At 44.2% G+C, this 224,757-nt stretch overlaps 2 protein-coding genes, 5 long non-coding RNA genes, 43 other non-coding genes and 6 pseudogenes across 55 annotated transcripts; 54 read left to right on the forward strand and 2 right to left on the reverse strand.

Moving 5' to 3' along the window:
* The first annotated feature begins 7,952 nt into the window (after nucleotides 1-7,952).
* LOC129012317 (uncharacterized) lies at nucleotides 7,953-42,853 on the forward strand. Of its 2 annotated transcripts, XR_008493602.2 has the most exons (7): nucleotides 7,953-8,054; nucleotides 10,536-10,644; nucleotides 10,862-17,698; nucleotides 17,986-18,119; nucleotides 27,280-27,355; nucleotides 27,699-27,924; nucleotides 42,518-42,853. XR_008493602.2 is itself a non-coding variant. In XM_054447973.2 (6 exons), exons 3-6 carry the CDS (start codon nucleotides 17,169-17,171, stop codon nucleotides 42,603-42,605), a joined length of 828 nt encoding a protein of 275 aa, XP_054303948.1. In that variant the 5' UTR covers nucleotides 7,953-8,054; nucleotides 10,536-10,644; nucleotides 10,862-17,168; the 3' UTR covers nucleotides 42,606-42,853. The 2 variants fall into 2 exon arrangements, 1 of the variants encoding a protein (XP_054303948.1); XM_054447973.2 differs by lacking the exon at nucleotides 27,699-27,924.
* Nucleotides 42,854-63,470: 20,617 nt separating this feature from the next.
* RTL1 (retrotransposon Gag like 1) lies at nucleotides 63,471-68,519 on the reverse strand. The gene has a single exon (XM_063652068.1). The coding sequence runs from the start codon at nucleotides 68,490-68,492 to the stop codon at nucleotides 64,413-64,415; it is 4,080 nt and encodes a 1,359-aa protein (XP_063508138.1). The 5' UTR covers nucleotides 68,493-68,519; the 3' UTR covers nucleotides 63,471-64,412.
* A 4,277-nt stretch (nucleotides 68,520-72,796) lies between these two features.
* LOC129012704 (uncharacterized) lies at nucleotides 72,797-145,945 on the forward strand. Of its 5 annotated transcripts, XR_010123790.1 has the most exons (22): nucleotides 72,797-73,454; nucleotides 78,379-78,718; nucleotides 82,594-82,722; nucleotides 89,678-89,743; nucleotides 90,517-93,364; nucleotides 93,547-93,622; nucleotides 93,792-97,045; nucleotides 98,194-98,464; nucleotides 122,281-122,390; nucleotides 123,907-123,992; nucleotides 125,386-125,462; nucleotides 126,879-126,964; nucleotides 129,271-129,335; nucleotides 133,547-133,629; nucleotides 135,486-135,572; nucleotides 136,025-136,106; nucleotides 136,937-137,023; nucleotides 138,026-138,088; nucleotides 140,468-140,550; nucleotides 141,385-141,469; nucleotides 142,356-142,420; nucleotides 144,177-145,945. It is a non-coding gene; the product is annotated as an uncharacterized LOC129012704 (long non-coding RNA). The 5 variants fall into 5 exon arrangements; XR_008493687.2 differs by lacking the exon at nucleotides 98,194-98,464 and having other exon boundaries at nucleotides 90,517-93,863; nucleotides 96,956-97,045; XR_008493686.2 differs by lacking the exon at nucleotides 98,194-98,464 and having other exon boundaries at nucleotides 90,517-97,045.
* LOC129012703 (uncharacterized) lies at nucleotides 77,123-87,507 on the reverse strand. Its single transcript, XR_010123791.1, has 3 exons — nucleotides 87,187-87,507; nucleotides 86,890-86,968; nucleotides 77,123-77,184 (listed from the first exon to the last, which is right to left on the reverse strand). It is a non-coding gene; the product is annotated as an uncharacterized LOC129012703 (transcript).
* On the forward strand, nucleotides 81,556-81,632 carry LOC129013457 (small nucleolar RNA SNORD112). Its single transcript, XR_008493930.1, has one exon. It is a non-coding gene; the product is annotated as a small nucleolar RNA SNORD112 (small nucleolar RNA).
* LOC129013416 (small nucleolar RNA SNORD113/SNORD114 family) lies at nucleotides 116,460-116,531 on the forward strand. Its single transcript, XR_008493896.1, has one exon. It is a non-coding gene; the product is annotated as a small nucleolar RNA SNORD113/SNORD114 family (small nucleolar RNA).
* Nucleotides 123,002-123,076, forward strand: LOC129013420 (small nucleolar RNA SNORD113/SNORD114 family). The gene has a single exon (XR_008493900.1). It is a non-coding gene; the product is annotated as a small nucleolar RNA SNORD113/SNORD114 family (small nucleolar RNA).
* LOC129013417 (small nucleolar RNA SNORD113/SNORD114 family) lies at nucleotides 124,689-124,766 on the forward strand. Its single transcript, XR_008493897.1, has one exon. It is a non-coding gene; the product is annotated as a small nucleolar RNA SNORD113/SNORD114 family (small nucleolar RNA).
* LOC129013418 (small nucleolar RNA SNORD113/SNORD114 family) lies at nucleotides 126,063-126,137 on the forward strand. The gene has a single exon (XR_008493898.1). It is a non-coding gene; the product is annotated as a small nucleolar RNA SNORD113/SNORD114 family (small nucleolar RNA).
* Nucleotides 127,636-127,712, forward strand: LOC129013408 (small nucleolar RNA SNORD113/SNORD114 family). The gene has a single exon (XR_008493891.1). It is a non-coding gene; the product is annotated as a small nucleolar RNA SNORD113/SNORD114 family (small nucleolar RNA).
* Nucleotides 129,962-130,035, forward strand: LOC129013407 (small nucleolar RNA SNORD113/SNORD114 family). Its single transcript, XR_008493890.1, has one exon. It is a non-coding gene; the product is annotated as a small nucleolar RNA SNORD113/SNORD114 family (small nucleolar RNA).
* Nucleotides 132,155-132,226, forward strand: LOC129013415 (small nucleolar RNA SNORD113/SNORD114 family). The gene has a single exon (XR_008493895.1). It is a non-coding gene; the product is annotated as a small nucleolar RNA SNORD113/SNORD114 family (small nucleolar RNA).
* LOC129013381 (small nucleolar RNA SNORD113/SNORD114 family) lies at nucleotides 136,378-136,449 on the forward strand. Its single transcript, XR_008493867.1, has one exon. It is a non-coding gene; the product is annotated as a small nucleolar RNA SNORD113/SNORD114 family (small nucleolar RNA).
* On the forward strand, nucleotides 138,450-138,527 carry LOC129013414 (small nucleolar RNA SNORD113/SNORD114 family). The gene has a single exon (XR_008493894.1). It is a non-coding gene; the product is annotated as a small nucleolar RNA SNORD113/SNORD114 family (small nucleolar RNA).
* LOC129013379 (small nucleolar RNA SNORD113/SNORD114 family) lies at nucleotides 139,951-140,025 on the forward strand. Its single transcript, XR_008493865.1, has one exon. It is a non-coding gene; the product is annotated as a small nucleolar RNA SNORD113/SNORD114 family (small nucleolar RNA).
* On the forward strand, nucleotides 140,877-140,951 carry LOC129013402 (small nucleolar RNA SNORD113/SNORD114 family). The gene has a single exon (XR_008493887.1). It is a non-coding gene; the product is annotated as a small nucleolar RNA SNORD113/SNORD114 family (small nucleolar RNA).
* Nucleotides 141,831-141,897, forward strand: LOC129013410 (small nucleolar RNA SNORD113/SNORD114 family; annotated as a pseudogene).
* LOC129013424 (small nucleolar RNA SNORD113/SNORD114 family) lies at nucleotides 142,711-142,783 on the forward strand. The gene has a single exon (XR_008493904.1). It is a non-coding gene; the product is annotated as a small nucleolar RNA SNORD113/SNORD114 family (small nucleolar RNA).
* On the forward strand, nucleotides 143,642-143,713 carry LOC129013385 (small nucleolar RNA SNORD113/SNORD114 family). The gene has a single exon (XR_008493870.1). It is a non-coding gene; the product is annotated as a small nucleolar RNA SNORD113/SNORD114 family (small nucleolar RNA).
* LOC129013427 (small nucleolar RNA SNORD113/SNORD114 family) lies at nucleotides 144,630-144,698 on the forward strand (annotated as a pseudogene).
* On the forward strand, nucleotides 145,805-145,878 carry LOC129013421 (small nucleolar RNA SNORD113/SNORD114 family). Its single transcript, XR_008493901.1, has one exon. It is a non-coding gene; the product is annotated as a small nucleolar RNA SNORD113/SNORD114 family (small nucleolar RNA).
* Nucleotides 145,946-146,085: 140 nt separating the features above from the next.
* On the forward strand, nucleotides 146,086-157,817 carry LOC129012706 (uncharacterized). The gene is made up of 7 exons (XR_008493693.2): nucleotides 146,086-146,825; nucleotides 148,648-149,040; nucleotides 151,943-152,065; nucleotides 152,909-152,944; nucleotides 153,300-153,386; nucleotides 155,595-156,734; nucleotides 157,594-157,817. It is a non-coding gene; the product is annotated as an uncharacterized LOC129012706 (long non-coding RNA).
* LOC129013419 (small nucleolar RNA SNORD113/SNORD114 family) lies at nucleotides 151,995-152,071 on the forward strand. Its single transcript, XR_008493899.1, has one exon. It is a non-coding gene; the product is annotated as a small nucleolar RNA SNORD113/SNORD114 family (small nucleolar RNA).
* On the forward strand, nucleotides 153,725-153,801 carry LOC129013404 (small nucleolar RNA SNORD113/SNORD114 family). The gene has a single exon (XR_008493889.1). It is a non-coding gene; the product is annotated as a small nucleolar RNA SNORD113/SNORD114 family (small nucleolar RNA).
* LOC129013384 (small nucleolar RNA SNORD113/SNORD114 family) lies at nucleotides 154,976-155,047 on the forward strand. The gene has a single exon (XR_008493869.1). It is a non-coding gene; the product is annotated as a small nucleolar RNA SNORD113/SNORD114 family (small nucleolar RNA).
* On the forward strand, nucleotides 156,009-156,080 carry LOC129013400 (small nucleolar RNA SNORD113/SNORD114 family). The gene has a single exon (XR_008493885.1). It is a non-coding gene; the product is annotated as a small nucleolar RNA SNORD113/SNORD114 family (small nucleolar RNA).
* On the forward strand, nucleotides 157,059-157,133 carry LOC129013398 (small nucleolar RNA SNORD113/SNORD114 family). Its single transcript, XR_008493883.1, has one exon. It is a non-coding gene; the product is annotated as a small nucleolar RNA SNORD113/SNORD114 family (small nucleolar RNA).
* Nucleotides 157,818-157,897: 80 nt separating the features above from the next.
* Nucleotides 157,898-157,972, forward strand: LOC129013388 (small nucleolar RNA SNORD113/SNORD114 family). The gene has a single exon (XR_008493873.1). It is a non-coding gene; the product is annotated as a small nucleolar RNA SNORD113/SNORD114 family (small nucleolar RNA).
* A 433-nt stretch (nucleotides 157,973-158,405) lies between these two features.
* LOC129013162 (uncharacterized) lies at nucleotides 158,406-165,638 on the forward strand. The gene is made up of 6 exons (XR_008493783.1): nucleotides 158,406-158,495; nucleotides 159,695-159,773; nucleotides 161,227-161,311; nucleotides 163,091-163,170; nucleotides 164,358-164,443; nucleotides 165,004-165,638. It is a non-coding gene; the product is annotated as an uncharacterized LOC129013162 (long non-coding RNA).
* Nucleotides 158,826-158,899, forward strand: LOC129013393 (small nucleolar RNA SNORD113/SNORD114 family). Its single transcript, XR_008493878.1, has one exon. It is a non-coding gene; the product is annotated as a small nucleolar RNA SNORD113/SNORD114 family (small nucleolar RNA).
* Nucleotides 160,090-160,160, forward strand: LOC129013429 (small nucleolar RNA SNORD113/SNORD114 family; annotated as a pseudogene).
* Nucleotides 161,066-161,140, forward strand: LOC129013396 (small nucleolar RNA SNORD113/SNORD114 family). Its single transcript, XR_008493881.1, has one exon. It is a non-coding gene; the product is annotated as a small nucleolar RNA SNORD113/SNORD114 family (small nucleolar RNA).
* On the forward strand, nucleotides 161,635-161,706 carry LOC129013382 (small nucleolar RNA SNORD113/SNORD114 family). The gene has a single exon (XR_008493868.1). It is a non-coding gene; the product is annotated as a small nucleolar RNA SNORD113/SNORD114 family (small nucleolar RNA).
* Nucleotides 162,556-162,625, forward strand: LOC129013405 (small nucleolar RNA SNORD113/SNORD114 family; annotated as a pseudogene).
* On the forward strand, nucleotides 163,763-163,837 carry LOC129013389 (small nucleolar RNA SNORD113/SNORD114 family). Its single transcript, XR_008493874.1, has one exon. It is a non-coding gene; the product is annotated as a small nucleolar RNA SNORD113/SNORD114 family (small nucleolar RNA).
* On the forward strand, nucleotides 164,774-164,845 carry LOC129013397 (small nucleolar RNA SNORD113/SNORD114 family). Its single transcript, XR_008493882.1, has one exon. It is a non-coding gene; the product is annotated as a small nucleolar RNA SNORD113/SNORD114 family (small nucleolar RNA).
* LOC129013403 (small nucleolar RNA SNORD113/SNORD114 family) lies at nucleotides 165,420-165,494 on the forward strand. The gene has a single exon (XR_008493888.1). It is a non-coding gene; the product is annotated as a small nucleolar RNA SNORD113/SNORD114 family (small nucleolar RNA).
* Nucleotides 165,639-166,349: 711 nt separating the features above from the next.
* Nucleotides 166,350-166,426, forward strand: LOC129013423 (small nucleolar RNA SNORD113/SNORD114 family). The gene has a single exon (XR_008493903.1). It is a non-coding gene; the product is annotated as a small nucleolar RNA SNORD113/SNORD114 family (small nucleolar RNA).
* A 1,533-nt stretch (nucleotides 166,427-167,959) lies between these two features.
* Nucleotides 167,960-168,048, forward strand: LOC129013413 (small nucleolar RNA SNORD113/SNORD114 family; annotated as a pseudogene).
* An 888-nt stretch (nucleotides 168,049-168,936) lies between these two features.
* LOC129013426 (small nucleolar RNA SNORD113/SNORD114 family) lies at nucleotides 168,937-169,011 on the forward strand. Its single transcript, XR_008493905.1, has one exon. It is a non-coding gene; the product is annotated as a small nucleolar RNA SNORD113/SNORD114 family (small nucleolar RNA).
* Nucleotides 169,012-169,396: 385 nt separating this feature from the next.
* Nucleotides 169,397-174,894, forward strand: LOC129013161 (uncharacterized). Its single transcript, XR_008493782.1, has 6 exons — nucleotides 169,397-169,608; nucleotides 170,519-170,605; nucleotides 171,477-171,558; nucleotides 172,434-172,515; nucleotides 173,314-173,400; nucleotides 174,650-174,894. It is a non-coding gene; the product is annotated as an uncharacterized LOC129013161 (long non-coding RNA).
* Nucleotides 169,949-170,020, forward strand: LOC129013394 (small nucleolar RNA SNORD113/SNORD114 family). Its single transcript, XR_008493879.1, has one exon. It is a non-coding gene; the product is annotated as a small nucleolar RNA SNORD113/SNORD114 family (small nucleolar RNA).
* LOC129013387 (small nucleolar RNA SNORD113/SNORD114 family) lies at nucleotides 170,947-171,018 on the forward strand. The gene has a single exon (XR_008493872.1). It is a non-coding gene; the product is annotated as a small nucleolar RNA SNORD113/SNORD114 family (small nucleolar RNA).
* On the forward strand, nucleotides 171,899-171,970 carry LOC129013386 (small nucleolar RNA SNORD113/SNORD114 family). The gene has a single exon (XR_008493871.1). It is a non-coding gene; the product is annotated as a small nucleolar RNA SNORD113/SNORD114 family (small nucleolar RNA).
* On the forward strand, nucleotides 172,849-172,920 carry LOC129013380 (small nucleolar RNA SNORD113/SNORD114 family). The gene has a single exon (XR_008493866.1). It is a non-coding gene; the product is annotated as a small nucleolar RNA SNORD113/SNORD114 family (small nucleolar RNA).
* Nucleotides 173,743-173,814, forward strand: LOC129013399 (small nucleolar RNA SNORD113/SNORD114 family). Its single transcript, XR_008493884.1, has one exon. It is a non-coding gene; the product is annotated as a small nucleolar RNA SNORD113/SNORD114 family (small nucleolar RNA).
* A 157-nt stretch (nucleotides 174,895-175,051) lies between the features above and the next one.
* Nucleotides 175,052-175,123, forward strand: LOC129013395 (small nucleolar RNA SNORD113/SNORD114 family). Its single transcript, XR_008493880.1, has one exon. It is a non-coding gene; the product is annotated as a small nucleolar RNA SNORD113/SNORD114 family (small nucleolar RNA).
* A 508-nt stretch (nucleotides 175,124-175,631) lies between these two features.
* Nucleotides 175,632-177,810, forward strand: LOC129013163 (uncharacterized). The gene is made up of 3 exons (XR_008493784.1): nucleotides 175,632-175,704; nucleotides 176,547-176,633; nucleotides 177,729-177,810. It is a non-coding gene; the product is annotated as an uncharacterized LOC129013163 (long non-coding RNA).
* LOC129013390 (small nucleolar RNA SNORD113/SNORD114 family) lies at nucleotides 176,044-176,115 on the forward strand. The gene has a single exon (XR_008493875.1). It is a non-coding gene; the product is annotated as a small nucleolar RNA SNORD113/SNORD114 family (small nucleolar RNA).
* LOC129013406 (small nucleolar RNA SNORD113/SNORD114 family) lies at nucleotides 177,165-177,234 on the forward strand (annotated as a pseudogene).
* A 339-nt stretch (nucleotides 177,811-178,149) lies between the features above and the next one.
* Nucleotides 178,150-178,221, forward strand: LOC129013391 (small nucleolar RNA SNORD113/SNORD114 family). Its single transcript, XR_008493876.1, has one exon. It is a non-coding gene; the product is annotated as a small nucleolar RNA SNORD113/SNORD114 family (small nucleolar RNA).
* An 891-nt stretch (nucleotides 178,222-179,112) lies between these two features.
* Nucleotides 179,113-179,184, forward strand: LOC129013392 (small nucleolar RNA SNORD113/SNORD114 family). Its single transcript, XR_008493877.1, has one exon. It is a non-coding gene; the product is annotated as a small nucleolar RNA SNORD113/SNORD114 family (small nucleolar RNA).
* Nucleotides 179,185-180,770: 1,586 nt separating this feature from the next.
* Nucleotides 180,771-180,842, forward strand: LOC129013412 (small nucleolar RNA SNORD113/SNORD114 family). Its single transcript, XR_008493893.1, has one exon. It is a non-coding gene; the product is annotated as a small nucleolar RNA SNORD113/SNORD114 family (small nucleolar RNA).
* Nucleotides 180,843-182,083: 1,241 nt separating this feature from the next.
* LOC129013401 (small nucleolar RNA SNORD113/SNORD114 family) lies at nucleotides 182,084-182,158 on the forward strand. Its single transcript, XR_008493886.1, has one exon. It is a non-coding gene; the product is annotated as a small nucleolar RNA SNORD113/SNORD114 family (small nucleolar RNA).
* A 945-nt stretch (nucleotides 182,159-183,103) lies between these two features.
* Nucleotides 183,104-183,177, forward strand: LOC129013430 (small nucleolar RNA SNORD113/SNORD114 family). Its single transcript, XR_008493907.1, has one exon. It is a non-coding gene; the product is annotated as a small nucleolar RNA SNORD113/SNORD114 family (small nucleolar RNA).
* A 4,170-nt stretch (nucleotides 183,178-187,347) lies between these two features.
* On the forward strand, nucleotides 187,348-187,421 carry LOC129013428 (small nucleolar RNA SNORD113/SNORD114 family). The gene has a single exon (XR_008493906.1). It is a non-coding gene; the product is annotated as a small nucleolar RNA SNORD113/SNORD114 family (small nucleolar RNA).
* Nucleotides 187,422-224,757: the final 37,336 nt, after the last annotated feature.

A 224,757-nucleotide genomic window follows, 5' to 3' on the forward strand; every position in this document is an offset into this window, starting at 1 on the left:
CTCAGCCAAAAGGCTGGGAGTGGGGACGCTTGTTTCTCTTTTCCCTCTGACCGATTATGGGGACTGGCAGAGCCCATCCCCAAAACCTCAGAGGGGCACAGCTGTTTTGTAAGGCATTTCAGAGGAAGCATTCAAGGCTGTCCCAGACTGTTCCACATCTGTGGGAAGGGAAGGGCAGCAGGGCACCCATGGCACAGGCCTTTGCTCATGGACCTAGCTGAAAAATTGGATTAACTATTTTAATTTTAAATTTTTTTTTTTTTTTTGAGATGGAGTTTCGCTCTTGTTGCCCAGGCTGGAGTGCAATGGCATGATCTTGGCTTACTGCAACCTCTGCCTCCCAGGTTCAAGCAATTCTCTTGCCTCAGCCTCCAGAGTAGCTGGGATTACAGGCATGTGCCACCATGCCCGGCTAATTTTGTATTTTTATTAGAGACGGGGTTTCTCCATGTTGGTCAGGCTGGTTTGGAACTCCTGACCTCAGGTGATCTGCCTGCTTTGGCCTCCTAAAGTGCTGGGATTACAGACGTGAGCCACCGTGCCTGGCCAAACTTTATTTATTTATTTGTTTATTTATTTATTTATTTTTGAGATGGAGTCTCGCTCTGCCACCCAGGCTGGAGTGCAGTGGCACCATCTCTGCTCACTGCAACCTCTGCCTCCTGGATTCAAGTGATTCTCCTGCCTCAGCCTCCCGATTAGCTGGGACTACAGTCACCTGCCACCACGCCTGACTAATTTTCGTATTTTTAGTAGAGACGGGGTTTCACTACACTGACCAAGCTGGTCTCGAACTCCTGATCTCAAGTGATCCGCCCGCGTCAGCCTCCCAAAGTGCTGGGATTACAGGCATGAGCCACTGTGCCCAGCCAGATTAACTTTTACAAAAAGTTTTAAAAATAAAATTTTTCTTCTTACAAAATCAATGCAAACTACATGGAAGACAAGAAGGTCTCTTCATCCTCGCTCCATGTCATATGGCTAGGGCCTGCCATGAGTACAGCACACATTTTTCTCCCATTTAATCTTCTCAATTGAAGAAGGTATTTTGTCCCCATTGTACAGATAAGGACAATGAGGTTCAGAGAGGTTAAGCAACCAACCCAAGACCACACAGGTAGCAAGTGGACTAGCACCTGCAGTCTGATCTTGGGGCCCAAACCTTCAATCACCAGGCAAGACTGCTGGTCACCCTGCGAGCTGCACTCAGTGGTTTGAAAGAAAGGCTGCAATCAGCATTTGCGACATTGTGCTTATGGGGTGGTCAGCCCTCCCGCCAGGTGCGTGATGTGTGGCTCGGTAGACTCTAGGCAGCACAGGCCACTGCATGGAGTGGCACGCGCCCTACGCTGCCATGTGCTGCCCTCTGTTTGATTCTTATTTCCTTTCAGCGTCAGACAGCGGTGGCAGGCAGCGGTGGCAGGCAGCAGTGGCAGGCAGTGGTGGCAGACAGCGGTGGCAGGCAGCGGTGGTAAGCAGCAGTAGTAGGCAGGGGTGGTAGAGTGCCATGGTAGGCAGCGGTGGTAGGCAGGGGTGGTAGACTGCTGTGGTAGGCAGTGGTGATAGCGGTGGCAGGCAGCGGTGATAGGGGTGGCAGGCAATGGTGGCAGGCAGCGGTGGCAGGCAGCGGTGGCAGTGGTGGCAGCAGTGGTGGCAGGCAATGGTGGCAGGCAGCGGTGGCAGGCAGCGGTGTCGGTGGCAGGCAGCGGTGGCAGCAGTGGTGGCAGGCAGTGGTGGCAGGCAGCAGTGATAGCGGTGGCAGGCAGCGGTGGCAGCAGTGGTGGTAGGTGGCGGTGGCAGTGGTGGCAGGCAGTGGTGGCAGGCAGCGGTGGCAGCGGTGGCAGGCAGCGGTGGCAGTGGTGGCAGGCAGCGGTGGCAGTGGTGGCAGCAGTGGTGGTAGGCAGCGGTGGTAGGCAGCGGTAGCAGGCAGCGGTGGCAGTGGTGGCAGCAGTGGTGGCAGGCAATGGTGGCAGGCAGCGGTGGCAGGCAGCGGTGTCGGTGGCAGGCAGCGGTGGCAGCAGTGGTGGCAGGCAGTGGTGGCAGGCAGCGGTGGTAGGCAGCGGTGGCAGGCAGTGGTGGCAGTGGTGGCAGGCAGCGGTGGCAGTAGTGGCAGGCAGCAGTGATAGCGGTGGCAGGCAGCGGTGGCAGCAGTGGTGGTAGGTGGCAGTGGCAGTGGTGGTAGGCAGTGGTGGCAGGCAGCAGTGGTAGGCAGCGGTGGCAGTGGTGGTAGACTGCCGTGGTAGGTGGAACTCATCATCCTGTCTCCCAGGGATTGCCACTTTCCCCCGAGCCCTCATGAGCTTCTGAGCGGCTCTACGAAGCAAGAGTCACATGGATTTGGGCTTTTTGAAGAAAGTTCAAGGAGATTCCTACCTTTGCTGGTACCCTCCTCTGGGCGTGGGCTGCAACATGGACATCAGCAAACTTAAGCTCAACTACGGAGGATTGTGTGCCCTCTGGAACCCCTGACCGCTGCCTCTATGTGCACAGGCCCCTAATCACAGTGCGTCTCCTACGCACCCTTGGCTCCCCCAGGAGCTGGTGGCTTCTGGGTTAGCTCTGAGACAGAGGTATCACCAGGCTTGGCTCAGGGAGGCCAACTGTGTGCTCTGGAACCATCCAGACCCTCAATGTTTAAATTGAAAGTGCGCCCAGCCTCGGCCCCCTTCCCTTTGACATTAAGACTTAAGAAGTTTCTAGTCCTTGTTGAAACCTAGTACAAATGCCTCCTCTAGGAGCCTCTTGGGTGGGGTGGGAGTTTTTCAACTGTCAGCAATCTTTTAGTTAAAAAAAAAAAAAGAAAAAAAGAGCAAACTTTCCAGTCCTGTTCTACCTGGAACACAGTTTCTCCTCTGGGGCCCCTCCCCAGGCCTCTGCAGTTCTCTGTCAACACAGCGAAAGCCACCCCCTCCCTAGCCGCAGGCAGTTGAATGGAGCAGTTCTTTGCTCCACCGAAGGAAATATTTCCATGGAGTGGGGCCAAGAAAACCCCTTGTTTGAATCTGGGGCTGGCCCACACCCAAAGCCAGGGGGCCCTGGGTGGGGGTGGGGTGGGCAATGTGGCTATCTTTTCCTAGTGTCAAGATGTGACTTCTAAAATCCAACCTATGGCAGTGGTCTGCTTCACCAAGACCCCGTTCTTGGCCTGCTTTGTCTTCTCGTAAATGGATTTCTCTAGGTCCCTCCAGTAGGAATGAAATCATTGAAGTGCACTTTTTTTGCTTTTACGAGCTTGGAATTTGTTCACCTCTGTGGCAGGTTCGGGAGAGTCCTTCCAAAGATTGGGCGCAGCTAGGTGACTGCCACTGGCACCCACCTCTGTGCCCACCCCACAGCTACCACCCATGCATGAATGCCTCTGTCCAGGAACTGGGCCTTATGCTATGCAGGACATGAATCCTGGGTCTCTTGATTTTTATTTACTTAACAGAAAAAGATTTTTTAATTGAGGTCAATAAAGAGGAGGCTAAAATGGTTGCTTTTCTTGTACTGTTACATTAAAACGATTTTTTTTTTAACAGTTGGGGTCTTATTATGTTGCCCAGGCTGGCCTTGAACTCCTAGGCTCAAGTGATCCTCCCCGCTTCAGCCTTCTGAGTAGCTAGGATTATAGGCACATGCCACTGTGCCTGGCTTTGGACTGCAGCATTAAAACACACACACACACACACACACACACACACACACACACACACACACACCATAAGAGGAATACATGCCAGTAAAGGAATTCATAAAAGGAGAAAGGAAGAAGAAAAATCACTCAGAATCTATCCATCCAGCACAACTAATGGTACCATTTGGGGGCATTACTCTCCAGCTCTTTTTCTTTGGCACTAGTTATAAAAAGTAGTCCCAAAGAGCAATGTCCCCTGCCTGTCCACATACCACACTCCTCCAGAGGCTGATGAGGAAAAAGGGCAACTCTGTTGTTGAACATTTGCTCTTGGGTTACTGTTGGTCAATGGGGAATGGCTGGAAGTCTAGCTAACTCAGATACACAGATGCGCTGCCTTGAAACCCAGCAGTCTACCTGGAATTAAACTTCATCCTTGGCCTTCTGTGAAAGGCGTTGAACTTTATTTGTCTTTTAGTATCTACAATTTGGCAAACTCTTCCATGCAAGGTTGGGGCTGTGCCCAGAACTCTAGTTTTAAGGGGAGCAGAGTGTTCCCGGCACTGGGAGCTGGGGTTGGTGTGTTTTCTAGAAGAGCTGCTGTCAATTTCAAGATCCCAGAAGATAGGCCAGATGTGTTTGATCATTTCCTCCAAATCCTTGACTACTTGAGGTCAAGCCTCACCTCTTATGGGAGGCAGAAGTTGTACTTGACAATGACAAGCTTCCCCTTGTCCCACAAGAAGGAAAAACTCAGCCCCATGGAAGACCGCCCACATGCTCAACTGCTTCTCTGACTTGAGCTGAGGTCTATGGCAGAATGGGAGGGGGTTCAGTGATGTTCAGGGGTTTGAATGGCCAGAGGCTGGCACTAGAACTAGGGATTGGGACTGCAGTGGCAGCTTATACAGGAAGAAGCCGAAGCAGCCTCCCTATCCCTGCAGCCCCCCGGGGGGAGTGCAGAAGAGGAACTCAAGAGATCTCTGGTGCATGCTAAATTTCAGGGGTATGTGGAAAACTGGGACGTCGGCTTAGAGGGGGAGGCACTTGGGGTTTGCTGTTTGTAAAAGTTCAGAGTATGCTTTTTGAGAAGAGAGTACATTTACCCATGCCTGGGAGATGGGTATAGGAGGACCTTGTCTTCATTTCCTGGCCAGCTCTTAGGAGGTTTGTCCCCTTGCCCATAAGTATGTACATGTGGATAGGAGGCTGCTCACATGGCTTTTGAGGGTTCTCAAGTATGAATTAAAAAAAGAAGAAAAATGTGTGCTTTGAGTTAGATCTATGTGAAAAAAAAAAAAAAGGCAGCAAGCTAAGCCATGCGTCTGGGACACTGGCTCGCCTCCAGGATTTCAGGAGAGTTGGGTTTCAGCATGCACAGAGAGAAAGTGCTCCATTTCTCAAACCTGGATTTCCTTGTCTGTTTTCCCCTATAGATACAAATCTGAGCCCTTGAATGGCCTTTTTGAGTGAGGAAAGCATGTATAGCATTGCTCAGATTGAGGAATAGTTCAGATCCAAATGTTACCATAGGTTTGGCTCCTTCAAGAATTTCTTCCATTGCTTTGGACCAATAAATATTTAAAAAGTTAGGTTCTGAGCTCCAGAAAAGCCAACAAAAACATTTAAACATATGGATTTTTTTTTTTTTTTAAATTGTGGTTAAACCATGTTCAGTGGAGATTAGTTTGCAGCAGTCTTTTCTTTCTCTCTTTGCCTCACATTCCCGCTCCCCGCCCCATCATTTTCTTTCTTTCTTTTAGGAAGCCAGAAGGGTAAACATGTTGCCATGGAGTTCTGTTTAAAATAAAATACAATGGAAAGAAAAGCAGCATGATGAAGTAACCACATGGACTGCAGGATACACCTGATACTAATTACTGTCATGCAGAATGTTCTGGAAGACATTTGACTCGCCTGATGTATACATTCAAATCAAGCAAAGTAGGACTGGAAGGCTCCTTAGGGACCATCTTGTCCAAGTCTTTCCTTTTTCCAGATGAGGAAGTAGGGGCCCACAGAGAGGGAGGGCCTGGACCTCAGCCTCCCAGCGCGGAGGGAGCAAAGCCGGGATTCAAACCCGTGGTGCTTTGTAGGAAACCCATAATTTCCACGGTTTTTTTCCTTGGGCTGTCAGTAAGGCCCTGAAATAAGAGAGTGGGGTTTACTGTGAACCTCGAAGGAGCAGGCTCAAGAGCCAGGGGGCCCAGAATAGGGTAGAGGCTGGCTTCTCACTGGGAGGCTCAACTTCCCGCAGGGGCGCCAGGCCCCGACAGGAGAGACTAGACATTAGGTGTCTGGAAGTTTCTCCTTCTAGGGGTTCCAGGAGCATTCCAACCGAGGCCTGGGGCTCCCACCAGAACGTCAACTCATGTCCTTTTGGGGCTGCAGGGCTGACGCAGGCTGGCACTGTGTCTACGACAGCCTCCTGGGCCCCCAGGTGCGTGGCTGCGGATGCTCTCTGGCGGCCACCACAGTTCCCACGCGCGGCGGGTGAATGCGAGCCCCTTGTCAATGCGTGCCCCTCGCCTCTGCCCCCGAGAGGCTAGCAACCGGGCCTGCCGGCGTCTGATTGGCCGTGGGGGCCTGACGACAGGGGCTCCTGGTTGCTGATTGGCCCCGGCCAGCTCTGGCTGTTTCCTAGCTATTAATACTGTGGCTAATAAACGTTCTCCTGTTGACGCGGGTGCTCGGAGCCATGATTTTTTGAAGCGTTCTTGACGTCTGTGGCTGGTGCGGGCGTTTCTGCTGTGCAAGGCCTGCTTCCGGGGCTCTAGTCCCTGGGGCTCCTGGCAAGCTCCACAGGCTGTAAAGGGGGTGTTTTCTTTCTCCTTCGTGTTACCTGACATATTAAAGCAGCGCCCCATGAGGACCCCAACGTCCCACGTCTCTATCTCCCCAACAGTGCGCCTGTTTATGCAAAAACGAGCCCCCTGCACGCCGTCCCAAGGCTCGGCGCCTCTAGTGACCTGACTGACGGTCAATGTTCACCTCCCTAGTCATTAGCTGTGGACGTAGAAATAGCCTTTCTCCCTTCTTTTCAGCCCCGGAATCTCCCGTCTGACTTACAATCACCTCGTGGGATCGTTGGGCATGGGGGCTCCCTCTGACGCCGCTTAAACCCCCCCAAAGAAGTGCGAGGGAGCGATTCTGACTTGATGCCCTCGGTGGGGCCTCTCTGCTGTCCTCTTTGGGGCCCCTTGCTCATCCTCACCTGCTTTCTGTCACCGAGCACTCCATCCTTGTCCTCCCGGCTGCCACCCACCTGTCACCCTAAGATAGATCCTCGGTCCCTTTCAACAGCGTTTTGACCTTTGCGAGAGGACATTTGATTGACGGCCCTACACGCTCTGCCACTCAGAGCCAGGCAGAGCTGCCGAGGGCTCCCACCTGTTAGGGATTAACTCCCATGTGCCAGCTCCGGAGCCGAGGCCGCGGCAGGGCTCGGCGCAACATGTGTCGCTGCCTGTTTTTCGGGGCGGTGGTGGCGGTGGGGCTCTTTCAAAGGGCATGTGTGTGGGGATCACCCCAACTTTGAGGGGTAGCCCAGGCATCTCCACATGGGACACAGTCCGCCCTCTAAAAGTACTTTCCTTAGAGGGCACGGCTCCTGTCTGGATTCTTATTACAACCCTGGTGTGTGTGTGGGGGTACCCCTCGTTAAGGTGGAGGAAACGGACCCAGTGGAAGAGGAAGGGGCATAGCGGGTTCCGCGAACACGAGTTGTAAGCGGCAGAGCCCGGGACTCACAGCCAGGGTTTTCTGACTCGGAGACGCGGAGCTCTGTCTCCCATGTCAAAGAGAGCCCGTCAGAAACGCACTGGTGGACTGGGAGGGGGTGACAGCCTCTGGCTTACATCTGGGAACCAGTTATGTCGCTCAGGCATTTTATTTTCCTGAACAATAAGAGAAACCATACTTTTCTTTCGCTAAGCCCGCATCCTCCGATGGATGTTCCGAAACCGCCAGGTGTGGGATCTGCGCCCCGACAGCCCCACCTTGGCCATCGGCCGCCTGAGGACGGCCAGCCATCGGGGCGATTCCCCCCACACATTGTGCCTGAATTCACCCTGCCTGGCGAGCCGGGCTCACGCAGGGAAAAAGCACCCGCGACCACAGGGTGTTGGTCATGGCGGCCAGGGGCACTGCGGCAGATTTTTTTCCTCCCTTCTTTGCTGCAATCTGGGTGCGGCTAGAGCAATTTGTCATAGAATCTGGGGGGCTCATTTTTCCGGCCAATCACTTTTAGAGAAATGAGCGCATTGCAGCAGAATGCGCTGACGTCAGAGACCACCCCTTCTGCGCCTCCATATAAACCCCACCCAGCCAGCCCCTAGCGCAGACGGCGGAGAGCAGAGAGGGAGCGCGCCTTGGCTCGCTGGCCTTGGCTGCGGCTCCTCGGGAGAGCTGGGGCGCCCACGAGAGGATCCCTCACCTGGTGAGTTGTTGGCATCCTTGCCGCAAAGGATGTGCAAAAGGAAGACGGCATCCGCTTCTGGGATGGGTTCTGTCCTCCTGGACATGCCGAGAGCCTGATCCCGGGTCCTGCTGCTGGAGGCGACCACTTCGCCTGGTCCCCGAGCGTCCGCAACAAAATTTATCAGAAGGAAAATCTTGAGGCACATTTCCCTGGGGGGAAGTCAGGGTTCCTCTCTGGAGGGTCCAGTCCTTGAGGGTAGGCTGGGTGGTGGGGACTTCAGAGGAGCGGGAGGAATCAGATGGAACTCCTTGGATTCGGGTATACGGCACTCACTGGGGGGCGAACCCCGGATTTCCTGTATTGGAAGCCGCCTCCAGAATCGCGTTAATAGTGGGAGATATGGCGGCGATGCCTTCTGCATGCCCCATGAATTAGGGGAGGAAGCACCCGAATAGAAGGGTCTCCCGGGCATATTTGCCTCGCCAGCTGTTGGCCAGGTTTTTGGTGGATCGTGGGCGGGAGGAGTGGAGGTTCCTCTTCGCGAGGTTTTCCGAACCCAAATACACAGGTTTAGTGCAGTGTGGACCCCAGGCAAAATGTAGAGTAAAATTTCTACCCGATAACATCTGGTTCTGCCCTGATCAGCCACTTTCACAGTGGAGAGAGATGGCGCCCAAGTGCAAACCTGCCAGTAGCCCCCTAGGATTAGTCCTTGCCGAAGGGGGGTCGTGGGATTGGGGGCACTGGGAGAATAGATGCAGGGGGTGGGTTGGGGAGGAGAGAAGGCCGTGTCCTTGGGTCTGCGAAGAGGGAGGAGAGAAATGCAGAAAAGGGGGTGTGTTGCTGGGGTCTGGACGCTGGGAGCTGGGGATGGGGTGCTGCGGGGGTCTTCAGAGCGTTGCGTGGTGGTCGCTCGAAAATCCTGACATGTCGCAGTCTTGGACTTTTGGTCAAATCGCCTTTTGCCATTTCCTTTGTCCGAGTCAAGCCCCCCCAGGCCGCCCCCTCCCACCCTGGGCCGGCGGGCCTGGTGGGGGCGCAGGCGGGTGGCTACGTGGCAGGTTTCTGGAAGGTTTCCTGGCTGGCCGCGAGAGGGCGCTGGCGGCACTGCGCAATTTTGGGGGGCGGGGTGGGGAGGGGAGGTGGCCTTTGTTCTCCTGATGGAGGGGGTCGGGCGCGGGATCTGCTGGAGGATCCTGAATTCATTTACCCAAGAGGGAACAGTTTTGAGACTCCCGGATTCACTGCGGAGCGGCCGCAGAGGCCGGGGTCGGCCTTTGCGCGGTGGCTTCGGGTGTTGTGGAGGCGCACAGAGGCACGTTAGTTGATTTCCAGTGGTTTTTGGTTTCGGGGGTCTTAGGAAGGTGTGGCTCATGTGAACAGGATGGAGAGAGAGGCTGTGACAAGGTCAGCGAGGGGCCATTGCGCGGGGGCTAGAAATTGTTGCTGTGGCGAAGGTGGGAGGCAAGACTTTGGAGGCGTGATGTCGATGCCTGGGGGCGAAGCGGAGAGCGGCGTGGTGGCCCCCTTTGCGTTACTTTCCAGCGATGTCACAGGTTCTGTCTCTCGTTCCAAGACCACCCACATGCGTGACAGCGGTGTCTGGAGGACTGGGTCTTTCTGACTTTAGTGAACGTGTATTTAATTGGATTGACGAAGGTGGGAGTCGGGATTTCTGCTTTTCCCTGTAGCAGGCGGAGCGGCGCTCCTGAGGGGCCTGGCGCGGGTCCGCTGGGTGGCCCACCTTCCTCAGGGGCTGGGGCCCGGTGGCTGGGGGCGCAGGAGGCCCCTGGTGCGGGCAGGAGGCGCTGCGCCGCGGCCACAGGTGGGTTCTGGCTGGTGGTGGCTGGAGAGGCGTCGAGGGGGCGTAGCGACCTGGCGCGGTGGCCTGGGGTGGGCTGTGGAGCCCTTCCTAGCCTGAGACCTGTTGAGCACCCCCTGTCCATCCAGGCCCGCCTGGCGCGGGCCGGGGCGCCGCAGGTGGCTGCGCTCCTGGGTTACGGGTGCGGGCCGCGCGCCCCCTAGCGGTGTGTGCCTGCCCGGCTACCTTGGGTTTTGAGTTGCGCACACGCACACAGCTAACACTTGTGACCTGTCAGTCAAATCATCCTTACCCCCTCCCACTCCTCTCCTCCCCCTCCCATTTCTCCTCTCCCTCCACCCTTTCTCATTTCCTCGTCCCTCCTCCCCTTCCTATTTTTCTTGTCCCTCCTCCCTCTTTCATCTTTCCTCTTCCCTCCTCCCCCTTCCCCCCTCATTTTCCTCATCTCTCTTTTCCCCTCCCCTTCCCTCCTCCCCTCTCCCTGCCCCCCCTCCTTCCTCCCTCCATACCCCTCCCTCTTCCCTCCCAGCCCCTCCCTACTGCCTTCCTCAGTCCTCCCCTTTGCCACTCCTCCCTGCCTTTCCCTCTGCCTGCCCCCTTTCGCTTTCTGCTGTTCCGGTGCTGGCCGTTAGAGGTCACGAAGATGGTTTCTAACCTGCCCCCCTCCCATGCCATAGGGTCTCTCCTCAGGGATGACATCATCCGTCCACCTCCTTGTCTTCAAGGACCACCTCCTCTCCATGCCGAGCTGCTGCCAAGGGGCCTGCTGCCCATCTACACCTCACGGTACTTCAACCCTCCTGCTATCATTTCATAACCAACGTGGCGGGCAGAATCTCCCAACCCCACCACCATCCTTTCACCACCCCCAGACCCACTAGCAATTAAAAGACAATTTTAAATTTTAACTAATCAGCTTTAATTGTAATTAATTAACTTAAACTGTAATTATGATCTAGGCTTGGGCTTTTAAGTAGGTTCTCTAACCTTTGATCAATTGCAGAGGGCACTAGGAGCACGGATTCCTGGATCCCACCAACATACAAAGCAGCCACTCACAGACCCCCAGGACCAGGATGGCAAAGGATGAAGAGGACCGGAACTGACCTGCCAGCTGTCCCTCTTACCTAAAGACTTAAACCAATGCCCTAGTGAGGGGGCATTGGACATTAAGCCCTGACTTTTGCTATGCTCATGCTTTGACTCTATGAGTACTTTCCTATAAGTCTTCGCTTGTGTTCACCTGCTAGCAAACTGGAGTGTTTCCCTCCCCAAGGGGGTGTCAGTCTTTGTCGACTGACTCTGTCATCACCCTTACGATGTCCTGAATGGAAGGATCCCTTTGGGAAATTCTCAGGAGGGGGACCTGGGCCAAGGGCTTGACCAGCATCCTGCTGGCAACTCCAAGGCCCTGGGTGGGCTTCTGGAATGAGCATGCTACTGAATCACCAAAGGCATGCCCCACCTCTCTGGAGATCTTCCTATCCTTTTCTGGGGAATGGGGTCAATGGGAGCAACCTCCTAGGGTTGTTGTGAGAATTAAATGAGATAAAAGAGGCCTCAGGCAGGATCTGGCATAGAGGAGGTGATCAGCAAATGTTTGTTGAAAAGGTTTGACAGGTCAGTCCCTTCCCACCCCTCTTGCTTGTCTTACTCGTCTTATTTATTCTCCAACAGCACTCCAGGCAGCCCTTGTCCACGGGCTCTCCTTGCATCAGGTAGGGGCTTTGCAGAGACCATCGACGGGCTGACTTGAGTAAGAACACGAATTATGCATGTGGTCATTTCCAGAGCACTTTCTATGTGATACGAACATGGGATTTTTATGTAATATGTGTATGTAAACAAGGCAGCCTCATTTCCAGGTGAGGATGCATTTGGTAGTATTGATTTTTGTAATTTAAAAAAGCTGAAAGGGAGAGAGGACACGTGAGGACTGAACTCTCTGTCCCATGGGGTAGGACTTAGATTTACATTAAAGAGACAGAAACTTGCTGGGAGGTGTAAGTATTTGGTCACATTGCTGGCAAGAGAAGGGGTTGGAGTTGGACCCAGGGTGCCACGCTAGCTACCCTCACCCCTTCTTCCCCTCTGGCTCAGAGTTATACTAAAGAGTCCTTTTATTTCAAACCAAATGTTTGACAATGGGACAGTCTGTTTGAAATCCCAGCTGCCTGGGGTGGTCTTGGGGGTCTGGGTGGCCCCAGTGCTGGTACCATGTGCTGGCTTCACCTTTTAATAACGGTGTGACCTTAAACAAGTCGCTTAACTTCTGTAAGTTTCAGTTTCTTTCATGGTCTAAATGGAGATTAAAACACTCACACACACACACACACACACACACACTCTCTCTCACACACACACCCTCGTGTATCTACCCCACAGGGCGCTTTTGAAGACCAAATGCTGTAACTACTATGAAAGTGCTTTGTAAATTGCTGTGGAAAGTGCGAGCTACTTAACCACCCGAGGCTGTCCCTCCTTGCTCACATGTCCAGCCCAATTCTCCCTTAGTGAGAACAGCACTCAGTAGGTGCTGTGTGTGTTTGTGTTCAATTAAGAAATTCCAGAATAAATAAAAATGAATTAATTCAACAAACATTTTCTGGAGCACCGACAATCTGCCCAGTTCACCAGGCTAGGTATCTGATACAAAGATAATGAAAACAGTCTCTTGGAACCTAATTGGGGTCCTCATTTGACCAGGACTTTCTTTCGTCCCCTTTTAAGCTAACCAGTTTTGTCCGGACAAGACAAAAACAACTTGGGCTGCTTTAGAGAAGCCCAGCTCAGTGTAGACAATAGCTGCCCAGCCTCTGAAAGGGGCTGATTGGATTATGTGGCAAATGGAGGTGCAAGGATGACTTGGACGGTGACAAATGAAGTGGGCGGAGACCTGCTTTGAGTTAATCCAGGCTATTAGGAGGGGACCTTTTGTCTTCCAGAGACTGGCAGGAGCTTTTACCAGTGGTTTTTACATCCTTAATGTTCAGGACGAATAATTTATGGTCAGTGAAAATCCAGGCCCCAGTGAGATTCGAGTGGGCTGTAAAATCGAGAGTCCCGCTCCCAGTGAGTAATAGTAGTGAATGTTTCTGTCACTTTTTGCAACTGTCCATTCATTTGATCCTCACAACTCCCTGTCCTGAGCCAGGGCCGGCCCCTGTCACTCCTAGGGAAACAGAGGCTGTCAAGAGGCTCTACAGGTTAGGCCCCACTGGATCATTGAATCCCTGTTCCCTGAGTTCTAGAGGAAGAATTGTACCTGTCTCAGTCCCGGCCATCTCCAGAAAGCCTCCTTCTGCATTTCTGACTTTGCTCTGCCCGCAGCCTGGAGCCTCCCAGGTCCTTGCTGTCAGCTTTTCTAGCCACTACAGTCTCTGTCTTTCCTTTCACAGCCAAGCTTCTTGAAAGGCCTGTCTACACTTGCTGTCTTCCTTCCTCACCTCCAATTTCCTCTTCAACCCACTGCTTCCTGACTCGCTCTACTCCGTGGAAGGGCACTCACAAAGGTAAAGACTTTTCTGTAGCTTAATCCTTGTCATGTTTTCGGCTCATGGACACAAGGACACATTTTCATGCCTTCTCTCACAGGGCTCTGGGGCTCCGGTTCACTTCTGTGTGTTTACACTCCCCTTCACAGAGACACCTGCTCCCCCCTCCTCTCATTCTTAGCATCCCCTAGGAACTCTTACCATGCCATCTTAAGCAGTCAGGAGTCGCTGCCTGGGTTCGAGTCCTAGTTAAATTACTTAGTGCTGAGACCTTGGGGTAGGTCAACTTTTCCAAGCCAGGTTTATCTCAGTTTCAAAATAGGGTTAATCATGTTTATCTGGCAGGTCAGGTGGGATGTCTCACAGGTAAGCACCAGATGCTATTTGAAGGGCTTGAAGCAAAGTCAATAAAGCATTCATGGGAAAATACAACTGGAGGCACCACTAGATTTTCGTATACATTAGGTTCCCACGGGGAGGACCAAAGAGAGGAGAAAGAAGTGGAAAGGGAGGGGCGTGCAGGAGAGACGGGAGAAGAGAATAACTAAACAAAGGCATTAAAGACAAAAAAAAAAAGTAGGAAAGGGAGACTTAGAAAATATTAAAAGCCACCTAAAACACATCCAAAGACGGTTTCCCCTTATGTTAGTTGGGCTAAAAGAAAGCAAATGGGAAGAAGGTTTTAAATTGATTATCCCAATGACAAATCCCAGGAAGCTTTCACATCAAATCACCCTATTTTGGGTTTTTAACTCCTTCCATCGGGTTTAACCTCTTTACCTCCCACATCCTGGTAAACCCTGCCCCCTCCCTACCGCCCCCTTTGCTGGTGATTAAATCCTGAAGGTATACGAAGTATTTCAGTGAATGAACGGCTAACAGAAAAGGGCTTCCCCTCCCCCTTACCCTGGCGGTGTTTTTCAGTTTTATTCCACTTTCCGCCCTTTTCTCTTAATGAACACAGGGCTAATCTAGGGCCTTGTCGAAGGAAGAGGCTGCAGACGTTAATGAGGTTAGCTGCTGGATTCCAATATTCGTCGCATAAGGAGCCTTCTTTGTCTGCGAAGGAAAAACACACTGATTATCATAATGAGGTGAACTGGCCACCACTGGGCTGGGGCAATGTGGCTTCTTAAGCCACACTTCTAATTTTGGTGATGGAGCCGACATTTCTTTTGCTCCTCATTTAAGTCTTTGCCTCTGTCCCAGTGCGAAGTCCATTCAGCGGGGTTGAAAGTTGCAGGCAGCTTTGGGAAGGGGGGCTTTGGACAGGGTTGCATTGTAGAAAGTGGCTTTGTTCGATCCTTCGCACAGATGCAAATGGCCAGAGCATTCATTCCCTTTCTCCAAGAGCTGAGGACTGCGGGGGCCACTGGTGATCAGTTCCCAACTCTAGCTCTCCTCTGACTCGTCTCAGGACCCACTGAGGACATCCAAAACTCACTCAAGATTACCAAGTGGTAGGAAAGTACTAACTCCTAGGCATAGCCCTAGGGGAGCGACTACAATGTGAATACTCATGGAATGCCTAGCCAGGTGAAGAAGTGAATGCATGTTGGCATCCCAGAGGGCCCCCCATAAGAGGGCATAGTTTGGGGTTCAGATTTGACTCCAGCATACTGTTGAAATTGGGGCACAGGGGGCTAGTGATTAGTCAGGATCAATCAGTGGAGAGGAGATTAAAACTCACATCTGGGAATCAGGAATCAGAACTTGTAGTTCTTTTTTTTGTTTTTTTGAAATGGAGTCTCGCTCTGTCGCCCAGGCTGGAGTGCAGTGGCGTGATCTCGGCTCACTGCAACCTCTGCCTCTTGGGTTCACCAATTCTCCCACCTCAGCCTCCTGAGTAGCTGGGATTACAGGCGCCCGCCACCACAGCCGGCTAATTTTTGTATTTTTAGGAGAGACGGGGTTTCACCATGTTGGTCAGGCTGGTCTTGAACTCCTGACCTTGTGATCCACCTGCCTTAGCCTCCCAAAGTGCTGGCATTACGGGCGTGAGCCACCATCCCCGGCCCTATAATAATTCTTCTTTTGCCCCTTAATATCCTCACCCACATGTCCTGTACCCTGCCTGAACCCTCCTCCTCTTTTTGTTCTGATCTTTGAGCTCCCTAGAGCCCATAATTCTTTAGAGCAGGTGTGTCCCAAGTCTGAAACATGCCCTTATTTGTCCCAAGCTCTGGACACTTCTCACCCCAAGGCGGATCAATCATGATTAAATCACTCCAATTAAACTTTAGGCTCCAGTCGGACCTTCAGCCAAATGGAAAAAAAACTAGGGGATAAGGGAGGTAGTTGGAGCAAGAAAATGTTGTTAGTTGAAACCTTATGGGACCTTCCTCCCTTAGTGAGTCTGTTGGCTAAAGGTTCTCTGGCTTCGTGAATTAGAATTGGATACTGTTTCCAAGTTAGCAAAACCAACTCTACCCCAGCACCCCACGAGAAAGAATGTGGAAGAGATCTCCCATTGGCCGGTTGGGGCAAAAGCCTGAGGCAATCTTTCATCCCCTTTTGCCCAGGCGAGACTTTCCCAGTGATGGTGATGTAGTTGGCCACTCTGTCTAGGGGAGCGTTGAGACTACGGGTGGACTCGGGTATAGACCTGAGGCTGAGATCACACGAAAACCTGGCCTCCCCACCATGTAGCTGTTGGAGAGTAGAAAAATAGAGCAGGCCTGATGTTTCTAAATGAGAAGATGTTCTTCAATATTAATGAAGAATCCATGGCACTCTCCTCACCCTCAAACACATGGCAGCCATTAACATACAGGTCCCAAAGCCACTGTTAGTACTGTAGGAGCTCCTGTGGACATTGGAAAGCCTGGAGAGGGCGTGGAGGAAATCAGTTGGCCCCCGGCAGGTTCTCTGGAGTTTTGTGCCCAAGGCTCCTGGAGCCCTCACAAACTTTTAAAAGTTAACTCCCCACGTCCCCATCCTGCTTGGGTTTCTGGACTTTCCTGAGGCGCCGGCAGAGGGGTCTCATTGCTCCCTTGAGTGTAGGGGCAGCCCTTTAACCTGACTCCTTGAGTCCCTGCTTTTTCTGCTTCTGTTGCCTTCTTCCTCGTCTTCCTCTCTCCAATACCTCCCTCTCTTTGTCCCTCCCCAATTCCTGAGCTCGCCCTCCTGGGGTGCCCTTGGCCAGCCCCATGTCTCCTCAGGGTGTCCCAGCACCAGCCTGGCACAGAGTGGGGCTCAGTTAGAGTATGTGGGATGTTGGTTTCGCCAGGTGAGTGAATGAAAGGACTCGACCACCACAGCTGAGCCACCAGGTGGGCCATGCGAAGAGTTCTAGGTGCAAAGGCTGGAGGGTGGAGTTCATTTTTGAGAGGTGTGTGAGCAGCTTCTGACTCCTGCCCCATTTGAACGGGGGCCTTGCTGGTCGCGTCCCTGCATTCACCCGCGCGGCCATCCCGTCATCCAACAGTTGATCCTAACTGAGCACGCCCACGGCCCTGGCTCTGGCCTGGGCACCGGCCACCATAGCCCGTCCCTTGATGGCCTCTGTGTCCCCAGGAGGGCGGGCCGGGGGGTTGCCCCAGGGGCTGGAGCAGTGGACTCCGGCTCTATAGAGGTCAGGCCGGAGGGTGTGAGGGCAGATTCAAGCCATCCCCAGGGCTCTGCTCTGGTCGGAGCCAGCCCCTTCTTCCTCTCTGCCTTCCCTGCCCCACTCCTGACGCTGAGCTGTTCTGGACCCCTGGCCCTGCGTCTGTCAGGACCGAAGTGGGCACGGGAACAGCTGTAGTGTGTGCCCCCGGGCTTTGGCCACAGGTCTCCCTCTCGAGGTGTGGTTGTGACTGCGACCCTTCCCTTGCCATGATGCCTTCCTCCCCCGGGGCTTGGTCCAGCTCCTTCACTCTCCAGCAGCTGCTGGGGCCCACGTCCCATGCCGAGGACCAGCAGGGGAAACCTCCAGGGAGCATCTGCAGGCTCTGCTTCTTCCCGGCTGCTGGCTGGCTCTCCCTGGTGGCCAGCTTCCTCACCCACCCGGCACTCCGCTTGCTCTGTCTCCTGAGGTGGGCCTCACCCACCTGCCCTTCTCTGCCTCAATCCCTGGGCTCCAGGGCTCAGCTCCACAGCCCTCTGCCTAGCAGGCTGGTTCTCCCTGCCAAGCCCATACCTGTGGTCACCTGGCCCTCCTGCGGTCTGAGTACCACTCTCCTGCCCCAGGAGCCACTCCCACTCCAGCTGCCTGTTTCCAGCAGGTTCCCAGTGCCCCCGACAAGCCCCTGCTGGTGTCTCCATCTCCTGCCAAGCATCCTGCAATGCCGCCTCCTGTGGGCCTGGCCTCAGGGCTATGGACAGACCCCTGTCCCATCCCAGAGACCCCTCGTGATCGTGCCCTGGTGGGTGTTGCCCCCGCCTGCCTTTGCCTCCGCCGTGGCCCTGAGAGTCCTGGGCTCTGCCCCGCCCGGTCCCTTGCTCCCCACTCAGTTCTGGGTTTGGGGCTGCCCCTAACCCAGCCCGTTGCTGCTTTGCACCTTTTCCTGTCATTGGGCATCCCCCACTAGTCACCCCACTCCACCAAAAAGCAAACTGCAGGTGAGGCCGTGCCCCGTGTGTTTCTTGGGTGTATTTGGCTTTTCCGGAGCGCTTGCCTTGCCATGATTCTAACTCTCTGTGCTTCCCCAAGGCACGTGGGCCGCGGCCCAGCTGGGTCGGCTGAAGAACTGCGGATGGAAGCTGTGGAAGAGGCCCTGATGGGGCCCACCATCCCGGACCCGAGTCTTCTTCCTGGAGGGCCTCTCGTCTCCTTCCTGTTTTGGGGTGAGTTTCTTGCTTTCTTGAGACACCAGGATTTTATTAGCGTCAGCTGATGTCTCTCCTCTCTGATCAACAAGAGTGTCAACATTTAATCTGGGGAGGAGGCAACCTGCCAAGGTGAATCCTCTTCACATCAGCCCCAGGGGTCTGGGGGCCGGAGAGCTGCCTGGAGTGGAGACCCTTGCTATACCCAGCAAGCATGTGTGGGGGTCCACCCTGGCTGACGGCATGCCGTGGGCCGGCGACGGTAAGTGGGGAGTGTCCACCTCCACTCTAGACCCCCGAGAGCGGCTCGGGCCAGGCACACAGGAGCCCTCAGTACGGCTTTGCTGAACACATTGCCAAAAGGGATCCGGGGGCACTTGCCCTGCCCACACCCAGCCCAAGGACCCATTCGGAGAGGAGGAAATGGGAATGCTTGCCTGCTCCTCGGCTAGGAAGACGTTTCTTTCCACCAGCCATGGTAGCGTCACTCCCTGTGAGAACCGTGGTTTCTCACACATGAGGCTTTGATAACGTCCTTTAATCAAATAGTGGTTTTTGAGCAACTTCTTCTCTTTCCTCCTTTCCTCACCCCTGAAATTGCAATGAGATGGGAATGCTTTTGTTTGTTTAAATAAAATCAGCAATGCTAGAGAAGAAGAAAGCAGGGGATTGGAGCCACGCAATTCACTCGAGGACTCATCATTTGTTTATTTGTGTTTTACTAAGTCAAGATGCAGCCGGGAGCCGTCCAGGGCTCGGGCTTGGGGTTGTTCTGGGGTGCCTAAGGCTGGGCTTTGCACTAAGGACCAGAGGGTCTACTTGGGTGCCCTGGAGCACCCATGCAGCAAGGCGGCTTGCGCGGCAGCCAAGCAAGGTGTCGTCGAGGGCGGGGGCTCAGGGTTGCATGTTGGACGGCCACGCCAGGGTGAAGGCTGGGCTGGCAGGAAGAGAGGAGGCTCAGCTGAGGCCACTTTCCTTTCTGGGGTCCCAGGGACTGAGCCTGTGGCTCACTCAGGGCGATGGGGTGTTTTTAGAGCCAGCCGCCCTGGGAGGCAGTGTCAGGATCCTGGCATCCCTCATATATGACGCCCCTGGAGTGGCCATTGTGGTGAATGAGTGCAGTTAGACTTCCCAGAGAATCTGGGTGGGCGCTGAGAAAGGTCTGAACCGTGGGGTGAGGCTGGCTTCATTCCCCCAGACATTTATGGAGCCTTGAGGGGGCCCTAGCACTGTCCTTGGCCCAGATGCCGATACTCCCCTCTGGACACCCACGAATGGGGTCTCTGAGAAGGAAGTGGATGAACAGAGCTGCACGCTGGGTGGGGCCCAGCCTCTAGTCCTCAGCCATGTGCACGCATCAGCCCTTGTGCAGGCCTCCGCCCCCCGCCACCCCCCACCCCCGGAGTGTCTCTGGTTTCCAACGCAGCCTCCGTAATGCTCTTTAATCAAACAGAGGATTTGGAGACAGCTCTTCTGCAGCCCTGCCCTTCTGCCCTGAAATTGAAATGGGATGGGGATATTATTTTTAAACAAAATCTGGCAGCGTAGGCAGAGGGGGCAGAGGCGCTGTAACCTGGGGCTGTTGCCTTTGTCTGCTTGTTTCTGCTCTCTGGAGAGCCCCAGAGCCTGGAGAGACGGGGAGGGGAGTGTGTGCCCAGGGCTAAACCCAGGGAGGGGGCCCAGGAAGGCTCTGCCCTGTGACATTTACTCCAAGGCTAGCATTTGCTGAGCCACCTGCAAACACAGTGATGTGGAGAAGAGGCCTGGGAGGGGAGGTTTGCACAGGGGCAGGCTGCTGGGGTCCTGGGGGGATCCTGTCCCAAGCTTACTAGAATACATTCGAGTAGCTGGTCTGAGCCACATGCCCTCAGCTCCTGGACTGGTTTCTCGCGGACATCTCAGGACTTTCCCAAGGTGGACTAAGCCCAGGGACAAAGTCAAAGTGAAGGCCAGGGGCACACAGGTGAGGCCCAGATAGGACCAAGCTTTGGCAGCCCCTGGCTCTCAGGGGTTGAAATGGAACCCTCTTTGCACTGAGTTATATTTCAGGTACTCATGAGTGTTTCGGTCTCAGGCAAACATGTATTTGGGGTTTTGTATGTCATTAGGTAGAAAATAGGTAAAATATACCACGTTCTCAATGAAAGAAGTTGAAACGTGACTTACTACGTTGGCCTTGCTGGTGATCTTCTCGGGAACTGCCGAAAGGCCATTAGTAAGTGCTGAAAGACATGATCATTTTCAGGAAAATTCTATTTTGATGGATTGGCCAATGCCTGAGCCATAGCGGGTGGAGATGAGACCCTGACTGACTAGGCAGTGAGCCACAGAGGACCCTGTCACGTCGGCGGAGGGCTGTGAGGGGTCTCTGGCCATTTGTCATCGTGCTAAGTGATTCCTAGGGGGCTGCCTCTAGTGGGACTCTTCTGGGTGGGTGCAAGTGTCAGGGTAAAGATGGTGGTCTGGTCTGGAAACTGGCTCTCCTCTCGCACATAGCCGCTCTGGGTGGCTGGGAAAGGAAATCAAGAGGGTAGCTCAGGCCTGAGCTTGTGCAAAGGAAGAAAATGACCCCTCATTCGTTCACTCGCCCCCACATTCTCTCACCTGCGAGTTGCTCACTGCTGCTTTCAGGGCCCCTGACCTCATGCCTCCTGAGTTGTGATTCAAACCCCAAATGAATTTCCGAGTACATTTCTCCAAATAATGTCAAAACCTGGCAAGACTTAAGGGCAACAGGATGCATGTGTTTCTTATTCATTCATTTACATAAAATAACTTAAGTGTGTTTTTTATGAGCAATCTGACTTCCAGAAAGAATGAAATGGAAAATCTACCCATCTTTAATGAGCTTGCTAATGAATTTTTCCTTGCAAAGAGGCAGGGAGCTTTCTACAGAAGGGGGTGTGGAGGGAGACAGATTCAGGTCCCAAAGGGTTAAAGGGCAGTGGATGATGTGTAAGCCAGCACTGTGAGCTGCAGTAGAAAAGCCCTGGGTCGCTGGAAGTGGCTTCTTTTTAGGAGACTGGAATTAATGATTTGTGAATTGTCCCAAGGACTGGTTTCCCCTCCCCGCTGTTTCTCTGAGCCCTGTCCCCTCTTCCAAAGGAGGAATAAGGAAGTCTAGCTTCATCTCCCATCCCCGATTTGAGCAGACGGAAAAGTCTAGAAAAGAGGTGTACCTTTCGAAACGAGGCCTCTCAAGTGTGGAGTTCCTGGTCTGGAAAGGGGAAGGATGAATCTGGGGTAGGAGAGGGTCTCGTATGGAGCCCCATTCAGACAGGGCAGTCCCACACCTGGGCTGCCCACAGGTTCTTGGGGGAGTCTAAGGAAAGGGGAGCCGCAGAACAGGCTTGCCTCCTTGGTATGGATTGGGTCAGTGTTTCAGAGCCAGGAAAGGTGGGAGTGTGGGGGGCCCTCTGGGCTGATGAGGGCGTGCGGCCCCTCCCCTCCCACCTCCCCTCCCAGGAGCCCTGCAGGCACTGCAGCAGGAGGGCACTCTGCCAGAAGAGGGGTCCCAACTCCAGCCGGATCCAGCAGACATGGAGAGACCCCTTATCTGTGCCAAGACGAGCTCTGCGGTGCCTCAGAGGCCCACAGGTCTGGAATTCTAGGGCCTTCTGGGTTTGAGTCAGGTCCTGAGGCCAGGGCCTGGGCCCCGATCTTCACCATAGAAAACTGTGGTCACTTTACTCAGGATAAACTGTGATGAGGACTTGGGACATATCTCTGTCTGTCCTCTCAGCTCCCGTCACCCCTGAGCCCTTGGCGATTGTGGGCGGCCCATGTACAGAGCAGGTGCTGGGTCACTGGGGCCGCCGTGGGCCTCCCAACATGAGGGACTGTGTGTGAGAGAGGAGTTCATTAAGGGAGAGGATGGTGGTGAAGGGTGTAGCCATGACTTTCTTAATTGCTCTCCAATTTCTTTGAGCTTAAAAATAAATCCAGATGGAGAGTTCTTAAGTCCCCTACCCTGGGAGAAAGGAAGGCTGCCCACCACCTTCGGCTTGCCTCGACTCTGAGCAGTGAATAGGGTCTTTGGCAGGGGCTTAAGGAGGAGACTCTTAGCCTGGGAGCTCCCAGGGCCGTTTCAGATGGAAACAAAGGCTCAGGCCGAGAGGAATGTGGGGGAGCCCCCCGTGGGGAACAGCCACCTGGGGATAATTGGGAGGGCTGAGCGCAGATGAGTTTTCCCAGGTTCTGTGAATGCGCCCTTTCAATGGAAGGTGCCTTTTCTTCAGATGAAAAGAAGAAAACGTCAATTACCTTCCTCTGAAACGGAGTGTGTGTGTGTTCCCTCCCAGGGGTTGCGTGGGGCCCCTTGCCCTTGTGTGTGTGTCAGGAGCTCCAAGGCTGCACAATGACGCACTTAACCAGCCACCGGGTTCGCGCGACCCTGGGATGTTCACGCTTTGAGATCCTAGGGCTTGATTTTGAAAATTTCTTAGCAAAGGGGAATCAGAGTGGTTGTGCCTGTAAACAAAAATTTGATCAACCTGGGCTTGATGCCCGAAATACAGCCAAAGAGACAGAACGGGGCTGCGGGGAGAGAGGTCCAGGATGGAAAGTTGGGGAAGGAGGACAGTTGGGGGCCAAAGTCTGACCGCATGTCTGCGCTGGCCTTCGCGCTCACAGCTGGGCTGCTCCTTCTGCCACTCCAGCCCTTTCTCCGGGCCCTCCTGGCAGTGGACATAGAGTGATTCCCTACTCAGGAAGTTGGCCGTAGGGGGCTCAGAAATCCACAGGGCTGTTGTTTCACGGTTATCCAGGAGAGGAGGGGGTCATGATGGCCCGCAGGGAAGGTGGGCAGCTGCGAGAGAGGGGACCCTTTGGATTAGAGCGAAGCTGTTTGCACCACCACTGCCCCAGACTGCCGTAAGGGTAGGGCCACTCCGGAGGCACCAGGGACAAAGACCCGCCATGACAGGAGGGGGGCCCAGGTCTCAGTGTTGGCTGGTCACTGACTTTGCTGCTGCTGGCTTCCGAGCCTCAGAGAGGTCAGCAGTCTTCCAGAGACCTGGTTACAGCCTGTGCTCAGCCCTGACTATGGGTGTGACCTTGGCTCCTGTCTCCAGCCCCCTAGGCCTCAGTTTTCCCATCTTCGAAATGGGCGAGTGCAGGCCCATGGTTGTCCGAGTGGCTCGGGGTTTCTTCAGGCCTCCCTGGAGGTCATCTGTCGTTTGTTTGCTGGGTCTTTGGAGTTGTTGGGACTTTGGGGGTCACTGGTCCACTGCCCCCTCTGCTTTAGAGGTGGTGAAACCAGCGATCCCAGAGGCCCGCAGCCTTGCCCAAGGTTGCACGGTGAGCTGGCAGCAGGCCCTGGAGGTGAAGCCCCTGCCAGTTGCCAGCTCCTGTGTGACCTGTGTGGTCAGGGGGTCACAGTCACTGGTCATTAGTGTGGGTCAGAGCTCTTGCCCGAAGAAGGTTCCAAGGGGCTGCCCCATGAGCTGGGATGCAGGGATCGTGTTTTATGGGGCATTATTCCAAACAGGCAGGCTGCTGGGCTGGTCTGGAACACCTTTTTGGTCTGTAGAGTGGCTCTTGTTTAATGAGACTGGACTCGTGGCTTCAGAACCAGGAGATGTTCGTTTCCCCCACCCCCGTGGTTCACCTTGTGACTTTTGGGTCCTGAGACCCTCGCCAGCGCCTCTGTTGGCACCGTGGCCCAGTCAGCTGAGGACTTCCTGAAAAAGCCAACAGGATGACAACTTCTGGAAAAGTGATCATCACCCGCCTGCACTGGCTGCCCGTCTTAGACTCAGCTTTGCAAACATTTCCAGCTATCTCTTTGTGCTGCAGTGTGTAGTAATGAACAGCTCACAAAACCTCCGGTCGGGCCTGCACCTGGTTATTACCATGGTGGGCTGCAGCTTTTGTTTTGTGACCTTGGTTGCTACAATATCTGCGAGCTGAAATGAGGAATCGAAAAATTGCCAGCTTCAATTAGACGGGCAGACTGCTTTCCCAAGGCTGCCTCCGCCACTCCATCCATTAACGGTAAACAGGCACCAAATAGGCCCTAATTCTCTCTAATTGCCCACTCCTGAAGCAAAGAGGTGAAATTCCAGGAAGAGGCGTATGTAAACATCCTCTGTAACCTGACCAAGTAAAATTAGAGGGCTGATGGGGGCCTGCGAGAGAGAGGGGACATGATTTCAAAAGATGTCCCAATTACCTCTCCTATTTTCATAAATGGGTCTGTAATGTCCAGGGCCCCGGCCTCACAAAGGTACAGGAAATTAGCTCTGCAAAGAGCTTGCATTTGTCAGGGGAAGTTGTAAGGGGGTGGTATTTACTCAACAGGTAGGAAGTACGAGATCTGAGGCAAGACTGATTATTTGTGTAACGACAGGCTCTATTTCTTGAGATCAACATTTTAATAAAAATCATCCTTTTAGGTCCTTTTGTGTTTGAAACAGCCATAAGTTGTTTATACCAAACACATGCCAGATCAATTAGGTGCTGTTTGCCTCCAGAAAAGAGTAACTTTTAAAATCCTAAGATGCAGAGCTAGAGTTTTCTGATCCCATTAAGCTGTGGAAGATGTTTTTGGAGTGTTCACCAACGCTTTCTGCGTGGGTCATGAGCTCACTGCACGCACTTATGAGGTCTTCCATCAAATGCTTGTGACAATTACTCCTCTGGACTCTATAAGGAGGCCTCGTGTTTTTCTTTGGTTCCAGACAGTGACTCATCTCTGCAGCTTTTCTGACATTTGTTAAGATTCTAGCCCAGTACTGCGTTATTAACACATCACAGCAAGCCCAGAGCTGGCACACGCAGCTTTTAAACCAAGGCACGAATTTGCTGGGGCTTCTCTGTAGCAGAGCAGCCTGGGGTCTGCACACAGAGTTAATTAAGGACGGTCAGGGACTCTGAGGGTTCATGGGGTCTCTGGAGCAGAAGCAGGAAAAAACCCAGATGCTCCTTCCTGCTTCTGATTTCTCCGCTCCTATTAAAAACACAAAAAGGAACAAAACAAAAACAGCAAAACAAAGCACCCGCCTCTGATTCCTGCGGGAAATGGCAGTGCCTTTGGTCGCGCTGTGTGTTCTTGGCCTGAGTTCTTGCCACCTTAGGACGTGGCGATGGTGAGAGGCCACCCCAGCCATGCGCAGTCTTGGAGGGAGGGTGGGAAACGGTCTCGAATGGTGGTCGGTAGATAATGGGTGGTCTGGCAGCCTTTAGGTAACCGAAATCAGCCCCTCAGTCACCCATGCACTGATCATTGCTTCACTAACACTTATTTTAAGACTTGTTGTTTCTTGGTTATCAAATTAACCAGTTATGGCAGGACAGGGTTTATGAAGGGCAAAGCCAGGGAAGGAGATTTTAGGAGGATTTGGAGGCAAGAAGTGTCCCCAGTGCCCTGGCCGGGTCTTGGACATCCTGGCTGGAGACATGACTAGGAATAGAGAGGCAGAGGCAGCAGGGGTGGCCCAGATGGCAGGGGTGGGTTGGAGAGATCCCTGAGAGGCCTGAGGACAGGCAGTCTTGGGAGTCCCTGAAGACCTGCAGTGGGGCAGGCAGCTGGAGTCAGGTGTCTCCCGGGACCTTTTTTTTTTTTTTTTTGAGACAGAGTCTTGTTCTGTTGTCCAGGCTGGGAGGGTAGTGGCGCAATCTTGGCTCACTGTAACCTCTGCCTCCCATGTTCAAGCGATTCCCCTGTCTCAGACTTCCGAGTAGCTGAGACGATAGGCATGTACCACCATGCCCAGCTAGTTTTTAGTAGAGACGGGGTTTCACCATGTTGGTCAGGCTGGTCTCGAACTCCTGACCTCAGGTGATCCACGCGCCTCGGCCTCCCAAAGCGCTGGGATGACAGGCATGAGCCACCCCCCCTGGGGCCGGGACCTGTGGTCTGTGGCTTCTGCCTGTCCCGGTGCCCCTGCATCTCTCTCATGGCCTTTCTGTTTCCTGGGTGTCTTCCTGGGGGTGTCCCATGGTCTCCCCCGGCTTCCTATCTCCACTTGTGCCTAACTCAGGAAACGGTCCCTAGAGAGGGTGTTTTCAAACAGACCTTGGCCCTGTCCTCCTCCTGGCCCAACCCCTGGCTGCCCCATCACCCAGCTTGCTGCGTTGGTGGGACCTCAGCCGTCACAGGCTACCTTTCTATGACGCCTCCTCACCTTAAGTAGACTCTGTGAACAGAGTTGAAAAGCCATTCATTCAACACATTTTGTAAATGAATAAACTGGTTTTCTCTTCCTGTGTAGTTTTCAGTTTACCGAAACATTGGTGGGAAAGTACAGAGAGTTCCCAGACCCCGTCCCCACCATCTCCCCTGTCATTCACACATTGCCTCCGTGTGGTGTGGTCTGTTTGTTCCGATCGATGGAATGACTCTGATACATGATTAACTAAAGGCCTTGGTTCCCGTCATTAGGGCTCACTCTCTGTGGCGCGCATCCTGTGGGTCTTGACAAATGTGTCATGATACGCGTCTGACATTGCTGAAGTCACCTTTTCTTAAAGCTTAAAATTTTGGGAGTATTCTGAACCACGTTTGGTCCAGCCTGCTGCCCGATTAAAAAAGAAAAAAACAAAACAAAACAAAAAAACAAGTTAAAACGTAAGGCAAATCTTGACACTGAAGACTTGATGTGCCTGGCCATGGTGCTTCCCAGTGCCTACTGCACTGTGAACAAAATTGCCACAGTGGAGTTGTCTGTCCAGGCACACAACGTGTGTGCCATGGTTTTGGGAAACGCTGCCCGTTAATAGCCCTGCAGCCCTCTGTGGGTTGCCCTCCCGGCCACACCCCGCTTCTCTGGTCTCCTTCAGGGCCAGCCGTCCTGCTCGCCAACCTGGGCACCTTGCTTCCGCCAGAGCACAGGTTCATGCCCTGTCTTCAGGGCCTGGGCCACCCCCGTTTCTCATCTATGCAGTGTGCTAAGCCTTTGGGTCCCACAGAGCACGACTTAGCTCCGTGAACAGCACCAACCAAGTCTGTTCCATGTCTCCACACCTGCCCCTTCTGCTCCATAGGCAGCTGGTGGGTGAGCGGAGTCAGGAGAGAAATGCATGGCTTCTCCAATTCCACACTTGCTGGAGGTTGGGGAGTCCCTGCTCCAGGCCACCCCTGCCCCCCTCCAGAGCTGTTGTCCTCATCTGCCCTCCTCCTCCTCCTCGCCGGCCTGAGTGAGGTTCTACTCTGTGACCTAGTGCCTTCTTCTTACAGCGGAAGCCATCACCTGGATTCCTACGTGGGAAGGGACCTCGAATGTGCGACCCCAGCCCCTCTCCAGCTCGAAATCGTAAGTGGCTGGAATGTAAAGAACACACACGTGGCCTTGCTGCTGAGGGTGGGGCCAGCTGCCCGGAGCACACCGCCAGGCGGACCTCGTGGAGGGGCTGACGAGCACTGGCCGGGGGGTCTGTGCACTGGGAGGTGGGTGCCCATAGAGTCAAGCCAAGTGCAGACCTGGGGGCTCCTGTTTTCTAAGACAGGAGCCCCCAGCCTCCTTGGGTTGTCTCTGTGGTAAAAGAATTCTATAGGCGGGCTTCAAATGTCGGACCCCAAAAGAATTTCTTCTTTTTCACTCTTCTAAATGAATGGCTCTTTCATCACTGAGTCTCCCTTTGGCTCTTGTGCCGCAGGGCAGACTAGGATGGAAGTGCCCTGCGAGCTGGGGGGCCCTTCAAAGGGCCAAGGAGAAAACGCAGGCCGAGGGACCAGCCTTCCAAATGGGCTTCAAGCTCCAATGACCTCCGCTCACCCCCTCGAAATGTCTGGAAAACATAATGGGCAGATTTTCTGTCTTCAAAGTTTCCGGCTAAACCTCTTCAAGTTCTTTATTGTTTGGGACTGAGACACTCAGCCATGGTAATGGGTAGTTTCTTTTGTATTTGCCTTGAAAGGCCAAAATATTTTTATATTGCCACAGACAAAGCCACCTATTTAAAAATGAACTCCATGTCCGTCGTTTCCCACCAGGAGACTATGTACCATGTGTGTGTCTCTATGTATTCTGGGGTCTTGAAACAGGTTTCTCATGGGGATGGTCATTCACCACGGTCCAGAGGGGCAGAACGGGCGGCGCTTGCCTTGCCCAGGGGGCCTGGGGAACGTGGGCCCTCATCTCAGATCTGCTCCCAGTATGTCTAGGACGCGAGCCCCAGAAGGATCTGGGAGTAAACTTAACATTCACTGTGTCTCTGCTCTGCATCCGCCATTTGTGTGTGTTTCTGGACTGTGGACTGTGTGTACCTTGGTGGATGACTCAGTGAGAAGAAGCAGGAATGCCAAAGATACTGTGAATGTTCTGGGTTTTGTTGTTGTTGTTGAGAGGTTGTTTCACTGGTGTCTATTGCATTATATAATAAATGACCAGATGAATGAATGAGTGAAGCAAGAAAGAATGAATAAACAAATAAATAGGTAAAGAAGTAAGCAAGCCAGGATGAGAGTGTGTGTACACAAGACCATGGTTCATCCACTTTGATGCCTAGACAATCAATATATAAATAGAAAAAACCCGGTGAATCACTAAGTAATAGGGCAACACACAAAGCGATATCAGTTGATTATGGAATAAGGGATATGTGTAATTCAAATATATGCCTCTGACATTTGACGATGACAAAGAACCTAAATGAAAAAAAGAATGGCTGTGTGAGTAGCGAAGTGCAGAATGAGACATAGATTTTGAGTCAAAATGAAAAGATGCAAGTTAAGGAACAAGTGATCAAAAGGGAGAAGGGAAAGGTTTTTTTAAAAAACCGAAACAACAAATAAAAGAAAGGTTAAAAAGAAAAAAAAAAACTAGAGGATGAGTAACAAGTAACTCTATAAGGAGGACCATGTCAGGCTACTGTAAGCCAAGCATTAGGACTGATACAAATAATAATATGCTCCTGGCATAGAAAAATAAACCACAGAGAACGAGTTCAAAGAATAGCAAAGAAAGAAAGAAGACCCGGTGGGCGAAAGATGAGAGTGCACTTTTACCAAAAGTTATCTAAGCCTGAGCACTTGAAGTCTGCATATAAATAAATAAATGACAAAAGAAAGAAAAAAGGCCAAAAAGTCTACCCTGCGTGTGTGGATGGATGAATGAGCAGTGGGAGTGCAGTGCCAGGTGACAAGATACTGTGAGGGGTTTTGAGTCATCCAGTCCTGGGCACTGAGGTCTGTTAGATGAAAGGATATGAGAAAGTTAATATTGGTAAATAAAGAAATAGGAAAAAATGTAACAAATGTTAAGTACGGAAATACATTAATGGGTAGTAAATAAAGATGTAAAAGAAGGCAATGCGATCGATGGTGGCAAAAGATCATCACAAATTAAGGGCTATGGCTGGTCCACTTCTAGAAAACCACAGGCTGTCCATTAAATAATGAACATCTAAGTGAACAAGCCAGTGAATATCTAAATAGACAAGGATGAGGTGAATGAGAAGACGTGGCCCCATGGGTCCTCCTGATGAGGGTGTTGGGGCCCCCCTGGGCACCCCAGCTGCATGAGAATGAAGGACAGGAGGTATGGAAAGCTATGACAGAAGAGAGAAAGGAACGGTAAAAAGAAATAACAATCAAACGGATAAATGGGTAGATCCACGAGAAGAGTTAGGCTAGGACTTCTCATAAGGACACCGGACTCCACTAATAGAGGAATAAATGCCTAATAAAAAGAGAGCAAGCAGGAAGGAAGGATGCTATGAATGCAGGAATGAAGGAATGAGTGAGACATGGAACCGCACGACCAAGGATGGGCGTTTGCGGGTGGCTTTATGATGCGTACAGCCAAGCTACTCCGTGGCACTGAGCTCCGAAAACAAAGAGTGCAAGAGAGAACGAGTGAGAGAGTGAGAGAGAGAAATAATAAAAAATAGGAAGAAATGTAAAATGGAAGAAAGGAAGAGAGGTAATATATTAAGGACTAAATACATGCATGCAGATTTAAGACAGAGCCGTGCTAGAACAGGAATGAAAGGCTGTGTGAACCAAGCAGACCGCTTAATTGGCATCGGTGCTGCTGGTATGGTCAATCACCTACTCAACTAAGGAACGGCTCAAAGTATACACATGGAAGGGAGGAGTGGGGCCACAGAGAGAGGGCCCATTAGTTGCAGATTATGATGTATCCAGTTAGGTGCACCTGCCATCGAGAAGTGTAAAAATAAGTATTTACATAGAAAGAAAGACTGAATGGATGCATGGTGAATGCATGAATGAATGAACGACAGAAAAGATTTGCATTGACCGATGAGGAGGGCATTGTAGAGAGGGATGAAGGTCATTCATCCTGGGTGCAGATCTCCAAAAGAATGACAGAAAGAAAGAGGGAGTGGAGGAAAGAAACAATAGGATGGGAAAAAATGAAAATAGGAAAAAAGGAAGTGAAAAAGATAATACATAAGTAGATCAAATAAGCTGATGGAAAGGCACTGGCTTAGCACAAGCCATCCACATTAATTCAAATCTGTGGCTCTGAAGTTTGTTTTAAAAATGACCACAAGTGTAAGACTGAAAGAAAGAAAAAATGCACACATTCCATAGGATGCAAGAAAAGGAGTGAGGAATGGAAAAATTGGAAGAACAAGAGAGGGAGAGGTGTAAGAAAGGAGAAGAAAAGTGAAGTAGGCGTATGAAAGAAAAAGCACTTCTTGGACAAGCACTGAAATATAATGAGACAATTTTATCCATTAAATATAATAAACAGTAAACATTGAGGTTCATCAATAAAAGCACAGATACCTGAATAGAGGAGTGACTGGCTGAATGAATGAGAATGGATGATTTTCACTATCCTCTGCACTCAAGGCCCAAAAGAATGAAAAGAGAAAGCAAGAGAGGAGAGAATATGGAAACGTATGACAGGATGTATATAAGCAGTACAAACATACTGAATGAATAAATAAAGACGTAAATATGTGGGAGAGTGGACCATGCAAGGACAAAAAGAGGAGAGAAGGCAGCAAGAATTAGGACTAATTCAAAACTGGGTTCCTGAGATAGTTAAATAAATCCTGCACCAAATCCCCAGGGGGAGGAATTAACGAACAAAAGACAGCCCCACATGGACCAGTGTGCAGAAGGCTCTGGGAACTGCAGATTATGGTTAATCCAATTCTGGGCACCTGAGGTCCATAAATAAAAGAATAAGTATTGAAATGAAAGGATGACAGAAAGAATGAATGGACACATGAACGACTGAATTAGAAATGGAAATGCCTGGCACAGCCAGGAAGGAACTGCCCATGGGATTGTCATTCATCTCACTCTGGGCACCTGAGGTCCATAAGCGTGAAAAGAGGCAAGAAGAGAAGTGTCAGGGAGTCAAAGATAGAGCTAAGGAAAGGCAAAAATGAAACTAAATGAAAGCAAAAGGGAAAATAAAGAAAAACCAATAAAAAAGAACGAATACGTGGGTGTATCTGTAAGAGTAGGATCTGTTAGGATTAGTCATAAGACTGTGAGTAATCCTGAAGATGGATGAGATAATCCAGGCCCAGGTTCCCAGGGGGAGGGAAAATGGAGAAAATATAAAAAGAAGTGAAAAAGGAAAAAGGAAAGGTAATAAACAAACAACCAAAGTGATAAATGGATAGTTAAGGGAGGTTGTCTGAACAGGGATTATAATTAGTTTACATACGTACTCCTTAAATAGATAAATACATTACACCTTTCAAAGAATAAATGAAAAATAGAGAGACATACCTGGCTCCAAAACAAGGCTGTATCTTCTGCCACTGTAATAAAATAGATGCAATTGAGGTTCATAAATAAAAGAATAAATACTTAAACGTAAAAGGTGACTAAATGCGGGGAAGAAAGATTGCAAATAAGTACATGGGCCAAAGATGTTTGTTTTGCCCATGGAGTTTTAATTAAAACAATTAATAAGGAAAACAAATACCCAAAATAAGGAAGACTGACAAATGAGTGAGTGGATGAGACAGTAAATGGTGCTTGACGTAGGAGCAGTAGTGCTTTAGGGACCAGCATGAAGGTGATGACCGGGAGCCCTGATTCATGGGATTCTGTCCACCTGACTTTATAAGAACCAGAGAATGGCTGGGAATGGTGGCTCACGCCTGTAATCCCAGCACTTTGGGAGGCCAAGGCGGGCGGATCATGAGGCCAGGAGTTTGAGACCAGCCAGTTTGAGATCAGCCTGGCCAACATGCTGAAATTCCGTCTCTACTAAAAAAATACAAAAATTATGGGTGTGGTGGCACCTGTCTGTAATCCCAGCTACTCGAGACGCTGAGGGAGGAGAATTGCTTGAACCCGGGAGGCGGAGGTTGTAGTGAGCCGAGATTGCACCACTGCGCTCCAGCCTGGGCTACAGAGCAAGACACTATCTTAGATTAAAAAAAAAAAAAAAAAAAAAAGAAGAAGAAAGAACCAGAGAAATGTAAGGAAGAGTGAGAGAAAGAAAGAAAGATGCAATTTGGGAAGAAATGACAAAGAAATGAATAAAGAATAAAATAATGTAACGGTCAATAAATAGGACTTGTGAATGGAGGCCTTTAGGACAAACGTTATGATTAATTTCAAGCTATGTTACTGAAGTCCATAAACAAAGGACTCAGATCTAAATGGATGAATGAATGACTGGAAGAAAGGGTGGTAGGAGGGTAGGAAGAAAGGAAGGAGGGAAAAAGAGAAGAGAAGAAGGAATCTTCTTTCCAGTCCTGTGTTCTAGACAGTGGAATGAAGTGGTCCCCAGGGAGGGTGGCTGTTGGCATGTCATGTGCTTGTCACATGCACTTGCCCTGGCAGGGAGGAGCTGGCTCAGGAAGACCCTGGTCTTGGGGTGCTGTTGCCCTATCTTGGCTGTGTGGGCCATTTCACTGCATCCGTCTCTTCTCAGTTTCCCCATCTGTAAACCTGGAGTGGCACCAGCTGCCTACTTGGGTTGATCTTACGTGTCTCTGTTGATGGTACCCCATCTATGGCCTGGATAGGCAGGAAGGGCTTGGACCCTGGGCCCCGCAGAAGGTTGCATGAACAAGTGGTGTGAAGCCTATTGGGTAGCTTGGCCACTCCCGTGACATGGGTCACCTGCGCAGGAGGTTTTGCCCACCAGGGGGCAGCAGAGGGTCAGGGAGCAATAGGCCCTGGGTGGAGCATGGGCCCCGCCTGCTGTGTGCCACCATGGGTGTGGCGCCTACTCACATCCAGGGGTTGGTGCAGGGAAAGGCCAGAAAGTGGCCAGGCGCACCTGAGAAGGGGGACCCAGAAGCCCCGGGACCCAGGAGCCCTGGGCAAGCCACCAGAAACCTTGTTCTTGCAACTCTCTGCAATGTGCCCAGGCCACCCTCTGTCCTGGTCTTCCATGCGGCAGGGCACCCACCCTTCTCAACTCAGGTTTCCCTGGGCAGCAGGTGCACCTCAGCACCCCTGGGGTTGCAGAAGTGGTCCGGGGACCCTGGCTTCCTTGACATGCCATCCCCAGAGCCTGGTTCAAGGCCTCTCTGTCTTCTCGGCTGTTTCATGATGTGTTTTGTAACTTGGCGGGATTGCGTTTCACTGTGTTGAGGTTGTCTCTTCTCTGACTTGCCCTCCGGGGGACTGCCAGGGCAAATCTGGAGAGCTGCTCATGCTGACAGTCCTCCCCCAGGGCCTCCCCGGTTCTGTTGAGTCTCCTTTCTCTGTAGTGGAGGAAATGTGTGTAGTTTTGTGTTGTGTGCCTGTTTGTCTGTAAAAGCAAGGACCAAAGTCTCCCTTGTTGACCTCTCAATTCCTATTTGGGACATTTAAAAACACTGGATTCTTAACAAGTGCCCCGAGCAGTAGGAGCACATCTTGGATGGACTCAGGAGCACGTGGCAGGGAGCACGTGGCAGGGAGCACGTGGGAGGCGGGGGAGTGGGGTGGGGCCAGGCCGTCTGGAGTGGGAGGTGTCATGCTCAGAGTGACTCTGTAGACACTGGGTGGGATGGGGGTGTGGGCGCAGGCATGGATGGGGCTGTTACTCTAGTGTGATGCTTGAGGTCTGAGCTGATGGCGGCAAAGTGGGGTGCTCAAGAATCAAAGCTATGGGGTTATAGACAGGATATGAAGGAGGGAGGGAGGCAAGAAGAAGGGGGTGGTTCCCACGCTTCTAGCTCCGGCTGAGTGGATGGCAACAGCGTTTGGAAGGCGGAGGACATGGAATTCATGTGTCAGGAGCCACCTTCCGAGCCTCCAGTACCACGTGTCAGGGCCACATGAGCTGGGCCTCGTGGGCCTGATGTGGTGCTGGGGCCTCAGGGGTCTGCTCTTCTTCTCTTTCAGAATCTGGGGCTCCAGGCTATGCCTTGGCTGGACTGAGGTCTGGGGGTGCACTTATTATCCCTGGGGACACCTGCTGAAGCTTCTCCCTGACAAGCTGTGTCACTGTTGGATGAGGATGGGGCGGGAGGGGCTCAGGGCAGAAGAAGACCGGGAGGGTCTTTCAAAAGAACTCATGTACGGCGGTTACAAAAAGTCAGCAGAGGCTCAGGAAGACTTAAAGTGTGCAGAAGGCGGGGAAGGGAGGGCCCATCGCATGCACCAAGAGGAAATGGGAAGGAACAGGCGACTTTGGCTGCTAGGAGAGCCTTCTCCCAGCATCTAGGGGCTGTCCTGACGGGTCACAGTGGGTTGAACTGAGCCAATGAGAGCAGCTATGGGGAGACCCACTGGTGCCCTGGAGGCTGGGTGGGTTTGGGTTGGATGAATTCTCTGTGTCCTTTTGGAAATGTGGAGGCCATGAGAGGGGATCAGGGCTCTTAGGGTTTTGACCCTTAAGAGTTTTGTATCTGGAATTCAAAGGGTCTTTAGTTCTGGGATGCTGAGATTTGGGATAGGGTTCCTAACGGCACAAAAGCCAGAGATAAAACGTCCTTCACGTGCTCCCTACCTGGTTCTTTCTGTACCAGACCCACAAGGTCTGAGTTGGGATCCTAGTGCTCCTGTCTGGTCAGGGCCTATCTTTATGTGTTCGTTAAACTTTAAACAATGAGAATAAATTCTGTCTCTTGACATTGTCATTTGCATGCACCCCACACACAAATCCTTTCCTGGTGACACCAGGAGCTACAGCTCTCCTCAGCCTCCTCTTGTGACTCCCAGCTCCCTCCTTGGGAAGCTTGGCCTCAGGACCCTGGACAGACAGGCCACAAATCCCGCTGTGTCCCGTTATGTTCCTAATGTAAATGGTGTGGATGGCACTTGACCTAGAGCAGTGGGAAACGCATCTACCACTCAACATTCTGACATGTCACCCATTTTACTTTCTTACAGGCATACTTTTTTTTTAAAAAAAGTGTCTATTTTTTAATGAGCATCCCTTCTTTAAAAAAACCTAATTGCCATTATTCATCACATACACTTTTTTTTTTTTGCATCCTGCCTCTTCTATTTAATATTCTGTCATCAACATTTTCGCTTGTTCCATTCATCTTCATAACCTCACTGGTTGCGTTGTGCCTTGTTGAGTGGCTATGGTGTCATTCACAGAACCATTCTGTTATTCTTATGTATAACCACCTTTTAAAAATATTATGAATAATGCCACAACTAACTGCTTAAAACACCCTTTTTTTCATTCTTAAGAATTATGTTCTTCCACCCAGAAGTTATCATTGCTTCATTACAGATCAGTTTCCCCTGCTAGACTGTGAGCCCCATAAGGGCAAGGAGCTTATTGAATTGGCCTTTGTATCTCTGATGCCCAACATGTTGTAGACTATAAATAAATGATGAATGAGTGGATGGAAGAATGGAGGAAGGAGCGAGTGAGTGAGTGTTTGGCTGATGGATAAGAGGGCGGAGGGATGGGTAAATACATGGATTGGTGAATGAATGAATGAATTTCCTTTGGTTAAGTCTCTTGAAAGAAAGGCTATGGATCTTTGTATGGATGTTGATTAATTTCAGAAGGCTTACAGCATTTTACAATGTTCAGCAATGTATGACCACTTAATTAAGAGATGGCTAGTTTGTCTCTGTTATAAAGTACTTTTGCATTACTTTAACTTGCATTGCTTTAATTACTAATGATGGGCGAACACTTTGACCTATGTTTGTTAACAAATTGTATTTTATCTTCTGTGAACTGTTTGTCCAAGTCCCTTGGGTCATGGCTTTCTGAAGAGACTGGTCCCAGGTGTCCTTGGGATGTGGGGAGCCGTTAGCTCACTGGAGGCATTCAAGGAAGCAGCCAGGCAGCCCTCGGAGAAGGTAGTGTTTAGGAGATTCTCATGGTGTGGGGTTGGCCTAGGTAGCCTTTCAGGTCTGTTTGATGTGAGGATTTGCTTCTCCCTGGGAAGTGGGTGATGGGGACAAGGACACCTTCCATTGGCAGGTGTAGACACTGCAGGCTGGACCTCCTGGGTGTGCTCGTGGACTCCGATCTTGCCCTCGATAAAACCCCTGTGGGACAGGAATAGCTCTTTGAACCTCCAAGGTCCAGACAGCCACATCCTAGCACCCTGTACAATCAGTTAGTGGCCTTCCCACCAGCGCAGTCACTCATTCCTATTAGATCCCCATGAAGCCAGGCCCTGGGGGTTCCATTTTCCCACCTCTTAGGGGAATTGGGTTCCCAGCGTCCTGTGATGTGTCAACAAATGTCCTCAGCCCTGGCCTGCACATGTGGCCTCAGTGGTGGTCTTTGGGGTTTAACTGACGAATGGAACATTTTGGATCAGGACTGATGGGAGAATCTCCTTTCATTTTTCTTCACCTGGGGCCATTACATTCCAAGGAGCAGAATAAAGGGCATATTCTGCCCAAAGCATCAGGGCTCACAGGTCAGTCACAGCCATTTAGGGAGGGCACGTCACCCAAGGAGGGCTCGCCCTTCTTTCCAGAGCATCCTCCGCTCTCAGCAGAGCTGCTTCTGCCCACCCATCCCTCTACTATAGCACTGAGCACTGTTTGCCTGTGTCAGAATCCCTCACCCACATGTTCAGCTTGGTATCCAAGCTTGGGAGGCCGGCAATGACTTTCAACATGAATTGCTCCATCTACCCATCCATGCATTCGGCCTACTTATCTTGAACCCGTGCTTTTGGCCTTTTCTTCTCCTGAAAGCAAACCCTTTCATTTTGGGTGGGCTGTGTAGCGCCATGGGCTGTGGTTATGAAGCAAACACCTTTTCTTGTAGCTGCCTCCTCCGGGGTTACTGCTCTGAGCACGTCCCAGCTGGATCTCATCTGCCACTGTCACCCACAGCTTCTTCCCCATGGTGCTTTCTATGTGTCACACACCACGACTATGACCGGGGTCGCAGAGCAGCCTGGGGCCAAGCCCTCCCACCCATAAGCAGAGAGGTTCTCCCCAGGCCTCACCTTGCCTGGCGCATGGTCCCTGCCATGAGCTTTGCGTTCAGCCTTTCAGCTTCCTCCACTGGATGGCAGTGGTTGTAACTCATCCATTCATCCCTTCATTCCTTCATTCATTCACTCACAGCCAACAAACATTTAAAAAAAAATTTGCCAGTGCTATACTAGAGCTGGCTCCCAAGGACCCGCTGCCGCGTTGCCTTTTGAAAGAAAACAATGAACGTGTTGGTAAAGGGTCGTACTTTTGTGTCGGTGACAAGGCGAGATCCCTGAGTCAGCTCAGGCTTGTAGATTCGAGTTCTGTTGCGAGTTTGATTGCCCCTCTGACTTTGTCCCCTGTACAACTAGGTTGATTAGGAATCAGCCAACTGTGTTCCCCGGGTGCTCAGAAATCACAGCCCATATCCTCGAGAGGCCAAAATGAGAGCTGGGGGGTTCCAAGATGAGTGGCTGCTTCTGGCCGTGGGCAGGCTTTCAAGTCATTAGAACACTCTGGCCTTTCCTGGAGGTGTTCTTGGAGCCATTCCTGCCCCTTTCAAGAGGAGTTAATGCCCAGCTCTGTTTAGTGAAAATTAGGGGAAGATGATTGCTCATGTGGGTGATAAGAATCACCTCCCGTGAGGGGGTCTGCATAGAACACTCCATTGGCAAACCTGGGTGTCCAAGGCACGTGGCATTTTGCAAACTCTGGGCGCAGCTCCGAGCTGTCCTGCAGGTCCCAGACCAGGTGAGAACTCCCTGAGTTCCTGCTGCCTGGGTCGGGGGTGAGGCATAGGTCTTGGGGGTTTGACCTGGAATTCTGAATGTTATTCATTGCATTGGAGAGGAAGGACAGTAGGCAAAGCCAAGACCCTGGAACTGGACAAACTCATGTGGTATAAAGTCACTGTGAGAGCTGGAGTTGAGTCTGCCTACTGGGGAGGACTGCGGCACCTACCTCGCAGGGCTGTTGTGAGGAGCAATGTAACCGTGATTTTGAACTGTGATTCTGGAAGGGCGGTGTGCGTGTCCCCGGGGGTGTGCCAGGCGAGTGAGGATAAAAGGCCAGGGAGACAGCCTCACTCAGGCAGCTGAGTGGGAGAGCGTTTATCTCTAAACCTGGAGGGGTATATGGTGGGACAGGAGGAATTTTGGCAGGAACTATCATGCTAGGGGCTTGGGGGACTCTTTGGACAATGCCCCTGGACCCCCCGGGGGGACGCGTTCACGCTCACCTCTGAGAGGCTGGAAATGCCTGGCTATGCTTTCTGAATGCTGTGTGCTTCCTGCCTCTGTGCCTGGCCTGTGGGCAGCACCTACTTGTGTCCGCCTTCAAAAGGCCCTTCTGGGTGGTGTCCTTTTCCCCAAAATATTAGGCACCAGCCATCAAAGATACTGCATTGTTCCCGCCCCCACCCCTCCCTCAACTGACAACATTTGGGCTCAAATGCCAGCAGGCTGGGTGCCCAACACAGTGCCTGGTGAGTGGTAGCGCTTGCCTTTCTTTTCTGTTGAATGGATGGATAGCTAATGAAATTGTAACCAATGACAAGCCTTGATGTTTATAACCTTTACTAAGAGATTACTGTTTTTCTCTTCATGGACCTGTTAACAACTGCCATATTGTATCTTATGGACATTTGTATGCCATGTTTGAAGAGCAGGAGCCTTGTTTTGGTGTCATGTTGATGGAACTTGAGCTGTCTGATGCCAATCTGTGTTTTATGTTAGAAAGAGCCTAGCATTAGGATCTGGCAGACCCGGGGGCCACTTAATTAACCCTTTGCCTGTTTGACCCTCAATCTCCTTTTCTCTAAGCCATAGGTCACCAGAAAGCCTACCTCACAGGGCTGTTGTGAGGGCCGAGGGTGGGTGCGCTGCGACAGTGCAGTGCAGATGCTGGCTTTCCCTGGGAATGGGCATATGTTGGGATTTGTCTTGAAAGCATGAGTGATGGCTTTACTAGTCCTAAGTGAATAAAAAGTCAGCCCTGACCTTACGCTGGGATTGCATTTCCCACAGTCAGTGGCATGTGCAAACCACTGGCGGAGCAGCCTGCAGGTGCTTAGCGATGTGGGCCCAGAGTAAATATTTGTTTGATTGATGAGTGATGGCTTTTTCCTTCCTCAGAGGTTGCCCTGCCCCCCATTCCAATGTGGGCTGCTGCTTCTTCCCAGCAGGTTGTAGCTGGCAGGGCCGTTGTGCTTTGGGGTTTGCTGTACCTGTCGGTGCCATGAGGGGACGGTCTGTCTGCTTGGATGGGTTTCTGCAAACATTCATGTATGCCCCTGGTTTCGTTTGTTAGGGAGAAGGAGTGGGGTGACCTAGAGAGAGGATGAGGAAGGGGTTCTGGGTGGTATCCTTGGGGTACCAACCCTCCTTCCACCCTGTGCTCTGAATTTCCTCACGGTCCTTTTCTGTCCCTGGTAGAAGGTGCAGAAGGTAGGCTTTGCCACCTTCCCTGGGCCTGGCACCAAGCTCGGGGGTCTTGTACACTTTCCCTTCTCTAACTGGGGTGTGGGCCCATTTCCTAGATGAGCTTGTTTAGAATCAGGACAGCTGGTATCAGAGCCAGGACTTCCCAGTCTTGCACAAACAACCTGTGCATTTCTGAGTCCACCAAATAAGGCCTCCTACCTGGTCCGGCTCACCCCTGCCAGCCCCCAGCAAATGCAGCCTGGTGCGTCCCCACCCCTGCCAAGAGCCCAGGAGTGCTCTGGCAGAGGAGTGCAGGGATGAGGAAGGAGGCTGTGCCCTCCAGGGAACTCAGCTGCGTTAGAGGAGGTGCCGCTGCGCTGGCAGGGGTCTCCAGACATCCCAGGCAGGGGTCCTTTCAGATCAGGCGTCTCTTCACCAGACCACCGTATTCCTTTTCCAGCCTTCGTCTCTTGCATGTGAGGGTGCGGTGTTTGGCTCTCATATCCCCACATTCCTGCTGGTGGGGGTTTGAGCTGGGTGTTCCTTCTGCTCCCCACTCCCCACTCACAGCCCCCACCCCATGCAAGCCTCCCTTGCTCCCACTCTTTGTCTCCAGCTTTCACAGCCTTGGTGGGCAGGCTGCTGGGCCTGTTGCCGCTCCAGCTCTCTTCCACCCGCCTCTTCTTTCTCAGCCTGAGCTTTACTGTGAGGTCTGGGCGCCACACCTTGGCCCCTGCCATGCCTGCCCCCAGAAGCACCCACGCGGGTCCCCTGATTCTCCCCTCCCCTGGGCTTTGCTGAGGAGCCCTTGCATTGTGGCCTTTGGTGTCTGCCGCATGCCCATCCCCTGTTCTTGAGAACTTGGAAGCAGAGGGGGCCCCTCCTATTGCTCCCAAGGGGCTCCACAGTAGGGAGCCCCTCCCAGGAGATTCTGAGTCTGTGTTTAGGTGTCGATTCCTGGGTGGGCCTTAGGGTCCCTTCAGGCCAGGCCTGTGTGTGACCTAAGGCTGGGGGGCTCTATCAGGCACCTAGTGTCCCTTGGAGGTGGGTGGGGCTGGGTTCTGGTCTCCTGAGGGCGGGTGGGGAGACAGGCTCAGGGAGATTTCCATGAAGCTGCCCTTGAACCCCTCCTCTGAGGCCGGCACTGCCCTGGCCCTTTACACCCTGCCTTCTGCACTAGTAGGCACGTAATAGATGCTCGCCACCTGTGGAGGGCAGGGTTTAAATGGCTGGAAAGAGCTGAGTGGGCTGTTTGGCTAGTGTACGCACCATTTGTTTAAAAGGAAAGGGTGTGTTTCTTGGCAAAGACTCTTCGGAGAAAACGCTGAACTGGGGAAGGATCTCTACCTGTTCTGGGGCCTCACTGCCCTTCCTGCCAGTCGGAGGACAGGCAGTCACTGGTGGGTTTCCCCCCAGTGGAAACACAATAGTTTGGAAATATTTATATCTAGGATAAAACTTCATCTGGACCAACATGTCTTTGTTGGTGTTGTGGCCCAGGTGATTTTGGGAATGTAGAATACATTTGGCAATTTCCAAATGGAGTGATGACCTGCTCCTCCGCCCCCCATGCCCTCCCTGAGGCTGGAGGCTTCAGAAGCACCTGCCTTGGGAGGAGGCTGTTCTACCTGAGAAGTCTTTGTCCCTACCATTGGTGACAATCAGCATTGACCTGTGAGGCACCTGCCAGGTTTGGGATGCAGCCTTAGACATCCAGAAAACCGGGGGTGGAGGGATGGGGTGGGGGCTTCAGACCCCAGAGCTTGATTCCTTTTATCTGTCTCACCCCCAAAGAACGGTACATGGGTACCAGGTAGGTTACTTGAATCACCCTGAGCCTTGATTTTCCCACCTGTTAGAAACGGGGTAATTCATGACAGTGTCTGCTCGGGAGATGGCTGTGACCCCTGAGAATTCTCGCTGCATGCCGTAGGCTGGCTCGTGAGACTCAAGGTCTGGGTTCAAGGCCCCCCCAACCCCTTCTGATTGTGTGTCCTGGGCGAGTTTGCTGTTTGTAACCTGGAAAGCGTCACACCTGCCTGGCACGGTTATTGTGGGATTCAATGAGATTGTTTGTGTGAAATAAATGCTTTGTGACTGGCACACAGGCGCTCTCATCCTGGCTCTCCTGGTGGGCCCGGACCGCTGGGTGCTGGCTGCGGAGGCCCTGTGCTCCCTGGAACTGTCTGCGCTGGTCCCAGGGACTCTTGGGCAGAGTGGAGGACAAAGGGTGAAGCACCAGCCCGCTCTGGGGAGACAGTGGCAGAGGGAAGGGTTTGCTTTTAAATCCACTCAGCAGGTTCAGACAGGAGAGGATCAGAGGGGAAATGTTTAGAGCCCTCAGGAGGAGGAAGAGACCAAGTTTTAGGAAAAACACCAAAGCTGGATAGGTTGGGCAGAAGAACTGGGGATAGCATTTAGAAAGGCTGAGAGTCCTGGGTTCTGGGTTATCAAGGTGAGAGAAACCAGAGGTTGCCAGTTGTAGGTGGGCGTCAGGAATAGAGTGATGCTTCCAGAAGTTTCTGCAAGTGGGCAGACTCCAAGGTAGGGTAGAATACACCAGAAGTTAAGGGGAACTAGGTAGACAGGCCGAGCTGGTGGCTGGGTGCTCCCCTCACCCTCCATGCTGCTAGGAGCCCCTGAGCACGGACTCGCTCTCCTCTCCCTCCCTCCTGGGGCCTGCCTGTCTGTCTGTGAACTCTTGTCGGCCAGCGAGGCCGGGAGCAGGTGGCCTTCATCTGCAACTGTGTCTCTCTCAGCCTCCACAGCCACGGGGACGCCCTGCACCTATTCCCACGGGACAGGCTGGACCCAGAGACTCTGGACCCGGGGCCTCCCCTTGAGTAGAGACCCGCCCTCTGACTGATGGACGCCGCTGACCTGGGGTCAGACCCGAGGGCTGGACCCCTGCCCACCCCGCAGGAACCCTGAGGCCTAGGGGAGCTGTTGAGCCTTCAGTGTCTGCATGTGGGAAGTGGGCTCGTTCACCTACCTCACAGGGCTGTTGTGAGGGGCGCTGTGATGCGGTTCCAAAGCACAGGGCTTGGCGCACCCCACTGTGCTCTCAATAAATGTGTTTCCTGTCTTAACAAAAACAGTGATGGATGTGCTACTAATATAAGGAGGGGTGAGTGTTGGGTATCCTGTCTCACTGGGCAGTGTGATGGGTGGGAGGGCGGGAAGCCGGCTTGAACCCCACACAGCCGCCAGCACCCTACCCTCTGCCCACTGGGCTCTCAAAGGGGAGGGTGGCTCTTGGAGGTCCGGAGGTTGACACGTGCTTGGATGAACTAACATCTGTCCGGTCCCCTCCTTCTACTGATCGTGGGATGCCAGGCTTCTTTCCAGAAGGGACTGTACAGGAGGAGGTGGTGGTGGAGATGGGTTCTGAGTTGAGCTCACTGCGTGAGTTCCTGGAGCCCCAGAGAGGAAGCTCCCCTGGGGCTCTGAGTCTTCCTCCTCCTCTTCTCACATTCCCCAGGGCTGGGCTGAGTGGTCATCATGCTTGAACTGATGTTGAGTGATGGCCAAGATGGCCCAGCCAGGCTGTGGCTAAATTCATTCCTCAAAATGGCTCCTGAGCAAGGCTCTGTGTGTAGGCTCCTGAGCAGGGCTGCAAAGGTGGAGCCTCAGACCCATCCCTGCCCACGGCAGCAATGCTGGCTGAGCTGGGGAGGTGAGCCTTGCACCCCTCAGAGTGGCTTTCTGTGAGCAGCTTGTGGCTGGGCTGAGCGGGGGCACTGAGGGGCAAGGGGCCGAAGGGCACTAGACCCAAGTCAAGATGGATCCTGAGTCTGCACACCTGGCTTTGCTGCAGCAGATGATAAGGACATGCTCCCTATGGGGAAGGAGAGACCGACTGCTTTTGCTGCCACAGCCACCACGGCCATCACAGCTACCACGGCTGCCACGGCCACTGCCACTACCACCACCATCACAGCCATGGCCGCCACTGCCACTGTCACCTCCTCCCTCTTCTCCTTCCTCTCCTCCTCCTTCTCTTCTTCTTCCTCCTCTTCCTCCCTCTTTTCCTTCCATCTCCTCCTCCCTCCTTTTCCTCCTCCTCTTCCTCCCACCTTCTCTTCTTCCTCCTCCTCCTCCTTCTTCCTCCTCCTCTTCCTTCCTCTTCTTCTTCCTCCTTCCTCCTTCTCCCTCCTCCTTCTCCCTCTTCCCCTTCCTTTCCTGCCTTCTTTTCCTCTTCCTTTTCCTCCTTCCTTTTTCCTTTCCTTCTCCCTCCTCCTCCTCTTTCTCCCTCTTCTTCCTTTTTGTCCTCCTCCTTCCTTCCCTTCATTTGTTTCTCCCTCCTCCCCCTCCCCCTCTCTCTTTTTTTTCTCCTTCTTTCTCCTCCTCCTCCTGCTTCTCCTCCTCCTCTCCCTCACAGGGAGGTACCTCAAGAGAACTGCAGGCAAGTCCAGCCATAAGTGAACAGGACTGAGCATGGCCCCTTTGCTGAGAGAAACAACCGCCTTGGGGATCATGGCCATGACTTGGCGAAGGAGACCTGACCCAGCCCGATGGAGATGGTGACATGGATGGCTCTGAGTCAGCAGTGAGAAGAGGAGGAGATGGCCTTCAGAGTGCACCCCACCTAGATGAGTCAGTCTGTGCTCAGCCAAGACCAGGCTGAAAGTCCAGGACAGTCCTGTGTGGTGAGCAGAGTGTCAGCCTTTGATGAAGCTCAGGTGTCCAGAGCAAGCCACCCACTGATGTTCCAGAGCCAAGACTCCAGCTCCAGTCTCTGTTGAACTTTGGGCATTCAGAATGAGCCACTGACTTTTGATGTCCCAGAGCTAAGACTCAGTTCCAGCCTCTGATGAAGCTCAGATATCTAGAAAGAGGGACCTCCTTGATGTTCTAGAGCCAGGACTCCAGATCCAGCATCAGGTGATGCTCAGATGTCTATAAAGAGGAACCTGCTTGATGTTCTAGAGCCAAGACTCCAGATCCAGCATCTGATGCTCAGATATTCAGAAAGAGGGACCTCCTTGATGTTCTAGAGCCAGGACTCCAGATCCAGTGTCTGATGCTCAGATATCCAGAAAGAGGGACCTCCTTGATTGATGTTCTAGAGCCAGGACTCCAGATCCAGCATCCAATGATGCTGAGATGTCCAAAAAGAGAGACCTCTTGATGTTCTAGAGCCAGGATTCCAGATCCAGCGTCTGAAGAAGCTCAGAGGTCCAGAAAGAGGGACCTCCTTGATGTTCTAGAGCCAGGACTCCAGATCCAGCATCCGATGATGCTGAGATGTCCAGAAAGAGGGACCTCTTGATGTTCTAGAGCCAGGATTCCAGATCCAGTGTCTGAAGAAGCTCAGAGGTCCAGAAAGAGGGACCTCCTTGATGTTCTAGAGCCAGGACTCCAGTTCCAGCCTCCAGTGAAGCTCAGATGTCCAGAAGGAGGGACTGCCTTAATGTTGTAGAGCCAGGACTCTAGCTCCAGCCTCCAATAAAGCTTGGATGTTCAGAATGAGGGACGTCCTTGATGTTCTAGAGCCAAGACCCAGCTGTAGCACTTAACGAAGCTCAAGTGTCCAGAAAGAAGTACCTCTTTGATGTTCCAAAGCCAAGATTCCAACTCTATCATTTGATAAAGATCAAGTGTACAGGAAGAGGGACCTCCTTGATGTTCTAAAGCCAGGACTTCAGCTCTAGCTTTCGAAGAAGCACAGATGTCCAGAAAGAGGGACTTCTTTGATGTTCTAGGGCTGCGACCCAGCTCCAACATCTGACAAAGCCCAGATTTCCAGAAAGAGGGGGCTCCTTGATGTTCCAGAGCTGAGGGACCTCCTTGATGTTCCAAAGCTATGACTTTAGCTCTAGTTTTCGATGAAGCTCAGATGTGCAGAAAGAGGGACTTCCTTGATGTTCTAGGTCTGGGACTCAGCTCCAACCTCTGACAAAGCTCAGATGTCCAAAAAGAAGAGTTTCCTTGATGTTCTAGAACCCAGACTCTAGCCCTAGCCTCTAATGAAGCTCAAATGTACAGAAAGAAGGACTTTCTTGAAATTCTAGAGCCAGAACTCCAGCTCCAGCCTCTGATGAAGCTCAGATGTTCAGAAAGGGGGACTTCCTTTATGTTCCAGAGCCAAGACCCAGCTCCAACCTCTGACAAAGCCCAGATGTCCAGAAAGAGGGACCCCCTTGATGTTCTAGAGCTGGAACCCAGATCTAGCCTCTGAGGAAACACAGGTGTCCAGAACTGGTGAGAAAACCTCAAGCCTGTGGGCTTCCCTGGGCAGGGATAGGTGTGGCCAAGTTTGACTTGAGACTGGAGAGGGCAGACAACACTCTTCTGTGCAAGGGTGGCCTGCAACATTTCTCAGTAGTGACACTGGCATAAAGATGGGTCCCAGTTGCAGAAGGAGAGATGTGGAGAGGGGACTCCTTGTGGGAGGAACCATATTAGGAAGAACATGGCAGCAGAAATCATGGATTGCAGATGGGGTGCCTTCGATGAATCCTGCCTGAGGGCATGTAACACTGCAGCAAAGCGCTGTTTTATGCCTTTTAGTTGTGCTGGACTCATGGCTGGCCACACACACCAGCCTTGACCCACAGGGCTGCCAAATTGGCTGGACCCCGGAATGTAACCCAAGCTAGTTTCTGCGGCTTAGCTCCTCTCCCAGTGGAAGGTGCTAAACCCCCACTTGCCAGCCCAGTGTAAAGCTGCAACCTTGGGGCGAGTCAGATCTGGTTGCCTCCTTCTAGCAACAGAAGTTCATCTAGGTTAGGACTGGGACAGGGCCAGGCTATCGCAATGGGTGTGAAGACAGCAGGAACGACAAAGGAGGCCACCAAATACGTGGGGTTATGGATGCTAATGTCTCAGGTGAAGCTGCATTTGGGACTGCAGCCCTGCCCTGAGCACCTTGACTCTACCACTTGCCCTCCAGGAGCTCCACTGACACCAGACTGTCCATTAAGCTGGAGAGAGATGGCAAATAAAGAAATAGGCCAGAAATACTGACTTGCTCAGAAGCCATAAGAGCATTACAGGTAGATAGAATCCAAGTGACGAAAAATGTAGACTTGGGGAGGAGAGAGTGCTGAATGCTATTTGGGATGTTTGAGCTCTGCAATATCCAGAATGGGAGAGAATCTGTTCTCACCAGTTTTGCCATTCAGACACAGCTATGAGAATGGATCCTAGAAGATGACTTACTTCATTCAGCTGGAGTCTGGAGGAGAAGGGAGCAGCTAACAAGAATTCTTGAAAAACACGCCCTAATGATGCCACATCATTCTGGTGATATTTCCTAGAAACTCATTAGAACTTGGAACTATGCAAACAAGAACTTCTTTGATGAGTAACTGGAACTTGAGACTTGGGATTGAATGAAGGAGAAATGTCATCTTAGAGGACTGCCTCCCCGCTCCCCACCGTCATATGGCCAAGTTATTTTAGGAAATTTCCAAGAACAAACAATTAGAATCACTCATTGCTGATTTCCTAGAAGTCTCCACAACAGATTCTGAAGCCAAATGCAAAATGGGTGAGCCCAGCTTGTGAGGCTTGTGAAGAAAATGTGAATCCTACTCTATAAAGTCGTTGGCCTCAGGGAGCAAGACTCAGAAGTAGAGCTGCGTTAGGGAAAATGAGGACAGAACAGAAGGTCTAGATGGCCAGGCAGAGCCCTGTGGCAAAGACAAGCCTTGAGATGACTGTGGGCCCTCCCCTGCTGGCAGCCACAGCTTGTCTCAGACTCACCCCTCAGAGCCTGTTTCTCCATCACTCCCTTTGTCCTTCTGCCCATCAGAGGGATGTTCTCCAGGCTTCTGTGTTGCTACCTGGCTTCCGTGGGCCATGGCCTGAGCCAGGCTGTGGGCTCCGGGTGACTGTCCCTGAGGTATGGTGAGCTTCCTGAGTGGTGGCCACTTGGCAAAGTGGATCCATTGCAGGGAAGTGGGCAATTACCGGGGGAGAGGAAAATCATGGCTTTCTTCCTTCCCAAGAGGGGCTGAACTGGGCTCCCAATTTCCCTGACACTCCCAGCTCAGCTTGTAGAGGAATCAGGGAGTGGAGATGCCTTGGGCTGCAATTTTCTTTCAGATGACTGTAATTTTCCCCTCTTATCCTCACCGGTAGCTGCTGTGGGACAGGGGCAGGCGGGGGCTCTGAAAGCTTTTCCTCAAGCTCCCCTTCAATGCAGAGCTGTTTTCATGTGCCCACCAGCCAGCAGGAGGTTGTGCTTCTAATTGTGACCCCCTACTTCTCAGAAGACACTTCGGACTCCACCCCCGCCTCCATACCCAACAATGCCACGCGGCATTTCGTGTGACTGAAATGGAAATCCAACCTGGCCCTCGAGGGCAGTGAAGCCAGTCCGAATCACAGCAGATGATGCCCTCTGCAGAGGCTGGGCTCATGAACGGCCTGGGTGGGTGGAGGTGGGTTGAGAGGATGGGGTGGGCAGGGCAGGGGAGTGCAGGACAGTGACCAGCTGGTCCAGAGAGTCCTGCCAAATTCAATCCAGATGTTACTGGATTAATCAGCAAAGGAGGGGGAGCCCCGCCCCCACCCCTGGAGACATTGATGAGCCCCATGGGATAGCTGTGGCTTCCCAGGCAGCCCACAGACCTACAGCTGCCTATCAGCAGCCAGGGCCTTCTGGGCAGAGCGCCTCGGACCCCAAATTTCCCTGGGAGGGTGGGTTTTTGGTGTCAGCTTAGTTCAGCTCAGCTGGCTTTTATAGAGCATGCACTGGCTGGCTCACTGGGGTGATGCTGTTGTGGGGTAGATGAGCAGCAAGGCAGATGCACAGGGTTGGGTGCAGGCAGCACTCCATGGGGCATGCACGGGGCCCCTGCTTTTCAAGCAGAGGTGGACTGAAGGCTGGGCTTGCAAGGGGGTGGGCTGGGGTGGGCGCTGGTAGGGTGTTCTGAAACATTACCTATATACCTGCACTTTACAAAGCACTTTATATGTTTGCCTGGTGTTGGCTGATGGTGGAAGGAGTGATTGGAGTTGCCTGTCTGTGGCCTGGGTGCTGGTTAGTACCCCCATGTCAGAGGTACAGACCCTGGGCTCAGAGCAGGTAGAGGCTGTCCCAGGGATTCTCGAGTGTCTACAGGGGGACTGGGATTCCCTTCCTGGGACCAGGAGGCCCTCTTCCTGAGATGCTATGGCTGGTGGCCCTCCTCCCCCAGAATCACAGGGCCATATGCTAGGAGGAAAGACCCTGTAAACTCCAGACCTGACCTCCTGGGATCTGGGGTTAGTCACCCAGGTGGGGATTTGCCTCTCTTGCCTTTCATTTAGAATTGACTGTGAGCCCCTAAGGGCCAGGCCTTAGCCAAAAGCCTCCACGCAGCCTGGTGCTCCTGCAGAAGTGCTGCCTCTGGAGGGTTTCTGCAACTTGGGACTCCTGGCAGTGGGGCTAGTGTCCTCCATTCACCCCTGCTCCTGCACAGTCCCCAGCCCTAGGTGTGCACCCTCTAGTGTGGGGTGAATGGGCTCCTATGCCCATTAGCTCTGGATTAGGCTCAGATGTATGTGCTGGGCTCCTGTTATGGGAGGGCTCAGAGCACAGGGACCCCTGGCCTGGGAGGGGGTAGCTGTGTGCATGTGTGTGGGTGTGTGTGCCTCCATGAGCCTGTGTGTGCCTTCGTGAGCCTGTGAGTGTGTGAGCATGCCTGGTGTGCACGTGTGTGGGCGCGTGTGCCTGTGAGTGTGTGAGCATGCCTGGTGTGCACGTGTGTGGGCGCGTGTGCCTGTGAGTGTGTGAGCATGCCTGGTGTGCACGTGTGTGGGTGTGTGAGCCTGTGAGTGTGTGAGCATGCCTGGTGTGCACGTGTGTGGGCGCGTGTGCAGCTCTGTGCTTGTGTGTATGTGCATACGCGGGAGACAGATGGTGGAGAGCGACTGGGAGTGGCCGACAGAGTGGATCTGTCCCTAAGCCTAGAGCACCCTGGGTGCCGATGCCACATCCACATCCTGCCCCCAGACCTGCTTCCCGGAGTCACCCATGCCTATACCCCCTGTGGCTTTGCCCACCAGTCCAGGTCTGCCTCAGTGGACAGAAGAGCGAGAGTCTCGGCCCTCGAACCCCTACTCTCCTCCATCCTTCTCCACTCCCCCACTGCCTCTTCTTGGCAAAGCAGCTGGAGTGAGACCTGGGCTGAGGCCAAGGGTGGGGCTACCGTGCCCCCATGAGCTGCAGACACCGTCCTCTCACCAGCTCTCCCTCCTGTGTCCTGGAGTGGAACCCATCCCCATAGCCCACCCCTTAATCCCTACCCCTTGTCTGGGGTTCTGGCCATCCCCCCCACCCCCATCCCCTAGTCTCCAGCTTCCAAGGCAGCTCCCCAGACAATGGGTTCAGCAAGGGGCAGGCTAGGTCCTGTGCCTAGCCCCTCAGCTCCCCCAGCCGCTGCATGGGGCTTCTGCTGCTCTGTGGCGCTGGCTGGGGAACCTCAGGACCAGATGGGGCCTCCCAGGCCTCGGCTGCTGCATCACGCTCTGGGCAGGGCCTTGGGCCCGGACGACGCCTGTGCCCGCCATGCCCTCTGGCTAGATGCTGCACCCTCCACCCAGCCTCCAGGTGAGTTCTCGTCGTGCCCACGGTGCCCCACCCTCCTCAGCATCCAGGTGATGCATGTACCTGAGGTTCCGAATCCAGAGGGGAAATGTTTGCCTTTGCACTGCATATTTACGCACTGATCTGAATTGAAGGGTGCCCAAAATGACATCAGGCTTTTTCTGAAAAAGTCTTGTTTTGCCCGATTGGTTTGCCAGTGAGGTTCAGAGTGGACAAATCAAAATGAGCTGATTCCACACCTCTGAGGTTTTGACAAGTGCTCCATACCTAGCATTTGTCACATCTATATGCTATAGTATAAGCCAGAGGCCACCTCATTGCAACTTTGTAAACTTCCTATTAACTTTTACGGCCCATTTAAAAATGGGCTATGGGAGGGGGAGATCCATGGCTTTCCAAAATCCCTTCGTGGGGTCTGTAAGCAGAAACGTCTGCTGCCCCCTGTTCCAGGGCACGTCCCACTCCTCACTGGAAGGGCTCTCGGGCTCACTGATTGTTCTCTGAGCATCACACAGGGTCGATTTTCTGTTAATGCAAGTGCGTGGGGTGGGTGGCAGGGGCGTCGAGCTGAACGCTGGTCTGGACAGGAAAGGCTCCTGCTTCATGTCCCACCTTGACCCTCAGAGGTTTCCAGGCCCAGCTCTTGGGCCCTGGCTTCCTCCTCTCCCTCTCGTCTTTGGGGGGTGCATCTCATGCATGTCTGTTACCATGGACTCCATCATCACGGCTCCCATCACCTCCATCTGGCCTCTGTCATCCTGGGCACAGCATCTCATCTCTGGCCATCCCAGCCTCCATCACCCGCCTCACCTCCATCATCCTCGCTTCAGGGCTCATTCTGGCCTCCAGGGCTTTGTACATGGTAGGCTTTCATTCATTCGTTTGCACATTCGGTGAAGGTCTACTGTGTGCCAGGCCCTGTGCCAGGCATCGTGTAGATGGACGTTGCCCTTGTGAGTGCACGCCTCGGGGAGACGCACGCCAGCCGGTGGATGGCAGGAGAGCCTGGGCCAGGGCTACGGGTGGGGGCGTGGGTGTGGGCATGGGTGCAGAGGAGGGTGAGCTGGTTTCCAGAGGGGTGGGATCAGCTGGGGTGGTGGGCAGGGGGTGGAGGTGCGGGCTCAGCTGAGGTCCTGCTGTGTGGAGCCTGGAGGGAGAGATTGCATGTCCCCTCTCTATTCCCCATGGGTCATCTCAGTAATGGCTGCCGGAGTTCAGGGGTCCCTAGATTGCTCCCAAGGTCCTCACTCCCAAGTCCTTGGCAAGATTCCTGCGCCCCAGGAGCCTTTTGGCACCTGAACTCTGCCACCTAGTCTGCTGGTCAGCCTCTGTGCTGCCTGCGTTGGTGGGTGTCATTGGATTGTTAACGATGTACGTTTTGCTCTAAAGTGATGGTGATTGAAGATGGGAATTATTTTGTCTGTTGATTTTAATGTTTTCTTTTTTGTGTGTGAAGTGTTTGTTGTGAAATATCTATTTTGGAAGTTTTTAGGTGTTGGAAAGCCAGAATCTGGGGCCCTCTGGTGTCTAGGAAGGCCCTGTGATGCCCTGGGGTGAAGGGATGTGGACTCCCAGGGACAAAACAATGGACTCTGAGGTCCTCAGGGTCCACCTCCCTTTAAGGACTAGAGCACACTCAGTATTCGGGGGCCTCTGTGGTCTTTAAAGATGTCCCATGTTTGCTAAGGAAATGTTACTTTTGCTGGATGAACTTCTGAAAAACGTTTAGGATTGTTTACCTGCATGTTTTATCTCGTTCAGAATTAGAATTGGTGGCGTGTAGACATGCTTCTGGGTCTACCCAGATGAGGCAGGCCTACTGGATCTCCACCTTCAGATCAGGACACCCATCATTCACCTGGGAGGGGCTTGCTTCATTAGATGTTCACAAGGCTGAAAAGTGTCCCAGCCTCAAGTGTCACGTGGAGCCTCTTACACATGCATCGCCAGGATCGTCTCCTCCCCCATCACTCTGACCCCGCCCCTCACAGACGTGTCTCACTAGGCTCCTCCTCGAGTCATATGTCACATGAGACCCCCCTGTGTGTCACTTCCAGCCCTGACTACTCAGTGTCACTTGGAGCCTTTTGTCCCTCGCCAATGTACCACTTGAACCATCCCCAATCCATGTGACACAAAATCTGTGTCCCACTGAGTTCCATCTCTACTCGTGTCACACAGTTCCACCCTCATGTGTCACACTGAGTCACTCCTACATCATGTGTCACAGAGAGGTCCTATCGCCTCCCTTGAGTCATCTTGAGAACCTTCTTTCTCTGCTTTGTCCCATGGAACCCTCTTTCACCCAGGGTTCCTCTTCAGCACCTCATCCACCCATGTGTCCCACGGAGCTCCCTTCCTCCACCTGGGGTTCATCCTGAGCTCCTCCTACTCCTATGTGTCATCCTCAGAGCTCCTCCTCCCTTGTGAGCGTCCCATGGGGCTCCTCCTCCCCCCATGTGTCATCCTCAGACACTCCTTCACCTGTGTGCCCCATGGAACCCCCTTCTTGTGTCATGTGTCATATTGAGCGCCTTCTCCATCCTTGTGTCCCATGGAGCTCCTCCTCCTGCCATGTGTCATCCTCAGCTCCTCCTCCTTCCTGTGTGTCCCATGGAGCCCCCACCTCTTCCCATGTGTCATCCTCAGCTTCTTCTCCCTTCCGTGTGTCCCATGGAGCCCCTCCTCTTCCCATGTGTCATTTTTAGCACCTCCTTCCTCCAGAGTGTCCCATGGAGCCCGTCCTCTTCCTATGTGTCATACTCAGCACCTCCTTCCACCTCGTGTTCCATGGAGCCATTTCTCCTTCCATGTGTCATCCTCAGCTCCTCCTCCCTCCCAGGTGTCCCATGGAGCCCCTCATCCTCCATCCTTGTGTCATCTTCAACACCTCCTCCACTCATATGTCACATGGAGCCTCCACCCATGTGACACAAATAATTTCTCATCTACTTGTATCACACTGAACGTTCTATCTTAAGGGTGTCACAGCAAGCCCCACTAATGTGTCACAGGACGCCCCTCTCCCACTCTTGTAGCACACTGAGCTCCTTCCACCACTTAGGTGTCACTCTGAGCCTGTCCTCTGCATGTGTGTCACTAGGAGCCCCACCCATTCAGCTGCACTCTAAGTTGTTCCTCCTCTAATCATGTGTCACACATGGAGTCTCCCCACACTCATAAGTGATACAGAGTGCCTCTCCCCATCCATGTATCACACTGAGTCTCTCTTCAACATGTGTTACTCAGAGCCCTTCCCTGACTCATGTGTCACCTGGAGCCCCTGTCCTTATCCATGTGTTACACTGAGTTCTTTCCTGCTCCTATGTCACATGAAGCTCTCCTCTACTCACAAGGCACACAGAACCCCCTGCCCATTTGTCGAATGGAGCCCCTCACCCAATGCGTGTATAACACTGAGCCACTCTCCCACCCCCGTGTCGTACTGAGCTCCTCCTCCACTGATGTGTCTCATGGACTCCTTCTGACTGTTGTCACACGGAGCCACTCCCTTCACCCTTGTGTCTCACTGGGCATCTCTTCCCAACCATGTGTCCCTTGAGATCCTCCCCCACCCATGTGTCACACCAAGTCCCCTTTCTTGTGTTACTCCAAGTCCCTTCCCCCCATATATCACACAGAGACTCTCTTCCCACACACGTGTCACACCGAGCCCCTTTTCTGTTTCACATTCCACCTCTCCTTCACTCATGTGTCACGAGGAGCCTTTTCCCTACTAATGTGTCACCTGAGCTTCTCTCACATGTCACTCGAAGTCCCCCCCTTCCCATGCATCATCCAGAGATCTTCCCCCCACCCATGCATTGCCCTGAGCTCCTCCCTTACTTATGTGACATGGAGCCCCTCTCCACACCCATGTGTCATACCAACCCCCTCCTCCATGCATGTATCACACCAACACTGATGTGTCACACCAATCCCCTCTCCACCCATGTGTCACATGGAGCTCTTCCCCCACCCATGTGTCACACCAGCCCCCTCCTCCACCCATGGGTCCCACAAACCCCCTCCTCCACCCATGTGTCACACCAAACCCCTCCTCCACCCATGTGTCACACCAACCCCCTCCTCCACCCATGTGTCCCACAAACCCCCTCCTCCACCCATGTGTCACACCAACCCCCTCCTCCACCCATGTGTCCCACAAACCCCCTCCTCCACCCATGGGTCCCACTAACTCCCTCCTCCACCCATGGGTCCCACTAACTCCCTCCTCCAACCATGTGTCACACCAACCCCCTCCTCCACCCATGTGTCACACCAACCCCCTCCTCCACCCATGTGTCACACTAATCCCCTCCTCCACCCATGGGTCCCACTAACCCTCTCCTCCACCCATGGTCCCCACTAACTCCCTCCCCCACCCATGTGTCACACCAACCCCCTCGTCCACCCATGGGTCCCACTAACCCCATCCTCCACCGATGTGTCACACCAACCCCCTCCTCCACCCATGTGTCACACTAATCCCCTCCTCCACCCATGGGTCCCATTAACCCTCTCCTCCACCCATGTGTCACACCAACCCCCTCCTCCACCCATGTGTCCCACAAACCCCCTCCTCCAGCCATGGGTCCCACTAACCCCCTCCTCCACCCATGTGTCACACCAATCCCCTCCTCCACCCATGTGTGACACTAACCCCCTCCTCCACCCATGGGTCCCATTAACCCCCTCCTCCACCCATGTGTCACACCAACCCCCTCCACCCATGTGTCACACCAACCCCCTCCTCCACCCATGTGTCACACTAATCCCCTCCTCCACCCATGGGTCCCACTAATTCCCACCTCCACCCATGTGTCACACCAACCCCCTCCCCCACCCATGTGTCCCACTAACCCCCTCCTCCACCCATGTGTGACACTAACCCCCCTCCTGCACGCATGTGTCACACCAACCCCCTCCACCCATGTGTCACACTAACCCCCTCCTCCACCCATGTGTCACACCAACCCCCTCCTCCACCCATGTGTCCCACTAACCCCCTCCACCCATGTGTCACACCAACCCCTCCTCCACCCATGTGTGACACTAACCCCCTCCTACACCCATGTGTCACACCAACCCCCTCCACCCATGTGTCACACTAACCCCCTCCTCCACCCATGTGTCCCACTAACCCCCTCCTCTACCCCATGTGTCACACCAACCCCCTCCTCCACCCTTGTGTCACACTAACCCCCTCCTCCACCCATGGTTCCCACTAACCCGCTCCTCCACCCATGTGTCACACCAACCCCCTCCCCCACCCATGTGTCACACCAACTCCCTACCCCACCCATGTGTCACACCAACCCCCTCCTCCACCCATGTGTCACACTAACCCTCGCCTCCACCCATGTGTCACACCAACCCCCTCCTCCACCCATGTGTCCCACAAACCCCCTCCTCCACCCATGTGTCCCACTAACCCGCTCCTCCACCCATGTGTCACACCAACCCCCTCCCCCACCCATGTGTCACACCAACTCCCTACCCCACCCATGTGTCACACTAATCCCCTCCTCCACCCATGGGTCCCATTAACCCTCTCCTCCACCCATGTGTCACACCAACCCCCTCCTCCACCCATGTGTCCCACAAACCCCCTCCTCCACCCATGGGTCCCATTAACCCCCTCCTCCACCCATGTGTCACACCAACCCCCTCCTCCACCCATGTGTCACACCAACCCCCTCCTCCACCCATGTGTCACACTAATCCCCTCCTCCACCCATGGGTCCCACTAATTCCCACCTCCACCCATGTGTCACACCAACCCCCTCCCCCACCCATGTGTCCCACTAACCCCCTCCTCCACCCATGTGTGACACTAACCCCCTCCTCCACCCATGTGTCACACCAACCACCTCCACCCCTGTGTCACACTAACCCCCTCCTCCACCCATGTGTCACACTAACCCCCTCCTCCACCCATGGTTCCCACTAACCCGCTCCTCCACCCATGTGTCACACCAACCCCCTCCTCCACCCATGTGTCACACCAACCCCCTCCTCCACCCATGTGTCACACCAACCCCCTCCTCCACCCATGTGTCACACCAACCCCCTCCTCCACCCATGTGTCACACCAACCCCCTCCTCCACCCATGTGTCACACTAACCCCCTCCTCCACCCATGTGTCACACTAACCCCCTCCTCCACCCATGTGTCCCACTAACCCCCTTCTTCACCCATGTGTCACACCAACCCCCTCCTCCACCCATGGGTCCCACTAACGCCCACCTCCACCCATGTGTCACACTAACCCCCTCCTCCACCCATGTGTCACACCAACCCCCCCACCCATGTGTCACACTAACCCTCTCCACCCATGGGTCACACTAACCCCCTCCTTCACCCATGTGTCCCACAAACCCCCTCCTCCACCCATGTGTCCCACTAACCCCCTCCTCCACCCATGTGTCACACCAACCCCCCTCCTCCACCCATGTGTCCCACTAACCCCCTTCTTCACCCATGTGTCACACCAACCCCCTCCTCCACCCATGGGTCCCACTAACGCCACCTCCACCCATGTGTCACACCAATGCCTTCCTCCACCCATGTGTCACACTAACCCCCTCCTCCACCCATGTGTCACACCAACCCCCCCACCCATGTGTCACACTAACCCTCTCCACCCATGGGTCACACTAACCCCCTCCTTCACCCATGTGTCCCACTAACCCCCTCCTCCACCCATGTGTCACACCAAACCCCCTTCTCCACCCATGTGTCACACCAACCCTCTCCCCCACCCATGTGTCACACCAACCTCCTCCTCCACCCACGTATCACGTCAACTCCCTCCTCCACCCATGTGTTACAGGGAGCCCCTCTTCCCTCCATGTGTCTGTCAATCAGAGCCCCTTTTGCACTCATGTGTCACTCTGAGCCTCTTTCCGACCTCCATACCCACTCCCCACCCCTACTTCTTAATCTTTAACCCCATTCCCTAAAGGTTTCCCTCCATGGGTTCTTTCAGAGAATTTTATATTATCAGGTCATTTGTTCACAGATATTTTCTGACCACCTACCACGTGCCTGGCTGTGTGTCCCTGCGCATGTGTGTTGGCGGTGTGGATGGCTGGGGAGTGTAGGATGAGGCAGGCAGTATGGTAGTTGAGAAAGATGTCAAAGAACAAAGGAAGGTGTTTTGGGGTACAAGTTTATTGAGATGTAATCCACATACACACAATCCACCCATTAAAGCTCACAGCGAAGTGTGTTTTAGTTATTCACAGGTATCTGCAACTATCACCATAATCATTTTAAGATCATTTTCATCACCCCCAAAAGAACTCCAGAGCCTTCAGCTGTCACCTTCACGCTACATGCACATCCCTCAGCCCTCAGCAACCAAAAATCTACTTTCTGTCTCTGGGAAATTCTTGAAGTGCCTCTGGACTTCATGAGTCCTCACTGGGTCCCCAGAGATGCCTGTTGCAACCCATTTCACAGACGTAGAAGGCAAGGCTGGAGAAGTACCAGGGAGTCAAAGCAGTGGATGGGTGAGGTCAAGCCCCTGATGTCCACTCACAGACCTGGGCCAGAATCAGGCCTCCCTGTCCCTTCACCTCCCCAACCTCCATCCCTTGGCCTGGCTCCACAGTCACCTGGGGGCTCTATGGGGCCAAGGGAGGCCCAGGCCCTGGCCATAGGAGGCAGGTAGGGCAAGGCTGGGCAGGGTGGACAGGTACCCCAGTGCTGCAGGTGCCCAGCAGTGGGTGGCACTGCCTGGGCTGGCTGTCCCTTGCTGTCACTGCTCTAACCACTAGCAGCAGGCGTCCCCTCTGCCATCTGAGCGCTTGCACTGCGCTTCCGGGAGGAGGGTTGCGGCCCGTAGTCAGTAGTTGGGGGGTGGGAACGGCTTCATACAGGAGTTGATGCACAGTTATCCAGCTCCTATATGATGCCTTTCTTCATCCCCTTCAACCACGCGCAGCCCCCGGACCCTCCTCTGCACCCTTGGCTGCACGGGGATGCGTCCTCAAGTCTGCTGCTGTCCTGCCAGCCTCTTCCCGGCATGCTCCTTGGGCTCTTCTCTCTCTCTCTTCTGCAGCTCTCTGAGTTCCTGGAGGGGAGGGCCTGGGGCTGGGCTATTTCTGAGGCCCCTCCTTGGCACGGAGCTATGCTCCTGGTGGGACACCCCCTGGGCTGACTCCACAGCCAAGGGCAGATAGGCTGGAGGGGGAGTTGGGTAGTCCTGGGGCTTCTCCCACTGAGGGACTGGGGCTGTGCTCCCACACAGAGCCCTCCTAAGGGACACGGCCCAACAGGATGGATGGACAGACGTTGGAGAGATGGTGCCCCTTTGTGCCCAGGGCGGAGGGGGTGGGGCTTTGGCAGAGCAGGGCTGGCCCTTTCTGTGCCCCAAGAGGAGGGTCTCCTCGAGGGGTCTCCGCCTCTACCCAGGACTCTTTCATGACCAGGAGGCTGAGGCCCCTCACAGGCGGCTTCTTACTCTCTCCTTAAACCTGTTCTGGAGACATTTCCCCTCTTCCCAAGGATTCCCAACTCTGGGTCCCCAGAAGCTGTCAGCTGGGTCCCCTTCTTCCCGTGTGCCCACCCTGCCCAGGCTGGGTACCTGAGGGTGCCCAACGGCAACATGAGCAGGGGGAACGGCGGTGGCCCCTGGTTCTTGGACCTCCGTATTCTGCCTCTCCAACTAACTCAGGTCCTGTGCATGGCAGAGGTGACCCGCACCAAGCCCTGTGATACTGGCATCATTAACCCCATTAACAAGCCACGACAGCCAGCCCAGGCATGAGCATTGGGGCAGCAGGGCAGCGAGTGCGGTAGCTGAGGCCATTAGAGAGGACAGGAGGGTGCAGGAGGGAGCACCCTCTCCCCTGCCCTTCCCACTCACCTCTCATCTCCCCTTCCTCACCCCTCCTTCTCCATGCACCCCTTCTTCCTGTAGGAGGGAGCACCCTCAACTCTGCCTTTCCCACTCACCTCCCATCTTCCCTTCCTCACCCTCCTCCCCAATGCACCCCCTCCCTTCCTGCAGGAGGGAGCACCCTCTCCCCTGCCGTTCCCTCTCACCTCCCGTCTCCCCTTCCTCACCCGCCTTCCCCCATGCACCCCCTCACTTCCTGGTCTGCCCCTCAGCTTCTGTGGTGTCAGGATGGGTATGCTTGTCTTTGTTGATCTCAGACAGATGGACAGGGGTCTGGACGAGGCTTAGTGTTTGGGTCTGAGGTCAGTGCTCATGGGCTTGGGGCGTGACGAGGGTCTTGTCGGCCCCGCAGCAGGGCTCTGGGCGGGTGGGTGGAGCTTGGGAGTGGGGGTGATGGCTTCTATTTGTCGTCTTTCTCTTTTTCACTTTGGGAGCAACTGGGGTCGCCAGGAGGGCAGGAGGGGACCTCACGTCTCTGCCCTGGGCAGATTGTTAAGAGCTGGTCAAGCTCCTGGCACAGGGGCCTGAGTCCAAAGCCCTAACTGGACCTGGGGCCGCCCGCAGGAGGGATGAGCGAGTCCGGACCTGAGCGGTGAGTAGCCCTCAGCTGTCTGGGTGATGTGCTGTTGAGTGTTCCAGAAACTGGCCCTGTGTGCACCAGGGCTGGAGGCTGGCACATTGGGCACCTCACGGGGGTGGGCTGGGCCGGGAAGGGAGGTTGACGGACAAGCCTCAGCAGGTGTGGAGCTCAGGGCTCCCCCCATCCCCTGACATCAGTGACCTGGGGGTGGACAGAGAAGGTGGAAAATGGGTGCATTTGGTTGTGGCCCGCCAGGTCCCGTGGGCCTGTGTGCCAGTGTATGCGCCAGGCTGGGCAGTCTGCTGTTCAGAGGAGTTTTCACCTTTTTTTGTGGTGGCCATGAAGTCATAACCCAGCATGACATTTAACATTAACCTTCCTTTTTCTTTCCCCAGGAGAAAAAAAGGTTTGTATTATTTTTCTTTTAAATTTTTTATTTCCATAGGTTTTAGGGAACAGGTGGTGTTTGGTTACATGAATAAGTTCCTTAGCGGTGATTTGTGAGATTTTCGTGCACCCATCACCTGAGCAGTACTCACTGAACCCAATTTGTACTTTTATCCCTCACCCCCTCCCACCCTTTCCCTGGAGTCCCCAGAGTCCATTGTATCATTTTATCAGTTCTCCTCTGGGCCTGGGGGCTGCTGCTCTTCTCTGTAAACTAAACTTGCTCTGGCCGGATGGGGTGGGAGAGCCAATGAGGCGAGGTCATCGCTGTCTGCTGGTGTGGGGGGCGGTGGCCACTCTAGCACTGGGAGCCCCCTAGTCAATCTGTGTGTGTGTGTGTGTGCATGTGTGTGTGTGAACTGTGGATAAATACGCTCACCTTAGTGTGTGTCTGGATTCCACCACTGTAGGTCACGGGTGATTATTGCTGGTAAATTCTGTTTGGCCTTAGCCTGCAAGGTAGTCCTGTTCATCACTCCACCTTTTTTTTTTTTTTTTTGAGACGGAGTTTCACTCTTGTTGCACAGGCTGGAGTGCAGGGGCGTGATCTCAGCTCATCGCAACCTCCGCCTCCCAGGTTCAAACTATTCTCCTGCCTCAGCCTCCCGAGTAGCTGGGATTATAGGCATGCGCCACCACACCCAGCTAATTTTTTGTTGTTTAGTAGAGACGGGGTTTCTCCATGTTGGTCAGGCTGGTCTCGAGCTCCTGATCTCAGGTGATCCATCTGCCTCAGCCTCCCAAAGTGTTGGGATTACAGGAGTGAGCCACTGCACCCGGCCTTGCCCCTCCACCTTTGATGGCCAGGAGGAAAGGATGGCGGTCCTCGATGGTCCTGGCTGCAGGGACATGGGGACTGCCAATCCACCCCACATTTACCCAGGGAGCCCTTACCAAGCAGGGACAGAGGTTTGCCATTAAAATCCAGCCTCTGGGACCCCTCGGGGTGGCCTCCAGGAGACCTGATCTAGGGACCCTCCATTATGACCGCAGACTGTATCCCAAGGTAGTTTACTTCAAGGGACTTGGGAGCCCCAAGAAGAATGTCATGTGGGAACAGAGCGGGTTTTAGGAACCAGCGGCCCTTGGAGACTGGGTCTGGTTATTCTGGAAACGACCCTCCCTCTCACTACATCCCCCATTTGATGATGGGAAAACAGGCTGGAAGATGGACAGCCACTACCTGAGGTCACCCAGCAAGTCAAAGTTGGGGCCTTCTGGGGCCAGGTCACTAAAGGGGATCTGCACCTCTTGCAGCTGAACCCCTGGCCTTAACCCATGGCAGCCTGTCTTGGGCTGCCATCAGAGGCAGAGTGCTGAGTGAATGGACAGACAGACATGGTGCCCTTGAGCTCCTGGAGCTGCTGTGGTGTTGGCTATTGTGGGGGTCATTGCTGGGCCTTGTGACTGGAGGCGGAGTGGGTGAAGTGGCCCAGGTGAGAGGACAAAGATCAGCCACCAGGAAGGGGCCTCCATCCTGGCTCTGTCCTCAGCTCCTCTGCAGCCAGTTCTGGGCCTTGATTTCCCCAAGTTTACCTTGGGAAATTGACATAAGAAGTCTGTGGATGGGGCTGGGAGCTCTGACTGCCAGGTGCGCCCAGCAGTTTATTCCTAACTCTGAATCCTCACAGCAGCCTTGGTGGGTTGGAGTGACAGATGAGGAAACTGAGGCTGGGAGAGGCCTTCCTGCAGCCAGCCAGTGGAGGGAGAGAGAAGCCCAGAGGTGTAGCCCCTGCCTTTGAACCTGGGGATCCTGACCATGATCTCCTGGTGCTGCTATCAGGGGTAGATTCTTCAGACAGGTGGATGGTGGGTGAAGGCCAGGCGCCCCTGGGGACTTGTGAGGGCATCGTTAGCCCTGTGTGGGGCTGGGCAGTATAGGGAAGGAAGGAGGCTGAGCTTGCAGTGCCAGCCTTGGGCTCCCGTGGGGTGTGTCCTTGGGCAGGGGCTCCCCACTGTGTGCCCAGTGGTCCTGGTCCATGATGGGTAGGAGCAGGAGGCCGAGCCACACTGTCTGGAGGCTGTCATGCTCCCGTGCCTGCCCTCGAGGACAGAGTAGGGTCTCTTCCACGTGGGAGCTGAGAACTCTGGGGCCAGGTGGAAATGGCTTTCCTAAGGGATGGGGCTGCTCCAACTCAGGCTAGTCAGGCCCCTGCGGGGCCCCTGAGCTTTGAGCCTGAGATCTGTTGGGTGGTCTCACAGTGTGTCTTCAGGAGCAGGTTCCTCAGCAGGGCAGAGAGGGCAGAGCTGGTGTGTCCTGGCACGGGGGGCCCGTGTGCACGGACCTGGTGTGTCCTGGCACGGGGGGCCATGTGCACGGACCTGGTGTGTCCTGGCACGGGGGCCATGTGCACGGGGCTCCAGTGTTTCTGCCCTCCTAGATGAAGTTCAAGGTCTGTGTCCTCGCAGAGCTCTCACCTGTGGAGGGGTGCAGTGGGGCGGGGGTGCTCTGGGAGGTTGGAGGCCCCTCCTGGATAGGTGTGACCCATGGCCAGGAAGAGGGGTCAGTGTGTCCTGGACTGTGGAGGGGGAACTCAGAGTGGGTGAGTGCCACCTGCCCTACCTCCCCAACTCCCTGTGGGACCCCTGGCAGCCCCCCTACCCAGGGCAGTGCACCCTCACCCTCACAACAGCCATTTTGCCACTTTGGGGACAGCATGACCCTCTGAAATGGGACCCAGGCCTTTTCCTCTTGGGGTGGGGGTTAGGACTGCTTGAGACCAGGGCTTGTGGATCCTGCAGTGTGGGGCTCAGACCGCACCTCGTTTCTCACATGGCGAGGAGGCCAAGGTCAGAGGTGGGATTTGGGTTTCGGGGCTCCCTTTTCTGGAACCCTTAGGAGAGGCAGCCCCCACTCCCCCGCCTCCCACTGCCCTGAGGCACCTCTTCTGTCCTCTCCTCTCTTTGACATGAGCCTGTGGGGGTTGCACGTCCCTGGTGGCCTCAATGGGGGTGGGTGCCTTCTCATGGCAGAAAGAAGTGCCCAGAGTCTTGGGGAAGCCTTCAGGAAGGTTGGGGGAGGCCTGCTGTGCATGTGCCAGGCCCCCAGGGGCTGTTTCAGGGCAGAGCGTTTCCTGCCCCCACCCTTCCTGCCCAGTCCACTTGCCTCCTCCTCCACCCCACCTACTCCCTCCCTCCTCCCATGCGTGTCCCTCCCCCACCTATCCTCCCACCACCTCCACTTTTAGAACAAACCCCAAAGTCAGACATTCTTTTATTTTGCTTTATTTGAGGACTGCAAAAAGATTGGGGGGTGAGAAAGTTCAGGGGGTGGGGAAGGGTCTACTCCCCGTGCAAAGCGGTGGTGTGGCCAGAGCCTCACTGTGACTCGGCATGGTCCCCTGGGTGTCTGTGTGCCTTCTGGGACTCCATCCCTGTATGAGGGGCCCCTGCACCCCTGCACTGTCCAGTGTTCGGTGTTGGGAGGGAAAGGTGCCCCAAGGCATGAAGGGGCCCTCTTTGCTGTGCAAGTCTGGTAAGTGGCACTGGTACGTCCGGATGCCCCAAAGAGCGGCTTTGTCCAGGTGAGTCCAGAGCTCAGGGCCAGAGGAAGGCGGGGTCAGAAAAGCTGAAGCAGATGTGGTGGAGGTGGGGGTGGGTTTGCTTGCAGGGCGGGATGGGGGTGAGGGAGGCACCACATCATCAGACGTTGGGAGGTTGGGGGGTGGGGGTTGGGGGGCGGGGGCGGGAGCTCAGGGGAGCAGGAGCACCGGCAGTGGAGGTAGAAGAAGTCAGTGGAGCACCCAAGGTCAGTGTCCCAGGGCGGCACAGGGTGGCCGTCGCCAGGCCGGGTGGGGGGCCCTGGCACCTGCTTGCTTGGCTGCGCCTGCTGTGCCTGCTTCTTCATCTGACCACGCGTCATGGGGTCACTTCCTGCTCGCCACTGCTTTCTCCCTCATGGATGTCACTCCCGGGCATGGGCTTGGGACCTGGAGAACTGAGAACTCATAGCCCAGGGCTGGCGCTGGTTCTCTGAGGACTGGATAGTCTGTTAGCACAGGTGGCATTGCTGGTTGATGAGTTGAAGAAGTTGTTGCCCTTCACAGTTGGGTTCCTCTTGGGTCAGGAGTGGCAGGAAGGGAAGCGAAGCGGGCTGAGGCACGGGGAGGCCAGGGGACGTCGGGAGGCGTCGGGGTGAGAAATAGAGGGGACTCTTTGCTGGAGACGGGGAGGCGTCTTCAGTCGAGGTCAGCCTCTTCGTCCTCGTCAGGCAGCTCTTCCAGCCTTGCCTGCTCCCTGGGCTGGCTCTCCCAGGCGGGGATGGGCAGGGCCCGCCTGTAGATCAGGGTCAGGAACCGGCTCAGGGCCCTGGCTGCCTGCTCCCGGCTGAGCAGGTGCAGCTGGCCATCTGCACTGCGGATGTGGAGCAGGCGGCTACCAAGGAATTCCAGGACCTGGGGATCCATCAGGTGGCGTGGGCGGGGTGGGTGGGTGGCTGCTGTGTGGCTGGGCGAGGCCTCCTGCACGTCGTTGTCCTGCTTGTCCTGCGAGGTGTCTTGCAGGCCGTCATGCAGGCCACACTGACGGTAACGTTGCAGGTCGTCTTGCAGGGCTTCTCGCAAGACGACATCCTCATCACCAACGACGTGCAGCTCCAGGTAGCGGTTCTGATGCAGGGCAGGGAGGTGGCCCTCCTGGGGGGTGACTCTGACACCAAAGAACTCACACAGCGTCAGCCAGAACCCAGGGGTGAACTGCAGGCCTCGGTGGGCCTGGGGGTGCAGAGCATTTCGCTGCCAGCGGCCAGGGCCCAGGAACAGCTCAGCCAGCTCCTGGGCTGGGATGGTGTTTGCGCCTACGAGAGCGGGCATCTGGGTGAGCAGCTGGGTGATGGCTGTCGTGATGCTGCTGCCCGCGATGAGGGACGAATCCAGGATGAGTCGTAGGGAGCGCTGGGGCTGGGGCCGAGCCACCTGCATGGCGGGTGCCGGCCGCGGCGAGAGGCACTGCCTCACGCGCAGTAGCACGAGGATGGCTGCCAGGGCTAGGGTGTTCTTCCAGTACAGGAGGCCTCGGAAGAAATGCAGAATGACGGCCCTGATCTGGGCCATGCTGAAGTGGGCGAGGAAGCTGTTGAGGATCTGGTCGATGGGTATCATGGCCAGCAGCTCTTGCCGTAGGGTCTGTTCATTGGACTCATCCTGTTCTTCATTCTCTTCTTCCCCGGATTCCGTCGATGGATCCCTGGGGAATCCCCTTGAGGCCAGCAGCAGGGTTTGCCTGGCGGCAGTGTTCCTCTGGAAGGCTCTCCTCCACCGGAGGTTTCTCACAGGTGGCAGAGCTGGGCCACCATCTTGTTCTGGCAGCTCCATGACGTCAAAGTTGAAGTGGGAGAAGAAGAAGACCCAATGCCCGGGGAGAAGTACGGTGAGCCTGTCATTATTCAGAGAGGCTAGATCCTCTGTGTTGAGAAGGATCATGATGGGCTCCTCGGTGTTCTCCAGGTAGCGGCACCACACCATGAAGGCAGCCCGTATTGGAAGAATCTTCATCTCCACTTGAGAGTACTCAACCTCGATAGGGGAGATGTTGCGGGAGTAGAAAGCACAGCAGGCTCTCTTGCCGGTTTGGTCGTCGATTTGGATCAGGGAGGCGTGCAGGGCCGTGCTGGTGATGCCGGTTTCCAAGTAGAATGGGTTCTGGGGCTTGGGGTGGTGGAGGAGGGGCGCCTTGCGGAAAGCCCTCTTCAGGCACTCGAAGGCCTCCTGCTCCTCGACTCCCCAGTAGAACTGGTAGGAGCTCAGCAGCTGCCGCACCAGGGGCTCTGCGATGATGCTGAAGCGCTCCACGAAGTGGCGGTAGGGGAAGACGAATTCGATGAAGTTTCGCAGAGATAGCCTGGAGCCAGGGGTAGGGTACCCTGTTACGATGGTCATGACGTTCTTGTTCAGTTTCACCCCTTTGGGGGTGACGACGAAGCCCAGGACTTCCACGGTTTGGCGGTGGAACTGGCTCTTGTCCAGGGAGCAGTAGACGTTGTGATGGCGGAAGCGGACCAGGACTTGGCGGACGTGGTGGAGGTGCTCCTCCTGGCTCATTGAGTAGATCAGGACTTCCTGGCCGTAAGAAAGCACAAAGAACCCTAGCATGTCCTTTAGGATGAAGTGAATCACGTTCTGAGGTATGATAGGGTCTGGGGAGAGCGCGAACGGCTGGTAGCTCTTCATCTCTTCAAGCTCCAAACCAAACGCTGCTTTCCACACATCTTCGGTGCGGTGCCCGTTCACGCTTTCCTCCACAATGGTCCCACGCAGCTCCAGTTTTGTGAACCACTCGGCTCCGTGTAACTGGTCAAACAGTTCCGGAATCATCTGTATGTAGTCCTGTCTGTTGGTCAGCATGTCCTGCAGGTCCCAGTATTCCTCCTGTAGCCTGGCTCTTTCTTGCATCCCGGCACCCACAGGTTCCCAAGGCGCAGTGGAGGGACACTCGTAAAAGGTCTCGCTGTGATCACTGTCTCCAGCCTGCTGAAGCTCAGAGGGCTCTGATTCAGAAAGATCATCGGATCCGTCTGAGCTTGGCTGGTCGGAAGTCTCATCATCTGCTTCCTTCGGGTTAAACACGTCGGCCAGGTCTGAGTATGGGTGTGGCAGTCCGGGGAGCAGGCTCATGCCGTGCCTCTCTAGTGCAATGCATGGCGGGGGCGGGCGGAAGCAGTTCTTCAGGCAGTAGGGAGAGTGGAAGGTGCAGCGGCCTTTGATCCAGTCGACTTCGGGGGCGTGGACTCGGAGCCAGCGGATGCCTAGGACCACGGAGAAGTTCGGTGAAGGTACGATGTCAAATTCGATGGACTCCTGGTGGTTCTGGTGGATACACACCAGGGGCTCTGTGTAGAGCCAGACAGGCTCGTTGCCAATCAGCGAGCCGTCCACGGATTGGACCGGCTGTGGGTACGGCTTCTCGTAGAGCTCGACGTAGTGCTCTTGGGCGAACTTCTCATCCATGAAGTTGCCGTCAGCTCCCGAATCCACCAGGGCCTGGACCGCGACGCTGTGGTAGGGGTTCACTCTCACCATGAGCAGCAGGAAGAGGTGGGCGCGATTGATGTCCGGATGGACTTCGCTGGGCAGCCAGCTGCTGACCATCCACCTCTCTGGAGCAGGTGAGTCGATCCAGGTCAGGTTCCGGGGGCGGGCCTCGGGGGGCAGCCTGAGCATGGCTCTTCTCTCTGCCAGTTTCTCTTCTATTTGCAGGATGAGCACAATCAGACTGTCTAGGGAATCTGGCTGAGGGACCCGGAATAGATAGTGCCTGATCTCCTCGTTGAGCCCCTGGCACAGGTGGGCCTGCAGGACTTCATCTGGCCAGCCCAAGATGGGTACCAGGCTCTGGAACTCATCGATGTACTCAGTGGCAGAGCGGCCGCCCTGCCTGATGGTGAACATGGCCTCTTCTGCCACACGCAGTGCCTGGCGGTACTCAAACACCTCTGACATGGCCTCCAGGAAGGCTGGGAAGTCTTCGATCAGGGGGCTGTTTTCCTGCAGTAGAGCTTTGGCCCATTCTAATGCCAAGCCGGACAGGTGATTGATGACATAGCCAACTCGTAGACGGTCGTTATAGAACATTCTTGGGTAGCTCTGTAAGGTCAGTTGGCAGAGTACGATGAACTCGTGGAATTCTCTGCGATCGCCAGAGAAGTGCTTTGGGGCGGGCAGTTGGCCTGCATTGATCCCTTTGATCAAGATCTCTTCTGCTACTCTCTGTTGCTCTTTGAGGTCTTGCATTCGGAAGTACAGCGAGATGATGGACCTCACCATGGCCATAAGTTCTGCGGTTGAGTGCTCGGTCTGGTTTTGCTCTTCTTGAGGAGTCTCCTCCCTTCCCGATTCCTTCAGGTCAGTGTGAGCCTCTTGCTCTTCTCGGGCTCCCGATGGGTTGACTGATGCTTCTTTCATCCTATCAGATGCTCCACTGAGTGGATCCCCCCTTGCCTGGTGTGAACCGTTGCATGACTCCTCCAGGTCTTGGAGTAGGTCATTGGGTGGATCCTCTATTTCCTTACGTGGGCCACTGGATGGCTCCTCCATGTCTTGGAGTAGATCAGTGGGCAGCTCTTCCATTTCCTGGAGTGGGCCACTGGGTGGCTCCTTCTTTTCCTGGGCTGGGCCGCTGGCTGGCCCTGCCTCTCCCCGCACTCCACTGCCCGATGTCGCCTTGGTGGTGTTGGATGAGCCCTCGGAGGACTCCATTTGTTTTGATGATGGATTCTTATGCTCCATCATCGTCTCAAATGAGTCTTCAGAGGGTTCTATCATTTCGTCGGATGGAAAGGAGTGTATTCTGAAGATTGGTAAGGTTGTGATGGCGTCCAGTCAGTAGCTGGGACTGTGGAGATCAGAACCTGGTGGTGGAAGGGGAGTGGGGGGTAAAGGCAGTAGTTTAGGATCTTGTGAAGTGGCAGTATCAGGGTCTCAAGGACAAATCAGATGCCCAACTAATCAGAGCAGAGAGAAATGGGGGAAAGCCTTCTTGTATCCAGCCAGCCTCCTTGGCTGGTCACTTGGGGTGCCCCCAGGGAGGGAAGATCTGTCAACCTCTGACCTGCCTCCCAGGCTTATTCAGTCTGCCTGTCCTGTCCATTTCCTCCATAGATGTGAGAAATTCACAGCCCATAAATTCTGTGGAGTGACCGGCTGGGAGCAGCCACCGTGGCAGGCGGGTACCTGGCAGGGTGCACAGGCTGCTCCATTTCCCCCTGGCACATGCACCTGGTCAATCCTCTTTTCCTGCTTTGGTCACCTGAGAATTACAGAGGTCACATCTCAGCACCATCCAAAGCCACCCCTGGCAGGCTCAGGGCTCTGGAGCAAGCCCAGCCGCCTTGGTTGTGGAGTGGGAATCTCTAGCAAAGATGCCTACTGTTTCACCAGTGCAGTGGAAGAGGAGAAAATGGGCACTTGGCCACTGTCCCGTCAGTTGGGTCAGCAGCCCAAAATAGCTCTTATTTCCTTCCCCATGTTCAAAATAGAAATTTCAGGGGGTGTGTACACGTCTGGGTTCTTATTTTTCTTTTCCATAAAGTTTATAACATACCTACTATGTGCTGGATAATTGCATATTTGTTACTTGATTCCAACTCAGACTTTTGGCCAATTTCTCTTTCTCGATTTGGTCTCCTTCCAATGCTATGTTCTCCCGAGCTCTGAGCTGTTGAGGAGATCTTCAAATAATCTCCTTCTCTTCCTACAATCTCCACTCTCCCAGGACTGCCCTCTTTGTGAGGCTTCTGGAACTTCACACATCTGGCCTCAATTTCACCAGTGCAAGCATGTCTGCACGCCTCTCCAATCTTATCCTCCCAGGCCCCCTTCTTTACTCCAGTGGGTCTGGTCTCCTCATCCTAGCGAATATCTTTTTCTCTCTGTTGCTGGTTGAGCCCTCCCAACAGACATGTATCTGGCAGAGTTGGGACATTGAGTGTGGGGGTTGGGGGGAACATGTGACATCTTTGGAATCTGACGGTCCCAGAGTGGATTTTTGGAAATCTAGTGTTGGGTGGTTTAAGTGGGCTGAGACAGAATTGAAAGGGAATGTCTTGGTTGGGGTTATTTGCACATTTCTTCTCTGCTGGGGCAGAGCAAATTAAGCTTTGATTATCTGATAGATTAGCTGTAAAGTTACTGCTCTTTATAAATTTAACACCTTTTGATACTTCTCAGTTTTCTTCTAAGCCACTGGACCCATCTGTAAAAAAAAAAAAAACATGCGTTCCCCCTTACATGAAACTCATTGGCTAAAATCCAAGCTTTCCAACAGGATACAAAATTCAGATCTGCTGTTTCTCAAAATTAAGTACACCCTTGTTAGCATGACACTTAAATTTGATCATGCAGTCTCTCTGATTAAAGCCTTCCACTGTTTATTTACTGTCTGCAATATTAAATCCAAACCTTCTAGCATAAACATATCTGACATGTAAACTCACCAAAACTATTCTCTGGCTAAAATGTAAGGGCCTTAATATAATATAAAATTCTTATTTTGCCATTCCTCAAGGTAGAGATCAAATTTTTTTAAAGCACAGTATACAAATTAGCATGGTATAAGAATTATAAGAATCATCATCATCATCATCATCTACACAGCACATTGCATAAATTAACTCACTTCCTCTCCATAAAAGTCCTCTGAGATATGCATTATTACTGTAAAATTCCAAACCTCTAATATAAAATTCTAATTGAAATACAAAATTTACCTAAGTAATTCATCTGCAGACTTATCTATCAGGAATAAAAATCTCAGCATGTCTCTCACTTAAAACTCTTTATTGGTGAAAATTTAAATTTCTTAGCAAGATGATTTAAAAACTACATTATGCACCCTCTTAATATAAAGTCTACACTCCTTAACATATTTACAAATTCGACCATGTGAATGATTAAATCCTTCAATGTTCCTGCCTTCAGCTCAAAATCTAATATCCTCGGCATGTTAGAAAAATCTTAATACTTCTTAACATCAAAGTTTAAACTGTTAGCAAGATGAATAAAGGTCATCTCATAATTTCTCTATTTAACACATATAAAAATTCATTTTTATTGCCTGTAAAGTTTCAACCACTTAGCGTAAAATAAAAATTTTCACCATGTAATTTACTTGCCAACTGATTAATACGAACCCCCAAATCTCATCAGGTCACTCCTAAAACCCTTTATTGGCTTAATTCCAAACCTCTTGCATGATATAAAATTCTGACCATGTCATTCCTCAAAATAAAAAGGTCACACTCCCTTGCAAGATACACGAATTTGCTCTTATAACTTCTGCTTAAAGCTTTATTCTGTCTCTTAATTACCTATGAGATAAGGTCTAATTATTTTTAGCATAGAACAGTACATTTTACTATGAAATTTCTCTGACTACTCTGCCCAAGACAAAATTTCTGCGATGTTACTGCCTTAAAAATCTCTTAATGGGCCAGACACGGTGGCTCACAGCTATAATCCCAGCACTTTGGGAGGCCAAGGCAGGTGGATCACTTGAGGTCAAGGGTTCTAGGTCAGCCTGGCCAACATGGTGAAATCCTGTCTTTACTAAAAATACAAAAATTAGCCAGGAGTAGTGGCTCATGCCTGTAATCCTAGCTACTTGGAGGCTGAGGCGGGAGAATCGCTTGAACCTGGGAGGTTGCAGTGAGCCGAGATTGCACCGCTGCACTCCAGCCTAGGCAACAGAGGGAGATTCCCTCTCAAAAAAAAAAAAAAAAAAAAGACTCTTAATGGCTGAAGTCCAAATTCCTTAGCATGGCATAAAAATGTAATCCTGTCATCCCTCAAAATAGTGTCCAAACTTCTTAGCATGCTATGTAAATTTAATCATATAACTTCTTTTTATAAAAACATGCGCTGTCTATAAATGACCTGTCTCCTCAGCATGGAACCCCGCCTGGGTGCCCTTGTGCCCAGGGGATGCCTCTGCTCAGGAGTGGTCTGATGCTTATTCATTATCTGGTTCAGCAAATCCAGATACCTTAACTTAAAATATGTTTACATTTCCAATTTCTCTGGAGACAAAACCCTCATCAATTTACTCCTTAAAATGCTTTACTGGCTGACATCCGAACGCCTCTGCATAAGATTTCAACAATGAGCTCAATGAGCTCATCCCCCACCCCTTCCAAACACAGCACTTGAATGCCTTCACCTCTCACATAAAATCCCATCTCCTTAGCATGTGAGCAAAATCTGATCATATCATCTTTATCATAGAGATCCTGTCTTTTAGCTGTGCCAAAATGCACTTGTTTGAGCATGTAACTTCTCAACTTAAAACTTCTCGAGGTTTCTTCATTGCCTGTAACATAAAGTCCCAACTACTTAACACAAAATGCAACATTTTACCATGTAATTTCTCTCAGGATGATCTATTAAAAACCCCAAATCTCATCCTGTTCCTGCTTTATTTAAGCCCTTTATTGGCTTAAATCCAAAGTTATTAACATGATATAAAAATTTGATCATGTCATCCCTTAAAGTAAAATTCACACTTCCTAGGACAATATATGAAATTTGATCTTATAACTCCTCTTTAAAATCTTACAGTGTCTCTTAATTGTAAATGGAAGAAAAGTCAAAATTCTTAGCATAAAATGTGAATTTTATTTTGTAATTCACTGCATACTATTTATCAAACGCAAAAAACTCACCAGGCCACTCTGTTAGAAAGTTTTATTGGCTAAATCAAATTCCTAGGCGTATGCAAAAGTCTAATCATGTTGGAGCCTCAAAATAAATTCCAAATTTCTTTTCATATTCATAATATTGATCATTTAACTCCTCTGATTAAAATCTTTCAACTTTGGTGTCAACATTAATCACACCTCCTAGGCAAGCTCTGCAGGTTGAAATTGGCACTCCCCCAAGATAGAAAGTCAAAATGTTTGTGCATGATTGTTAAATTGGTGGCCATTACTTTTCTTTTACAATTTCCAGTGTTTCCTTGTTGCTTGTAATGTGAATCCCAAAGCCGTTACCCGTAAAATATATTTTATCATGTTTTTCTGCATAGTTATCTCCCACAAGCAAGAATCTCATCATCACATTTCTTAAAACCCTTTGGCAAAAATCCAAACTCCTTAGCATGATATAAAACTTTGATCCTGTCATCCCTCAAAACAAAGCCCAGATTTCTTCCCAGGAAACTCAAATTATGAAACTCTTGCTTAAAATCTCAACGTGTTTTCATCACTACAAAAAGCCTCACCATTTTAGCAAGGCACCCACTTTTAATCATGGCACTCCCAGCTTCAAACCTGTCAAATTTCATGTCCTCAACATAAAATCTAAATGCCTGAGCATGAAATGAAAATTGGACCAATTATTTCTTACATTGAAAATCTTTGGATTGCTCTTCTCTACTTAAACTATAAAGCTGACGTTCTTTTTGCATGAAACCAGAACTTTTCACCACCTACAGTTTCCAGCTTCCATTTCCTGTTCCTCATGCTTCTCTCTGAAAAGACTGAATTTCCCATTCTCCAGCCTCCACATGCATTTCGATTTTATTGTCCCCAAACGTTTCTTTTCTTTTTTTTGTTTAACAAAGTCCCTCTGCCCATAATTCATTAATTCATACAGCAGCATGTCCTGATTCTTTTTCTGGGCCAGGCACGGTGCTCGATCCCCGATGGAGGGAAATGGAGGCAGACCCACCTTGCAGGTCATCACCAGGAAGGAGATGAGACTCAGGTCCTGGAGATGAATACCCCACTGGAGGTGAGTGAGGGGCCTTGGAAGCAGGGTGAGGGGGTTCCCTCCACACTTGCTGAGCATCTGCCTCTCTGGGAGGGCTTTGGGCGTTGTTGGGGCCTGTCGGGCCTCCAAATTCTGGCTTTAGATGGGCACTCTGGGATTCCCATCTGGCTTCACCTGCCTACCAGCTGGGCTGCCAAAGCCTAGGCCCTGCCTCTTCTCTGTGCTTTGCAGAAATCATATTCTCAGTCCTTCAAATGTGGCTCAATACATGTTGTTCTCAAATCTCATGACAGTTTCTTTAAGAAATATCTACTGATTTGAAAATTCCCGCCTTATTTAAAAAAAAAAAGAATTTAATGCACCTGGTTTAGGGTCAGAACTGCCTTTGAGATCTTCGAGTGGGACCCTCTTCCCCCCAACACTCAGAGACAGACGCCCCAGCCTCACCACCTTCAGTGCCCAGAGTCTCGGTCGGGTCAGCTCCTTGCTTGCCTCTGAGCCAGTGGCCCATTGGGTCAGGGCTGCCAACGTGTGTCTATGAAGGGTTGGGTGTGGGGGGGCCATGGGGGGGACAAATCCCTCAGCAAATACCTCTCTCTGTCAGCTCGCCTGTACAGTAAAGGAAATCTGATTTTAAAAATAGAGCTTGGAAGAGGAGATGAGAGGATATTTAGGAGCAGAGTTGAGCCTGGGGCGGGGGGCCGGGGTGGAGGAATTAGGGGAGAGGTGAGGACAGGGGAGGAGGGTGGGAGGCTGGGGGGCTGAGGAGGAAGGTGAAGCTGGTGAAGAGCAGGGAAGCTGCAAGGATGGAAGGGAGTAAGGGAGAGGTGGGTTCTCTGGAATGCTGGCTATGACCCCTCTCCTGGCCTCCAGAAACTAGCCCAGTCACACCTGGGGCCCCTGGCTCTCTGAGCTGCCAGGATGGGTGTCAGGTGAAGATCCCTGTCCATCTTGGCCTCCTTGTAGGTGGTACTCAGAGCTCCTTGGGTTTGAGGGACATAGCTACTGAGTCTTAGGGGTGAAGTGGCCTCAAAATGAATACCCCCAGCAGCTCCCTCTGCTGACTGGCCTGCTCTGGCCTCCTGTGATGGAAGGTGCAGCATCACACTGAGGGTGGACATGCAAAGACCCTGGGAGGGTTTGTTATTATTTATTGATTATTATTATTATTTATTTTGTTGAACTCATGTCAAGGTTAAGATGTGTCCATGGCAGCTTAAGGCTTGGAAGCCTTCCTGGTTTCCCTGGTATGAACAAGTGTCAAGGATGGCTCACTTGGTGAGAGTGGGTGAGGAGGCTGGTGAGATTCCTGGGGGCTTCCTGAGGGCCTCATAAGGAGCTTGGGTTGGGTCCCGGGGATCCCAGTGGACTGTGGAGTCTGCAGGGGCTGCTGGCCTGGCATAGCTTATGTTGGAGTCCCTCCCCCCGGGACCCTTCAATCTTGCACACCCCTGACATGTGGCTAAAGACGACTTGAGCCTTACAGGGTGGGAGGCCGTTGGCATCTTGGCCCAGGGCAGCCCAGTCACAGACATTCCCTCTCTTCCCCTATGGTCTGGACTGAGGTCCTTGAATGCCAGGCCCCATGGGCCTCAGACTTCATCGTAGTGATGGGGAAACTGAGTCTTTGGAAGGAGGAACAGGGAGTTACAGTAGAACTAGGCTGTCCCCAGGGCGTGTCTAAATCCCAAACCACCCAGCAGGGTGGGGGTCTTCTGTAGAGGGACCCCAAGCCCCTCACCTTGCTAAGCCACTGAGGTGACAGGGAGTGCCTGGGCCCAGCAGCGCTCCTGCTGCTGTGTCCCTGCCCCCTCTATGCTTGACTGGCAGCTCCAGGGGGCAGCTGGATCACTCTGCCCAGAATAACCCTGGGAAGGGGCGTGTGCCGCCTGTGGGAGGGGCTGTGTGAGGGGTCACGGGTAAGCTTGTCCTTCTTGTCTTGCCCAAATCAGCGGGGCCAATCAGCTGCTCCTGAGGCTGATCTTGCCTTTCAAGGCAACTGAGCAGGGACAGGCCTGCAGCAGCCTCCTAGCCTAGACGGGCACTGACTGTCAACATGAGTTTCCTCTCCCAGGTCCTCAGTTTCCCCATGTCTGCAGGGAGGGTTTGGATGGTGGTCTTCTCACTGTGCTCCTGTAGCTCTGGGGTTCCTGACAGGTGCCTGCGGGGGGTCCTGGGAAACAGTGATGAGAGGAGGTGGCTGACCCAACAGGTGGAGCTCAGGGACACCCATTGCTGCCTTAGTTTCACCAGCTGCTCCTATAAATTGGGGTCATCATATTATTTCATTTAAACAGAGGTTGCCAGATCTGAGCAATGGTTGAAAGCACAGATTATGTGGTCTCTTCTAACGGCTTGTCTTGATTTTCCAACCTGGGCTGGGAGGGGTGTAAGAGTGGAACCTGCTCATTTCTGGTGGGTTCTCTACTCTCACCCAGTGGGCTGCGTGGACAAGCCCAGGTGGCTGCAGGCCTAGAAGTGGAGCTGTTCTTAGAGTAGGAAGGTGAAGACCTTGAGGCAAACAAGGAGGGCCCCACCTTGGGGCCTGGTGGAACTAGAATGAGGGCAGGAGGCAGATGAGAGGCTGGCTAACCTTGCAGAACCTCAGTTTCTAAAAGGACGATTAGAAAGGTAGGAGCACCTCCTTCCCAGGGAAGATGGGCGCGTGAAGCCCTTTATAAACTGTAAATGTTATGGACAAGTAAGGGATAGCTACTGTCGTTAGGATTCTTACGATTATTACTTCCAGAACACCCACTGTAATTGTAACGGTCAAGATTTGGACAGCATTTCATGCATGGTGTCAACTTTAATTTTCCCATTAACCCCACAAGGGGACGATGCCCTGCTTGGAGAGTGAGTAAACTAGAGTCCAGAGGGGTGAAGTGGCTGCTCTGGAGCCATAATTATCAGCGACAACGGTGCACAGACCCAGGGCATAGGACCTTCCCCGGGAGGGGCAGGCTGATGACTGGAGTTGGTGAGGGGTACGTGCGGAAGACGGAATGTGACCCAGAAAGGGACGATTAGAATGCATTTATTAAATACATTCTAATGAGTCTCTGAGTACCTGCTCTGTGTCAGGCGCGATTCTAGCCACTCACCCCTAAAACTGACTTTGCTCCTAACGAGTTGGGGGATGTGCTGCCGTCTTACAGAGTTAAACTGGGATTCGGAGGGTGAGGTGCTGGCACAAGGCCCCCGAGAGACAGAGGCAGGGTTTAAAGCCAGGTTTCTCCTGGGTAGGAGCAGATGCCCAGAGTGGGGTTGGCAGTTGCCATTTGGGGACCTGTTGGGACCTTCAGGGCCAGAGATGCCATCTTCATTCCATGGTGTTGATACTGCCAGCCTCGTGGCCTGAGGGGCATCCAGACCACAAGAGTGGGGGTCTCAGTGTCTGCCTCCATCTCCCCGAAAGGTGCTTGCTGTCATTCCCAACTCATTCTAGCTTATTTGGTGTTTGAGGAGGGACAGGACAGCTGGCCCAGGACCTGCTAATTATAGCTGCTCAAGTATTTGAATACAGGCCTTGAGTACCCACCACCATGTCATGGTTTTTTCTTACAGACGAATGAACCCTTTAACCCTTGTCCTGAGTGCCAGCCCATCCCATTCACTGCCCCACCTCCCCTGCCGGCCCACCCGATCCCTGGGGGAGGTCGACATGGGACCTCTGTCCCACATCTTACCTTGGCTGCAAGCGTTCAAGTGGATCTCCTCTCGTCCTGTGCCACTCGATCCTCACTGCTTGCTAAAAAGTTATTGAATACATTTGTTTTTTTAATTATGAAAGTCCAGTCTTTTTGACATGCATACATTTTCTGTAGTAGCAACCACAGTGCACACACACAGTCTTCCAGCCTGCTCTGCTTGCGTGCCTTTCTGTTGTAAGCTTCTTTTTTTCCATGTGGCTACGTTGGGGAACTCCGTGATGCTTCCCGAGTGCTTACTATGCGCCAAGCGCTGCTTTCAGCATTTTACAGGTTTTCACTCTTTCAATCCTTCTAAGAAGCTGTGAGGGCCTTGCTTTTATTATCCCCATTTTTCAAAGGAGGAATCCTAGGCCCTGGGACATACATCCACCCACCCACCCGGGCCCACGCTCACTTTAATAACCCGGACTGGGCAAGGACTAAGTCCAGCCAGAGCATCAGCCTCGCTGGCGTCCTCACTGGCCATGGCCCTGCAGCCTTGCTCTTCAGCTCCTGGAAGCCTCCTGCCCTTGGTGGACACCCATTTTGCTCTCTAGCAAGTGGACAGAAAAGTTTATGTGAGTCTGGCTTGGCAGGGTGGCTCACACCTGTAATGCAGCTCGTTGGGTGGCCGAGGCAGGCAGAGCATTTGAGGTCAGGAGTTCGAGACCAGCCTGGCTGACAAGGTGAAACCTTGTCTCTACTAAAAATACAAAAATTAGCTGGGTGTGGTGGCATGTGCCTGTAATTCCAGCTACTTGGGAGGCTGAGGTAGGAGAATTACTTGAATCTGAGAGATGGAGGCTGCAGTGAGCCAAGATCATGCCACTGCACTCCAACCTGGGGGACAGAGTAAAACTCCGCCTCAAAAAAAAAAAAAGAAAAAAAAATAAAAGAAAGAAACGTGTGTTTGAGTCTGGGCCCCGGCCTCTGTTGGACGCTGAGTAAATCTTAATTTAGCACCTTGAGCTGCAACTCCTTCCTCCTGACTCTGCCACCTGCACGCACCATTCTAAGTGGCTGTGCCCCAGGCTGCTCATCCCTTCCACCCTGGGTCCCAATACACAGCGACCCCATGGGGTTTTTGTTCTGCTCCTTCATATTAATCTGCACTGGTGACTCCTTTGTCCCATCTTCCCTCGGCACACAGTAGGGCTGCTGGCAGCAGGTGAGGCCTGGGGCAAGGGCTCAGAGAGGCAAGATGCCATTTGGCCATGCCACTGAGTGAGCAGTTTCTCTTCTTGCCCTCCCAGGTAGCGTGAAGGGGAGATGGCTGCTTTCTCCTGGGAAGGGAGCAGATGCCTGGCCCAGGACCAAATCAAAAGGTCTGAAAAATGATATTCTTTGTCCTAATGTGTAAATTTTGACAATTTGCAAATTTGTAGGTTCTTTAGAATGGAACTAACTCAAGCCCTTCATTCTGCAGCTGAGGCTCACTGCCCCCAGTGGGCAGTGGGTCCAGGGGTTTCTGAGGCCAGGGCATGGCCCAGCCCTGCTGCCCCCAAGATGGCACCTGGCTTGGAGGGGTGAGGGGCCCTGTTAGTCTGACTTTGAAGAAGACCAGCCTTCCAGACTCGCTTGGTGCCCTGACAGGTATGTGTGCTCTTCTCTCTCCCACCCAACAGCCCCTTTTGGGAGACAGGGTCTGAGAGGAGTCAGGGTCATATAACCTTAACACAGTATATTATCCAAAAACCCACTAACTCTTTTACTCTTGTCTGTCTGCTATGTGAAACCAAGGGCGGTGTTAAAGTTTATCACCATGATATACAGATGTGTGTGGGGACATCTGGGATGGGGCTCAGGGGTCTACCTGGGGGTCAGAGAGGGCAGGATCTGCTTAGGGGAGATGGATGACTGTGGGGGTCAGACAGGGCAGGGTCTGCTTAGGGGAGATGGATGACTGTGGACATGTGGCTATAAATCATCCTCCCCGTCTTACATAGGATGGGGATGCAACTTGCAAGAGTTGCCTTGATTGGTACCTTAAAGGAAATAAACCATAAAATGCTTGGCACATAGTAGATGCTCAACACATGTAGAAAAAGCACTTATTTTAGGTGGATCTGCTCCCAAATGGCCCTTTTGCAAGCCTTTCTCATTTTTTGGAATCCAAAGGGAAGATGTAGGGAGCAGGGTCGGGGTGGAGGGGAAGGGCGACGTGAGGTTGCAGAGGGCATTTTCTTGAGGCAATGGCATATCTTTCATTGGTACTGGCTGGGTTTATGCGGACTTTGAGAGGAGTGGAGTGTCTCCAAGTGGGGCTACCCCAGCCTGCAGGTTGGATGCAGGTAACCTCATTCTGGGCACTGCATTTTTATTTACCATAAAAATATTTCATATTTGCTGGGTGTGGTGGTTCACGCTTATAATCCCAGCACTTTTGGAGGCTGAGGCGGGTGGATCACCTGAGGTCAGGAGTTTGAGACCAGCCTGGCCAACATGGTGAAACCCCGTCTCTACAAAAATACAAAAAATTAGCTGGGCGTGGTGGCGCATGCCTGCAGTTCCAGCTACTCAGGAGACTGAGGCATGAGAATTGCTTGAACCTGGGAGGCAGAAGTTGCAGTTAGCCGAGATTGCGCCATTGCACTCCAGCCTGGGTGACAGCAAGACTCCGTCTCAAAAAAAAAAAAAAAAATTGCAAAACTATGACAATCACCTCAAGGTTTTCACAGGAACCAAACTCAGTCCAAAATAAAATGCTGTGTAATAAATAGTGGAGCCTTAATCGCAGGAAAGGCGATTAAGAGCGAGGCATGCAGGCCGAGGGCTGCTTAACCTGTCTCAGATTTCTTCCGCACAAAGTCATGGTTGAAAATAGGTCTCTGCCTGGCAGAGGGGAAAGAAGTTCTCGAAGGCCTCTGTCTGCATTAGCTTGGTGAGAGGGGAGACATTTAACCAATTAACCAATTAGTGATCTGTGCGGATGGAGACTGAGCAGGACGAGGGTGCCACCTGACTGGGTGTAAAGTGGGCTTAGTTTTGTCTTCTTGGTGTCTGAGAGCCTCGGTGCCTTTCTATGTAGATGGGAGTATGCTTGTCACATCCTCGTCACACGAGTAACCCTGTGCCTGTTTGAGGATTCTGAGAGCCTGTGACGGCTGCAGGGGGCCCTGAAGCTTAGTGTGCAAGCAGGAGCTGGGGACAGAGGGGCTTCTGACGGGAGTCAGGGTGCCTCCCCTGGATGTGGGGGTGGGCTAGGGTGGGCAAAGGTTGCTTCCCGTTCTCCTGCAGCTGACAGTTAGAAATGCCAGTGCCGTTTAGCCACAGTCCCTCTGGGTTAGAGTCAGGAAGAAACATGGCAGTTGTGTGTTTTGCACAGGAATCAAGCTGTCAGTGGGTGCAGTGAGGCCCCAGCTCCTTACCAGCAAGCCTGCTCGGCTGCGAACGCAAGCCGCCGGGCCGCAGCTCTCTAGAGGTCCGTGTCCCCACTGCCTGGCCCCATCTCATGTCACATTCCCCCGAGGTCTCATTCCACTCTGCTAATCTCCAAGAACACCGGCCAGGGCATTGGCTTTCGGGTCCTCTTAAAGACCAAAAAGTAAAGCGCTCCCCTGTGGGTGCTGGACAGCTTGGGAGGGATTTGGGGCTGTGGGTGGTGAAATCACAGCCCTGGGCACACACCTGCCGGCCCCATGTCACTGACAGGCTGCTTGGAGGCTTGGGGCTCCAATGAGAGCATATAAATATTTTTTTAAAAAATATATTTGCGATAAAATAAATCCCCTGTGTCTGCAGAACTTGCTCTGGGCATGTACCCACTCCCGATCCATCAGGAAACATGCCCTTTGCTTTGTATTTGTAAAAACAGAAACAAAAACAAAAACAACCCACAAGCGAACAAATTAAATCCCCCCCACACAAAATGTTTATTCTAATTATGCAAGAAATGGATTGATAATTAATACACGCATTAGTAAAAATCAAACACTGCAGATAAAGCCATCTTTAATGCCTCCCTCAATCCCTCCCCACCACCCCCCAGCAAATTAACTGCTCTTCTCAGTTTCAGGCGTCTGGTTGCAGATATTTTTTTCTGTGCATTTGCATATGTAGATAAATATACCTCTAAAATCTATGACTTTGTTTATTTTTTACATAAACTGTATCATAGTGTACATTTCCTCTCGCAGCAGCTTGTGTTTCTTCCTTCAAGAGTCTGCTTAGAGATAATAAAGATCAACACTATTCCTTATAACGACACCTCAGTATCCTGCGAGCTGTACACACCAGAGTTTATTTAACCACCTTGCTGCTGGCATGAAAGCCTCAGGTCCTTTACCCTGGTGGGGGGGAGGTGAATTGGTGGCGGCAGGTGTAAGTAATTGCTGAGATTTGGGTTTGGGGAGTGGGCTCACGAGTGTTTATGACATTATTATAAATGAATATATGAGTGCATAAATTAGCAAAATAAAATGGGGCTTTTCTGGACCAATGATGAGACAGTGTTTATGAACAAAAGATCATGATTAATCCAGTTCTGCACAAAATACTGAGATCCATTAGAAGACAATAGGTCTTGGCTGTTTCATTCCTTTTAAGAGCTGTTTAATATTCCACGGTATGTATGCACCATTGTTGATTACACTCTTTTCTACTGTTGAAAATCCCAGCTGAAAGTGCTCTGGGGGAGGAGAAGCTTTGGTCACAGTCCTAGCCGTCAGGGTGGGTCACAGATTCATAGGTGTTCATTAAATTATTTTTAAAAAAAGAATACATAAAAATGGTGCTTAATGCAGATCAGTGAGGAAGCGTGTCACAAATCGAGGTTTTAATTAATACGATTCTGCTCAACTAATGCCCAATAAAAAAGATCTAAGCTGTTTCCATTTTTTGTTGCTGTTACCAACGACACTGCAGTGAGCATTCTTGCAGCTAAATCTGTAAACACATCCTCGACTGTTCCTTTTCCCCAGCTTCTTAGAGATGGGGTGGTGGGTTAAATTGTTTGCAAAAGTTTATTTTCATTGAGTGATCTTTCTAAAATGGCATTTTGACCTTGTTACTGTCTTGCTTTAAAGCCTCCATCTGACTTCCTGGAGCTTCCGGGACAGGGTCCAAAAAATAAGGCCTTATCCTGGCATGGAAGACCCTTTAGGGTCTGTCTTGGAACTCGCCAGCCTCAGCCCCTCCCCACTGGGTTTCCCTGCTAGGCGCACCTCACCCCCACAGGGGTACCTGTTCCTCTCAGCGGGCTCCCTGCTTCTTGCGCTTCGTGCGGTCATGCCTTTTCAGCCAGCTTCTCCCCGGCCTTAAAGAGCAGGCTTGAAATATGCCAGTTGGGGAGCCCAAAGTTAGATGTGCTCCACAAAACACTGTGTTCAGAAGCCCACCGAAGCCCAGACCCTGGAAGTGGGATGCCTCATGGACAATTTTTTCCCAGTTAAAGGGAATGTTTTGCATTTTTCTAGAATTGATTAAACTGGCCAACTGTTAATCACCCTCCTTCCTTTGTCCCTTTCTAGGAGCCCTGGGCTCCCTCAATGTTGCCTAGATCTGACTTTGCCTCAGTGAAAACCACCTCAAATTCTTTCTTGCACTGATGGGCAGATGGGCAGTGTCAGAGGATCGTGTCATCTGTCCTGTGGTGCTGGGTAAGTCTGCAGTGTTGTAAAGCTGCAAACATCCTTCTGGTTGGGGCTCAGGCTGGCACCCCCCCACTGCACCAGCCTACACTATACCAAGTTCCCCTGATGCCTGCCTTGTGCAGGGCCCCAGAACCCAGGGTCATGGGGTCCACAGCGCAGGAGTAGCGTCTCAGTGTTGTGAGTTCTGGGGATGAGGTCTGGGGTGTGATTACAGCTTGGAAATGGCTAATTGCCATTATGGCTTCTCCTTGCCAGAGGTAAACGGGTCTGGTCGCAGAACAGGAGGAGGACATGTGATGACTGGAGTAATGATGAGGGGCTCTGGGGAAGGACAGGGCTGAGAGCAAGCCCTGGGACCTTTGGGACGGAGTCATATTCTAAAAAGAGCACAGGCTTTGGGGGAGAGGGGCTATGAGGCCAAGGCAGCATCCCCCTGGGGAGCTTGTCAGGAGTAACAGGAGCCACTGGCAGTGTTCGGGCTTTTGGTCCCTTTTTTTCTCTCCCAGGGGAGGGGAGAAGGAGGCATTGCAGGAAGCCAGCCACCCTGAGCACAGACCCAGCTACAGAACAGACTTGAGCTGCGTGTCCTTGGCAAATCCCCAAGTGTTTCTGTGCCTTGGTTTCCTGATATTAAAAAAAAAAAAAAAGCACTCATAATCTCTCTCACACAGGGCTATTGAGATCTCAATGAGGAAATAACGCAAATAAATCATCCAGCACAGTAGCCAACACGCAGTACCCGGCAAAACTCGGCAGCTCTCCCCATCTTACCCCGTCATGAAATGCTTAACCCCCTCCCTGAGACAGGCAGCCGCTCCCTTTCAGGGCAGGGAGACCCAACAGAGGAAAACACAAACACCAGAGAGAGTTTGAGGGGCAATAAAAGCTGACACTCGCCCCCCTCCCAGACATCTTCCCAGGGAAAGGTATGCTTTCTTGAACACCTGGGGGCCGGGGAGGGGGCTGCCCTACCACTTTTAATCGGGCTTTCCCGAAAAGTTTGGTGAGAGTTTGTTTTTATGTAAATAACATATAAAAAGTCAGACTTCTCCACAGGCAGATTTTTTGAGGCTCATATTTTACAGACTTTGGCAAGGGTCGCTCGGAAGGAACAGTGGTTACAGTCTCCAGAGGTTCATAATTCCTGGAAAAACTTCTGGCCAAACCTGACTTCTCCTAAATTTCACAGAAAATTCTCCCTGGGCTGGGCTCAGGCTAAATGAGCTTTTTGTGTGTTAGTACAGCCTTACCTAGTGGAAGTATGACTTGCACGTTGCCTTTTACACAAAAGGGAACCTCCTCGGCCGCTGTGAACAAAGGCTCCACTCTCCGAAATTTTTGATTTGTTTACTCGGGAGCGTGAGCTTGGTCGGGCACATGTCTGACCCTGGGGCTATTTCTCTGCGGCCATATGTAGAGCTGCCCAGGTCTCTGCAATTTAACCCTGCGCTTCATGCCAGAATCCCATTTCCTAACTTCCTCAAGCACGGGGCAAGGGAGCCAGAGCAAAAAGGAGTATAGCGGGGGCTAAAGGGCTTGCTGCCCTGTGGCCTCTGCCTCTAAATAGGGATTTGGGTCGGTGACTTTTCACATCTACACCAAAGCCCTTCAGAACCCTTTGTGCACCACCAGCTATCCTGAACCAGAAATCCCTGTTCACAGAATTTCCCATGTGGGTGCCTCTTGTTCTGCACCCTGCATTGCGCCCCCTCCCCCGTTTATGTAAATGACACATGTAAATATCACTCTCCCAAACATTTTCACACCTGCAGCTTCAAATCAACCTTTTAATAGGTTAAAACAACAGCACCAACAAAAACAGAGGCTCCGAGAAACAAACAGTTTTTCCCGAAGGGCTTACAGTGCCTAACTGAGCTGCCAGGGCAGTCTGTCTGTCTGTTAGCCAGGAAGGCAAATCAGCCTGCGCGCTCCACCTGCAACACGATGCTGCCCCCCCACGGCGGGTCGGAGCAGCTGTGGCGACCCCAGGGCTGACAGATTGGGTTGTCAGGAGCAGGACAATGAGGCGGCAGTGAGGATGGGCTCCATCCTTGAATGACTCTGCCCTCGAAATTTTTCTGCACCATGGAGGTGCATCTCTGCCCCTGAGGACCTTGGGCATTTCACGGACAAGGAGCCCTGGCTGGCCTCACAGCCATCCCCCATATGCACACATGCACACGCACAGACACGCGCGCACACACACATGCTGAGTGCCTGCACTGGGAACAAAAGAGAGAAAACTCCTTTAGAAACTGCAGAACAGAGGCTTGTCTAGCAGAGGTCCCCTGATAAAGGCTCTGTCCACCTACAGTCCCTGGGAACTGAACCCCTGTGAATGGGCCAGGAGAGGCAGCTCCCAACTCCAGTGTGGGCTGCATTCATCAGCAGGCAGGCCCCCCAGCCCTGTCACTGCGTGAGGAGCTTTCATGAGTCCACAGAACATCTAAGTCACAGTCTGGCAGCTGGCTGCATCTGTGGTTGCTGCTCAGCCTCCAGAAAAGGGCCCCTCAACCTGACAGACCTCCTCACTCCTTCCACTCAACTCTGCCAGCCTGTTGCCCCAGAGAGGACACAGGCCAGCCTCTGTGGGCTCAGGAGCCAGGGCAGGTGCTTGGCCACTCTAGGTGTTCTGGCCCTCAAGAGGGGAGTTGGCAGCAGGACAGTCCCCACCTCCCCCCACCAGCCCTGGGCACTCAACCCCATTCTCTGCTCCTCTCCCTCATTGCCTTATTGGGACAGAGGCACTCCGCCAACCGTCTCTGTGCCTTTGCCATTTAGCCCAGGGCAAGCTACTTGGGAGAGGCTAAATGGCCTCATACTGACCCCTGCCTGGTCCCCTCTGGCCACCTCGCTCACTTGCCCGCTCGCCTGCTCGGGAGTTGGTGCTGTGGGAGCTTCTCAAAGGCCTAAACATGTGGGCTGCCAGCCTGGGCAGGAAACCATGCTGCAGCCTTCTCAGCCAAGCACTGGCCTGCCTCTCTCCCCTTGGATGCCTCCTATAACAGGGAGCTCCCTCTCTCCCCAAGCAGCCTGCTCAGGACTCGCACACAGAGCTGCTTTGCTGAGCCCTCCCCTGCCTTTTGCATCTGCCTCCTCGGCTGTGCGGCAGCCCCCTTGCCCCCTCTGCCCTCCGATCTCTGCAGGCTGTGGGCTCCCTCTCTTTTCAGTCCTCTCCTTTCTGTGCTGAATGGCAATACCCCCACCAATGGTGGGAACAGGTTTGGGCAGCTCTACACCTGTCCTAACACCTCTGTCTCTGCTCTTTTAGACCTGGGACAGAGCCCTTTGCCCTGCTGTTCTGCTAAAAGCCCAGGGGAGGGCGTGGTGCTCCCCTCCTGGGGCCAGCTGCTCCGTGTCTATCTGTTGAGCGGCTTCTAAGCTCTCTTGGGTTTTCTATGGCCCCTTTTCCAGTTGCCAGGGAGAACGCTCTGTATGCAGCCCCCTGCCTTTTCTGCAGGAGTTGCTGGCCTCCCGGCCAGCCCTGGTCAGCCCTGCAGTAGCAGCAGCAGCAGCAGCAGGCAGCCACGGCAGGGCTGGGGGCTCCCGAGCCAGGCAGACTGGTTTGACTCCCTGCTCTCTAGCTGCAAGACAATTCTCTTTACTTTTCAGACTCGGCTTTTCCCCTGTGAAATAGAGATGAGAGTTTCTCCGTCACTGGCTTGAAGTGAGGACTAAATGAGATAAGTGTAGGCTTGCACACATCAGACACTTCATAAATGCTTGTGGAGTAGACGGTGGGACCCAGGGAGGGAGAGAGAGGTATGTAACAAGTGTCGCAAGAGAGAAAACAGCCTGGCCTTTCAAGACCCTGCTCCCAATACAAACGGGAACCTCTCCTGGCAGAGTCCCCTCTGCTGGCTTAATCGCACAAATCAAGTCAGCCGGAGGCAGCCCCCGGCCTGTGGAACTCACAGTAGATGCAGCAGGCAGGAGAAATGACATGCAGAGCCCACATCTGCATTTAATAGACCGAGAATTTGCATTGTATATAACAGCACGAGGGGTAAAGCATGAAGGCATAAAGGAACATTTTTCCTGGCGGCTTCCTTGAAGGGCCAGCTTAGACAGGGGTCTGGGGAGGAGAAACTCAGCAGGATCCAGGCATCCCATAGACTATGGGACAGACATCCATCCATGCACTCATTCTCCAAGCCACCGCAGTGCACCTACCTTCCCCGGGCCCAGTCCCAAGCGTGAGGCTGGGGATGAAGTGATGCCGGTGGCTTCCTGTCCTCGAAGCTCAGTCGGTCTGGTGGGGGAAACAAACAGGGAATAAGTCACTGGAAATTGAGGTGATCTAGAGGGGGTGCAGGCATGGAGATTTATGGAGCCCCATCTTGGAACCAAGTCCTGAACTGGGCTGTCTGCAAAGAACTCACCCGGGCAATAACCCTGCACACTGGTCTCATGAGCCCCATTAGATTGATGAGGAAACTGAGGCACAGAAAGGCAAAGTCCTATACTCACCGTCTCTGAGCTGGTGTGAGGCTGGGCCAGGATGGAACCCCAGACTCTCCGAGGCTCCCCACCACACCCTGCTGCTGAAGGCTGCTCAGCGAAGCTGTGCCGAGTGCTGGGGGGGGTGTGGGTGGGCAGGGGACGGATTGATTAGTTATAAGCACCTCCCAGCGGTGCTTGAGATCCCAGCTCCTCTGTGGCCCAATCCGTTTGAAGGGCAGATTCAAAATTAGGTGGTAGCACCTATGGGCAGAGGCTTATGAAAATGGCATTATTAACCTGATGTGGAGAGGGCCCTGCCTGTCTGCAAGTAGATTGCAGATAGAGACGGAGGGGGCTGGGCTTGTTTGTGTGGACAGTGAGTTAGAGAGGACAGAGAACATCCAGGGGCCCTCCAGGGCTTCCGGACGGGGAGAACCAGATCTGGAGGGGTTGGGGCTGGACAAGTGGGAGGGGGGAGAGGGGGCATGTCTTAAGGGCGCCCCGGCACCTCAGGGAAATGCCCCAGGCTGGACTTGGAGGAGGATCTCCAGCCTTGACTCTGACACAGACAGGGACTATGGCCCTCCCCGCATCTCGGTTTCCCATCTGTGAGATAAGAGATGGAAACCAAACGTCATTTTGAGAAAAGCCCCCATTCCCACCACCTTCCTGGCCCCGCCTTCCCCCACCACCACAATCACGGTTGCTAGACACCTGTCTGCTTGTCAGAGCAATATTCAACAGGAGAGTTCCTTCGGTTCCTTCCTGGAGGGAGAAGGGAGAGGTGTGGACGGGGAGAGGGGAGGGGAGAGGTGCCCCCCACTCAGAGAGGCCGCTGAGCAGAGTTCTGCATCGGGTAGGAGTTGGGCCACCGAAGATTTGTGCCAACTCACGGTGCGGTGGAATCAGACAGTCTGAATTCTTCAGACACCAGCCAAGAGTCTGTGGCGCCCCCACGTGCCACAAGGGGGCTGCCTGGGCCACATTTCTGAGCCCGAAAAGTGAGGAGGGGGACAGTCAAGAGGGACCGGCGCTTTTGCTCTGGCAGCGGCGCTTTTAACTGCGACAGATGCGTGCGGTGCGGCGGGGGAGCCAGCCATGCAGTGTCGGGGCTGGGGGCTGCTGGGCGGGGGTGGTCGGGGCCGGGGGCGGGGGCTGCAGGTTGCGCCCCTCCCTCACAGACGGCTGCGCTGCAATGCAGCAGGCTGCGGGAGCTGTCCCGGGAGCTGTCCTGTCCGGTGGCCGGCTTTCCAAAGTGGAGAATGAGAGATGAGGGAGGGAGCACTTCCAGGCGCTGCGTGGTGGCCAGGCGCCCAGGAAGCCTAGGGGCCCGAGACTCTGCAGCGGGGCCAGAAAGAGAAGAGTGGGGGAGGAGGCCAGGAGTGGTGGATGGACCAGGGGGTAGAGGGAGGTGGGTGTGGACCTGGGTTCGGGCGCCAGTCAGCTTGCAGCCTATGAAGGACGGAAAGGAGGGCTACAGAGATACGAGGAAGAGTGGGGCTGAGGATAGCCAGAGCGGCTTGGCACACAGTTTTAGGGTAAAAGTATCAACTCTTATCTTTCCAAAAGAAATAAAAAAGCCAAAAAAAAAAGCGTTTGAAAGCTAGACAGCTGAATCCTTCCCAGCATGACTGAGCCGATCACTCCAGGGTCTTCCTTCAAAGCGTGTCTAATGGGAGACAGCGTTGTCCCATTAACCAAATTGGGACCAGAGTCCCAGGGAAGGGCTCATCAGATGGCCGCTCTGCCTTGAAGAGTGGTACCCTCAGGCCCTTTTCCAGCCAGGGAAGGGCCTGGGGGTCAGGGAGTGAGCTGGAGGGCTCGGGGAGGCAGGGACTGCGAGGGAGAGCGGGGAGAGGAGCGCTGGGGGTTGCAAGAGGGTCTCTGGGCAGCTGGCGGGTGTCTCCTTCCGCAACACTCTGCCCCGTGGTACATCGTCCTCCGTCCACTCAACGTGGATCCAGCCCCTCTGGTTACCTTTTCACTTTGAGGCATTTGCCACCTGTGAATCAGTTCCCTGCTACTCCGAAAAATTTCTTTCATACCCGAGGCCCCTCTGTTCTTTTAAATGGCACCCTTCACCCCCAGCCCTTCATCTTCTGCACTGTATTTTCACTTGTTGATTTAAAAAATCCCTTTATTATGGGAAATTGCAAACAACACAAAAGTAGAGAAAATAGTACATATTTTTACTGTTTACTCAAATTTCATATTGCCATCACCCGGAAACGGTTGCCATCAAACCCTGGCCCCTCTTGTTTCATCTAAACCCTAAACTGTGCTTCTACTCCCACACTCCAACCCCTACCCCTGGACTATTTCGAAGCAAATTTCAGACACTATCCTGTTTCCTCTGAGCATTTTTTAGTTTGTATCTCTAAATAAGAAGCTTTTTTTTCTTAAAACTAAAACCACAATACCATTATCACAAGTTAAAAAATTAATAGCATTTCCTTAATATCATCCACCATCTATGTAGCATTAAAATATTCTTGATTGACTCAAATTTCTTTTACAGTTGGCTTGGTCAAGTCAGTGTTCAAACTATCTCCTGCTCTTTCAAGGGGATCTGGGGCTCTAGAAGGTAAGTATGGCTACAAATTTAGGGGTTGAATATCTGCCTGGCCTTTACATGAGAAACTCAACCTCAGCAAACCTCAGTGTTCTCACTGAAAATGGGGCAAGTTCTGGGTCTCTCCTTCGGTCATTGAGAGGGTTAGAGCATTAACCCCTGAAGCCCCCAACCGCATGTCTAATATGTCAGAGACACTCAGCAAACAGTAGCTGTGAGAATGATTCTTTTTCCCAGAAACCTTTAAAGGGGAGTTGGGCAGGGGTAGGCAAAACATAGCTGGCTATCGTCCATAAAACAAGAGGATCCTGGCAGTCCAGGCTCCCTGAGTGGTTAAAACAGCACGTGCACCACATCCCAAAAAGGGCAGCCTACAGTCTGGGGGCTGGGTTCGCCTGGACCTCCTGGCTCACCATTTAGCTGCCTGACCTCAGCTGTTGTGACCTGGGACCAACAGGGCACCCCGGCAGGTGCCTATCCACTAGATGGCACTCTCTACTGTGAGTCCAGGGGGGCCCACCACCCCAAACCGCTTTGGCCACTGCGCAGCCCTGGGTGCCACCGGAGGATGCACACCACTAAAACATCGCAGATAATTTCTAAAAAGCACTTCTCAACATGTCATGCAAAAGATGCAGTGGTTTTTTTCGTTGCATAAATCCCAACCAGATTGCAGAAGCAGAGGGAATGAACATTTAATGACTTTGCTGAGGCCAGACACTGGTATGTCTACGCTCTCTTTAAATCCTCACCCCAGCGACATCTGATTTCCCTTCATTTTACAGATTAGAGGACTTTGAGAGGTTAGTGACTTGCCCAAGTTCGGCTAGGAAGCAAGACCCAGGATTCCAACTCAGGTCTGTGTGATTCCTCTGCAAAATGGAGAGGTGGAAGGATGGATGTCAGGTCTGATGAATGGATGGATGCCTACATCAAGATGCATGCATAGATGGAGAGATGGCTGGCTACCTGATGAATGCTGGTAAGATGGATGAGTGAATTGAAGCACAGGTGGCAGAAGGAGAGAGGAATGAGAGAGAATAGTCAATTTCTCACCAAGATCAAAGGCTTACTTGATCTTTGAAGAGAGGTTCCCTCTGAATGGAGCTTGCTGGTGAAGCTCCTGCCTTCTGAACAGAACTGGCTCAGGTGGCTCTGGGACAACAGGTGGGATGCCAGCTTACAGGGACCAAGTCCCAGCTGTGGTGCTGAAGCTGCTCAGTGGCAACTCTCCATCTCTGCTGCTTTCACGCAGCACTGAGGCATAGCAGGCATCCGCCTTTCCACTGGCTCTCCTGGATGACTAAGCCCTAAGCCCCAACCGCATACTCAGCCCTTCACTGGCACTTGGCATAATTTTATCTCCTCTAAATCATCACAGCCACCCTCCATGATAGCAATTTCCATTCTCAATTAAGCGAAAAGGAAACCGAAGTTTAGGAGTGGTAAGTGACTTACCCAAAATCATATAGAGAGGAAATGCAGACCCAGGATTTGAACTCGAGTCTTCTTTCCTTCCAAACTCATCCCCTCATCCTGTTTATTTCCTTTTCTCTATGACCATGTCTGAAGAAATCTGCCTTGGGGTTGTCTCATGTTGGACTCACTCTCTTGGTCTGTCAGTGAGCTGAACTTCTCATCCAGTCAAATCCAAGCTTATTTCCCAAGTAATATCTCTAGTGTATTCTATTTGTAATGATCACACAGGCAAGGGCCACACATATCACTGGCATCCTACAGTACAATTAATCAAGTCAAATTAGATTCCTGGCATCTCATATTCCGACTGAATGCTAATGGTAGCAGATGTAAAAATGACTCCATTGCAAGGCAAGGAGGGAGGGGACTGGATGTAGGGCTGAATGGCAAATCAGTAAGCCTTGCTGCAGACCTGGGTTAATATTAGCGATAGGTTTTGAGAACCTGCTCATGGGCTAGGCCCTACTTCACACATTCTAGGTGCTAAGGTTTCAATCTCAGCTTTGCCATTGACTACTTTTGTGAGTTTGGGCAACGTATTTAATTTCTGTGCTGCATTTTCTTCAGTTGTACCAATAGTACCTTACTAATACTGATAGTACCTTACTAATGAGTACTTGAGGATTAAATGAGGCAAACATATAAATTCCTTAAAAGAGCATTCCAGGCTGGGCATGGTGGCTTATGCCTGTAATCCCAGCACTTTGGGAGGCTGAGGTGGGAGGATCTATTGAGCCCAGGAGTTCGAGACCAGCCTGAGAAACATAGGGAGACCCCAATCTCTACAAAATATTTAAAAATTATCTGGGTGTAGTGGTGCACATCTGTGTTCCTAGTTACCCGGGAGACTGAGATGGGAAGATTGCTTGGGCCTGGGAGGTCAAGGCTGCAGTGAGCCATGATTGTGCCACTGCACTTTAGCCTGGGTGACAGAGGGAAACCCTGTCTCAAAAAACAAAAACAAAAACAAAAACAAAAAAAGAATGCTGTCCAGATGTTGAGCATTCAATAAATATTTACTTGCAGTGAAAATTACAGTTGTTATAAGTATTGTTATTGAGGTGTCATTTGATATCTTTGGCAGGTAAGAATCATTATCCACATTTTACCAGTTAACTGAACAGGTGCTCAGAGAGGCCTGTGTGCTTGTCTTTGGAGAATGAATCAGTGAAATAGAAACAGAAATACTAATTTAGAACTAGAAGTTCTAGTGATAGAAGTGAGAGTTCTATGCAGCAAATGGGCATGATCCATCTAAGGAAAGATGAAGCCCTAAGAGAGGTGAGACTCCTGTGAAGGAAGTACAGGGGCTTACACAGGGGTTGCATGGGAGCTGGGAAGAAGCTGAGTAGGTAAAAGGCAAGATAAATAATTACAGTCCTCTGAATCCAAGTTTCTGAGGTTGAAGTTCATTAAACTTCATGGTTTCTAGCAGTAGTGGGCAAGGTTCCCCAGTTCTCAGATATGATTTCATTCAACTTGTTTCCCTACCTGTTTTTGGGGGAGAAATAGTCACTTTAGAAATGTTTCTTGACTTGCTCTTTTGGAGGTGGCCAATTAGAAAAATTCTGAGTCTCTTATCATGGGGGGCATGAGGACTGGGACGCCTCCTCCTATTCCTGGGGCAGCACATCTGTAACTTGAGCGTAGGTGGCATGTGGCTGCACATCACATGGGGTGCCTCTGGCGGGGTGCAATCAGATGCCCTAACAGCCGGGTGGGAGGAGATGGGTTTAGCATTGGTGCTGACTTGCTGGGCTGTGTTGAGGTTAAGCTGTGATCCCAGCATTGCCTGACTTCAGATTCTGTGCCAGTCCTGTAAGAACTGTTGCCTCTGCATCTCCAAGATGGACAGTTTATTTATTCATCCAGGTCCAATGGTACATCCTGGGGATACCCTCTGCTTCTGGGGCTGCCTGTGTGGGAGGTCAGAAAAACCTTCGCACCTCACCCCCAAGCCCCGGCCATGTGATTTATTCTCACACTCACATTGCAGGCTGGCAGTGGGACATTGCTGACAAAACGAGGCTTCGGGAAGAAGTGGTAAGGCCAACTCTGGAGCGACACTGCCCGGGTTTGCCTCCCGGCTCAGCATCTCCTTGCTGTGTGACCACTTATAAGTCACCTAACTTCTCTGAGTCTCAGCGTCCAGAGGTATAAAATAGGACTAGTAATGCTTTGCTCAAATATCATCATCTCCGTGAGGCTTCCTCCTTCGTGTCACTCCCTACCCCCTTTCCTGCTTTATTTTCCTCCCTAGTTCTTATCACCATCTTTTATCCCATGCATTAGGCTTACCTTTTCTGATGATTTTCTGTTCCTATCTCCACCCACAGGGATGTTAATTCTCATGGGATGGGGATCTGTCCATTTTGCTCACTACTGTATCCCCGGCACTTAGACCCAGCAACGGTACAAAGTGCATGCTCAAAAATTTTGGGGGAAAAATTTATGAGATACTATTGAATTGTATCCACCCCAGAGGAGTGTCAATGTATGCAAAGCAGGCAGTGTGGTGCTTGGTACAGAGTATGCATTCAATAAATATTGGCTAATTATGATTATTATGTCTAATTCACAGGACTGTTGTGAGAATCAAACGAGATAATGTATGCTGAGGCATGCTGTGAACACTACGTGCTGGGTACAGGAGGTACAATATTAATGATCCCTGCTGCTTGGAGGGAACTTGCACTTAAAATGTTATGCTTTTCATTTTCACACCACTTGGGAGGGAGGAAAGGCTGGTGGGATGATCACCACCTGAGGCTCAGGGAGGGGACAGGCCTTCCCCAAGGCCCCACAGTATGAAGAAGGCAGGGGCAGGTCCCCACACTGGTGGTCTTCCCACGACTCCCTCATGAAAGTCCCCCAATGGACAGATTGATATGTAAATGACATTATACACCTACACCATAACTCTATATAATATATAGAATTATTTTCAGGTCCCTGAGTTGCTCTGAGGCCAGTTGCGGCAGGTGGTACACGCCCAGGACAGGCTGGGGGGAGGGGTAAGAAGGAAACTGGCTGTGTATCTTTGGTAAGGCCCATAGTGAAGCCTCTTTTGGTTTCGTGGAATCAAGTTGAACATCAAGAATCTCACGGCATAGACTTCCCCAAGGGCAGTCCCACTTCACAAAATGAATTTTCATTTTCCGAAGCACATCCCTTATTTGGATTTCTGTTGTTCAGGGTATTTGTTTAAGCTCTGATGCCATGTCCAAAAAAGAAAGGCCCGAACAATTCCCTGCCTGAGTCCCAAACCCTTGGCTTGATCTGAGCATTGAGCTAATTCATTTCTTTGATCAAACTGGGGACTGTTTGACCAGTGGGGTGGGCATCATGGGACGGGGAAAGGGCGGGGTGTGCGCAGGTGTGCAAGGCGGGCTACTTGAGGGATGGGCCATAGTTCAGGTCACCCTCCGGTTGGACCCACGAGGGCGCTGCATTCCTCATTCTACAAATCGTACAAGTCGGGGCACAAGACAGAGAAGCCAGGTCACGTCTCTGCAGTTACACAGCTCACGAGTGCCTGCTGGGGTGGAACCTGGTCTGTCTGTCTGTCTAACACCAGAGCTCGGGCGCTGCTGCAGAGGGAGCCAAGATTTGGGTGAGGGAGGGGCTCAGAGGTGGGATGGAGGGTTTTTTTGTATTTTTTTTTAACCTGGTTGCCATTGGCTTGAAAATAATAACATAACTTTGCTTGGGGACTAGTGCTGCAGCTATCTTGCTGACGGGGAAACAGGCACAGAGACGTTAGTTTGCTTTGCTGATGTCACCCAGCTAGTCTGGCATTGAGGCTGGATTTGGGAGGCGGGTACTGAGGTGTGAGCATATGTGCTCACTGGCTCGTGGTGTGTGCGCAGGTGCAGATGGCTCAGCAATCTGGGTTTGAGGGCTTTTACCAGTCCGCCAGCGGTGGGTGTGCTCTGAACTCAAGCTTGTATATTTCACACTGTCCCTTGACCCTTCTCTTTAGCCTTCACTGTAAACTCCTGCAAGCCACTGACCCATGGAAAATATTTAAGAATACATATATTACATATATGTTGTAAATTTATATATATATGTCTGGAAAGGGATTGTATCCAGGAGATTTGGGAGTGATTGTTTAAGGTAGAGGGAGGCAGGGGCATGAGAGGGGGAGGGATGGAGGTGGGGACCACCAGTGGTAATTCTCGTGGGTGGTTTTAACAATCAATACAATAAGAGAGAGGCATGCCAGCAGCAAGGACGGGAGTGGGTTGTAAACCAGGGATGGTGATTAATTCTTCACGATTGAGGGGCATTAAAAAAAGAGATCGGAGTGGTTCGTGGCTATTAATTTTGTTATTAAAAATAATCAAGGAATAAATAAGGTAATAAAGGCCTCGAATGGAACAATTCTGAGAAAGTGTTCTGGGCAAAGGATTATGACTAATCCAGGTCTGGTAACCTGATATTAACAAACAAAAAAGGCCTTGTAGGCTATTTTCTTTTTTTAACCGGCTTTATGTTCCATAGAATGGGCACACTGGGGTTTCTCTCCCAGAGAAGGTGAGTGCAGACAAATAAAAGCCGGCTTCGTGGGTGTTGATTGAACAGTTAAAAATGAATGAATGCGTAAATAAAACTAGAGACAGCCAAGCATGTACCAATGATAGCAATGTGTTCTTCACTCCCCAGCTTTATAAATATATAATTGATAAATCAATATTGTATGTATTTGTATTGTATTTAAGTTGTACAGTGTGACATTTTGATATACATATATATTGTGAAATGATTACCATAATCAAGCGAATTAACATACCCATCACCTCATGTGGTTCCCTTTTTCTGTGTGTGCAATGAGAATACTTAAGGTCTACTCTTTTAGCAAATTTCAAACATGAAATACATTATTGTTAACTATAGTCACCGTACTCTGCATTGGGTCACCAGAACTTACTCCTAACTGAAAGTTTGCATCCTTTCACTAAGATCTCCAGATTCCTCTCACTCCTGACCCCTAGTAACCACCTTTCTAGTCTCTGCTTCTATGAGGTTATTCCAAAACAAAAGCCAGATTCTAGGCTGTTGAGACTGAGGGTAGGAAGTGTATCAACAGGTATACGGAATAGTCATTGGTCTTGGGCTAAATGGTGACTTCAAGTGTAGTGGCTGCATAGTTAAAAATGAATTAGATGAGTACAAAAGTGACAAAATGAAAGAACGTCAAGAATGGACCACAAAGACAATGTTTTATGACCTAAAGATTAAGATTCATCCATTTGTGTACAATTGTGGACTATATAAAATAAAACAAGACTTTTACCTCAGTGGATAAGAAGTATTTGGATGTACTAATCAATATTTTTGTTCTGGATCAGTGGTGGGTTCATCTGTGTTTGTTGTATTTAAAAAAATAAGTGAAAACGTTGAAAAGGGTGAGTAGGAATCAAATATGATTGTCACTCCAAGTCTGCATCATCTGCATCCGTTAGGAAGAATATCTGGGTTGGTTCTTTCTTGGGTGAGATGCATAGGGACATATGTTTGTGATAGTCATGATTCTTGTTTTTGATTAGAGTGGTGAATTAATACACACTCATTTGTAATAATACAAATTAGTAAATGAATACTTGCGGAGAGCTATGCTTAGGCCAGTGGTGAGACTGTCATGAACCAAAGATTATGATTAATACTGTGCTTCTCACCTGATGGCCATTAAAAAAATCTAGTTTTTTTCATCCTTTTTAATATCAGCCTTGTGTTCCACAGAATGGAGGCTCCAGAGTGAAATTAATGACACTTTGTCGATGAAGATCTTGATTGTGACCTCTGTGGAAAATGAGCCATGAACCAACTAATGTGAGTAATGTTTAGTGTTGTTTTGAAGTTGGGTGGTTGGTTGATGGTTGTTTATTACATTATTAAACGTGACTCAATACATAAATAAGGTCAAAGATGACGGGCATGATGAGAATGTCATGAACCAAGGGTGATTAATTTCATATAGCATAACTGTTACCAAATTAAAAAACAATATTACTGGGCTGTCCTCTGTAGCAAATGAGCAAATAAAAAAAGGAACACACACACACACACACGTATACTACATATATATCACATGTATCGTGTTATGTTTATACGTGTATCCTATATATATATCACATACATAATATGTGTTATGTTTATTTTTCATATTTGCAGGCTGGGGTGGGTTTATATATGTTTATGGGGTAATTAAACATAAATGGATGCATGTATAAACAAGATCAAAGAGAGTCAAGCATGGACTAATGAAGACAATGTATCATGATCTAAGATTTATGATTGCACAGTTCTGCAAATTGGAGAGACATTAAAACACAAATATTTATGCTGTTTCATTAATTTCAGTAACATTCCACTATTAATTTATGCACTACACTTTTGCATGAACACTTCCCTATTGAAGAAGTTTGGGATGTTAAGTCGGTGGCAGAGAGTCACATAGGGAAGTAAGGTATTGGTCGTTTTCTGTTTGTTGAATAGGATTCATGATTGTTCTTTCATGATTTTTGTTTAAAGTGAGAAATAAAACTTAAAAGGGCCAAGCATAGGTAATAAGGATAATATTTCATGTAAAGTGAGGCTTATTAATTAAATTCTACACAAGTAAAGGCCATTAAAAATGATCCAGGGTGTTTATTTTTCTAATAGTTGCTGTTTGTTGCACAGAATGGACAAATCATAGTTTATGTAGTCATGCAGCATTTATGAGAATTTTGACTCTTACTTGGGTAGATAAGGTACTTAAAGAAAATGTAATTAATAGTTGATGTTGTCAAATCTTGGCTGGAGAGTTGTTTAAGGGTGTTCATAAATAAGTAAATGAATGAATGAACAAACACATGAATAAAACAAGAGAGGGCAAGCATGGGACAAAGGTGATCATATCTCGTTGTCATAAATTCTTTTTATTGTATGTAGCTTCAGCATCCGTTTTGAACCTAAGTTTAACTTTCTCATTCCAGAAGCAGGCTTAGTCACCCTTGACACAGTTTGCAGTTATCCACCTCCTCCCAGTTCTTAATATGATAGATCCAGACAACTGCCTTGTACAGCCACCTCCAGGATACTGCCTCCCTAAGGAACAGCTAGATACACTGACCCCACAGCCTATGTGGGCCACACAGACATACTGGCTCGCTCTAAATGCACCAGTGAGAACTCTCTGCAGGAAACCTGCTTGGGAAATGCCATAGCTTGCAATACAGGCTTTCCCCTTACCGCTGGCCCTGTGAGGTATGCAGGATCTGTAAGTAATAAACTGCTTCTGTTGTTTCATTTCATGTGTTTTGTTGAGTTGCTTCCTCTGTGTCTCACCTGACCAACACACTTGAATTGAACTTCTTTCCTGGTCAGGGATCTCCTAGAGAATGTCTATCTTGGTAGGAATAGACTAGACATAGGTCAGACAAGAACCACAGGGGGACTGCCAGTGTAAATGAGTTTCCTGTGAGAGGGACACCTGGTGACGGATAGGATACTTAGGCATTAGACTGTCTGCTGGGATAAAGGCGTATCCCATAAAAGACATGCTGTAAAGACCCATGACCACCTCTCCTGCATCCCCATCAGGAAGAGCTAGAATTTATATTCACTCTCTTGAGACAGGCCTCGATCATGTTAGAGGAAAGTACAACACTCATCATCCTAGAATTATGATTATTCCAATTCAGTTCATCCAAGGCTCCTTTAAAAATGCATTGGTTAAAGAGTCAGTTAATATTCTTGTTTTTGCATGGTGGCATGTTGGATGTTGATTTTAGTACAAAAAAGAAATAAATAATTACCTAAGTGTGTAAAATAAACAAAAGGCCAAAACATGGACTGGTGATGAGAATGGTCCAAGAATGAAAGGATTATAGTTAATTAAATTCTGACTGCCATACAAATAACCTACCCTGTTTCACTTCCTTTACCAGCTGCTTTGTGTTTCATTTTGTACATGTACATAGTTTATTTACATGTTTGCCCATAAATAGGAATCTGCGCTATTTACTCTGACCAAGGAGCACACAAAGAGATGAAAGATGATGTCAGTGTTCTATTAGTGGAGTAAGAGATTGGATTTATGATTGCTCATTACGACTTCTTTAGAAATGATCAAATCAAATAAAAGAGTGTCAGCATAAACCAATGATGATGTTTCATGAAGCAGAGAACATGATTAAACCAATTAGGTTCATTAGAAAAAGTTCTAGAATATAACCTAAGAGTATTTTCTAGTATTGTCCAATGGAACTTTCTTTCTTTTTTTTTTTTTTGCTTTGAGACAGGTCTGACTCTGTTGCCCAGGCTAGACCTCCCTGTGCTCAGGTGATCCTCCCACCTCAGCCTCCTGAGTAGCTAGGACTACAGGTGTGCGCCACCATACCCAGCTAATTTTTGTCTTTTTTGTGGAGACAGGGTTTCCCCATGTTTTCCAGGCTGGTCTTAAATTCCTAGGCTCAAGCAGTTCACCGGCCTTGGCTCCCAAAGAGCTGGTTACAGGTGCAAGCCACCATACCTGTCCCCAGTAGAACTTTCTGCAGTGATGGAAATGTTCTGTAATCTGTTCTGTACAGTATGGTAGCTACTAGTCCATGTGATTATTGAGTCTTCGAAATGTGGCTGGTGTTCATGAGTAACTGAATTTCTAATATTACTTAATTTTTATTAATTTAAATTAAAATAGTCACATGTGGCTACTGGCCCATACAAGTCTGATATCCAGTGGGGCAGTCAAATTTTAAAGCTACTGCATTAGTTAGTTGTGTTAGGTGGTTGGTTCATGGCAGTTTTTTGAATATTAAATATGAATACATAAATACAAAAATTAAATAAAAGAGAGTTAGTTATGGGCCAGTGTACTAGTCTGTTTTTATGCTGCTGTTAAAGACATAACCAAGACTGGGAAGAAAAAGAGGTTTAATTCAACTTACAGTTCCACATGGCTGGGAGGCCTCAGAATCATGGCAGGAGGTGAAAGGCACTTCTTACATGGTGGAGGCAGGAGAAAATGAGGAATATGAAAAAGCAGGTGCTCCTGATAAAACCATCAGATCTTGTGAGACTTATTCACTACCATGAGAACAGTATGGGGGAAACCACACCCATGATTCAAATTATCTCCCACTAGTTCCCTCCCACAACATGTGAGAATTACGGGAGTACCATCAAGATGAGATTTGGGTGGGGACACAGAGCCAAACCATATCATTCTGCCCCTCGTCCCTCCATTCTCATCTCACATTTCAAAATCAATCATGGTTCCCCAACAGTCCCCCAAAGTCTTAACTCATTTTGGCATCCAAAAGTCCACAGTCCAAAGTCTCATCTGAGACAAGGCAAGTCCCTTCCGCCTATGAGTCTGTAAAATCAAAAGCAAACTATTTACTTCCTAGATACAACGGGGGTACAGATATTGGGGAAATACAGCCATTCCAAATGGGAGAAATTGGCTGAAACAAAGTGGTTACAGGGCCCATGCAAGTCCGAAATCCAGTGGGGCAGTCAAATTTTAAAGCTCCAGAATGATCTCCCTTGATTCCAGGTCTCACACAGGTCATGCTGATGCTAGAAGTGGGTTTCCATGGTCTTGGGCAGCTCCCCTACTGTGGCTTTGCAGGGTATAGCCTCCCTACTGGCTGCTTTCACAGGCTGGCATTGAGTGTCTGTGGCTTTTCCAGGCACATGGTGCAAGCTGGTGCATCTACCATTTTGGGGTCTGGAGGACGGTGGCCCCCTTCTCACAGCTCCACTAGGTGGTTCCCCAGTAGAAACTCTGTGTGGGGCCATCAACCCCACATTTCCCTTCTGTGCTGCCCTAGCAGAGGTTCTCCATGAGGGCCCCACCCCTGTAGCAAACTTCTGCCTGCACATCCAGGTGTTTCCATACATCTTCTGAAATCTAGGCAGAGGTTCCCAAACCTCAGTTCTTGACTTCTGTGCATCCTCAGGCTCAACACCATGTGGAAGCTGCCAAGGTTTAGGGCTTGCATCCTCTGAAACCGTGGGCGGAGTTTTACTTTGGCCCCTTTTAGCAATGGCTGGAGTGGCTGGGATGCAGGATACCAAGTCCCTAGGCTGCATACAGCATGGGGACTGTGGGCCCAGCCCACAAAACCATTTTTTTCCTCCTAGGCTTCCAGATCTGTGATGGGAGGGGCTGCCGTGAAGACCTGTGACATGCCATGGAGACATTTTCCCCATTGTCTTGGGGATTAACATTCAGCTCCTTGTTACTTATGCAAATATCTACAGCCAGATTGAATTTCTCCTCAGAAAAAGGGTTTTTCTTTTCTACTGCATAGTCAGGCTGCAAATTTTCTGAACTTTTATGCTGTTTCCCTTTTAAAATGGAATGCTTTTAATAGCACCCAAATCCCCTTTTGAATGCTTTGCTGCTTAGAAATTTCTTCCACCAGATAACCATAAATCATCTCTCTCAAGTTCAAAGTTCCAAAAATCTCTAGGGCAGGGGCAAAATGCTGCCAGTCTCTTTGCTAAAACATAACAAGAATCAGCTTTGCTCCAGTTTGCAAAAGGATACTTAGGCATTAGACTGGCATATTAGGAGATAGTTCCTCATCTCCATCTGAGACCACCTCAGCCTGGACCTTATTGTTCATGTCACTATCAGCATTTTTGTCAGAGCCATTCAACAAGTCTCTAGGAGGTTCCAAACATTCTCCAGTCTTCTTCTGAGCCCTCCAAATTGTTCCAACTTCTGCCTTTTGGAACTGTTACCCAGTTCCAAAGTCACTCACACATTTTTGGGTATCTTTTCAGCAACAAACCCCACTCCTGGTACCAATTTACTGTATTAGTCAGTTTTCGTGCTGCAGATAAAGACATAACAGAGACTGGGAAGAAAAAGAGGTTTAATTGGACTTACAGTTCCACATGGCTGGGGAGGCCTCAGAATCATGGTGGGAGGTGAAAGGCACTTCTTACATGGTGGTGGCAAAAGAAAATGAGGAAGATGCATGAGTAGAAACCCCTGATAAAGCCATCAGATCTCGTGTGACTTATTCATTACCATGAGAGCAGTATGGGGGAACCGCCCCCATGATTCAAATTATCTCCCACCAGGTCCCTCCCACAACATGTGGGAATTATGGGAGTATAATTCATAGACGAGATTTGGGTGGGGACACATAGCCAAACCATATCAGCCAGTGACGGGAATGTTCCTTGAAACAAACATGGTTAATCCAGTTCTGTACAATTGAAACTCACTGGCAAAAAATGTCTTTCATTTGTGAAAAAACAACATAGGCTTACTCATTTATTTTATGACTATTGAGCAGTACATGAATGTGTATCCCATAGTTTCTGTGAACATTTCTCTGATGTTGAAGGTCTATGTATCTTGGTGGTAAAGCATCAAAAAGTTATTGTCAAAGTCAGTTAGTGTGTTGAATAGTGGCTTTGTGGATATTCATCATATGAAATTATTTACTTCAAAAATGATTAATAAACACTAGAGATTCCATTGCATGTGGCAAGGATCATAACGTGACATAGACCAGGGTTTGTGATTAATTGAAGTCACTACAAGCATAGTCCATAAATAAAAGATCTCTTGTGTTACATTTGTTAGTGAGGAACATGTAGACAGATGCAACTCATTGTCGATATACATAAAGAAGCCTAAGAATGGACCAGTGATGAAAGTGTGTCATGAACCAAATATTATATCCATACATTTCTCAACAGATGAAGTCCATTATATAAATGTTTCTGTTTCTCCAGTTATGGTTAAGGATGAAAAGATTATCTACCTATCCATCTATCTATCTATCTATCTATCTATCTATCTATCTATCTATCTATTATCTATCTATCTATCTCTATAATATACTACTGTTTTTCTTGGTTTTGATGGTAGATTCATGGTGTTTTACTTGATTATATTATAAAAATCAGTAAGTGAATAGATTTTTAAAATTCAAAGACCTTAAATAAATAAGTTATCTGTGTTCTGTATGGTAAATATTCTATAGACATGAAGGCCACAAGAACCACTCCCACTTAAAAAAGAATAGGAGGCACTGAGCAGTGCCACCCCACGGCAACTCCACAATCCTGCTGGGCAGACGACGTGGGCTCTCCCTACCTGGCCTGTCACTCATATAAGAGGGGGCACATAGAGAGGGGTTTGTAATGGTCATCATTCTTATTTTTATTTTAGGTAATTCACTCAATGGTGTTCATTAAGTTAGTTAAAATAGTCAATTGATTAAGTCAATTAAGAAAGAAGTGTTAATTTTGGGTCAGTGGTGAGAAAGAGGGCCAGCCATGGACCAATGCTGAGAATGTGGCACAAGCCAAGGATTATGGTTAATCCAGTATTTTACAATTTTAATATTTCTTTAAAAAGTTTAAATCTAGTCTCTTTCACACGTTTTCACACCTGCTTTCTCTTCTACAGAGTGAGTGCACCGCAGGTGATCAGCTATTCTGTAATGATGAGGGCCGGGCTGCTTTCTCTGTGGGCAGGGAGCATGGAGGCTGATGACAGGACAGTCAGGGTCCTTGTTCTTGGTTTGGATGATTTGCTCATGGATGTTGACTGTATTATTTAAAAGAAATAAATAGCTCTACATATTAAAATATTGCAGAACACGCATGGACCAATGATGAGAATGTTATATGAATCAGTGTTCATGGTTAATCCAATTCAACACCACTTCTATTAAGAGTACAGTCAGACTATTTTATTTGTGCTGCTAGCAGTTTAATATTCATATACATTTTACATCACTGTTGATTTAAACAGTCCTCCATTGATATACACCTATGCCATTAACTGCTTAAGAGGGTATCACATAGGAAGATTGAAAGTAATTATCAGTATTCTATTGGGCAAGAAGATGGTGGATTTATAGTAGCTCATTGTGTCATCTTTGAAATATAGACAAATTAAAAGAAAGAGGGCTAAGGATGGGCCAGTGATAATTGTGGCATTGCTATGTATGAAGAATGTTGATTGATCCATTGATCCATGTGTGTCATACTGAGATGCATTATGGGAAGAGATCTAGTGTATTACCTCTGTGGGAAATTAGATTATAGACATGCACTGTCTAGTATCATCAGTGCTAGCCACGGGAGCTCCTGTGCACTTGGAATGTGACTAGTCTAATCAACATGTGATCTACATGGAAAAATACACACCGAGTTTAGAAGCCTCAATATGAAAAAGGTAAAATATTTCTAGAATTATTTATATCGATTAAATGATAGTATTTTAGATATTGGGCTAAATAAAATACACAATTACAGTTGATTTCATCTTTTTCATTTTACTTTTTAAATACCGTAGCTTCTAGAAAATTTACAAGTATTTGTGTAGGTGGCATTATATTTGTTATTGCTCAGCACTGCTATAATCCAATGAGAGGAATATTCAATTTTATGTTTTTCTAATCCATGTGTACTGATTGTATTATTATTGGCTAATCAGTGACAAATCAATGACAAGTGAATAAATGAATGAGAAAAAAATGGAAACAGCACATGCTAACCATTCAAGTGTATACTGCTGAAACAAGAATTATTTTCCTTTTTTTCTTTTTTTGAGATAAAGTCTCACTCTGTCACCCAGGCTGGAGTGCAGTGGCGTAGTCACAACTCACCACAGCCTCGACCTCTAGGCTTGAGCAATCCTCCTGCCTCAGCTTCCCTAGTAGCTGGGACCACAGGCTTGATGTCACCACACCCGGCTAATTTTTTTGTATTTTTTGTAGAGATGAGGTTTCACCATGTTGCCTAGGCTGGTCTCAAATTCCTGGGCTCAAGTGATCTACCCGCCTTGGCCTCCCGAAGTGCGTGAACCACTGTCTGGCCTATTATAAGTAGTTTTTATTAAGCATCAAAACCCGTAAAAATAATGGCTACGGTCTAATGGTTAATTCTTTTAGGTAAGGATGGTTAGTTTATTTGACTAAGGAAGATATGAAAAGATCATGTAATAATCGATGCTGTTCTATTTTGTTGGTGGTGTCTTGCTAGTCTTCAGTTTTTTGTTTCAAAGAAAATAACTGACATTAACAAATACCTGATTAAGTAGCTGACTAAATGGAAGAGGATTAAGCATGGCAAGTGCTGAGTGAGGGCAGGATTAATCCATGTAGGCACCACTGAAATCCACTGTAAGAGATACCCAATCTCTTACCTTCATAGATGGGCCTGTAGCAGGGTCTTGATCTTAACCCTTTTATGCCTCATGGTATTGATTACATTAGTATAGTGTAAGTGAATCGATGAGTAAATCATTAAACAAATTGAACAAATGTATAAACAAACTTTTTTTTTTTTTTGGAAAGGGAGTCTCACTCTGTCGCCCAGGCTGGAGTGCAATGGCGCGAACTCGGCTCACTGCAACCTCCGCTTCCTGGGTTCAAGTGATTCTCCTGCCTCAGCCTTCTGAGTAGCTGGGATTACAGGCACCTGCCACCATGCCCAGCTAATTTTTGTATTTTAATAGAGACGGGGTTTCATTATGTAGGTCAAGCTGGTCTGGAACTCCTGACCTCAAATGATCTGCCCACCTAGGCCTCCCAAAGTGCTGGGATTACAGATGAACTTATTAAACAAGTGTGTAAATGAATAAAAAAAGAAAGCCAAGCATGAACCAATGGATTATTATTATGTTTTTGAAGCACTGAAGTCAATAAAATACACACAAGCACAGGGCTGGATGGTTGCTCTTACTTCTAAGGGAAAGATTTTTACATAAATAAGAAAATGGAAGAGGACCAGTGTTGAGAATGTGTCAGGTGATAAGAATTAATATTAATCCCGTTCTAGTCATTGAGTTCATTGAACTACAATGAGAATGAAGATCTAGTTGATTATCTCTGTGGGTAATGGGCAGATTGACAGATGTTAGTTTTATTCAGAGTTTTTGAACAGTTTCTTTGGATTCTCAGCTATGAATTGTAAGGGAATGAATGAATAAGTTTATGTCACAATAAGTTAAAAGAGGACAGATGACGGACCAGTGATGGTCATAAATTATGAAGCAAGTATTAGGATAAAGTCATTTCTGTACTGCTGATGTCCACATAAAGGATATAATGTCTGGACTCCTAAATGCTTAATGTTCACAGATGTGTTCTTGTTATAGTCAGTTTTGGGTGCTAGTAGATTTATCCTTGTTAATTTTCTTTCAAAAGATAGATATAAGATTAAATTAACCTATTACACATTAAATAGTAAATAAGCAAATAGATGAATACATAAAGAGGGTCAAGAAGGATTTGTCAATTAAATAAAATTTTATTTTATTTTAAGAATAAAATAAAACTTAAAAAAAGAATGAGCATTGGTGAAAATGTACCCTGAAACAAAATTCAAGATCAATATAACTCTGAACAAGTGGGTTCCACTAAAAAACAGATGGAAGAAAATAACTTCATTCAGTTTACAATTGTTTAATATGTCATTTTTTCACCACTCTTAATTTACGCATTCCGCCATTGATAAAGATTTAGGTTTCTAAGCTATTGACAGAGAAAACACAAGGAAGGAAAAAAAATATTGTCAGTGAAGTAAAACAAGTGGTTCCTTTATGTTCTTTGTTAAATATTTAAAATTTGAAAAAGTCGAGGAAAGGCTAGAGAAAGAGGGCCCTGCCTGGACCACACTGAGTGTGGGACTGCATAAGGATTTTGGTTGTACCATGTGAATGATACAGTGAAGATCCACTGTAGAAGGAGATTTGGTGGATTAGCTCTTGGAGAAATTAGCCTACATCTATCAGTTATAATATTCATATATCTTATTCTTGCTTTGTTGTGATTCATGAATATTGATAAAGTAATTTTTGTCAATTAATGAATTAAATCAATAACTGTATAAATAAGTAAAAAAGTCTCAAAACTAAACCAATGATAAGTACCCTGGGGTGCTCAAATCAAGGATTTTGATTAAACTATATGACTCTGAGGTCCATTATAAAAACAAACCCAATTTACTGCCTCAGTGGGACATGAGCTTGTAGCTGCAGTGAGTAATATAAGCATCTCGTGCTTTGGATTTTGCAGATCTGATATGAATCTGATATGAATCCTATTATTAGTAGTAAATCAGTGCATGAGTAAATAAAGACACATACCAATGAATTCAGCCAAAGAGGGCTGGATATGCACCAATTATGAGAGTATGTAATGAGATATAAATTATTATTAAATATTTTTGAGAAGCTGAGTTCTAGTAAGTAAGTAGTTCAAGGCTGTTACCACATTGGTTAGGAACATATGGGCAGATGTATGTTTCTGGGTTGCCAGCTGTTAATTTTGTCGTGTATTTTAATATGAAAAGGGAAAAAAGGAAACATAAATAATTGCTTACAGAACTACCTAATTGAAAGATCAAGCAGGGACCAACTGTTGAGCTTGTGGGCAGATGTTAGTGTTATTTAGAGCTCTTGTTCAGGGTATGTAGGTTTACAAATTTTGATGGTATTATTCTAAGTAAATGAAGGAAGGGATTATTTATTTATTTACTTATTTATTTTTTATTGACAGAATACTTTTTTATTCTCTATAGCATCAAGAACAATACTTCCCTCATAGCAATGACAAAATAAAACTATAATAATAAAATAATAAAAAATAATAAAAATGTTAGCAATATAGCTAACAATTGTTTACTATATATTAATCACTGTGCAATTTTTAAAAAATTTTCTATTTTTATTTCAATAGTTTTTGGGGAACAGGTGGTTTTTGCTTACATGGGTAAGTTCTTTAGTGGTGATTTCGGAGATGTTGGTGCACCTGTCACTTGAGCAGTGTCCACTGTACCCAATGTGTAGTCTTTTATTCCTCATCCCCTACCAGCCTTCCCCTGAGTCCCCAAAGTTTATTATGTCATTATGCCTTTGCATCCTCATAGCTTAGCTCCCACTTATAAGTAAGAACATACAGTGTTTGGTTTTATTCCTAAGTTAATTCACTGAGAATAATGTTCTTCAATTCCATCCAGGTTGCTGTGAATGCCATTATTTTGTTCCTTTTATGGCTGAGTAGTATTCCACAGTCTGTGTATATATATATATATGTATCACATTTTCCTTATCCACTTGCAGGTTGTTGGGCATGTAGGCTGATTTCATGTTTTTGAAATTGTGAATTGTGTTGCTATAAACATGTGTGTGCAAGTGTCTTTTTTATATAATGACTTCTTTTCCTCTGGGTAGATACCCAGTAGTGGCATTGGTGGGTTAAATGGTAGTTCTACTTTTAATTGTTTAAGGAATCGCCATACTTTTTTCCATACTGGATGTACTAGTTTGCATTCCCACCAGCAGTGTAAAAGTGTTCCCTTTTCACCACATCCATGCCAACATTGATTAACTTTTGATAGTTTAATTATGTCCTTTCTTGCAAGACTAAGGTGGCATCCCACTGTGGTTTTAATTTGTGATTAGTGATGTTGAGCATTTTTTCATAGGTTTTTTTGGACATTTGTATATCTTCTTTTGGGAATTGCCTATTCATGTCCTTTGCCCACTTTTTGATAGTTTTTTTTTGTTTGTTTTTTGCTTTTTTGCTGATTTGTTTGGATTCCTTGTAGATTCTGAATATTAGTCCTTTGTCAGATCATAGTTTGCAAATATTTTCTCCCACTCTGAGGGGTGTCTGTTTACTCTGCTGATTATTTCTTTTGCTGTGCAGAAGCTTTTTAGTTTCATTAGGTCACATCTATTTTTGTTTTTGTTGCATTTGTTTTTGTGTTCTTGATCATAAACTCTTTGCCTAGGCCAATAAGTAGAAGAGTTTTTCCGATGTTATATTGCAGAGTTTTTATGGTTTTAGGTCTTAGATTTTAAGTCTTTGATCCATTTTGAGTTGGCTTTTGTTTAAGGTGTGAGAGATGATGATCCAGTTTTATTCTTCTACACGTGGCTTGCCAATTATCCCAGCCGCATTTGTTGAATAGGGTGTCCTTTTCCCACTTTATGTTTTTGTTTGCTTTGTTGAAGATCAGTTGGCTGTAAGTGTTTGGTTTTATTTCTGGGTTCTCTCTCCTTTTCCATTGGTCTATGTGCCTATTTTTATACAAGTATCATGCTGTTTTGGTGACTATAGCTTTCTAGTATAGTTTGAAGTTGGGCAATGTAATGCCTCCAGATTTGGTCTTTATGCTTAGTATTGCTTTGGCTATGTGGGCTCTTTTTCAGTTCCATATGAAATTTAGGATTATTTTTTCTAGTTCTGTGACGAATGATGATGGTATTTGGATGGTAATTGCATTGAATCTGTAGATTCCTTTTGGCAGTATGGCCATTTTCACAATATTGATTCTATCCATGCATGAATGTGGGATGTGTTTTCATTTGTTTGTGTTATCTATGATTTCTTTCAGCAGTGTTTTGTAGTTTTCCCTGTAGAGATCTTTCACCTCTTTGGTTAGGTATATTCCTAAGCACTTTTTTGTTCTTGTTGCAGTTACTGTAAAAGGGATTGAGTTTTTGATTTGATTCTTAGCTTGGTTGTTGTTGGAGTATAGCAGTCCTACTGATTGCATGAAAGGGATTATTTAAAAGAGGACAAACATAGATGAATAAAGTTAATGTATTATTAAAAATGTTCATATAAATAAAAGGGGAATGGGGTTCTGCACACTGTGGATAAAGAACATAGAGTCAGTTATTTGTAATAATATTGTAGGCCATTTTGCATTTTCCTTGAAGAAAACAAGAATACTAACAAATTATTCCATGAGTGAATAAAAAATAAACAAATAAATGAATAGATTCATAAATTAGGATCAAACACAGACCATTGGTGAAAATGTGTTAAGAAATGGGAACATAAATGTATCCAATTCTAATCAAGGAAGACCTATAAAAAAGATCACCTTGTTTCTTACCTATGTGGGTGGGGCCTAAGTGATAGAATTTGGAACATGCATAGTTTTTATTATTTTTTTAGGGCGTAGGTTCAGGAGTTTTCACTATATTGCCTAAATTAGTAATTAAAGAAGTCAATAAATAAAATCATGGCCATTCTTGGGCTAATGATGGGAATTTGACAAAAACTGGAGGGTTTTTTTTTTTTTTTAATAAATTTGGTATAACAGGACTTAGGTCCTTTAAAAAATCTAAATCTGTGCTGCTTCTTGAATTTTCTAAAATCTAGTTTTTACTCCACATTCTGTATGCCAGATCTGACTTATTTGTTATCCAGTGATGGAGATCATGGCTGTCACTTATGTGGATAAGAAGCAGAGAGGCACATTAAGTAACAGAGTTCTTGTTCTTGCTTCGAAGGGGGCTATTCATGTTGTCCATGGAATTAATTCAAAGGAATGAATGGCTACCACAAACATAAATAGAATTAAAAAATGCTGAGAGAGTGGATGTGAAGTGTTCTCACCACAAAAATGACAACTATGAGAAGTAATGGTTATATTAATTAGCTAGAGTTAGTCATCCGACAATGTATATATACTTCAAAACATCATGTCGTACGCGATAAATACACATAATTTTATCTGTCAATTAAAAATAAAATAATAAAATCAAAACCAATTAAACAATGCCATGCATGGACAAATATTGGGAATATGTAATGAACCATAGGTTAAAATGAATTCATTTTAGTACAGCTGAAGTCCCTTACAAAGATGAATTTATTTTGGTACAGCTGAAATCCCTTACAAACATAATTGGAGGGGGTTGTATTCATTTTCACAGTTGCTTAATATTCTACTCTATTGTGCACCATATTTTAAGAAGATTTCTCTATTGATAAAGATCTAGGCTTTTACATTGTTGGGGAGGGAGCACCTACAAATACGGAACAAATTGCCAGTGTTCCAGTTGTGGAATGAGATGATAGGCTGTTCATTGTACTGCTGTTAAGTTATGAGTAAATTAAGTGAAAGACGATTGAGCAAAGAGCAGTGGCACACGGGATGGGTAGGAAGCAAGGTTATTGATTAATTATAGGCATAGTCTGAGGCCCAATTAAAAAGAGATCTCGTCTACCAGCTCTGTGGGAAACGAGCCTGGAAATAGCGTTCTGCAGCAGTCAGAGGTCTTGTTCTTGGGTTTTTGTGATTCATGGATATTAAATTATTTTGTGGGTGAAACCATGAATGAAATAATACGCATAATCAATAAACAGTGCATAAGTAAATACACGAGGAAAAAGTGAGTGATGAATAGTTCTGGGGCATATGAATCATTAATTTTGATTAAACCCTAAACTCTGAAGTCCATTAGAAAGAGACCTTGCTCTTCTCTGTAAGGGAGTGGAGTTCAGAGTAAAAGTTCTGTTTCTTGGGCTTTAGTGCTTCCTAGGTAGGGAATGTAAGAGAATCAATGAATGCATTAACAAAGAAATGTGTAAGTGAAGATAAAGACTGTCATTTGTGGACGATTTATGAGAGCATGTCATGAAACAAGTATTTCTAGTAATATATTTGTAGAATACTGAATTTCAATATAATACATAGGCAAAAGCTGTCATTTGGAGTACATAGGAGCTCCAGACACACAGAAGCACATAGACAGATGCATCTAAGTGTCCATATTGGTATTCTGGATTGGTAAGAGGTTGCTAGCTGTCAGCTTATTAAGAAGGAAAATATTTACGTAAACAAAAGATTACATGACTGTAATAGAAAAGGAGCAAATATGTGCCAATTTGAGGATGTGTTACATGACACCAGTTATGATCGATCTAATTGTATCCACTGAATTTTATAAAAAACAACAAAAATGGCAAGGGATAGAGTCGGTTATTTCTATGGGTTGTTTTGTTTTGTGTTCAAGTTCAAGTATAGAGTCTAGGATCTCTGGTAATTATATATTGTTTTTTAAGTGGAATGAATATAATTATATCTCAAGGGCCAACTCTGGACAGTGTGGAGCATATGATGTGGAATAAAGCTGATGACTAATCCCGTTCTACCCTACTCATGTCCATAGAGAGAAAGTGGGATCTAGGTGCTTCTTACTTGGGTTAACTTGGGTTAAGTTCATAGAGAAAGATCATAGAATATTTCAGTTCTGGGCTGCTGGTGGGTTTACTATATTTTATTGAGAGAGGGCCAAACATGAACCAATATTGAGAATGTGTCATATGACCAGGGTTATAATTAATCCAACATTATTTAGTGAGTTTTATTTTTAAGAAAATTAAAATAGGTTTTTTTTTGGCTGTAGCTATGGGCTATGAACATGTAGACAGATATTGACAGTTCTTATCCTTTGTCTTGGAGTCCATTGTTATTGATATGTTGTTCTAAGGGAATAAAGGAGGTTATTCATATCTAGATCAATTATTTAAGAGAAGGCCAATCATGGGCCAATGAGGAACATGTGTTATGAACCAAAGATAATGATTACTCTGGTTATACTCTAATGTTGTCCAGATAAATAGAGCTCCAGGTTGCCCCTGCTTTGGGCAAAGCACACATTGAAATTTCCATGGAGTAATTCTTTAGAAAAACAGATATGTAATTTATTCCACGCATGATTGTATATATGAGTAAATAAACGAATCACTAGATATGTAAATCGGAAAGATTCTGCATTATTGATGAGAATATGCCATAAAACAAAGGTTTACATTTATCTAATTTTGCACAAGTGAGATCCTCTAAAAGTGATCACCTATCTGTTAAATTTATGGATAGGGAGTATGTAGACAGATATTTATGATAGATAGGCTCTTATTCTCATGTTGATATTCATTGTATTATTTAAAAGCCCAAACTACACAAGTCAATAAATAAGGAGTGCCATTTTTGGGCAATGATGAGGTGACCCAAGTTTATGATTAATCTAATACTGCCAAACAAATTTCCATTAAAAAGTGTAACTGTAGGGTCTTTCTTTCTCTTGAAAGTATGTATTTTACTTCACCAAATGAGCACATTATGGTGAAGAACTGATTTAATCATTCTTTAATGCTAAAGATCTTGCCTTTTGCTTCTGTGGGTAAGGAGAGAAGAGATTTATGTAAGTAACAATTAGTGTTTACTGTTCTTGGATTGGGAGGTTGGTTCATGGGTGTCGCCTGAATTTATTAAAATAATAACTGGATATATTAATAAATAAAACTAGGTAACACCAATATGGACCAGTGATGAGAACATCTTCAGAATTGGGATTTATGATTAGTCTGATTCAGTACTAGTAAAATTCAATACAAAAGATACAGGGTATTTCATTCATTTTCAGAGATGATTCAAATTCTGTTTTATTTTTGCATGGTGATTCAGTTAAGTACCTCTCCATTGATAAAGATTTAGGCTATTAATTCCTTGAGGGAGGAGCACATAGGAAGATGGACAATATTGTTAGTGTTCTAGTTGTGCAGTAAGATTATGATTCCTTGGTGATTTATTATACCATATTTGGCACTTGAAAAAGGGCCCAACCATGGACCAGTGAGTAGCATGGAGCTGACATGAAACAAGGATGTTGATTAATTTTTAAGTGCAAAAAGTGCATATATGTATATATATGTATACAAACACACACATATATGTTGCAAAAAGTGACTTCATCTATTAGCTCCTTGGCCAATGGACATATATACAGTCATTAGTATTCACAGATGTTGTTCTTGAGCTTTTTGATTCATGAGAATTGATTATACTATTATTAATGAATCAGTGAATAAAGAAATAATGCATAAAGTATGTCAAGTATAGCCAATCATTAGTATTCTGAGCTGTAAGAATCAAAGATTTTGATTAGATTCTGTAACTCAGAGGTTTATTAAAAAAAAGAAACTAGTTATTTCTTCTGTCAGAAAGGGGCTTACAGCAAAAGTTAGCAATAGCCAAAGATCTGATTCTCAGTTCTTCATGCCTGTGAACCGTATGAGAAGTGAACCAATGCAAGAATAAAGATGTAGAAATTAATGATGGCTAATTATGCAAGTCTGTAATGAAACAAGGATTATTACTAATTATTCTTATTTTCTGAAGCACTGAGTTTCATAACATAAATAGATTGTCTCCCTTACTGTTTTCCATAAAAGACATATCTAATTTCATGAGAGTGCCTGTTGTAATTTTGGATTGATGTTGGGTTGTCGGTTTTATTTAGAAAAGAAACAAATCATTTACATTAAAAGTAATTGTTCCAATAATTGCCTAATTGAAAGAAGGCCAGGTGTGGGCTAATATTGAGAATATGATCATAGGTATTATTAATCCAATTCTGTTCACTGAACATTATTTAAAAAAACAAAAATGATCTAGCCATTTGTATTTTTGGGCAGTGAGCATACAAACAGATATTAGTCAGTGTTCTTGTCCAGCGTCTTGGCTTTTATTCATTTTGATGTATTGTAAAAAGTGAATGTATAAATGAGTTTGTGTTTCAATTATTTAAAAGAATATGGAGGATTGGCCAAAGTGTCATCAAACAAAAATAACAATTAACCCGTTTTTATAGATGAAAAATAAAAGAAATCTACATGGATCCCACTTTAGACAAAGTGCATGTCAACAGTTGCATGAAATGGTATTTCACTTCTGGATTATTGTTTGGTTTTATTCTTTTTTTAAAAAAAATGAATAAATGATCAAATTATTTTCGGGGTAATTAAATAAAAGAAAGAACACAAGTGAGTCAGTAAATGCTTAAATTAAGGTAAATCTTGGATCACTGCTTCATGGCACACTCTCAGAAATGCTCAAATACAGTGCCTTAAAAACGATTAATGAGGTTTGGGTGTTTATGTGGTTAGGGAGTATACAGATGGATAGTTGTTAATGGTTACATTTATTACTCTTGTGTTGGGTGGATTTAAGAGTTCATTATATTAAGAATTAAACAGTAAGTAAATTCATACATAAAAGGTATGGTTATTCTTGAGTCAATAATGAGAATGTGTTAGGAACCAAGGTTTATGATTAATCTAAAAGAATTTCTAAAAGAAGTGAAGTCTTTGCTGTTTCATTGTTTCTAAAGTGTGTGTTTTCCTTCACACAATGAACATGCCACAGCTAATTATTTAATAACAATAAAGATATTGGTGTTTTGCCTCTGTGGTTAAGGAGCTCAGAGACTGTTGTAGATAATAGTTAAAGTTCATGTCCTGGGTTTAGGTGGCTTGTTCATCACTAAATTATGTTAGAAGAATAAACGGCTAATATATACATATATAAAAAGCATACCATGCAAGAACCAATAATGGAAGTGAACCAAAGTTTATGATTAGTCCAATGCAGCCCAACTTAGGTCCATTACAAATGATGGAGGGCTTTTATTAATTTTCAGAGGTTTTTAATATTGTATTTTATTTTGTGCCGTGGTTGATTTACACACATTTCTTTAATGTTAAAGATCAAGGCTATCCACTCCTAGGGAGAAGCAGATAGGAAAAGGAAGATAGTGTCAGTGTCCTCACTGTGAGTTAAGATGGTGGTTCACAGTTGTTCATTCTATTGTATTATTATCTTTTGCTGTGTAATGAATTACTGAACAATTTGATGGATTAAAACGACAATAAACATTTGTTATTTCTCATGGTTTCTATGTGGCAGGAATCCAGGAGAGGCTTACTGGGGGCAGTTTTGGCTTAGGGTTTCTTGTGAAGTTGCAGGCAAGATGTCAGGTGGAGTTGCAGTCATCTGAAAGCTTCACTGTGCTAGAGTGTCTGCTTCACTTACATGGCTGGAAAGTTGGTGCTGATTGTGGGAAGACACGGTTTCTTCACAAATAGACTCTTCCTCAGGACTGCTTGAGTATCCTTACAACGTGGCAGTTGGTCCCCTAGAGCAGTCAATCTAAGACAGAGAAATGTGGAACCCTCAATGTATTTTATAATCTAGCTCCAGAAGTCATACACCATCATTTCCACAGTATTCTATTGGTAATACAGGCAGTCATGATTTAATATGGAAAGAAGCTACACAAGGCTATGCATACCAGGAGACATGGGCCTTGGGAGCCATTTGGAGGCTGGCTACCTCATGTACTATCTTTAAAATATGGACAAATTAAATAAAAGAAAATCTGGATGAAATATTAATGTGAGATTGGTATGAAGCAAGGAAGTGTAGTTAATTATTTGTACAATGCTTAGATCCATTCTAAAAAAATACAGTATCACTTCTATGGAAAATAAGCTTATAGATCTCAGTAATATTCAAGGATCTTGTTCTTAGATTTTTTTGATTTGTGTCTATTGGCTTTGTTGTTAGTGACTCAATGAGTGAAACAATAAACAAAGGTATGAATGAATGAATAAAAAAGGAATGCTAGGCCTAGACCAATGATGAGTATTCTGGGGTGTCTGAATCAATGATTTTGATTAAACCCTGTAACTCTGAGGTCCATTACAAGAGGAGACCTAGTTAATACCTATATGGTAAATGATATTATAGTAGAAGTTAGAATTATTTGGGATTTTGTTCCTAGGCGGTTGAAGTTCATAGGTGTGGATTGTATTACTATAGAAAAGATTTAGTAAATGAAAAATGAAACAAATATGTAAATAAAGGAAGACAAGTAGAGCCATATGTTGCCTAATTATGAGAATGTATAATGTATTTACTATTATTAACACACTTCTGAAGCACTCAGTTTCAACATAAATTGATTAAATCTGATACCTATTTGGGTAAGGAATATATATACAGAGACAAGTACCTAGAAATCAGTATTGTTTGTCCTGCATTATTTAGATGATGCTGTTTCTTAATGAACACAAGAAAATATGATCTAGTCTGGGAGTAATGAGCAAATGACAGGTGTTAACGCCATTCATATTTCTGATGCAGTCTGTGTGTTCACAGATATTGATGATATCATGAGTGAATGTATACACAGGAGTGAAGGTATTTAGTTATTTGAGGAAGGTAAAGCAGTGTTTCTTGACTTTGGCTCTATTGACATTTTGGGTAATTCTCTATGGTGCAGGATTGTCTTCTATATTGTAGGATGTGTAGTAACTTCATTGGCTTCTACTCAGTAGATGCCAATGTTGACCCTCCTCCCAGTGTGACAATCAAACATTTCTTCAGACTTTGGCAAATTTCATCTGTGGGGGGCAACGTTGTCCCCAGTTGAGATGAGAACCACTGAGGTACGACATGGACTGAAGAGGAGCATGTGTTAAAAAAGTGTGAATTATTTATCCTGTAGTATCTTACTGATGTTCAGATAAAGAAAAAGCAAAACAAAAGACCTAAAACTAGGCTCTTCCCCCATGGGGTCAGGTTCATGTGTATAGTTGCATTTAATTGTATTATAATTCTGGGTTGTTGATGGGCTGATCATACTGTGTTTTATCTGAAAAAACAAATAATTGTTCATGAATACTTACTAAATGAATAAGTGAAACAACAAATGAATAAAGAAATACATAAAGGAGAGTCTAGCATGGACTATTTTGGTGAAAATTTACCATTAAAAAAAGTGGTTAAATTTACCTAATTCTGTACTGTATAAATGAGATCCATTATTGGGAATAAAGTTCTAGATTTTTACCATCTGGGTAGAAAACACATAGATGGATACTTGTAGTAGCTTTTATTCTTGTGTTGGGTGCCAGATAAATCAGTAAATAATATTCCAGTCCATTCTTGGGCCACTGATTAAAATGTGGTGTGAATAAGAGTTTATAATTAATCTAGTACAGTCCTACAAATGTCCCTTGAAAGATTTAAATGCACGTAGGCTGTTCTTTCTTAAATCTGCTCTTACTTTACACAATAGATGCACCATACCTGATTTAATTATTTTTCAGTGGTGAAAATTATGGGTCTTACTTCTGTGTGTAAAAAGTGTAGGAATGGATTTAAGTTAATTTTTATATTCTTGATTTGTGTGGGCTTGTTGATGCTTTTTATTATTTTAGAGAAATAAATGGGCACATATTTAAATAAAGTAAAAAAGCTCTGGGCCAAGATCGCGCCACTATACTCCAGCCTTGGCAACAGAGTGAGACTCCGTCTCACAAAAAAAAAAAAAAAAAAAAAAAGCTCTTTGCATTGCCCAGTGATAGAAATGATTGTAAACAATAACAAAATTCTATTTCCATTCGACACAACTGAGAACATTAAAGAAAATAAGTTAGAGGGTTTTTAAATGACTTTTAGAGTTGAGGATTATTCCATTTTATTTTTGTACCACAGCTAATTTATATTTCCTCAAGTGACCTAATCTGTTGAACATATATATATATATATATATATATATTTTTTTTTTTTTTTTTGGAGATGGAGTCTCTCTCTGTCACCAGGCTGGAGTGCAGTGGTGCAATCTCGGCTCACTGCAATCTCCACTTCTTGGGTTCAAGTGATTCTCCTGCCTCAGCTTCCCGAGTAGCTGGGACTACAGACACGCGCCACCATGCCCAGCTAATTTTTGTATTTTTAGTGGAGACAAGGTTTCACCATGTTGGCCAGGATGGTCTCGATCTCTTGACCTTGTGATACGTCTGCCTTGGCCTCCCGAAGTGCTGAGATTACAGGCGTGAGCCACGGCGCCCGGCCAATCTGTTGAATGTTTAAGGGCAGCACGTAGACAATGGTTTATATTGTCAGTGTTCCTACTGTGGGGTAAGATGGTGTGCTCGTGGTCATTTATTGTGCCACATTTAAAATACGGACAAATTAGGCTGGGCACTGTGGCTCACACCTGTAGTCTCAGCATTTTGGGAGGCTGAAGCATCAGAGGTCAGGTTGCCCAGGCTGGAGTGCTGTGGTGCGATCTCGGCTCACTGCAACCTCCGCCTCCTGGGTTCAAGCAGTTCTCCTGCCTCAGCCTCCTGAGTAGCTGGGATTACAGGCACACACTGCCATGCCTGGCTAATTTTTTGTATTTTAGTAGAGACAGGGTTTCACCATCTTGAACTCCTGAGCTCAGACAATCTGTCCGCCTGGGCCTCCCGAAGTGTTGGAATTACAGGGGTGAGCCACTGTGCCTGTAATTTTGGGTTCACAGCAAAATTGAGCAGAAGGTACAGAGATTATTTCCCATATACCCTTTGTCCTTCTGCATGTATAGCCTCCCCCATTATCAACATCCACCCCATTAGAGTAGTGCTTTTGTTATAACCTACATTGGCATATCATAATCACCCGAAGTCCATAGTTTACAATAGGGTGCACTCTTGGTGTTGTACATTAGGTGGGTTTGGACAAATTTATAATGACATATATCCACCATTATAGTATCATACAAAATACTGCAATGCTCTAAACATCCTCTGTGCTCTGCCTAGTCATCCCTCCCTCCCCTGCCAACCCCTGGCAACCACTGATCTTTTATTGTCTCTGTAGTTTTGCCTTTTCCAGAATGTCATACAGTTGGAATCATACAATATGTGGCCTTTTCAGATTGGCTTCTTTCACAAGTACTCTGCATTTAAGGTTCTTCCATGTTGATGCATAGCTTAGTCACTCTTTTTTTTTTTTAGTGCTGAATAATATTCCATTTTCTAGGTTTACCACAGTTGATTTATCCATTCACCTACTGAAGGATATCTTGGTTTCTTCCAAGTTTTGGCAATTATGAAAAAAGCTGGTATAAACGTGTGTGGGCAGGTTTTTGTGTGGATATAATTTTTCAACTATGGGTAAATACCAAGGTGCATGATTGCTGGATTGTATGGTAAAACTATGTTTAGTTGTAGAAGAAACTGCCAAACTGTCTTCCAATGTGGTTGTGTTGATTTTGCATTCCCACTAGTAATGAATGAGAGTTCCTGTGAATCCACATTTTTGCCATCATTTGGTGTTGTTAGTGTTCTGAATTTTGGTCATTCTAATAGGTCTGTGGTGGTATCTTGTTGTTTTAATTTGCATTTTCCCAATAATATATGATGTGGAGCACCTTTTCATGTGATTATTTGCCACCTGTATATCTTTTTTGGTGAGGTGTCTGTTAAAGTCTTTGGCCCATTTAAAAATCTGATCACTTTCTTATTGTTGAGTGTTTTTGTTTGTTTGTTTGTTTTTGAGATGGAGTCTCACTGATCTCAGCTCACTGCAACCGCCACTTCCCGGGTTCAAGCGATTCTCCTCCTCAGCCTCCCAAGTAGCTGAGACTACAAGTGCCTGTCACCATGCCCAGCTAATTTTTGTATTTTTAGTAGAGACGGGATTTCACCATGTTGGCCAGGGTGGTCTCAATCTCTTGACCTCGTGATCTGCCCACCTCAGCCTCCCAAAGGGCTGGGAGCCACCATGCCGAGCCTATTGTTGAGTTTTAAGAGTATTTTGTGTATTTTGTATAACAGTGCTTTATCCAATATGTCTTTTGCAAATACCTTCTCCTAATTTGTTGCTTGTCTTTTCATTTTCTTGACAGTTTCTTTATGGAGCAGAAATTTTGAAAGTTCAAAGATCAGTTGATTATATTTATGTGAGTCTATTTCTGGGCTTTCTATTCTGTTCCATTGATCTATTTGCCTGTTCTTTTTCCAATACCACACTGTCTATTACTGTAGCTTTGTAGTAAGTTTTGAATATGGGTATTGCCAGTCCTCCAACTCTGTTCTTCTCTTCAATGTTGTGTTGGCGATTCTGGGTCTTTTGCCTCTCCATATACATTTTAGGATAGTTTTGTCAACATCCACAAAATAACTTGCTGGGGTTTTTATTGGGATTGCATTGAATCAAGCTGGGAAGAACTGACACCTTGACAATATTGGACTTTCCTATCCATAACCTCCATAACTTTTTCCACAATGGCTGTACTAAATTACATTCCTACCAACAATATAGAAGAGTTCCCTTTTCTCTGCATCCTTGCCATCATTTGTTACCTTTCATTTTTTTGATGAAAGCCATTCTAAAAGATAAGAGATTATATCTCATTGTGATTTTAATTTGCATTTCCCTAGTGATTAGAGTGACTGATAATTTTTTTATATATCTGTTGACCATTAGTATGTCTTCTTTGGAAAAATATCTGTCCAAATCCTGGGTCTGTTTTTAAATTGGGTTTTCTTGCTATTGAATTGTTTGTGTTCCTTATATATTTTGTTTATTAACCCCTATGAGATGTATGGTTTGCAGATTTGTTTTCCTGACCTGGAAGTTGTCTCTTCATTTTGTTAATTGTTTCCTTTGCTGGGCATAAGGTTTTTAATTTGATGACATTCTACTTGTCTATTTTTACTTTTGTTGTCTGTGTTTTTGGGGTCTTATTAAAAAATCATTGTCTAGACCAATGTTGTGGAGCTTTTCATCTAGTAGTTTTATAGTTTCAGATTTTATGTTGAAGTTTTTAGTCCATTTTGAGTTGATTTTTGTATATTGGGTGAGATAAGGATCTAATTTCATTCTGCATGTTGATAACCAGTTTTCCCAAAACCATTTATTGAAGATACTGTCTTTTTCCCATTGTGTTCTCTCGGCACCTTTGTCCAAAATCAATTGATTGTAAATGTGTGAGTTTATTTATGAACTTTTAATTCTGCTCCATTGGCTGATGTATCTGTTTTTATGCCAGTATTATGCTGTTTTGATTGTAATCACTTTATAATATATTTTGAAGTCAGGGGTTGTAATGCCTCCAGCTTTGTTCTTTTTGCCCAAGATTTTTTGTATGTGGCTATTCAGTGTCTTTTGTGGTTCTATATGGATTTAAGGATTTTTCCCCCTATTTCTATGAAAAATGACATTGGAATTTTAATAGGAATTGAATTGAACCTGTAGATGCGTTTAGGTAGCATAGACATTTTAACAATCTTAGTTCTTTCAACCCATGAACACAGGGTGTATTTCCATTTATTTGTGTTTTCTTCAATTTCTTTCACTAGTGTTTTATGGTTTTCAGCATACAGGTCTTTCACCATCTTGGTTAAATTTAGACAATATTTTTGGTGCTGTTGTAAATGAGCTTATTTTCTTCATTTTCTTTTAATTTAATTACTTATTAATATAGTCACTACTGAATTTTTTTGATGATTTTCTATCCTGCAATTTTACTAAAGTCATTTATAAGTTCTAACCGCTTTTTTTTTTGTGAGGTAGTTTGGATTTTCTGTATATAAAATCATGTCATCAGCAAATAGAGACAATCTCACCTCTTCTTTTCCTATAAAGATGCCTTTTATTTCTTCTTGTTCTTCTAGGATAAGTCTACTTTTCTTCCACGTAACAACCACAGGATAGATGACATTCATTTTCTAAGAAACAAAATCTTGGCAGTTAGATCCGTGGGGTAAAGAATATAGATACTAATGTAAGTTAACACCTCAAGTTCATGTCCTTGGTTTGGATGCTTTGTTCAGGAGTGTTTAGTGGTATTTCAAAGGAATCAATATCTATAACAGAAATTAAAATAACCAGGAATGGACCAGTGATGGAAATGTGTTCTGAAAATATGTTTAATATGATTTGGCACAACTGAAGTGATAAAAATATAGTAGTTAGACCATTTATATTCACAATTATTTAACATTGTATCTTATTTTCTACCTCAAATGATTTAGTCTTTTCCATATTGGTATGGTCCAGGCCGATAACTCTTTGTGTGGCAGCCTGAGAGAATATGGAAGACATTGTCAGTGTTGGAAGATGGTGGTTTTATCACTTTTCATTGCACTATCTTTAAAACATGGGCAAATTGACTAAAAGAAGACTACAGAAGAAATAATGGTGATTGTGAATTTGGTATGAAGCATGGATGTTAATTAATCACACATGTTCTCTGAGGTCCATTGTAAAAGGAGACCTAGTCTTCAGGGAGAGAGCCACTAATGGGGAGATCTTATTCCTAGAATTTTGTGATTATATTATTGTTCATGAACCAATGAATAATAAATGAATGATATAAAGGAAGAAAAACGTGCTTGGACCAATGATGAGTACCATGGGGTATCTGAAACAGGATTTTTGATTAAACCCATATGCAATTCTGAGGTCCATTACAAAGAGACATGTATTATTCCTTTTTTGGGAAGTGAGCCTATGGTACCTTTTCCTTGGACTTTGTGGTTCTTGGGGATGGATTGCATTTTTGTTATAAAATCAGCCCATGAATTAAAAATTTATCAATGAGTAAAACAAGAAACATAAGTCATGTACTTATTATCAGTGAATGTAATGAAACATGGATTATTATTAAAACTTATCTGAGACTCCCAATAAATTAATACCCAAGGCTTCTGCCATTCTGGTAAGGAGCATATGGTCATTTGTATGCAAGAGTCAAAGTTTTTGTTCTGTGTTAGTGGTGGGTTGCTGACTATTTTATTAAGAAAATGAAGCATCTTTAATCACGTAAATAGTTGGTTAAATAACCACTTAACTGAGACCAAGCAGAGACCAATGATGAGTGTATTAATCTATTTTTTAATGGATTTTTATTAAACAAATAAAAAAAGAAATAGTGTATTCTTCCTGAGGGCAATGACTCTAGACAGATGTAAATATTCTTGTCCAGTGCTGTGAGAGCACAGATATACTGAGATCTTTTGTATATGAGAAGGAAGGTGCACTTTTATGTGTCAGTTTATATTTTAGAGTCAGCAAACCATGGACCAATTAGGAACAAATGTTATGATATGAGAACGCTGATTCTTGTTTTTTTTTTTTCATGATAGACATTCTAAGAAAAACTCTAGGCTCTTTCATTGTTTTTGGAATACATACATGGTCCTTTCCAAGTAATTTCTTAGAAAAATGTTTTTAAAAAGACATTTTTAAAAAGAGCCTTTTAAAATGTTTTTAAAATAAGGCTTTATTTTTCTCTGTAGAATGAAAACCATGTAGCTGGTTTTATTATCCTCTAATCATGAAGACCATTATTGTTATTTGTGGACTAAGGAGCAGAAAGACTGATGTAAGTAAACATCAGATTGCTGTTTTGGGCTTGGATGGTATTCATTCATGGGAACCCACTACATTATTTTAATAAAATAAATGGTTAAATAACACATGAAATTAAGGAATGCCAGTCATAGACCTATGATTGTAATGTGTCATCAACAAAATTTTATGATTAATTCAACCCAACCCAACTGAAGACCATTGTTAAATAAATGAAGAGCATTTCATATATTGTCATAGTAATTTAAATTCCCATTTAATGTTTTTGCTATAGTTGCTTAACGTATTCCTTCACTGACAGACATTTAAGATGTTGACTTTTTGAGGTAGAGGTACCTTGGGAGATATTATATATTAATTTGCTCAATTGTGGGCTCACATGGTAGGTCCATGGTTTGCAATCACATTAATGAGTAGACAAATCAAGTGGAAGAGAAGCTGGTAGACACCAATCGTAAGTATGAGATTTAAATGCAGCAGAGTCGCTGATGAATCTCTATGTGTAAACGTGGTTGATCACGAAATATGATCTAGTGTATTTGTTCTGCGTGAAAGGGAGTAATGAACAGATCTTGGTTCTGTTAAAGCCTTTTGTTCTCAGTTTTGTGTCATTAAGGGATATTGATCATGTAATTATTATTCCTGAAACCATGAATGACTGAGTCAGTTCAACAAGGTATAAATGAATGAAGAAATAGAATGCTTAGCCTGGATCAATGATGAGTATTGGTGGAGGTGTCTGAATCAACACTTTTGATTAAGCCCTCTGTGTAACTCTGAGATCTGTTATTGAATGAGAACCAGCCGATATTCTCTGTAGAAATTACCTAATAGAAGTTAGGAAAATTCAATAAAACTTGTTCCTGAGCTTTTGTAGTTCAAAGATATGGAATGTATTATTTTAAGTGAATTCAATGCATAAATAGAGAAATGTGTATACATGAGAGAAGATTAACAGGCCTACTTATGGAACTGTTCTTTGAGTACAATGAAAAAGTATTATAAATATTAACACTGGCAATAAAACAAGTATAATTATTAATCTGAGGTAAAATCCTATTATACGGAACATATTGTATCTGCAGTTGAGACAATTTTTTGGGTTTTATAGTTTGCTTTTTTTTTAATTAAGAAAAGGGAAAGTGTTTGCATCAGCCAGAAATCCATTAAGTAATGTCTACTTAACAGATTTTTATATAGAGAAGTATTCATAATCATTATAGATCTTATTCTTGGGCTAGGTGATGCATTCAATAGTGTCTATTATACTATTTAAAAGTAAATGTTCAATACTGGCCTGAAAAAATTGCGTTTTTGAGCCAAGGTTTATTGTTATCTAGTTCTGCTTGACTAACATCCATTGAGAAAACCCTATATCTATTCTAAATCTGACTTTTTCTCTCCAGAGTGGACATAGGCCAGCTGATTTAATAATTTAAGAAATAACTGTTATCCTGAGTAAGGAGCATAGAGACAAATATAAGTAAGTTCCTTATTTCAAGTTCTTTCTTTGAATGGTTTGTTTTTGGGTGTTAGCTAAAGGATTTCAAAGGAATCAATGTCTACATACATGAAATAAATAAAACACCCCAAATGGACCAATATGGGAATGTGTAATGAACCATGAATTATGTTTAATCTAAATCATCACAACTGAGGTGATTACAAAAGAAGACAAAAGTTAACTTATTCTCAGAGCAGCTCAACATTATTCTTTATTTCATGCCATGGTTATTTTACACATTCTCTTATGGGTAGAGATCCTGGCTGACATCCGTTTTGGGGCAGCGCATAAGAATATGGAAATAGATGATTTCGTTGTTTTTTATCGGACCATCTTTGACATATATATGAATTAAATAGAAGTGGGCTATATCAGAATGAATGCTGAATGTGAACTGAGAGCATGCAGGGGCGTTGACCAATTCACATGTGCACCTTTACGTGTCATGGCCTAAGAAATGTAGTCTGTAGCTCTATGGGCCAAGAGCCTGAAATTTAATAATCTTGTTTTGGGGATTTTTGATTGTATCATTATTTGTGAGTCAATAGGTTAATCAATAGATGAAAAAAATGCACATCATGGACCAGTGATGAATGTCATGGGGTTTCTGAAACAACAATTTTGATTAAACCCATCTGCAACTCTGAGGTCCATTACAAAGAGACACCTCTTCATTCTTCATGGGAAATGAGTCTATAGAACCTTGTTCATGGGCCTTTTGTTGCTTGAGGGTGTGAATTACATTATTATAATAAACTTTGTCCATGAATATAGAATTTTATCAATGAATGAAGAATAAGAAAGGTATGCATGCACTTACCTACTGAGGCATGTAATGCAACATGGGTTATTATTGGAACAATTTTGAGATTCTTAGTCCCAATAAATTAGTGGTTAAGGCTCTTATCATTTTGGTAAGGTGCATATGGTCATCTGTGCACAAGACTGAATGTTTTTGTTCTGTGTTGAGGCAGGTTGCTGGTTGATCATTTTGTTAAGGAAAAGGAAATACATTTACATAAATAAATAGTTGACTGAGTAACTGCAATTGAGAGAGGGAGAGCATGGAATGATGATGAGATCTGTATACGACCACACTCATGATTAATTCAATCTTTTATGGAATTTTACTTAAGCAAACAGACAAGTTTTGTACTAGATTCACAGTGTTTATTATATTATCTAAAACAAAAAATTTCATGGTGAGAGATATTTCATCTTGACAAAAACAATTTATGTAAGTTAATAAATAGAAAGAAGTGCTTTCTCTTCTCAAGTGTTCAGAATAGGGTACAAAACAAGGTTTATGATTGTTTACTACACAGCTATGATTCATTTTAAAGAGCTAAACATACAGCATTTGATTCTTTTTAAAATTTGCGTTTTATGCTGCAGAATGAACGCACTCTACCTGATTTAATTATAGTCTTCTGGTGAAGATCTTGCTGTTATCTCTGTGAATCAGGAGAGAAGAGATCGATGTAAGCAAAAATCAAATTTTATGTTCTTGGGAAACTTGATCAAGTTTATTCATTGAATTATTTCAAAGGAATAAAAGGCTACGTACATAAATGAGTCAAAGGTGGTTATGCATGGACCAATGGTAGAAATGTGTTATGAATTAAGAATTATGATTAATCCATTTCAGCACAACCAAATTCATTAGGACAAAAAGTTGAAAGGTATTTCTGTCATTTTCAGAATGCCTTAATATGCTGTTTTTGTACCATAGTGGATTTAAACACTTCCCCATTGTGATTGTTATTGACTGTTAACTAATTAAGGGAAGAACATAAGAAAATGGAAAATCTTGCCTATAGCTGTGGTATAACTTTGTGGTTATACCATGATATAACCATAGTAACATCTTAAAAATATGGATGTTAAATGAAAAAAGCCCAACCATGGACTAATGGCATATATGGAATTGACATGTTGCAATTTGTGGAATGAATTAATTCACCTTTCCAATACTGAGGCTCATTGCAGAGAGAGCCAGTCCTCTAGTTCTGTGGAATATGAATCTTACAGACATAGTTACTTCTTCAAGGATCTTTTTGCCCTCTAATTCATGGATAGTGATTTTACTATTAGTGAATCAATGCCTAAATCAAGAACAGTATAATTGAATTAAAGCACAGAATACCAAGTCTGGATCAATGATGAGTATGCGTGGGGCATCTGAATCCAATATTCTGATTATACCCTATCTGTATCTCTGAGGTCCATTGCATCTATGGGAAATGTGCTTGGAGAGAAAGTTAGACATATTCAAGGAATATGTTCTTGGTCCTTTTTGGTTAATGGGTATAGATTGTATTATAAGCAAATCAATGAATGGATAAAGAAAAATAGAAATAAAGACAAGGAAGACTTCATTTCATTCAATTATGAAAAGAGCTAATGATGTTTTGAGTTTAAATAAGTCTGCTCCTCCTTTGAGAGCATATAGATAGATATGCACTCAATGTTCCGAGTTAGTGGCAAGTTTCTGGTTGAGTGTCTTGTTTGATTTAGAAAGGGATAAAACATATACTTAAATGATGTATTTAGTTTAATAATACTGAATATAAATATTAGCCAATAAAATTAATATTCATATTCAATAATAATAATATTACAAATCATGCTAAATACATTAACATAAATTTTTATAATAAAAAACAATTTAATACAATTAATAATAAACATTAAAATACTAATGATTAGGTTGTGAAATGTGGAGAAAGTCTAAGGATGAACATTGAAAATTTGAATGTAATAACCAAAAATCCTCTTATGTTTGCTCATTTTTATTTAAAAAGAAAAATGCAGATGCATTTTTATGACTTTTATGAGTAATAAGTGAATAAATAGATGCTAGTGTCATGAAGGGTTTTTGTCCAGTGTACTTTGAATTCATGAATAGTGGCACTATTATTATGAGTAAAAGAATCATTTTATATCTCCATCCCTTATTTAAAAGAGGGCAAATCCTGGACTAGTGAGAAGCATATGTAATGTATGAAGGGGTGTGATTAATCTTGTCTATCCTCTTGAAGTCTACTTAAACAAAAAAGGTCCAGGACCCTCCTTCCTTTGGAAGGGTTGTAAAGACCCACTCTCTAGACATATTTTGATATTAACATTTAAATGGAAATTAATTAAAAATAAAAATTCAGTTCCTCAATCGTACTAGCCGCACCCCAAGTCACATGTTGCAAGTGACCACCATTTCAGAATTGCCAATAGAGAACATTCGTATCACTGAGGAACGTTCCAACAGCGCATACAGGGCTAACATGAGCAGTTGCAGGTAATAGTATTTAATTTTAGGTAGCAGGTGACTTCACCATTTTGAGTTTTCTTTAGAAAAGAGAGTAGATAATTAAATTATTTTTTGAGTTATTAAATAGATGAGTAAATAAATGAATCAGTAAATAGTTTGAATTAAAATAACTGTGGCCCACTGGTCAGACTGTGTTTTAAAACAACAATTTAAATTCATCTTATAGTGCAAAAATTTTCCTTATTAAAAATGTGTCTTCCCTTTATGCTAGGAATACCTAGGCAGGTATTGAAAATTGCTCTTTTAGTGTTGGGTGGTAGATTCAAAAATGTTCATGGTATTATTTCATGCTAAGAATTACGTCAATACAAGAAAAAGAACTACTGTTGGGTTGATGATTAAAATTTGACACAAACCAATGTTTATGATCCATCCAGTAATGGAGAACTAACTTCTACTTAAAAATGGATTTAAAAATGTACACTTTTTATTCTTATAAAAATCTGCCTTTTCCTCCAGAAAGAATAGACGAGATTGGATTTGGTCATTTTCCCAAGGTGAAGAGCATGGTGATTTCTTCTGTGGTAAGGAGCAATGTTAGTAATGGAGTTTCTGTTGGTGGGTTATGCGGTTGGTTCATGTGTGATTATTGAAGAAAGGAACAAAAGGCCATATGCACAAAAATAAAAACATCAAGTAACAACCAATAATAGGAATGTGTTGTAGGCCAAGGAGTAGGACTGACCCATTTCAGCACAATAGAGACTTATTTTTTAAAAAGGTAGAAGGAATTTAATTTTCAGAAATGTTTCATATTTTGTAGTATTTCTGCACCATGCTTGATTTAAGCATTTCCATATTGGAAGAGATTCAGGTTGTTAACTGTTCAAGAGAAGCTCTTGTAAGGTGAAACATGCTGTTTGTGTTCTAGTAGGGGATACCATTGTGGATTTTCATTGTTCATTATACCACCTTTAAAATTAGGCAAATTAAATGAACATAGCCCAGTCATCGGCCATTCATGTTGATAGTACTGATCTGGAGCAAGATTTGTGGATTATTCCACATGTGGCACTGAGATCTAGTCTGACAGCTTTGTGGGAATTGAACCTAGAGATGCATTGTCGTGATATCCAGGATCTTGTTCTTAGAGTTTGTGATTCATGGGAAAATGAAGGTATACATGAATGAAGAAAAAGAGTGCCAAGCCTGGACCAGTGATGAGATTGGAGGGTGTCTGAATCAAAAATTTTGATTAAAGCCATCTGTAACTCTGAGGTCCATTTTAAAAAGAGGCTGCCATTTTTCCCTCTAGGGAAATGAGCTTATAACACAAGTTCAGAATATTCAGGTATCTTGATCATGGGTGTTCATAGTTTTTTGGTATAGATTCCATTTTATAAGTAAATCAATGCATAAATTTTGCATAAATGGGTAAATATAAGGAGAGCCTGACATTGACCAATTATGAGAGTATGTAATGACGAATGGATTATTATTATGTGCTTCTATAGCACTGCATTCCAGTGATATATATTGATAGAGGTTGTTGCCTTGTTTTGGAAGGAGTATGTGGACAGATGTATGCAAGACACAAAATAATTTTTTGATGTTGATGGTTGTTTACTGATTGGTTTTATTTAGAGGAGGGAAAATTGCATAAATAAATAATAGATGAAACAGTTATTTAATTGGAAATAAGTGAGCATGTTTCAACTTGAGAATATTCCTTATGAAAAGTTATTATAAATCCAACTCTGTAGTGAGTTTTATTAAAAACTAAAAAAAGCATCTAGTTTCTAAATCTTGTGGATAGCATAATGGACATATGGAGACATAATATTATTCAAGCTTCTTCTATAATGTAAGTAAATTCGTATATATTGAATTCTTATATGTGAATAGAATATGTCCTTGTCACAGTTAATTTTTTAAAAGAGGGCATAACACAACTGAGTGAGAAATGAAAATGAAAATTAATCTTTGTCTATACTACTGATGCTGTCTTCCTGGATAGGTGTGGGAATACAGACATTGAACATGAAAAGCTTCCTGCTGTGGGTTCTTCAGGAGTTTACTGCTGTGTGTGTGTGTGTGTGTGTGTGTGTGTGTGTTAGTATTTATGAATGTATAATAAAATATTCCATGCGTCATAACATAAATCAAAACAATAAATGAATTAATATATAAGTAGGGTAAAGCATTTACCATTGATGATAATATGCCATGAATCATGAATTTAAATTCATCCATTTCTACACACGTTGAGTCTATTAAATGAAAAAGACGATCTAAGTGGTTGCCTGTGTGGGTAGGTGTCTATAGACAGATGTGTGCCATAGTCATAGTTTTTGTTTTGGGTGATGAATTTAACAGTGTTTATTGTATTATTTAAAGTTAATAGTTAAATCAAGAAATAAAAATAAGTGCAGTTCTTGGGTCAGTGATAAAAATGGGATTTGAATCAACTTTATGATGAATTTAACATCACACAACTAATGTCTTTTAAGTCAATCTAAATGTGTACTGTTCATTCTTTTGAAAATTTGTATTCAACTCCACACAATGAAGACCATGGTTGGTTTAATCAGTCTCTGCTGATGAAGATCTTGGCTGTTACCTTTGTGTATAAGGAAGCTAAAGACAAGTAAATAACAGTCCAAAAACGTGTCAATTAGGGTAAATTTTTCATTAATGTTCACTGAATTATTTAAAGTTAAGGCGTATGTAGATCAATGATATGAATGTGTTATGAAACTTAGATTATGGTTAGTCCAATTAAGCACAATTTTGGTTAAAAATAAGATGAAAGACATTTTATTCATTTTTTACATCTGATTAATAATTCATCTTATTTTTGTACTGCATTTAATTTAAGATTTATTCACTAATAAAATCTATGGCTGTACTGTTCAATGTCTTTTCCTCTATCCACGTGTGCTGTTTATATTTAAAATGATTACAGGTACATGCACTTTTAAATGTAATTTCTTGGTTGCATTAGCCACATTTCTAGTGCTCAGTAGCTGTATGTTGCTATTGGTGACTGTATTGGAGAATGCAGTTACAGTACATTTACATTGTATGCAAAGTCCTGTTAGACAGCTCTTTAAAGAGGGAGGAACGTATGGAAAGGTGGAAGACAAGTGGAATGAGATGGCTGGGAAGCAAGGATGTTCATTGATCTATACTTGCTTCACTGTGGGCCACTACAAAAGGAGATCTAGTCTATTGAGAAAAGGGCTAGTCTATGCGAAAAGAGCCTGTAAACACATCTTGGTTATATTCAAGGATATTGTTCTTGGATGCTAAAATAACAATGGGTATTGATTTTATTACTGCTACTGAATCAATGAATGGATCAATAAACAAAGGTATAAATGAAGGAAAAGATTGCTTATCCTGGATCAATGATGAGTACCCTGGGGTGTCTGAATCTTGGATTTTGATTAAACCCTATAACTCTGAGGTCCACTACAAAAAGAATACTTTTTATTATGTCTATGGGAAATGAGCTTATTCCAGAAGCTAACAATAATCAGGATTTAGTTCTTGGGCTTCTGAGTATGGACTGTATTATTTTTAGTAAACAAGTACATGGATAAATCAAGAAAAGTGCAGTATAAATAAAAACAGAATGGTTATTCCTGTTCCAAATATGAGAGTATATAAAATAACAAGAATCATTACTAATACATTTCTGAAGCACTAAGTCCCAGTAAAATAAATTAATCAAAGCTGATCCTTTGGGTAAGGAGCATTTAGATAAATGGATGTTAGAGTCCATGTTGTTGTTCTGCTTTAGGGTGTTCATTTTTTGTTTTTTTTTTTAAAGAAAAGGGCAAAATGTTTACTTTAATTATTGCTTAAATTACTACCTAATTGAGAGAGTTTACACATGGATCTATCTTGAGAATATGTCAAATGACCAGTTATAATGAATTCTAATAATCTTCACTATTTAAATTCAGTTCCTCAGTTTAATTTACGAAAACAAGGAAAATGATCTGAATTTTCTGTTTAATGAGCATTGGACAGGCACTGATATTGTCCAGTTTCTGTGAAGTCACAGATATAATGATTTTATTATAAATGTAAAAAGGAACAAATTAATGTCTCAATCAATTATTTAAAATAAGGCCAAATCATGGATCAATGAGGGTCAGGTATTATGGAACAAAAAGAGTGATTAATCCAGTTCCATACAACAGCTCTCCTGTATTGTCATTATTTCCATAAACAAAATTGAGGTAGGCTCTTGCATTTTTGGAATGGTGAATATGTTTATATATTTGGATAGTATTTCCCTTTCAGTCTCGTTGGTGCAATTTCCTTAAAATACGGAATAGACAAATGCCTCCATGTGTAACTATTTAACTTTATATGTATGTATGTATGCACGCATACACAATTGTTGAGAATGTACTCGAATCCAAGATGCAGATTAATTTAATTCTTTCTAGCAAGATTCATGTAGAAAGGAGATTTAACTCTTTCCTAGTTGAGTAGAAGGCAGATAAACAGACAGACGGGTTTAATAGTCACAGTTCTTATTATTTTGCTTGGTTTTACTTATAGTAGTTAAATTTCATACTTGAGTCAACTAATCAATGAATCAATGGGTATGTCATTCATCTTTTAAATATATGACAAGCACCAGGGTTTATTTCTAATCAATAATTGTTGACTTGAACGGAATTAAAAAAAAATCTAAATCTAGGCTGATCCATTTCTCTCTCTCTCTCTCTTTCTCTCTCTCATCTACCGATTTTTATATTCACCTTGTACTCCACAGAATGAATGCACAATGATTCAATTATTCTCCAGCGAGGAAGATCATGGTTATTGTCTGTTTGAGTAATGAGTGTAGAAACCTACGTAAGTAACAAAGTGATTGCTTTTGCTTTAGTGGTTGTTAAGAGAGTTAACTCTTTCTGGAAAGGAATAAATGACTACGTATGCAAATAAAATAAATGAAGTTATATGTGAATCGTTCAGCACATCTATGGTCAGTTAAGAAGAGAAAAGCAAGACCATCTTATTCATTTTAATAGTTAATTATTGAGTTAATTAATGTAAAAATTAATTATTCAATTTTATATGAGTCACAGTTGATTTTAACCTCCCTCTATAAAGACAGCTTATTCACATTCCAAGATGGAGGATATTGTCAGTGTGGAGTAAAATGGTAGGTTCATAGTTCTTTATCATCACATCCTTAAAGTATGGACAAGGTCAATGAAAGTTGATCAAGTTTTGACCAATTAAGAGTATGGGATTAATATGAAGCAGATATAGTCATTAATCTGCTAATCTGAAAAACAATCTATCACACAAAGGGATCTATCTTCGTTCCTCTGTGAGAAATGACCTATGAAGAGATGTCAGGGTTGTCTGATTTCTTGTTATGGGGTTTTTGGGATTCATAGGAATTGATTATACTGTTAGTAAATCAATGAAACATGAGATAATGTGTAAATGAATGATGATGAAGAATACTAAATATGGACCAATGGTGGGTTTTTGTTGGGTATGAACCAAGGATTAAGATTAGTTCAAATATGCAGTAGTAATGTCCATTCCCAAGAGGGATAGTGGTAAATGAGCCCATAGACAATGTGGCAGTACTCATGGTATTTTAGTTTTAAGGTTTTGATGGGTATTGATTATATTATTATAAATGTATCGATGATTGAATCAATGCACTAATGTAGAATGAAAGAAGAAAAGAATCTACTACGGGTGTATAGAATGAAACAATAATTTTTTGTTTCTTCTTTACATCTTAATTTTATTTTAAGTTCTGGGTTATATGTGCAGGATGTGCAGGTTTGTTACCTAGGGAAATGTGTGCCATGGTGGTTTGCTGCACCTGCCAACCCATCACCTAGGTATTAAGCCCAGCATGAATTTGCTATTCCAAAAAATATTTCTGAAACACTGACTTTCACTAGGACTTTATGAAGCATTTTATCCCTTTGGATGAGGAGAATATAGGCAATTTTTGTAATAGTCAATGTTCTTGTTCAGGTTATAGAGTGAATTCATAGTTTTTCATTTTATTAAAAGAAAAAAGCTGTTAAATAAATAAGTAAAAGATTAACCCACTAACTAAACTAAAGAGGGCCAAACATTGACTGTTAAGAAGCCTGGGTTCCTTTTTATTTAACTGCTGTTCAGATATACAAAGAATTTCAAGGCTCTGTCCACTAAGGGTATTTTATATGTAGACAGATGCAAACATTGTATTTTAGTTCTTAGTTGTTGGTTTTCTTAACCTGTTCATTTTCTTTAGAAATGTGAATGATAATTAATCCATAAGGAAGTACAGACGCAAATACATAGATACAGATGTATACAAACTGATGTATACATAAATAAGGGATACCGTAGACCATTGATGAAACTGTGCCGTGAAACAATCATTTAGATTAATTTCATTTAAATGCAGTTCATTTAAAGGTAAACCTAAATTATTGTTATCTATGCGAGACGGGCATAGAGACAACTATTCATTATATAGTTCTTTTTTTTGTATTTAGGAATGAGGTTTATTGTACTTATTAGTTTATTAAAACTTGACTTTGAGCTAGTCATAGGTCAGTCATAAGCTAAGGATAAAACTCTGTTACCTATCAAGAATTTCAGTTAGTCCAATAACACATGACATCCATAAACAGAAAGAAAAATCACAGTTGTTTCATTCTTTCTAACATCTCTTTTGTACTTCACAGACTGGAAGCGTGATGGCTGATCCAATCATTTTCCACTGATGAAGGTTTTGATGGCTACCTATGTGAGTAGGGAGGACATAGGCTGCTGTGAGTAATTGTCTTAAATTCTTAAGTCTAATATCAAGGATTTTGTTAGTAAATTTTGATTTTATTATTATAAAGGGATCAATGACAGAACCAATAAACAAGCATATAAACAAGTAAAAAAGGAGACTGAAGCATTGTTCAACTATGAATAAATGTGATTAGGCAAGGAAAACTAATAATATAAATGGAAAACACTGAAGTCTCAAGAAATATTATGTGTCAAGCATGCTACTTTGTCTAAGCGTCTTAAGACACTGCATATAAGAAATAGTCAATATTATTGTTCTGGATCAGTTCAAGTTCAAGGTTGTTAATTTTATTAAAAGAAAAATATGTAAATATTATCACAGATTAATAAATACCTAAACTATTGTGAAAATGAAAGGGTAATACAAAGGTGACTGAAGACAAGTTATCAGTGTTTATCTTCTGGTCTGCTTTGTACTCCTCAGAATGAACAGCCCCATCTGATTTAATCACTGTGCAATGACTGTGAACTGTACGGTTACCTCCGTGTGTCACAGGAAGACTCTTGTGAGTAGTAGTCAAAATTCTTGTTTTGTTTTAAGGGTATTCTCTGTATTCTTAAGAAGTCTAAAATATAATCAAAGAGGGTCAAGCATTTTTATTATTCACTACTTAAGTACAAATTTATTCTTAAGAGTTCCCTATTCATAGCTATTTATTTTATGATTACAGCACTATTAATGAATTGATTAATTGAATGAATTGATTAATTAATGAATTAATTAATTGAATGAATTGATTAATTAATCAAAACTAATGTTTTTGATAGAGTCAATCTTGGACCAATGATGATGACTGGTGGCGTATGAGTCATTGACGATGAATACAGGTCTGGAAGTCTGAGGTCCAATATAATAAAAAATCTAGTCTTCACCTTCTGATCCTAAGGATAGACATTAGGAATATTTGAGGATGTTGTTCTTGGTCTTCATGTTCATGCATTTTCCCTCTATTTTTATAATTGGATCAATGAATCAATAAGCAAATATATTTTAACTGCATGAAGATAAAAATAGTGAGGCATTGTCCAGTTATGGAAATATATGGTGAAATAAGAAATACTATTCATTTATATATAAAACAATAAGGTCTTTTTTCTATTAACAAATAAATGACTCAAAGGTATTACTCGCTTGCTGCAGGATGGCATATACAGTAAAAATAATAATAACCTATATCAGGTCATTTGGGTCAGGACCATGTTCATGGTTGTTTGTTTTCTCAAGAAAAAAATAGTTTCACACATACTTACATGACTAATAGAATGAAAAGAGAAATGTATGGATAAATGGACAGAATATTTCCATCTTTTTATCTTTTTTGCTTTGTACTCTCAGAATGAACACCCTCAAGTTGACTTAAGCACTCTTCCATGGTCACGAGGTTTCTGTTTGCCTCTGTGTGGTAGAAGCTTGGAGACCAATGTGAGTATACTCAAAGTTCTTGTCTTGGTTCTGGGTTTTTAATGGGTATTCATTGTTTTATTAAGAACGTTACAGATAATCCAAAAGGTTAACCATGGTCCAGTGGTAAATATGGCATTGCCATGAAACATTATGTTGATTATCTAATATTAAAAAATTAAAAATGATTAATGATAAAATCACTGTGACAGATGATCCTATAGAGAGCTATACAGTATTTCTTGTTCTTAAGTTTTTGTAACATTATTTAATTACTATTAGTGAAAGGATGAATTAATCAATAAACAAATGTAAAGTAATGGAGAAAAGGAGGGCCAGTCTTCAGTCCATGATGACTGGTGGCAAATCAGCCATGGGTAATGAATACCATGTCTGCAACTCTGCCTCTGTTGAAAATACCATACCCTATGGGTAGATTTAAGAATACACAAGGCTCATGTTCTTGGTTTTCACACTAATGGATTTTGATTTTATTATTATAAATAGATCAATGAAAGAATCAATAAAGCAATATAAGCACACATGAATAATGAAATCATCATACAATTATGAAACTATGTAGGGAAACAAGAGAAGCCATTTATATACATATGGAAAAAAGTCTGTTAAGAAATAAATGGTTCAAATGTGTTACCTCTAGCTAAGGATGATACAGAGGATATAAATAATATAGATAGATAAAATAATTAATAAACAAATATAAATAAATCTGAATAAGTGAAGTACTGTCCAATTATAAAAACTGTATGAGTAGATAAAAGAAACTATTCATATATATTGAAAACAATAGCGTCTATTATGAAATAGTCAATATACAAGGAAACGCTCTTGATTTGTGTCAGTGTCAAGATCATTGTTGGTTTTCTTAAAAAAAATTAATAAATATTAACTGAATATTTTAAATGTCTAAATGATTGGCTAAATGAAAGGTGACATGCATAGATCGAGGAAAATAATGTCTCCATTTTTATTTTCTTTATCTGCACTGCTTTGTACTTACAGGCCTTCTGCTGTGATCGCGTTCTCCACAGTTGCCTCTGGGTAGGAGCCCGGACACTAATGGAAGTGAGAGTCAATCTTCTTGTCATATGTTTGTATTTGTTTAGGGTAGATTTGAAAAGATTCACTATAAATTTTTAAAATAACCAAAGAAAGCCACCCATGACCCAGTGGAAAGTATGCGGTGGACATGAAACATGTTGATTAATCAATATTTATAACACTGTGGATAATTAATGAAAAAAACATGGTAAATGACTTTATAGACTGGTGTTAGGGATACTTAAGCCACCTTGTTCTCAAGGGTTTTGGGATTTTGTTCATAAGCATTTTGGATATGTAGATATTTACTTTAATATGATTGGTTTACTGATAAATGAACCGGTAAAGAAATGTAGAGATGAATGAGATAAAAGAGGCCCAAGCCTGGACCAATGATAATGACAGTTGGGGTATGAGTCAGGGAGCTTGAATAATGGTTTGTATCTGGAAATCTGAGGTCCAACACAATAAAAAATTTAGTCTAATTACTCTGATGGAAATCCAAAATAAAAGGGCAAAATCTTTGTATATTCCTAATACGTATTTGATAGCATTCTTATAAGTAAATCAATGATGGAAGCATTAAATTAATATATAAATCAATAAGTATGATTTATTATACTATAGATGGTGAAGCTTTATTCAATTATCAATATATGTGGTCAGGCAAGAAATATTAATAATAAATGTTGAAAACACTATTCCCATTAAGAAATAAGTGGATCAAAGTGTTACCCTTAATGATCATATAGACACTGATAAATAATAGTCAACTTTATTACTCTGGTTCAAACCAAGTGGAGGTTGTATGTTTTGTCTAGAAAATATATAAACTACAAAAAGTTAATAAACACCTAAGTGAATGAGTAAATTAAATGTGGGGAGTAAGATTCAATTAAGATAAAGTCCTAATTTTCTTTTAATCAAATGCTCTGCTTTGTACTCCTTAGAATGGATGCACTGGAGCTGATTTAAGCATTCTTTTTGGTGGTCACAAGATGTATAGTTGCCTCTGTATGTTTGGCGCATGGAAAAAAATACGAGTTTTTGTGGACATACACTCTTTATTTGAAAAGTATGAAATATAATCAAAGAAAGCCAGCCATGGCCTAGTGATAAATATGGAATTGATATGAAACATTATATTGATTAATCATCTTTGCAGATGATTACTAAAAGAGATAAAGTGATTCTATATAGAGATGCAGGACTATTTCAGGCTCATTCATGATCTAGGTTTTTGTGCTTCATGGTTATTTTATTATTATCAATAAAAAGAAAAAAGAAAAAAATCTTAAACTGTCCAAAAAATTAGGGAGACCAGTACCCAACTTTCATGTAGGGCAGGGACTAGTGTCCATTTCCACCAAGCAGCCTGGAAATGCGCATCCTCACAGGGCGTTGGAGAGGTTTCTCAAGAAGCGAGTGCCTCCATGGGGGAAATAATTCACCCCAGATTAAATGCTGCTTCAGACCTAATGGATGGTAAAAACAAGATCCAAAAGGATCAAACTCTTTCCAGGTAGATTAACTGTATCCCAGAACAAAGCTCAAGGATGTTTTTAGAAATACATATATATCCAGCACACAAGCAGGGTAAAATTCACAACATTTGCAAATTTACCAGGCATTCAAACGGGCAAAAAATACACAACCCACAATTAAGAGACTAATGAATTAATCAAAACCAACTGAGAACTTATACAGATGTGAGCATTAGCAGAAAAGGACATTGAAGTAGTTATTAGAACTGTCTCCCTGGCCGGGCGTGGTGGCTCATGCCTGTAATCCCAGCACTCTGGGAGGCCGAGGTGGGTGGATCACCTGAGGTCAGGAGTTCGAGAGCCAGCCTGGCTAACATGGTGAAACCCCACCTCTACTAAACATGGACCAATGATGACCACTGGTGGCGTTTGAGTCATGGACGATGAATACTACGTGTCTGAAACTCTGAGGTCCAACAGAAAACATAACTGGATAGATATCAGAAATGTGCAAAGATCATATTCTTACTTTGGATTAATAGGTTTATCATCAATAGATAAATGACAGAACAATTAAACAAGAAAAAATAAATAGAAGGTGAATCATTGTTCAATTATGAATATACATGATGATGTAAGAAATATTATCACTAAAAATTTTAAACACTGGTGCCCCTTAAAGAAATGGATCATGAGTATCGTCTCTTTGGCTAAGGTTCATCTAGACTCTAATAAGTAAGGGTCAGTTTCATTTTCTGGTTAAGTCTCATTTGAGATTGTTCCTTTTGTTATGAGAGAAGACATTTCCATTCTGAAAAATTAATATCAAAATAACTGAATAACGGAAATATGGAAAGGATCAATGGAGATAAGGTTTGAATTTTTTTTAAAAGAGTTACCTGCTCTTTGTATTCTGCAGAATGGATGCACTTGAGCCGACCTAAGCATTCATGGTCATGAGATTTGTGGTTGCCACTGTTGGTTAGGAGCGTAGAGATCAGTGTGAGTAATAAAGTTCATGTCTTTCTCTAAGAGACTTTTTAAAGGGTATTCATAATATCATGAAAGTGTGAAAAATCATCCAAAAGGCCAGCCTCAGCCAATGATAAATATAAGGTTGGTTGAAACAGTATATTTACTAGCTCATTTATGACACATTGAGGATAATTCATGAAAGATATATCAAACTGACAGATTATATAGAAAGTTCTAGAATATTCTGTGCTCTTACTCTTTGGGTATTATATTTACATGGATTATAATATTAATATTCGTGAATTAATGCATAAATACATGTAAATGAGAATTAAGCTAAAGAGTCCTAAACCTGAGCCAATGATGAAAACTGGTGGTATAGAAGTCAAGGATGCTGAATAATGTGTGTCTAGAACTCTGAGGTTCAATAGAGGAGGAAATATAGTCTATTGCTTTTGAAGTGATCTTAAAGTTAGGTTTTGGAAATACAAAAGGGCCATCTTCTTGGATTGTTTTTGTGAATTTTGTTTCTTCTTTAAAATAAATTCATTGATGTAATAATCAATGTACACATGTGAAAAAGTAAAGATGAAGAGTGTGAAGCATGTCCACTCAATGTAAATGGTGAGACAACAGAAATCATTAAAATGTATTGAAAATATGACTACGGATGACATAGGCAGTATAGTGAAGTTTCTTATTTTGCATCAGAACAAGTGTGCTGTTGTTCATTTTTTAAAAAGAAAATTGATAAATATTACCACAATTAATAGATACCTGGATGACTAAGAGAAGGGTCAAATGAATGAATCCGTGATAAATATTTCAATCCTGTTATCTTCTCTGCTTTGCACTTCCCAGAATGGACACACCTGGGCTGGCAGAACATCTTTCCTTGATCTGGAGCCCCATGTCTGCCCCTCTGTAGAGGTGCACATGGGCCAATGTGAGTTAACAGTAAAATTATTTTTTGCTTTTGCTTATTTGTTTAGGATATTCAGTGTAATATTTAAAAATATTATATATTAATATAATCAAGGGAGGCCAGCCATGTCTAAGGATGCATATGGACTTGACATGAAATATTGTGTAGATTAATGGATATTTTAAACAATGAACATGATTGATGAAGGAAGTATTAATATACTAATTGAAGCAAATGATTATGTAGACAGATACTAGGAATACTTAAGGATCTTGTCCTTAAAACTTGGTGATCCAGAGGTATTTATGATATTGTTAGTGAACTAATGAATCATTAGGAAACAACTTATAAATAAAAGGAGAAAAAGAGGGCCAATTCTGGCTGGATTGATGACCACTGGTGGCCTAGGAGTCATACAATGAATACGTGTCTAGAACTCTGAGGTCCATCACAAGCAGTATCTAGCCTAGTCCCTCTGTCTGAAAAACTCCTGTAGACAGATGTCAGGGAAATACAAGAACCTTGTTCTTTTTCTTTATGTTTATGAATTTTAAAAATATTATATTATTAAAATCGCAATGAAGAATAAACAAATGTGTATAAGTGAATATAGATGAGGGTGAAGTATTGTTTATTGTTGAAATGTGTAGTAAAGAGAAATAATACTAATATAAATTGAAATGTTTGGATAATTAATGGACCAAGTGTAATACATCTTTGACTAAGGATCATATAGATAGTAATAAGTAATGGTTAGTGCTCTGAGTTAGTTGCAAGTTTCACATTTGTTGTATTAAGAAAAAATTAATAAATACTCAAATGACTATGTAAATGAATGGTGAAAAATATAGATTAATGTAAAGAATATTCAATTTTTTAATCATCTTCTCTGCTTTGCACTTTTCAGGATGGATGCAATGAGCTGATCATTTTGCTGTGATCAAGGCTATGTTGCCTCTGTGTTAGGCCAATGTGAGTAATGGTTCATGTCTTGGTTTAGGTTGTTTAATAGTATTCCTGATATTATTAAAAATCATTTAATATAATAAAAAGTTAACTGGCTTAATGATAATGTGCAACATTGAGGTTAATTAATCAAAGAGATGTAGTCTCTGTGGGAAATGATTGTATAGACAAATGTAAGGATTCTTCAATTATCTTGTTCTTGGGTTTTCAAAATCATGTCTTCATTTTATTATCAAAGAAGAAATGATTTATTCAATAAACATTTAGAAATGAATGATGAAAGAGAGATCCAACTATGAATCAATGGTGACCACTGGTGGCAGATAAGTCATGGATGATGAATATGAGAAGAAAAGAATCTAGGTTTTTGCTTCTGTTGGAAATGATCCTGTAGACAATGTCAGAAACATACAAAGATCATTTTCTTATCTTGGGGTCATAGATTTAGGTTTATTATTACTAATATATGAATGATAGAACCATTAAACAAATATAAACAGATAAAAATACAAGTAGAGATTTAAGGTAGAGTGTCTGGCTATGAATGTAGGAGATGAGGTAAATTATTACTAAAAATAGGAGATACTGATTCCTCTTATCAAAGAAATGGATCACAGTGTTTCCTCTTTGACTAAGGATTATATAGAATCTAACAAGTAAGAGTCAGTTTTATTTTCTTGGTCAGAGATTGTTTCTTCTGTTAAGAGAGAAAGACACCTATAATATGAAAAATTAGTAAATACCCAAATCACTGAATAAATGCAATGCAGAAAGGCAGGATCAACAGAGATTAGGTCTCAATGTTTTTAGTCTGCTCTGTACTCTTCAGAATGGACAGACCCGAGCTGATTTTGGTGTTCTGTGGCTATGAGATCAGTGGTTGCCTCCACGTGTTAGGAACATGGAGACTGACGTAATAGTCAAACTTCTTGTCTCAGTTTCAGTGTTCTTCTGAAGGGTATTCAGTAAGTGCAAAATGTAATCAGTGACTGCCAACCATCACCCAAATGTAAAAAATGTAATTATTATATATGAAGCCTTGAGGTCAGCTGATCCATAGGCAGATGTTAGAAATATTATTATATTTCTGCTTATTCCATAGACAGATGTTAGAAATATTCAAGAATCTTGTCTTCTAGTTTTTGTGATTCTTGGTATTTATTTTAGTATTATTAGATTATTGATGTGTTATTCAATGATATGAATGAAGAAAATGAGAGCCAAGCCTGGATCAATGATGTCCACTGGTGGCGTATAAGTCATATATGATGAATATATGTCTGGAACTCTGAGGTCCAAGAAGGAAGGAATCTAGGTTATTGCCTCTTTTAGAAATAATCCTATAGATTATTTAAGAATATATAAGGATCTTATTTGGCCTTTTTAAATGAGTTTTTACTCTATCATAATAAATTGATCAATAAAACAATCAACATATGGATACAAATACATAAAGGTAAATAGGGTGAAGCATCATCAAATTATGGAAAGATGTGGTGGCAAGAGAATCCACATGTATGTACACTGAAGACACTGAATTCCATTAAAAAATCAATGGTTCAGGCTGTTACACCTGGTTAAAAATCATGCAGGTAACATAAATAATAGCCTGGATTCTGGGCTAATGGAAAGTTTGATGTTGTTTTTCTTAAGTTAAAGTGTCACATGTATTACCCCAAATCAGTATATACCTCGAACTACAAAGATCAATGGAGAGAATTTCTCAATTTTGTTTTTGTCTGTACTACTTTGTATTTCTTAGAATGGACACACCTGAACTGACCTGTGCATTTGCAAGCTCCATGGCTGTCCCGGTGTTTGGAGCATGGAGACCGATTTGAGTTATAGTCACTCTTCTTGCCTTGGTTTTGGTGGCTTATTTAGGATACTCACTGAATACTTTTTTAAAAAGTATTAAATACAACCGAAGAAGGCCAACTGTGGACCAATGATAAGTATGGATTTGACATGAAATATTATGTTGATTGATCAATTTTTGTAACAATGGGAATGATTAATGAAAGAGGTATATTCAGTGACATACACATACGTCACTAAATGAATGATGTGATTCCATAGATAGATATTAGGGATATAAGAATCTCTTTTCTGTGAGATTTTGTGATTCACAGATAATTATTTTATTATGTTTGATGAATTGAGTATTAATTAATAAGCAAATATACAGTAGTATGAAGAAAAAGATATGTAAACCTGAACCAATGATTGATGGTTTAGGAGTCATGGGTGATGAATAATATGTGTCTGGAACCTAAAGGTTTGCAGAAAACAAAATCTGATGTATTTCCTAGGGTCATTTGCAAATGACAATCAGTGTTTGAAATGATAGATTGATGTTAATAATGTGTAAGAATCTACTTCTTTTATTTTGGATTCATGGATTTATATATTGTTATTATTTAAAACTGATCCATGATGAAAGTATTAAACAAACATATAATTCGACAAATATGAAGCTGGAGAGATGGACTTCAACCGTGTGATGATTCAAGATATACTATCAACATAAAATGAAACACTAGCTCCCAACATGGTGAAACCCTGTCTCTATTAAAAATACAAAAAATTAAATGGACATGGTGGTGCACGCCTGTAATCCCAGCTACTTGGGAGGCTGAGGCAGGATAATCACTTGAACTCGGGAGGTGGAGGTTGCAGTGAGCCGAGATTGCGCCATTGCACTCCAGCCTGGGCAACAAGAGCAAAACTCTGTCTAAGAAAAAAAAAAAAAAAAGAAATGGACCTAAGGGTGTTACCTCTTTTTCATTAGTGATCATATAGATGCTGGGTAGTAGGAATTTTATTGCTTGGAGCAGTCCTTTTGAGGTTGTTTTGTTCAGAATGAACATATATGTTATGAAAAATTAATAAATACCTAAATTATTGGGAAAGCAAAGATCGACAAAAAGGTCTTAGTTTTTAAAATCAGCTGCTTTGCTTTGTATTTCTTAGAAGGGATGCACTGGCACTGATTTAAGAATTCTCTCATAGTCACAAGACGTATGGTTGCCTCTGTGTAGATTCCTGGAAACCAGTGTGAGTATGAGTCAATATTCTTGTCTTGGTTTGAGCGTTTTTTAAGAGGTATCACTGTGTTATTATACACTTTGGCATTTAATTAGTTAATGTCTTAAGAATGGGATTCATGTAATGCATTATGTTGATTAATCTGTATGTGAAACACTGCATTAAATTAATAAAATATATCTAGTGTCTATGGGAAATAATTTTGTAGACAGATATTAGATATTCAAGAATCTTGCTCTTGAGTTTTTCTGACTCTTTGGTATTTACTTATTCTTATTAGTGAGTTGATGAATTTATCTATCAATAAATGAAGACATGAATGAAAAAAAAGAGCTCCAAGTCTGGACCAAAGACAAAGTTTGGTGATGTATGAATTATGAACAATAAATACCTGTGTTTGGAACTTTGAGGTCCAACATGAAAACTAGTTTACTCCCTATGATGTAATTGATCCTATATATATATTGATCCTATATATATATATCAGATCTTTGCTATTTCTAATATATATATAATATATATATATTAATATATATATATTATATATTATATAATAATAATATTAAATAATAATATATATATTAGAAATAGCAAAGATCTGATTGTGTTTCATAGCGATGGATTATATTTTCATAAGTTGATTAGTGCACAAATAACCAAAGAAATGTATGAATACACGAAGAAAAATGGAACCAAGTATGAACTAAGTATGTCCTGTATAAAGTTGCTCTTATTTAGAAACAAATTCTAGGATTTTACTAGGGTCAGATAGGCATTTCTGTTCTAGATTTCCGAAAATGAAAATATTACTCATTTTCTTGAAAAGGAATAGATGGTTGGAAAAATTAATTCATTTGTTCCTGAATTATAAACTCATTTAGACTAATAATGAATGAGTTAATAGATAAAAAGGTCAAGAACTGACCACTCATGAGAATGTTATAAAGCCAGGAATGAGAAGCAGCTGATTCTTTAAGGCAAAGCTAACTTGCAGAGAATAGCAAGACGATTACATGTTTGAGTAGCGGCACTGGGGCCAATATGTCCCATAGTCAGATGTTTTTCTTAATGCAGGTGATGGATTCAAGAGTGTTCACTATTGATGTAAAATTCATAACCGAAATAATTCAATAAATAAAAGGAGAGTGAGTCTAATCTAAGGATGGGGAGTGTCGTGAACCAGTGTTTGAGATGAACCTAACCCTGATCATTTCATATTTATTCAGACACAGCCTGAATCTTTTTGTTTCTTACCTGTAACATCTACTTTGTACTTCGCAGTGTTGATGTTCATGGGTGATTGATCATCCTGTAGTGACGGTGGTATTGACTGTTCCCCAAAGGACAAGGAGTGTGTTCTTACGTAAGTCATAGTTGACATTCTTGTTTTTGATTCGGTAGTTTGCCTGTTCATTGATGTTCATAGTACTATATAGAAGGTAGATAAATGGCCACGTACTGAAAGAAAATCAAAGGAGATAAAAGGTGAGAATCTGTTATAAACTAAGGATTATAATTAATCTAATTCATTACAACTGTGGACAATTTTGAAAAGATGAAGATTGATGTCATTTTAGTCATTTTATAGATAAACTAAAAATGGGACATTTTTAATATCCCATTTTAGCATTTTTCATAGTTTACACAAACGTTCCTATATTGCTAGATAGCCTAGTCTGTTAACTCCCTGAGGAAGGAGCACATGTGAAGTAAATACTTGTCATTATCATAGTAGGATCAAGTGGAATATTCTTCCGGCTTATTGTTACATCTTGATAGACTATATAATTTAAACAAAACGGTTCAAGCATGGATCAATGACATAACTGAAATCAAATCTAGACAAACATGATTATTATTATATTTCACAACATTTTTATAGGTCTTTACAAAAAAAGACCTAGCCTATTACCTTGTTTATTACCTGTCTTGGAAATCAACCCATTGACAGATATTAAGACTATTCAAGAAACTTGTTTAGGGCTTTGGTGGATTGTTAACACATACTAATTTTATTATCATAATAATAAAATTAATAAACATCTCATAAATTAATATAGATAAATATGTCTAAGTGTGGCCTCATTTTGAGTATATTTACTGGAACAAGAATTATTATGACATGTCTTAAATGTTATAATCCATTAATAAAAATAGACCAAGCTTGTGACCCAAGTCAGTAACCTGCATATACACATAAGTGAATACTCATTGTCTTTATTTCTGGAGCTTTTTAGTTTGTACTTGTTTTTGTTTTCTCTTTTAGTAAATTGAAAACATTATATAAATACATAAATCAAAACATAGGTAAGGAAGTGAGATGAAGCTAAGCGTGGACTACTTATGAGGATGTGTTTTTAAGCGGGGATTATAACTTAATCCATTTTAGTACAATGGAGCACGATTTAAAAAGAGATCAGTGTTTTCCATTCTCTTTTCATAGCTATATATTATTCCATTTTGGGTTTTACTCCTGTTTATGCAATATTCCTTGATGGATAACGATCTATGGGTTAGATCCAAGGCTTACATTTTAGGTAGTTGTGTTTTTATAAGTCATTATCAGGGTTTTAGATGTTGAACGGGGTGATGAATTGATAGTTGTTCGTTGTTCCATCTTAAACGTAGGTACATGTTAAATGAAGAAAAGGCCAAGCACCAATCAGTGATATGAATGGATTGATCAGTTTTATGATTAAATTCATTTCTGCACCCCTGCAATTTATTTAAAAGGGAGATTTGGTAAATTAAATCTATGGAAATTGGGCTGCAGACATATTTCAGTAATAATCCAAGATCTGATTCTGGGGTTTTGTTGGGTTCCTGGGTATTGAATTCAATATTATAATGCATCAATGGTAATATCAATAAACATATATATAAATTAATAAAGAGGAAAAGGACAAAACTGGAGTAATTATCCAAATAGATTATGATGGAAAAAAATTAGTTAATATAATTCTGAAAACTAGTATTTATTAAAAAATAAACAGAATATCTGAAGGGTGATTTAGGGATATGTACATAATAGTCAAGGTTCGAATTTGATTAGTGATATTCTAGGTTTTTTGCTTAGTTAAAAGTAAGAAACTAATTGCTATATTAGCTAATCCATATGTCAGTGTCTTAGAAAAATCAATGGAATGATTGTCTCATGCTTTTCACACCTGTCCTATATTCCACAGAATGGACATCATGATTGGGATTGTCTTTATTAAACTTTGTCAGGAGAGTAAAGATGAATGTGGCCGCGTGTTGTGGCTCATGCCTGTAATCCCAGCACTTTGGGAGGCCGAGGTGGGCGGATCACCTGAAGTCGGGAGTTCGAGACCAGCCTGACCAACATGGAGAAACCCCGTCTCTACTAAAAATACAAAATTAGCTGGGCATGGTGGTGCATGCCTGTAATTCCAGCTACTCAGGAGGCTGAGGCAGGAGAAACGCTTGAACCCGAGAGGTGGAGGTTGCAGTGAGCTGAGATTGTGCCGTTGCACTCCAGGCTGGGCAACAAGAGTGAAACTGCATCTCAAAAGAAAAAAAAAATAAAATAAAATAAAACAAAAAAAGAAAAAACCAGTGTAAGTAGCTGTTAAAGTTCTTGCTATGGTTCGACTGGTTTGCTTCCTCACTGTGTTATTAAGAAATTTGAAGCATATTTAATGAATGTCCTCCCTTCCCACTGGCCCTGCCAGGCATGCTGCCATCTGTTATCTGGGACTTGTGAGTAGTCCACTGCTCCTGTTATTTCATGTGCTTTGCTAAGTTGTTTCTTCTGTGTCTCACCTGACCAACACACCCAGACCTAACTTATTTCCTGGTTGGGGCTCTCCTAGAGAGTGCCTGTCTTGGTAGGAATAAACTGGACACAGACAAGAGCCTCCAGGGTGTCTGCCTGTATAAACAAGTTTTCTATGAGAGGGACAATGGGTCATAGGTTGAACACTTGGGCATTACATCTGTGAGAATAAGTCCATAGTAGATTTCAGTAATTTTGAAGGATCTAAGTATGGGGTTTTGGTAGATCCTGGGGATTTATTGCATTATTCGAAGGAAATAAATGAAAGAATCAGCAAAGCATACAGACACACATATAAATAAATAAAGATGAATAGGATAAAGCTGGATTAATTGAGGAAAATGCTATCAGACAGGAATTTTTGGTTGTATAATTCTGAAACACTGCAATGCATTAAGAAACCAGTACATCAAGAGTGTCACCTGTCTAGGGTAGGGTAATATAGAGTAGTGGTTCTCAAATGCGAGCTTTGGAGTGATCTGGAGGGCTTGTAAAAATACAGAAGGTCACCTACATTCTCAGGATTTCTCATTCAGTAGGTTTGGTGTGGGGTCTGAGAATCTAAATTTCTAATAACTTAATTTCTGTAGGTTCCAATATTTTCCCAAATCATGCTGATGCTGCCTCCTGAGAAATATTTTCAGAATCACTGAGAAAAATATATGAAATAGTTAATGTCCTTGCTCTGTGTCAGTGATAAGTTCCAGTTTATTTTATTAAGAGAAGGCAATTAATTAATGAAGCAATTAATATTTATTTATTTATATTTGAGATGGAGTCTCACTCTGTTTGTTGCCCAGGCAGGAGTACAGTGACGCGATCTCAGCTCACTGCAACCTCCGCCTCCCAGGTTCAAGCAATTCTCCTGCCTCTGCCTCTGCCTCCCGAGTAGCTGGGATTACAGGCGTGTGCCACCACGCCTGGCTAATTTTTGTATTTTTAGTAGAGACGGGGTTTCACCATGTTGGCCAGGCTGGTCTTGAACTCCTGACCTCAAGTGATCCGCCCACCTCGGCCTCCCAAAATGCTGCAATTACAGGCATGAGCCACTGCGCCCCGCCCAATTAATATTTAAAAGTCTAAGTAAATGAAAGGGGAACAACATGGCTCAGTGGAGAAAATGTCTAATTTATGTAACATCATTGTTACATTGTACAAAATGGATGCACCTTAGGTGATTTAAGCATTCTGAAGAGACCAGGCTTTCTAGGATACTGCTACATTTTAGGAGGTTAGAAATCAATGGAATTGGCACAGTCTTTGTCCATTGAGTGGGTTTTCATGGGTGTTCATTGTACATCTTTAAAATGAGTGAATGACTACATTTTAAAGAAATGTAGTCATTTCTTTAAATATCTGACTACATCAGATATTCTATTTATTTTTTAATAAATACTAGTTTTCAGAATTATATTAACTAATTTTTTTCCATCATAATGAATGATTTTACACGAATAAAATCAAACAAGGACAAGCCTATACTAACGATGAAGAACCAAAATTTAGGATTAATTTGATTTAGTGTTATTTGGGATGGTTTTTAAAAAAGATCAAATCCCTATCACAAATTGTTCTGTTTAGAATTCTACTGCAGGTTTTCCCTAAGCATTCCTCAAATGATAAAGATGTAAGTTACGAAGAAGGGACACATAGGAACTAGAAGCACTTGTCAGTGTTTTATTCTGGTGGTTTAGTCATGTTTATGTAGAAAGAATATACAAATTATGTGAAAAAAGGCCAAGGAAAGACCAGTGATGCGAGTGGAATACATTCTGAAATGTGTTTTATGATTGAAATATCTGTGACCTACTGCGGTCCACTACAAAGAGGGGTTTAAGTGTTTGCATCTGTAGGAATGCCTACAGATAGATTTCAGTGATATTCAGGAATCAGGTTCTCAGTCTTTGGTGCTTCATGGATTTTGATTTTGTTGTTATTCAGTAAGTGAAAGAATAAACAAATATGCCAGTGTATAAAAATGAATAGAATGAAGTGTATCTAACTATGAAAATACGGGGTGAGGCAAGAATTATTGTTAATATAACATGGAACCACTGGAGTTCAGTAAGTAATGCTATCTTTACCCCAAAATGTAACCCCTTAATGCATCAAAGGGGTTACATTTTGGGGTAAGGGTAAGTAAGCAAGATTGTGATATATGTTCTTGCTTTGAGTCAGTGATGATGAGTTCAAGTGGCCACTTACTGCAGAGGGAAAAAAATAAATTATGCCATAAAATAATAAATACCTAAATGACTGAGCAAATGAAATGAGGAAGGCATGTATCAGTGGAAAGAATATCTCAGCTTTCTGTTACTTGCAGTGCTTATATTCCTCAGAATGAAAGCTCCTAGCTGATTTAAGCATTCAACTGTGGCCATGAACTCTTACGTGTTAGGAGCATAGAAACCAACATAAGAGTCAAAGCACTTGTCTTAGTATGAGTGGCTTGTTTAAAAATATTCACTGTACTGTCTACAAAATGTTTAGTCAAAGAAGTTGACTATGGTGTACTATGGCATTGATATGAAATGTATGTTCATTAGTGGATATGTACAACATAAATTAATCAATGAAGGTTATAGTTGCTGAGTGAATTTACTCTGTAGACAGTTATGGATACTTAATATTGTTCTGTGGAATTTGTGGTTCATGTACTTTTTTTTGTAATTAATCTATTGAAGGACTAATAAATCAACAAATATAGAAATGGATGAGGAAAAAGATGTCAAGTCCTGAACTCGTGGTGATGGCTGGTGGCATATTTAGTCATAGATGATGAATAAATACATGCCTGAGACTCTGAGGTTAGTACCTAGACAGAGATCTATTCTGTTATTTTTGATGGATGTAGTCCTGTAGAATGATTAGTTATACACAAAGGTGATGTTCTTGGACTTTTGTAGTTCATGAATTTTGATTATATTGTTACAAAACAATCAATGACAAAATGTATACAATTGCATGAAGATGAAGAGGGTGAAACATTGTCCAATTATGAAATATGAGGTGAGGCCTGAAATACTATTAATATAATTTGAAAGTCCTAAGGTCCATAAGTAAATAAGTGGATCAAGGGTGTCACCTCTTTGGTACAGTATCATATAGACCAGGGGTCGCTAACCTCAGGGCTGCAGACCAGTATCACTGTCTGGTGTGTTAGGAACCAGGCCACACAGCAGGAGGTGAGCGGCAGGTGAGCAAGCATTACCACCTGAGCTCCGCCTCTTGTCAGATCAGTAGTGGCATTAGATTCTCATAGGAGCAGAACCTGTTGTGAACGGTGCATGCCAGGGATCTAGGTCACATGCTACTTATGAGAATCTAATGCCTGATGATCTGAGTTAGAACAGTTTCATCTGGAAACTACCCCTCCCTGCCCTGGTCCGTGGGAAGATTGTCTTCTACAAAACCCATCCTGGGTGCCAAAAAACGTTGGGGACCATTGGTATAGACAGTGATAAGTAACAGTCAATGTTATTGTTCTGCATCAATGGCAAGTACCATCCTGTCCTATTTTTAGAAGAGACAAATAATAACGTCAATTAGTAAACATTCACGTGAATAAATAAATGAATGTTGGAAAGCCATTGTCAATGGAGAGAATGTCTCAACTTTTTAATCACTGGTTCTCCTTTATATTCCTCAAGATGGAGGCTGTCTGCATTAGGAGCATGGAGACCAACGTGAGTAACAATCACATTTTATGTCTCGATTTGCATGGTTTATCTAAGGGTATTCATTATATAATGGCATATGAAATATAATCAAACAGGGCCAAATGCACCCCAGTAATGAGGTTGGGATTGATGTAAATTATGTTCTTTGATATATATAAAACATTAAGGCTTTCTGTATCAATCAAGTTTTATTTTCTGGGTTGGTTGCAAGTTTGACATTGTTCCTGTTGTTGAGACAGTGAGAAAGAGTACACATATATAATGAAAAATTAATAAATAAGTCAATGAAATTTGGAAAGGAGGGATAAATACAGATAAGGTCTTAATTTTTTTCATCACATTTTCTGCTTTGTAATCCTAGAATGGATGCTCTTAAACTGATTTAAACACGCTTCCATGGTCACAAGCCTTATGGTTGCCACGGGGCATTAGGAGCATGGAGACCAATGTGAGTAATCATCAAAGTTTGCATCTTGGTGTGGGTTGTTTGCTTAAAGGTATTATTCACTCACTATATTATTGAAAAGAGTGAATTATAATCAAAGATGACCAACTGTTGTGCAGTGACAAAATTGATATATAAAGCACTATGTAATTAATGGATATATGAAAAACTGAAGATAATTAATAAAGGAGAGATGTTGACATAAGATGACTTTATATACAGACTAGAAATATCAAGGCTCTCCTTCGGTTTTGTGAATATAGGGCTTCAAAATTATTAGTGAATGAATTAACTAATCAATGGATAATGTGGAAGTGAGTGGAGAAAAAGAGAACCAATCCTGGATCGATGATGTGATGACCACTGGTGGCTTATGAGTCTTATATAGTGATTATGTGTTTGAAACTCTGAGGTCTGTTAGAGAAGATACATGGCCCATTCTCTCTGTTTCAAATGATGCCACAGAAATATTTCAGAAATGTTTTTATTTGTGATAATTTCATTCTATTTTTATAATTGGATCAATGTGAGAATCAATAAACAAATATATAAGTAAAGATAAAGCAGAGGAAGCATTGTTCAGGTATGGCAGGATATATTATTAATATGTATTGAAAACAGTGGAGTCCAAAGAGAAATAAATGGTACATGCCTGTCACCTCTTTGGCCGATGATGACATAGTTAGTGTAATTATAGACAATGTTCAATTTTTTGGTAGTGGCAAGTTCAAAATTGTTCATTTTCTTAAAAGAAAATGAAATAAATATACTCCAGGAAATTACTGCCTAAATGACCAACTAAATGAAAGGTGAAAGGCAAAGATCAATGGTGATAATGTCTCAAATTTGTTATCATCGTCTCTGCTCTGTCCTCCTCAGAATGGCCGTAGTTGTACTGTTTTAAGAGTTCTTCCATGGTCCTCCGTTTGCCCCGTGCTTGGGAAGGAGCATGCAGACCCGTGCGATTAATGATCAAAGTTCTTGTCTTGGTGGTTTGTTGAAGAGTATGTCATGTATTATAAAAAAGTTTGTAATAGGCTGAGTGCGGTGGCTCATGCCTGTAATCCAAGCACTTTGGGAGGCCGAGGTGGGTGAATCACCTGTGGTCAGGAGTTTGCGATCAGCCTGGCCAACATGGTGAAACCCCACCTCTACTAAAAATACAAAAATCAGCTGGGTATGGTGGTGGGTGCCTGTAATTCCAGCTCCCTCAGGAGGCTGAGGGAGGAGAATCACTTGAACCCGGGAGGCGGAGGTTGCAGTGAGCCAAGATTGTGTCATTGCACTCCAGCCTGGACGACAGAGTGAGACTCCGTCTCAAAAAAAAAAAAAAGTTTATAATACAGAGATGGCCAATGTTATCCCAATGATAGATATGAGAGTTATATAAAGTATTATATTGATAATGCATAGATGAAAAACAGAAGACAATTAATAAAACAGATATATCGATGTTAGAATGATTCTAGATACAGATATGGAACATCCAGGTTATTCTTGGGGGTCTTTTCGAACCAAAGGGACTTATTAGTGAGTTAACAAGTCAGTCAGTAGATAAGACAGAAATGAGTGGAAAAAGAGGTGATCAGTCTTGGATTGATGATGACTGCTGGTGGCATATGAGTCTTACATGATGAATACGTGTCTGGAACTCTGAGGTCCATCACAGAAGAAATAGAGCTCCTTCTGTATGTTTGAAATGATCCTATGTGTATAGATGTCAGAGATACAGAATTTATTTGTTTATGGTCTTTGTTTTTACTTATTTTCATTGCATTTTTATAGTTGCTTAATGTGAGAACCTATATATAAAATTTATATATATTATATAAAAAGATGAATAATGTTAATCATTGCCCAATTATTAAAATCTGTAGTGAGGCAAGAAACATTTCATGTGTATTGAAAACATGAAGTCCAAAGAGAAATAAATGGGACATGCCTGTCACCTCTTTGGCCAATGATGATATAGCCAGTATAATTATAGAGAGTGTTCAGATTCTGGGACAGTAGCAAGACTGAAATTTTTCATTTTCTTAACAGAAAATGAAATTACTATGATTAATGAAATGAAATTTTCTTAACAGAAAATGAAATTAATATGAAGTCCAAATAACGATTGCATAAATGACTAATTATAGGTGAAAAGCAAGAAACAATGGTGACAATGTCTCAAATTTGTTATCATCTTCTCTCCTCTGTACTCATCAGAATGGATGTCCTTGTTCTGATTCGAGGATGCCTCCAAGGTCACATACTCTGTTTGCACCATGCTTAGGAAGGAGCATGAAGACCAAGGGGAGTAATAGTCAAAGTCCTTACCTTCGTTTGGGTGGTTTGTTTAAGAGTAATCAACGTATTATTTAAAAGTGTGAAATATAGTCAAAGATGGCCAATGTTATTCCAGTGATATGGGAGTGACATGAAGTATTATATTGATGATGCATATATAAAAAACAGGATAGTTAATGAAACACCCAATGTTTGAGTGATTCTGTATACTGATATGGAATATCAAGAGTGTTACTGGGTTTTGTGAATCATGGGCCTTGAAAGTATTATTAATGAATAAACGACTTAATCAATAGACAAGGTAGAAATGAATAGCAAAAAAAAGATCAACCCTGAATCAATGATGACTACTGGTAGTGTACGAGTTACACATGATGAATACATGTCTGAAACTCTGAGGTCCATCACAAAAGAAATCTGGCCCATTCCTTCTGATTCAGGTGATCCTATGAATATACAATGTGTTTGCTTTTCGTCTTTGGGTTTGTTCACTTCATTGTGTTATTATAATTGGATCAATGAAATAATTTATACATATACATGTATGTATATGAAGGGGATGAAGTATTGTCCAATTATAAAATGATTGGTGAGGCAAGATGTATTATTATTATTATATCAAAGCTTTAATATATTAAATAAAAATATAATATTAATTAATATATAATTAATGCAATATTTAATATATAGTAAATATAATAATATATTAAAATATTATATTAAAGCAGTGAAGTCCTAAGAGAAATAAATGTTACACCACTGTAACGTCTTTGACTAAGGATGATACAGATGGTATTTATAGATAATGGTCAACCTCTGGGTCAAGGAAAGTTGCACAAAGTGTTCATTTTCTTAAGAGAAAATGAAATAATTATACTTCAGATAATGATTTCTAAAATATTTTCCTAAAGGGAAGATGATAAACACAGATCAAGGAGGATTGTTTCATCTGTTTGTGATCTGCTCTGCTCTGTGAGCCTCAGGATGGATGTTTGCCAGCCGGTTCCATGGTTACAAGCTCTATAGCTGCACCTATGTGTTAGGAGCATGAAGACCAATGTGAGTAATAGTCAATGCTCCTTCTTGTTTTGACCATTTTAAAATGTTATTTGCTATATTATTAAAAAGTATTAGACACAATAAAATAAGGTGAAATATGCAATATTTAAAAACTGGATTAAAAACTTTAGGTTAATTAATGCATATGTGAAACATTGAGCTCAGTTAATGAAAGAAATATGGTATTTGTGGAAATGATTATATGGATGAATGTTAGGGATATTCAAGAATCTTATTCTTTTTTTGAAAACTTAGGTGTATTTCCTTGTTAGTGAATTAGTCAACAAACAAATTTACATGGTAATAGAGAAAGAGGGCTGATCCTGGACCAGTGATTGCAACTGGTGGTATGTGAGTCATGCACAGTGAATATCATGTGTCTGGAACTCTGAGGTCCAATACAATTGGATCTGGTCCATTCCCCCTTATAAACAGATATCAGGATACAGGATATAGAAGGATCTTCTTCATGATCTTTGTGCTCATGAATTTAAAAAATATTATTGTAAAAGAATCAAGGGCAGGATGAATAAATCGATGTATAAATGAAGAAGATAAGGAGGTGAAGCATTGTTTATTACTAAAATACGTATTAAGAAAAATGGATTTTAATTTAAATTGGAATGGATAATATAGGCATGGATGAAAGGTATTATGTCTTGGATCAAAAATAACATAGATTGTGATAGGTTATATTATTACTTTCAGTTAGTTGCAACCTTGAAGTCTATTTTATTAATAAATATTACTGTTAATTAATAAATGCCAAAGTGACAATGTAAATGAATGGTGAAATGTATGGATTGATGGAAAGAATGTCTCAATATTTTTATCATCTTCTCTGCTTTGTACTCTTCAGAATGGATGCACTGAGCTGATTATGAATTTAGCCCTGATCAAGACTTGTGTTGCTGTCATGAATGATATGAAAGATTCCAGTGTGAGTAACAGCCAAGTTCTTGTGGTGTTTGGGTGGTTTGTTTAAGGATATTTACTGTGTTATTGAAAATAAAAAAAGTCAAATAATATGTATATATATATAATGAATATCAATGATAGAATTGAATTATGTGAACCATAAAATTTTTATAATTATTACACATGAATTATTGAATTAATCAACAAATAATGTCGAATTGCATGAAGAGAAAGTGGGCCCTTCCTGGACCAATGATGACAAATACCGGCGTATGAGTCTTGGATGATGAATAATACGTGTCTGGAACTCTGAGGTCCATCACAAAAGAAAGCCAGTTCTTTCTGCTCATGTATTTTCATTCTGTTATTATAATTGGATCAATAAAAGAATCAATCAACAAATATATAACTAAATAAAGATGACTCGTGTGAAGCATTGTCCAATTATAAAAATAGATGGTGTGGCAAGAAGTAATATTAATATGTACTGGAAACTCTGAAGTCCAAAGAGAAATAAATGGTACATGATTGTTAAATCTTTGGCTAAGTATGATGTAGACAGTAATAGGTAAATATCTGTGTTCATTTTCTAGGTCAATGGCAAGATTGACGTTGTTAGCCTACATAGGAGAAAAATAAGCATTATTACAAATTACTAATTATGTATGACTGACTAACTGGAAAGAGGAATTGAAGGACCAGTGGAAAGAATGTTACAACCTTTTAAAATCATTTGCTCTGCTCTGTGATCCTCAGAATGAATGCACTTGAGTTGATTGAAGCACGCTTCCATGGTCATGAGCTCTGTGGTTGCATCTGTGTGATAGGAGCATGCAGACCAATGTGAGTAGTAATCAGTGTTCTTATACCAAATCCAGCAATTTTTAGAATGGTATTTGCTGCATTATTTTAGAGTTTTAAATATAATCAGTAAGAGAAGTCTGCCCATGTTAAATATCACATTGATATGAAGCATTTATACTGAGTAATGCATCTATGGAAAAGCTCAGTTGATGAAAGAAATTTGGTCTCTGTGGAAAGGATTATATAGATGGATGTTAGGGATATTCAGAATATAATTCTTATTTTTCTTTTCAGATTTTTGTGTATTGCTTTGTTAATACATTAATCAATAAACAAATTTAGATGGGAATAGAGAAAGAGGGCTGATCCTGGACCAGTGATGACCACTGGTGGCATATGAGTCATGCACATGAATACCATGTTTCTAGAACTCTGAGGTCCAACACAAATGGGATCTAGTCCATTCCTCCTTTGTGAAGGGATCCGATGGACAGATATCAGGATATGCAAGGATCTTTTTCGGGATTTTTGTGTTAGTATTTAAAAAATATTGTTGTAAAATAATCAAGGGCAGGATAAATAAATGAATGTATAAATGAACAGAAATGAAGAGAGTGAAGTATTGTTTATTGCTAAAATATGTAATAAAGAAAATGGATTATTAGTATAAGTTAGAATGGATAATATATGGATCGAGTTTATTATGTCTTGGATTAAAGATGACATCAACTGTGATGGATAATAGTTATTACTCTCAGTCAGTTACATGTTTGAAGTTCATTTTATTGAGAGAAAAATAAGCAAAGATTTCTATAAATTATTATTATTATTATTATTATTATTACTTTGAGACAGAGTTTCACTCTTGTCGCCCAGGTTGGAGTGCTGTGGGACAATCTTGGCTCACTGCACCCTCCGCCTCCTGGGTTCAAGTGATTCCCCTGTCTCAGCCTCCCAAGTAGCTGGGATTACAGGCGCCTGCCACCATGCCTGGCTAATTTTTGTATTTTTAGTAGAGATGGGGTTTCACCGTGATGGTCAGGCTGGTCTCGAACTCCTGACCTCAGGTGATCCACCCACCGCAGCCTCCCAAAGTGCTGGGATTACAGGAGTGAGCCACTGCGCATGGCCCTATAAATTATTAAAAACCAAAAAGATGATACAAACGAATGGTGGAATATATCAGTCAGTGGAGAGAAATTCTCAATGTTTTATCATCTTCTCTGCTTCGTATAAAGATGGATCACAATGGATGCATCAAGTGGGCTTCTGCTTGATGGAAACCTGTATTGCTGTTGCGTTTGGAAAGAAACTAATGTGAGTAATAGCCAAAATTTTTGTCTTCCTTTTGGGTACTTGTCTAAAGGTATTCACAGTATTATTAAAAATTTTAAATTATTATAAAATTAACCATGGCCCAATGGTTAAAGTAATATAGAACAGTATGTTTATTAATCAATAATGTGCCACATAGAGGTGAATGAATGAAAGCGACATTGTCTAATGTGGAAAAGGATTCTGTAGACAGATGCTTGGTATGTCTGGCATCATGTTCATAGGTTTTTGTGAATCATGTTCTTATTTTACTCTTATGAATTGATTAATGATTTATTCAAAACAAAGGTAGAAATGAATGAAAATTGAGACCAATGGTGGCGTGAGCCATATACAATGAGTAAAACGTGTCTGGACTTTGATGTCCAACACAAAAGACATATAGTCCATATTCTTGATATAAGGCATCCTCTAGGCCCATGTTGGGAATATCCAAGGATCTTGGGCTTGGTCTTTGTGTTCATGTATTTTCATTCTAGTATTATAATAGGACCAATGAAATAACCAATCAATAAGTAAATAAATTAATGAAGTATTGTTCAAATTAAAAATATGTAGTGAGCAAAGAAACACTACTAATATATTATGAAAATACTAAACTCTAATTTGAAATACACTTTACATGACTCTTACCTCCTTAGCTCAGGATGGTGTAGATGGTATAAGTTACAGACACTGTTCATGTTCTGGATAGATGGCGATTTTGAATTTGTTCATTCTCTTAAGAGAAAAGAATAATCTAAATGTGTGATTACTGAAATTACTGACTAAAGGTGAAAAGCAAGGATTAATGCAGAGAACGTCTCAGATGTCTGTTCTCCTTCTTCATTTTAAAATCATCTGTTCTGTCCTGTATTTCTCACACTGGACCCATCTGAGCTGATTTAAGAATTCTCCCATGGTTATGACTGTATGATTGAATCTCTGTTAAGACCAATGTGAGTTTGAGTCAAAATTTTTGTCATGGCTTGGGTGGTTTGTTTAAGGATGTTCATTATATTATTAAAAAGTGTGAAATATAATCACAAAAGTCCTAATGTAAACATCATAATTTGGGATTAACATGAATCATTACACTGATTAATGCATATATGAAAAATTGAGGATAAATGATAAAATTTAAATACTGACATGTGAATAATGATGGCTACCTAACAAATTGATATGCTTTTGTTGGAGGTTTGTGAATCATAGGCTTTAAAAAATATTATCAGTTAATTTATGAATTAATCAATAAACAATGTAGTAAAGAATGAAGAGAAAGTGGGCCTTCCTGGACCAATGATGACAACTGCCGGCGTATGAGTGTTGGGTGATGAATAATACGTGTCTAGAACTCTGAGGTCCAACACACAAAACACCTCAATAAGCAAGGATCAGTGGAGGAATATCTAGTTTAAAAAAGAAGTCATCTTCTCTTTTTTGTACTCCTCAGAGCGATAATCTCGAGGTGATTTATGCATTCTTCCATGGCCACCAGCCTTATGGCTGCATCTCCGCGTTAGAGCTTAGAGATCAATGTGAGTAATAGTCAAAGTTCTTGGTGTGGTTTAGGGGATTTAAGGTATTCACTGCATTACTAAAAAGTGTGAAATATAATCACATAAGGCCCGCTGTTACAAATGACAAATATGAAGCATTATATTGATTAATACATGTGTGAAAAGCTGAGGATAATTAAAGCAGGAGATACATGGAGATGAGATGATAATATGTACAGATTAAGAATATCAAGGCTGTTCTTTGGGTTTTGTGAATCATAGGGTTTTAATTTATTATTAGTGAACTAATGATTAAATTAACAGGCAATATAGAAATGAATGGAGAAAAGGATGCCCAATCCTGGATCGATGATGACCACTGGTGGCGTATGAGTCGTACATGATGAATATGTGTCTGGAACTCTGAGGTCCTTCACAAAAGAAATCGGGTCTTTTTGTTCATGCATTCTTATGTTATGATTGGGTCAATGAAAGAATCAGTAAACAAATATATAAATGAATCAAGGTAAAATGGGGGAAACATTGTCTAATTATAAAAACTTGTAGTGAGCCAAGGAATTTTGTTAATATATATATAGAAAACACTAAAATGCAAAGAGAAGTAAATGGTGCATAACGGTTTATTTTGGCAAAGGATGATATGGACAGTATTAATTAGATAATGTTTTTGTTCTGGGTCAGTAACAAGTTCAAAATTGTTCATTTTAAGAGAGAAGGAAATAAAATATACTCCAAGTAATGATTGCCTGAATTAATGATTAAATGGAAGATGATAAGCAAGGATCAATGGAGGATTTTCTCATTTTTTAGTCATCTGTTTTGTTCTGTACTCCTCAGAATAGATGCTTTAGAGGTGATTCAATCTCTCATCCCTGCTCACCAGCACGTTGGCTGCATCTCGTGTTAGCATATGAAGACCAGTGTGAGCAATAGTCAATGCTCTTGTCTTTGTTGGTGTAGCTTTTTAAAAAGGGTATTTCCTATATTATTAAAATCTGTTAAATATAACCAAAGAGACCCAAACATGCCAATTTTACTATCAGATTGATAGATGTATTATAGTGATTGGTCAATATATGGACCAAAGAAGGTCATTACCACGGAAGACAGTAATGAAGAGATTTAGTCTGTGGAAATGAATCTGTAGATGAATGTTAGGAATCTTTATGAATATTATTCTTGTATTTTCTGACTGATATGTATTTCTTATTAATAAATTAATCAATGGATAAATTTGTATTAGTGTGAAATCAAAGAGATCCTGGACCAATGATGACTACTGGTATGAGTCACGTATAATGAACACCACGTGTCTGGAACTGTGAAGTCCAACACAAATGGGATGTAATCCATTCCCCATTTTGAAGGGATCTTATGCACAAATGTCAGAATATATGAGGACCTTGTTGTTGATATTTGTGTTCATGAATTTTAAAAATATTATTGTAAACGAATCAAGGGCAGAATAAATAAACAAATTTATAAATTAATAGAGACGAAGAGGGTGAAGCATTATTTATTACTAAACTTCATAGTAAGGAAAATGAATATTAATAGAAATGGAATGGGTAATAAATTGATCAAGGATATTATGTCTTGGACTAAGGATGCCATAGACTGTAATAGGTAACAGTTCTTGCTCTCATTCAGTTGCAAATTTTGAAGTTTATTACTTGCAAAATATATAAATATTAGCATAAATTAATAAAAGCCTAAAAGGCAATGTTAACAAATGGTAGACAACGTGGATCAATGGAGAGAACATCTCAATGTTTTTCTATGCTTTCTACTCTTCAGAATGGATGCAGTGAGCTGTTTCAACCATTCTGTTGGGATCAAGATTGTTGTGTTGCCTCTGTGTTTGGAAAGAGGCCAAGGTGAGTTATAGTCAAAGTTCTTGTTTTCAGTAATTTGTTTGAAGATATTCTTGGTATTACTATAAAATGTGTTAAATTATTCAGTTAGAGAGGAGAAATAAGTTCAAGAAAAATATTATACAACATGGTGACTATAGTTAATTTTATACATCATATTCTTGAAAAATGCTAGAGAGTAGATGTTAAGTGTTCTCACCACAAAATGATAACTCTGAGATGTAATACATATATCAGTTAGATAGATTTAGTTATTCCACAATGTGTATATACTTTAGAACATCATGTTGTGCATGATAAATACAAGCAATTTTATCTGTCAATCAAAAAATTTTAAAGTATTAAATCATTACACAGTTAACCACTGCTCAATAATGAGTATGACTGAAACAGTATGTTGTTTATCATGTGGAACATTGAGGTCAATAAATGAAAGAGATCTAGTCTATGTTGAAGGTGACTCTGTAGATGTTATAGATATTCAAAGACCTTGTTGGTTTTGTCTGAACCATGTATTTGTTTTTATTAATGTCAATAATATGATCATTTAATTGATAAAAATGTAGGAACACATGAAGGAGAGGAGACCCAATCATGGACCAATGATGACAAATGGTGGCATTGGAGTTATGGACGATGAATGATATGTGTCTGAAACTCTGAGGTCCAACACAACACATAATTAGTCTATTCTCTCTGTTGAAATTGACTTACAGAGAAATGTCAGGAATATATAGATAATATCTATGTATTGATTCCATAGATTGATATTTATTATTACCATTGGATCAATGATAGATCCATTAAACTAATATAAATTAATGTATAAAGAACAAGAGAGTCAAGCATTGTCCAATATGAACATATGTGTGGAGTCAAGAAATATTACTAATCAAAATTTAAAGCACTGACATTCATTTACAAATAAATGGATAAAAGATATTAACACTTTTGGTAAGAATAATATAGAAATTGATAAGTAAGAGTTGATTTTATTGTTCTGGGTTAGTCTCATGATAGAAGTGTTCATTTGCATAAGATAAATATATATATACACACACACACACACACAGTGAACAAATAATAAATGCCTAAGTGACCTAGTAAATGAAATACAGAAAGCAGGAATCAAGAATCAATGGAGATAAGGTCTTAATTTTGTTATCGTTTGCTCTGCTTCGTACCCTTAGAATGGATACGCTCAGGTGATTTAAGCAGTCTTCCATGGTCACGAGCTCTGTGGTTGCCTCTGTATATTAAGAGCACAGAGATTAAAGTGAGTAATGGCTCACATTCTTTTCTTGGTTTCAATATTTCTTTTATCTTAAGATTATTCACTATATTATTAAAAAGCATGATATATAATGAATGCAATTATAACCCAGTAATAAATACTAGATATATGAAATAGTATATCAATTCACGCATATATAAAAAATAGGGTAGTTAATGAAACTGTTATGTTGATGTGAGAATAATTCTATATAGAAATTAGGGATATAAGGAGTCTTCTTGAGTTTTCGTGACTAATAATACTATAATTTTATGATTTAATGAATTAATCAGTAAACAAATGTAGGTGACAATAGAGCAAAAGGGCCAATCCTAGATCAATGATTTCTACTGGTGGCATATGAGTCATATATGATGAATACGTGTCTGGAACTCTGAGGTCCAATGTGAAAGAGATGTAGTTCATTCACTCTGGTTTAAGTGACCGTGTAGCCAGTTGTCAGGAATATACAAGGATCTTGGTTTTGGCCTTTTCATTCTATGCAGAGAATGTCTTTTTTTTTTTTTTTTTTTTTGCTGTTTTCTCTGATTTATATTTCTCAGAATGGACCCACTCAAGCTGACTTCAGAATTCCTCCTTGGTCACAAGCTTTTTGATTGCATGTCTGCATTAGGAGCCTAGAGAACAATGTGAGTAATAGCTAAAGTTCTTATCTTGTTTTGCATAGTTTGTTTATGGGCAGTCACTGTATAATTCAAAAGTGTGAAATATAATCAAAGAAGGTGAGCTGTAGCTTAGTAATAAGCATGGGATTTATATGAGGTATTGTATTTTTTAGTGTATACATGAAATACTACAATTATTATTAACATAAGAGATATTGAAGTGAGAATGATTTTAAGTACATGTTAGGGATATAAATCTCTTGCATTTTTGTGAATCACAGAGTTTTAAAATTATAACTATTAAATTAATGTATAAATAACTTAGAAATGAATTGAGGAAAAGTGGGCCCTCCTGGATCAATGATAAAACTTGCTGACATATGAGTCTTGGATAATGGATGATACGTGTGTGGAACTCTGAGGTCCAACACAAAAGAAAGGTGATTTTTTTTCATGCACTTTCATTCTATTATTGTAATCAGATCAATAAAAGAATCAATGAACAAAAATATAAGTAAATCGAGATAAAATAGATGAGGCATTGTCCAAATATAGAAATATGTGGCAAGGTAAGAGTACTATTACTATATGTTGAAAACATGAAATTCAATGAGAAATTAATGGTATGTGACTTTTACCTCTTTGGCTAATAATGCACATTTTAAATTATAGACAATGTTCATGCACTGAGTCTGTGGCAAATTTGAAGTTGTTCATTTTTAGAGAAAATGTAATACCCTCCCAATGAATGTTTGCCTTAATTACTGGCTAAACGGTAGACACAATGCAGGGAACCATTGCCATAAGGTCTCAAATTTTTTATCAACAGTCCTACTTTGTACACCTCAGAATGGGCTCACCTGAGTTGTCTCAAGCACCCCTTCATGCCCTCGGGCTGTGCAGTTGCATCTGTGTGTTAGGAGCTTGGAGGCCACTGTAAGTAATAGTCAATGTTCTTGGCTTGAGTGCTTTTTTTAAGGATAGTTATTACAGTATTAAAAATTATACAATATATTAAAGAAGGCCAACTGCAGCCCAGTGACAAACATGAAATTGATATGAAGTAGTATATTGATTAATTCATTGAATTAATTCATTTAAGAAAACTAAGGATATTTAGTCAAGGAGGTACATTGACCTGAGAATGATTCTATACACATATTAGGGACATCAAATCTTTTTTCAGGTTTTGTGCATTATAGCACTTTAAACATATTACTAGTAAATTGCTGAATTAATCAATAAACAATGTAGAAACAAATGAAGAAAAGATTGGCCATTTCTGGACCAATGATGATGACTGGTGGTGTATGAGTCAAAGGTGATGAATCGTAAGTGTCTTTGTTAGTGGCAAGTTCAGAGTCGTTTGTTTTAAGAGAATATGAAATAAATATATTCCAAATAATGATGATTTAAGTGACTAAATGAAAGGTGAAAGGCAAGGATCACTGGAGGAATGTCTGAATTTTTAAATCATCTGTTCTCTTTATACTCCTCAGAATGGCCCCATTCCAGCTGATACAAGCACTCTTCCATGGCATGCACACTATGGTTGGTTCTCTGTGTTAGGAACACACAAACCATTGGGAGTATGCATTCATTTCCTCTCTTTACAAGGTCCAGTAAGTTGGTGTCAGTGATATACAAGAATCTTTGTGTTCATGCATTTTTTTTTTTTGAGATGGAGTCTCTCTCTGTTGCTCAGGCTGGGGTGCAGTGCTGTGATCTTGGCTCACTGCAACCTCTGCCTCCCAGGCATCATCACTGGTCCAGAAATGGCCCATCTTTTCTTCATTTGTTTCTACATTGTTTATTGATTAATTCAGCAATTTACTAATAATATGTTTAAAGTGCTATAATGCACAAAACCTGAAAAAAAGCCTTGATGCTTTTTAATATTTGTATAGAATCATTCTCAGGTCAATGTACCTCCTTTACTAAATATCCTTAGTTTTCTTAAATGAATTAATTAAATGAATTAATCAATATACTACTTCATATCAATTTCATGTTTGTCACTGGGCCGCAGTTGGCCTTCTTTAATATATTGTATAATTTTTAATACTGTAGTAAAATTAGCCAGTACAGATGGGGTTTCACCATGTTGCCCAGGCTGGTCTTGAACTCCTGACCTTGTGATCCACCCACCTTGACCTCCCAAAGTGCTGGGATTACAGGCATAACCCACCACGCCTGGCTGTGTTCATGGATTCTTGAAAATTGTAAGGAATCACTGATAGAGTAGATAAACAAACATATAATGAATAAACATCAAGGTGGTAAAGCGTGCTCATTGTTAAAATATACAGGAGGGAAAAATAGTATTAATATAAATTGGAACAAGTGTATTTTGTCTTAGACTAATGGTGATAACAGAAAGCGAGAAGTAACGGTTTTTGATCTGGTTCACTTGTGTATTTCATGTTTGGTTTACTAAGAGAAAAAGAAATAAATATTGATGTAAATTTATAAATGCCTGAATGACTATATAAAAGGATGGAGGAATCTGTGGCTCAATGAAGAGAATGTGTAATCATCTCTTGTGCTCTGATTTGCATATTCTTCCATGCTCACAAACTCTGTGTTTATATCTGTGTGTTAGGAGCATAGAGACCAGCATCAGCAATGGTAAAAATTGTCTTCGTTTGAGTGATTCAAAGACAGTCAATCATGCTGATGTTTTATTTCAGATTGATATGCAGTACTATGTTGATTAATGCTGTGTGAAAAATTGAATTCATTTAAAGAAAGGGATTTAGGCTCTTTGTGATAGTATAGATGAATGTGAGTGATACTGAAGAGCTTATTTTTTTGTGGTTTATGTGTATGTCTTTATTAATGAATTACTCAATAAATGAGTGTAGGTAAGAATGAAGAGAAAGAAGGCCAATCCTGGACCGTTGATGACAACTGGTGGGTTATGTGGTTGTATATGCTGGTTGTATATGAAGAATATTACATATCTGAAACTTTGATGTCCAACACAAATAGAATCTAGTTCATTCCCGTGTTTAAAGTGATGTAATAGACAGATACCGGAAATATACAAGGAGTTTGTGATTAGTCTTGTGAGCATGAGGTTTAAAAATACTGTAAAAGTAGCAATGGCAGAATAAACAAATAAATGTACAAATAAAACAAAAATGAAGAGGACAAAGCATTGTTCATTGCTGAAATATGCAGTAAGGAAAATATTGCTAATGTACATTGGAATGGATAATAAATGGACCACATGTATAATATTTCTGACTAAAGATGATAGAGAAAATAGTAATAATTACTGATAAATAATAGCCAGTTATTGCCCCAAGTCAATTACAGGTTTGAAGGTTATAAGAAGAAAAATAAATAAATATTACCATGAATTAATAAATACCCAAATGTCTAGGTGAATGAAAGAAAGAAATTATAGATCAACAGACAGAATATCTCAACCTTTTTATCATTATCTCCACCTAGCACCCTTCAGCGCAGATGCAATTAGCTGATTTGAGCGCTCTGCATTGATCAAGTTTCTCATGTTAACTCCGTTCAAAAAGAGACCAATGTGAATATAGTCTATGTTCTTGTCTTGGTTTCAGTTATTTGCTTGAGAGTATTCATGGTATTATTAAAAAGTATTAATCAAATAGTTATTTAAGGCCCAATAACAAGTATAATGTGAAATATGATGTTGATTAATCCCTAATGTTGACATCGTTAAGTGAAAAAGATGGAATGTGTATGGGAAATGGTTGTATTGATAGCTCTTAGCACTATTCTAGCATTTTATTTTTGCATTTTTCTGACTCAGTGATTTTCAGTGAATTAGTGATTCAGTCTCTGCAAATGTAAGATTGAATGAAGAAAAAGCTGGCCAATGAGTACGCATAGAACAACGATTACAAATAGTGGTGCAGGAGTCTTAAACTATGAGTAATATGCGTGTGGAACTCTGAGCATCAACACAAAACGTATTTAGTCTATTCCTTCTGTTTGGAATAATCCTATAGACAGATGTTTGGGATATATAAAGACCATGTTCTTATTTTAGATTCGTAGATTAGATTTATTAATATTAGGGAATTCATGATAGGACCATTGAACAAATATAAGTAAATAGATAAAATTGAAGAGAGTGCAGCATTGTTCAGCTATAAAAGTATATAGTGAGGCAATCAAGATTATTAATACAAGTAGAGAAAACTGACATCCATTAAGAAAATATTGGATCAAAGATGTTCCCTCTTTCTTTGGCTTAAGATCGTGTAGACACTAATAGTAAGAATCAATGTTACTGTTCTGAACCAGTTCCTCTAAGTTTGAGGTTGTCCCTTTTGTTAAGAGAAAAAACATATACTTCATGGAAAATTGTGAAGTACCTGAATGATTAAGTAAATGAAATGCAGAAAGCAAGAATTATAGAGGATTAGGTGTCTGTTTTTTAAAATATCGACTCTGCTTTGTTTTCCTCAGAATGGGTGCACTTGAGCAGATTGAAACATTCCTCCTTGCATCTTTGTTCTATGATTGCATCTATTTGTTAGTAGCATAGAGACCAATGTGAGTAATCATTAAAATTCTTCTCTTGGTTTGAGTGGTTATTTCAAAATACTCAACGAATTACTAAAAAAGTGCATACTATAATCAAAGATGACGAGTAGTATTGTAGCAATAAATACGAGACTCATGTGAAGCATTGTATTGATAATGCATCTATGAAAAACTGAGGATAGTGAATGAAACAGCTGTATCCATATTAGAATGATTCATTGTAGGGATTAGGAATCTCTAGGCTCTTATTGGGATTTCATGAACCATGATTTTAAAATTTGTGGTCAGTGGATTAATAAATCATTAATAAGCAATTAGAAGTGACTGGAGAGAAAGAGCACGTGTCCTGTGGATCGATGATGACTACTGGTGGCGTATGAGTCATCTACAATGAATACGTCTCTGGAACTCTGAGGTCTGTCACAAAAGAAATCTAGCCCATTTTCTATGTTTGATACAATCCTTTAGACAGGTATCATGAACATAGAGTGGGTTTGTTTTTGGTCTTTGTGCTCATACATTTTCATTCTATTTTTATTATTGGGTTAATGTGAGAATCAATAAACAAATATAAAAATAAAGATATATTGGGTGAAGTGTTGCTCAATTATAAAAATAGGTAGTGAGACAAGAAATACTATTAATATGTATTGGAAATAGTGAAGTTCTAGGAGGAATAAATGGTACATGTCTGTCACCTCTTTGGCTAATGATGATACAGAGAGGATAATTATAGACAGTGTTTATATTCTGGGTCAGTGGAAAATTCAGAATTGTTCATCTTTTTAAGAGAAAGTGAAATAAATATACTGTACTCTAAATAATGGTAGCCTAAATGACTAAAGAAATGTGAAAAGCAAGGATCAATGGTGATAATGTCTGAAATTTGTTATCATCTTGTTTGTGCTGTACTCCTCAGAATGGACATCCTTGTTCTGTCTTGAGAATTCCTCTAGGGTCACATGCTCTGTTTGCACCGTGCTTAGGAAGGAGCATGCAGACCAATGTGAGTAATGGTCAAAGTCCTTATTGTGGTTTGGGTGGTTTGTTTAAGAGTAATCAATGTATCACTAAAAAGTGTGAAATATAGTCAAAGATGGTCAATATTATCCCTATGGTAGACATGGCAGTGACATGAAGTGTTATACTGATAATGGATGTATGAAAAACCGAGGATAATTAATGAAACAGATAATGTTAATGTTAGAATGATTCTGGATACAGATCAGAAATATCAAGGCTGTTCTTGGAGTTTTTCGAATCATAGGCTTTGAAATTATTATTAGTGAATTAATGAGGCAACCAACAGACAATGTAAAACTGAATAGAAAAAAGGAGGGCCAATCCTGGATCAATGATGACCACCGGTGGCGTATGAGTCATATGTGATGAATACGTGTCTGGAACTCTGAGGTCCGCCACAAAAGATACCTAGTCCATTCCCTCTGTTTTACATGAATCTATAGACTGATGTCAGGAATATAGAATGAAGTTGTTTTGGTTTCATTTTCATTCTAATGCAAGAATCAATAAACATATAAATAAAGATAAAATGAGTGAGCAGTGTACAACTATAAAAATATGTGTTGAGGCAAGAAATACTATTAATGTATATTGAAATCGGTGAAGTCCAAAGAGATATTGTACATACCTGTTACTTCTTTGGCTTATAATAATATAGACAGAATAAATTACAGATAATGTTCAAATTCTTATTCACTTGCAAGATCAAATTTTTCTTTTTCTTAGGAGAAAATGAAATAAATATTAGTCCACCTAATGAATGCCTAAAGGACAGGCTAAAGGCAAGGTGAAAAGCAAGGATCATTAGCGAGAATGTCTCAGTTTTGTTACCGTCTCTGCTCTGTATTCCTCAGAATAGATGGCTTGTGCTGATGGAAGGATTCCTCCCTGGTGACATGCTGTGTCTGCCTCTTGATTGGGAGCACGCAGACATACGTGAGTAATCAAGTTCTGGTCTTAGTTTGGGTGGCTGAGTTAGGAGGACTTGATGTATTATTAAAAAGTCTGCACTGTAATCAAAAATGGCCAGCTGCACCCCAGTGATAGAAATGGGAGTGATATGAAGCGTTATATTAGCAATACATGTTTGAAAAACTGAGGATAATTAATGAAACATTTATCAGTGTGAGAATGATTCTATATGCAGATAAAGAATATTAATATTAATGCTGTTCTGAGGCGTTTGTGAACCAAAGGTTTTCAAATTACTATTAGCGAATTAATGAATTAATCATTAGATAAGGTAAAAGTGCACAGAGAAAAATAGGACACATTCTGGATCGTTGATGACTACCGGTGGCGTATGAGTCATATGTGATGAATACGTGTCTGGAACTCTGAGGTCCATCACAGATAAAATCTGGCTTATTCTCTGTTTCGAATGGTGTTATAGACAGATTTAAAAAATATAGAATGTTTGTTTTTTCTGTGTAATTATGAATTTTTCTTCTATTTTTATAATTGGATCAATGTGAGAATCAGGAAACAAATATATAATAAATAGAAAATGATTGAAACACTGCCCAATTATAAAAATTTGTGGTAAGGCAAGAAATGCTATTAACACATATTAAAATCGTGAAATCTAGAAAGAAATAAGTGGTATATGATATAGATAGTATAAATTATAGACAATGTTCATATTCTGAGTCAGTGGTAATTTTGAAGTTATTCATTTTATTAAGAGAAAATAAATAAAAGAAATGTACTCCAAATAATGATTGCCAAAATGACTAATAACAGGTGAAAATCAAGGATCAATGTTGAGAATGTCTCAATTTTGTTATCTTCTCTGCTTTCTGTCCTTTCAGAATGATGTACTTTTTATGATTTGAGAATTCCTCCATGGTCACGTGCTCTGTTTTTATCATGGTTGGGAGCTTACAGACCAATGTGAGTAGTAATCAACATTCTCATCTTGGCCTGAATGATTTGTTTAAGAGAACTCAGGGTATTATCAAAAAGCCTATAATATAATCAGAATGGTCAACTGTATCTAAGTGATAGATATTGGAGTGATATGAAGCATTATATTGATAATGCATATATGAAAAATTGAGGGTAATGAAACAGATATATCGATGTTAGAATGATTCCGTGTACAGATTGGGAATATCAAGGCTCTTCTTGGAGCTCTTTGAATCAGACTCTTTAATGTTGTTATTAGTGAATTAGTAAATTAATCACAAAAATATAGGCATGAATGGAGAAAAGGAAGACCAATCCTGGATTGATGATGACTACTGGTGGCGTATGAGTCATAGACAATGAATACGTGTCTGGAACTCTGAGGTCCATCACAATGGAAATGTATACATTCCTTCTGTTTAAAATGATGTTATAGACAGATTTCAGAAATATAGAATGTACTAATTTTTCTTGAGGGTTGTGTATTTTTATTCTATTTTTATAATTGGATCAACGAAAGTAATCAATAACATAAATAAAATGGCACATAGTTTAATAATAAAAATATCTGATGAAGCAGGATATTCTATTAATATATATTAAAAACAGTGAAGTCAAAAGATAAATAATGGTATTATTTGTCATCTATTTGGCTAATTACGGTATAGACATTATAAATTATAGACAATATGTGTGTTCTGGGTCAAAGGCAGGGTGAAAAGCCAAGATCAGTAGTAGGAATGTCTCATATTGTTATCATCTTCTCTGCTCTGTACACCTCAGAAGGGACATGCCTTTGCTGATTTGAGGATTCCTCTGAGGTCGGGAGCTAAGTTTGCACCATGCTTAGAAAGGAGTGTGCAGACCTGTGTGAGTAATATTCAAAGTCTTTATCTTGCTTTGTGCATTTTGTTTAAGAGGATTCTATGAATTATAAAAGGTGTAAAATATAATTAAAGATGGCCAACTCTATCCCAATAATAGATTTGGTGGTGATATGAAGTATTATATTGATAATGCATATATGAAAAGCTGAGGATAATTAATAAAACAGGTATATTTGTGTTAGAATGATTCTGTATACATATTATTTATATGTATACAGCTCTCCATAGGGTTTTGTAAATCATAGGATTTACAACTATTAGTAATGAATTAATGAATTAATCAACAAATGAGGCAGAATTAAATTGAAAAACAGATGATCCATCCTGGATTTATGGTGACTACTGGTGGCATATGAGTCACATATGATGAATACGTATCTGGAACTCTGAGGTCTGTCACAGAAGAAATCTGGCCTATTGCTTCGGTTTCAAATGATCCTATAGACAGAGTTCAGAAATATAGAACATAATTTTTTTGGCATTTGTGTTTATGTATTTTCATTCTATTTTTATAACTGGTCAATGCAAGGCTCAATAAATACACATAAATAGATACAGCTGAAAAAGTTGAAACATTGGCCAAGTATAACAATATATGATAAGGCAAGAAGCACTCTTTTTTTTTTTTTGAGAAAAACTTTCTCCTTCTTCTTTCTTTTTTTTTTTTTTTGACAGAGTCTCGCTCTGTCCCCCAGGCTGGAGTGCAATGGCATGATCTTGGCTCACTGCAGCCTCTGCCTCCTGGGTTCAAGTGATTCTCCTGCCCCAGCCTCCCGAGTAGCTGGGATTACAGGCGCCCGTCACCACACCTGCCAATTTTTTGTATTTTTAGTAGAGACAGGGTTTCACCATGTTGGCCAGGCTGGTCTTGAACTCCTGACCTCAAGTGATCCGCCTACCTCAGCCTTCCCAAGTGTTTGGATTACAAGCGTGATCCACAGCATCCGGCCACAGGCACTCTTAATATCTTTTGACACAGCGAAGTCCACAGAGATATAAATGGTATCTTCTGGTGACCTCTGCGGCTAATGATGTTATAGACAGTACAAATTATAGACAACATTCAATTTCTGGGTCAATGGCAATTTCAGAATTAGGCATTTCTTTAGATAAAATGAATATACTGCAAATAATGATTGTTGAAATGACTAACTAATGATAGGTGGCAAGAAAGGGTCAGTAGTGACAATATCTCACTTTTGTTATCCTCTTCTCTGCTCTGTATTCCCTAGAATGATTGCACTTTGCTGATTGAAGGATTCCTTCAAGTCCATGTGCTCCACTTGCACCATTTTTAGGATGGAGCCCGGAGACCTATGTATGTAATAGTGGAAGTCCTCACCTAGCTTTGGGTGGTTTGTTCAAGAGGGTTCAATGTATTATAAAAAGGTGTATATTATAATCAAAGATGAGCAATTGTATTTAAATGAACATGGGCATGATGTGAGGATTATATTGAAGATGTATACATGAGAAACTGAGGATAATTAATAAAATAAATATTCCTATATGTTAGGAATATCATGGCTATTCTTGTGGTTTTGTAAATCATAGGGCTTAAAATTATAGTTAGTGAATTAACAAATTAGTCAATAGACAAGGTGGAAATGAACCCAAAAATAGAAGATCAGTCCTGGATCGATGATGACTACTGGTGGCGTATGAGTCTTTTGCGATGAATACGTGTCTAGAACTCTGAGGTCCGTCACAAACAAAATCTAGCCTATTCTGTATGTTTGAAATTATTTTACAGGCAGCTGTCAGGATTATAGAATGTATATGTTTTTGGTATTCATGTTTACATGTTTTGATTCTATTTTTATAATTGATCCATATGAGAATTAATAAATAAATACAAATAAAGATGAATAAATTCGAGCATTGTCCAATTATAAAACTAAGAGACAAGATAAGAAACACAATTAATGTATATGAAACAGTGACATCCACAGAGAAATAAATGGTACATTCCTGTGGCTTCTTTGGCTAATGATGGTATAGACAGAATAAAGTATAGGTAATGTTCAACTTCTGGGCCAGTGACAGTTTCAAAATTATTCATTTTATTTTCAGAAAATGAATTAAATATACTCCAAATAATGATTGCATGAATGACTAACTAATGATAGTTGAAAAGCAAATATCAATATTGGAAATGTCTCAATTTTGTCATTATCTTCTCTGGTCTGTGTTCCTCAGAATGAGCAACTTGTGCTGTGTTAAGGATTCCTCCATGATCACACGCCCCGTTTGTACACCATGCGTGGGAAGACGCATGCAGACCAATGTTAGTAATAGTCAAAATTCCTGTGTCGGTTTGTGTGGTTTGCTAAAGAGGACTCAATGTATCATGAAACAGTGTATTATATAGTCAACAATGGTCAACTATGTCCCAGTGATATTTATGAGAGGGATCTGAAGTAATTATTGATAATGCATATACGAAAAATGGAGAAGAATTAATGAAACAGATGTATCTGTGTTAGAATGATTCTGTATAAAGATAGGGAATATCAAGTCTGTTCTTAGTGTTTTGTGAATCACGGAGTGTAAAATTATTACCAGTGAATTAATGAATGAATTTAAAGACAGCATAGAAATGAATGCAGAAAAAGAGGGTCAACCCTGGATCGATGATGAGCACTGGTGGAGTATGAGTCACATACGATGAATACGTGTCTGGAACTCTGAGGTCCATCACAGAAGTCAGTTTCCTCTGTTTCAAGTAACTCTGTAGACAGATGGCAAGAATATAGAATTAACTTTTTTTGTTCATGAGTTTTTATTTTATAATTGGTTCAATGAAGGAATAAAACATGTATGAATAAATAAAATAAATAAGTTAAGCATTGTCCAATTATAAAAATGTGTGATGAGGCATATTTAATACGTATTTAAATTGATGAAAGCCAAAAATAAATCTAACATACCTAACCTTTTTGGCCAATAATGAAAAGATGGTATAAATCATATGCCATTTTCGTGTTCTGGGTTAGTGGCAAGTTCAAAGTTGTTCATACTTCAAATAATGATTGCCTAAATGTTTAACTAAAGATAGGTAAAAAGGAAAGATCAACAATGAGAAAAATCACATTTTTGCTATTATTTTCTCTGCTCTGCACTCATCAGAATGGACGTACTTGTGATGATTTAAAGATGCCTCCAAGGTCACGTGCTCTGTTTGCACCATGCTTAGGAAGGAGCATACAGACCAATGTAAGTAATGGTCAAAGCTCTTTTCTTGGTTTGAGTGGTTTGTTTAAGAGGATTCAGTGTATTATAAAAACGTATAATACATTATAAAAATGTAATATATTGTAGAAATATATATATTTCTATAATATAATGTAGTATAAAATACATTATAGGAAGATATAATACATTATAAAAGATATAATACATTGTAGGAATATAATATATTATAGGAATATCTTATATATAAAATATATATTATAGGAATTATAATCTATATATAATATGGTCCAATATATTATAGGAATGTAATCAAAGACGGCCAACTCTTTCCCAGTTAGAGGAGTGATATGAACTACTATATTGAAAACGCATATATGAAAAATGAAGAACAATGAATGAAAATATATATCAACATTATAATGATTCTATGTAGGGATTAGGAATATCAAAGCTCTTGGATTTTTAAAAACGAAAGATTTTAAACTTATCAGTGAATTAATGAGTTATATATTAGACAAAGTAAAAATGCATAGAGAAAAACAGGAAGAATCCTGGTTCAGTGGTGACTACTGGTGTCGTGTGAGTCATACAATGAATACGTGTCTGGAACTCTGAGGTCCATCACAAAGTCAGTTTCCTCTGTTTCACATGATTCTATAGGTAGATGTCAGGAATACAGACTCAGTTTGTTTTAGGTCTTTGTGTGTTATGCATTTATATTTTATTTTATAATTGGATCAGTGAGAGAATCAATAAGCAAATATTTGAATAAATAAAAATGAATCAGGTTAAGCATTGTCCAATTATAAAAATATTTGATGAGGCAGCAAGCACTATTAATACTGAATACTATTAGTACTGAAACAGTGATAGCCAAGGAAAAATGAATGATGCATGCCTGTGGCCTCTTTGGCGAGTGATAGTGTAGACAGTATAAACTATAGATAATGTTTAAGGTATGGGTCAGTGGCAAGTTCGATATTGGTAATTTTCTTAAGAGAAAATGAAATACACTTCAAATAATGATTGCCTAAATGACTCATTAGATGAAGGTGAATCATGAGCAAGAAAGTCCCATTGTATGCTCTGAACTCCTCTGTGCTTTGTGCTCTGCAGAATGGATGAATTGTGCACCTTGAAAAGTTCTTCCATGGTCACCTGAGGCATCTGCGTCATGATTAGGCTCAGGATGACTAATGTGAGTAATAGTTAACATTTTTTACTTCCTTCTGGTGCCTTTTTAAGAGGACTCATTGTATTATAAAAAGTGTATGACATTATCAAAGATGTCCACCTGCATCCCAGTGAAAGATATGGAAATGATATGAAGTGTTGTATTGATAATGCATATATAAAAACCTGAGGATAGTTAATTAAGAGGTATATCAATGTTGGAATGATTCAGTATACAAATTAGGAATATTAAAGTTATTCTCAGGATTTTTTTGAACCACAAATACTTAAAATTGCTATTAGTGAATTAACGAATCAATCAATAGACAGGGTAGAAATGAATAGAGAAAGAGATGAACAATCCTGGATCGATGATGACTGCTGGTGGCGTATGAGTCATATGCGATGAATACGTGTCTAGAACTCTGAGGTCCATCACAGAAGAAATCTAGCTCATTTTCTGTGTTTGATATAATACTTTAGAGAGGCATCAGGAATATTAGATGAGTTTGGTTTTGGTCTTTGTGTTTACATGTTTTAATTCTATTTTTGTAATTGGCCAATATAAAAACCAATAAACAAATGTATAAATAAAGATGAGTAAGGTTAATCATTGTCCAGTTGTAAAAAATATTTGGTGAGGCAAGAAACACTATTAATATGTATTGAAAATAGTGAAGTCTGAAGAGAAGTACATGTACATGTCTGTCACCTCTTTGGCTATGGTGATATAGACAGGATAATTATAGACAATGTTCAAATTCTTGGTTAATTGTAAGTTTGAAGTTGTTCATTTTTTAAAGAGGAAATGAAATAAGTTTACTCCAAATAATGATAGCTTAGATGACTAACTAATGATAGGTGAAAAGCAAGGATTGATAGTTAAAATGCCTCTCTTTTGTTATTATCTTCTTTGCTCTGTACTTAGAATGGACATACTTGTTCTGATTTGAGGACTTCTTCATGGTCACGTGTTCTGTTTGCACCATGCTTAGGAAGGAGCATGTGTACCAATGTGAGTGACAGTCAGATTTCTTGCATTTCTTTGGGTGGTTTATTTAAGAGTACTCAATGTACTGTGAATAAACATGTAATATAATCAAAGATGGTGAATTTTATCTAGTGAGGGATATTGGAGTCAAAAGAAGTATTATATTGATAATTCACATATGAAAAACAGGATAATTCATGAAACATATTAATGTCGGAATGATTAGGGATATCTTTTTGGGTTTTGTGAGTCATAAGGTTTAAAGTTATTATTAGTAAATTAATTAATTAATCAACAGACAATGTAGAAAATAACAGAGAAAAGAAGGGCCAATCCTGGATCGATGATGACTACTGGTGGCGTATGAGTCATATACAGTGAATACGTGTCTGGAACTCTGAGGTCTGTCTCAAAAGATATCTAGTCTCTTCCCTGTTTCAAATGATCCTACAGACAGCTGGTAAAAAATAGAATGTATATGTGTTTGGTTTTCATGTTTATGAATTTTTATTTTACATTTATGATTGGCTCAATGAGAGAATCAATTAATAAATATACAAATAAAGATGAATAAGGGCTGGGCATGGTGGCTCACACCTGTAATCTCAGCACTTTGTGAGGCCAACACGGGTAGATCACTTGAGGACAGGAGATCGAGACCTACCTGGCCAACGTGGCGAAACCCTATCTCTACTAAAAATACAAAAATTAGCCAGGCATGGTGGCATGTGCCTCTAATCCAAGCACTTGGGTGGCTTAGGCACATGGATTGCTTGAACCCGGGTTTCAAAAATCTGCTTGAACCTGGGAGGCTGCAGAGCCAAGATCACGTCACTGCAGCTTGGGCAACAGAGCAAGATTCTGTGTTAAAAAAAAAAAAAAAAGGATAAGATTAAGCATTGTCCAACTATAAAAATATGTGGAAAGACAAAAAACACTATTAATACATACTGAAATTGGTAACAACTAAAGAGAAATCTTGCATACCTGTTACCTCCTTGAATGAGATAGTATAAATTTTGACCATATTCAAGTTCTGGGTCAGGGACAAGTCCAAAGTTATTTATTTTCTCTTTCTTTCTTCCTTCCTTTCTTTCTTTCTTCCTTCCTTCCTTCCTTTCTTTTTTGAGATGGAGTCTCACTCTGTCACTCAGAGTGGAGTGCAATGGCATGATCTCAGCTCACTGCAACCTCCGCCTCATGGGTTCAAACAATTCTTGTGCCTCAGCCTCCCTAATAGCTGGGATTGCAGACGTGTGCCACCATGCCTGGCTAGTTTTTGTATTTTTAGTAGAGATGGGGTTTCTCCATGTTTCCCAGACTGGTCTTGAACTCTTGACCTCAAGCGATCCACCTGCCTCTGCCTCCCAACATGCTGGGATTACAGACATGAGCCACCACATCTGGCCAGTTATTCATAAAAAAATGAAATATACCTCAAATTAATGAACACATAAATGAGTATAAATGTTTACACATTTATTAATTTGAGGTATATTTGAAAAGCAAGGATCAATGGAGAGAAGGTCTCATTTTTGTTGTCATCTCTTCTGCTCTGTACTCAGAATGGAAGCACAGAAGCTGGTTTTCACTAGTTAAGAGCTGTATGGTCCATCTCTGTGCTAGAAGCTGGAGACCAATGTGAGTAATAGTCAAAGTTCTTGTCTCATCTTGGGTGTTCTGTTTAAAGGTTTATAGTGCATTAACAAAAAATATGCAATATAATACAATAAGGCCATGAGTAGCCCAGGGATAAATATGGAATGGATGTGGAATGTTACACTGAGGGATGCCTGTATGAAAAGCATGTCCTGTGTTATTAAGAAAGGTAATAATGAGGGGATATGGTATTGTGAGGATGAGTGTATATACAAATTAGAGATATCAAGGCTCCTCTTGGGGTTTTGTGAGTGATAGTGTTTAAAAGTGATTAATGGTGAATTAATGAAGTAATAAATAATGTAACAATGAATGAAGAGCACCAGAGCTAATCCTGGATCAATCATGACTACTGGTATTGGATGGGTCTTTGTCCGTGAATGCCTATCTGGAACTCTGAGGTCCATCAGAAAAGAAATAGTGTTTTCCCTCTTTTGGAAGTGATCCTATAGACAGACATCAGGAATATGCAAGCGTCTTGTTTTTGCTCTTTGTGAGCACGAGTTTTCAATCTATTATTATAATTCAATCAATGAAGGAGCCATTAAACAAATATACAAATAAATTATGTTGGATGCGACTAAGCATTGTCCAACTGTAAAAATAATTTGTGAGGCAAGAAAAGCTAAGATATGGCCAGGCATGGTGGCTCACACCCGTAATCCCAGCACTTTGGGAGGCCAAGGCGGGTGGATCACCTGAAGTCAGGAGTTCAAGACCAGCCTGAGCAACATGGTAAAACCCCATCTCTACTAAAAATACAAAATTAGCTGGGCGTGGAAGTGTATGCCTGTGATCCCAGCTGCTTGGGAGGCTGAGGCAGGAGAATCATATGAACCTGGGAGACGGAGGTGGCGGTGAGCCAAGATCACACCACTGCACTTCAACCTGGGCAATAGAGTGAGAAGAAAATCTATGATATATATTGAAAACACCAATGCCATTAGGAAATAAGTGGTATGAGGTTGTTATTTATTTAGTTAGGGATGTTATAGACGGTGGGAAATAATAATGAATGTTTATGTTTTGTGTCAGTGGTGTGACTGATACTGTCTGGCTATGTAGAGTAAATAAAATATATGTTATCTCAAATAACCTATATGACTGAATCAGTGGAAGATAGAATGCAAAGAGTAATGCAGATAATGTCTTAATCTTTTCTGATCATCTCTTGTGCTCTGTACTCCTCAAAATAAACACACTCCGGCTCATTTTATCATTCTTTTTTAATGGTAAGATCCATGGTTGCGTCTATGTGTTATATGGTGTGTGGAGACCAATGTGAGTGATAGTCAACGTTCTTGGTTTCAGTGTTTTTTAAAAAAGATATTCATAGTATTATTAAGAAGTGTTAAATACAATCATTGAAGGTAAACTTTGGTCCATTTGTAAAAATAGGATTAATATAAAGCATTATGTTGATTAATGCATATATATAAAACATTGAATTTAATTAATGAAAACATTGAATTTAATTAATGAAAGGTGTATTGCTGTGAGTAATATTGACATAGACAGATATAAGAGCTATTTAAGGATTTTACTCTCAAGTTTTTGTGGCTCTTAGGTAATTATTTTATTGTTAGTGAACTGATAAATTAATCAATAAAAACACATAGACACGAATTAAGAAAAGGAGGTCCAAGCTTGAGCCAGCGATGACAGCTGGTGGCATGTGATTCATGGATGATGAATACTAAGTGCCTGGAACTCTGAGGTTCAATATAATAGAAATCTAATCTATTCCTCTGTTGAAAAAAATCCTTTAGATAGGTGTTAGTGATATCAAGGCTGTTTGCTTCCAATTTTACGGTTCATGGATTATGATTGTGTTAATATAAATGAATTAATGAAAGAATCAAACAAAGATTTGAATGATTAAACATGAAGAGAGAGAGACGCATATTCTAATTGTTAACATATGTGGCAAGGAAAGAAATATTATTAATTAATTTGGAATGGATAATAAATGGGCCAGTGGTTTTTAACTCTCTGGCTAAGAATCATAGAGCCACTGATAGAGCAATAGCACTGATTATTAGTTATCAATGGCTATGTGATTTTTAGGTCAATTCTCAGGTCAACTGGGTCAATTGTAAGTTCAATATTTATTTTATTAATGGAGAAATAAGCAAATATTAACAAATCGATAAATACCAACTGACAGAGTAAATGGAAGGTAGAATGAAAAAGCTAATGGATAGAAAGTCTCAAATTTTGTCTTCTGCTCTTCCTTGTAATCCTCAGAACAGTCACTCCCTGCACTGATTCTGCCATGACCACTTGCTTTATGGTTGTTTTAAGGAACCTACAGACAAATGTGAGTAATCGTCAAAGTTCTTGCCTTGGTTTGGGCCATTTAAGAGTGGTCAATGCATTATTAATAAGTAGAAAATATAATTAAAGAAGACTAACCATGGCCCCAAAATGAACATGGGGTTGATATGAAACATTTTGTTGAGTAGTGCATGTTTGAAACAATCAGGTCAGTTCAAGAAACAGGTCTAATTTCTGTAGGAACTGCTCTACAGATAGACAACAGGGTTATCACAGCTCTTGTCCTATTTTTTTCTGATTCATGTCTATTTCTTTATTATAAAGTAGTAAATTAATAAATAAATGAAATAGACAAAGTCTAAATGAAAAAAATGATTGATGGTCTGTGGCCTGGTCCAGAGATGATGACTCGTGGGTATGAGTCAAGGATGATGAGTAATAGGAGTCAGGAAGTTTAAGCTCCGATATAAAAGAAATCTACCCTACTGATCAGTTGGAAATGATCCTGTAGACAGTAGTTAAAAATATTCAGTTATCGGCTGGGCACAGTGGCTCACACCTGTAATCCCAGCACTTTGGGAGGCCGAGGTGGGCGGATCACAAGGTTAGGAGTTCAAGACCAGCCTGACCAACACGGTGAAACCCCGTCTCTACTAAAAATATAAAAATTAGCCAGGTGTGGTGGCGAGTGCCTGTAATCCCAGCTACTTGGGAGGCTGAGGCAGGAGAACTGCTTAAACCCAGGAGGTTGAGGTTGCAGTGAGCCGAGATCGCGCCACTGAACTCCAGCCTGGGCAACAGAGTGAGACCCTGTCTCAAAAACAGAACAAAACAAAAAAAAAACCCAAAAAATCAGTTACCCTATTCTTGTGCTTTTGTAATTCACGGATAATGATTATATTATTACAAGTGAATTAATGCATGAAGAACTCAAGTAAAAGAAATAAGTGAATAAAAACATGGCCACACCTGGACCAACTATAACATGTGTAATGAAGCAAGTCACCGTACTGATCTATTGCTCAGGGAGTGGGAATTGTGTCAGATTTTTAATCTCTCAGAATGAGAAACATGTAGACAAATGTATGAGCTGTCCATGTTTATATTGAGTTGTCTTTGGTTTCCTGGTTGTCTTATCCCTAACTAGGGATGTTGTTTATATAAATAAAAAGCTATTTTTAAAGAGGGCCAGTGACAAGAATTTGTTCTATAACAAGAGCTATTGTGCTCACTGAATTCCATTACAAAGTGACATCATCTGTTATTACTTTGGTAATGATCAACTATGCATGTGCTACGATGATCCATGCTATAGTTTGGATCATGTGTAAGGATACTGATTTTATCTTAATAATGAACAAATGCATAAGTTAATAATAATCAATTAGCTAAAAAGGATAAAGCAAGAGCCAGTAGCAAACATGTCTGGAAATGATGGTTGTGATGTAACTGGGTCCGGAGATTGTGTTCTTCTTAAGGCAAATATTTTGGCTCTTACAAGTGTTTGCATAATTAGACTATACATAGATGCACAGTATCAGACACGTTCTGGGTTTCTGAGGGTTTACATATTGTTCTGTTTCTTTACAAACAATGAATAATTGGCCAAATTGGTTTGTGAATGAATGAATGAAGTGATAGCAAGCACTGTTCATTGGTATGAAATTGCTCTGAAACAAGTATTTAGATGAATCTAATTGTGCATATGGGAGGTTCAAAGATTTAGGTTGTTGAGTGCATGGGTGGAGGCATTGAAGCTGACATGTTTTATAGAGAACTCTCATTCTTGATTCAGGTGTTGGATTCAAAGGCATCCATTTATTTTATTTAAGTTCTGGGGTACATGTGCAGGATGTGCATGTTTGTTACATTGGTAAACATGTGTCATGGTGGTTTGCTGCACCTATCAATCCATCACCTAGGTATTAAGCCTGGCATGCATTAGCAATTTTTCCTGATGCTCTCCCCACCCTCCCCTGACAGGCACCAGTGTGTGTTGTTCCCCTCCTGTGTCCATGTGTTCTCATTGTTTAGCTCCCACTTATAAGTGAGAACATGCGGTGTTTGGTTTTCTGTTCCTGCATTAGTTTGCTGAGGATAATGGCTTCCAGCTTCATCCATGTCCCTGCAAAGCACATGCTCTCATCCCTTTAATGGCTGCATAGTATTCCACAGTGTATATGTATCACATTTTCCTTATCCAGTCTATCATTGATGGCCATTTGGGTTGATTCCATGTCTTTGCTATTGCGAATAGTGCTGCAATGAACATACGTGTGCATGTATCTTTATAATAGAATGATTTCTATTCCTTTGGGTATATACCCAGTGATGGAATTGCTGGGTCAGATGGTATTTCTGCTTCTAAATCTTTGAGGAATCACCACACTGTCTTCCACAGTGGTTGAACTAATTTACATTCCCACCAACAGCGTAAAAGCATTCTTATTTCTCTTTAACTTCATCAGCATCTGTTTTTTCTTGACTTTTTAATAATCACCATTCTGACTGGTATGAGATGGTATCTCACTGTGGTTTTGATTTGTATTTCTCTGATGATCAGTTATGTTGAGGCTTTTTTCTTATTTGTTGGCTGCATGTATGTCTTCTCTTGAGAAGTGTCTGTTCATGTCCTTTGCCCATTTTTTAATGGGGTTGTTTTTTTCTTGTGAATTTGCGTAAGTTCCTTGTAGATTCTGGATATTAGACCTTTGTCAGATGGATAGATTGCAAAAATTTTCTCCCATTCTGTAGGTTGTCTCTTCACTCTGATGATAGTTTCTTTTGCTGTGCAGAAACTCATTAGTTTAATTAGATTCCACATGTCAATTTTTGTTTTTGTTGCAATTGCAAAGGCATCCATTTTAAATGCAAAATTAATAATTGAATTAATGTGACAAAAAAGAGGGGCTTTCTGGTAAATTGTAAAAAGAGCATGACCCAATTATAAAAATTAATCTAAACTTGCTCACCTTTCATTTATTAGAATATTAGAGCACAGTCAAAATTTAGGATGTTTCATTCTTTTTACCATTTGCATTCTACCCTCCAGAATGGATTATCATTGGTGAAGATCTTGGGTGGTAAGTCTCTGGGAAAGAAGGCTATAGACCTATACAAATAATGCCCAAAGTTCTTGTCCTTGGGTGGGGTGTTTACTCAGAGGTATTCATTGTATTATAAAATAATGCATAAATGACTACATCTATATACAGAATTAAAAAAGAACAGGGATGAGAGTGTGTTACACACCAGTAATTAGAATGAGTCCAATCAGAACATCTATGGAATTATATATTTTTAATATCCCAAAACACTGAGTTTTATGAATAAATTAATAAATCAGGAATGTTCCTTCTTTTGGTAAGGATCATATAGACAAAGAAAGTAATAGTCAACGTTTTTGCTCTGGGAGAATGGTGAGTTCAAGTTTGTCTTGTTAAGAGAAACAAATAAATAATTTCACAAATTTATCAATACCTAATTATAAATAGCTAAGCAAATTAAGGGGGGAAACATGAATCAATTGAAAGAATTTTTGATATTTTCACTCCCTTTTTGTAAGGGATATTCCTGCATATTTTGTGTATACATTTTTAAAGGTATAAAAGAATACATATTTATTTTTCCTTTTTTTCACCATCTGCTTTCAGTTCCATAGAATGAACACACTCATCACTACAATGATTCTGTAATGATAAAGACCTGTATGGGTCAGTGTGAGTAATGATCCAAGTTCTTGTCATTGTTGGGATGGTCCATTTAGGGTATTTAGTGTATGATAAAATAATACATAATATAATCAATGAAGACTACATAAGAACCAATGATAACATTGTATTATAAATCAAGGTTCATGATGACTACTGTTTTGCACAACAGAAGCCCTTTTTAAAAGAAGAGCTCTACATTTTTAGCTCTGTGGGTGTGGAATATGGAGTCAGATGTATGTAACTCTCATAGTTTTTATGTTGGGTGGTTCATTTAAGGGTATTCCTGATACTGTTAAAGTGGATAATATGTTAATTAATAAGATGGCGCTCCATTCACAAACCAGAGATAAGAATGTGGCATAAATCATTGTTTGTGATCAATTTCTACGATGGTTACTTCACGTTCACTAAGTTGAAACCTAAATCTAGGTCTTCTCATTTGGTAATTTCCTCTTTCATTTGGTAATATCATCTACAGGGTGGGCAGACCAGAGCTGATTAAATTATTCTCCCATTGATGAGGAACTTTACCTTATCCCTCAGAGTAAGGAGAATGTCATGCAATGTAAGTAATAAAATTCTTGAGCTGGGTTGTTAGTTCATGATTTCTACTGTCATTTAAAAAGATAATTAAATTTTAAAAGGTCATACACAGGCCTATGATGAGAATGTGTTATGGATCGAAATTAATCCAATTTAGCACAAATGAAGTATAAGAAAAAAACTTAGCTTTTCCATTCATTTTCAATAGTTAAATGTCACATTGTATGTTTGTCTCATTGATTATTTAAAGACTCTTCTCTTGATAAAGGCTGTTACTCATTTATGGAGTTAGTATTCTAGTTGTTGAGTAGGATAGTGGTTCAAGTTTGTTCATCTGATATCTAAAAATTGTTCAAATTAAATGTAGAGGGGCCATGTCTGGACCAATGATGTGAATGGAATGCATCTGAATAAAAATTATGATCAATCAGTTTTTGAACAACTGAGGTCCACTGCAAAAAGAACTAATATGAAAACCTTTGTGGGAATAATGTCAGGAAAGTTTGAGAATCTAGTTCTGGAGCTTGAGAAGGTTCACAGATACTGATTTTATACGATTAGCAGATCCACTTGTGTGGATCAACACACAAGTATATTCATGAGCAAAGAAAAAGAGGTTAAGACATGGACCAATTCTGAAAGCATGTTGTAAAGCAAGGAATATAATTAATTCAATTCTGAAATACCTTAGTCCATCAAGAAAAAAAAACAGATTAAATTTGTTACCACTTTGGGTAAGAAGCATCTAGATAGAAGTACTTAATAGTCAATGTTCTGCTCTTAGTTTGCTGTGGGTTCCCGGATGTTTGATTCATTAAGACAAAAAAATTAAAATTAAACAAACAAATATGTGTATAACTAAATAAATGGGTGCCAAGTATGAATCAATGATGAGGGTACTTCATTATTTTCTATATCTGCTTTGTAACCCCACAGAACAGAGGTAACTTGGCTGTTTTAATAATTATTTAAAGGATGAAGATCTTGACTGTTACCCATGTGGCAAGGAGAGTGTAGAACAGGGTGAGTCAGATTAAGTTTTTATTCTTGGTTTAGCCTTTTGTTAGAAATGATGATTAATTATTATTTAAAAAGAAGAAATGACTTTATGCAGTCATAAAATCCAAGAAGACCATGCCTGAACCAATGATAAGAATGAATCCTGCCAAGTGTCATGGTTAATTCATTTTGCAAAATGAGATCCACTTAAAAAGAGGTTTGGTTTGCTACCTCTTAGATTAAGGAGATTATAGGCAGATTCTAGCCTCAGTCAGAGATCTTGCTTTTGGCTTAGTTGTGGTTCTCTTGAGTTTTGTTATTTTATTAAAAATAATAAATACAATAATAATAATAATAATAAATAATAAAGTACAAAGCATTTATGCTAGTAAAATTACAATGGCCACTCATGACCAATTTGGAGATTATATCATGAAACAAGGATTTGTTTAACTTGGGTTAACTGTTTTACCACTGTTTGAGGCGGTCATGGAAAGATTTAAATGATAGTCAATTTCTCCCCTCTTTCTTGGGAGTAGATTCTTTGTTGTTGACTTTGTTTTTGAAAATGAGTGACTGACTAAATTAATGAACAACAAAAACACTAAAATGGACAAGAATATTCAAATGATAACATTTCATGAAGCAAGAATTATGATCAACACAATTCTGCTTCTCTGAAATCCATTTAACAGAAAAGAGTCAATCTGTTTTCTCTGTGTATAATGAGGTCAGAAACAGGTGTTAAAATATTCAGTGTTCTTGTTTTTGTATTTTGGTGGGTTCATGGAGTTGATTATTATGATTAAAGAAATAAGTATATGAAAAAGTAAATTAGAAGAGGGCAAATCATGAACCAGTGATTAAAATGTGTTTTGAAACAAAGATTATAGGTATTTCAGTTCTGCACCGTGGACTTTTATGAAATGAAACATTAATCTTTTGTATCTTTATTTTAATAGTACATAGTACCATTCTGCATGTACTATGGATATATTTTAGACATTTTTGCATGTTACTTACATTGAGTTTTTTTCACTATCTGAGTTATAAATTCTAGTGAATTGATTTATTTGGAGGTGGTGGTAGGAAACCCCTATACCCCATATTTTAAAATTTTCTGGCAGCTGATATCTAAGAGAGTACTAAAACAACTAATATTAAGGTATTAATTTCAGCTCAACAAGTATTGATGCTAATTCTTGTCAGACCCTATGTCAGGAGTGGCATTTATATATGAATTTAGTCTAGTTCCACTCATCAAGTAGCTCTGTGAGATTAGATGGAGACCCACTTACAAATGCAGCAATTCAATAGAATAGGGCAGGTAGGTGGGCTCTCTGTGAGACTAGGGGGAGACCCACTTATACATGCAGCAATTTGATAAAATAGGACAGGTAGATGGGCTTTCTAGAAGCACAGAAGGTATGCCTTCAGCTAAATCTTAGTGTCAGGTGAGTTGTGGAAGAGATGACTCCTGAGCCAGTGACAGACTCACTAGTCCATAGCTCCGCAAAGCTGGGGACCACACTCCTCTCCTTCACTGCTCTGTCCCTTGTGCCTTACATGGACAGCACATGCAATAAGCATCTGTTGAATGAATAGGTGAATACATGGTGAATAAAAGAATGGGGGAGTGAAGCAGTATGTGAACAAATGAGTCTTTGAGTAGACAAAGGAATGAATAAATGAAGTAATGAAAATGGGAAGGAGTACACGAATGAGTGAATGGATCAATGATAGGTCCATGAGTGACTGAATCAGTGATAAGTGGATAAATGCATGGTGAGTTAATGAGTGGGTTAGTTCATGTGTAAGTAAAAATGTCACAATGTGAATGAGTGGATGATGAAAGACTAAGTCATTGAGTGAATGAATGGAAGATTAATAGGTCAAGTAGTCAAGAAATGAAAGACGAACATGTAAATGGATGAGTGAATCAATGGGTCCACGAATTCTTGAACGAATTTATGAATTAACGGACAAATGAAAGTCAATGAGTAATGAGAAAATAAATGAATAGATGAATCTATGTATGAATCAATCAATGAGTTAATGACTCAATGAAGAACCAAATGAATGAATTAATCTAGGAATTAGTGAGTTTACAAATGAATAAATCAAAGAAAGAGGAAACAACCGAATAAATTAACTGGGTAAATAAGTCAGTGAATGAAACAAATTATGAGTGAATAGATAGACAAAGGGATGGATAATTGATGGATATATTACAGCTAGTGAATGAAAGAGTGAATTAGTGAGTGAGCAAATGAGTCAGTGAATGAGTATGTAATCAAGGAATAAATTAGCTCTGGGAATGAGTAAGTGAATAAGTGAATGAGTCAATAAATTAGTGAATTAGTCACTTATTGAAGCATAAGGCAGTGAGTGAATGAACTCACACTGGGACTCTTTCCCTGACTGTTCCACAGAGAGTAGTCATGCCCCAGCTTCACACCACAGCATAAATAACTCAATCAGAGCACCCACCCTACGCTATCGTAGGCGTGTGTTTACATGTCGTCACTAAACTGATGTGCCGCAGGGGCCAGGAACTGGGTCAAATTATTCTCTGTATCCCTGGTGCCTGCCCAGCTCTGAGCCTCGGAAGAGCACAGTAAATTATTGCTGAATGAATGAACGATGTCTAAAAATACATGTGCTTTTCTGGAACCAGGATAGCCCGTCTGAGAATGGCCTGGGAGCTGTTCTTTGGGGAGGTGTGCTGTGTGTCAGATGGTTTGTGGCATCCTCCTATGCAAGTCCAGATTCTGCCTTGAGTCCAGCTTCCTGTGTCCAGTGCCAGACAGTGAGACAGGATACTGGCAGTTCGGACTGCCCTGGACATTGCCCCATCCTTGGGCAATGCTGGCTTGGCATGGTAAAATGGAAGCCCTAGGTCTTCCCGAAAGCTGCCCTTGCCTCTGCCAAGACAGGAGATCAGAAATAACCCGGTCTTGTTTTTATGCCTCCAGCGAGTGGGCCCACTCCATGCCTTTCCAAGCAAGCACATTCCTCCTTGCTGTAGTTGTGGGACATTGGGTTGAAGCACCCCTTGACCTTTATCTGGTAGATGAGAATAACAATCCCTGCCTGCCTGGGTGGATGTGCTGCTTTACAGGAGATTATTTAATACATGTTACATACATAGCATGGTACCTGAGAGGAAACAGATGTCTCAGAAATGTTACATGCCAATTTTCTTCATCCCCACCCAACGTCGCTATATTTGATGATTTCAAATGCATTAATTTAAAAGCTCTCAAATGGATGTGATACTCAAATTCCCCTCTTCCAGAAGATTGGAGAGTTCAAAGTTCTAGGAAGAACGCCAATGTGGATGGTATTCTGGGCCAGTCCAGACCTTCAAGATGGCATGGCATGCCCTTCTACCAGGGAACAGACAACCAGAAAAATTAGTTGGCAATACCCACGCTTTATGTAGGACACATACACAAGACCCACCCTTCACCTCTCTACCCTTCCCTCCCTTCCTTCATTCAACACATAGGTATTCAGGGCCCACTGTATGCCTCACACTGACCATTTCTTGTCTTCTCTTGTCTTGACTGGCTCCTGACCCTGGATTTAATCTCTCACTGCTGTTCTCACATCCTTCATTTGAACTTGGCGATTGGTTCTTGGTCATCTGGTGTGGATACTGCCCTCTCCTTCGTGAGGACTTGATTTGGGCTTCCTACTTCAGAGCACATCAGGTAGACTCCCCCTTCTTAGTTTGGGGTATTGGGACCCCTATTCTGACTCTTCCAGATTGGCCATTTTCCATCTGGGCAAGCTCCAGCCCCTTATAAGAGGAGCTTAGGTTGTGTTGGTGGCAGGGAGACCTCTGAATGCTGGGGCTGGGCAGCAACGTCAGCACAGAAGGCTTCGGGCTAGACTCTGAGATGTGCTTGGTGTCTGGAAGCTGATCTAGGAGAGAGGAGTTAGGTTGTCACTGCCCCCCTGTCCACAGAATTCCTTGGATAATGAGGCAAAACAACCTCAGAGCATCCAGCAACTTACAATTAATTTAGTTTTCCCATCCCTCCCACTGGTTACTCACCTGTGCTGGGCCTGACACAAATGTCACCCCCTCTCCTATCTTCACAGCCCCCTGCCCTCTCCCCTAGCTTCCTTCCCACAGTCCTCTGTTCACACCTGCCCTTTCTCACTCCTCTGTACTCATGCCAGAACCCACATCACATTGTCTGCTATGAGCTGCCAATTTATCCCAAAGGGCTATGAGCTTCTTGAGGACAGGTGTTCTTTTTATGTCATTATAGCCCACAGAAGGTCTAGACATCAGGAAATGTTAGGTGAATTAGGTGTTCATCCAGTCATTCATTTATGCAAAAGGTATCGGGCCCTTTCTATGTGCTACAGGCTGGGCGGTAGAAGTAAGTAATCCATCTTACAAGAAGTAAGAGAGATACCACCTCTGCTCTTATAGAGCTCCAAGTCTTGGGTGAGAGATTTTTAGCAAATGTTTCTGGCAAAAGAATTTAATTACACTCGTGATAAGTGCTATGAAGCCATGGCTCTAGGGACTGTCATTCGCTTGGCCAGCTGGGTTGGTCCTGATGCTCACAGGAAGTTCCCCTTGCTTCTCTCCTTGGCTTTGAGGAGAGCCTGAGAGGAGGACAGGACTCTAGCCATGGTCAGAGATGGCCAGTGGCTTTGGCCCCCTGGGCTCAGGTCCATGGGGTGTTTGGACATCTAGGAGGAAAGAGGAATGACTGGACCTGGGGGTTTGTGCTTGGCTGTTACTTGAGTTCTGCTTGATAATGACCTGGGTGGTTGTGAGCCGTCGAACCCTGCCCTTCACTCAAGCACCTCACCTGTTAACAAAGTCTCTGCTGAGTGTCAGGGTTTGGTCTTACCTGGTCAACTTCCAGGTATTTCTCTCAGATATTTTGCCAGATGACAAACTAAAGGTAGACTGGAATATGAGTTGACCTTTTCGTTTTCTTCACTGCATTTCATTCTGAGTTTCTTAAAATGGTTGTCTGAGAAACAGTGATATCCTGCAGGCAGCTGGGCCACTGGGCATGTGCTGTTCCAGGCATCATCCCAGCTGCCTCCTCCTTCTGCGTTTGCTGTTCAGTCTCCACCAAAGCACCCATCCCTCCTCTGTAGCACCTCCAGTGAGCCCACAGGTCCCTTTTCTCATCTGCACCACCATGCCACCCAGGCTTCCGTCATCTTGGGCTGGTCTTTCTGCTCCCACCTCCAGTCTGTTCTCTTCCTGGGAGGTGGAGTTAGAGCAGTCTTTCTAGAACGCATGCCCCAGAGTCCCTGCTTCTGAGAGCCCACTCATGGCTCCCACAGGCCCTAGGATGGAGCCCCAGTTCCTTGGCCTCCTGCCACGCCTCTCACTACATGCCCCCCGCCCTTGTGTGCTGCCTGGCAGAGCCTCCCCGGGTCTCCGGGCGTGTGTGTCTCTATGCCTTTGCCCCTGACCCCCTCCCTGTGGTTACCCTCCCACTGCTCCATAGATGCAAGACTTCTCTTGCTTCCCTCCCCAAGGTGGACTGTGTTGCCCCACACTCTGAACTGTTACATGGCCATGAACTTGACCCTCATTCATAACATCTGTTGCTTGGTCATGATTTGTTTAGATGTCTGCTTCCACAACCAGACCTTCAGCTCCCTGGGTGTAGGTGCTCTGTCCTGGGCACCTCAGACTCTCCCACTGTCCAGTACAGAACCCAGTGCAGAGGGGCTGATCATTAAGAACATTAGTTGAATGGAGGAATGAGTGGATGCACAAAAGGATAGTCGTATGGTCATACTGGGGCACAAATTATATCCCTGGCAGAGAACTGGGGTCCCTGGCATGGCCAAATAGCACCTCCTTCTCCAACCAACTCCACTTTGCCTTCCACCTGTGACTCATTAAGAGATATGTAACCTTAATCCTTGAAATTGCCTGGGACAGAGCATGTTTTTACTCAATGGCATGAACATGGGTATTTTTTTACTTTCTTAAATAAATCTCACTCCCCCAGGAAGCTTGGACAGGATGTGGGCAATCGAACTAGCTCTTGAAAATGAACGTTTTGCAAAAGGCCCCTTTCGAAATTTGAAACCCTGTGGCCACCGGCCAGAGCTGAGTCTGGCTTGTGGGGGTCGCGGGGGCCTCCTCTCAAAGAAGGGAAGGGAAGATTGAAAATAAACCTAGGCTGATGATTTGTGAGACACAATTCCGAGGTCTGGTTTTGCTTCTCTGATGAAACTTGAGTGAGCTTGGCTACCCTCTTTAGCTCTTCTTTCGATCCTTTGGCCGAAGGCTCCAACCCTCCCAAAGGCAGAAGGGAGCTTAATTTGTCCTGAAATGGATGGGACAAGTGTGCAGGCACTAGGTGGGATGGGAGCTTTGTCCCACTTTGGGAGGAGAGGGAACTCAGGGCCAGGGCCAGCGATTGTGCAGTCCCGCTCAGGGGGCAGAGTGGCTGGAGGCTGACCCTTCTCCCAGGGAGCAGGCGCTGGGTGGACCCTGACACTGGGGAGAATGAAAGGAAAATTGTATCATGCCTATTGTGTGCCAGGCAGAGGCAGCAGTTCCCCTTTCATCCGGGCAATGTCCTGGGCGGGTGATGTCAGTTCCTCATTGTGCAGACAAGGAAACTGAGACCCGGGGCCCATCCCATCCATGATCAGGGCCCAGGCAGCTCTGACTCAATGTTCAGTGCTCTCTGCAGGCGTCCAGGCACTTGCCATGCAGAGCAGTGACCAAGGATCACAGATGCAGTGGGCCGGGGGGGATGGCAGAAAACAAAGGGTTAGGGTGCCCGGATGCCAGGTTCTCAGTGCTGGTGTCCTCACAACTGGCTATCCCTATGCCCCTGCTGTCCTCAGTGGGTGGACACTGGGCCTGGACTGACCCCTGGGACAGGAGGATTTTGATTTCTTTTATCTTTTCTCTGCCAGGAAAGATACTGGTCTCTATTCTTGGTTAAGTTCCAAGAACCATCTAAGTTTCGTGCCCCTCAGCTGTAAAAGGGAACTACATTTCATTTGTTTATTCTGTAAAACTCTCGGTGTGTGCCATGGCCATGCACTGATGACGAGCACATGTGTGCGGCCCCTGCCCCCATGGAGCGCATGCATGGTCCTCCAGCCAGAGACCACGCTGGGAGAAATCAGGGGTTCACTCCTGGTTGGAGGTGAGCATCTGCCTCTGCATGCAGGAAGGCATCTCATGAAACCCCAAAGGCCCAGCAGCCCCTGCACATGGAAGGAGTCACTCTCCTCCATGTGGGGTGAGCCACGCTGGCCTTGTGGCATTCACATGTTCCCTCCACCTGCTTCTCCAGCCTGAAGGGGACCTCAGTGTCCTCTGATGACCTTCTTGAAGAGAGACATTTCCTTCCTTCATTGGAGGCTTTAGACGGAGCCAGTGACAGCTCAGCTCAAGCTGTTTCCCATCTGTGAAATGGGAAGAGGGAGGATGGCACGAGTCCCTTGCCCTCACCAAATTGGCCACTAGAGAGAGGAAAGATGTTTCCATTCTGATCCCCACTCACCTCCACTCCGTCCTTCCAGGCTCCTGATCCTCATTGTAATTTTGGAGCTATTTGGTGATATTTTCTTTGTCCTTGGATCCGAGGCTTCTCCTACCAACACGTTGTTTTTTCAACGTGACAAAATAAAAGCCCTGGGCCCGGCGTGGTGGCTCACACCTGTAATCCCAGCACTTTGGGAGGCCGAGGCAGGTGGATGACGAGGTCAGGAGTTCAAGACCAGCCTGACCAACATGGTGAAACCCCATCTCTACTAAAAATACAAAAAATTAGCCGGGCGTGGTGGCACGTACCTGTAATCCCAGCTACTGAGGAGGCTGAGGCAGGAGAATCGCTTGAACCTGGGAGCCGGAGGTTGCAGTGAGTCTAGATCATGCACTCCAGCCTGGGCCACAGAGCAAGACTCCGTCTAACTCTTCAAACCTGCCGAACCCCGTCCCTGACAGATGTTTCTGGTATCAGCAACAGCTGGTGACCCTGGCCAGCCCCCTGCCAGCCGGGGCTGCTGGCAGCTGCCCAGAGGGGAGAAAGGCCATCCTGGGCACACACCGCCTTGCTGCGGGCTCCCTTGCCTCAGCTGCCCACCCACTCAACCCATTGCTACTGGGCTCCTGGGTTCATTTATTGATGGACTCTCCTGTGCGGTTCTCCGGGGAACCCCAAGCCAGAGTTCAGACTTCATAAAGGGCTGCTTAACTGACTCCCTCTGTCGCGGGGTTCCCCTGTCCTCCTCTGCAACCCTGGCCCCTGGCCCACTCATTTGCACGCAGCTGTGCTATACATTCCCTTTGCATCACACCCCACCCCCTGCTCCCTGCAAAACCCCACTGCTCTGCAGGCTACAAATCCAAAGATTGGGTGCTCATCAGAGCTGGAGAAGCCATATTGGAGGGGAGGGGTCCCAAAGGTAGCAGCAACCCCTTTAAAGCCATGGAGTTGGGTGCCAAGGGCCACCCGGGGCCCTCTGGTCCCATGCTGCTGCATTAAAGGTCTGGCTTCTCTTCCCAGGCTTCCTCCTTGCCATCCTTTCTCAGGGACTGTGGCTTGGTCATGATGTGTGGCCTGGGTTTGGATTTGTATTGTGAGGAAGAGGAGACAGAGTGGAGTGTGTGACAAAGGCTGAGGTGAGCAGGAAATCAAGCCTTGCTAGTTGGTTTTCTGGAGTGGAATTGAGCCTTAAGAAATGAGATTTGTGAGGGCCAGGTGTGGTGGCTCATGCCTGTAATCCCGGTGCTTTGGGAGACCTAAGTGGGAGGATAACTTGAGGCCGAGAGACCAGCCTGGGTAACATAGCAAGACTCAGTCTCTACAAAAAATAAAAAGATGAGCTGGGTGTGTTGGTGCACGCTTGTGGTCCCAGCTATTCAGGAGGCTGAGGTGGGAGGATCTCTGGGGCCCTTGGGATGCCCCCCTACCCCCACATCTAGCGTGGCTTTGTGCCACTGCACTCCAGCCTGGGTGACAGAGCAAGGTCCTATCTCTAAAAAAAGAAGAAAGAAAAAAAAATGAGGCTTGTGAGCTGGAAACAAGGGGAGGCAGAGGTGTTTCAAGTTCCCCAGCCCAACCCTGCAGGACCCCCAGGGAGCTGTCCCTCCTTCCCTGCTTCCCTGACATGGGTGGCGTCTGTGCTGCCACACTGGCCACCTTGCTGATGCCTGCCAGTGTTGTGGGGAGGGGGTGCCACTTGCTTTCTTTACAGAGAAGGAGACTGAGGCTCAGATGAGTGCAGACAGCCCAAGCCTGCGTCAAGTCTGGGGCGCATCTCACATCCCCACACCTGCCTCCAGTACTGCTCACCGCACCCGGGACACACAGGTAGGGATTTGAAGCAGAAGCTGGCAGCGGCTCTGTCTGCAGAGGCTGGTTGCCTTGTCTCGCATCTGTGAGCTTGGGTCAGGGCCTCTTTCACGTGAAGGTTTCCGTCCCGAGGGCACTGCAGCACATGTTCATGGTTTGCTCATCAGGATGAAAGAACTTACCAAACTTTCCTGGCCAAGTTGACCAATTTGGTGATTTTTCATAAAGCCCTGCAGGAAAGCATCTGGAAAGCTCCTTTCCTGCTCCTCACAGTCACCCCGAACAGCATGTTTCCAAATCCACAGAACATATGGGCTGCAGAGCTCAGAGCCTTGCTCCTGGCCCAGCCAACAGGATGCTCTCTTCTTTCCCTGGCGTGGGTGCAGGGGCCACTCTGGGCTGCCTGGGCTTGCCCCCAACCCTAGAGCCTTGCCTTTGGTACCCACTCGCTTGCCTCCAAATTCCTGCGTCCACGACCTCAGGGACAGCCCCCGTTGGGTGCTCATGTGTTATTAATACCAGCCCATTTCTTTCCCAGCAAGGAAAGCCTGGCTGAGTCAGTTCCTGGGCCAAGATTGGTATGGAAGGAACTCTACTAATATGAGCAAGGCAGTGAATATGCAAAGCACAGCTCCTAAATCCAGGATCAGGTCATAGCCAGTGGCTATCAGAGCCTCAGATGGAAGAGCCAGCGGGAAGCCCCAGGCCCACCTGGCTGTATGGGACATTGACCCGGCACAGGGAGAAGACCCAGGTGGATGTAAGTTACAGTTACTGTTCTAGCTCTGGGTTGGAGGCTGGGCTCATGCATGGGCACTGAATCCTTAAAAAGTTAAATGAAGATACTAACATAGTATCTTCATGGACTCATGTTGATTGGTGTCAGAATAAAGACTATAATCAGTCCAATTCTGTGTATATCTGAGTTTGAGGACAATGATAGTAATAATAACAATATAGCAATAACTTGACTGGTCTAAACCTCAATGCATTGCTCTACTTGGCCAAACCTATATACCCCTCTTCCCCCATGTTCCTTTATCTCAATGAATGGCCTCAGTAATCCTGAAACCAAGGTCGACTGCATCTTCTTCCTCCCCTGCACCCTCCAGGAGCAATCCATCACCAAGTCCTATCAGCGCGACACGGTGAATGTCTCTCCTCCTCGCTTCCTTCCAGTTGCCCCTGCCTGGTCGGGCCTCATCCTCCCTCTCTGGCCCAATTGGATGCCCTCTGCTTGCTTGCCTCGTCTCTGACTGTATCCTGTGGATGACATGCATGCATACCTGGCACCACTTAAACCCCCCGTGGGCTCCAGGGGCCCAACTTGTGGTGCCCCAAGCCACTCTATTCCCTCGGCCCTGTGTCCTTTCCTTTTCCTCTCTTGCTCCAGCCTTACTTGTAATTCCTCAGTTCACACCTCCATCATGTCTGTCAGTCTCAAGATCTCCTCGACACCCCTAGCCCTTCTCCAGACCTGTTCAAGTGCCCCTTTCATCACTCCTCATGTGCAGTTCCATAGTTGTCCATTTCACATTGACTTCCATGTACCTGGAGGGCAGGAGCCAGCTCTGACCCAACTTGCCATTCCCAAAGTACCCTCTCAGTGAATGTGGACAGGTCCCCCTGCCTTGTTAATAAGTCATGTGATTGAGCAGGTTGTGTGACTTGCCCCTCTTGTCTTGGAAGGTCATCCTGCCCAGAGCTTGTGAAGGTGCCGTGGCCTGAGCCAGGCTTCCAAGAGGACAACCGTGATGGGCTCAGTGTGTGCGTTGCTGGGTGAGCTCTGCCTTTCCTGGTTACACTCTGAAATACTTGTGTACCTGTGACTAGGGGCCAAACTCGGACTAGATGATAGGTGATCAAAGATGGGCTTTGTGACAGGCTGGAGTGCCTGCGATGGCCTCAGAGAGGGGCTGGAATGCATGTGCTTCTCACCAAGAACATTAGCAAGCAGAGGCTGGGTCATTTCTGACAGCTGCTTCTCTGAGTGGAGGGCAGGGCTGGCTAGAGAAGTCCCTCATCTCTGGTCCCACCTAAGTGGTGGCAGGCGTGTTACTTTGCAGCTGACCAGATGCCAGCTTGAGCTGGGGCTCGGGGTAACCTTCACATCCCTGCCCGAAGGCTCTTTTAAAAATTATGTAGCTAATTGCATTCTATTAACTTATTACCGTAATGGAGAGTGCCATGTCCTTGTATGTTTTCCCCATAAAATAACCTAAGCTAATGGCTAACATTTATTGCACTTAATTTTTAAAAATATTTTCCCATTAAAAAAGAAATACATGTTTATCATAAAAAGCTTGAAAAATATTGAAAAGAACAGGTGTAAGAGCAAGACTCTCCCTAGTTCCCCCACTCACAGATCACCGTTGCCAACATTTTGGTGGCCAGCCTCCGCCTTTTGTTTTTTTTCTATAAATTAGGTGTGTACGTGTCTGTGTGTGCTTAATTGAGTTTATCGTTGCCATCCTGTCTTTTATTTCCACTAATTATATATCCTGAACATTTCCCATGCCATTAAGCAATTTCTTATCTTGTGCTTTTTAATGGTTACATAGGATTCTAGCAAATGGCTATATTGTAATTAATTTAATTGGTTTGCTTTTATTGAGTATTTAGATCCATTTAGAGGTTGGATTGCGTAAGTTGGGGAGGACATGTTTGTTTATTCATTGTCATATACATGTCTGGCTCATTTTCTGCAGTTCATTCTAAATGTGAAATGTCGTGCCAAAAGGTATGATCATTTTATGGCCAAATTGCCCTCTTAAAGCTTGTATCAACTTCTCAGAATTAGAGAAGTACTTGTTTCTCTGGGAATTATCAAGGTTGTTCACCTTTGCCAATTTGTCAAAACACAGTATTTCGTTCTTTTCATTGGCAGTTCTTTTATTACCTGTGATAAAAAAAACATTTTCCCCTATCTCTTTTGGTTATCTGTATCTGAATTGCCAGTTCAGGTTTTTTTCATTTTTCATTTAGTTTTTATTTTTGTCAAAGTCATGCATATGCATCGTTTTAAGAGTCAGATAGTTCTACAAGATTGTTGTAGAGCATCAGGCCTCCAACTCTGCCAACTCCACCTTAATATTCTGCTTAATGGAAGCAATAGTTTTTAACTCCTTTAACTATGCTCTTGACATTTACATCCATATGTCTAAGTAACATTGTTTTTCTCTTCTACTTCTTGATTTTCTTTTTCTTTTTTGAGGCTTACACATTATCGTGACTTTACAACTGTAGAAGATGAGGATTTGACTCCTTGGCCTCACCGCCCCCTCCTCCTTTCCTTCTATGCACCATCCTCAATATATTTAGTACATAGTTCGGGTTTGATCCAAATTGAGAGTTCACCTTTTTATGAGAGTGTAAGCATTCCTGAAATCTGAGCAACACAGCACTACAATTTACCTTTCCTTCATGACTATTATTTTTCTCTTGGAGTTAATAATTATCTTGTATTTTTTTCTCTTTGATTGGTTAGTTTTTTTTATGAGCCTAGCTGATTTATCCCTAGCCTCTCAATATATTCAAACACATTATTTTTAATTTTTTAAAAGATGTGTTTTATCCTATCTAGAAATATCTTCCTAGAGCCTTCTGGCTGGTTTTGTTATGACCTGGGTAATCTTTAGGGTTCTGGATACCATCTTGGAATCTCTTTCACATTCTCCTTCTGAGGATTCCTTTGATCCTCTCTCCTTAGCTGGATTTTGTAGATTATCTACTTTTGTAGATTCCATGTTATCATCCTTTTTGATTTACTCCTTTGTTTTGCTAGAGTGCATCCTCTAGCAGTTTCTGCAGAAACGCTTAATGGAAGGTAAATTTTTAGAGATCTTTCACATCTAAAACGGAAACTGTCTAGCCCACACTGACATTGAAAGGGTGGCTGGGTATAGAATTCAAAGTTGGAAACCTTTGTTTATTTTGGCTCAGATTTTGAAAGCACAAATCATTATCTTGTGGCTTTCAGTGTTATTGGTGAGATGTCTTAAGTCTTTGTGATTCCTCATCCCTTTTATGTGATTTTTTTTTCTTCCCTTCTGGAACTTGTAGAACTTTCTCGTTGTCTTCCAATGTTTAAAAATTTCATGTGTTTGTGTCTTGGTGTGTATCTATGTTTATCCATTTTTCCAGGTTCTTTTAACCTTGAAGACACTTGTCTTGAACAACTGGTTGGATCATTTCCTCACATTTGTTTTCTCTTCCTAGCATTTTTTTTCTTTTCTTTTCTTTTCTTTCTTTTTTTTTTTTTTTTTGATGGAGTTTCACTCTGTTGCCCAGGTAGGAGTGTAGTGGCATGATCTTGGCCCACTGCAACCTCTGCCTCCTAGTCTCAAGCAATTCTCCTGCCTCAGCCTCCCAAGTAGCTAGGAATACAGGCGTGTGCCACCACGCCTGGCTAATATGTGTATTTTTGGTAGAGATGGGGTTTCATCATGTTGGCCAGGCTGGTCTTGAACTCCTGACCTCAAGTGATCCACCCACCTTGGCCTCCCAAAGTGCTGGGATTACAAGCATGAGCCACTGTGCCCAGCCTCTCTTCCTAGCATTTCTATTGTTTGTATGTTGGAACTCCTGACTAGTTTTGTAATATTCCCATATTTTTCCTTTGATTTTCAACTTTTAATATTCATGTTCTGTTTCTAAGAAGGATTTCCCTACCTTTATGTTTAACTTATTTTCATTTCTGCTTTCATATTTCTAATTTTTAATTTTTAAATTATATTCTAAATATTATATAACATTTTGTTTTATGAATGCAATTGCTTCTTTAATATCTCTGATAATATTAATAATAGGTCTTTTGAAATTTTTTTTCTCCCTGCAGAGCAGGCAAGCTTCGTTCAGTTTACCACTTAGAACTGGAAATCGTTTACCCATGTTGCTCTGTAGGTGTGTTCATTTTTTATTTTGATTTTGTAAGGCCTTTTTAACAAGAATAGTAACTCTTTTTCTATCATATGTTACCAGGATCCCCCACTTTTTCATTTGCCATTCCATTTTGTTGATAAATTATTTTTTATTTTAAAAATTACTATGTTCTAAAAATTTATCTTTAATTTTTCCTTACAGTTTCTTCACTTGCATTTTTCTTTTAGCTCAGAAAGTCCCAAACTGAACTTTAATTTTTTTTTAGTTCTTTCATGATTTTATCTTTTATATTTGAATCTTTACTTATCAACTTAATTATTGTGAGAAATAACTATTTGTTCCACTTCTACATTTACTACATGCTAGATACTTTTATAGTTCGGGTTCTTGTTCTGATTTTCTATTATCCATTGGTTTGTCATTGCTTTATTTTAGTATATTGTGTTGTTAAAATGTGTTATTACTCAGCAGCAATAGTCTTCCTTAATTCTTATTTTTCAAGATTTTCTCCATTAGTCTTATTTGTATATTCTTTCAGATGAACTGTAGTGATATTGTAAAGTTAAAAACATTCTTTATGGATATTGTGTGGAACTTTATAAAACTGTCAATTAATTTAAAGAGAGGTGATATTTTTTGAAACAGGCTTTGCATGATATTTTGCAGTTTTATGTATACATATATATTCATAAGTCGTCAAATTCGACAGATTCACAATTTGTTATTTTTATTTCAAGGAATTAAATGTGGCTTCTATTGTGAATTTGATCCACTTTCTTTATGTTTTCTAACTGGTTGTTATTGGTATGTAGGGAAATGTCTATATATTTATTGTTACTGTTCATCTCACTGAATTCTCTAATTTGTTCTACAAGTTTCTAGTTGAGTGTTTTGGAACTTCTAGGTAAAGAGTCATTCATGGCTGGGCATGGTGGCTCACGCCTGTAATCCCAGCACTTTGGGAGGCCGAGATGGGCGGATCACCTGAGGTCAGGAGTTCGAGACCAGCCTGCCCAACATGGCGAAACCCTGTCTCTACCAAAAATACAAAAAACTTAGCTGGGCGTGGTGGTGGGTGCCTGTAATCCCAGCTACTCAGGAGGCTGAGGCAGGAGAATTGCTTGAATCCGGGAGGCGGAGGTTGCAGTGAGCCGAGATTGTGCCACTGGACTCCAGCCTGGGTGACAAGAGCGAAACTCCATCTCAAAAAAAAAAAAAGTATCATTCATATCTATATATAATGCAATTTTTGTCCGTCATTTTATCTCATCTGTTTCTTTTCCTTTGGCTAGATCTTCTAAAACATTATATTATTGATAACAGAAATCTTGTCTTGTTTCTGGTTCACTTTTAAGTATGGTTGCAAATCATTTTTTAGTTGAGATTTTTTAAATAAATGAAGTATTTATACCTAGTTTATATAAGACTTTAAATCAGGATTGGAGTTAGAATTTTATGAAATGCTTTTTTGATATCTGTAGATATCATGTTGTTTTTCTCTGTTGATCTGTTGATACAATAAACTAATGTTTCGTAACTTTGAAACATTTTTGGATTGAATTCTACTTGATTATGGTATATTGTTGTTTTAATATACTACAAGATTTGCTAGGCTAATATTTCATTTAGAATTTTCCAAATCTATTTGTTGTTGAATTTGGGTGTCAAAGTTATGCTGACTTTGTAAAATAAATTAGGGAACATTCCATCTTTTTCTATGTTCTGTACCATATATGCATTATTTGAATGATTTAGTCCATGAAAGCTTGAAAGAACTCACCTATGTAACTATCCTGGGATAAGTCTTTGGCAACGTCTCTTATTTCTTCTGTATTTATTGGATTCTTTGGGTTTTCTACATCTTTAGAATTTTTGCTTCTTTTTCTAATATAGCTCAGTGTTTAAATGTGCAGGCACTGGAATCAGACAAATCGGGTTTAAGATTTTGGCTCTCTCATTTTCCATATGATGGGGAAACTGTGTCACCTCCCTAGTTCTTAGTTTCCTCATTTGTTAAATGGTTAAAACGAAAGCCTCTGAGGGCCCTAACAGGACCAGCGTGAGGATTAAGAGATAAAGTACCTTGCACTGGTTCTGGCACATAATGAGTGCTCAATAATGTTTTTAGATATTATTTATCCTAGAAAGTAATGGATTTTTCTGAGATTTAAAAATTTATTCACATAGGATTATAAATAGTATTTTTATACTAGAATTTTAATGTATTTTTATGATTACTTCACTTTTGTCATTCTTAATTTTGTATGTGCATACTTTATCTCTTTTTTATTAGATGACCTAGAAGAATATCTATTTTAGAGGTTTTTCAAAGAATCTGTTCTTGGGATAACTTGTCAGTTCAACTGGTTTTTGTGTGCCTGTGTTCAAATTAAATAATATCTGTCTTTATTGATTTCTTTCTTCTGCTTTCTCTAAGTTTGTTTTATGGATTTGTCCATATATGCCCTATTGTTATTCTTTAATAATGAAAGTATTTCCTGGTATGAATTTGCTTCTGTTTGCAATTTTGACTGCATTTTCATATGTCTTAATATGTGGTCTTCAGTACCTTAAAATATTTGTTATAAGGCTTCTTATTTCTTCTTGTTATTAGAAGAAATGATTATCTGAGTTAAATGTGCAAAAGTAGAGCTGATTTTTAAAAATTAATTTCTAATTTTTTAAAGTTGTAAGTTGTTTATACTTTTAACTCAATTGCGGTTATCTTTTATTGTGGCTTGAAAACGTGGACACACACATTCTACTTTGGGGGAATTTATCGATGCCTTTTTTGTGCATAATATAATTGATTTTGTAAATGATTTTTGTGGGCATTTAAAAGTAAGATGTACTTGTTTATAAGGTATGGATTTTGATGTAAAGACATTTAGTTTTATTAGCTTTTTAGTCTTTATTTGGATTTTCTTAGTAAAGAATTACATAATCTATAAGCAACCATATTTTGAATCTCAATCTAAGAGTTTCCTGGACGTATCTGGTTTTTGTTTGTTTCATTACATTGGTTCGAACTTTTTGGACGGTGACCTAATGTTGATGAGATGGGCTTCTTTCCCGTTTTTCTCATGTTCTGTTAAGTTTGTTGTTGCTTCTAGATTTGAGGTATGTTCATCATTGACTTCTTACCTATTTGACATTTTTAGGACTGGAAGAGTTTTGGATGTGATGTTTCTATTCTTTTTCCTTGTTTTGGTGCTATTTTATTTCTAATGCAAATGTTCATGAATGCTATGTCATTGTGGATTATACCTTCCCTCTCTGAGAGGTGTTTAATGACCTGAAATCACAGAAGCACATCTGTTTTCTTTTCATTTGTGTTCCTAAGCTAGGTAGCCTCACTTTCTCATGTAATTGTTTCTGCAAAGTGTTGTTTGAAAGTTGAACTGGAGACTTGCATGTTCCAAAGAATTTTGCTCCTCGAGAGCTCAATCTTCCAGGCAATTTCTAACATTCCATGGATGTTCTTTAGTTTTGTTCTTTTCAAACATGCAGTCAACTGCCTTAAATTCAATTATCGAGGCCAAAGACTGGCCACGTTGGGTCCGCCTAACAATGTCCATGTTTATACTAATTTCTTAAGTATATAGGAGATCGGTGCTCTTACCACAGGTATCAGCAACTTTGTTTTTCCATTTTCCACTTATTTATAAAACAATGGGAGCAAAATGTAATTAAATACTTGCTTTCAAAGGCAGCCAAACCCTTTATTCAGACTAAATATTACCCAGAAGCCCAATAAGTAAAATAGATCAAGTCAGGGCTGCCTTGTTTCAGGGCTGTGCTGTGACCCCAAGCTGTTGGTGCTGGGCACCCTCCTTAAAATGCTATGGGGAACCCCAAATGCCCTTGAGAACACCCTTTGGAAGCCTCTGCAAAGAAATATTTAAATAATTGCACAAGTAAACTCAAAAAAATGGCTATGTAGGCAAAACTGGGGTGCCGTTGACTGCTTGCTGGCAGTCAGCTGCTGTCTGCATTCCGTGGTTTGGAGGATGTCAGTGCATGATTGTGTGGGCTGCCTGGGATTCCAGTGCATGGAAATTGAGGCCATCCTATTTATCTGTGCCATTCCTCAGCTTTGAATTTTCTTGAGTTAATTTATTTAAATTGTGTCTCAGATAGAAAACATATAGTTTCAGTTGGAGTCTTTTGACCCAAACTAAGCATTCTTTTTGGAAAGGACGTGTAACCCATTTATGTTTTGTCTCTAATTGTCATGTTTGCGCTTAAAAAAAAAATGTACTTAATGCTTGTTTTATTTTTTTCATCCTTTTTTCCCTGCTATCTTTTGTTATCTCACAGAGACTACTTTTTTTTTAATTTTAATTTTCTCTGTGATTTGGAAAGTACATAACCAGCTTCTATGTCTGTTGGTGCTTACATTTCAATTTTTGAAAAACTACGCTTACATCTATTATTTCTCTATGGTAACAAATGAAATAGTATTCTCTGACTTTGCCCTTTGTGGAATAATTAAGTTTCATATTCATCTGCTTCCTCCCTTTCCTCCCACTGTTACGTCCTCCCAAACGCTAAGGAAGGTGTTGGTGAGTTTTATCCCTGCCTCCTCTACTCACCATCCCCCCAGTCCTGTGCCATGTGCTTTGGGGGGCACAAATGGCCTCTCTCTGCCTCTGTGGTCTGCCCCCCCCCCCGCAGTAGGTGGGGCTACTTACTGTTTCTGGACTATAGATTGTGTAGACTTTGAATCCTACCACTTCGGGCACTTCTGATTTCACTGATCAACGTCATGTGGGTTGAGTATCTGTTTTTCCCTTATCCAGCCTGTGAGCCCCTGGAAGGCAGGAGCACCGAGTCAGCCTCAGCCTCTGCACAAGGCAAATGCTAGAAAATGCATCAATGGTTGAGTATCCGAGAGAGTACCTGGGCGAGCCAATGAGAGGATGCGTAGCTGAGGAGTGGATGACTCTGCGAAGGAGTGGGTTCTTTAGGGAGAGGAGTGTGTGCAGGAGTGTGTGAATCTGTGCATCTTTGCAAGAAAGGATGGATGAGGGAGTGGAGCAGTGACTGGGGTCTGGGGAGTGAGAAGGGTTGCCAGCCATCTGCGGTCAGCAGGAGCTTCCAGGCCCAAGTTTGGTGTGTTGGGAGGCTGGGTGAGAAGGTGGGTCCACCCACCTCTCTAGATACCCAAGAGGCTAGTGGGGACCCAGGTCACTTTCTCCAGGAGGACATGGATGCTTTTGGGGTCTATCTCTTGTACTCCTTCCTTCCTCACCATGCTGTGGCATGCACGGCCTGTGCTGGGAACTAGGGTACAAAGCTGAGGCCAGCACAGCCCTTTCCTGCCCCAGAGGAGTTCCCATACCAAAGGGGAACCTGAGTGAGTTCCCCATCCACCCCGACTGGAGCCTCCCCCTTGGATCTTATGTTCTAGTCCCTTTATTTTTACATACCTCAAGAATCCACCTTAGCTCCCTTCACCTACCTGCCATCTGCTTGGTGGCTTCTCTGTATCTCACTTCTTTGTGGCTCCCAAACCCACAACTCCACCCAGAGAGCTAGGTACAGATCATCAAGGGCCTCCACCAACTGCCAACTCAGAATCTCCACTAGGATTTCTTGGTGGCACTTCAACTTCAGCACACTTAAAACTAAGTGTGCCCCACCAGCACTTGGTCCTCATCTAGCGATCCCCGGCTCCAAGAGTGGTCCCACCCTCGGCCAGCTCCCGGGCCAGGCACCCGCAAAGACATCCGATGTTTTCTCATGGCCCACCATGCCTTGTCCACATCTGGGCTGTTGCCAAGTCTCCTGTGCTCTTCTTCCTAAATATTCGGAAACATGGCCGCTTTCCTGTCTGCATGACTTCTACCCTCCTCTCTTTGGGGTCCTGTACTCTTTCTTCCTGCTCCTACTCCCAGCAACATCAGCCAGAGATTTCACATCAGCCAGAGAAATCTTGTAAAAATAGGAAGCTCGCTATGTCCTTTATCAGCTAATAATGGCTTCCCCTTAGCCTGAAGAGAAGTCAGAATTTTACCTTTGTTTTCAGGTCCTGAATGATCTGGTGCCACCCAGCTCTTCAGACTCACTTCTGGCAAGTTTCTGGCTCCCCAGGCTCAATTCACATGGATACTCTTTCGGTTGCAATGCTCCATCCAGACCACGCTCCATCCAGTTCATGCTCAATCCAGTCTATGCCCCATCCAGTCCACACTGCATCCAGACCACACCCCATCTAGTCCACACCCCATCCAGGCCGCACCCCATCCAGATCACACTGCATCCAGTCCATGCCACATCCAGACCACACCCCATCCAGCCCACACTGCATCCAGTCCACGCCCCATCCAGACCACACCACATCCAGTCCACACCACATCCAGTCCACACCCCATCCAGACCACACACCATCTAGTCCATGCCCCATCCAGACCACACCCCATCCAGACCGCACCCCATCCAGACCACTACTCCATCCAGTCCACACTGCATCCAGACCTCACTCCATCTAGTCCACACCTCACCCAGACCAATCTCCATCCAGTCCACACCCCATCCAGTCCACACCCCATCCAGACCCACCCCATCCAGTCAACACCCCATCCAGTCCACACCCCATCTAGTCCACACTCCATCCAGACCACAACCCACCCCATTCAGTCCACATTGCATCCAGTCCACACTCCATCCAGACCACACCACATCCAGTCCACACCCCATCCAGACCACACCCCATCCAGACCACACCTCACCCAGACCACACCCCATCCAGTCCACACCCCATCCAGTCCACACCCCATCTAGTCCACACTCCATCCAGACCACACCCCATTCAGTCCACATTGCATCCAGTCTACACCCCATCCAGACCACACCGCATCCAGTCCACGCCCCATCCAGACCACACCCCATCCAGTCCACACCCCATCCAGTCCACACCACATCCGATCCACGCCCCATCCGGACCACACCCCATTCAGTCACACTGCATCCAGTCCACACCCCATCCAGACCACTACTCCATCCAGACCACACCCCATGTAGTTCACACTCCCCCAAGTCAACACCCCATCCAGTCCATGTTCCATCCAGTTCATGCCCCACACAGACCACACTCCATCCAATCCACGCCCCACCTCGACCACTACTCCATCCAGTTCATACTCCATCCAGTTCATACTCCATCCAGTCCACTCTCCACCCCGACCATGTTCATCTGACCCACGTTCCATCCAGTCCATGCTCCATCTGGTCCTCTGCTTTTACCCTACAGTGTCCACTCTTGTCCTTTCTATTCTTGGCTTAGTCCCCTCATCCTTTATCTTCTAATCTAAACTTCTGAGAAGTTTCCCTGATTGGTGAGAACCTCTTGTTAAATGCTCTCTGCTCCTTCACAACACTTTGGCCTGCTCACATTTTGAAACCAATTCTCTGCAATAACTACTTTAATGTTGGTTTTCCCCACAATGCTGGCAGCTGCAGGAAGGCAGAGACTGTGTCTTATTTACTGGTCTAGCTCCAGCACCTCACAGATGTTCAGTAAACACAAGTTTATTTCTATGAGTGACCACATGGAAAATGTGAGTGGGCTGGAGGAGAGGTGCAGGCAGGGTGCTGTGGAGGGTCAGGGATGCAAAGGCCTAAGTTGGCTGAGGTGGGGTCGGGGCTCATGAAAGAACTGCCATTTGGTTGGGCTTGAGAGAGATGTAAGCAGATATGGGCTCTGGGTGGAGGAGTAGTGCCAGCAAAGGCATGTGGACAATGCACGGGGTGTGGAGGGTAATCTGTTAGACTAGACTAGCTCACGCTTGGAGGGAGCAGGGGAGCATGATGCCTTGAATGACTTCCTAAGGAGTTAGGACTTCAACGACTGGGTTGCAGGGCCCCGTCTACACTGGGGTTCAGGACTTTAGAGGACAACCAAGCTGTCCTGCAGGGCTGCTGAGGGTTCTGCCCTTGTCCTTTCCCTGGAGGCTACCAAATCATTGCTTTGCATTCCATTCACATGGGATAGTTGTGCCACGAAAGGGGATGGAGAAAATCAAGGAAGACTTCCTGAAGAAGGTGGAGAGGTTGATCAGGAGCTGGAGGAACACACTGCCCACTCAGCTCTGTGGTTTGAGTCTCAAAAGGTGGTCTAGAGCACGGCGAGGACCATCAGAACTTGGGTGAGCTTGGGAAGTTTTTACCTAGAGGTTGAGGGGCCCCCTTTTATATGATGAACTGTGCCCTTGGAGTGTCCCGTTTGCCATGCAGAACAAAACACTGCCCTTTATCTTGATGAAGAGATAGTTGACCACATAATGGCCAAAGCATGGTCAATATTGTACACTTTGTCTTGTCGCAATCTTTCCAAGTTGACATGGCCTTCCTGGAGGAATTACCACTTAGGGTAGAGGCACCCCTTCCCCATCAATGCCACTGCCCCACATTGGAGGAGGGGTTGTTTATGTTCACCATGTGCCTGCTTCCAATGCCAAATCAAGCCTCAGAAAGCTTTCTGGAAGTGACGCCAACTTCAGGGGCAAGGCCCTGGTTCTGGGGTCAGCACCATTCCATGGTTCCTGAAGAGATGGTAGACTATGGAACGTAGGCGTTATGATTTTTGACCTATGTAACATGGTCCACTAACTCTCAGTATCCAATCCATCCTCGGAGGGCTTCCTGGAGGTGTTGCCAACTTCAGGGAAGAGAACACGTGGTTTAGCTTCAGCACTGCTCCACGGCAATTTCTGTGGCTCATGGTTGATGTCTGACTTGTGCAACAAGGCCTGGCTCTTCCGGGCATTAAATGCACTCTCTGGGGAGTTTTCTGGAAGTGATGCAACTTGGGCTCAAGACGCCGGTTCCAGCCTCAGCCGTGGTTCTGGAAAAGATGATTTGCCATGTGGCCTATGCGAAAGGAGGGATTTGTGTGAGATGGGCTACCACTTCCCAGTAGCCTGCCAGCTTTGGAGGGCTTCATGGAGCCAATACTACCTTCAGGGGGACCCACCAGTCCATCCTTCATTCCGCTGTGTGGCATTGAAGAGTTGCTTTCCTGTGTTGAAGTTTTCTGTTTATACCAATGTCCACCTCTGATCAATCTTACATTCAGTCTCAGAGGGTTTTCCGGAGGCAGTGCCAAGTCTGGGAATGGGACAGTGGTTCTGTCCTTAGGGAGGTGGTTGACCAAAACAACTCCTGCTTTGTTCATGAAGATGGCATGGTGGTTACTGCTCAGAATCTAATCCAACCTAAGAGGACCTCCTGGAAATGCCCTTGGTATTGAGGCAGATATGGCCTTAGGGCACTTTTTATTTTTTTAATGCCCAAGACTAGAGCTCACTAATAGGTAAGATCTGGGCCTTAGGTGCCCAGTGCTGTTTCCTTGGCCTGGTCAGTGTAACTAGATGGATGTTCTTTGGTTGCACATGGGCCATTTTGTATTTCTGATTTTCTCCCCACTCCCCCAACCAGCTCTGTTAGCCATGTGCCATGTCCTCCCTCCCATCTACCCACTCCTTCAGACCCAGCACAGTGTGCCTGGCACACAGCAGGCACTTAATCAGTATTTATGGAGTGATGAAATCCATATCATCGTCCACTTCTTCTCAGTGGGACTTTCAGCCTTGGAGGGCTTCCTGGAGGAGTTGCCAGTTTTGGGGATGAGCCACTGCTTCGAGCATTCATGTCAACCCCTGACCATGAAGACGAGACTCCTGGCCTGTGTGTGCTTGTCGCATGATGCATGTGCTGTGCTCAACCTCCCTTCTGGTTCCACCCAGCTCAAGGCCTTGGAGGGCTTTCTGGACGTGTCCTGAGCCTTTGTCCTCGGCGTCTCTGTGTGGTACTTGGAGAGATAGTAGACCGTATAGCGTACGCTTTATCTGTGACGTATGTAACACGGTCCACTAACCCTCAGTATCAAATCCATCCCCGAGGCTCCTGGAAACAACGCTGTCTTCGGGCAGGAACGGTTGGACCCACCACCACTTCTCCATGACACCCAAAGAGACGGTTTTCTGTATGGCATGTGTTTTCCTGCATGATGCAAACTGGCATAATCTCGCTCGTCTTAAATCAAGCTCTGCCTTGGGAAATCGCGCCATCCCTGGGGAGGAGACCTTGATTCTTTCTGGAATCAGTGCCATTCCATGGCGTTCAATGACGTGGTTGACTACACAACACTTATTCAGTAGACACCGTGACCTGCTTCTTCTCAGCGTCAAATGCAGCCTAGAAGAAGCGCCCTCAGGCAACTTCGTGGACATGAGCCTTCTTCCAGCCACCACCACCACCATCGTGCGGTACTTGAAGAAATGGTTTACCGTCCCACATACATTTTGAATATGTATGTGGGACGGTAAACCGCTTCTTGGTATCCAGCCCAGCCATCCAAACCTCCCTGGAGAAAGAAGCCTGGAGTTAGAGGAAAGCCACGGGTCTCGGCATCCTCGCCATGCCATGGCGCTTGGTGGAATGGTAGACTCTTAGATGTGTGCTTTCTCTGTCAATGCTTGTGACACGATCTTCTCCTCAGTGCCAAACACAGCCTCCAGTGACTTCCTCAGGACAAGGATGACCTCCAGGAAGGTGTCCTGCTGCCCACGTTGGCACATCCCTCTGGAGTAATTGAAGAAACGGTGGCTGGTGCCGCAAATGTTCATGAACGAGGGATGTGAAACAGGCCACCTCTCATCCTCATAGCCCTCCTCAGATGACTTCAGGACAGTACGCCCATGTAGGAGCAGATATGGGTCCAGGAGATGATGCCACTCCAGGTACTTGAAGACGCACTGACTCGTTTTTGTCTTTGCTGATGCGTGTACAGTCTATCTTTTTTCCATCTCAAGTCTAGCCATCTCTGGGGAAGATGCGCCAGCTCTGGACTCCGCACTGATCCTCATGAAGATCTGATCGACCCCATCGTGTATGTTTACAGAGGAAGTGCCTCCGTGGCCCAGTTCTTCCCTATCTCCATCCCAGAACCCATGCTTGGAGAACTTGCTGAAGAAGCTGCCAGCCTCAGGGACAGAGCACTGGTTCTGGCCTCTTCACTGACCTCACGGTACCTGAAAAGGGTTCAGCCACACTGCATGTCTTTTCCCCATGACGTATGTAACATGGTCTACTTCTTTTCAAGTATCCCATTCAGCCTGGAAAGTCTCCAGGGAGGTTATGTTAAGCTCAGGAGACGAAGCACTAGTTCTGGTACCAGTACTGCCTCGGGGTACTTAGTAGAAGTTGGCCATGCTTCATATGTTTTACTTACAACGCATGTTACTTCGTCCACCTTCCTATAACAGCGTGCACCTCGGGGGGCTTTCTGTAGGCAGTAACGAGTGTCAGTCATAGCACTAGTTCCAGCATCATCTCCATTCTTGAGGGGCTCCTTTGTGCTGCGTCCACTGCATCTGTGGCAGACATTGCATGGTGGCCTCTTCCCAATACTGCATCAGGCCTCAGAGGGCTTCCTGGAGGTGATGCTAGCGAGAGGAAAGAGACACCAGCTCTGACATCAGCCCTCTCCAACGTACCTGAAAAGATGGTTGACCATAGAACATGCGCTATCTCTGTGTCGTATGTAATATGGTCCACATCTTCTCAATATCAAATTCAGTCACAGAGGGCTTCCCAGAGAGAGGCAAAGTCACCTTCATGGGAGACACACTGATCTGGCTTCAGTGCCATTCCACAGTACTTGGAGAGATGGTAGAGCATAAAGCGTACGCACTGTTGAATGACAGATGTAGCATGGTCCACTCATTCTCACCATCAGCCAGCCCTGGGGCTTCCTGGAGGCCATGCCGACTTGAGATCCAGGCCTGCGTGGTAGCCAGTGTGCAGTGCAGGTCACCAGGTGGTTGGCTGCAGACCCTGTCCTTTATTTATTACATTGGCCATTTGGTCCACCAGCCAAGAGCTCAGTACCAGTCCCAGCCTTACAGGGCATCCTGGAGGTGGTAGTGGCATTGGATGTGGGTTTGTGGTCATTGCCACGTTGCCGGTGGCTGGTAGTTCATGATGCACATTGTGAGGCTTTCTGGAGGTGATAGCAGGTGAAAGGAAGAGAGCCAGGGGTCAGCGTCACTTCCTGGTATTTGAAGATGCGGTTGACCATGGTGTGTACGCTTTATTTATGACGTAGGACACATGGTCTACTTCTTCTCAATATCACATCTCGCCTCGGAAGACTTCCAGGAGGTGATATCAGCTTTGAGGAAGAGCCACTGTCCTGGTGTCAGTACGGCTGCTGCTTGGTACTTGGAGAGAGGTGGTCCGTGGCGCGTTCGCTTTATTTATGGCGCACATTACACGGTCGACCTCTTTGCAGTATCTAATCCCGCCTTGCAAGCTTTCCTGGAGCTAACATCAACTGCGGGGTTGGGGGGCCACTAGGTCTGTGCTCAGTGCAACCCAGCGGGGTTTGTGATGTGTTTGTCTTGTGCGTGGCGATAACTCATGTGTGGCAGCCTTCTTCTCAGCACACTGCTCTGGCTTGGCGGCAGGGTTCACTTGCGGACAAGGAGCGTGGTGTCAGCACGTGCCTGGATACATGAGATGGTTGACCAGAGAGCACACGCTTTATTTGTGCCGTTTGTGACCTGGTCCACTAACCCTCAGTATCTAATGCCCCCTTGGAGAACTTCCTGGAAGAGGTGTCAACTTTTGGGGAAAGAGACAATAAACTGGGGCCAGCTGCACTCTGCTAGACTCTGAAGAGAGCATCTGCGAGGCGTTTGCGACACGTGTGCCAAATGTGGCTGAGTTGGACTGATTTTCACTCCTGTCTCTTTCCTTGGAGGGCTTCCTAGATGTGGAGGCATCCAAGTTCAAGGGAAGGGGCATGCTGTCTATACCATCTCAAAGTCCTCCAGTGATCAGCTGACCTGAGTGTGTGCACTTTTATTTACAACCAAGGTCGCCTGGCCCGCCACAACTCAGTCTCCACTGGGTCCTTAGCAGGACTTTTGGTGGGGTCAGCCTTGGTTTGGGGCATCTGTGCCTCTCTCGAGTAACTGAGAAAAGAAGGCCCTGGAGGTTAACCCTAAACGCGATAGCTCCTGTGACCAGCCTTTCTACGGCATCACCACCTCTGTCTGTGATGTCAACTTCAAGACGTGATGTGGGGTCTGCTCCACTGGGGTACTTGGATAGATGGTTGGCAAGCAGCATGCATCCAACTCTTGGCTTCTTCCAGCAAATCAACTAACTAACGCTCAGTGTGCAATTCCATGTTTAACAGGACTTCCAGGACTGAATGTCAAGTCTGGGGAAGAATCAGTGGTGTTCTTGTCAGTGTTAATCAGTGGTACCTGAAGAGAGGTTTTCTGGGTTTCTGTTTCTTTAATGAGGATGAAACACACCTGGTTAACCTCTTTTCCAGTATCAAATCCCATCTTGGAGGCCTTCTGGTCCAGACCTCAGCTTCAGGGAAGGGCGTTCCTCTCAGCTCCAGTCCACTGGACAGAAATCTATGGTTAACCACAAAGCCTGTGCTGTGTTATTTTGACTGATGTCATGTGTTTTACTAACCCCAGTGTCCAATCCGTATTTAACAGGACTTCCAGGACTGAATGTCAAGTTTTGGGAAGGAATCAGTGGTGTTCTTGTCAGTGTCACTTGGTGGTACCTGAAGAGAGGTTTTCTGGGTTTCTGTTTCTTTATTGAGGATGAAACACACCTGGTTAACCTCTTTTCCAGTATCAGTCCCCACCTTGGAGGCCTTCTGGTCCAGATCTCAGCTTCAGGGAAGGGGTGCTGTGGACATAAATAAGTAGACATGAGCAAATGGCTGACCACTAAGCGTGCCCCATGTTTCTGAATTTTGCCACCGATTGCACTAACCCTCAATGTCTTATCCCTTCTTAGGAGGACGTTTCAATGTGATGGCAGCCTGGGGGAAGACAGTGTCACCACGACAGTGTCACCAAGACAGTGTCACGGAACATGCAGGTGAGTCGTCTGTGGTTGCCTTCGTTGTGCTCCCAACAGATCGTGTGTGTAATTCAGGCTCTTTCAGCATCTGACCCTGCTGTAGGGGGATTCCTGGTCCTTGCCACACTCAGTGATGGGCTTGAATGAGCCCAGCCCACAGCAGGGGAATGCCAGTTTGATGGGAATCATGCCCTGGAGAGATAGTGCAGGTGTCCTGCACGCCTGCCCCCAGCCTGCAGTTTACTCTGAAAGGATGTCCTGGATATAATGACACCTTAGGGGAAGAAAAGCTGATTCTGAGGTCAAGAGGAGACCTTGGGGGCCCTGGAATTGGCCCAGGTTGAGACCTGTTTATTTCTAACAGGAATTGTGGAGTTGACTTACTTTAAATCTGGAAGAATCGTTGATGTCATGCCAGCTTGAAGGGAGGGCATTGTCATCAGCCCTGATCCAGGGGAAGGGAGTGGATGGCCCACCATGGGGCATGTACCTCCCAGGAACACACCTGCTCCACTGACCAGCACATCTGACCCATCCTCAGGGTTGTGTTTCTGCCGATGGTTCTTCTTTGGGGTGCTCAAGGAGAGGTTTCCTTTGGCAAATCTGTTTCTTTTATATAAATCATTTCTGTGGACCACTCTTCAGTATCAAACACCAGTTCGGAAGGCTCCTGGATAAGACAGTTGTCAGGCCCAGGCCAGGGTGAGTGGGCCGAGATGGGTGCTTCCCCTGTTCTAAGCGTCCTGTCTGGCAGTAATGCTTGGTGCCCGATCCTTTCCAGGAGGACTTCCTGGAGGTGATGCCAGCCTCTGGGGAAGGAAGTGACTCCCTGCCAGCTCTAAAGCCAAGGCACAGAAGTAGGTTTTGCTGGTGCTGTATTTGTTTTGATGGCACTTAGTTGTGACTGTGGTCCTCGGTTCATCTGTGGCATTTGGGGATGGGACTGTGAGGGAGGAGGGCCTCGGGTTCTGGAGAAGGGCCAGGTATTTCCATCTCAACCCTGCTTTTTACAACCAGAGACAGAACATATGAGGTAGCACCAATGACCTCCGCCACCAACCCTTCCTATTAGCTGATACCCAAACACCGTTCCTTCCAGCCGAAAAGAGCCCTCATAAAGAGAGGGCAGACAGAGAGTGTCAAGGCCATGTGACAGCAGGCAGTGTGCTGTTGCCTCCGGGGTATCCAGGGTAGGCGGCTGCTGGGTCCATGTAGATTGGGTGCTCTGCTGGCTACGCAGGGGTCAACGGACAGGTGGCAAGGGTGCAGAGCTGCAGCCTGGCCCTGGGATTTTCTTCTCAGCCCTCTGCTCCAGGGTCCACCTTCGGGGGAAAAGAGGGCACAATTGTACAACTTCATAAGAGGAAACCTGAAGTTTTCTGACCCCTGATTCTCTCTAGCCCTGTCAGGATTGATCTAACTCTCTGTTGAAATGCAAAAGAGTCTGGAGATAAGAGTATTCCCCCCACAATGAAAACAATTATTGTCAAAGGGGTTTTATAGCAAGCAGAAAATCCAGCCCAGAATTGGCTAAAACATTTGGGGAGCTCACATCAGGAAATGAAATTCGTTTTTATTTCTTAATTCTGCTGAATTGGATTGAAGGCAGCAGAAGGCATTAAGTGGGATTTGACCTGGAGGAAGGGGGCCTGGCCGTGCTCCTGGCTTCCCTGACCCTCCCTCCCTAGACATGTGTAGCAGGCACTCACTTTGCTTACAACTTACTCCGTACCATGTATCTGTTTTTAGAATCACACGTTGCCTGGAAGACTGCTTGGATCCATGGCCAGTGCCACACAGGGGCCTGGGCGCTGGCTAACTGCAGACCCAGCCACCTGCTTCTTGACCACAGAATTCGAGATTTACTCATGAACTCTCCTGACGCACTGACTTCGGGATGCAAACCATTATTACTAGGGGCACTTCCCGTGGCCGGACTTCCACAAGGAAACACTGGTTCCACTGTCAGGAAAGCTCCAATACCTGGAAAGAGGTTGTACCTAAAGTGTTCTCTGTATTGGTGGAAAATGTTTCACGGGCAACCTCTTTTCATTGTCAAGGCTTAAAGAGCTTTTGGCTGACTTCCCAAAAGCAACCTGGGATGCGCAAATAGAAGCCATCTGACATCTGGTCTACCCAGTGCCATGTAGATTCGGGGAATCTTCCTGGAGGTGACACCAACATCGGCGAAGATTCGGCAGTTTTGTTTTGATTTTTTTGTTTGTTTTTTGATCAGTGCTAATCTTCGATACTCGAAGGAGAGGTTGTCCGTGTTGTCTTCTCTTTATTTATGATGAAACATACACGGGAAACCTCTTTTTTAGTATCAAATCCCACCCTGGAGGCACTTCCTGTTCCTGATGCAGCCTTCAGGGAGGGACGTTGCCGGCTCTACTCTCGGTAGGCGCAAGCGAGGCTGACGGCGTGCCATGTGTCATGGGGATGTGGCTCTCAGGCCCCAGCCGTCCCATGGAGGACCCCTAGGAGGGGAAGCTGAGTTTGGAGAAGGGCCTGTGCTTCTGTGGTTGAAGGGGGTTGCTCATTGTCGTGTTTGTCTATTTGTTGACGCACGGTGGGCGGCGCCTCTTCAGTGCGAGATCTTGCTTGGATGGCCTTCTGGACGCGCTAGCAACGTCATTGAAGGGACGATGGTGCCATCTGCTCTCCAGGGTAGCTGAGGGGATGGTAGACCGGTGACGTGCACTTCATTTACGATGTAGGTCACCCGTTTGACTATCCACCAGCGCCCGGTCCATCTGTGGGATGACATCTTGGTGCACATGGCAACTTCGGAGAAGATGTGGGAGGACGTGGGGCCCGTGGGACTCTGCAGGATTTCAGGAGGGGTTTCCCTTTGGGGGCCCCTCCTCCCACCTCCTTAAAATCAATATAAGCAATCATCAGTGAATAACCTCTCTTTTGGTTTCAAATCCTGCCCAGGAGGGCTGATAGCCTGGCCACAGACAGTGCCAGGACTGCAGAGGCCTGGGCTTCAGTGCCCCATCAGGGAAAGTCCCACCCCACACCACATGCTGACTGCAGGAGGTGTGTGTGTGGCCTGGTACAGGGGTGTGGTTTATCCTCGGAAGGGTTTGAGGAGTGGTGTGTGTGTGCAGGACAGGGCAGGTGTTGGGACAGCTGTGGTTGTGAGGGCCACTTTATTCTGTGCTACATGAAGAGAGGCTGTCTGACAAAGCTTGCCATGTGTTTGATGAATGCTACGTGGTCCATCTCTTTTCCATAGGAGGACTTCCTGGACATGAAGCTAGATTCCGGCAGGGCCACTGGTGTCAGCAACACTCCTGGTGAGTCATGGATGGGGGACTGAGGAGCTGGCAGCGTGATTGAGATGAGCCCTTCCTGTGTTGGAACCACTCAGAATCCAGCTGCTCCGTGGGCAGTGTCCAGTCCATACTTGGGGAAAGGGCTTTGTTGCCGTTGCTCATCTCTGTCTGTTGTTCAGCTCTGCTTGCCTTACGAGGCCCCAGATGCCCTGGATGCCCTCAGTGTCAGACTCTGCGGAAGATGTGTCCCGGCTGTGACACGCACTTCAGGGGAGGGCTGTTGGCGTCAGGTCCATGGAGAGGTATGGGAGTGGACATCTTGTCTGAGAGCAGACATTCTATTTCGGGTGTGTGTCTTGGTCCGTTCATCCTCAGTCTCCCTCCCATACCTAGGATGACTTGTGGAGAGAAGGCCTGCTCTGAAGGCTGAAGGTGGGACCCACAGCTCTCACCGCCCCGCCTTGGTATGTTCCCATGGCTACGGCAGAGGCACAAGAAAGTAATTAGAAACGCAGAAACTCCTTAAGGCCAAGGCTAGGAACTGCTGTATTTCTACCCATAGATCATTGACCAGAACAAGTTCCACGGCCGAACCCAAGGCAGGGGGCGGGGAGGCCCACCCCACCCGGGAGGGGATTGTGGTGAGGTGTGAATGCACGAACTGGTGAGGATTTGCCACCACCAAGTCAAGTGTCCACGTGGACCACCTGAGAACTTGAGTTTTATTCATTGCTCATTCATCCCTCCCTAACCCGCAGCTTCCGGTCTGCCCCGGGGGCCCTTCTCGGGCTCAGGCTGATCGACGGTGGTGACGCTGTGCCAGGTCCCCTGGTCATTCCATCTGTTTGAGGCAAATGTTAAAAAATCCCTTGTGCTACCCATTCTATGACAACTCCCTTGGCTCAGAGGCTCCATCAGGGCAGACACTTTGCTGTTTGTCCCTAAAGGGTGGGTGGTAGATCTCATCCATCTTATCTGGGGAGTTATTGTGATCTTCTGGTCCCTCCTCATCTATCCTCAGGAGGACTTTCAGGATGCAAAATCAGTGTTTCTGTGCCATTGTCATATTCTGTGCTACTGGAGGAGACTTTTTGTTATTGAGGAATTGAACACATCCTGCCCACAAGCACCTCCAGGACACAATGCCACCTGTGCAGAGGGGGCAGACCTGTTAGAAGTCTCCAAGGTCTTGAGGGGGGTTGTATGCACGGCCATATCTTTGTCACCTGTTGCCCGGTGCGCATCAGGACCCATGTGCTCTCAGGAAGCCTGCAGAAGTGATACCGGCCGCGGAGAAGCAGTGCTGTCAACGGTGCTGACGTGCGGTACTTAATGAGAAGTTGCCCGTGTTTTTTTCGCTTTATTTGTGACGAAACATTCGCGGTGCACTTCTTTTTCAGTATCCTATTCTGCCTTGAAGACGTCTTGGTTTGGGTGCAACTTCAGGGAAGGCACATGGGCCCCTATAGTGGATGCTGGTCAGGACCTCCCTACCCCATGTCTTTTCTCCCTTCCTAAATTTCTCCTTGTTTTTTTTTTTTTGTGAAAGCTCCCCTCTTCCCACCGTGTGCTTTGACTGCATTGACCCTACCCCACTTCCTCCACCAGCCCAGGCTTAAGCGAATCTCTTGATCTCTTCTTCTTTGCCACCGCAATTGCTTCCAGAATAGGCCCCTGACCCCCCTGGGCCAGTGATAGGCAAGGAGATGCTTGCTGCGGCTTCTGGGAAAGAAACTGTTTCTCCCTTTCCTGTGATAGCTGCCAGAGTAGACACTGTCTATTCCATTCAGCTGGAAATAGACGGTGAACTTTGATGTGAGCTTCGAAGCTCCCACAGCCATTTAAGGATTAAGAGGAGAGGGCTTGATGCCACACAGACACAGAAGAGGGAGTCTGTACCATGAAAGGCATCTTGGAGACCTAGAGAAGAGCCTGGGTGATATCATTTGAGTCTCTAGATCAAACCCTGCCTGAAGCTTGCTCTCTGTGCTTTTTAGTTATATACGTCTATACATCCCTTACTTGTTTAAGCCAGTTTGAGTTAGATTTTATCTTACTTGCAATACAAACAGATGATACCACAGTGTGTTTTCCAGTGTGACTGGGAAAGCCTGCATTTTTTCGATGATGTGTTTCTCACGGTTTGCCTATCTATCTTTAGCATCCTATTTAAGGCAGGGTCTTGGTGGAAGGTGACTTTTCTTATGGACTTACGCTTTCAAAGCTTTGTCTTAGTGATTTAATTTATGGTTGACAAATGATGCACAATTACCATGTTTTGTGTCCAGCAATGGGTCACTGGGTCTTCTCTGGAAGGCCTGAAGGATGGTGCGCCCCAGAACTTCTGCCCTGATTCACTCTCCCTCGAATCCACCTCTCCCTGGGAGGCTGCCCTGCAAGTGATGCGGACTTGGGGAAGCCGTTGTCCTTTCCTGGCCCCTGCTGTCGTTTGGCTCTTCTTTGTGGGTTGCCTGTATTTGTCACAACTCACACTGAACTGTCAGTGTTTTAGAACCAAGACATGCCTCCAGGGAACCCGGAGCACTTTAGGGAGGAGGCGCGGTGGTCAGCATCACGCAAGATGCACAGAGAGATGGGTCCACCGAGAGCCAGGGCTGCCTTGGTGGTTTGTTTCTCCTGATTCGATATCCTCGTCTTCCCATCTCTGAAGAGGAGGACTTCCTGGAACCATGGACTCATGGAGGAGATTCTACTTTTGGGTCCAGGACCATCCTATTTTCTCTGAAGTGATGCTCTCCATGAGCATTTGCAGGGTTGATAGTAAACATTCCGAAAGCCGTCTGCCCTGATTATTGAATTCTGCCCATGAAGACTTCCTGGGATCCCGAAGTAGAGGGAGTCTGGGATCGGTTTGCTTTATCCGTGATGACTGTCTGTCTGCCTCTGCTCAGTGTCAGCCCAGCTCTTCGCAGCATGCCCCCCGCCTCCCCTGGGGTGAGCCAACTTACCTGATGCTTTTAGGCTTAATTGAGCATAAGTTTGACTGGCAGTGTCTGCCCGGCCCTGCCCTCACGACCTGACCCTCAGTGTCCCTTCACGCCCAGGTGTGCCTCTGGCAGGGAGGACGTGCTCATCTCTGTTACCTGAAAAGAAGTTGCCCATGTTATTTTCGCTTTATATGTGACGAAACAAACATGGTGCACTTCTTTTTCGGTATCAAATATCTCCTTGAAGAGCTTCCATCCCCGATGGGACCCTGAGCATGGGACCTGGTGTCACTACCTCTCTTGGTATGTACATGGAAGATTTGTCCCGGCAGCCCCTCGGTGACTTTGTGTGTTGGTGGGCTCAGGGACCATGCTCAGTCCTCAGTCCACGCCCACCTCTCGGACAGGCACAGTTGGTGAGGCCTCAACCACATGCCAGTTCCGTGCTGCCAGGGAGGCTGGGGAGATGCACTTCCAGGCTCCATTGAGAAGCATTCCCCAACATTTGAGAAGAGTTCTGATCATAGCAGCCAAGAAAAAAATAAAACAGGAAGCAGCTGCCACAACAACAAAAACAAATAAACAGTGAAGACCCCTGCCCCCATCCGTTCTCTCCAGAGGCTTGAGGGGATGGCTGAAGGGGACATGAGGACATGCCACCTGGGGGACTGCCACCCACACCTCCACAGAAGAATTGACTGGGGGTAGCAGCTGTGGCAGAAGGCATCCCTGTGGTTCTGGGAGAAGGGATTTCCCAGACAGGTGATTCACTGGAGCCTAATCCTCCCAGTCCCGCTCTTTCTTTCTTTTTTTTTTCTTTTCTTTTCTTTTCTTTTTTTTTTTTTTTTTTGACACAGAGTCTCGCACTGTCACCTGGGCTGGAGTGCAATGGCACGATCTCGGCTCACTGTAACCTCTGCCTCCCAGGTTCAAGCGATTCTCCTGCCTCAGCCTTCCAAGTAGCTGGGATGACAGGCTCCCGACACCAGGCCCAGCTAATTTTTTGCATTTTTAGTAGAGACAGGGTTTCACTATGTTGGCCAGGCTGGTCTTGAACTCCTGACCTCGTGATCCGCGCCCGTCTCGGCCTCCCAAAGTGCTGGGATTACAGGCGCGAGCCACTGCGCCCGGCGCCCGCCCCACTCTTTCTAGGTGCCAGTCCTGCCTCTGAGAGATGTGCTCCTTGATCACCAACAGCAGAGAGACGGTGTCTGACGTTGGTGTCTGCCCCACATCGGGAGCAGTGAGCAATGGCTGACGGCAGAACACATGCCTTCCCGAAGACGCTGCTGTCCGGGTGTCCAGTCCCCACATCCAGTCCGTCCTTGGGCCCTGGAAGAGAAGAAGTTTCCCCAGTGTGTTCATTTTATTTGTGATGAATCATTTTTGGCCACTCTTTTTTTGGTATCAAATACCACTTGAAGGGAAAGGCTATTTGAGCTGAGAGCTTTGGTGGCATCAGCAGCTCTCTGGGGTGAGTGATGGGTGTTGCCCAGAGAGCATACGTGTCAGCCCCATGGCCGCCTGGTCCTCTGAACCTCAGCATCCCTGTCCCCTAGGAGGGCTTCCTGGAGCTCTGCCAGCCAGAACTAGAGGCTGTGGGACTGCTCTCCGGGCTACACTTTGGTACTGGAGGAGAGGTTATCTGTGTTTCTTCCCTTTATTTACGATGAAAAATATGGTGCACTTCTATTTGAGAATCATGTGCCATCGAGAAAGGCCAGAACCCACTTCTGGAAGGAGATGCTAACGGCAGTCCATTGGTGGCACTGGGACCATGCTGGCCTCAGCAGGTGCCCTTCGGACAGTGGCAGCTGCTCCACCCATCCCTTGGGTTCTGGCCTCCCTCCAGAGAACTTCCCGGTGGCAGAAACACTTTGGAGAAGCAGCACCGGTCTTCATGTCAGGAAATTCCATCAAGAAAGGCTGTCCAAGCTGTGGCCTGCACAGTCAACCCGTTTTACTCATTTGAGTGCCACCCTTCTAAATGATGGGGTGCCCACTTCAGGGAAGGTGCAGCTGTGGGAGCAGAAGGCAGGCCCCACAGTCTGTATATGACACGTGCCACTTGGCCGGTGGACCCTCAGCCTGAGGACCTCTGGAGGGGACACTGGTTCTGAGTCCCCTGTGGAAGGGGAAGCATAGTTGTTGGATGACGCACCATGGACAGTTCTCTTTCGACCAGAGCCTTGTCTCCCATCGAGGAGGGATTCTGCTCTCTCTGCTGTTTATGTCAGGAGAGGGTCACTGTCGCCTCCACCACCTCAGGTACGTCAGAGGAGGGCCTCAAGGAAGCATTGTGTCTCCAGTGGTACGTATCCTTGTGTGTTAACCCTCGCCGTCTGTTTCCTTTGCAGGAGGACACCCTGGGCTCTGGAAGAGAGACAGCACCCCAGAAGCTGGCCAGGAATGGTTGGAGGGAGGTTGTTGGTGATGTGTTCACTCTGTGTGTGGC

The sequence above is a fragment of the Pongo pygmaeus genome, chromosome 15 (genome assembly GCF_028885625.2).
Source record: "Pongo pygmaeus isolate AG05252 chromosome 15, NHGRI_mPonPyg2-v2.0_pri, whole genome shotgun sequence".
Lineage (NCBI taxonomy): Eukaryota > Metazoa > Chordata > Mammalia > Primates > Hominidae > Pongo > Pongo pygmaeus.

Coding starts and splice junctions, on each gene's coding strand:
- LOC129012317 (XM_054447973.2), top strand. CDS start 17,169: ATGATGCCTTCCTCCCCCGGGGCTTGGTCCAGCTCCTTCACTCTCCAG. Junction 18,120..27,279: donor CGTCTCCTTCCTGTTTTGGG/GTGAGTTTCTTG, acceptor TTCTTCTTACAG/CGGAAGCCATCACCTGGATT. Junction 27,356..42,517: donor CCCCTCTCCAGCTCGAAATC/GTAAGTGGCTGG, acceptor TGTCTCTCTCAG/CCTCCACAGCCACGGGGACG.
- RTL1 (XM_063652068.1), bottom strand. CDS start 68,492: ATGATAGAACCCTCTGAAGACTCATTTGAGACGATGATGGAGCATAAG.